Source organism: Saimiri boliviensis, chromosome 6, assembly GCF_048565385.1.
Source record: "Saimiri boliviensis isolate mSaiBol1 chromosome 6, mSaiBol1.pri, whole genome shotgun sequence".
Taxonomy (NCBI): domain Eukaryota; kingdom Metazoa; phylum Chordata; class Mammalia; order Primates; family Cebidae; genus Saimiri; species Saimiri boliviensis.
Window position 1 is genome coordinate 110,881,112 of NC_133454.1, and position 243,793 is coordinate 111,124,904.

Consider the following 243,793-nt stretch of genomic DNA (forward strand, 5'->3'; position numbering starts at 1 on the left):
TTCTATGTATATATTTTACATCAATTAAAAAAATATTTAAGATCAGTGGTTGCCTTGAGAACACGTGGACACAGAGAGGGGAACAACACACACCAGAGCCTGTTGAGGGGTTGGGGATGAGGGGACAGAACTTAGAGGACCGGTCAATAGATGCAGCAAATCACTATGGCACACACACATCTGTGTAGCAAACCTGCATTTTCTACATATGTATCCCATTTTTTTTTTAGAAGAAATAAAGTTTTAAAAAAAAAGAAAAAAATGATCAGGTTGCCCGGGTTTAGAGGAGAGATAGATGAGTAGTTGATGCACAAAGACATTTTAGGGTGGTAAAACTATTATGGTAAATATATGCATGTCTTCATAAACTTGCCCAATACCATAGAATGTACCAAGAGTGAACCATAGTGTAAACTGTGGACTTTGGGTGAATAAGATGTGTCCATGTAAGTCCATCAATTGGAACAAATGTACCATTCTAGTTGGAGATACTGATAAAGGCAGAGGCTATGCACGTTGGGGACAGGGAGCATATGAGAAATCTCTTTACCATCCTCTCAATTTTACTTTGTACCTAAAACTGCTCTTTTTAAAAGTCATTAAATATAAGAAATGGGAAGTCATTCAGAATGGTGTGCAAGTCAAAAAGTCCCATATAGTCTCTGATTAGAAACTATTGAGTCCAGACCGGGCATGGTGGCTCACACCTGTAATCCCAGCACTTTGGGAGGACAAGGAGAGTGGATCATGAGGTAAAGAGATTGAGACCATCCTGGTCAACATGGTGAAACCCCATCTCTACTAAAAATACAAAAATTAGCTGGGTGTGGTGGCGTGCGCCTGTAGTCCCAGCTACTCGGGAGGCTGAGGCAGGAGAATTGCTTGAACCCAGGAGGTAGAGGTTGCAATGAGCTGAGATCGCCCCACTGCACTCCAGCCTGACTCCTGGTGACAGAGGAAAACTCTGTCTCAAAAAAAAAAAAAAAAAAAAAAGGAATGCTGGGAAGATGGCCGCCTAGAACAGCTCAGGACTTCAGCTCCCAGTGAAAGTGCAGAGGGTGAGTGGACGCCGCATTTTCAGACGAATTTTTATTGCCCACAGACCAGGAGATACCCAGGCAGAGAGGTCACCAGCGCAGCTGTTCTGGCTGGTGCCACTGTTTTGGCCCCCGCGGGGCTGATTTGGCTGCGCGGCTGCTGTGACCACGCCCTGTCGCGGCAGTTCTCCGTACTAAAGCCACTGGTCTGGGAGCCCTCTTAGGTGGCAATCGGAGCCCTGAGATGGCACAGTTGCCCATTCATCTGAAATAGCGAGCCAGGCCAGGAGATTCCTAGGCAAAAAATCCGCCAGGAGCCGGCTCCGCGGTTTGAGCCGACTCAGTGAGTCACAGCACGGGAGATCCCAGCGCCTTTTCAACAAGCGACTGGAATGTGGGGTCCTTCAACTTAAAAGAAAAGACTCTGAGTCAGGGAGCCAGGTGATCAGGCTCGCTTGGTCCCACCCATCCACCCCCAACAACATCGAAAACAAAAACAGTAATTGGAAACCCTCTGGGTTGAGTGTTTCAAAGCAAGGACAGCTGAACCTGGGAAGGTCCGGCTTGGTGGAGGAGGGGCGTCTGCCATTACTGAGACTCTCCACCACTACAGAGGCAGGCCACCGTCGCCTAGGCAACCCGCCGTTGCCAAGGCAACCTGCCACAACAGAGAGAGTATGCCATAACAGAGGCGGGGCCACCATTGCATAGACAGTTCTAACTACGCCCATATAAACAGGACTGCAGGGAAGAGCACAGGGCAGCTGGGCGGAGCCCACAGCAGCTCAGCAAAGCCTCTGCGGGCAGGCAGTGGCTAGGCGTGCTGCTAGCTGGGAGGGTCAGACCTGAAAGAAAAATCAAAAAAGGCAGTAGTGCAACAGAAACTCATAAAGCCCCAACTCCCCGGGACAGAGCACCTGGGAACAAAAAGTGCTTTATGAGTTCAGCTGCAGCAGACCTAAACATACCTGCCCAGCAGCTCTAAATGAACAACGGCGCTCACAGCTCAGGACTTAAGCCCCAATAAAAGATAGACTGTCTCCTCGAGTAGCTCTCTGACCCCCATAGATCCAAAGAATCGCCTCATAAAGGAGAGAATGGACTGACAGTAGGCGAGCATCCTTCTGGGACAAAGATAGCAGAAGAGGAAACTGGTAGCAACCCTTACTGTTCTGCAGCTGCTGCAGGTGATCCCCAGGCAAGCAGGGCCTGGAGAGGACCTCAGCAGCCCTACAGCAGAGGGGCCAGACTGTTAGAAGGAAAGCTTAAAAAAAAAGAGAAGTAACTTCAGCATCCACGAACTAGAAGCTAACTCAGAGACTCAATCTGAAAGACAGTAACTACAAAGACAACAGGTGGATAAACCCACAAAAATGGGAAGAAACCAGCGCAAAAAGGATGAAAACTCCTGAAACCAGAACACCTCTCCTCCTAAAAGGCATCACAACTCCTCACCAGCAAGGGAACCAGACCGGATGGAGAAGGACGGTGAAGAAATGACAGAATCAGACTTCAGAAGGTGGGTAGTAAGAAACTACAGTGAGCTAAAAGAACATGTTCTAACCCAATGCAAAGAAACTAGGAACGTTGAAAAAAGATTGGATGAAATGCTAACGAGAATGGATAGCATAAAGGAATATAAGTGAATTGATGGAGCTGAAAAACACAACACGAGAACTTCGTGAAGCATGCACAAGCTTCAACAGCCGAATTGACCAAGCAGAAGAAAGGATATCAGAGGTCGAAGATCAACTCAATGAAATAAAAAGAGAAGGCAAGAACAGAGAAAAAAGCACAAAAAGGAATGAACAAAATCTTCAAGAAATGTGGGACTATGTGAAAAGACCTCATCTACGTTTGATAGATATACCTGAATGTGATGAAGAGAATGAATCCAAGCTGGAAAATACTCTTCAGGATATTATCCAGGAAAAATTCCCAAACCTAGCGAGGCAGACCAATATTCAAATACAGGAAATACAGAGAACACCACAAAGATATTCCTCAAGAAGAGCAACCCCAAGGCACATAATCGTCAGATTCACCAGGGTTGAAATGAAAGAGAAAATGCTAAGGGCAGCCAGAGAGAAAGGTCAGGTTACCCACAAAGGGAAGCCCATTAGACTCACAGCAGATCTCTCAGCAGAAACCCTACAAGCCAGAAGAGATTGGGGGCCAATATTCAACATCCTTAAAGAAAAGAACTTTCAACCCAGAATCTCCTATCCAGCCAAACTAAGCTTCATAAGTGAAGGAAAAATAAAATCCTTTGTGAACAAGCAAGCACTCAGAGATTTCATCACCACTAAACCTGCTCTACAAGAACTCCTGAAAGAGGCTCTACACATATAAAGGAACAACCAGTACCAGCCACTCCAAAAACAAACCAAATGGTAAAAGAGCATCAACACAATCAAGAATCTGCATCAACTAACCAACCAAACACCCAGGTAGCATCAAAATGACAATATCAAATTCACACATAACAATACTATCCCTAAATGTCAATGGACTAAATGCCCCAATCAAAAGACACAGACTGGCAAATTGGATAAAAAGCCAAAACCCATCAGTGTGCTGTATTCAGGAAACCCATCCTCCATGCAAGGATACATAAAATAAAGGGATGGAGGAAGATCTACCAAGCAAATGGAGAGCAAAAAAAAAGCAGGAGTTGCAATTCTCATCTCTGATAAAATAGACTTTAAAGCAACAAAGATCAAAAGAGACAAAGATGGACATCACATAATGGTAAAAGGATCACTGCAACAAGAAGAACTAACAATCCTAAATTTATATGCACCTAATACAGGAGCACTCAGATACATAAGGCAAGTTCTTAATGACTTACAAAGAGACTTAGACTCCCACACAATAATAGTGGGAGACTTTAACACTCCATTGTCAATATTAGACAGATCAACCAGACAGAAAATCAACAAGGATATCCAGGGCCTGAACGCGGACCTGGAACAAGCAAACCTAATAGACATTTACAGAACTCTCCACCCCAAATCCACAGAATATACATTCTTCTCAGCACCACATCACACCTACTCTAAAATTGACCACATAATTGGCAATAAATCACTCCTCAACAAATGCAAAAGAACGAAAATCATAACAAACAGTCTCTCAGACCACAGTGCAAAAGAGTTAGAACTCAGAATGCAGAAACTAACTCAGAACCGCACAGCTTCATGGAAACTGAACAACTTGCTCTTAAATGTTGACTGGATAAACAATGAAATGAAGGCAGAAATAAAGATGTTCTTTGAAATCAATGAGAATGAAAGCACAACATACCAGAATCTCTGGGACACATTTAAAGCAGTCTCTAGAGGAAAATATATAGCAATGAGTGCCCACATGAGAAGAAAGAAGAGATCTAAAATTGACACCCTATCATCAAAATTGAAAGAGCTAGAGGAGCAAGATCAAAAAAACTCAAAACCTCGCAGAAGACAGGAAATAACTAAGATCATAGCAGAACTGAAGGAAATAGAGACGCAAAAAACTCTTCAAAAAATCAATAAATCCAGGAGCTGGTTTTTCAAAAAGATCAACAAAATAGACAGACCACTAGCCAGATTAATTAAAAAGAAAAGAGAGAATAACCAAATTGATGCAATAAAAAATGATAAAGGGGATATCACCACAGATTCCACAGAAATCCAAACCATCATCAGAGATTATTACAAACAACTCTATGCACATAAACTAGTAAACCTGGAAGAAATGGATAAATTCCTGGACACCTGCATCCTCCCAAGCCTAAACCCGGAAGAAGCTGAAACCCTGAATAGACCAATAACAAGGTCTGAAGTCGAGGCAGCAATTAAGAGCCTACCACCCAAAAAAAGCCCAGGTCCAGATGGGTTCACAGCCAAATTCTATCAGACATACAAAGAGGAGCTAATAACATTCCTTCTGAAACTATTCCAGACAATCCAAAAAGAGGGAATCCTTCCCAAATCATTTTATGAGACAAACATCATCCTGATACCAAAACCCGGCAGAGACTCAACAAGAAAAGAAAATTTCAGGCCAATATCCATGATGAACATAGATGCAAAAATCTTCAATAAAATACTGGCAAACCGATTGCAGCAGCATACCAAAAGGTCATCCACCATGATCAAGTAGGATTCATCCCGGGGATGCAAGGCTGGTTCAACATACGCAAGTCCATAAACGTAATTCACCACATAAACAGAACCAAAGACAAAAACCACATGATTATCTCAATTGATGCAGAGAAGGCCTTTGACAAAATTCAACAGCGCTTTACGCTAAAAACCCTCAATAAACTAGGTATTGATGGAACGTATCTCAAAACAATAAAAGCTATTTACGACAAACCAACAGCCAATATCATACTGAATGGGCAAAAACTGGAAGCATTCCCTTTGAAATCTGGCACTAGACAAGGATGCCCTCTCTCACCACTCCTATTCAATATAGTACTGGAAGTTCTAGCCAGAGCAATCAGGCAAGAAAAAGAAATAAAGGGTATTCAAATTGGAAAGGAGGAAATCAAATTGTCTCTATTTGCAGATGACACGATTGTATATCTAGAAGACCCCATCATCTCAGCCCAAAATCTCCTGAAACTGATAAACAACTTTAGCAAAGTCTCAGGATACAAAATCAACGTGCAAAAATCACAAGCATTCCTATACACCAGTAACAGACTTAAAGAGAGCCAAATCAAGAACAAACTGCCATTCACAAACAGAATAAAATACATAGGAATACAACTAACAAGGAACATAAAGGACCTCTTCAAGGAGAACTACAAGCCATTGCTCAACGAAATAAGAGAGGACACAAACAGATGGAGAAACATTCCATGTTCATGGTTAGGAAGAATCAACATCGTGAAAATGGCCATTCTGCCCAAAGTAATTTACAGATTCAACGCTATTCCCATCAAACTACAAATGACCTTCTTCACAAAACTGGAAAAAAACACCTTAAACTTCATATGGACCAAAAGAGAGCTCGCATAGCCAAGTCAATTCTAAGCAAAAAGAACAAAGCAGGAGGCATCACACTACCAGACTTCAAACTATACTACAAGGCTACAGTAATCAAAACAGCATGGTACTGGTACCAAAACAGAGATATAGACCAATGGAACAGAACAGAGGCCTCAGGGGAAATACAACATACCCACAACCATTTGATCTTCGACAAACCTGATAAAAACAAGCAATGGGGAAAGGACTCCCTGTTTAATAAATGGTGTTGGGAAAACTGGCTAGCCATGTGCAGAAAGCAGAAACAGGACTCCTTCCTGACACCTTACACCAAAATTAACTCCAGATGGATTAAATACTTAAACATCAGACCTAACACCATAAAAACCCTAGAAGAAAATCTAGGCAAAACCATTGAGGACATAGGCGTAGGCAAGGACTTCATGACCAAAACGCCAAAAGCAATGGCAACAAAAGCCAAAATAGACAAATGGGACCTAATCAAACTCCACAGCTTCTGCACGGCAAAAGAAACAGTCAGTAGAGTGAATCGGCAACCAATGGGAAAAAATTTTTGCAGTCTACCCATCTGACAAGGGGCTGATATCCAGAATTTACAAAGAACTAAAACAGATCTACAAGAAAAAAACAAACAAGCCCATTCAATTTGGGCGAAGGATATGAACAGATACTTTACAAAAGAAGACATACAGGAGGCCAACAAACATATGAAAAAATGCTCATCATCACTGGTCATTAGAGAAATGCAAATCAAAACCACATTGAGATACCATCTCACACCAGTTAGAATGGCGATCATTAAAAAATCTGGAAACAACAGATGCTGGAGAGGATGTGGAGAAATAGGAACACTTTTACACTGTTGGTGGGAATGTAAATTAATTCAACCATTGTGGAAGACAGTGTGGCGATTCCTCAAGGACCTAAAAATAGAAATCCCATTTGACCCAGCAATCCCATTACTGGGTATATATCCAAAGGATTATAAACCATTCTACTATAAGGACATGTGCACACAAATGTTCGTTGCAGCACTGTTTTCAATAGCAAAGACCTGGAACCAACCCAAATGCCCAACGATGATAGACTGGATAGGGAAAATGTGGTACATATACACCCTGGAATATTACGCAGCCATCAAAAACGATGAGTTCACGTCCTTTGTAGGGACATGGATGAACCTGGAAACCATCATTCTCAGCAAACTGACACAAGAGCAGAAAATCAAACACCGCATATTCTCACTCATAGGCGGGTGTTGAACAATGAGAACACATGGATACAGGGAGGGGAGCACTACACACTGGGGTCCATTGGGGGGAAATGGGGGAGGGACGAGGGGGTGGGGGGGTGGGAAGAGATAGCATGGGGAGAAATGACAGATACAGGCGAGGGGACGGAAGGCAGAAAACCACACTGCCATGTGTGTACCTGTGCAACAATCTTGCATGTTCTTCACATGTACCCCAAAACCTAAAATGCAATAAAAATAAAATATATATATAAAAAAAACACTTAAAATTTTTAAGTCAACTAAAAAAAAAAAGAAAAGAAAAGAAAGGAAACTATTGAGTCCAGTAAATGCCCATAGATGGGATCCCAGACTATCACTCTTCTTTATAACATTTATATTTAGTGCGTTTTGAGTTCATTTTATTTTAGTGTTTTTTGTTTTAAAAAGTCATCATACCAGCCTCACAAAGTGGCTCACACCTGTAATCCCAGTACTTTGGGAACCCAAGGTAGGAGGATCACTGGAGTCCAGGAGTTTGAGACCAGCCTGGGCAGCACAGTGAGACCTCATCTCTACCAAACTAATAAATAAGCACACAAAAGTAGCCTGTCATGGTGCCATGCACCTGTAGTCCCAGGTACTCAGGAGGCTTAAGCCCGGGAGTTTCAGGCTGCAATAAGCCAAAATCATACCACTGCACTCTATCCTGAGTAACAGAGTGAGACCCTAACAACAACAACAACAAAAAAGTCGTTATAACAAAAACAGGAATCTGTTTAAAAAGTGAAATAACTTTTCTGGAGTGGTTGTGGCAAACTGTCTTTAACTGAACAGTTGTCATTCAAGATGAGTCTGTTGACCAGCAGCTGAAGAAGGAAGCTAGTCAGAGGCAGAGTGGGGAATACAAGGAAAAATAGGTAATGAGAAACGCACAGCTCCAAGCCTCCAATACCTGAAAAGGAGGCCCCTCCCAGCTAAAAACGTAGGGCCCCTTGTGTCCCTGCTTCACAAGACAGGGACAACATCATTGGCTCCAGAAAGCTGAGTATCAATCCACAAAAGAGTAAATAACATCTTCTGCCCAGGAGAGGCCTCTGTCAGCCACACGGGACTGTTAAATTTAACCCACCTGTACCCATATCCTATAGCCCTAATCCCACCTAGTTATCTATCAAATGCAAACTGTCAGTCATCAGGAAGACTAGATAGCAAAGTGTGAACAACAGTGGAATTCTGTTTCCACTGGAATTAATGGCACTGCATAAGACACCGCAAGCTGTATTACTGTTCTAAAGTCAAATATATTAATCTCGGAAATGAGGGCCTCTGCTAGCCTGCATGGCACCTTTCGGTAATTTTGAGAAAGGTGCCCAGTCTGGGAATACCCATTCAGATGTAGCACCAAGACCAGATTCAGAGCTTAACAAATGGAGTAAACCTTCCATTTCAGCCCTTGTTCACCTCGTATTAGTCTGAGTGTTTTTATGCAGAGCATAAAATACACATCTATACGCAGCAGACCCAACAGAGAACTATATAATGGAAGAATGGAAAACCAGCCTGCAGAGTACTTATCTCAAGGAATACTCAATAGTCAATTTATATTTAAATTCCAGGACACAGAGGATTCTAGAGTTAAGAGATCAGGATCATATACATGGTGAAACCATAACAGCACATATAATCTTGAGCAAATCACTTCTCTTCTTTGTCTGACCTCAATTTTCTCACCTGCAAATAAAGGAAACTGAACTTGCTGACCTCTGGAGATACTTCCAGCTCCGGTCGTTGGGTATCTAAGCTGAGTTGGCACAAAAAGTGTGGAGGATAGCATTGGTTGCAATGACAACAATTTTTTAAAAGGATAAAGAAAAATAATCTTTGCCACTACCCAGATGGTTATCAATAAGGGATGGTAGTAAACAATAGTACATGTATGCACTGTAATGATTTGTAATATTTTTAAATAAACCATTTACATCTATTAATGATATAGAGCAATGCCTGATATATAGTGCTAATTTTTTTAAACCAAGCTGTAGAAATATCTAAAGAATATTACTTAGACACACACGCATGTGCACACATGCTTATTTTTATTTAAAAATGATCTTACAGGGTTAACACAAGAAACAATTCACAGTTGTTAGTCTTAACGGGTGTGATGGAGGGGTGAGGGGTAAGAAGGGAGTCTTTCACTTCTATTTTACATCCTCTGTGACTCTTAATTTTAGGTTGACTAAATTTGTCTTAAAAATCATAAAACATTTCTTACAAAGGAGCCTTACAGTCTGCACACTGCTCTGAACAGATGCCAGGGACATGTGGTCTACTGTTACTTTTCCTCCCTGTCTCACCCCTCAAATGTTAACAGTGACCACAAAGTAAGGTGTTTACAAAAATGACATGGGGGAGCATTTTTTTTAAACCAGGGAACATTCTTTTTAAACCAGTAGCAAGGAACGGAAGATAAAATCCGCTCATTCTACGGCTGTTTCAAAATTTTGACATTAGTTTTTGCAAGGCCTTCCCTACAACCCCAACCCTGTCTGCAAGGAACGACATTACATCTGGTGAACAGCAAAGGTTTCACTACACCTCAAGTGCAAAACACCTGTGAAGCAGAGGAATGATGGGTTTTTAAATAGTAGCAGAAAAAAAAAAGATGCAGGACTCCTTCCGCTCCTCAGTAGTATTAGTAAAAACTTCCCAGAAAATTGCTTCATACTGTTCTGCAGCAAATACTGTGCATTCTATACCTGGTCCTATGTTTCTATAATGATAAAGATCTGATCTTCACCTCCTAAAGGCTCATCCATTTTAAGTGAAGCTCCAACTCGTGATGGATTCGTTTGATTCACTGACCACCTTTGCCAATAATAGATCCAACCACATCTTTGGGAATAGTTCTTTGCGTAGTAGTAATAGGCCCACCAAGATTACCATATGAGCCACAGTCCCCTGCATGGGAATAATTGTATCTGGAGACATTCCGTGGTTCATAAGCCATCTACCATTCTCATGGGCCCTACGTATCTATTGCAGAGTCCCAAGTTTCACCAGCACGGAAGCTAGCCATGCCATTGTAACCATCTCCAGGTCCTCCTCTTCTGTCATAGACCCTATGTCGCCTGCTCTTGGTGGTGATAGTGGAGGAAGAGGAAGATTCTGAGATCTGCTACCACCCCAGCCACCTTGTCTAAAAGAAAAAGGAAGCGGTCATGTCATCATAATCTCTTCTAGATGGCAGCATGTAAGGCTCACCCTGACTGGTAGACATTCTCTCCAAACCACCTCTTCCCTGCCTCGGAAACCCCACAGGCATTCACGGCCCAGTCATCAGACATCACTGTAAAACCACCACAATCATAGCTTACATCATGAAAATTGGGATTATAAAGCTGTGCATGTCCTCTGTAGGAGACTCAAATATAAAATCAAGGATGATTTGTATGCACTTTACAACCCCATGGTTTTTCTCCAATAAGAACAGCTCTGTCAGTGGAAGGAGAGCAGCATTCCTGGCAAAGCTCAATTGTTGTTCTCTTGAAACTCTTTGATTTTAGCATATTTGACCTCAATAATTCCTCCTGCTAGGCTCTGATGAGTCAACAGCCTCAACTCACAAAGTTGCTTCTTTTATAATGGTGGTACTCTTCCAAGGTAGGGATGATTTTCCTCAGAATTTCTCCAATTGTTTCAACATCAGCACTGATACTCAGCATGCACTTGGGACCACTGCCCTTTGGTGCTAGAACCCTGGCACTATAGTCTGTACAGAAAACCTTAATATTCTTACCTCCTTTTCCAATCACTGCCCAAGTATTCTTGCTCTGAAACACAATGCAAAATTCAACCATCAGTGTTTCCAGATCTTTTAAATGCTTGTTCCTCTTCCATATCTTCTGCAAGGCATTTACCAAATTCGCCATTAGTTTCAGTGTTAGGGAAAATTTTCTCTAGCCATTCAGTTTCCATTTCTTGAATTGGTATGAAATGAACACACCCATCTACAGGCATGTGGGACAAACAGAGGTCTCAGGCAAGACACTGAGGTCGGTGCAACAGAGAGGCAGGACAATGTCTCCTCTGTGACTTTTTGAATTGTATCATAACCACTAATCACATTGGGGTAAAAGTAGACAATAAAATGTTTTAAGTTAGGTAGTCAACAATTACGATCAAAATATAGAGGAGGGATAGCTAATTCTGAAAACTTCATGCCGTTATTTAGATATCTGCTTATTCCAGGGTCTGCAGCATTGCCAGAAGCACATCCACTGGGGTCCTTTTGATGATCCAGAGTTTCCTAAAATGCTCTCACCTTCAGGTTCCAGCTCAGTGCCATCCTCCTCAGATTCTCCCTGTGGAAGATGAGGCACCTCATAGTATCTTGATTTTTCTTCTCTTTGAAATAGCTTGAGGGTTTCTCCAAAGTAACAGCTCTTTCTTCTAGATATTCATTAAGAAGGCCAATTGCAGTTTCACTTACAATCATACGGTCCAAGCTGAAAAGCCTAACTTCTCTAACTTCACAGAGAGCAATAAAATCCTCTCTGTGGAGATTTAATATAAGCAAAGAAAATTCATCTGGAAAGGTGAGGCCCATCAGTCAGCAGGAACTTACAAATCCCGCAGCCGGTGCAAGTTGGTTATTGACCTCCACTGTAATCATACCTGTTTTCTGTTGAGAATGAACTAGATTCCATCAGGCTGGGCTCTCAGGGCCTCTGTTCACTCCCAGTTCATGATGCAGTGACCTGTGCTGCCGTCTCCCGGGGTAAATCTTATTTTTTAATCATCTCCTCCATCCTGTTTTCCCTATCTCTTAAATGAGGGGTGCCTATTCTTACTACTGCTGCTTTTAGAATTGAGAGGAAATCAATCAGGAATGACCAAAACACAATGTGTCTATAAAATACAACAAAATAATCACAGCTATTACAATGCTTAAAACCCACCAGGGCCTTTGAATCACTTGGGAAAGCATTTTATACGTGAATATAAATCACACCATCTGCTGCTTTCCCCTAATGCTTAAATCAGATCACTGCCAAATCCAAGCATCAAAGAAAGAAGAAAAATAAGATCATTTTTTGCTTTCTTATACCTTTGAGCCTCTTCACCTCATTGCAACTCCCTTTGTCCTTCTAAGAGGTAGATTTTCCCCAAGGATATTCATTGAGATCAACTTCACAAGTGATTGACTTTAAAAGAAGAAAATGTATAACCTCCAACATAGACACCCACACAAACTAATCCTTGAAGGCACCCTCCAAATGTTGAAAAGAATGAGATTTGGATTGAAAAGAGTGGGATTTGCAGGGAAGAAAAAAATTTTTTTGAAACATAACCAAACTAGGCCTGGTGCAGTGGCTCATGCCTATAATCCCAACACTTTGGGAGGACGAGGCGGATGGATCACTTGAGCACAGGAATTGAGACTAGCCTGGCCAACATGGCAAAACCCCGTGTCTACTAAAAAAGTTAGAAAATTAGCTGGGCATGGTGGTGCATGCCTGTAGTCCAAGCTACTCAGGAGGCTGAGGCTGGAGGATCGCTTGAACCTGGGAGGCATAGGTTGCAGTGAGCCAAGATCGTGCCACTGCACTCCAACCTGGGTGACAGAGCAAGACCTTGTCTCAAAATAAATAAATAAATAAATAAAGACCTTCCTGGTTCTCAGAGGGCTCACCATCTGTAAGAGATTCTTTCTTCTCAAATCCTTTCTTGCTCAGGGAAATACTAAGACACACCTAGACTGGGGATGCTAACATCTTATCAGCTTCTGGATCACAGACACAGCTGAATCATGCACACAAGGGAGGATCAGAAAGCAAGAAAAGATTTTCTGAGGAATACGGAAGCCAACTCTGAAATGCAAAGCCCATTACACCAATTATTCCTATCCAGGCTGAGGTGTCTGGGTACAGTGGATAATTAGAGGCTGCCCCAGTCTTTGCACCGACATGACTGGTGCTATTTAATGTAATTACATTACAGTAAAATGATGAGTTTTCCCATAATTGGTAGTTACAACATAATTGGGACTACACAGAATATTAACACCATAATTGCTGGAGCCTTCCATTCGTGTCAGTGAATATTTCCATTCTCTCTGGGCAGTAAAGTAAGAGAATTGGAATTTTCTGGTATAGCGCCTCACATTCATCCTCTTTTTCTCATGCATCGATCCCCTTAGCTCTTTCAAGAAATTCCACTTTTTATAGGCAGGTGTTGAACAATGAGAACACATGGACACGGAGAGGGGAGCACTACACACTGGGGTCCATTGGGGGGAAATGGGGGAGGGACAGAGGGGTGGGGAAGTGGGGAGAGATAGCATGGGGAGAAATGACAGATATAGCTGAGGGGAAGTAATGCAGTAAATCACACTGCCACGTGTGTACCTATGCAACAATCTTGCATGTTCTTCACATGTACCCCAAAACCTAAAATGCAATAAAAAAAAAGAAATTCCACTTTTACCCCTCGAGAACACAGTTTCTTTTCCTCCTCTCACTTCCCAGCTTTCTTCCCTAATACAACCAGCTCTGCAAATCAGAAAGCATGGGACAGATTCATTTCACTGACAAGTACAGTATTCCAGAGAATGCTAGGCTCAGAGAAAGGCAGGCCTGGTGCAAATCCTGGCTTGCCTGCTTTATTTCTGTGTGACCTTGGCAAGTCGCTCAACCTTGCAAAGTCTTAAGTTTCCTCATCTGTGAAGTGAAGATTATAACACCCACTTCATGGCACTAACGTAGCAAGTAAAATATATACTTAAGGCCAGATGCAGTGGCCCATGCCTGCAACCCCACCACTTAGGGAGGCCACAGTGGGAGGATCACTTGAGCCCAGGAGTTCAAGACCAACCTGGGCAACATGGTGAAACCCCATCTCTACAAAATATATACATTTTTAATTATCCAGACACACACCTGCAGTCTCAGCTACTCAAGAGGCTGAGGCAGAAAGAACTCTCAGGCCTGGGAATTTAGGATTATAATGAGCTACGATCGAGCCACTGTGCTCCAGCCTGAGTGACAGCAAGACCCTATCTCTATAAATAAATAAAATAGGGATTTAAGTAATGTTAATTGAATTTGAGGGTATCTCACTAATAAAAGTCAAAAAATATTGGGATATTATTCCCAGGGTTCTTTTTTCTTTTTTCGATGAAGTTTTGCTCTTGTTGCCCAAGCTGGAGTGCAATGGCATAACCTTGGCTTACAGCAACCTCCACCTCCTGGGTTCAAGTGATTCTCCTGCCCCAGCCTCCCAAGCTGGGATTATAGGCATACACCACCACACCTGGCTAATTTTGTATTTTTAGTAGAGACAGGGTTTCTCGATGTTAGCCAGACTGGTCTCGAACTCCCGACCTCTGGTGATCCACATGCCTCAGCCTCCCTAAGTGTTGGGATTACAGGCGTGAACCACCGTGCCCAGCTGGATTATTTCTATTTTTAAGGGGAATGTGGATACTTTGAATTAAATCAACCAACATCATTATTCAACTGGTAAAGTATTTAAGGAAGTAGAAGAGCTTCTTCCAAAACGCATTGTCACACATAATAATGTCTGGCCACTTAAGACACCGAATAGCATGATGACTTAATGCAATACCCAAAATCCAGATGGCCCAGGTCTAGAACCCAGTCTGCCACTTGCTATCTGTATCATACTTGGCAAGCAAATTTACCTATCTATGTCATTACCTTCATCTACAAAAGCAAAATATTATTAATTGTACTAAACTCCTAGGGTTGTTATAAGAATCAAGTAAATTAAAATATGTAAAGCCAGCTCCTCCTACTACCTCCAGCCAACCACTTTCTAACGATCGAGACTATAGATGTGTGATTAAGTCCTCTTCGGTGGTAGGAGCTGTGAGACGTAAAACTTAGCACTGTTGATAGCAATGATTCCCCCCATATGAGAAATAAAACAAAGTAAAGAGAAAAAACAGCAGTCTTCAGTGAGAAAGAATGCAGAGACACAGTGGAAAATAAAGAAAGAGCTGGTAACATTCCAGTGCTTGTTCTAGTTTGTCCGGCATCCCAGATTTCTATGATTTAGTTATCCAGTCTCCCTTAGAGTCTATGAGCTGATATATTCTCCTTTCTGACAAGTTGTATTTTCATCTCCTGCAACAAAAAGAGTTCTGATTGATATGCCCCTAAATTCTGGGGAGAAGCTGACATTCTTAACATTCTTGAAAATTGTAAATAGGTTGGCATACTTGAAAATCGCAAGTAGGCTGGGCACGGTGGCTCATCCCAGCACTTTGGGAGACCGAGGTGGGTGGATCACCTGAGGTCAGGAGTTTGAGACCAGCCCGGCCAACATGGTGAAACCCCATCTCTACTAAAAATACAAAAATTAGCTGGGTGTGGAGGCAGGCGCCTGTAATCCCAGCTACTCGGGAGGCTGAGGCGAAAGAATTGCTTGAACCTAGGAGCCAGAGATTGCAGTGAGCCAAGATCGAGCCATTGCACTCCAGCCTGGGCAACAACAGCAGAACTCTGAGGGAGGGGAGGGGAGGGAAGTGGTGGGGGGGGAGAGGAGAGGAGGGGAGAGGAGGGGAGGGGGGGGAGGGGAGGGAGAAGGAGGGGAGAGGAGGGGAGGGGAGGGGAGGGGAGAGGAAGAGAGGGGAGAGGAAGGGAGGGGAGGGGAGGGGAAGGGAGGGAAGGGAAAGAGAAGGGAAAGGAAGGAAAGGAAGGGAGAGGGGAAGATCAACATCCCTTCATGCTAAATACTCTCAATAAGCTAGGTGTTGATGGACTGTATCTCAAAATAATAAGAGCTATTTATGACAAACTCACAGCCAATATCACACTGAATGGGCAAAACCTGGAAGCATTCCCTTTGAAAACTGGCACAACACAAGAATGCCCTCTCTCACCACTCCTAGTCAACATTAACGAAAGAAGGAGGAAAGTAAGGAAAGGGAAAGGAAGGGAAGGGAAGGAAGGGAGAGCGGGAGGAAGGAAGGAAGGAAAGAAGGAAAAATTGTAAGTAGATGAACACGGACACCTTCACCAAAAGCCTTCCCACCTGCTTTTACAACAGGAAAAAAGAAAAGGGCTGTGTGTATACTGATTATCGCAAGGAACAGGAAGAGTCCCAGGCTCTGGGCTAGACGCCTTTCTCTACCATTCTTTTGTTAGACACTTGAGCAGGTCCTTTAGCTACTTCAAATCAGAATATCCCATTTTTTTAAATAAAAGGAATAGATTACAAGACTTCTATGACCTGTTCAAGCCTGAAAATCCTAGCTTTCAGTTTCATTTCTCAAAGTCAATTCATTGCATCTGAGCTGTCAAGATTCACTGGTATTTGTCTAGCAGGAGTTTGTTTTCAAAACTCCTTCCCGTTTTCCTTTCTTTTTCAGTCTGGAAGCTTGTGTTAGCATTTGAGCCAGTCTCATCATTTCTTCAATTAAATCCAACACTTCTTGGAAACTGGCTGGAAGGCTACCACCCGGATGGAAGAGAAGGGATTAACAAAAGTCGCTCATTAGCACGATAATGCTAATGAAGAAAACAGTGTGTGGTGATCGCTTCTCTAGAGAGGAGTTTAACCTTGGGAAGGATTTGGCAGCTAAGGACACTGATGCCTTTGAGAAGGGGTGGCAGAAATTAGCCTAGGGTTGCACTCACCGAGAGAGAGAGAGCCTTAAGTAAAGGCACTTGAAATTTGTTCAGGCCAATCTGTAGGGAGCAGATGTCGCCAGGAGCTTGGGGCTGGGATGTGAGCCAAGGTCGAAGAAGGAGTCAGGAAAACCCTAGTGACAGATCAGCGGAGCCAGCGGCCATGCCTGTTATGGAATGAAATGCTGCCTTCCAACATTTGCAGCCAGCTTTGCTGTATCTGCGAGGAGTTGGAAGGAAGATGAGAAGATGAAAAACGCCTGCCAAGCAGATAGCAGCCTTGCCTGCCACGTCGGAAATGGCATGTTTAATCACAGTGGCACACTTTCTCTTGCCTACTAATGACAGAAGGAAGTTCCTAATGAAGTTATTGCTCTGCTGACTGAATTAATGATTTCCCATTCCAGCGCTTGTAAACACACTGGTTAGGCATGCACGTGTGAACGGAGGCCGCACTTTAGAGACACTGACTCCACAGATAACTCATCAAGGGTAGCGAAGTACCAAGAGAAAGCAGGGATAACCAAGGGAAACGGACTGTGGTTGCTTGGAACATTCTGGGCCTGATAAGTATTTGTGAATTAGGGAAAGGGGAAACGGAGAGAATAGGATGACACCTTTCTAAAGATGAGAAAGAGGGCACCAGAGAACAGATAAAGCCATCCGAATCTCTGACCTGTGCCTCTGCCATCGCCCACACCCAACTTCATACCCCATTCCTACAGCATTCATTCTTCCCACCTTCAAATCCACTCATCGCAAATCCCAAATTTAGACGTTGTACTGAATATATTTGCCCAATGATGAGCCTCATGATATGGCCAAATACGTTGGAGAAAGAAAAAGATTTTTTTTTTTCCAAATGTGTTTTTTAAAGCCATCAGAAAGGCATGCGTCTTTTAAGGTGACAAGCTCACCTGTGGCCTCACGGGGTCCACAGCAAGGAGGACACACAGAAGCCAATCTCGGAGGCCACAGGCTGCGTCCCACTTCCTGTGGCTGCCGCTGCTGCCATCTGCATCTGAGTCAGCCGGGGACTGAGAGCACAGCAGGCCAGCGAGCGAGCGGCTGCCAAATTACAGAGCAAGGAGCACTTAGGGTGGTGGGAGGGAGAGGAAAGGAGGAAGCTAACTAATAGCTTGCAAGCGTGTCTTCTAAAAAGCGTGTTAACCAAACAAGCTGCCATCCCTTAATCCCTCCCACTCCTGCCTGAATGTACACTAATTGAAAATTAAGTTTTCAATTTGAAGCCATTTTCTAATTCTGTCTCATTCAGGAGCAGTTAGAGCCCCGGTGTTTTGCTGAATTCCCAACGTGCTGTTCATGAGCTCCCTCAGAAAGCCGACAAAAGAGTCTTGTCAACATGTTCCTGACAGCAGCAGGAAAAAACGTTTGTGTAGAAGGAGAGGGTCATCTTGGGAGCCAAAGAAAGCAAGGCCAGACCAGACTAAAGATCCTACAGACGTTGAATGGACGTAGAAGACATTTATTTCCTCCTTCCTTTTCCCATCTCCTCTTTCCCCAGTTAAGCCATAGTTGCAGCCTGGTCAAGGGAATCCTCTCCCTCGTCACTGCCCTGTGCCCAGTTCATTTGAAAAGCCTCGCCAATAACACCAGAATTTCCTTGCGGGCAGGCACTCTGTCATATACAGACAGGCTTTGATCACCAGGGGTAATTGACTACACTGGATGAACTGACTTAAACAGGGAGGAAAACGTCATAGAAAATAGAGAAAATTAGGCTTACTTGGGTTGTATTTCAAAACCTGAAGTGGGCTGGACATAGGGGCTTACACCTGTAATCCCAACACTGTGGAAGGTCAAGGTGGGCAGATTGCTTGAGGCCAGGAGTTCAAGACCAGCCTGGGCATCAAAGTGAGACCCCATCTTAAAAAAAGAAAGAAAAGAAAAAGAGAGAAAGAAAGAAGGAAAGAGAGGGAGGGAGGGAAAAGGGAAGAAAGAAAGAAAGAGGGAGGGAGAGAGAGAGAAAAAGAAAAGAAAGAGAAAAGAAAGGAAAAAAGAAGAGGTGAGGAGAGGAGAAGGAGAGAAGTTGGGGAGGGTAGGAGGGAGGGGAGGAGAGGGGAGGGGAGGGGAGGAGAGGGGAGGGGAGGGGAGGAGAGGGGAGGAGAGGGGAGGGAAGGGAAGGGGAGGGAAGGAGAGGGGAGGGGAGGGGAGGGGAGGGGAGGAGAGGGGAGGGGAGGGGAGGGGAGGGGAGAGGAGGGGAGGAGAGGGGAGGAGAGGGGAGGAGAGGGGAGGGAAGGGAAGGGGAGGGGAGGAGAGGGGAGGGGAGGGGAGGGGAGGGGAGGGGAGGGGAGGGGAGGGGAGGGGAGGGGAGGGAACTAGCCAAGCACGGTGCATGCCCCTGTGGTCCCAGCTACTCAGGAGGCCTGAACATGGGAGGTCAAGGCTGGAGTGAGCCATGATTATGCCACTGCACTCCAGCACAGGTGACAGCAAGACCCTGTCTCAAAAAATAATAATAAAATATAAAACAAAAATATAAAACCTGAGATGAAAAGTTATAAAAATTGATTTATTTTAAACTTATAAATAACAAAATGTAGGTTGTTACTATTCCAGAACGAAGAATAAGTCATGCATTGATTCCTTTGGCATAATTTTTTCACAAAATTATATGATTACATAATAGGGCATTCTTTATTTCATATTTAACATTCTCAGTGAGAGCAAATAAGAGAGTCATTTTTGAAAAATATTTAAAGGCTTCTTCATTTTCCCCAAGAGATTCTCTTAAGCATTTGATATTCTAATCATTTTCTCTCAAAGAAGTTCAGGCATCCTCATCCTTATCTACTTCAATTTATAAGGGTTCTTCTGATTCCTGTTTTGCCAATGGTTCAGACCATCCTCCAATATCAGTTCCCTTGACTTCATGAAACCCCACACTTTTTGCAATATTTTCAGTTACACTTTGCAATGGATTGCCATTTGAATTTGCATTGCATTTGTTAGACATTCGCCTTTCATCAATCATTGAGAGCCTGACACCCACTTACAAAGACCCTGGGTCACGGAAGGGGATAGAGGATAGGGCTGATCAAGGAAGGATGTGTGCCTGAGAACTGTTGGAAATGGTGAGTTCATTAGTGGGTATTTTTATTTGTGAAGCTTTTCTTAGGCAATTTCATAGAGCCCCTGTGATTTGCTGAGTAACTCAGATATCTGTCACAGGTTGCTACCAAGTAGTGATTTCAGAATAATCTAATTCTAATTAATGGGCTCCTGGGAAGGGAAAAGAAGGAGGCTTTGTTTGGGAACTTAATTAATGAAGTCTTTTCAAACATCATGATAAATTATGACAAATGATATGACCAACTACCCCCTTCTTAATATTTGTGATGAACAAGAACCTCATATGCTTTGATTTAAACGTAGGTCTGAAAATGCAAATCTTATGATGAATTGGAACTTGGGTGGCATAAACTTGAGTGAATATTAGAGAAACAAATCTCAGGAACAGAAAGAAATGGACAAATAATACGCATGAACTTGCCTGGGGCTTGGAGAACAGAGGAGAAGGAGTGCAGTAGCCTAAAGTAAGGAAGCTTCAGATGGCAAATAGAAGTAAAACAATTTGAGGAAACTTTAAGCCCAAGCTGGAGAAAAAAAGGAAAGCAAAGATTCAAGGAGTTAAAATATCAATTCTTATGTCTGGGAAGCGCCTAGAACACCAGCTATCAGAAGTGTTATTCACTAGACAAAATCAAGGGCTCATGTTTTGGGGGCTTATAGAGATGTAGTTTCAACAAAGAACTTGAGTAGTTACACTTGGTTCTCCCCCAGATGACCGTGATTCAAAGTCAGGCTCAACTGTGTGGCCACAGGAAGTGGCCTAACTTCTCTGACTTTCTGCTCCTCACTAATAAAACAAGGATGTCACTCTTTATTTCAAGGTATTTTGAAGGTCAAAACTAATGTCTATGTTATTATTACATATACTATAGACAATTTGGCACATACTAGTCATTTTCTAAGAGGTGGTTATGATGATGATGATTGATGATGACTGATGATGATGAGGACAGGGCTAAGGTGTGGCAAGCCAACCTGAGTTCAGATAGGGTGGAACTGTGTTAGTCTGAGCCAAAGACATTTACTAACCCCAGACACTGTCACAAAGCAGACATTGTCTTCCATAAAAATGACTGAGGAGCAAGCACTAAGAAGTGGGCTACCAAAGTGAAATGCAGAGGAACCTGTAGCAGTCTGAAGTTGAGGTAAAACAAAGAGAGATGCTCAGGCCTGCAAACGCTCTCAGGGGTGGCCAGTGGTGATGAAGGGACAGCTTCCCCTAGGTGTGCCTGGACAGTCTCAGCGCAGAAACCAGTCAATGTGTACAGGGAAAACTTTGTCATTCTTAGCATTGTAAGAGAAATGGCAGAAAAATACATATATAATTGCAGTACCAAATCATGGGGAAGGCAGGGAGATTGGGTGGTAAATTTCTGGCTCCCTGATATGGTTTGCCTGCATCCCCACTCAAATTTCATCTTGAATTGTAGTTCTCATAATCCCCATGTGTCATGAGAGAGATCCAGTGGAAGGTAATTTAATCATGGGGGGCAGTTACCTCCATGCTGTTCTCATGATAGTGAGTTCTCATGAGGTCTGATGGTTTTATAAGGGCTTTTCCCCCTTTTGCTCATGCTTCTTCTCCTTGCTGCCACCATGTGAAGAAGGACATGTTTGCTTCCCATTCTGCCATGACTGTAAGTTTCCCGAGACCTCCCCAGCCATGTTGAACTGTGAGTCAATTAAACCTCTTTCCTTTATAAATTACCCAGTCTGGGCGGGCGCGGTGGCTCACGAAGCACTTTGGGAGGTTGAGGCGGGTGGATCATGAGGTCAAGAGATGGAGACCATCCTGGTCAACATGGTGAAACTCCGTCTCTACTAAAAATACAAAAAACTAGCTGGGCATGGTGGCACATGCCTGTAATCCCAGCTACTCAGGAGGTTGAGGCAGGAGAATTGCCTGAACCCAGGAGGCGGAGGTTGCAGTGAGCCGAGATCGCGTCATTGCACTCCAGCCTGGGTAACAAGAGCAAAACTCCGTCTCAAAAAAATAAATAAATAAAAATAAAAAATAATAATAATAAATTACCCAGTCTCAGGTATGTCTTTATCAGTAGCATGAGTAGGGACTAATATACTCTCTGAAAATGGTAATGTTAACAGCAATCTAATACTTTCATCCAGGGCACTTGGCTCCGGTCGAGTGCCCTGAAAGCAGAGCCTCAGGCAGGAATTCAGATATCCTTGACTAACTGAGGCTGCGCTCCCAGGAGAGCTCATGCAAAGAGAAAGAGCTAACCAAGGATGTGGACCCAGATAAATTCTAGCCTTAGCCAGTACACCAGGGACAGGAAATCAGCCTCTCAGGCATCTCCAACAGGGTGGCTCCCATGGGCCACCTTTTCCATAGACGATCACTGGTGTCAGTTATCAGCCATGGCTACGAATGAGTGCACCAGCTGGTGAAGGGATCTGGAAGGGGCGTAAGCAGTGTCTACGCCAACACTGTTTTAGGTGCTTTATGTATGTTAATTCATGACGCTCCTCTGAGGTTCCCCTTTGATTTATAGAAGCAGCAGCTGAGGCCCAGATACTCCAAGTAACTTGCTCTTGGTCACTCAGTGACCGAGCCAGGATTTGTACCACAGCACTCGGGCTCTAGAACCCACACACCAGGCCGCTGCACTGCCTTTTGAGATATTGTTGTGGAGCAAAGCATGGTGCCTCATGCCTGCAATCCCAGCTCTGGGGGAGGCCAAAGCAGATGAATTGCTTAAGGCCAGGAGTTCAAGAGATATCGTTATGAGTCAAATGGTGTCTCCCACAAATAAATGCTGAAGTCATGATCTCCAATACCTCAGAATGTGACCAAGTGTATTTGGAAATACGTTGTAATAACCTAAGATGAGGTCACACTAGAATAAGGTGGGCCTTTATACCAACATGGCTGGCATCCTTCCTTAGAAGAAAAAACACCCCTAGGCCCTGCATCGGGAGGGTCCTGAGGCTGTTGTCACCAAAGGGCATGTGCTGGGTTTCAGTTGGGGTGGGGAAGAGGCTGCTCTTCTGGACAAATAAAGGAGCAGGAGGATTTTTACACACAGGGTCCGAGTGGTGAAGAAAGTGGTCTGTGCAGGATGGTGGCCTCCTGCAAGTCCATGTGGCACCCACCTGGGTGCAGGGTGGGGGCCACGGGAGGAGGGAGAGCAGAGCAGGAATGAGCCAGTAAGCAATGGCCTGGGAGTAGAAAGTTAAGAGAGGAGGAAAGAGGGTGAAAAGAAATGCAGTGACCAGGGAGAAGCCCAAAGGCAGGCTGGAGGAAAAGATCAAATATCGCTGGGGAGGTGGAGTCACAGCTGAGCAAGAAGGTGGCCTGGGGGAGGGAGAGAGGATAGTGTGAGGCCAGGAAGGGGCAGGTGGGTACGAGCAATGAGAACCATGAGGAAGCGTGGGGAGAAGACTAGAAGGTGAAGAAACCCTCAGGAGAGAAAGAGGCCGAGGAAAGGGGAGGGAGGTGAGTCCCTGGTGCTGCCATCTTCCGCCACAGGTACACAGGTGACTGCTTCCGTATAGAGGCCACATGTCACAAAGGGCACATGGAGACCATGGTGACCAAGGAGAAGGAAGTGGGGCTATCACAGGCTCCAGAACTCTCCTGTAACTATGACCCCGCTGTGTATTATAATGCACACATGGATTGTGTAACCTTTCCGTGTAAGTAAAATGCATACAGACAGTCCTTGACTTACGATGCTTCAACTTAAGATTTTTCAGCTTTGAGATGAGTCGTTTGGGAGGTAATCCCATTGTGGGTAGAGGAGCTCCTTATAAGTCATGAGAGCATTACAATTTCTACTGAAAGCACATCGCTCCAGCACCATGGTAACGCGGTAAAAGCATAAAAGGAACCATTGAAAGTGGGGGACCACCTGCTGTATTAGCAATATTAGGTACATTTTTGACTTATGATACTTTTGACTGATGATGGATTTATTAGGATATAAGTCCATTGTTAAGTTGACGAGCATATACATTAAGAAAAAAACAGAGAAGTCACAGCCATTTCCCTTGCCCGGGTGAGAGTGCCAGGCCTAGTGATGGGTCCCCATGTGGTGGGGGAGGGAGGCCTCTGTTGCACCATCAGAGTGACGAGCATGACCCACCTCTGGGCCTTGCGGGACATTCCCACGTCAGGACCACCTGCTCATCACAGCCTCCTCAGGACCTAACCTTCATCAGGTCTGCGTTACCGGAGGGCAGAGGCCGCCCCTATTTGTCCCACTGACTTGCCATATACCTAAGATGAACAACCACCAGAAGTGAGCATCGTGCTACTTAGGAAAATGAAGTTATAGCCAGAGAGCCGCAGACAGTGACAGCACAAAGTGGCCCCCAGAGCAGGCCCTGGGGAGAGCTGGACACACCGCGGTCTTAGTTCTCGGAGTGACGCTTGACTTTTGAAACTCGGTACCTCTTTTCATTTGTTTTCCATTTGATTTTATTTCAATAGGGAACGGGTGGTTTTTGGCTGCAGGGGTAAGTTCTTTAGTGGTGATTTCTGAAACTGTGGTGCACCCATCACTGGAGAGTGTACACTGCACTCACTGCACAATCAGTCTTTTATTCCTCACTCCTCTCCCTCCCTTCCGCCGAGTCCCCAAAGTCCATGATATCATCCTTAGACCTTTGTATGCTCACAGCTTAGCTCCCACTTACAAGTCAGAACATATGGCTGGGCACGGTAGGTCATGCCTGTAATCCCAGCACTTTGGAAGGCCGAGGCAGGAAGATCAGGAGGTCAGGAGTTTGAGACCAGCCTGGCCAATATGGTGAAACCGCATCTCTACTGAAAATACAAAAATTAGCCGGGCATGGTGGTGCGCATCTGTAGTTCCGGCTACTCGGAAGGCTGAGGCAGGATAATCACTTGAACCAGGAGGTGGATGTTGCAGTGAGCCAAGATCGCACCTCTGCACTCCAGCCTGGCAACAGAGCAAGACTCTATCTCAAAAAAAAAAAAAAAAAAAAGTGAGAACATATGATATTTGGTTTTCCTGGTTTTCCATTCCTGAGTTACTTCACTTAGAATAATGGTCTCCAGCTCCATCCAGGTTGCTATGAATGCCAATATTTCATTCCTTACGATGGCTCCAAACTCTGTACTTCTATTACATGGATAAAAATGAAAAGTATATTGAAAACAAGCACCACCCTATTCTAGTATGACCTCATCTTAACTTACCTAATTACAAACTATTTTTGTCCTTTTGGGTTAAGGAAGAAAAAAAAAAAAAGAAGAGAAAACATAGACACATAAGGGACACACACCTATGAAGATGGAAGCAAAGACAGCAGTGAACGCAGCCGCAAGCTAAGGAACGCTGAAAATACCACAAACCACAGGAAGCTAGGAAGAGACGAGGCAGGGTTTCTCCCCTACAGGTTTCACAGGAAGAATGGCCTGCTGAGGCCTTCATTCCAGACTTTGGGCCACCAGAACTGGAGAGAATACATTTCTACTGTTTTCAGCCACCCAGCTTGTGGCACTTGGTGACAGCTGCCCCTGAAAGCTAATATAGGTAGTAGGAGAAAGCAATAAACATTGGGAAGAACAAGCCTGCTACAACTGCTTAAGATCAAACTAAGGATGTACTCAAAACTACATTATAATCACGAGAGACATGCACATGAGGAATTCAGACAATCCTCAGGGAGACGTTAAGCCGCAGTGTTTAAGGGCTCAAGCTCAGGGTCATTCTGGCTCAGGGGATAATTCGAGGTCGGTCATGTTAGCAGCCCTGTGGCCACAGGCATGTGCGTTGCCTTCTCCAATCCTCAGAGTTCTCCTCTGTGAAGCAGGGACGATGGTATCCTCTCCTGAGAACCCTCAGGAAGATGATGTTAAATAATACATCTGACATTTAGTACAGCTTCTAGCACCCTGCAACGAGTGGGTAAGTGCTGGCTATTGTTTCTATTGCTACTTTCAAATCCCGTCACTGTGGATTCCAAAAACCTGTGCTCACATCTCAGCTCTCCTCTTGGATACTTGTGTACCTCCAAGTCTAGTTTTCTCAGCTGTAAATGGGATTGAGATAAGGGGATATTGGAAAGGTATACTATCAAAACTGTATGTGTAGGCCGGGCACAGTGGGTCACACTTGTAATCCCAGCACTTTGGGAGGTCAAGGTAGGTGGATCACATGAGGCCAGGTGTTCATGCCTGACCAACATGGTGAAACCCCATCTCTACTAAAAATACAGAAATTAGCCGGGCTTGGTGACATGTGTCTGGAGTCCCAGCTACTCAGGAGGCTGAGGCAGGAAGATTGCTTGAGCCCAAGAGGCAGACACTGCAATGAGCAGAGATTGCACCACTAAACTCTAGCCAGCATGACAGAACAAGACCCTGTCTCTCAAAAAAAAAAAAAAAAAAGACTCAGTGTATGTATAGATAGGTAGATAGATATTATTTATATGTATGTATATACATATATATGTATGTGTGTATATATATATGTCTCCTTTAGGTGTACAATAATAGTGTTCTTTGTAAATATAACACATGTTGACAATGTTAGCTTAGTATTTATTCTCCACTGGATTAAAGAGAACTAATTATAGGCTGGTGAGAAGAAATATTTCCCTCTGAGATCCTAGAGGCCGGGACTTCTCAAACTTTCTCGGCTGCACAATTCACCTGGGGAGATCCTTGAAAAGCACCATCTGATTTAACAGGTCTGGGGTGGGGCCTGACATTTCACATTTCTAAAAAGTACCAGATGATGTCCATTCTGTGGGCTCCAAGTTTACAAGGGCATGTAGCGGCCTCAGAAAACACCATGAGATTTACCACAGAGATGGGGTTCACCTCTTAGCCCGTAGAGCTGTGTTCCCTCTGGGATTTAGCAAGATGATGTATCCTTGTTCTGGGAACAAAATCGGAGACCTTTTATTATAAGTATAAATTTTGTGTCTGAGCTGGCTGCCCCGGGGGGATAAGCATCATCAGAAGAGCTCTTGGGAAGTCCCTCTGGGGTGAGGATGAATGCCCGTTTGTGCCCTGAGGGGTGCTTAAAGCTTCCCAAAAGAGTCCCCTCGGTCTGAATTGTTTCAATCACTCCCAGTGGCCTCATCCCACAACATAGCCAGTATCAGGCCTAAAGAGTAAAAGCTTCGTAAAGAAAAATGACGGAGGTTCATCGCCACCTACTGGATTAGGAAAGAAAAGGCTCTAAAAAAAAGATTTCATTGATTCCAGCTGTATGGGAAGCACCAAAAATGGTGGGAGATTACGGAACGGCGCAGGACCCTGGAGGTCATACATTCGACCTTCTGACTACACAGTTCCGCTCTGGAACGTGAACCATCCAGGCCTGAGGCCATTCCTTCCTTCAGTCGCTTTTCCAGTGCCCGGGAGAAGAATAACAGTTATAATTCGTTGAGGGCTTTGTGTCTGAAGCATTATTTGTATTGCCTCATTTAAACCTTGCAACCATCCTCAAATGAAAAACTATTATCATCACCACTTTTTCAGAGGAGGAAACAGAGGCTTAGAGAATGTAAGGAATTTGCTTAAGCTCACCCAGGTAGTAGGTGGGAGCCTGGATGTAAAACTTGGACTATTAGTATTTGCCTCCAAAACCTAAACTATAATCCTAAGGGGAGGCACAGACCCAATCAGCCTTCTGCCATCTGGTTGTGTGGGACTGGGTCAATCCCTCAAGTGGGGAGTCGAGCTCTCTTTTCTATTCTCTTGCCTATTCTCTCGTCATCCCTAAAACGTAGCCACAACCTGAGTTTTCAGACCAACTCCAAAGTTTATACTAATTTGTGCTGACCAGCAAGTTAAAGAGTTGTCCATTCCAGCTGGATGTGGTGGCTCACACCTGTAATCCTAGTACTTTGGGAGGCCAAGGTGGGCAGAACACCTGAGATCAGGAGTTCGAGACCAGCCTGGCCAACATGGTGAAACCCCATCTCTACTAAAAATACCAAAAAAAAAAAAAAAAAATTCTCCAGGTATGGTGGGGTGTGCCTGTAATTCCAGCTATCCAGGAGACTGAGGCAGGAGAATTGCTTGAACCCAGGAAGCAGAGGCTTCAGTGAGCTGAGACTGCACCACTGCACTTGAGACTGGGTGACAGGAGGAAAACGCCATCTCAAAAACAAAAGAAAAAAAAAAGAATTGCCGATTCCTTCTCCTTCTTAGAATGTATATCCCACTGTCTTAAGTTTTCTTGGGCTTCTACCACAAAGTACCACAAACTGGGTAGCATAAAACAACAAAGACTTATCATCTCCCAGTTCTGTGGGCTGGAAGTCTGAACGCAGATCGGTAGGGCCAGGCTCTCTGCAGGCTCTAGGAGGGACCCTTCTTCGTCTTTTCCTAACTCCTGGTGTTTGCAGCTAATATTTGGCATTCCTTGGCTCGTAGATACTTCCCTCTGACATCTGCCACGATCTCCACATGGACATGCTCCCCAGGTGTCTGGGTGTCTCTTCTCTTACCAGTCCTATTGGACTGAAGGCCCACCCTGCTCCGGTGTAATCCCAATTTAGCCAGTTGCATCTGCAATAACTCTAGTTCCAAAAACGTTCGTATTCTGATGTCCTAGGAAGGACATAAATTGGGAGAGGACATTATTCAAGCCGGACCATCCCTCCCAATGGTTTAAAAAGTAACCTCAGAAGTCCAACTGCCTGGGTTCAAATTTTGGCCCCAGATCTAATTAGCTGTATAATTTGGGACAAATTACCTAAACTTGTTTCACCTCAGCTTTGCCACCCATGAAACGGGTATGATAATAAGCACCTCCACTTTTTAGGATTATTATGACGATTAAAAGAGTTGACACTGATAAAGTAACTCCCAGACCTGGCAGTAGGGTTATTCTCCAGGGCCCAGTTGCCCAGGTTTCAAATCCTGGCTTTGCTGCTCACTGGCTGTGTAGTCTTGGGTAAGTTACTCAGCCCCTCTAGGTCGCAGGGTTCTCCTTTGTAAACTGAAGGATGCTGATGGTGATGATAATGGCACCTACCCATGGAAAGTGGGGTGGTTGTGAAAATTTAATAAAGAGCAGTGCTTGGTAATAATAAGTAATCGATAAATGTTGCCTAACATCACCTACCTCAGATCACCATAGAAGGATTAAATGATGTAGTCCAGGCTAGGCACAGTGGCTCATACCTACAATCCCAGCACTTTGGGAGGCTGAGGTGGCAAATCACTTGAGGTTAAGAGTTCAAGACCAGCTTAGCCAACGTGGTGAAACTCCATCTCTACTAAAAATACTAAAAAATAAAATAGCCAGGCATGGTGGTACATGCCTGTAATCCTAGCTCCTGAGGAGGCTGAGATGGGAGGATTGCTTGAACCCAGGAGATAGAGGTTGCAGTGAGTGGAGATCACATGGCTCCACTCCAGCCTGGGTGACAGAGTGAGACTCCATCTCAAGGAGGAAGAAAATAGATATAGTCCATTTAGACTCTTGAGTCTTTATATGTGCTTGAAAAGTGTTGATGATTATTATCTTTATATTAGGCTCATAGGAAAGAGAGAAGAGAGTGAGAGAGAGAGAGAGAAATTGCTTGAGGCTCAGGTCAGAGAGACTCCACGGGCAGGAAAATAGAAAGAGCTAGCATTCACAGTTCTCCAATTTTAACTTCAAAGTAGGAACTCTAAAGGTAACTGGGTTTACACCAGGTGACCTAACTGAGCCTCCAGACTGTTAAATCCCAGAGCAATATCTCTATTCCCTTCCCTCCTACATGAGCCCAAGATTCCTGCCATCTTCCTGCCTCCTGCGCTATCTCCTGGGTTCTCTCCCCGCCAGGATTCACCGTGCAGTGATACAGTCTCTCCAGCTCCTCCAGCTCCTACCCTTCTTAGGGACTTTGCCATTAAGCCCACAGTTTTCCCTTCTTGCTTTAAAGATCTGATTCCTAATCAATGAAGGGAAAATGAAATAACAAAACAGGAAGGTGGCATGTGATCCTTAACTTAGTACTTTATACCCAGCATAGTCTGTCGTCGGTTTCAGACTCCCCCTCTTAGGTGATACCTACACGTTTGACAGTTTCATCCTCTCTTTCTTTCCTGAAAATGGTGCTCAGTAAACCTCTGGCTATCTCGGACCCTAAGCCTTCCTACATACAAATGCCTACTTTTGTAGCACAGGGAAGACTCGTGTGGATAGTTTGCATTCATTCATTTAAAACATGTGTATCCAGCACTTACTAAGGGTAGACACTGTACCAGCTCTGGGCACTGGGCTCTCTAGAGCTTTGCTGTCCAATAAAGTAGCCACTGGTTACAAAAGTTTAATTTTAAATTTAAAAGATTTAAAAATTGAATAAAGGTTAAATTTAGTTCTTCAGTTTCACTAGCCGCATTTCAAGCGCTCAAACGTTACGTGTGACTTGACTACCATGTTGGACAATGCAGATATAAGACATTTCCATAAATGCAGAAAGTCCTAATGGAGGGCACCAGTTTAGAGAGGGAAAGAGACACTGGACAGATACACAAATAAAGTAACTGCTTCTTCAGCATCTCCAGAAAGGGGGTCATCAATCTTAAAGGACCTCTGACCCACTTTGGAAAAGCCATGCCCAGTGCCCCTCCTGGGCTGCCTTACACCATGGAACTAACTCAGAGAGGGAAGGGGACCCCCATTTCTCAAATGCCCCTTCCTAACCTGGACTGTGGACTCACAGCAACACTACAAGATTGGGGACTGTGACTGTGTTTCTAAGGCCAAGGGAGCAGAGCCGAAAGCAGTTATTTTGGAGAGAAGTTCAGCCAAAGTTACACTGAGCCAGTAAAGGATGGAACTGAGATTTGAATCTGAATTTGACTCAAAGCTCAAGGGGAGAATCTTAGGGTGGCTCCATAATCAGCCTAGGGCCCCAGTGAGTCTGAGTGGTTCGATATTTTCATTTTTGTCATCTTCAGAAGGTAACTCAGAGAGAGACAGAAAGAGAATGTAGTAAGGTTGAGATTCGCGGCCTGGGTCCTCTACCTGCAGCTGTCACGTGGCATCAGGCACAAAGCAAGCACTCACCGCCATCCATCACAGAAGGACCGGAGAGGCGATCGAACGTGCAGCTCAAAGCTCTAAGGTCAGACGACCAGGCTGAAACCAGGCTTGACTCGGAGACTATCAGCTTTGCTACCTCGGGCAAGTTACTTACCCTCATTTGCAAATGAAGGATAACTGCCCGCTTTCAAGGGTTATGGTAAGGATTAGATGAGATAATTCATGTAAAGCGCTTAGCGCAGTAATTCACTAGACGCATAGTAACTTCTTAATAACGATTCGCAATTAATACGGTTATTACAGCGCAGGCGGAAAGAACGAGGCGCCCGAGCTCCCCGCGGACGGGCTGGAGTTTCAGGAATAGGCGGTGAGCGCCATCTAGTGGCCCCCACGCGCAGCAACGAGCGCAGCCAAAGGAATCCCGACTTTAATTACTTAACTTTCTAGCCCCCAACTCAAAGTTGTGTCTAGTCTCTGGAGGCTGACACAGGAGTACAAGGGGCTGGGGGCGGTGCGGGGGGAGTGCGGTAGGCTAGAGAGGCAGATTTTGAAATCCTTCTCTCCCATCCCTAATGAAATGCACAAAGCTGATAAATTGCAGCTGTCAGGAAATGTCTTGATGCCTTGAAGTGTTAGGGACACTTAAAAGAGTTAAGAGAAGTTAAGCTTCATCTTAGCTGCCTTTTGTTTTCCGACCGTATCATGGTCTTTCTCATCTTTCCCGGGGCACAGCTTTCTCATTCCCGCAAAGCAGATGGTGCCTGGGAAACAGCAGACCTGAGTTCAAGCCCCAACGCTGCTCTCCGCCAGCTCTGATTTTCAGGAAAGTCACTTAACCTCCCTAAACCTCAAGTTCCTCATCTAGAACATGAATCTGTACTCCCCAGTGGGAACAGCACTACCTTTGATGTCGGACAGAGTCGGGTTCAGATCCTGAGTGATAGCTTGGCTTTTCTGAACTGCCAATTTCTCTTCTATCTGTTAAGATAATTAATGGGGAATCCATGACACCACGGCAGCTCTAACTCTCTGAATTTTTATGTAAGCAAACCAAAGCCCAACTCAACCTGAATGGGTCATATCCTAGAAAAACAAATCTTAAGCTTTACCGATCAGAAACTGACGATTAACTCCTAACTAGGGGGTTGCCAATCAGAAACCAACAACTGACCTCTCACTAGGGACTTTAAGACTACTGCTTCATTTTAACCCGGTATTTTCTTTGCCTTGCTTCTGCATATGCAGAATAAAAGTTTTCCCCTTGGGTCCCTTCAGTGGAATCCTGAGCCACTTGCAGTTTGGTGCTGCGTAATTCATGAATCGATGTTTGTTTAAATAAAGTTGTTAAAATTTTAATGTGCCTAAGTTTATCTTTACCATAGAAAAGGCAGCAAATAATTCCAACCTTGACAAGTTGTTAGGAAAATTATATGAACTAAGAGTTGTAAACCACCTGACATACAGAAGGCACTAAAAATATTATAGCTCTCTTCACTGGCTGTTTCACAATTTAGTTGTGAGATGTGAAGTGTGAATGAAATTATGTGTGTGGAAGTTCTAACCGCCATTCATGGCACTTAGTAGAAGCTGTATGCTGGGAATGCTGTGGGAGGTCACCCAGGCCCCTAAAACCTTCAGTAGAGTGTTGACAGCTGAGTCCTCCTCTGATCATTGTTCCCAACTGAAGACAGTGTCCCTGTCCTTACCAGAGATGGCCCACAACCAAAAATTCATCAACGGTGGGTATAAAAGCCCAATTGATTGCCTCATTTGGGTCAACACTACAGGGTCTTTCTAGCCTCAGGGCTACAAAGGGATGACTGAGGTCTTTGTTTCAATGAAATCATGGCCAACTTCTCCGCTTCCTTTACCTCCCAACAGATGGTCCAGAGAACACACTCCGATCAACTTCCTTCATTCAAATCTTCTCAAAGTTTGCCTCTTGAGGAACTACCCTGCAACAGTTCAATGTTAATTCTTCCTTGCACTCCCCTGAGTCCGATGATATGGAACAATAATACTCATCTCCTACCAGCTTCTCTGAGCAAGAACAAAGACAACTGGGGGAACAGAAGAATACCTAACACCCCAACTTCACTCTCCTCCTGCTTAAGTTGAGATTAATTACTACTGTGTGGCTGACTCCCAAAATTTTTCCAACAAATCAATGAGTTATAGAGGTGAGAACACTTCAGGAAATGACTGAAATAATAAAATCTAAGGAATTGGGAAACTTTATTGAGTTGATGGACAGCGAGTTAATAATTTTAATAGCCACGGGTATTTGAGTACTTAGTATGTGCCAGGCACGGTGATAAATACATGAGAATTATATCATTCCATTGTCACAAAAATCCTAAAAGATAAATACTACTACTATCATCACTTTATAAATGAAAAACTTGAACTTAGAGTATTATTTTCCCAAGCTCATGTGGTCACTAAATGGATGCGGGGAGCAGGAGGTGCTTCTAGGCATCTGGACTCAGGAATCAGCACTCTTATTATCCACCAGCTATGTGGCCAATTCGAAGTAACAAGGAGGTGGGACTCTATTTCCTTAATGATTAACCCTTCATTATACAATAATTCTGATTTTTAAAGACCATTACTGAGAGTTCTAGGAATTCTAGCAGAAATTCCAGGATATCTGAGACTTCTGGGCAACATGTGAATTGACAGGTCAGAAGCCATCATTTTGCTAGGACAACTGAATTTGTCTAATGATATAACAAGACCGTCTGGCTAAGAAGCTTCCCTTACACTGCCTCTTTTGCAGTCTTAAGTCACCCTGTTCAGACTTCATGGAGCCATGGGGTTCTGGGACAGGAGAAAGTCTCTACCACTCATTTGGAACTTACCAACTGGCACCTTCTCCACCTAGTGAAAGGAGCAGTGAAACAACCACTGCTTTTTGGCTCCCCTGTAATCTTTCAACGGGGAGGCTAAAAACACAAGCTGCTGACTTTCCAATTTTCCTAGGGCCAGGCCTAAGAAACGAGGGCATTTCACACCAGGGAGTCATCACGGGTGAAGTCATAGCTGTGGAATGTTCTCAGAAATGAGGATACCTTGAATAATGAGAAGAATATGGCAGGATACTTCCATTATCTCTTGTAGCAAAATAAACTTTCCCAAAACTTGGGGGCCTAAAACAGCGTCAATAACCCCAGCCTGTGAGCCAAGTTCGGCTCGCCACTGTTTCTGAAAACAAAGCAGCCATGCCCATTTGTTTACGTATCATCTATGGCTGCATTCATGCTGCAATGGCAAAATAATGGCATAGTTCAGTAGTTGCAATACAGGAGGGGGCAGGGAAGTGCTGGGTAGAGAAGGGCAGGGTCCCTGATGAGGGATCCACCCTTGGGCCTGTGCCAGTGGACCTAAGTGAGAACAGGCACTCCTGTTTTCTTGCCTGAATGTTGCATTTTCCAAGACCACTCTGGCCCACCACACCCAATACTATGCCCATATAAACCTAAGACCTTAGTGCGTACACACACAAGCAGCTGAATGTCGAGAGGAGCAGCAGAGACCAGCAGAGCAGCAACAGCAGAACCACATGGCAGAGGAACAGGTAAAAAGAAGGACGTGTGGACACTGAGGAGAGTTTGGCCCGGGCAGTCACTGGGTGACTGAACTCTGGGGGAAGATTATCCACCCCAACTCTTCATCTTCCGGCTCCCCAACGATCTCACTGAGAGCCACCTCTGCCACTCAATAAAACCTTGCACACATCCTTCAAGCCCGTATGTGATCCAATTCTCTCAGGACACTGGGCAAGAGCTCGGGATACAAAAGGCTGTCACACTGGCCCTCTGCCTCTGCGGTAAGGCAGAGAGGGTCCACTGAGCTGATTAACACTCAGCTGTTGGCAGATGGCAAAGCTAAAAGAGCTTTGTAACATGGGGTTGCAGGTACCCACCCCTAGACACCGCCAAGGACCAAAAGCCCAAAGCACTTGCCGCGTCCTCTGCACCTGCCCATCTGGATGCTTCCCTCAGGGCTTTGAGCTGGTGGGCGACCAAACAGACAAGCCACGCCTCTGTCAGAGGTCCTGCGAGGGGAATCAGGGAACTCTCCCATTTCAGTTGCAACAGAAACTGAAGCCCAAAATATTTACTGTCCAGCCCTTCATGGAAAAAGTTTGCTCACCTCCAGCCTACAATGATTTGTTGTATCTCACAGGTCTTTGGTTTGGCTGGGCTGTCCTGCTGCTGGTTTCTCCCGGGCTCTCAGGCAACTGAATTCAACTGTAGGGTCAGCCAGGGGGTGGGCTTTGCCAAGGAAGCTGGAGCAGCTGAGTCTCTCCCTCCCAGTCGTCTTTCATCTGGGTTTTCCCCCAGGCAGCTTTACAAGAAGACAAACCCCAGTACACAAAGGCCTATCAAGTTTCTAATTGCATCGTGCTTGTTGATGGTCCATCAACCAAAGCTAGTCACCTGAGCAAGCCCAGGATTAACGTGGAGGCTCATTACACAGGTGCAAAGACTGGGAGGTGTGATTCCTTGGAGCCATCAAGATAACCATAAACCATGTTGGCATTTAGTGTTTTTTGGTTGAATAACTACGTGTAATAAGCCTGGAAAATAGAGTTCATTCTTTCACTCATTCAGCAGATATTTACTGAACCCCTCCCACATGCCCAGCCCAATTAGATTGATTGCATTTACTCAACAATGTTTCTAAAAGTCCTTTGGTGACAATGGTTTTCACATGAGTTTACAATGTTGCGTTGATTCTTTCCCAGCGAAGACGGTAATGAGTTTTTGTGTTCTACATGGTACATTTGAATGCATTCTAAGACTATTCAATTCAAGGCAGATGAAATGCCCCCCCCAAAAAGAAGCCCAAAATAATTACACCCGGTTTTGAAATAAAATCACACTTGTGCAAATGAAGTGGAGGTTTCTGCACTTGCTAACTTGAGGTAGTATGGACAATGTTGACTTTAGTCTTGCTTCAGACCTCAAGCTCTTGAGAAGTATCTAAAACTTACAGTAACTGATCACCACCACCTCCAGTGGGAAGGCTTCCAGATAGCGAGCCAGAGTTCTAGATTCTTATCCTGGCTCTGTTAGCATCTCATTTTGTGTCAATGAAATGAAGTCAAGATCATTTATTCACCAGATGTTAACACTGCTTGCCAATACCTTGTTTCCCTCTCCTTTGAGGCATAAGGAAGGCATGTACTTTCCTGCCACTTGAAGTTAGAGGTAGCTGCATAACTTTCTCCGGCCAGTGCAATATGACAGGAAGGAACCTGTCACTTCCAAGTGGAAGTATTGAATGGCCAGTGCCCAACTATCCACCTCACTCTTACCCCACTGCAGTATTTTCACAGCACACATAGACAGAGTGCAACACTAAGCCATCACATGCCCTGAAACTCCATCCAACCCCATAGGAGACTTTGAATGGGCAAGAAATAAATCTCGTTTTAAGCGACCAAGATTTAGGAGATGTTTGTTACTGCAACAAAACGCAATCTAATATAACAAGACTTTATTTCTTAGTAACAGCACAGCATCACGGACAGGCTTTTGGTGCAAAGAGCAAGCTTTTATGACATGTTCAAGCAACAAAAAAGAAACTAAGCTTCTGGGCATTAGATGAGGAAAGAAACTATTCTGCTCCAGAGAAGGAGATAGAGGAAAGAAAGGGAAGGGGAAAAACAAGAAGATGATGGATGTCTGCATGCTAATATATTCCTTTCTTGTGATCTCTTCAAGTCTCCAATAGAGCTTCAAAATCTATGAATGTTTAGCAAGAATGGAATTGTTTTTATTATTTATTAACACACTTTTGTTTATTGTTCATTTGTTTGTTTGCTTGTGGTTTAAAGAAAAATTGTTTTGGTGGAAGCTAGAGGTGGAAGGGGCTGCATGTCGAGACACAGGTTAACACAGGGAGAACTAGAGACAGCTTGTGCCACCGCACACAGGAGCTGGAGGCAGAAGTGATCATAAAGTGAAAGTACAAGTCTTTGGGAATTCATGGAACCCTCTACCACCACAACTTATAGTGGGAGGAGGCAGACAAATGCCCAGGCAGATAGGAGTGGATCCCCAGTGAAACCCCCACCTTCAAGCCAAAAACAGCCTGAAGCCTGAAAGACTGGACTGCTGGTTCTGGGTGAAAAACGCGATCTGGAGTGAAAACTTCCATTCCCGTTTGCCCTCCCTTTCCCAGTTGGTTGTTTCCGAATAATGCTTTTTAGCCAATTGAATGTTGCCTTTTCCAACAACATCCTTCACCCATCTGTACTCATAAAAGCCCAGGACCCAGCCACACTGGGGGAAGAAACCACCAGACTTCAGATGGGTGACCATCCCCATGTCCCCTCTCTGCTGAGGGCTGTTCCATCGCTCAGTAAAATTATTCTCCGCCTTCCTCGGCTTTCCATTGTCAACATATCCTCATTTTTCTTGGATGAAAGACAGCTTGAGAATGGCCAAATATAGGTATGAGCTACAACACAGACAGGCTGGGGCTAAGCCAGTGCACAAGCCAGGTGCAGCCCAGGTGGGCCAAATGGTGAGGCCACTTCCTGTGGCAGGTGTGGCAGGTAGCATGCCTGAGTGAGGCCCAGGCACAGGTGTCGCCAGCCAGAACTCCCCAGCTGGCAAAGTGACCAGGAAAACTCCTGTGTCACTACCACCACAACAACAACAGCTGACATTTACAAAAGGTTTACCATGTTCCAGGCAATTATCCAAGCACTTTACATTATGAATTCATTCAATCTTCATAATACTACCTTTAACGTAAGTACCATTGTTATCCTGATTTTACAAATAAGGAGACTGAGGCATTAGGAAGTTAAATGACTTGGTCAAAAAAATAGCTCCTCCTTCTAAAACACTCTCCCAGTGACTGGTACTTTTTTGTTCTTTGGGTTTTAACACAAAAGTTTTGTTTTCAGAAACACCTTCCTAGACAGTGTATTCACCATTGTCATTCTCTATCATGACACCTATCGACATTTTCTTTATTTTTAAAATTTATGTACTGTTTCCCTTCCCTAAGCTCCATAACTACAGGAGTAATGCTTGCCTTGTTCATCATTTGATTCCTCTCCCCTCTCAGCGACTAGTGTAGCCATGAACTAGTGAGTATGATATGGAGAATGAACTAGAAGTAACAGTAGTTGGCTCACATAAGGAGAGAAATCAAAGTGCCTGCAACTACAAATAACAAATCAATTGATTAAAATTACATTTAAAAATAGGACAATCAGGCCGGGTGCAGTGGTTCATGCCTGTAATTCCAGCACTTTTGGAGGCCACAGCAGGTAGATCACCTGAGGTCGAGAGTTTGAGACCAGTCTGGCCAACATGGCAAAACCCTATCTCTATTAAAAATACAAAAATTAGGTGGATGTGATGGCATGCACCTGTAATCCCAGCCACTCGAGAGGCTGAGGCAGAAGAATCACTTGAACCCAGGAGGTAGAGGTTGCAGTGAGCCAAGATCCCACCATTGCACTCCAGCCTGGGCAACAAAAGAGAAACTCCATCTCAAAAAAAAAAAAAAAAAAGGCTGGACACGGTGGCTCATGCCTGTAATCCCAGCACTTTGGGAGGCCGAGATGGGTGGATCACGAGGTCAAGAGATCCAGACCATTCTGGTCAACATGGTGAAACCCCGTCTCTACTAAAAATACAAAAAATCAGCGGGGCATGGTGGCGCGTGCCTGTAATCCCAGCTATTCAGGAGGCTGAGGCAGGAGAATTGCCTGAACCCAGGAGGCAGAGGTTGCGGTGAGCCGAAATCGCGCCATTGCACTCCAGCCTGGGTAACAAGAGCGAAACTCCATCTCAAAAAAAAAGGAAAGAAAGAAAAAAAAAAAAGGACAATTCGTTTTTCTTTGCACATAACAAAAAATTCAAAGAACAAAGGATAGTTCCAGTACTTTGTAGGAAACAAGGGAAAACTTCCCTTTGCCTACTAAAGTTTCACTGAAAATGAACTGCCAAAAGGCAGATTAAGAGGAGAAAAAGGCATACAAAATTTATTTAACATGCATAAGCACAAAGCCGTACACAAAATAGGACACTCAAAGTGGGACCAGATGATCAAAGTTTAAATACTTCCTTCCTAGGAGAGAAGTGTATAGACCTGGGAGACAGACATTATCTTGTGATTCTCTTATGGAAGCTGAATGGGACAAGTTACAGGGAGGCGAGGGGCAGAACTGCCAGGAACAAAGGTTGCCTCATTATGCAGATAAAGTCCCCAGGTAGTCGCTCAGAGCTGCCCTCAGAACAGATGAGAAGTACCTCTGGATACAGTGACAACTCCTAATCTTCTCCCCTCCAGTGGTTGATCTTTCCTGGTTATTTGATGACATTCCTATGGAGGGACAATTGTGTTTCATTTGGAAAGAAGCTTTCTTAGATAAGAAAGTTCTACAAAGAGTCCCTCCGGGTGCTTTGGGAAAGAGAATCAGAGAGACAGGGAGGGAGTAGAAGATAAGAGAGGGAGACCTTGGTTCTGAGGCTTATTTCTGAGGCTTTTCGATTTTCAAAGCACTCAGCACCCCCTGAAGTGCCGTATTTGGGAGAATCATGTTCTGCGCCTCAACAATTTGTCTTCCAACCATTAGTCTTGACTCCTGGCCTTCCCTCTACAGTCACAATATGGCTTCCACAGGTCCTACAATTGTATTCCCATACGAAGACATTCAAAGGTTGAGAGAAAAGGAGGTTACCCTTTGATCAGGACTGAAAATCTTTCTCTTCATAGTCCTGAATTATCTTCTGGTTTCATTGGCCAGGGTAAATCATATGCCCAAGACTTGGCAAGAGAGGCTAGAAAAATGAAAAACTGGCATATGCAGTCAGAGGCAGGTTCTGTCACATAGAAAAGTGGCCATCACATGCAGCCAAAAGTGCTAGTCACAGGCGGATACTCAGAGAGAGATGGCAGCGTTTTGGCCGCCATGTTGGCATCTTCTCCAGAAACAGTAAATAGACATGCGTAGAGAAATTGCCCAGAAATATCAAGTCTGTAAATCAAAACTCAAGGAGAAAGAAAGCCTTTACTTCCTATATATATATTTTTTTTTAAAGAAAAAAAAAAAGGTCCTGGTATGGTGGCTCATGCCTGTAATCCCAGCACTTTGGGAAGCCAAGGCTAACAGATCACCTGAGGTCAGGAGTTCGAGACCAGCCTGACCAACATGGAGAAACCCTGTCTCTATTAAAAAATATATATATATACAAAATTAGCCGGGCATGGTGGCACATGCCTTTAATCCCTACTACTTGGGAAGCTGAGGCAGAAGAATCACTTGAACACAGGACGCAGAGATTACAGTGAGCCCAGATTGCGCCATTGCACTCCAGTCTGGGAGACAAGGCAAAACTTCTTCTCAAAAAACAAAAAGTCTTCTTAGAACAACGCTTTAACGGGACTGGAAAGTGGCAAATCTTTCTAAAGAGTGATTTGGCATCATGATCTAAACGACTTGAAAAATGAGCTTATCTTTTCTCTTAAGTAATTTCACTTATAGTAATCTATCACAAAGAAATAAACAGAGATGTAATCCAAGAAGTATGTAGAAAGATGTCCATCAAGCATTGTTGATAATAGTGAAATACAGAACAACCTAAAGTCTTCATAACAGTGGAATGATTAAATAAGTTATAACAAAATGGCATTTAATGTAGCTATGTAAAAACTATATTTAGAGGATCGTGGTTCAAGATGGCTGACTAGAGACATTGGACACTCACCCTTTCCAGAATGAGGAACCAAAATTATGAATAGATAATCATGCCTCTAATAGGACATCTAGGAGAGAACACCAGAGTCCAATAGAGAAGTTACAGGAAATACCTGAGGCACAGAAGGAGAAAAAAGTGAGCAACCAGCTCAGCTGAAATCAACATAGACTGGCTACATGGATAAAACATAATCCAGCCATATGCTGCCTGTAAGAAATACACATTACCTATAAAGACACATATAGACTGAAAGTAGAGGGATGAGAAAAGTTATTCCATGCAAATGGAAACCAAAAATGAGCAGTGGTAGCTATACTTATATCAGATAAAAAAGACTTTAGTCGGCCGGGCGCGGTGGCTCAAGCCTGTAATCCCAGCACTTTGGGAGGCCGAGGCGGGTGGATCACGAGGTCGAGAGATCGAGACCATCCTGGTCAACAAGGTGAAACCCCGTCTCTACTAAAAATACAAAAAGTTAGCTGGGCATGGTGGTGCGTGCCTGTAATCCCAGCTACTTAGGAGGCTGAGGCAGGAGAATTGCCTGAGCCCAGGAGGCGGAGGTTGCGGTGAGCCGAGATCGCGCCATTGCACTCCAGCCTGGGTAACAAGAGCGAAACTCCGTCTCAAAAAAAAAAAAAAAAAAAAAAAAAAAAAAAAAAAAAAGACTTTAGTCAAAAACAACATAAAAAGAGATAAAGAAGGTCATTATTTCATGATAAAGGGGTGAATCCAGCAAGAGGCTATAACAGTTCTAAATATATATGCACCCAACACTGAAGCACTCAAAGTCATAAAGAAAATATTAGTAGAGCTAAAGAAAGAGATAGCAATACAATAATAGTGAGGGACCTCAGCACCTCGTTCTCAGCATTACACAGATCATTTAGACAGGGATGAAGAACATTGGACTTAAACTGGGCTTTAGAGCAAATGGACCTAACAGGCAGACATGTACAGAACATTTTATCCAACAGCTGCAGAGTAGACACACTTCTCATGAACACATAGAACTTTCTCCAGGAGCAATTATATACTATGCCAAAGTCTCAATACATTTTTTAAAATCAAAATGATATCAAGTATATTCTCAGACTACAACTAGAAATTAATACCAAGGGGCACTTTGGAAACTATACAAATATATAGAAATTCAACAATATGCTCCTGAATGATCATTGGGTCAATTAAGAAATTAAGATGAAAATTCAAAAATTCATTGAAACAAATTAAAATGGGAATACAACATACCAAATCTGTGGACATAGCAAAAGCCATGCTAAGGAAGAAATTTATAGCAATAAACACTTACATCAAAGAAAAAAAACAGAAAGATTTTAAATAAACCATCAAATGATAATGCATCACAAGGAACTAGAAAAGCAAGAACAAACCAAACCCAAAATTAGTAGAAGGAAATAAATAACAAGGATCAGAGCAGAACTTAATAGAGACTAAAAAAAAACAGTGCAAAGGAAAAATAAAACTAAATTTTGTTCACTACAAGATCATAAAATTGATAAACCACCAACTAGACTAACCAAAAAATAAAATAAAATAAAACAAATAAGAAATGAAAAAGGAAACATCACAATTGATACCACAGAAGTAAAAATCAGAATATTATGAACAACTGTACACTAACAAAGTGGAAAGTCTAAGGGAAATGGATAAATTTCTAAAAAACATACAACCTACCAAGATTGAATCACTAATAAAGAGAAATCCTGAACAGACCAATAACAAACAGCAAGTCAGAATAAGTAATAAGAAGTCTCCCAACAAAGAAAATTTCAGGAGTGGATGGATTCACTGCATACTACTACTAAATGTACAAAAAAGAACTAATACCAATTCTTTTTAAACTGGCCCAAAAAAATTAAAGAGGGAATGCTCCCTAACGCATTCTATGAAGCCAGCATTAACCTGATATCAGAACCAGGCAAGAACACACACACACACACATACACAAAGAAAACTACCAGCCAGTATTCCTGATGAATATAAATACAAAAATCCTCAGCAAAATACTAGGAAACCAAATCCAACAACATGTTAAAAAAATCATATCCCATGATCAAATGGGATTTATATTATGGATGCAAGGATGGTCCAAAATACATAAATCAATAAACATAATACATCACATCAACAAAATAAAGGACAAAAACCACATGATTATCTCAATAAATGCAGAAAAGCATTTGACAAAATTCAACACCTCTTCATGATGAAAACTCTAAACAAACTAGGCATAGAAGGGTCGTAACTTAAAATAGCAAAGGTCACATAAGACAAACCCACAGCTAACATCATACTGAATGGGAAAAAGTAGAGCACCTTTTCCAAAAGAACTGGAACAAGACAAGGATGCCTACTTTGACCACTCATATTTCACATAGTACTGGAAATCCTAGCCAGAGCAATCTGGCAAGAAAAAGAAATAAAGGGCACCCAAATTAGAAAAGAGGGAGTCAAACTGTTCCTTTTTTCAAATTACATCATCTTCTATCCAGAAAAAAATAGAAGACTTTACCAGAAAACATTTAGAACTGATCAATGCAATAAATTTGCAGTATACAAAATGAACATACAAAAATCATAAGCATTTTATACACCAGTAATGAAAAGACAAAAAAATCAAGAAGGCAATCCTTTTTACAATGCTAACAAAAAGAAAACAAACAAACAACAACAACAACAAAAAACCTAGGAATACATTTAACCAAGGAGATGAAAGATCTCAACTAGAAAAACTACAAAACTCTAATGAAGGGAATTGAAAATAATACACACAAATGGAAAAGCATCCCATGTTCATGGAATGGGAGGATTAAGATTGTTAAAATGACCATATTGACCAAAGCAACCTACAGATTCAATGCAATCCTATCAAAACAGCAGCATCGTTTTTCACAGAAATATTTTTTTAAAATCCTAAAATTTGTATGGAACCAAAAAAGAGCCTGAACAAAAAGATTAAAGCTGGAGGCATCGCACTACCTGGCTTCAGAATGTATGACAATGCTCCAGTAACCAAAACAGCATGATATTGGTATAAAAATAGACACGTAGACAGACAGAACAGAATAGAGAAGCAGAAAATAAATCCATGTATTTACAGTGAACTGATCTTCAACAAAGCCACCAATAACATATCTTGGGAAAGGACACCCTTTTCAGTAAGTGGTGCTGGAAAAACTGGCTAACCATGTGCAGGAGAATGAAACTAAATTCCTATCTTTCACCATATGCAAAAGTCAACTCAAGATGGATTAAGGACTTAAACATAAGACCCAAACCTATAAAACTAATGGAAGAAAATATTTTTAAAATTCCTCAGGACATGGTCTAGGTAGAGATTTTTTTTACTAAAACCTTAAAAGGCAAACAAAAATAAACAAATTGGACTATACTAAACTAAAAAGTGTCTGCACAGCAAAATAAACAGTCATCAGAGTGAAGAAATTGGACTATACTAAACTAAAAAGTTTCTGCACAGAAAAATAAACAGTCATCAGAGTGAAGAGACAACCTTTTGAACGGGAGAAAGTATTTACAAAGTACTCATCCAACAGGGGACTAATATCCAGAATACACAAGGAATTCAACCATCTCAACAGTTAAAAAACATAATCCCATCAAGAAGTAGGCAAAAGGCAGGACTAGATATTTCTCAAAAGAGAACACACAAATGGACAACAGTTCTATGAAAAATGCTCAACATCATTTGAGAAATGAAAATCAAAACCACAATAAGCTATCATCTCACCTCAGTTATAATGCTACTATTAAAAAGACAAATACCAGATACTAACAAGGATGTGGAGCACTGTTGGTAGGAATGTATGGAAAACAGTATTATGAGTTCTCAAAAAACTAAAATTAGAACTACCATATGACCCAGCAATCTCATTACTGGGTATCTAACCAAAAGAAAAGATATCAGTATAGCAAAGAAATACCTGCACTTGCATATTTATTGCAGCACTGTTACAATGGCAAAGATATGGCATCAACCTGAGTGCCCATCAATGAATGGATAGATTTTTTTTTAATGTGGTACATAATAAAATGGAATATTATTCAAGCATGAAAAATAGAACGAAATCATATCATTTGCAGCAATATGGATGGAACTGGAGGTCATTATATTAAGTGAAATAAGGCAGGCACAGAAAGACAAATACCACAAGTTCTCATTCACGTGGGAGTTTTTTTTTTTTTTTTTTTTTTTGTTTTTTTTTTTTTGTAAACTTCCAATCAATTCTGCCAGCATGCAAGAAGCATTTCCCGCAAAATATTGTATGCAGTTCTGTGGCTTAGGAACATACTTTGGCAACATATTTAATATCACTGAGAGAAAAACAGTTTTCAGAGACAGATTGCCTGTGTTCAAACCCTACTTAATTTGAATATAACTATTCAAATTATTGAAGTTTCCTGTTCTTACATTTATTAATCTTTAAATGAGTATGAAATATTATTTATCTCATGGGGTTGCTGTAAGAATTAAGTAAGCTAGTACTTAGAACAGCTTGTAGCATATAATTTGTAATTAATAAATGTCTGATATTTTCATTTGAATGACAGTATATTTTAGTTAGGTAATGAAATACTGCTTTTTCTCTCTTACCTATTCTGCGTGATGACACAGTTGTAGTATAATAGATGGTAACTTTTTCAGCCTCTAGCACTAAAGTTTGCAATTATTGCTCATTCTTTTTTTTTTTTTTTTTTTGTAGATAGAGAGAGATTTGTTAAAGAATAGAAAACTGCAGCCAGATAGGAGGAATAAGTTCTAGTGTTCTATACTGTTGCAGGATTACTATAGTTAACATTAACATATATAGTTTTAAATAGCTAGAAGGAGGATATTGAAGGTACTCAACAAAAGAAATAACAAATGTTTGAGATGATGGATATGTTAATTACCCTGTTAGGTCACTCTATATATTATATGTACTAAAACATTGTTATGTACCTAGTGCATATGTAAAATTATCCTCAATTAAAATTATTAAATTATTAATTCTTTTTTTTTTTTTTAAAGAATAAAGAAGAGGAAGAAAGAGAAAGAGGAAGAAGGAGAGAGGATGGGGGTATTGCTTTATTGCCCGGGCTAGAATGCAGTCTAAATATGGGTATGCCTATAATTGTCCTTAATAATGGAGACATGAAAGAAAATGAGGGAAGAGAATAGCAAACAAGGAGCCAACCAAGATTTCTTTTAAACTTCTAAGTTGATATGATGTGGTACTGATAAGAGTGTATATTTTGTATATTTAAAGTGCAGAGTTCTATAAATGTTAATTACATTTACTTGTTCCAGATCTGAGTTCAAGTCCTGAATATCGTTGTTAATTTTCTGTCTCATTGATCTGTCTAATATTAATGTTGAAGTCTCCCACTATTATTATGTGGGAGTCTAAGTCTCTTTATAAGTCTTGTATGTCTGCGTATTCCTGTATTGGGTGCGTATATATTTAGGATCTTTAGCTCTTCTTGTTGTTGCATTGATCCTTTTATCATTATATAATGTCCTTCTTTGCTTCTTTTGGTCTTTGTTGCTTAATTGTAACTTCTGCTTTTTATTTATTTATTTTAGCTCTCTGTTTGGTTGGTAAATCTTTCTCCATCCCTTGTTTGGAGTCTTTGTGTATCCTCGAATGTGAGATGGATCTGGATGCAGCATACTGATGGGTTTTAGTTTTTTATTCAAATTGCCTGTCTTTGGATTGGGGGATTTAGTCAATTTAAATTTAGAATTAATAATAATATATGTGAGTTTAATACTGCCATTAGCTGACTATTTTGTCCATTAGTTGATGTAAATTCTTCATTATATTGATGCTTTTTTTGATAATTTTTTTAGAAAGGCTGATACTGTTTGTTCCTTTCATATGTGTAGTGGTTCTTTCAGAAGCTCTTGTAAAGCAGGCCTGGTGGTGATGAAATCTCTGAGTGCTTGCTTATTCACAAAAAACTTTATTTTTCCTTCACATGTGAAGCTTAGTTTGGCTGGATGTGAAATTCTGGGTTGAAAGTTCTTTTCTTTAAGGATGTTGAATATTGGCCCCCACTCTCTTCTGGCTTGTAGGGTTTCTGCTGAGAGATCTGCTGTAAGTCTGATAGGCTTCCCTTTATGGGTAACCTGACCTTTCTCTCTGACTGCCCTTAGTATTTTCTCCTTCATTTCAACCCTGGTGAATCTGACGATTATGTGCCTTGGAGTTGCTCTTCTTGAGGAATATCTCTGTGGTGTTCTCTGTATTACCTGGAGTTGAATATTATCCTGCCTTACTAGGCTGGGAAAATTTTCCTGAATAATGTCCTGAAGCATATTTTCCAGCTTGGATTCATTCTCTTCGTCACATTCAGGTACACCGATCAAGCGTAGATTAGGTCTTTTCACATAGTCCCATATTTCTTGGAGACTTTGCTCGTTCCTTTTTATCCTATTTTCTCTAATCTTGTCTTCTTGTTTTATTTCATTGAGTTGGTCTTCGACCTCTGATATCCTTTCTTCTGCTTGATCAATTCGGCTGTTAAAACTTGTGCATACTTCACGAAGTTCTCGTATTGTGTTTTTCAGCTCCATCAATTCACTTATATTCCTCTCTAAATTGTGTATTCTTGTTAACATTTCGTCAAATCTTTTTTCAAAGTTCTTAGTTGCTTTAGATTGAGTTAAAACAAGTTCTTTTAATTCACAGAAGTTTCTCATTATCCACATTTTGAAGCCTGCTTCTGTAATTGGAACACACTCGTTCTCCATCAAGCCTTGTTCCGTTGCTGATGAGGAACTGTGATCCCCCGCTGAGGGAGAGGCGTTCTGATCTTGGGCATTCTCAGCCTTTTTTGGCCGTTTTCCTCCCTTCGTTATAAATTTATCCATCTGTGGTCTTTGAATTCACCGTCTTTGTAATTAGGTTTCTGAGTGGACGTCCAACTTACTGATTCTCAGCGCCGAAATCTGAGCAACCCACTGCACCGACCAAATCAGCGGCGTTAAGATTAATGGTGCTTTTCCGACTCTGCACCAAGAACCGTCGCTCCAAGGCGCCGGCAAAACCGCCTCGCCGGTCACAAGAGTCGCGCTGGCGACCCGTGGGGCTCCTCCGCTGGGAATCTCCTGGTGCGTGAGCAACAAGAATTCATGTGAAGGTGTGGCGTCCTCTCATTCTTTGCGCTTTCAGTGGGAGCTACAATCCCGAGCTGTTAGTGATCAGCCATCTTGGATCTCTCTCCGGAGTTTAAAAATTTGATCTAGGGCCAGGCACGGTGGCTCACACCTGTAATCTCAGCACTTTGGGAGGCCAAGACAGGTGGACCACAAGGTCAGGAGTTTGAGACAAGCCTAGCCAAAATAGTGAAACCCCATCTCTACCAAAAATACAAAAAATTAGCCAGGCGTGGTGGTGGGGTCTTTAATCTCAGCTGCTTGGGAGGCTGAGGCAGGAGAATTGCTTGAACCAGGGAGGCGGAGGTTGTAGTGAGCCGAGATCACACCATTGCTCTCCAGTCCAGCAACAGTGTGAGATGCCATCTCAAAAAAAAAAAAAAAAAAAAAAGAGAGAATTGATCTAATAGATGTCTAATAGAGAAAAAGAATAGAACGAAAAATACCAGAGACTGGGAATGGTGGTGTGGAGGGGAGGGAAAGAAGAGTACTTCGTTATGGGAGCAAACATAGAGTTGGATAGAATAAATAAGTTCTAATGTTTAATAACAGACTAGAATGACTATACTTAACAACCGTATTATGTATATTTCAAAGTATCTAGAAGAGAGGTCTTGAAATGATACCACACATAAAAATGATAAACCCTCAAAGTGACGGACATCCCAATTACTCTGACTTCATTACACATTCTTTGCAGATAACAAACACTCACATGTACACCATCGATCTGTAAATTAACGTACACCATCAATATGTAAATTATGATACATCAATAAAAGGAAATGTTTTTAAAAATGTTTAGCAATATAGGAAAAGTTTTCTGATTTAAGTGAAAAACAAGTTACAACGTTATATATCCCTAATAAAAATTGAAAATAATGTTTTTTATGTTAGAATTTATATTTTAATGTATATATATCTATATATTTAATGTATATATATTTTTTAATTTATATTTAATGTAGGAAAAACCACTCCAGCCTGGGTAACAGAGTGAGAGCCTGTCTCAAAGGAAAAAAAGAAATAGGAAAGACATTTTCATTTTTTTCAGCAAACCTACTGGAGTGGTTAACTGAGGTGGTTACCTCTGAGAATAGGATAGTAGGAAATGTTTACTTCCTTCTTCGTACTTTTCTTTGTGGTTCAAATTTTCTTCAGTAAACAGGAACTACATTTTTAATTTTAAAATGTAAAAATTGTCCATACTTTTTAAATTTTTTTTTTTTTAGATGGAGTCTCATTCTATAGCCTAGGCTGGAGTGCAGTGGCCCAATCTTGGCTCACTGCAACCTCCGCCTCCTGCATTCAAGCAATTCTCCTGTCTCAGCCTCCCAAGTAGCTGGGGCTACAGATGTCCACCACCATGCCTAGCTAATTTTTGTATTATTAGTAGAGATGGGGTTTCGCCATGTTAGCCAGACTTGTCTTGAACTCCTGACCTCAGGTGATCCTCCCTCCTTGGCCTCCCCAAGTGCTGGGATTACAGGAGTGAGCCACTGCACACAGCCAAAATATGTTTTGCATTTCATATTTGGGAATTAATTCTGGGACCATTCTGCCTTGCTGGATAAAACTGATACCAACTCGTGTCCCTTTGCATGCAGTAGGTACTTGCTGTCTGTTTTGATTAATTAATGGGGAGCATGGAAGGAATAAAGATGCATAGAATCTCCTCATTCTCCAGGAAGGGAAAACTAAGAGAGGAAAGAATTTTATCCAGGTCCAGTTAGTTGCTACAATGCAGGATAATGGGAAAAGATGTAAGGCTATGCAATCCAAGAGCTAGGCTGGGCAAGGTGGCTCACACCTGTAATCCAAGCACTTTGAAAGGCCAAGGGAAGAAGATCTCGTAACCTCAAGAGTTTGAGACTAGGCTGGGCAACGAAGAAAAACCCTACCTCTAGAGAAAATTTTTTTTTAAAAATTAGCTGGGTGTGGTAGTGTGTGCCTGTGGTCCCAGCTACCTGAGAGGCTGAGGCAAGAGAATCGCTTGAACCCAGGAGGTCAAGGCTGCAGTGACCCAAGATCATGCCACTGCACTCCAGCCTGGGTGACAAAGTGAGACTCTGTCTCTAATAAAAATAAGAACAAAAAGACTGGGCACGGTAGCTTACAACTGCAATCCCAGCAATCTGGAAGACTGAGGAGGGCAGATCACCTGAGGTCAGGAGTTCAAGACCAGCCTGGCCAACATGGCAAAAGCCCATCTCTACTACAAATACAAAATTAGCCAGGAGTGGTGGTAGTCACCTGTAGTCCCAGCTACTTGGGAGGCTGAGGCTAGAGAATCGCTTGAACCCGAAAGGTGGAGGTTGCAGTGAGCTGAGATCAGGCCACTGCACTACAGCCTGAGCAATGAAGCAAGACTCCGTCTCAAAAAATAAAAAATAAATAAAACAAATAAATAAAAGACAGAAAAGAATCTGAAAGCTTAGTCTTTGGAGTCAGTCAAAAGGAGCTGAATTCAAATCTTGCCTCTATCACCAATTAATAAACCTGAATAAACTTGGACAACTTATGTAACCTCATGATCTCTCTGCTATAGCCCAGAATTAAATCTATACTTCCCAAACCTGGAGAGAGAGGCAGATCCCATGACGAAATCACTTAGCCTGGAGCTCCATGGCATACAGAAAGCACTCAATATACGTTGGCTGTCATTTTCGTTACTGTTACCAATGCATTGTTATCAGTAGCAGCTGCTGTGTCATCTCAGCTGCTCTCCCTTCCTGCTTCAGGTTCTCTCCACCCCTGAGACCCTAAAGGTTGGTAATTAATCCATGCTAGGAAGGTAAGACCAGCCCCAGCCTCCACTGCACTTTTTTTTTTTTTTTTTAAGACGGAGTCTAGCTCTGTTGCCCAGGCTGGAGTGCAGTGGTGTGATCTCAGCTCACTGCAACCTCCACCTCTCGGGTTCAAGCGATTCTCCTGCCTCAGCCTCCTGAGTAGCTGGGATTGCAGACACTAGCCACCGCACCTGGCTAATTTTTTTTTTTAATTATTTTTAGCAGAGACAGGGTTTCATTGTGTTGGCCAGGCTGGTCTCAAACTCCTGACCTTGTGATCCACCCACCTTGGCCTCCCAAAGGGCTGGGATTACAAGTGTGAGCCACCATACCTGGCCCACTGTACCTTTTTTACTGCTAATTCACAAACAGCTAAATGTCCCAATGATCAGTAGTGGACTATATGAAACATTTTGCACTATATAAAATGCCTTTTGAAGAAGGTGCCAAAACTCAGACGAAGTGGACTTTCTTTAGCTCAAGGAGAAATTCTCAATTATTTCCTTCCAGTCTTCCAGACTCCCTAGCTATTCAAGAAATCCGGAGCAAATTTCCTGAGCTTTAAGCACTGTGCAAAACAAAGTGACCCTACACATGTAAGGCTTTTTCAAAAGCATGAAATAAGTGATGCCAGCTGTTAATACGTTTAAGTAACTGTGAGCCAAAATTGTTCAAAATAAAACAAGCTGATCACCCTCAAAGTACTTTTGTCCTTTAAATCTTTACAGTATACTAATGTAGGAATTACTCTTATCTGCAGACAGAAAAAGGAGGCTGAAAGAGTAAAATTAACTGAGTAGACAAAAAAGCATTAATACTAATAATTTCTGCCTCTGTTCTCACTTATTTGTGGGATCTACAAATCAAAACAATTGAACTCACAGAGACAGAGATCAGAAGGAGGGCAGGCAGAGCACTTTGCACTTAGCACAAAGCCTGGCAGATAGCAGTTACTCCACAACTGTGGAAGGATAGTGGGGGGAGGGGGAGGGAAGATGGGGATGGTCAAAGCACATTAAAAAAAGTAGTAAGGAAGAATGAACAAGTCAGCCAAGTGCGGCAGCTCACACCTGTAATCTCAGCACTTTGGGAGGCTGAGGTGGGTGGATCACCTAAGGTCAAGTGTTTGAGACCAGCTTGGCCAACATGGTGAAACCCCATCTCTACCAAAACTACAAAAAATTAGCTGGGCATGGTGGTGGACGCCTGCAATCCCAGCTACTCAGGAGGCTGAGGCAAAAGAATCGCTTTAACCTGGGAGGTGGAGGTTGCAGTGAGCAGAGATTGAGTCACTGCACTTCAGCCTGAGCAACAGAAAAAAAAAAAAAAAATGAGTAAGTCCTACTATTTGATGGCACAACAGGGTGACTATAGTCAATAATAATTCAATTATACAGTATGAAATAACTAAGAGTATAATTGGGATTGTTTGTAACACAAATGACAAATGCTTGAGGGGACAGATAGACTCCATTCTTCCTAATATGACTATTATGCATCACATGCCTGGATCAGAACATCTCATGTACCCCATAAATATATACACCTACTACTATGTACCCACAAATTTATTTTAAATATATACACCTACTACTTTGTACCCACGATTTTATTATGGGTGTCTATATTTATGGTGTACATGACATGTTCTGATACAGGCATATGATGCATAATAGTTATAATCACAAAGAATGAAGTGGATCTATCCCCTCAAGATAGATACACTACATTCTGTACCTAATCCACAAAAATTAAAAATTTAAAATAGTGTAATTTGACAGGCCATAGCGGTTCACACCTGTAATCCCAGCACATTGAGAGGCCGAGGCAGGTGGATCACTTGAAGTCAAGGTTTGAGAGCAGGCTGGCCATCATAGTGAAACAGTGAAACCCCATCTCTACTGAAAATACAAAAATTAGCGGAGCATGGTGGCACGTGCCTGTAGTCCCAGCTACTTGGGAGGCTGAGGAGGGGAATCGCTTGAACCCAGGAGGTGGAGGTTGCAGCGAGCCAAAATCGAGCCACTGTACTCCAACCTGGGCAACAGAGCAAGACTCCATCTCAAATAATAATTATTATTTCTACCACTAATAATCTCTCTTCTCTTGATTTTTTTTTTCTTTTTTGAGGCAGGGGGCAGGGTCTTACTCCTGTCACCCAGGCTGGAGTGCAGTGGCGTGATCATGGCTCACTGCAGCCTCAACCTGCCCAGCTCAGGTGATTCTCTCACCTCAGTCTCCAGAGTAGCTGGGACTACAGGTGCATATTGGGGTTTCACCATGTTACTCAGGCTGGTCTTGGACTCCTGGGCTCAAGCAATCTGCCCGCCTTAGCCTTCCAATGTGTTGGGACTACAGGCATGAGCCACCACACCTGGCCATCTCTCTTGGTCTTAGTCTTACCTGTTTCATCTTGTAAAGTGGGGATACCCAGCAGGACGTCAGAGAAAACATTCAAAACATGATACTATCATTATTATTAGGCAGCCACTATGTGACAGGTTCTGCACAATGAGCTCTCATTTTAACCTCACAACAGCCCTATGACATAGCAATGTTATTACTCCCATTTTAAAATGGTAGCATTGAGGTTTGGAGTAGTTTATTAACTTGCTCAAAGTCCCAGGGATAATATTTCATTGATCTCCTCTGTCACCCTTCTTATCCAGTGCTCTTAACTGTTGGTGATCTCTCTCTCTCTCTCTCTCTCTCTCTCTCTCTCTCTCTCTCTCTCTGTCTCTCACCTCTGTTCTTCTGTAGCTAGGACAGTAATGGCAACATCTGGGGTTCCTGCATTGCCATGGGCAGCAGACCAGCAGTAGGCGAGCTGTTCTTCAGTAGGTGGTCCATCTGGAGCTTGTTTTCAGACAAACAATTCAACTTTTCCAGTGAGTTGCTTACCCCATTCTTAGTTAGTGCTTAGGAACCTAGGTCAATTCCCAGGTGTTGTGACAAAGGGGACCCTCAACTGGTAGACACAGGAAAAGTCTGTGTGAAGACAGAGGCAGAGATTGCAGTGATGCTACCACAAGCCCAGGAATGCTGACAGCCACCAGAAGCTGGAAGAGGCAAGAAACAGAATCTCCCCAACAGCCTCTGGAAGCAACGTGGTCTTGCCAGCAATACCTGGACTTCAGACTTCTGGCCCCCAGAACTGTGACGGCATTGTGAGAATGTCTGATAATTTGCTATGGCGGCCACTGAAAACGAATACACTCCAGTTTCCCATATGTGAGATGCAATCAGAGGGAACAAATTTATCTCCGAAGAGTAACTGACAGTGACCAAGATCATTCGTTCTTAAAATATAAATTAGTAAGATCTAAAATGGTACAAGGGAAGGGAGCGAACATTGACTGAGCACTTATCATGGGGCAGGAATTGTCCTAAGCACTAGCCTGTACTATTTCCTTTAATGCCCAGAACAACCCTAGAAGTAGATAGTATTAATAATTACGTGAAGCTCCCCTGGCCAGACCCAGATTGGATTAGAGGTTAGAAGTATCTTGATAAGGAACTGAGAGGCTCCACATCTGACTCAGAAATAAACATATTTAAATAAGAGGCAGTTTAGTACATGGAAGTGCAACCATCAGAGCCAGGCTACCTGTGTACGAACCCAAGAACTTCTACTCCCCAGCTGTGTGGCCCTGGTGACAGGGTCACATAAAGTTACGTAATCTTACATTAAGTTGTTATGAATATCATTCGAGCTGGAACACCAAAAGCACTTTAGCACAAAGCCTGGCGGACAGCAGTTACTGCACAAGGTTTAGCTCTTACTGTAACATACATGCTATTATGCACATAGTAGGCACTTAATGTATATCTGCTATGATGATCATCATTAGTTGAATTAAGAGCTAGCTAGACCTTAATTTGGAAATCTTTCTTCATTTCTTCCAGAGAGCCATGATCTCTTTTCTAACTGTTAGAACTAAAAAGACCTTCTTGGAAGATGGAAATTGGATTAAAACGAAAGCTCTCAGAATGTAGGCAAAGGACAGATCCAAACATAAGGCACAAAAAGTACTGGCAGAGGCCAGGCATGGTGCCTCACTCCTGTAATCCCAGAAATTTGGGAGGCCAAGGCGGGCATATCACCTGAGGTCAGGAGTTCGAGACCAGCATGGCCAACATGGAGAAACCCCGTCTCTACTAAAAATACAAAAATTAGCTGGGCATGGTGGTGTATGCCTGTAATTCCAGCTACTCAGGAGGCCGAGGCAGGAGAATCACTTGAACCCAGGAGGTGGAGGTTGCAGTGAGCCGAGATCACGCCACTCCACTCCAGCCTGGGGGACAGAGCGAGACTCATCTCAAAAAAAAAAAAGAATAAATACATCAGAAATGTCACACCTCTATATAGTGGCCGATGTTGTCCCAAATAAAAGGTCAAGAGTTCGAGACCAGCCTGAGCAATATGGCAAAACCCCGTCCCTACTAAAAATACAAAAATTAGCCAGGTGTGGTGGCACACACCTGTAATCCCAGCTATTTGGGAGGCTGAGGCACGAGAATGGACTGAACCTGGGAGACGGAGGTCGCAGTGAGCCGAGATAGCACCACTGCACTCCAGGCTGGGCGACAGAGTGAGATCTGTCTCAAAAAGAAAAAAAGGGTCTGGAATAACCGGCAAGAGAGGAGGTGGTCCTTTAAGCTTTTCAACTAATATTTAATAGACGAACCCAATTTTAAAGTTACAAGATAAACAAATGTAAAGATAGCCACAGCACTCCAGATGCCACAGTATGCTGAGGCAAAAGTCACTGATGTTAGGTAGGTGGGGTAAGGGGAGGTTAGGAAAAGCGGGGAATGGTTTTCCTAAAAATAAAATAATGAAGAGAAAACAAAGTTAAAAAAGAAATCTTATTGCCAAGAAATCAGTAGCTTTTGTCATACTATAATAAACAGTTGTTGGAAAAGTTCTAATTCTTTTTATTTTTATGTATTTATTTATTTCGAGATGAAGTCTCAGTCTGTCGCCAGGCCAGAGTGCCGTGGTGCGATCTCAGCCCACTGCAACCTCCGCCTCTAGGGTTCAAGAGATTCTCCTGCCTCAGCCTCCCGAGTAGCTGGGACTACAGGCATGCACTACCACACCCAGCTAATTTTTGTATTTTTAGTAGAGATGGGGTTTCACCATATTGGCCAGGTCGGTCTCAATCTCCTGACCTCATGATTCGGCCACCTGGGCCTCCCAAAGTGCTGGGATTACAGGTGTGAGCCACCGCACCCGGTCTATTTTTATTATCTTTTAGTTTATTATTTCATTTCCTTAACACTTATTAAACATCTAATAAGTAGTTCCTGATCAGGTTTTATTATCCAGTGGAGCTGTATACAAACAACTGCTCTACAAAATAGGAAGATTTGAGTGTCACAAGGAAGCAACAAAAAGGAAGAGATGGGCTGGGCACTGTCACCTGCAATCCCAGCACTTGGGCAGGCTAGGCGGGAGGAATGCTTGAAACCAGGAGCTCATGACCAGCCTAGGCAACATAGTGAGACCCTGTCTGTACAAAACATTTAAAAATTAGCTGGGCATGGTCACACACACCTATCATCCCAGCTACTTGGGAAGCCAAGGCAGACAGACCCTGTCTGTACAAAACATTTAAAAATTAGCTGGGCATGGTCACACACACCTATCATCCCAGCTACTTGGGAAGCCAAGGCAGACAGACCCTGTCTGTACAAAACATTTAAAAATTAGCTGGGCATGGTCACACACACCTATCATCCCAGCTACTTGGGAAGCCAAGGCAGACAGATCACTTGAGCCCAGGAGGTTAAGGCTGCAGAGTGCCGTGATCATGCCACTGTACTCCAGCCTGGGTGACAGAGCTAGAAAAAAAAGGAGAGGGAGAGATGCTCACTGTGGATTTCCAGGGCAAACACTGAACCAGATAACCACTCAGATCTCCTCTAGACAGTGTAAGGCTAATTCCAGACGGTCATCAGTCACATGCCACAGTTTCCATATATGAAGCTTTTCTATTGGCTGGTTTTACTCTATACTGATGTTATAGCTTTACTTTAGTAAACCAAATAGCTCTTACTCATGTATTTTGTTTATTGTTTTTCTGCCTCTGCCAGAATGTAAGCTTCCTGCCTGCTCAGCTTGGCCGCATTCTAAAACAGCTCCTGGCTCATCGGGGATGTTTGATACATACTTGAATGATGAACCAAAACACAGTCTACTCAGGCATTCAGCTTTACAGAACGAAATCCAGAGGGTCCTGCAACTGCTCCATCAACAGAGAATGCTATCTGTTTGTGCTGCTTTAACAACAAACCTCAGACTGGGTGATTTGTAAGTAATAGAATTTTATTTCTAACAGTTCTGGAGGCTGAGAACTCCAAGATGAAGGGCCAGCAGGTTTAATGCCTGGTCAGGGCTACTCTCTCTGCTTCAAGACAGCTCCTTTTTGTTGTGTCTTCATGTGGCAGAAGGACAGAAGGGCAACAAGGGCCAAATGTTGTGTGAAACCCCTTTCAAAAAGGCCTTAATCCCATTTAAGAGGGAAGAGTCTTCCTGACTGAGTCACTTCCTAAAAGATCCAGCTTTTAATACCATCATTTGGAGATTAAGTTCCAGCATGAATTTTAGAGGAGATGCAAACATTCAAACCATTCAAACCATAGCAGATGCTACAGAAATGCCCCCACAAGGGAATCAATGCCCTCCTCACGGCCTCATTTCCTGGGAACAGCCCCACACTCCTCCATCAGTAGCTGTGGGCCCCTGGCAGCAATGTTTGCTTTGAATGACTTTGCTTTCCTGCTCTAAACTGACTGGGCAGAACAGACATGTGACCTAAACTCAGCCAATCCAATTCTCTTTTCTTGGATTGAATTTTGCCTTTGTAAGAATAGAGGAAGTTTGACAACATGATCTCTAAACCCCTTCAGAGATCCAATGGAAAGGAAGGAGAATCTGTATAAAATTACAAAAGTTCTTGTAGAAAATCTGGACAATACAGCAAAGCACAAAGAAGAAAATAAAAATTACCTGTTTATCAGCATTTGTAATAATGAAAAATGAGAAACAACTGACATATCCTACAAGAAACTATTAATAAACTATGGGGCATCAAAAATAGACAGTGGCCAGGAGTGGGGGCTCATGCCTGTAATCCCAGCACTTTGGGAGGCCAAGGTGGGTGGGCCACCTGAGGTCAGGAGTTCAAGACCAGCCTGGCCAACATGATGAAGCCTCATCTCTACTAAACATACAAAAATTAGCTGGGTGTGGAGGCAGGCGCCTGTAATCCCAGCTACTCCGGGGGCTGAGGTAGGAGAATTGCTTGAACCCAGGAGGCGGAAGCTGCGGTGAGCCAGGATGACACCATTGCACTCCAGCCTGGGTGACAAGAGCGAAACTCCATCTAAAAAATAACAATATTAATAATAATAGGCAGTCGCCGGGCACAGTGTCTCACACCTGAAATCCCAGCACTTTGGGAAGCCGAGATGGGCAGATCATGAGGTCAGGAATTCGAGACCAGCCTGACCAATATGGTGAAACCATCTCTACTAAAAAATACAAAAATAGCCAGGCGTGGTGGCATCCGCCTGTAGTCCCAGCTACCCAGGAGGCTAAGGCAGGAGAATCACTGGAACCCAGAGGGAGAGGTTGCAGTGAGCCGAGATTGCACCACTGCACTTCAGCCTGGGCGACAGAGCAAGACACCGTCTAAAAAAAAAAAAAAATGGTATCACCTTGTAGGGTAGGTTTCAACATACAAATTTAAGGGGGCAATCATCCAGCCCATAGCAGGTAGGCTCATCTCATTGCAGCCCTAGAGAGAAATTCTGGCAGACCCAGGCGTTTTCTGCTTTAGAAATTAAAATTTCCATTCCAACACGTGAATCCAAACTTAATTTTCAATCAGACCTTCTTGTCTTCTCCAGCTGAGGCTGCGCCCCATTTTGCCTTTCTTCTCTGTATCCTCCGCTCAGTTTGGTGGGGAGCTTCTGACCCCTCCTTTGCAAATGCTTTGGGAGGGGAACATAAGAAAAAAGGAGAGAGTAGAACCTGGACAATACCTTGGGAAAGTTCTGGACAGAGCAGTGCCACAGGCTGTCTCCGGTCTGAAAGAGAGCAGGTCTGTCCTGTGGGCCATGCTAAGGGGCCTTTAGAGGCCACTCCCAACTGTGACTCCCGTGAGGTGTTGATGTGCTGCTCCCGTCACCCTCTTTCCGACGCCATTGACTCTTGCCATGTGGGCTTTCTCGCTCTCAGGCAGAAGGCCCCTGGAGCAGGACTCAAAATGAATCCAGAATCTCTTTCTCTTTTCTATGGCTTGTCTCTGCTATAAGGGAATCGCTCCCATCCCCTTGCTCCAGCACAATCTGGGAACACAGCAGACCCCTGAGGGACTATGTTAACTTCTCTTCGAGGTCCACAGGGGTGTGGTTTCAAAGACAAGAACTTCCCAGCGCCAGGCCTCCATCCACCTCCCCTTCCGGACACCTAGAGTTCTTTGTCTAATTTTACCTCCAGGGCTAGCTGGACAGCGCAGGTGAGTTCCTTCGTTGAGAAACCAAAATCTCGGAGGCAGGCAGCTTTGATTGTGGGCCAGGCAACCAATCCTGTATCAGAGTCAAAGATCAATCACTCCAGAGGCAGTTTGGAAAATCTCCTCTCACTGGACAAGGACTTGAATGGTGCGGGACTTACTCCATGGTTAAAACCCCCTCTACTCCCTTACCTGTATGGACTCCATCTCTGGATGCCCTCTCACAACAGCATGGGATATGTCTGTCTGTCTGTCTGTCTCTCTCTCTCTCTCTCTCTCTCTCGCTCTCGCTCTCTTTCCTCTCTCTGCCTAATAAATTGCTTTTCTGCAAAGCTCTTTGGGTCCAACAGTTACTTGAACAAGCTCACCAGGCCACCAGGGCCTCCTCCCCATTCTTGGGTGAGTGAAGCCCAAAGACGTGGGAAAACACATCTGATGGGGGAACAGTGAGAGACTTTGGGACACCCCCACAGCCCTGCTCCTGTCACCCGGTTACATCCCCACACGGTCACCTCCACGCTGCAGCCATGGGTAACTTGAGCTTATCAGGCATGTCCAGTCCCTTGTGTCGCTCAACCACCTGGATCCATATTTCAGGCTCCTCAAAATGGCCCCACACTTGAGGGAAGGGGGCAGCCATTGACCTCAAACTACTCACTCACAAGAGCACCTTTCTCCAAAATATAAAAATAAAAATCTTATCACCAATTCCTCTCATTTTATCCCCTAATTTTTTTTTCCTTTTCACTACAACAGTCCAAATTGCAAATTTTTTTAACATTGAATTTTACACTTGATTTCTTATTTTTAGACAGTGGTCTTGCTATGTTGCCCAGGATGGACTCGAACTCCTGGGCTCAAGTGATCCTCCTACCTTAGCCTCCCAAATCGCTGGGACTGTCGGCTACCATGCCCAGTCTAATCCTTTTTAGGATTTGAGATTTGTTCTCGACCTGGCTGAGAAGTACAAGAGCCAGGGAATTCCTTTGTAATCATTTCCTGTGTATATTTTTGGATCTGGCTTTGAAATTTACAGTCTATTATAATTCAATGTTTCAGTCTTAAAACTTTAACATCCTTTTACACATACACACAAAACTTTATTTTGTGTGCTTTGTCTGTTTTACATAAATGGGATCATCTTATACTTGCTTTACAACTTTTTGTTTTCTTTGTCATTTTTTGAGACGGACGGAGTTCAATCTGTGGCCCAGGCTGGAGTGCAGTGACATGATCTTGCCTTACTGCAGCCTCCACCTCCTAGATTCAAGTAATTCTCATGCCTCTCAGCCTCTCAAGTAGCTGGGACTTAAGCTGTGCACCACCACACTCAGCGAATTTTTGTATTTTTAGTAGAGATCAGGTTTCACCATATTGGCCATGCTGGTCACAAACTCCTGACCTCTAGTGATCTACTGGCTTTAGCCTCCCAAAGTACTGGGATTACAGGCGTGAGCCACCACGCCCGGCTAGATGTATACATAACATATAATAATTACCATATATATATGTATATGTATATATACATATATATGTATATATACATATATATGTATATAATTTCATCTAAACTTGTATCTTAGAAATTCTTATCAGTAACTGTATGTGATTTCATTTACTTATTACAGTCTTGGATATTGAACATAGTCAGGTGGCCCCAATCCTTTACACTGGCAGCAAGCAAAGATAAGCAAACCTTCCAGCAGGCCAAATTTGACCCCACACTTGATTAGCTTGGTGGACACAGAGGTTTTTTAAATGGCATTTGAATGTTTTTTGCTTCCCACCAGACCCACTACCCTGTATTGCCACCAATTAACATTACCTTTATTGAATCAGGAGGAAACCGTTTGTGACTTCTCATATGTAAGATCTTCTAAGGACAGAAACGCAGTTAGCTTTGTATTAACCTTCCTGCTCACCCCCAACCCTCCCATCAAGAACGTCCAGCCCTGCTCAAGCTTTCAAAAACGAATGAGCTGATTCAATCATCCTTGCCGCTCTTTGCTCCTCCAACCACTAGACGGCGAAACAACCCGTGGCGGCGCATTGGCGTCTACTGAAGGCCGCTCTCGACGTGCGCGTCTTTACGTAGACGTCTGGGGCGGAGCTGCGCTGTGCGCGGTGACTGGAGGCGGCACTGGCGGCAGCTGGAGGCGTAATCGTGCGGGTAGTGGGCTTGGAGAAGTTCCGAGGCGGCGGTGGCGCCGGCGAGGCGAAGGATAGCGGAAGCGTGCCCTGGGCTTGTCGCTCACCATGCCGACGGTAGAGGAGCTTTACCGCAACTATGGCATCCTGGCCGATGCCACGGAGCAAGTGGGTCAGGTGAGTGAGTCCCCGGGCGGCCTGCAGGGCCCGGCGCTCCGCGGCCTCTCGAAAGCGCTGCTCGCCGCGCTCCCCGGGCCGGGCGGGAGCTGCGGCTTCAACCTCCCGGGGGCTCCTCGCCTGCTGAGGCCGTCTCTTCGGGGTGGGCCTCTCTGGGAGTGCAGACTCCGGCTTCACCAGCGAGACCGCGGTCGCTGGAGTTCCGGGCTTCTCTGCCTCCCTCTCCCAGTGTTTTCCCACCTTGGCGTTCCCTAACTCAGCCGGCTCGTGCTCTCGTCAGTTCTCCTCCCGAGCTTTCCTGTACAGGATTCTCTTAAGCCTTTCTGCTTTTCGGTGAAGCTCAGTCCTTCCAAGATGAGATCGGGAGTCTTCTTCCAAGAGGTCAAGATGTGGTTTTTTTGGAGGCAAAGTTCTGCTACTAATTCAAGTGTATTTAGGAGACAGAAGTTTGTGAGAAACGGAGGAGGGACCCTCGTCCAGACTTCGATGAGGGCTCACGATTTCATGGGTTTAGTCCATGTTTTGAGCGCCGAGCGCTGGAGGTACAGATGGAAGCGCGCTCTCCCGGAATGTACAGTTAGGAGGGAGTGTAGTGATAAATAAGAACGATAGGCACTGTGAGACCGAGCGCGGTGGCTCACGCCTGTCATCCTAGCACTTTGGGAGGGTGAGGCGGGCGGATCACGAAGTGAGGAGTTCTAGACTAGCCTGACCCACATGGTGAAACCCCGTCTCTACTAAAAATGCAAAAATTAGTCGGCCGTCTTGGCACGCGCCCGTAATCCCAGCTACTTAAAAGAGGTTGAGGTGGAAGGATCGCTTGAACCCGGGAGGCGGAGGTTGCAGTGAGCGGAGATATTGCCACTGCACTCTAGCCTGGGCAACAGAGCAAGACTCCGTCTCAATAAAAGAAAAAAAAAAAAGGCATTGTGTTTCTTGTTTGTATTTCTTTTAATGAAACGTGTTTGAAGAAAATAAAACCGGGCTGGACGAAGGAGAGCGGGAGCGTGCATTTCTGAATGGAGTTGCTTGGAAGAGCTCTCTTGGGATGCTTGCCCCCGACACACAGTTTCTCAACAGTGTTGAATTATTCTTATAAGCCATTGGTTCTTTGTATGAGTTTTCAAATACTGAAGTACATTAAACTTGATAAGTGGTTGGGTATGTGTGTTCTTGGGAAAAGAAACAGGCTCTCCTGGAGGTAATCTTGATCATCGTTTCAGAAATCCCACGCCGTAGCTTTTCAGTGCTTAGAACTTTGTGATTTTTCTGCTTATGCATGCCGTCTTGGAGAAAGTGGAAGCTTCTAGTCTAAGTCGTGGCAGTACCTTTCCCGACCCCTTTTCTGAACGTAATTCAAATAGGACCTTTCTGAGCTGAACGGTAAAAAAAATTTTCATGTTGGAGCTTTATTGTGGCTTAATCTAGAATTGTGAATATACCAGCTTCAAATATCAAATGATTTTTTTCTTCCCTACTTCATTCCCTATCAGTAGGGAATTTCACTTTTATTAGTGGGAAATGTATACTGATGTTCTGTTGTAGATGTGGATAGTGTGTAGCTCGGTTGAGAAGGAGGAGTATTCTGCTCATTAAGAAAATAAAAACTGCGGGTTGTGGTGGCTCACGCCTGTAATCCCCTCTATTTAAGAGGCCTGGGTGGGCACATCACTTGAGGTCAGGAGTTTGAGACCAGCCTGGCCAACATGGTGAAACCCCACCTCTACTAAAAATACAAAAATTTGCCGGGCGGTGGCATGCGCGTGTAGTCCTGCTGTTTGGGAGGCTGAGGCAGGAGACTCGTTTGAACCCGAGGGCGGAGGTTGCAGTGAGCTGAGATCATGCCACTGCACTCCGACCTGGGTGACAAAGCGAGACTCCATCTCAAACAAAAAAATTTTAAAAATAAAAAGATAAAAACTATAGTCAATTATAGTTTGAATTTGTTGTTGTTCCTAAAAAGAACTCGTAGTGAAGTTACTCTCAATCGTATAATTTATCTTTGACTTAGTTGGGTAACACTGGCAAATTGTTCTGCAACGTTGGGGGATAGGGTGAAAGCTAGAATAGTGATTCTGTCAGGAATCCTCCTAAGAATCCTTTCAAACCGTATACATAATGTTGTCCCATCCCCCTACTTTAATTTTGAGAGTTGCTTGCATTTCCTTCTCATGTCATCTTTAATTATAAAAACCAGATTGAATTGAGAGTTCTCCCCAAGAGGTCAAAATTTCTTTCTCACAGCAAAAATCTACTCTTTATTTACTAAGGGTATTTAAGAGACAAGTTTGTGAAAAACAAAAAAGGATACTTTTGTCTAGACCTTAATGAGGACTCATGCTTTATTTAATACATTTCACCTACCATATGACACTGGAATTTTACACAATTCCCTGTAGGTTATGGGTGATCAATGGTTTCTGTATTAACAGCTGTCAAGCAACAATTTAAAACAATATCTCTGCATAATGAGATGTAGTAGTTAGCTCAGGCTGCTCAAATGTTGTAAATTTTAGGAGAACCGAAGATAATGCCTATTAATTCTGCTCTGTTGGGTTATACTTACTCCTTTTTAGAGAAAATGCCTAAAACAACGTACCACAAAAAAAAACAGTAGGTTTTAGGATATTGCCTGTAATTTTAACTAACAAAGGCAAAAACCAACTTAGTGGAGAGGACACCGTTTCACTTGTTTTTTTGTTTTTGTTTTTTTTTTTTTTTTTTTGAGACGGAGTTTCGCTCTTGTTACCCAGGCTGGAGTGCAATGGCGCGATCTCGGCTCACCGCAACCTCCGCCTCCTGAGTTCAGGCAATTCTCCTGCCTCAGCCTCCTGAGTAGCTGGGATTACAGGCACGAGCCACCATGCCCAGCTAATTTTTTGTATTTTTAGTAGAGACGGGGTTTCACCATGTTGACCAGGTTGGTCTCGATCTCTCGACCTTGTGATCCACCCGCCTCGGCCTCCCAAAGTGCTGGGATTACAGGCTTGAGCCACCGCGCCCGGCCCTCACTTGTTTTTAAGGAGAGAAAACAGTGTTCATGTTCTTGGTGTAGCAAAGCCTGATTTTCATGTCAATTTAGGAGATTTATGGTCAAGACTCAGTTTCCTGGCAGATACCTGTCTAGACACTTCTGAGACTGCATTATGCATTCGAGTTTGTCAGTCTTGACTTCCTTCTAACTTTTATTTTGATTATCAACCTTTACCAGAGAGGTGAGCACTATAGTTTTTCAGATTGCTGCCACTACAGGCTATTCCCTCCGCATTATTGTCAATACTCCTTTCAGAATAGTGCCCTCTAAGTATATAAGGGTAAACACAAGCCCTCTGAGGTTTTCTCAGCTAATTTCCACCAAGCGGATCAAATCTTTCTCTTTTTGAACCCTTTGGCATTCTGTATTTATTAATAATACCTCAGACTTGTATTTTATTATTTATTTCCATATTTAAATTATAAAGCCTCAAGGGTTAGTCCTCTTATTTTTTAATTTTTATTTATTTTTATTTTTTGCTTCTCTCCTTGCACTGTACCTTGCCTTTCAGTAGTCATTTCTTTTTCAAAGTTGAAGAAATGTATGCAAGGAAGGAACTGAGAAACCATTTACAAAAGAAAAGAAAAACCGTTTACACAGATTATCCCTAATGGGTGGTGGAGGGAACTTTTACTTTATCATACACACACACACATACATACATATATGAGCACGTATATTCTAATAAGCAAACTGCAGATGACAAATTTAAGTGCGGAATGATTTCATACCTCAAATCTTCCAGTCCTGTCATCTTCTCATGTAACTCCCATGTTCTGCCTGTGCGTTCATCCTGCCTTTCCCCAACTCTGCCTCTGCCACTCCTTCAGGTCTTGCTGCACTCTGCCCAGGGCTCCTGACTAGCCATAATAGAGCAAGCTGTGGCCCACCATTATTTAAAATTCTGTTTCAAATTATTATGAATATACTTACTTTAACATGTAGATGCTTAATTTTATGTTACGTTGTCAAAATCTTAAAAGTTAAAAAATGTATGAGATGCCTGTTAAAGGACCACGACAGTCAGGCTGATGAGATCTATATAACGCCGAAACCCTGATTCCTCCTCGTTTCAATCATTGAGTACACTAGCTTTGCAAGGTTGGAGTGTAGGCTTCTTGGACTTATATTTCATGAAATATCACTCTTGTAGTAGCGTTTCTTGTGTGATTAAGCTAAAACCACTGCCAGACCAAGTTTGTAATCCCTCGAACGTATGTGGAAGTATTTATTTTTCTCTGAGCCCTAGTTTCCTCATCTGAAAAATAGGAATAGTAGTAACACCTATTGTGATATAGACAAGGAATCACTCAGTCCCTGGTAGACTTTCAGTAAGTATTGCTAATGATTCCATTTTATTTGATTCCAGATTTAATATTTTTTTCTTGGCAGAAGGAAGGTTTGTTTTAGGCAGGGTTTTTTGTTTTGTTTTGTTTTTGTTTTTGTTTTTTTCATTTAATTTTGGACAGTGTAAGAAGTTTCTTCAAATGGCTTTGTAAGTAAAGCTTTAAGTTTGAGTTAAAGGAAATTAGATTTGTGATACCCTGCAAAAAGTAACGATGTCAGAACAAACTTTGATTTTATGAAGTCTGCCTAGAAGTCTGAGGCAAACCACAGGAATGTAAAGTGGTCAGCCATGATTTTTTTTGTTGTTGTTGTTTTAATGTTTGCAGTGAAAAGTATGTCATATATCTTTTTTTCTTTGAGACAGGGTCTTGCTCTGTCAGGTTGGAGAGCAGTGGCGTGACCACAGCTCACCACAGCCTTGATCTGCTGGGCTCAGTTGATCCTCTTGCCTCAGCCTCCGAAGTAGCTGGGACTGCAGGCACACACTGCCATGCCTGGCTAATTTTATATTTCTCAGAGAGATGGGGGTCTTGATGTGTTTATAATAATCACTTATCAGTGATAACTCCTGAAGACTGATATATCTGCATTTCATGAAGAAGCTAACCTTACTCACAGAAATTTCTGTTATTTGGGAGTTGTTTTGCTTCGTATAACAGTAACTTTGCATCCTGCTTTATTTTTTCACTTACCATAGCATTATCCACAAAAAGAATCACTATAAAATAAATTTGGTAGTTCCCTTGTTCATTGGATGTTTATTGGTCATTCCCCGCTCGATGGCATGAAGTAAGCTCGTGTCTAAAGCACTCAGAACATTCCTTATACATAGTAAACACTATACTGTGTATATATTTGGTCAAGATTATAATTTTTAAGGTTTTTTTTCCAGTTACTAAATTTTATTCATATGTCCAAACAGAAGATAGATGTGTAGTCTTTCTGTATTTGTTACTGTTATTTACCATCTTTATCAGTGTCATTTCATAAAAGGACTGGTTTGGAAGCAAGTACATAAGGAGGATTGGGAACTTACTGATTCCTCCCATTATGAGTATTTGAAGGACAGCACTTGTGATTTTTTTTTTTTTTCTAAGATGGGGTTTCACCATGATGGCCAGGCTGGTCTTGAACTTCTGACCTCAGGTGATCCACCCACCTCGGCCTCCCAAAGTGCTATTACAGGCATGAGCCACTGCGCCTGGCGATCTTTTTTTTTTTTTTTTTTTTTTTTTGAAACAAATGAACTTTGAGTATATTCTTCCAATAGAAAGTTTAAACATGTGACATTAGAATTTGTCTTAATCCCAAATCGGCTGGCTATATGGAGTGAATTGTCAAAGCTTTCATATATTGCAATGAGGCAAAATTAAGCTGCCCTTCCTAACATTGCTGGAATTGCTAAATTCAGTAATGTATTCCCTTCGCCTTCTTCAGAGTGCTAATTGGAAACAGGTAAATTTTTATGATTAAGTAAATATAGTGCAATTTTTTGTGATTTCTATAGTATTTATTACGATTTTTTTTTTAAGATGGAGTCTCGCTCTGTCACCCAAGCTGGAATGCAGTGGCACAGTTGCAGCTCACTGCAACTCTGCCTCCCAGATTCAAGTGATTCTTCTGCCTCAGCCTCCCAAGTAGCTGGGATTACGGCCGCCACCACGCCAAGCTAATTTTTTATTTTTAGTAGTGGGGGCTTCACCATGTTGAGCAGGCTGATCTGGAAGTTCTGACATCAGGTGATCAGCCACCTTGGCCTCCCAAAGTACTGAGATTACAGGCATGAACCACTGCCCCTGGCCATCATTACAGTTTTTTTTTGTTTTTTTTTTTTTTTGTTTTTCTGGAGACAGGGTCTCACTCTGTCATCCAGGCTGGAGTGCGGTGGTGTGATCTCAAGTCACTGCAACCTCCACCTCCCGAACTCAAGCAGTTCTCCTGCCTCACCCTCCCAAGTAGCTGGGATTACAGGCACATGCCATCACATCTGGCTAATTTTTGTATTTTGATAGAGACAGGGTTTCACCACGTTGGCCAGACTGTCTTGAACTCCTGACCTCAGGTGATCTGCCCACCTCAGCCTCCTGAGGTGCTGGGATAACAGATGTGAACCACTGCGCCTGGCCCATTACAAATTTTTGAAGCGTGATACGGTCACATGGCTAGAGTCAGTCAGTAATCACTAGAATGAAAAAGTATTGGTATATTAACAAACACATTTGCTTTTTTTCTTAAAATTAGAATCATCGGTCCCCCACAACTCAAAAATAAAGCAAAGATGGAGGGACAACAGAATTGGGAAGATAAGTGTCCAATTTAAGCAGTAAACCTCCAAAAATAAGCCTTATTTCTTAGCCTGTGTAAAAATGTAAAGCACACTCTAACATGTTTGTTATGGTCTTTTACTTAGCTTCCCATCCTTCAAAATCATGTGTCTTCCCTGCTTTCTTCATTTCAGCATAAAGATGCCTACCAAGTGATATTGGATGGTGTGAAAGGTGGTACTAAGGAGAAACGATTAGCAGCTCAGTTTATTCCAAAATTCTTTAAGCATTTTCCAGAATTGGCTGATTCTGCTATCAATGCACAGTTAGACCTCTGTGAAGATGAAGATGTATCTGTAAGTTTATGAATGACACTTGATAGCAATCTTTCAGATATATCTGTGTGTGACTAATATAATTTAAGTAGCAATCTGATATATCAGAGTGCACAATAAAATACTACAGTATGGTCTGGCATGGCATCATACCCAGGCTTATATTTTCATTTGAGAAAATGTATTAGCCTTTTCACCACCTTTAAGTTACAAAAAATGCATCGAATCTCAAAATACTTTGTTTTGCTTATCATTTATCTACTGTTAAAATTATGATTGTGGCTCATGTCTTGTTTCAGAGATTGTTATTCATTGTGTATATGAAATTAGACTGTTAGTTTTTAATCAATTTGTGCTCACTTTGATATTTAAATTAGTGTTACATAAAATGTAGTTTCACCACCTTTATATATTTTGCATGGCAGAAAAATAGTCTGTGTAATAAGTGAATAGGATTACTAGACTAAAAAGAAATAGGGTTTTTTGGGGGCAGGGGTAACAGAATTAACTGGAAGTATTTCTGGCTGCTGACACAAGTTCCTAAGAATATTCAGCTGTTAGCTCTTGTCTTTTTAGATGAAACCGTGAATTGCCAACATTTGATAACAGAATTCGCTGGATATAACCCCTGTATATATATATATATATATATATATATTTTTTTAATAGAGACAGGGTCTCACTGTTGCCTAGAGTGGAGTGCAGTTGCACATCCGTAGCTCACTGCAGCCTTGAAATCCTGGGTTCGTGCATTTCTTCTGCCTTAGCCTCCCAAGTAGCACAGGCACCATTCCCAGCTTATTTTTAGTTTTTTTGTAGGGTCTTGTTTTGTTGTCCAGGCTGATCTCAAACTCCTAGCCTCAAGCTGTCCTCCCGTCTTGGCCTTCTGAAGCATTGGGATTACAGGTGTGAGCCACCTCACCTGGCCCGCTATACATTTTGTATATAAAAATCAAATAAGCCTAGATCAGTATTTGGAATTAAACATACAGAATATAGCCACAAATGTTGTATTTAGTAGTCAGTACTAAAAATTCTAAAGTAAACAGTTACTAGGTACAACATTGCCACAGTAGCCATTTCTAAGGAATACAGTATTATAAGCTCAAAGGTAGTAAAAAACCTAACAGTTGCATATAATTACCATATAAACAGTTGTTTATAATCTCAAATGTCTCTTTCAGACATTGTTAACATCCCTTTTTACATTTTATTCTTTACACTTGAATATTAAATTGGAGCAAATTCTTTTTAAAACTTCTAGAAATCTACTGTTTTATATTTTTGTGTCTCATATGCCCCTAGTTATGGTTTCTCTGTGGTTTTAGCTTTCTTAAAAAGTGAAGCTTAGAGCTAGGCATGGTGGCTCACACCTATAATCCCAACACTTTAGGAGGCCGCAGTGGGAAGATCTCTTGAGCCCAGTAGTTCAAGAACTGCCTGGATAACGTAGGGAGGCCCGCCTCTAAAATTAGCCACGCATGGAAGCTTGTACCTATACTCCCAGCTACTAGGGAGGCTGAGGCAGGAGGATCTCTTGAGCCTGGAAAGGTCTAGGCTACAGTAAGCCATGATTGGACCACTGTACTCCAACCTGGGCAACAGAGCAAAACCTTATCTTAAAAAGAAAAAAAAAAAACTTTTTATTTTAAGGGTGATCGTTTTTGGTTAATTTTTGTTTGAAATTATGCCCAGATTCGACGTCAAGCAATTAAAGAACTGCCTCAATTTGCCACTGGAGAAAATCTTCCTCGAGTGGCAGATATACTAACACAACTCTTACAGACAGGTAAGGGATTTCATTATTACCTTTTTCTCTAAATATGTATCTTCTTTCTAAAATGTTGATTCTGTTTTTAGCTTTTGAATGGGGTGCAAGAGAGCTGGAGGTCCTACCTCTGATAGAGATTAAATTTCCTTCTTTCATTCAGTAGTTAAAGCTTAATGATTTCTGGTTATTTAATTCCTAGTATTGTTTTATTTTTAATTCTGCTATGAAGGTGTAATAACGAGATTCTTTTGGGCATTTTGATGTATCATAATTTTCCCCCCAATTTCCTGTAGTTTCATAATTGTACTGTCTTAACAAAAGTTTTGCAGGCATGCCAGATCGGGTTTTCTACCCTTAAAAGGAACATGTGTCTTTTTGGTACTTGAGTGAATGGCTTAAGTTGTAAGTTTCCTGTCGATGTAACCTTGAGAAACTGTTGATTCTTAAGTCTGAAACTGAAGCACATGATATTTTAAATTTGTTTTATATTCATTATCCCACTTTTTCTCCATCCAGATGACTCTGCAGAATTTAACCTAGTGAACAATGCCCTGTTAAGTATATTTAAAATGGATGCAAAAGGTAAGGCCAGTTCTTACTCTGAATTGTTTGATGTCTTACAAAACCACAGAGTTAGGTGTTACTCTTTTGTGAATAAAGTATAGGGTTTACCCAGAGTTCTATGGGAAAAAAGATGTTTATGACTAGAAAAACCAGCAGAAATAACTGCAAAAACAGATCGAATTTTTCCATAAGAAATCTGTTGGAAAAACTCCCTTTGACACTTTAAAAAAATTATTCCAAAATACCTGGGTTTTATTATTAGTAATGCTAAAAAAGGAAAGTCATGCTCAAGCTATGTCTTCATGAAGAAAGAATGTGATCACTCTTATGGTTCAGGCTGTAGAATTTCAGACTACTTTTAATTAGTAATGAGGATGATACTCGGGGAGTTTATTAACTTGTTTCAGAAGAAATAGTATAAATTGAGTTAAATGGAAAAACACCATTACACTATAGAATTGTCTTGCTACAGGCAACTATTTTGTTTTGCAGGGACTTTAGGTGGATTGTTCAGCCAAATACTTCAAGGAGAGGACATTGTTAGGGAACGAGCAATTAAATTTCTTTCTACAAAACTTAAGACTTTACCAGATGAAGTCTTAACAAAGGAAGTGGAAGAGCTTATACTAACTGAATCCAAAAAGGTGAGCTTTGGTCTTCATCTAGTGGAAATTCTCTAAAGCAAAAGAGCATACTTGACATTGGCAGTATTCATCATTGTTATGTGTGGCTTGTATAAAAATGATGTATCAGAACCACCATAGGACTTCTAAGTTTTTATCTTAGATTGTATTTAGTGGGTAACCCCCCTTCTTGGCACCAAGGAAGGAGAGCTAAACAGACCTCCAGCGCAAATAGTGCCTAAAAAATATCTTACTACTCATATAATTCCTTTCATATAATCCTTTTATATAATTATATCTTAGTTTGTAGTTTGAGGAGTGTCAAGAGCAGACACGGTGCAGAGCAGGAAATAGGGAAATATAGCCATACCAAGACAAGAATCTATGGCCCAGGCAGTAGTGCCCTTGCCTAAAAGGGCATGCGCTACATAGCAGGCCGGCCCAGGTGGCAGTGTTCGGTATCATAAAAATACCCGCTGTATGGCAAGCTTAAAGCACAAGTCACTTCTCCTGTAAAAGAGTTGTAGTATCTTGTGTCCAGTTATTGTGGAAAGCTGGCCTCAGGTCAGCAATCCCGTGAGCGTCAGAGGGCTTAAAATCCCTCCAGTATAGTTGTGCCTTGGTGACTATAAACCCTGTCAGCTCTCTTGCTACTGTGCTAACTCAAAACATCCTCCTATAAAAATCCTTAAAAGTAGCCTGCCCCTAAGTAAAAAATGTTGCACACTGCACCCTCCTTACTGCCCACTGTCCACCTCCTTGCCTCGGTGACCTAATAGAAGTAAACCCCTTGCTGCACACTGCCCACCTCCCGCCTTGGTGACCTAATGGGGATAGGCCTTTTGCTTATCACTCACATAAATGTCTTAACCCTGTCACTATCCTTAAAATCACCTCACTCACTACCCTCCCCTCCGTCCTGTACCTAGTAAGTACAGACGCACCTAAACACTCAAAGTCTCACCTGTCTCTGCTTAGAAGTGGTGTTGGCCCCCCAGCCCATCTGCTCTTTTTCAGTTCTTTGGTGTCCTGTCTATTTCTCAGATCCAGTGCTTCAGCACATCAATAAGAAACACCCCACAACCCTAGTAGGGCTAAACCTACATTCAGCACTTTTGTCTGTGGTAATGATGAATCAATTTGAAAATTTAAAGGAGTCTGATTACATTTAAACCTTTTGTGATAGTGTCCTTAAAATGTATGCAACCTTCAGTACTCTGCAAATCACCTCCTTCAGGAAACTCCTTAAGTCCTACCGCTCCCTTCCATTTTAGGATATTCTCTCAATACTCTAAACTATTTCAAAATGAAATATATTATCACATCAATATAAGATGTTTCCACCTTAGCCTCTGACACGATCCACTCTTCAAGGGTGAGACCATGCTTGTCCGTGCTCCCAGCATCTAGCATAGTTGTAGATGCTAAGATTGGCAAGGTGTGTCACAGTTAACTTTTTACTCATCTTAACGTGCCAAAGTTTGGGAATAGTTTATTTTTTTAATATGTTCAAGAAGATTCAGTGTTTTCTCTAAAGCATGTGACAAATCTTACGGTTCAGGCTGTAGAAATTTCAGACTACTACTGCCCGCTTCCTTATTGATAAAATTATTTTTCAGTTAGATAGAAATAGCTCTGTAGCTGGGAATATCAGTCTGTTTTACCTATGTCCCAGCTGGTAATCTGATAGAGTATGTCATCACCGTGAGCTCCTTTGGTCTATGAATACAAAGATTTAGACCCACTGATACAGAAGATTTGACATGAGACCTGCAAGGTGTCCTGTTTCGTGTACAACAATTACTATAATAAAGTGAATTAGACTGCTTTTAAATATGAGAAACAATCTGATTCAACAGTCTGCTACAGAATTTTTCAACCATTTTTTAAAATCACTCCCCTAAATAGCCTTTAAAAGTTTTTTTAAAGATATTGTTTTCTTAGCTGCTCTCCCGTGAACTTTTAATCCCAAATATATACTGTATATCTGTTTATGGTCCTGTATGTATATCTGTGCTTTTGTACATAAAAAAGTAACATTTTCTAAGAACCAATTTTTGCCCCCTTGGAGAATACCTGGTTTACTCTGAAGCTCAACTGACTGAGGCTAGAAGTTGCCTTTTCATCAGTATTTTGGAAGCATTAATGATCAAACTGACTTTAGTAACTGAAATAAATTAGCTATTCTCTTTCAGTGTTGATCTTTCACATTCAAATAATAAATATACTCTTATTTTGAATTGTCTCTTTTCCAGGTCCTAGAAGATGTGACTGGTGAAGAATTTGTTCTATTCATGAAGATACTGTCTGGGTTAAAAAGCTTACAGACAGTTAGTGGAAGACAGCAACTTGTAGAGTTGGTGGCTGAACAGGCTGACCTAGAACAAACCTTCAATCCCTCGGATCCTGACTGTGTGGACAGGCTCTTACAGTGCACTCGGCAGGCAGTACCCCTCTTCTCTGTGAGCTCTTTATTTTACATACCTGGTATTTTGATTACTGTATTAGCTGTGTATATTTCCATGAATACTCACTTTAATATTCCCCTTAAACCTTTCTAGTAGTGTCCCTTATCTGAAATGCTTGGAACCAGAAGTGTTTTTAGAATTTTTAAATACTTGCATTTTTTTGAGAGAAAGATTTTTTTTTTCCTTGAGGCAGGGTCTTGCCCTGTCACCCAGGCTGGAGTGCAGTGGCACAATCTTGGCTTACTACAGCCTTCACCTCATGGGCTCAAGCCATCCTCCCATCTCAGCCTCCCAGGTAGCTACTGCTATAGGCATGTACTACTATACCCAGCTAATTTTTATATCTTTTGTAGAGACAGGGGTTTCCCATGTTGCCCAAGCTGGTCTTGAACTCCTGAGCTCAAGCAGCCTGCCCTCTTTGGCCTCCCAAAGTGCTGGGATTACAGGTGTGAGCCACCACGACCGGCCAAGAAATTTTTTTAAAAGCCTTCTAGAGACTTTTTTAAAAAGTCATGAGGATTTTGCATTTTGTCTCAGGCTTTGTGTTTCCTCTAGCCATCCATCTTCTGGCATGTGCGTACATTAGTTTGAAAGACACAGCTTAAAGGGACTATCCTAGATCAGGCATGGTGGCTCATGCCGATAATCCCATTTTAGCACTTTGTGAGCCAAGGTGGGAGTATCTCTTGAGGCTGAGTTAAAGACCAGCCTGGGCAACATAGCAAGACCTTATCTTTACAAAGAAAATGAAATAAAAGAACTATCCCTTTTGAGAAAATACAGTCTGAAAATCCAACACTAAAATGTGTCCCCCAATTTTTTTTTTTTTTTCTCCCCCGAGACAGTCTTGCTCTGTCCCCTTGGCTGGAATGCAGTGGCATGATCTCCACTCACTGCAACCTCCACCTCCTGGGATCAAGTAATTCTTGTGCCTCAGCATCCCAAGTAGCTGGGATTACAGGCACGCATCACCATGCCCAGCTAATTTTTTATATTTTTAGTAGAGATGGGGTTTTGCCATGTTGCCCAGGCTGATCTCGAACTCCTGAGCTCAGGCAATCTGCCCGCCTTGGCCTCTCAAAGTGCTAGGATTACAGGCATTTGCCACCATGCCTGGCCATGCCCCAAATTTGACCTGAGAATCAAGGATGAGATTAAAATGTATAGATGTCCCAGTGCTCCAGACGACTTTGCAGCAAAGTATATAAGAGGTCTTCAAAAAGTTCCTGGAAAATGCATATTTTGAAAATTAAAAAAAAAAACTATGCATGTATTTCAAAACATTTTTCACCAAAATCAACTTGGAACATGTCTGAACAGGATATAGTTTGAGGAACTAAAAAGGGTAAGAGCTCCCAACAGAGCAACATGAATTCTGCTGAAGTTAAACTAAAAACAAACATCAAATCTATGGTGAAGCTTGGTAGAAGAATGGTGAAATCATTGATGCTTTATGAAAAGTTTATGGAGACGGTGTCCCCAAAGAAATCAGCAGTTTACAAATTGATCACTCATTTTAAGAAGGGACAAGACAATGTTGAAGCCCATTGCCACAGATCAATTTGCAAGGAAAAATTTAACCTCCTTTATGCCCTAAATGAAGAGGACCAACAATTTATAACAACAGCTAACATCATAGACATCTCAATTGGTTTAGCTTACTCAATTCTGACTGAAAAAAGTTCAACTTCCTACTCGATGAATGCCAAAACCATTGTGTCTAGATTAGCTGCAGACAAGAACAGAGCTTTCAATGGAAATCTTAAAACAAGTGGGATCAAAATCCTGAAGCATTTCTTTGAAGAATGGGAACAGAGGTGAAACATGGCTTTAGCAGTGCAATTCTGAAGACAAAGCACAGCCAAAGCAATGGGTACCAGGAGGTAGAAGTAGACCAGTCGAAGCAAAAGGAGACCAGTTAAGAGGAAGAGTTATGGCAACAGTTTTCTGGGATGCTCAAGACATTTTGCTAGTTGGCATTCTGGAGGGCTAAAGAATGACATCTGTGTATTAGGAACTTGTCTTGAGAAAGTTGGCCAAAGATTGAGTGGGAGAAGCCTTGGAAAGCTTCATCAGAGTCCTTCACCACTACAGTGCCCCTGCTCATTCCTCTCATCAAACAGGAACAGTTTTTAAGAGTTTTGATGAGGAATCATTAGGAATCCACCTTAAAGTCCTTATTTGGGCCCTTCTGATTTCTTTTTGTTGCCTAATCTTAAAAACCATCTTTAAAGGGCACCCACATTTCTTTGGTTAATAGTGTAAAAAAGACTACATTGACATGGTTAACTTCCCAGGACCCTCAGTTCTTTAGGGATGACTGGTATCATTGCCTGCAAAAGTGTCTTGACCTTGGTGGAGCTTATGTTGATAAATAAAGTTTATATCTTTTATTCTTTATCTTTTAATTCCCCATTTTTCCATGAACTTATTGAAGCCCCTTCATAGGTCATCTATTGAGGTTATATCTGGGGCATGCTGGGGTGTGCGCTATATTGTATTTGTAGTCAGAGAACTTGATGCTCTAGTGCTCAGCATTTATTGGATAAAATTCTGCTATAATATTTGAACGAATATTTGTTTTTTAACAGTGCATTTTCTTTGTATTTCTTACAGAAAAATGTCCATTCCACGAGGTTTGTGACGTATTTCTGTGAGCAGGTTCTTCCTAACCTCAGCACCTTGACTACCCCAGTTGAAGGTCTCGATATACAGTTGGAGGTAAGCAAAACTTTCAGCTTTAGCACTGATAAGGCATTCTTATATTTTAACAAAGATGTAAACCACTAACTTAGATCTGATATCTAAGGGAGCAGTTTAAATGTCTGGTAATGGCCAGCCAGTAATCTCCCTAGACCAGCATTAATTGCATTAAGACTGCTTCATGGATTCAATTAAAGTTTGCTGCAATGAGAAAGCACTGCCTGTAGTTTTTATTATAGTCAGTCTCTACCTTTGTAACCTAAATGTTTTTAAATAAGGTGTTTAATTCATCAATTTCTGTCTATAAATGATAGAGCCAACTTTAAACGTGATTAACACAATATCCTTTATTCCTTCTTCTCTAATAGAATTAACTACCCCCCTACTGTTGTATCTCAGCTGTAATGTATGTAAACATTTTTTTCACAGCATCTGTAATACTTTCCATTTGTTTATAATCTCTCCCTACACTTAACCTGATTCACCTCTGTATCCCCAGAATCTGGCAGAAAACTTGATTTTGAATCGTTTTTGATTGTTGAATTGGACTGAAATAAAGAAATGTGTGTGCCATTTCCCTCATAGGTCTTTGGGATAGAGAAGAATCTCACTGTGCACCGACAGGGTAGTTTGCTTCAAATGTCCTGGGCTAGGCTTATTAGACTGGGATTGGGTAATGCAGGAATGAACCACAACAATAGTGGTCATTAACAATATTTTGAGTAAGTATTCAGAGACTAAATCGGAAATGAGGCCTACCTTAAGCATGAGTAAGTTCATTGCGGTTGAAAGTTCTTTTTTTTTGGAGGTGGAGTCTTGCTCTGTCGCCCAGGCTCGAGTACACTGGTGTGATCTCAGCACACTATAGCCTCCACCTCCCGGGTTCAAGCGATTGTCCTGCCTCAGCCTCCTGAGTAGCTGGGACTACAGGCGCCCACTACCATGCCCAGCTAATTTTTGTATTTTTTAGTAGAGACGGGGCCTCACCATGTTGCCCAGGCTGGTCTCAAACTCCTGACCTTGTGATCTGCCCGCCTCAGCCTCCTAAAGTGCTAGGATTACAGGCGTGAGCCACCACACCCAGCCAAGAGTTCTTATTGTGTCTTTATCATTAATATATTTATCATTTTTGCCTTGTAATTAGCACTATCATTCACCTGTAGCAGAAAGTGTCATAGGTATTATTTTTCATACGTCTTGTTGCAGATATATGGGAAATCATGAGGTCTGGGTTTTAGAGTCTGCCCTGCCAGTTACACACTTATAACCTTGCCAAGTCACATAATCTCTTTTACTTCCTTCACAGTAAAATGTTGGGCTGCATCTCTAAGGTTTTCTTCCATTTCAAACTTTATGAATCTGTAAAAGCATAATTGAAAATAAATAAAATCTTAAATAGTTGTCTGGAATTACTCTCATTTTATAGCCCTTGGTTATTCAAAAATAATAATAGTGAATTGTGTGTTTTAGGTATTGAAATTGTTGGCAGAGATGAGTTCATTTTGTGGTGACATGGAAAAACTAGAAACAAATTTAAGGAAACTATTTGATAAGTTATTGGTAAGAACTTTTTCCTTTCCTTATGGGATAGTCAATATATAGGCCAAAGTCTAATTTAGTATTAATTTCTAGATTATAAGGACCAGTTTTTGAAATTTCAATTAAACAATAATCCTAACAAGTATTGTTAGCTTCTCGTGCTACATGTTGTCGACTTTTTAAAAAATCTGTGTCAATCTTGGCATTTCTTCATTTATGTCTGTAAAAGAAATTAACTCTTGACCCTTCTGATTGTACTAAATAGTCTCAGCCCTGAAGTTAGCATTACACAACGTTATTTTCTTCAGGCTGCTAACTAGGGAGCTGCCAAGTAGCTTTAGCAACCAGGAAGAAAACTTTGTCCTTTAGAAGTTATAATCAGGCAGAAAATAGGCTATCTGATAAAATCATTATCAGCATCACTGAGTGGTTTTCTTATTTGATGTATTTGTATAACTAACATAGTGATAAGCATTAGGCCCTTAGCATGAATTGAGTCATCAACATCAGTGCTTGTCCAGACCTATCATAACTTAACTGGGTTGTTACAGTACTGATACTGAATTCATTGGCAGCACTTTGCATGTCATGAGTCAATACTTAAACAATATGTACTAATGTTCAGAAAAGATTTTTATAGTAAGCATAGTATAGTCGTTAAGAGCATCAACATTGGATGTCAAACCTAGATTGAATTCCGACTCTTCAGTTTATTAACTTTGTTACCATGGGAAGGTTACTGTAAATCTTGGGGCATCAATGCCTTTATCTGTAAGTGCCTAATAAATGATAGCTACATTAATTTTCATTATTAATAGTAGCAGCTGTAACAGATTGACTATTTAGAGCAGATTGTAAACATCTGTATATTTTTCTGTCTTAGGAATACATGCCCCTCCCTCCAGAAGAAGCAGAAAATGGAGAGAATGCTGGTAATGAAGAACCCAAGCTACAGTTCAGTTATGTGGAATGTTTGTTGTACAGTTTTCACCAGTTGGGCCGAAAACTTCCAGATTTCTTAACAGCCAAACTGAATGCAGAAAAACTCAAAGATTTCAAAATCAGGTGATACATGATTGAGGTGGCTCAATCCTTGGCAAAGGTGGTAGCTGTCTTGAAGTTCCTTGGGTTTTGTTTTTGTTTTATGAGAGCTTTCTCCCTACCCTGCCTTACCCCAGTGGTAGAGAATGGAGGGTTCAAAAAACAGGCATGTTTGTAAACATGTGACAGAAATGAGCTGGCCACGGTGGCTCACACCTGTAATCGCAGCACTTTGGGAGGTCAAGGCAGGAGGACTGCTTGATGCCAGGAGTTTCAGACCAGCTGGGCAACATAGTGAGATCCTGTCTCGACAAAAAATAACTTCAAAAAAATCAGTAGGGCGTGGTGACACACCAGTAGTTGTAGCTATTTGCAGCAAACACAGAGATGGGAGGATTGCTTGAGCCCAGGAGTTCGAGGTATGGAGAACAGCAGTCATGCCTCTGCACTCCTGTCTGAGTGATGAGATTATGTCTCTTAAAAAATTAAAAGACAGAAGTGGCTTAACAAATCCATGATGGGGAAAAAGGACTCTGGCTCTTCGTACTTGTTTTATGATCTTGGGCAGGTACCCTAACCTCTCAGCCCCCTCAAATTTTTCTCAGTTGTTAAATGATAATAGTACCTACCTCATAAGAGTTGCGGGAATTTAATGAGACAATGAATGCACCATTTTTAGCACAGTGCCTAATAAATAGTAGGTATTAATAGACTGTTGCTGCTGTTATTAATAATATCTTATAGTGTTACTGGAGAAGCAGCACTAAAGAAATCAATATAGTTTTCACAAAGACACTGCTTATTGAATTGTTCCATTAACAAATTCACATCTTAAATTTTGAAATGCTTGAGCCATTCTGTTAGCTGTTACTGTCCTCTACGGTGTGGTAAGGCAGAAGTTTCATACTTGATAAAGCTCTTGATCAGAAAACAAGCAACTTAAAATTTTGCTCTTTAATTTATTGGTCATGTAGCCATTTCTGCACTTAGGATCATTTTGCTACAGTATAAGATTGAGTTTGAAAACAAAATTGAAGTGATGAATTGCTAATTAACACTTTATTCATTTAGGCTGCAGTACTTTGCACGGGGCCTGCAAGTTTATATCAGACAACTTCGTTTAGCTCTCCAGGGTAAAACCGGTGAGGCCTTAAAAACAGAAGAGGTAAGAGTACTGGCTCCCATTTCATAAACTGCTACTTCCATACCAAACTATATAGACTTTGAGTTTTTCATTTTCCCTTATCTCACCTAATTCAATAGTCTTCAGTCCTAATGAAGTATTTTAGACTTTCATTGTGTTCCTGTAACTTAAACTGATTTATTTTAAAACAACTCCTATATTCATGTGACCTATCCCTTATTCATTTCTTAGGTACATTCTAACCTGTCAAGGGAACATAATTATTTGCTTTCTTTGCCACATCTAGATTTGTTTAGAGTCAAGCAGTAGGAATAAGCATCATCTATAGAATTAAAACACGGAATTCTGTAAAGACTGCAGACGTGATTCTGCTAGAGAAGTATCATTACTCTAGTTCTATGTCAGAATGGATTATGCCTCATAGAAGTTATTGGCAATTTGTCTTAATTTTCCTTTCCCTTTGCAGAACAAGATTAAAGTTGTTGCATTGAAAATAACAAACAATATCAATGTTTTAATTAAGGTAAGTCTATAATACCAAGTGATATTTCTGCAGTTTCCATAAAATCATACATTTATTTATTTAAAAGTTTTACATAAGTTACTTCCAACAAAGGGAGGTATGCAAACTTGCTCTGGCTCAAAGCATTGAAATAGATAGATACAGTCTAAGAAATTTCATTGACTTAAGTTCTAGTGGTCTTCATGCTGTTGGGTTCTTCTGAATGGCCGGTAAATCCCTGTTTTGCTTACTCTTAAGAATGGACATGTGCTATATTTATATAGCACAATGAAATGTTTTCCTGTGTTTTCTTTTTATAAGCTTGTCTATGTAATAAATGGAAAGCTTTCTGTACTATAGGCTAGGGTATACCTTTCCATTAAGCTATAAATACCTTTCAATTCTGTTTACCCTTCCCAAGTATCTGCTAACCTAAACAAAATAATAACCTGAGAGAACAAAAAAAAAAAAAAAAAGAATCACAAAGTAGCCATCACTTGTATTGTATTATACTGTATTGTATTGTATTATACAATTATAGCTTAATTGTATTATGCCAGATGAGAAAAAGAAATGGTATTTGCAACACCTATAGCACATAGCCTGCCAGTAACAAAAACTGGGACTAGTATGCCTTAAAGCTAATGTAAAAATCATATGGAATAATTATAGTTGACCCTTGAACAATGAAGGGCTTAGGGATACTAGCACCATGTATACATTTTGACTCCTGCAAAAACTTTACCACTGGCTGGTACAATGGTAGTGGGTTATCAGAACTTATTAACATTAGTGTCACCAAAATTGTTATACAACCACCACCCCTAGTGCTACATTTGACTGACTTTATAAAATTAATTTTGAAAAACTACCTGCTGTGGACAAGAAGCCTTACTGATAAAATAAACAGTTAACTGACATATTTGATATATGTATTATATACTGTATTACAATCACGTAAGCTGCAGGAGAAAATGTTAAAATCATAAAGAGAGAATATATTTATTAAGTGGAAGTGGATTATCACAAAGGTCTTCATCCTTGTTATCTTCACATTTAGTAGGTGGAGAAAGAGGAGGGATTGGTCTTGTCTCAGGAAACATGATTAGCCAGAGCTTTAGTGTTTTGGTTTGTTTGTTTTTACTTTTCCTACAGTGCTGACAGAGCTTTAGATTTTTTTCTAATTAATTTGCAAAAGCACATGCACATTGCACCATTATATTTTCCTTAAAGCATCTGTGGTAACTGCATCTGTGCAGAAACAAAACAAAACCTATTTGGTGATTTTGTTTATTAAAATGGAAAAATATTGATATATTTTATCCTGAAATGTACAATGACATTTAGAAAAAATAGCTGCACTACCCTGTTATGTGTACAAAATTATGTTAATTAGGTAATAGATGTGATTTGTAAACAGAATTGTCCCTTTAATTTTCTGTTGCAGTAAGCTTGGTCTCCTAAATTTAATCTTTAAGATCTGTCTCCATTTCCTACCCTCACCACCACTCCCTGCCACCAACAAATACATTAGAATTCTTGTGTGGTTTTTGTCTCTCCAGGATCTCTTCCACATTCCTCCTTCTTATAAGAGCACAGTAACACTATCCTGGAAACCTGTACAAAAGGTTGAGATTGGGTAAGAAATACATTCAAAAGAGATTTGAGTGCTATCAAAACTTAATTCAGTTGTTACATTTACTGATCAAAAGGGTACATTGTTAAATGATTGATAATAGCATGTTTAAATATGACTATTAGAAATGTGACTTAAAATGTAAAATCTAATTTCAATATTTCTATAATAAACTGGTAGGATGTAACCCTGGAACTTTCACGCCTACTTGTATTCCCATTAACAAAACTAGATTTTTTTCTGACAGATTTTGTAAAGTGAGTCACTTGCATGTAAGCCTGTGAAGCTATATATTTCAGATTATTTTAAAGCCTTGTAAATGCCTTCTGACATTGTCTGCATAACCAAACTATGGGTTAATTTAATGACATCAAACAATTTTTTTCTGATGAGATTATCCTCTTTTAGGAAGTCTTTCATAACTGTTATGCTGAATTATAAATGTATTGATAGCTTTTGGCATAATGGAATGTTTTTAATTGCTGTTCTTCCTATTGTTACAGGCAGAAGAGAGCCAGTGAAGATACAACTTCAGGTTCACCACCCAAGAAGTCTTCAGCAGGACCAAAAAGAGATGCCAGGCAGATTTATAATCCTCCCAGTGGGAAATACAGCAGCAATCTGAGCAACTTTAATTATGGTGAGCGTTTCCGTTTGGGTACAAGCAGCATGAGAGATTAGGCGAAAATTGTGTTGTACTAATTATATACAGTGTCATGGTTCTATCCGATGACTTTTCTGAATTAGCTTGGGAAACTAGGGCTGTTGAGGAAACAATTTATCCCATTCCTCTCATTCACTCTTGTAGGCTCACTGTACTGAGCATGCAACATTAAACAGTGAGCACTTAAAGAAAAATATGCCTCTTGTATTCAGCAGAACCAGCAGAAACAAAAAGTTGACAGAACCGTTGTTTCCATGCTTTCCCTGTTGTAGCTTCAAGGCAAGGCATTCTGTGCATTCTCCCTCAGGGATGGGTATAGCTTCTGAGAGATACTAGTAATACTCTTTCTTGGACCTTGGACCTTGTCAGCCCGCTGCCTGTCCTTCCACCTTCTGTAGTTAGTTAAAAAGTAGTCACAGAAGTGAAGTCAGATGTTTGGACATCATCTAGCAAGGAAGATGTGTTCTATTGTAGTCCCTCCTTCTGCCCAGAGTCAGTCAGTGCTTCCTCTTCCCCTTTAGCCATTAGAACCAGGAGAGCTTCATACCAGTCTGTCCTTTCCGATGGCTGTTGAATCATAAGTAAAGTTTATCTTTCACTGGCTTAATTTCCTCATGGATTTTTTAAATAAAGAATGGAGAGAAATATCAGGTCAATTCCTTACATTGCTTAAGAGAGCAAGTTTAGGCAGGCATGGTAGCTCACACTGTAATCCCAACACTTTGAGAGGCCAAGGTGGGAGGATCACTTAAGCCCAGGAGTTCAAGGCCAGCCTGGGCAACAAAGCAAGACCCCATTTCTACAAAAAAATTTTAAAGATCAACTGGCTGTGGTGGCATGCACATATAGTCCCAGCTATTGAAGGAGCAAGAGGCAGGAGGATCAATGGAGCCCAGGAGACCAAAGCCTACAGTAAGCTAGATCCTGTCTCTTTTTAAAAAAAAAAAAAAAAAAAAAAAAGAGTAGGTTCTAAATCATATTATCTCTGTAATTTTGTTTCTAAGGTGAGATAACTGTAACATTAAATTTCTTCTCGAGCAGTTGAATTTCTCCAATGTCTGAGCAGATTATAGAAAGCCAATTTTAATTTTAGACTGAAATGAACCCTTCCCCTGCAGACTCTGATACAAATTTAAGGATGATCACTGAACTCTTTTACTTACATAACAGTATGTAAATGTGCATCTCCTTGCCTCTCATCCGAAAACTGAGGTAACACAGCTCTTACAGGCTTCAAATGAGAGTATTTATGAAAGTATTTTGTAAGGGGAAAGGATTCTCTTACTTGGTTGAATCACATGTTGTCCTCTATCAATCACTTGTATGATTTAATGTGTCTAACAGTACCATTCTTAAAGTCAACAATTATCTCAGATACTGGGAGAATGTGGCTTTAATCAAAGTAATCAAGAGCTATGGCAATACAAGAAATGTACTCCTTTTTATTGGGCAAGTTAGTTTGATTTTGCATGAGGATTCTATTGTGGGAAACTCATTGCCTGCTCAGTAGTGAGAATCAGGTGATATAATGCATGTGGAAAAAGAATGTGAAAAATGTAACACTTTAGATTGTATACAATATGTTTTTAAAAGAAAACAAAAAAACTGTCAATGTGAAAAATATAAGCAAAGTTTTACTCAAGACAGAAATCCAGGCGTCACAAACTTCGGATATTCCCAGTCTTCAAAATAACAGAAGGGCAAAACAAGTAAACATGCAAAGCAAACTAAAATCTGATTCTTCTTATTGGAAAGAAAAACGAATTTCTGCAAGTATTTTACATTTGGGAATTTAATGTGATCAGGTCATAGGTATTCTCACAACAAAATATGAAGCATTTGCTTGACTTTATTTCACCTATTAAAATGAAAGCAGTTCTCAGTTTTTGGCTTTACTAACCAGCGTCCCTGTTTTTTGCTTTACAAACATGGTATGTCACAAATTAGTTCAACTTCCGGGTACATTTCAATCAAATCATTCATAAACATATACCCATGTTTAGTTTTCCTTCCAGTGCACAAAGTTCCCCTGGTAACCATAGAGTACTAGATGTTCTACATTTTGTGACTTGTGTTCTTTACTTTTTGGAACATAAAAATAATTCTTAAAGTTTAATTTAAATGGGAGCAGTGATTCTTAAAAAAAAAAAAATGTAAGCTTTAAACCATTGAAAAGATCATGAAAATGTGGAATTTTTTTAGGATGAAGCTCTTCAAAAAGAAGAAAATTTGGTGAATCTCTGCACTATAGAAATGGCTGTATCAATTGGAGGTTAATAAAAGCATTAGCCGGTGTAGAAAAGATAACTACATCAAATAATACCTTCAAACAGTGAATTTAATTTCCTCATTAGGTACAGCTGAATAGAATGTAACCCGAATTCATATTGAAAGAGTGGATTTTTAGTAGTCTCTTAGCTTAAAGCTAATAATGGTATCTATGACAGTGTTAAGTGTGTTGATGTGAATATTGAGTATGGTAGGGTGAAATGTGCAGGCATCTGCGTAGATGGCTTCACGTCTGAACAGTCAAAAATGCAGAAGTCATGGCCCACGAAAGGCTACTACACTACCTTAATGCTCCCATAGTTACTGTGTCTGTCTCTGGGAGCATGCTGTCAGAGAAACCACCTCTGATTTTCTGAATGTGTTCATTAGGATAGTAAACATAATGATTTCATTTTCAGATGGTTTGCATACTAATCAACTTGTAAAAATGTGTCATGGCGTAAGAAGGTGACTTGGAATCAGACCCCATTCTATTATACAGATAAATATTAGCCAAATCAGGGAAAGGTCCAGTGAGTTTCCTGTCTCAGAATTGAATTACTTTTCTTTCTACAGAAAGGGGGGTCAAAAAAGACATCAAGACATCACCCTAATAAGACATAATGGCAAAAAAGTTGATTACAAAATTGACTGAAAAGGTATTTTTCAAGCCTCCAAGATTGTGGATCAAAAACAGCAAAACCAAGCTGTTTCTATTGCTGCTAAGAAGATTGCTATGATGAGAAAGTTTAGAAGTTAATGAAGAGATTTTATCTCATTTACATATGATTAGAAGTCCAGCTTTTCTGATAACTTCAATCAGTTTTCTTCATGGGGACGACACCTTTGAGGACCATTTCTCTGTGACTATAAAAGTGACTGACCAGTGGATTAAAGACTCTTGTTCTACTGCGTAACACAAGTGACTTGGTTTTTCAGCGAAAGATACGCTTAATTTATATCAATAGCTGAAACACAGATAACACGTGCGTGTGCATACACACATAGCATCTTTTTGGTGGTAGCCTGAGAGACTTATGTAGCTGATAAAGCAGTGAAAAAAAACTCAGTATTTAGGTCTACATTTGTGTGAGTCCAGTTGCTTGAAATACTGTGATTAAAACAAAAACTGCATATTTGTTGCATTCAAAGGGACATTTTTTAGCCTAACCTAATTTTCAAAATTGATTATTGATAATTTAAGGTGTTTGTTACAGTGTTGTTAGTTACCTTTAGTAATGATAGACACCAGAATAAAGAACTAAGTAGTAGTGACAGAAGTCCTAGCCAGAGTAGGTAGACAAGAGAAAGAAAGGGCATCCAAACTGGGAAGGAGAAGACAAGTTGTCCCTGTTTGCAGATGACATGGTGTTATATATAAAAAACCTAAAGACTCCACCAAAAAACTCATAGAACCAATAAATTTACAAAAGTTAGAAGATACAAAATTAATATACAAAAATCAATAGCATTTCTATGCATGAACCATGAGCTAGCTGAAAAATCAAAGCAATCCCATTTATTATAGCTATCAAGAAAAAAATCTAGGAATAAGTCAAGAAGGTGAAAGATTTCTATACAAGGAAAACTACGAAACCCTGATGAAAGAAATTGAAGGGGATACAAACAAATGGAAAGACACTCCATACTCATGTATTGGGTGAATTAATATATTTTAAATGACCATACTACCCAAAGTAATCTACAGATTCAGTACAAATCCTATCAAAATAACAATGACATTCTTCATAGAACTTCACTAAAAAAATCTTAAAATTTATATGGAACCACAAGACCCCAAATAGCCAAAACAATCCTGAGCAAAAAGAGCAAAGCTGGAGGTATCACACTACCAGATCCCAAAATATAAATTAAAGCTGTAGTAACCAAAATGGCATAATACTGGCATAAAAACAGATACAGACCGATGGAACATAATAGAACCAGAAGTTAATCCACATATCCACAGCCAGCTAATTTTTTACAAAGGTGGCAAGAACACTCACTGGAGAAAGGGACAGTCTCTTCAAGAAATGGTGCTGAGAAAACTGGGTATCCATATGCAGAAGAATGAAACTAGATCCCCACCTCCCATCCTGTACAAAAATCAGCTCAAAATGGATCAAAGATCTAAATGTTTAAGACCTAAAACAATAAAACTGCCATAAGAGAAAACAGGAGAACCACTTCAAGACATTGGTCTGGGAAAATATTTTATGAATAAGACCTAAAAGCACAGGCAACAATAGCATAAATAAACCAGTGGGATCATATCAAATTAAAAAGCTGCTGTGCAGCAAAACAAATCTAGATTAAAAATGGGCAAATGATCTGAATAAACATTTCTCAAAAGAAAACTTACAAATGGCCAATAAATATATTAAAAAATCTTAAACATTACTTATCAGGGAAATGCAAATCAAAACCACAGTGAGGAAGTTTGGAAGTTCGGTGAAGGGATTTTATCTCATTTACATATGATTAAAAGTCAGAGACATTTGCACCCCCATGTTTAGTGTAGCACTATTCATTAGTCAAGACATGGAATCAACCCAGAATCAACAGGTGCATCAACAGATGAATGGATAAACAAAATGTGATATTATACACAATGGGATACTATTCAGCCATAAAAAAAGAATGGACTTTATAGTAGGTGAAATAAGCCAGCAACAGAAAATTTAAACAGTACATGTTCTCACTGGTGGATGTTTTAAAATATTAACATAGAAGTAAAAAGAACTGGATACTAGAGGCTGAGAAGATAGGAAGGAAGGGATAGGGAGAGATTTGTGGGAGAATGCAAAGTAATACAGGACTAAGTCCTAGTGTTCTGTAACACTATAGGATGACTATAGTTAATAATACATACTTTCAAATAGGATATTGAATGTTCCTAACACAAATTATAGGTGTTGGAGACGAAGGATATGTTTGTTACCCGTAACTGTACATTCTTTGTATCAAAATTCCATCCTACCCCATGAATATGTAGAATTAGTATCTGAATTTAAGAGTTAAGTTTTTTAAGTGTCAGGGCTGGGCACAGTGGCTCACACCTGTAGTCCCAGCACTAAGGTAGAACAATCCTTGAGGCACACAGTTTGACACTAGCCTGGCACCCCAACATAATGACACCCCATCTCTATAAAAAAAAAAAATTAGCCATGGTGGTGTGCACCTATAGCCCTAGATACTGGGAAGTCTGGGGCAGAAAAATCACTCTAGGCCAAAAGGTCAGCATTAGGTGAACTGTGAATGCATCACTGCACTCTGGCCTAAGCAACACAGCAAGACACTCCTAAAAAAAAGTGTTATGACATCACCAACAACTTTGTTACTGGGATACATTTACTTACGCAACTAACATGAATGTATTTGGCACCTTGCCATACGTGCTTCAATACATATGTTGCTCTTGTTTTACATATAGAGTAAATTTGTAGATGGACTAGCAGAATATTAATTCTGTTCTTAAAGGGTCTACTGCTGTATTCAGAGTTATGAGCTACATTTCTTCTGCTTTTGCTGTACCATGAAATCCTAAGCAAGACCTAAACCCTTGTTCGCTTTTTCGTAGAGCAGAGAGGAGCCTTCAGGGGAAGTAGAGGTGGCCGAGGTTGGGGCACACGAGGAAATCGTAGTCGGGGAAGACTCTACTGAATAAGACGTCAGCATTCTTCAGCATTGTCATGAGCTTAATATACTTAAATTCTACTACTTACTGGATTGCCGGGGATGTCCCTTTAAACAGACTGCTGCCTTCAGCTAAAAACTTAATGTTCTTTATACCTTTGTATGTATGATCTACTTTTGTAACAGACCATGGTGGTGTCCAAGGTAAAACCACAGTGATATTTTTGGATGCTTTGTCTGCAATCTTGAGTTGTTTTTGCAGTATCATTATTCAGACTTCAAATTGTGAATCTTTTAAACATCTTGATAATTTGTTGAGAGCTGTTCATTCTAAAATGTAGTGAAATTCAGTCTAGTTCTGCTGATAAAGGTCATCAGTTTTGAAAGGTTACTGATTTTCCTCTTCCCTCTTAGTTTTTTGCCCAATATATGGAAAAAGAGTAGTGGTCAATCTTAACATTTTGTTTTCATTGTTTAATAAAGCTGCTAGGCAGTGGTGCAGCATTCCTACCTAGTGTCATAAAAGCAAAATACTTATATAGCTTTCTTAAAAAGTAGGAATGACATTACATTTTCAGAAGAAAGTAAGTTGCTTTGCACTGCTTACTTAACTCTTTTCCATATATTGTGATACAAACTTTTGAATATGGAATCTTACTATTTGAATAGAAATGTGTATGTATAATATACATACATGCATAAGCATATGTGTGTGTGTGTGTGTATATATATATATGCATGCTGTGAAACTTGACTACACAATATAAATCACTTTTTTAAATTCCAGGAATGGGTAGTCTGACACAGTGATTATCCTTTTGAGGCTGAATCCGTTATTAACTTGTTATTTAGGTTTTTACTCCCAGTAGCAAGGGATTCTAAGTCAGTTGCACTTACATGATTATTGTTATTTAAAACTAAAAAAAAGGCTGCATTTTCAAAGATAAATTGGAGATTGCTTTGGTGAAATACAGCCAAAATACTGAATCTGATGTACATATAGGTTTCTACAGGAAGAGATAGTTTAATTTAGAATTTGGAGATTTAATAACCAGGGCTACCCAGAAAAAGTGACTTGATAAAACATGGTACCAATAAGTAAGGGATGCTCTCTCGGTTTGCTTTTGCCACTTTCAACATTTTAACTTCTCAGGTTATTAATCAAAATTATTGTGTAAGTTAGCCAGTAGAATTTTTAGGTTAAAACAACAGATGGGGGGTTTGTGGAGTGTTAATGTCATAGGCATTTTTAGTAGCATAGACCTTTTGTTCTACATTTGAATGTTTCGTATATTTTTGTTTCACAGTTAATCTTTCCTTCCCAGGTTTGCTATTCAAATCAAATGCCTGAATGACATTTCTAGTAGTCTGATGTATTTTTTTGAGGAATAGTTTGTGATTGCAATGCAGGTGTCTTCATTACCATTACCTCTACACTGCAGAAGAAGCAAAACTCCTTTGTTAGAATTACTGCACATGTGTATGGGGAAAATATTTCTGAAAGGCTAGAATGATACAAGTGAGCAAAAGTTGGTCAGCTTGGCTATGGAGTGGTGGCAATAATCTCTAAACATTCCAAAAGACTATGAGCTGAACCTAAACTCCCTTGGAATCTGAACAGACAAAGGAATATAAAATTGCCATTTGAAAACTTGACCAGTTAATCTGGACCTCAGAGATAGATCACCCAGTGGCCCAAAGCCATTTCAAGTACAGAAATTGTATTGAGACTACAGCAAAATAAATTTGAACCTTACATATAATTTTACCACTTTTCTTCTTTATAAGCTTATTTGTAAACTCAAAGCTGAACAGAAGTGACTTTACTTTCTCAAGTTTGATACTGAGTTGACTATTCCCTTATCCCTCACTCTTCCCTTTCCCTTTCCTAAGGCAATAGTGCACAACTTAGGTTATTTTTGCTTCCAAATTTAAATGAAAAACTTAATGCCGTGGATTTTTTTTTTCTTTTGCAAGACACCTGTTTATCACCTTGTTTAAATGTAAATGTCCCCTTATGCTTTTGAAATAAATTTCTTTTTGTAATTTTGTTTTGTGTCTTGATGTGTTATGATTATGGTTACTTCAGATTCTTGGATATTTATGAACATTTATTGATCACTTCTATGCCAATAGACTGTAAAAATATAAAGATGGATAAGACACTGCTCTCAGCCTACAAGGAGTTCAGTCTTGATATAATTTTATTTTTTTATTTTTTGTCTATTTTGTCAATCTTTTCAAAAAGTATAATTTTATAAATTATCTCTAATTTTCATCCTTTAAAATTCTGATTTGAATTTATTTTTAGGAGCTCATCTGAAAAAAAATTTTTTAATCAAAGCAAAACATCAGGTACTTGCCAAATCATCAAAAAATCATTTCTATCTTCAGATAATGTGCAAAGCAAGTTGGAACTTATTAATATAACTGTCAGGCATTATCAATAAGTGTTCCTGAAGTAGTACCGAGGATGGTTGTGAGTGTTTGAAAGCCAGGGTTTAAGTGGGTCAGGAGAAGATAACTAAATTCCCTTGGTGATCACTTCCATGCCTAAAGCTTTAAATACCATCTACACGTTAAGGAATGCCAAATTTATATCCCCATTATTTCTTGCCTACAGTTTCATCATAACCTCCTAATTGATCTTCCTGCTATTAAACTTAGCTCTCTACAATCTGCTTGAAACACAGCAGCAAAGAGACACCTACTTTTCTACCAGAAACTGTTCATTCACTGACTCCCCATTTCAGAATAGAAATCAAAAACATTACCTGACTTTTAATACTGACCTCAGCTGCTATTCTTCCCCTTGATCACTCTGTCACAGCCAGTTAGCTTCATGCAGGCCAGAGACATCCTCCTCCCTTATAGCCCTTGCACTAACTGTCCCCTCTAGTCACACTATTCCTTATGTCATCTAACTCCTTTTTCAAATTCTCAAAGATAACCTCAATCCTATCTAATACTGCAGTATCCGTTTCCACCCCACCAAGACTCCAGATCCACTTACCCTACTATTTGTTCTCTAGTTTTACCAATTTCTATGTTTACTCTGTCCCCCACTGCTAGAATATATGGCTAAAATGCCACAAAAGTAAGGATTTTTGCATGTTGATCACTCATAATATGAAGCATCCAGAACAGTGTTTTGTACGTAGTTAAGCTTTCAATTCATAATCAGTTGAAGGTACCGTTTTAAGTCTAGGGGATATAGTGGTGAATAAAACAGGCAAGACCATGGAGTTTATATTCTCTTATGCAGATCCTGACAAACTTAAGCCTGTACCAGAGTAGTAAGTGCTATGAGGCTACTGAAGCATTCTCATGTGCTTCAGCTAGCATAAAAAGAATGGTGAGAAAAACAGTCTCTGAATGATTAATATGAGCTGAGACATAGACAATGATACCAAGCCAGCTTCATGACCTCAAGGAAAAGCATTTGAAATTGAGGCAACAAAATCTGCAGGACACTTTGCTTTTAACAATGTTCCAAGCTGTGCTAGAGATTGGTAAAGTTCTTAGATTCCTAATCTCAACCTCCGAAGTCCTAAATTCATCCTCTACTACAATAGTGAACTGCTTTCAGTAGCTGAAAACACCACGCTCTTTCTGACATTAGGGCATTTTTCCTCTGGAAAATCATGGTTCCTTGATTCTGCCCATTTATCTGGCTGATTCAGGTCTGAGTAAATTTGAGTCTCCTTGGGACGCTTACCAAGTTGGTTACAGAACCACCTGTCTATGTGCTTCCTCAGTAGGTGGGTAAAAAACACCAGGAGAGAGATCACTGTAGGATGATGGAAACTAAAGCTTAAACTAATAGGAAATACAATGTACCAATAAAAACCTAAGATGACTATCTTGCTGTCCTCAGAGCATCTCTAGTGTCGCCGTGAGTTCGAATCCTTGGTCTCATCCATGGTAGTTCCAATACTTAAGACTGCCTGATCGATTTGACAATTTCCAAATGAAACTACTATATTTAGGTATCCTCTGCCTGCCCTTTAAAAATCCTCTTCACTCACTGTGTATATTGATGTTAAGGAGATACACATGTAAAGCCCTTCTTGCTATAACCAGGCTCCTTTCCACCCTGTTCCCCTCCACCCTGCTTTCAACCAATTCAAAATTGCTCTTAAAGACTTAACTATATGTGGTAGGATAACTATATGTAGTAGGATGCCAATAATTCCCTCCATTCCTATTCAAACAGGTTGTTTCTCCTATCAAGATGAGTCTGTTGCCATCCACACTTGAATTTGGGCTTAGGCTTGTTATCTTCTCTAACCAGGAGAGTGCAGAAGTGATGATTTGCCACTTCTTGGGACATGACCCTCTGGAGGCTGGCAGCTTCCTTTTATTCTTTCAGCACCCTGAGCCACCCTGTAAGAAGCCTATGTAACTACCCTGTCTGAGAGAGAGGCCCAGCTACCCCCAGCCATTTCAACCACTCCAGGTAAAGCACCAGAGGAGTTGGAGCCAATCTGGAACATTTTCGCCTCAGCTGAGTTCCTAGCTGGATACAGCCTTAAGAGTTACCCAGCCAACACCAGGAGTAGCAGAACCACCACCCAGCTGAGTCCAACAAACTGAAAAATAATAAATCCGATTTTAAGGCTTAAAATTTAAACCTCTAAGACTTATGTTGGTTTAATTGCGAGGCAAAAAATAACAGAATGTAAACCAGAGTGTTACACTCCCTAGGGGATATTTAAAGCAAGTATTTTCTAAGTACTAGGCAGTATGTAAATCCTTTGCAATTTGCAGGTAAGGTGGCTCAAGGGAGGAAGTTAATCCAGAAAGATCATCCTATCAACAGAATGATTTCTATTCTAATTCATAACTTTTAAGAATTCTGGGGCCAGGCACGGTGGCTCAAGCCTGTAATCCCAGCACTTTGGGAGGCCAAGGCGGGTGGATCACGAGGTCAAGAGATCGAGACCATCCTGGTCAACATGGTGAAACCCCATCTCTACTAAAAATACAAAAAAAACTAGCTGGGCATGGTGGTGCGTGCCTGTAATCCCAGCTACTCAGGAGGCTGAGGCAGGAGAATTGCCTGAACCCAGGAGGCGGAGGTTGCGGTGAGCCGAGATCGCGCCATTTGTACTCCAGCCTGGGTAACAAGAGCGAAACTCCATCTCCCCCAAAAAAAAAAAAAAAAAAAGCTGTGATTTATAGTGATAGTAAATAAAAGACCTATTAGCTAAAATATGTTCAAAGACTACATTACATGCAGTTAGGGGCTTGCCTATCATTCATTCAACTAAGAATTTAATCACAATTTGAGATATCGGCAATTTTGTCAACTGCCATCCTGTAGTTCTGTAAGTTTCATCTGAGAGGAAAAGTATAATGAAAAAAGAAACATCAGATCTTAGAACAACAAAATAAAAGAAGCGTGACGAGTGATCTGGATATAGAAAATTAGTAGGAACAATTTTATTTAGGTTAAAATTTTTAATTGTTTTATTCACACAAAATGGGAATGCTACTTTGGGGAAGGTAAAAAACTGAGTCAAACTATTTTGTATGGAAGCTCCAAGGAAGACAAAAATGATAGCACAAGAAATGCTTCCTGCCCTCAGTTGCTAACAGTGTAATTAAACAAAGAATTTGCAAGATGACAGATCCCTGGATGGCCTTGGCCACACCAGCTCTTCTCCCTTGCTTGCAATTTTCAGGCATAATGTACCGAGAATGCAACAGCCTGAGATAAGGAGGAAGTTTCCAGAACAACCTGGGCTGTGTCCTCATTTTTCCTAAAACAGGATGTTCTGCAACACTTGTACTCAGCAATCTCTGTTATACACAGGGTATAAAACCCAAAGTGTTTTTGGAGTTCCTCATCTGTTTTGCAACATGGGTTATATACAGACAAGGCTCCATCTGCCCTGGGCAGCTTTCCTGAGCCATGGAGATCAGCTAACCATGGATCCTCCATTTCTGTTTAACTTTGCTGCCTATTCATAATAAATTTTGCCTGACTTACTGTTTGAGTGTTCTGTCTCACCAGATTAGAACTAAGAACTTTTGCAAGAATCACGCAAGAGTTTGGCTGTTCAAAGTTTATAAAGTAATATCACAACATAGCATAGTATCATCATATTACTGCTACAGAATTCAGAGGTGGCAAACAAGTCAACATTTTTGCAGGCTAGGATTTCAACTGTATCTTAAATAGATTTGAGAAAGCAGCATGAGGAATGGATTTTAGGCAGGGAACAGGATGAGCAAAAGTATGTCTAAATTAGTCTGTGACACTTAAAACAGTTCAGTAAAAGACTAGAAGAATGGTACTTGGCAGTCAGGATCTGTAGTAGGCAAAATTCTAAGATGACCCCTAATGGTCCTTGCCCTCATAAAATCTCCCTTAAATATATCAAAACATCATGTTGTACACTATATACAGTTTTTGTCCATTTCACCTTAATAAAGTAGGAAAGGGGGAAATTTCCTAACTTGACTGTGTAGGGAAAAACATGACTATGATATCGCTCCTGTGATTTTATGTTTGGATGTGGCTATAGCCTGCCAAAACTCATGTTGAAATCAGGTACCCAATGTGGCAGCATTGGGAGTTGGGGCCTAGTGGGAAGTTTCTGGGTCATGGGGGTAGATCTGTCATGAACAGATTAATGCCGTCACATGGGAGTGAGTTCTTGCTCTCTCAGGAATGAATTAGTTCTCATGAGAGTGGGTTGTTAAAGAGTCTGGCTTCCTTGATTTCTCTCTCTTGCTGCTTCTCTCAACATGTCATCTCTGTGGACACCCACTCCCCTTCTGCTTTCCTCCGTAAGTGGAAGCAGCGTGAGCCCCTTACCAGATGCAGCTGCCCAATCTTGGACTTTTCAGCCACCAGAATCATACACCAATTAAACCTCTCTTCTTTTTAAATTTCTCAGCTTTAGGTATTCTGTGACCAACACAAAATGGACTACGATAATGTTATATGGCAAACAAAATTTTTACAGATGTCATTAAAGTTACTATCAGTTGATTTGAAGTTAATAAAAAAGGGATATTATTCAAATGGATCTAATCAGCTCACATGAGCCCTCTAAATCTGGGCTTAGAGATAGAGGAATTCAAGAGATTTCAGCAGTAGAAATATTCTCCTGCTTGCTTTGAAGGAATAACTGCCATTGTGAGAGCCACATGACAGAAAATTGTGGGTAGCATCCGTGTTCATGGCCACAATCAGCAGCCAGTAAGAAAATGGAGCCCTCAGTCCTACAATGGCAGTAAACTGAATTCTGCCAAGGACATGAAGAATGAGCCTAGAAGAGGATGAGGACCCCCAAGCCTCAGATGAGATTGCAGCCTTGATATGAGCCTTGTGATACTGAGCAGAGAACTGTCACACTAAACCAGAAGACTCCTGCCCCAGGAAACTGTGAGATAATGTGTTAAGCTAAGTTGGTGGCAATTATTACACGGCATTAGAAAATTAATTCAGGATCCCAAAAGAGTTATCATCTACAAAAAATAAGTAGATGGTATAATAAAGCTATAGAAGCTATAATTCCACCCCTCTAGAGGTTAACTTGTGAAGGTCAAAGAAATTGCTGATAGCAAAATACGTGATGCTGGGGTTTTTCTCAAATTCCTCAGCATCCTTCATTCTCAAGTTCTCAGATGTAGAGTCAGGTGGATCTGGGTCCAAACCTGAACTCTACCACTTAGCAATATGATCTTGGCCAACTTACTTAATTAGCCAAAGCTTGTAAGTTGTGACGATTAATAGGAACTATGCACGTACAAGACCCAGAATGTATTAAACACTCAAGAAATGTTTGATGATGATGATGATGTCAGCATTATACACAAGAAATAGGGTTGACCTCTATGCCCCAAAATAAGATGCTGAGACCAAAGGGATTCCATCATTTGCCACTTCTCTATTTTAAAATTCTGAAACACTCCCTATTGCCTATGTCTGAACTCCAAGAAATCCTTACAACATGCCACTGACTTCACCTTTTCACACTTGTTGCTTATTCTGCCTGAACCAGCACCAGAGCTCCAAGCCTATTTTTCACCTGGTTGGTTGCCTTCTCCTGTACATATGCTTCATATACCCCCATTATCCTGTATTTTAATTGTTAACCTGCCAATAATATCCCACTATATTGCACACCGCTCAGTGGTTACATTTCCATACCCAGACAATATAAGCCTACTAGCACAAAGCAAATAAGCCACAGATTTTTAATGAAATGAATGTTCCGTCTTCAGACCTTTAAGAAAAGCTGTTCTTGGAATAATAATAATAATTTTTTTTAAAAAAAAACCACTAGTGTGGTTGTTTCTATAGCGTGAAGTGGTGTTTAAACAGTTAGCAATTGCTCTCCTGCACACTTGTGCAAGGACGTGGTTAAGCAATATCCTCATCCTTTTCCCAAGGAGAAAACCAAAAGCATACCAACCATAACACACAAAGTTAGAGGGCAATCCTGAAAGACCTAAAAATCACATACCTAGCAAGAAGCTAGCAGCCAAGCTAGTCGCTTGCCCGCCTGTTGGTTTATTTAGAGGGAAGTGGGTCTCAAACTTATATGCATACCAATCACCGGAGGCTGTTGTTAAAATGAAGTCTGATTAGGCAGGTTGCTTGCATGTCTAAAAAGCTCCCAGGTAATGCCAGTGCTTCTGATATCCAGACCTAGATAGACCTCTAGCCTCGACCTGTGCTGACCAGTACGGTGGCCACATGAGGCTATTAAGCCCCTAAAATTTGACTAGATAAGCTGTCAGTGTAGAATACCGATTTCCAAGACTTAGTTTAAAAAGTAAACTATCTCCATGATTTGTATAGATTACATTGAATTAATATTTTGTGTACTTTCAGTTAAATAAAATGTATTACTATGGTTACTTCCCTCTATATTTTACATTCCACACGTGGCTCCCATTATAGTGCTACTGGACAGCGGTGCCCTAGACTAACAACCGTCTCCATTCTGAAGATTACACTACTGTGATACTTTAAGAATAAAAGCAACACCTCTCTTCCTTTAGGTGGTTCGAAAGCACACCTTTTGTTCCCCAACTATTTACACTATCAGAAATGAAACGTTTTAAAAAGCAAACATTTTAAAAACCACAAAACTAGTTCTCTCACTTCTGCCTAAGCCCCATCTAAGCCACTGCTTTTCTCCCTCCGGTTCGCACGCTCCAAGATCGCATCGCCCACAGAAAAACAATAACCAAAATGCGGTCTCCATCCCTGAAGCCAAGATGGGAGAGCTGCCGAAGGTCCCGCTTCCCAGACGCCCAAACCCAGGAGGAGGAAACCTGGTAGTAGGCAAGTGACACCCTCTCGGCGGCTGCCCCTCCTCCTCCCCAAGCGCCGACCTCTCCAAGATGGCAGGAGCCGGAGACTCGCTTCCGCTTCCGGTGTGAGAGGCCCGGCCGGGGGAGGGGGGCGGGCAAGATGGCGGCGGCAATAGGGGTCCGTGGACGGTACGAGCTGCCGCCTTGCTCCGGCCCAGGCTGGCTCCTCAGCCTTTCCACCTTGCTGAGTGTGGCGGCACGAGGAGCCTTCGCCACCACGCACTGGGTCGTCACGGAGGATGGGAAGATCCAGCAGCAGGTAGCGGCCAGGACGTCCCTCTTCGCCCGTGCCCGCCCTCGCCCCGGGGGGATTCCCCTGCTTGGCCCCTGGCTGTTGGGCTCCGCGCGGCCCCTCCGGCAGCCTACCTTCACTCCGTGGTGGTGGAGGCACGGCGACCCCGGGCTCCCTGCACTCGGACCGGGCACTTCCCCCTCCCCACTTGTCTCTTGGTCCTCGTTTGGCCGCCTGGAAGTTCTCACCCTTCCACCTCGCGGGCCGCGGGCCGCGTGGGGAAGCGTCACCCAGCTGCGGGGAGACGGGCCCTAGGAACCTTTTCTTGCGCTCGGGGTTTAGAAATCACAGATTTCATTATTCCTGCCTGTGGTGTCTCTGGGGCTCACGCGTCACCGGCCCTCCCCGAGGAAATAGAAAGCAGGTGGCAGCGCCAGGGTGTGTGCGAGTCCCAGGGTGTGACAGCTTCTGCACCCCTAGCCTGTGGACTGTTTCATGCTGCTCCCCTAGTCTCGTCTACCACATGGTGGATTTCGTTTCTGGCTGTGTTGGGTTCAGTTTGTACGGTTACTCAGGTGAGCAGTGGCTCATTAGAAACAACATAGAAACACTCCCCTTCCGAAGGAATGCTTGAAGATGCCGCTGGTGGCGTTGCCTGCATCTTTTCAGCTGTTACTGCCCTCGTTTCCCAGTATACTTTGCTTTATTTCTTTACCTAGTTCCTCTGACCCAGCCTCGCATGGAGGATATGCGATTTCCTGGATTCTTGCATGCCTGAACTAATTTCCTCAGAGGCGAGACTGCTTTTCTTATATAACTTTGTGATTGCCTGCGTTTTGTAAATGCTGCTGATGCCTAAGGAGTGTGTATGGGTGTGTTCCGCTACAGAATCTTGGTAAACTTACTGACTAGGAACACTTAAGAACAATCTTGAAGTGTCTAACAAACATTTAGAAAGTGAAGTGTGTGCCCCATGCAGTTTAGCTTACTAATCTAAAACGTTTTAACTAGTGTGGTGGGAAATTACTGGTCCTTTGGGTTGTGTGTAATGAATCATGATAGGAACACATTGCAAGGTCTACTTTAAGGTGGGGTTTCGATTTAGATTTGCCAGTGATGGCAAACTGTATCTCAAATACAATAAGCAAGTTAAATATAATTTAAAATCCACTTAGGTATTCATGAGTGGTTTTCAGCATGTCTGAGAAAAGGCCATCTTCCTATTGGGTAACATTTTCTATATGACTTAAATAAGAAAAGTTTCCTTAAATATGTGTGTATGTGTTTCAGAAACCCAAGAAAACACTAAGTCCATATTGGAGTGCTGGTTGCTTCCACCCTTCTTTTGTTTCCTGATAGTGGTTTTCCCTGAGGTCTTTATGAAGGGAAATGTGGAATTAACTCCTGCTGCAATTTGGGGAGCTTTTCTCCTACTGGCTTTTCTGCAATATTGTTTTTGGCCACAGCTATTTATACTCTGACATTGACTTCTCCTTCCCATTTTGGTGTCCTATCACTCAGCTGAAAAAGTAGCCACCTAACAAGTGAAATCTGGTAAAAATGTTTTATTTATGCTTAACATTGTAATGGGAAAGTAGAGTCTGTTTTTTTGTTTTAATTTTTTTTTTTTAACAAATTCCTTCTTTATGCACTTTGGATGCATATGTATTAATGGGGGAAGACAGGGGTTCCTCGTAACTGCCTCAAAGAAACCGGGGAGATCTGAAGAATCTTTTGGATCTCAGCCAAGTCACTTCTGCACTAAGTAACTAGGCTTAAAGTTTAAAAAGCAAGCTTGCTTTATTACATGACTTTTTAAGTGATCCTTTTCATTGAATTTTCCAGTACTTTGCTATAGGTAACATTGATAGTGTTATGTTCAGGCAGCTACAATATTTTCTGCCAGAAGAAATAAAGTTGGTGTCTACAGTGCAACAATAAGAGGCCAGGGGAGGAAAGTTGGATTTAATCTGAAGAAAAGGCATCACATACAAATAAAGTAAAAGAGCTGGGTGCTGTGGTCAACTGCTGAGTTCCACTCTGATGGCTAATTGTGCATTACCCATGATTCCCTTCCTGGCAGTAATTTGTACGCAGGTAGAATCCAATCTCAATTTAGATCATGATTAATTGTCACATTTGGATATACTGTACTTAAGGACTTGAAAGATCCCATTAGTATATGAAATCCATATATGTTGCAGATCTATTGTACATTCAGAAACATAATTAATTAAAAGCTTAGTATATACAGATGCTCCTCAGCTTATGAAGGGGATATGTGCTGATAAACCGATTGTAGGTTGAAAATAGGGTAAGTAAAAAATGCATTTCATGCACTTACCAAACATTGTAGCTTAGCCTAACCCACCTTAAACGTGCTCACAACGCTTACATTAGCCAACATTTGGGCAAAATCATCTAACAGCCTCTTTTCCAATAAAGTGTCAAAATATCTCATGTAATTCATGAATACTTCACTGAAAGTGAAAAACGGAATGGTTGTATGAGCACTCATTACAGTTGCTACCAAATGCATATCACTTTTGCAGCATTGTAAAATCAAGAAATCATAAGGAAGTTGGGGACCATCGGTATACTTTGTCCTAACTGACATACTAAATTCTTGCTGCTTATTCTTTGTTACAATATTTGAGTGAGAACAAAAGTGTGATTTCAGTTGTTGTTTTGAGATGGAATCTTACTTTGTGGCCCAGGCTGGAGTGCAGTGGCGTGATCTCAGCTCACTGAAACCTCTGTCTTTTGCCTCCTAGGTTTAAGCGATTCTCCTGCCTCAGCCTCCTGAGTAGCTTGGATTATAGGCACCTGCCACCACACCTGGCTAATGGGGTTTCACCATGTTGGCCAGGCTGGTCTTGAACTCCTGACCTCAGGTGATCCACCAGCCTCTGCCTCCCAAAGTGCTGGGATTACAGGAGTGAGCCACTGTGGCTGGCCAATTTCAGTTTTAACATGACCTACTACCAGGGAAGGTGCTAAAGGCTAACTGGATTAACAGCTTTTAGGAAATTAGAGTGGTTACATACCTTTTGAGACCCTTTGATATTTAAACCTATCTAAATTAGATATATGGGTCATTGTTTTCCATAGTGATCATAAAGAAGTACTTATGACTTAAAAATCTGAATTGCCCAAAATACAGATTTAAACAAGGACATTTTCCACAATTGTAAATTTTTAAGTACAGCAAGGAGTCTCCCAAGAGAGATGAAAATTCATTTGATTTTTATATTTCAAGGTTTAGCAGATGATAAAGATAGGCACCCACCAGTTACATACCACAGACTTGTGAACATGCATATGTATTGGACATCGTAAATCATATATCCTTCAGTGGGTTGAAAGGGGGCTTGAGTAAGAGCAAGGAGCATACATTCCTGCAGGCAACCTCTTCACAGTCAGAATTGGGGCTGCTGCAGACAGCAGCTGGTATCCATTACTTGACATGGTGGTTAAAGAAATTTTTAGAGATAGGGGTCTTCCTTCATTGCCCAGGCTGAAGTGCATGGTTATTACCATGCACTGCAGCCTCAAGTGATCTTCCCACCTCAGCCTTCTGAATACCTGAGACTACAGGCTTGTGCCACCGTGCCCAGCAAGTTGTTGCTTTTCTCAATCCCTGCCTCAGCTAGGAAGCATAACTTCCCAGTTTTTAGGTTTTTTTGTTTACTGAGCTGCCACTGAATTCCCAAATATGGTCCAGGGAATCCTGGAGCTGAGATGTGAAGAGAACACTCTGTTCACTAAGTTCTTTTTCCACTGGTGTCGGGGGAAGGCTCAGAGAAAGCCCCTCTTCTTCTCTCTGGCTTTGTGCTGTTTACCTAGCTTTGGGCTTTGACATAACTCCGATACCCTAGTGTCTGTCGCTGGTACCTGGAACCTAGTAAGGCCAGCTCACTTTATTTAAGCAAGGGTCCTTAACTTGGGACCCATGGACTTAAGGAGTGAGCTATTATAATCTAGTTACTAAAAGGATCACTAGTGTAATCAGGCCAGTGGATCTTTTGGTTGACTTTGTGAAAAATAGATTTCAAGACAAATTTTGTGTTGTTTCATTTTGATGTTGTTTTTGCTGAATCACTAGTTTGACAATATCTGTTTTATATTTTTTATCAAGTGTCCAGCAATTTACCTGCACAAAGGTTAAACTTTTGTGAATTTGCCTAAGAGCCTAACCAGTCTATGTCACATCATTTCATTGAAAAAAAAAGTATGTTCCATGTTCTAAGTAGCATCTAACAGAGAAACCCTTGAAATGTTACCAGCTTGTCAGTTGTAGCCTTACCAAATCAAGAAGTTGTATTGCTAGCACTGAGTCCTCTGCCTCTAGATATTTTTCTTCGTAAATGGAGGGTTAAAAATTTAAGTAAATAAAGAGTATCATCTCTATCAGCTGTCTCATACATTTTAATATTTGTATTCTTTGTCACTGTTTCCCTCTTTTAAATCTTAGAACTGTAGACTTTTAGATTTGGAAAAAATTCTTAAAGATTATATAGTACAACTCCTATGACAGAAAGTCAACCAAAGTCACGTAACTAATACGTGGCATTTAGTGGCAATAGTAAATAAAAATGGATTAGTCATCAGGCACAGTGGCTTACACCTGTAATCTCAGCAGTTTGGGAGGCCAAGGCGGACAGATCACGAGGTCAAGAGATTGAGATCATACTGGCCAACATAGTGAAACCTCATCTCTACTACAAATACAAAAATTAGCCGGGTGTGGTGGCGTACGCCTGTAATCCTGACTACTGGGAGGCTGAGGAAGGAGAATCGCTTGAACCCGGGAAGTGGAGGTTGCAGCGAACTGAGATCGATTGTGTGCCACTGCACTCCAGCTCGGCAACATAGTAAGAGTCTATCTCAAAAAAAAAAAAAATGGATTAGCCTCTAGTAGCAAGCAGGTGAGGACTTTGTTCTCGTTGATTTTTCAGTACATTTTTCCCTCTCATAATACCTACAAAGGAAGGACTACCAAGAAGCATAAAAGCAAAAATGGAAATAATGAAGTAAAGGTATCTTCTTTTCCATTTTGCGCAGAATGTTTTGTGATAACTTAAAATTCAGGGTAAGTAGGAAGGGTCCTAAATAAATGTGAGTTCATTCACATTTACTTAATCATTTTGCCTCCAGTCAGACCAGTATCTTCAGACTTCAGATCCTTTTTTTTTTTTTTTTTTTAGACGGAGTCTCACTCTATCACCCAGGCTGGAGTGTAGTGGTGTGATCCTGGCTCACTGCAACCTCTGCCTCCTGGGTTTAAGCGATTCTCCCACCTCAGCCTTGCTAGTAGCTGGGACTACAGGTGGGCACCACCACACCCGGCTAATTTTTGTATTTTTAGTAGTGACAGGGTTTCTTCAAGTTGGCCAGCCTGGTCTCGAACTCCTGGCCTCAAGCAATCCTCCTGCCTTGGCCTCCCAAAGTTCTGGGATTACAGGTGTGAGCCATTGTGCCTGGCCTTTAATAGCTTATAAGTGAAGGCCTGGTTTAATTTTGGTCTGATGTTAAGTAATTTGGTTAATCTGGGAGAGAACATCCATATGGCACTGTGAAGCTGACAGCTTTATTTCTGCGCTTTTCAAAAGTAACCCATCTTTTTTTGTCATAGAGCACTGTTTCTATGTTTATACACTTCCGGATTTACTTACACCTGGAGAGGTCATAGTGGTTATTCAATAATTTGCTAGGCATTTGCTAAACCTTTACAGTTTGTCCAAGACTTTGGCTTCAAAGTGATTCTCATTCAGTCCATTTTTTTACATACTGTCCACTGTTATTTTACTTTTTATAAATTACCCAGATACTGACTTTGTTTATGCTGTAGGGCAGTGAGAGGAACTTGGAAATACACAAAGATAAATTAGAACTTTAAATTATTTTCCCAGTTACTTTTTAAATTTTTTTTTTAACTTTTTTAGAGACAGGTCACTGTCACCCAGTCTAGAGTGCAGTAGCACTGTCATAGCTCACCATGACCTTGAACTCCTGGGCTCAAGTGATCTTCCCACCACAACCTCCCTAGTAGCTGGAACTACAAGTGCATGCCACCACACCTGGCTAGTTATTTTTTTTATTTTTTGTAGAGATGGGGTTGTATTATCTTGCTCAGGCTGGAGTTCAGTGGCATCATTATGGCTCATTGTAACCTTGAACTCTTGGGCTCAAGCAATCCTCCAGCCTCAGCCTCCCATGTAGCTGAGACTACAGGCACCTGCCACCACAACCAGCTAATTGTTCATTTTTTGTACCAGATGGGATTTCGCCATTTCACCCAGGCTAGTCTTGATCTCCAGAGCTGAAGTGATCACCTGCCTTGGCCTCCCAAACTGCTGGGATTACAGGCATGAGCCATGGCACCTGACCAGCGAGCTCCTCTCCTTCTTAACTTTGTTTTTTGCTGTTTTGTTTTTGTTTGTTTGTTTTTTGCCCTTGCTCTCTTTCATACTCATCCTCTAGGTTGGTAGTTCTCAAATTTTACCTTGCACAAAAATAACTGGGGAGTTGGGAGTTGCTTGCCGAAAATGCAGATTTCCAGGCCACCCAGAGAATTTGATTCACTAGATTGGTGGTAAAGCCAAGGATTCTACGTTTTTATCAAACTCCTTAGGAGATTATAATGCAGATAGACCACACATGAGTCTAAGAAATTCAATTTTAGATATTGCTGTCCTTCCAGATTCTGTTCCAGCCTTTTTAAACTCTCTGCATACACCTAAGCACTCTCATCTTGTCTCAGGAGTTCAGTTACCATATGTATGCTGAGAGTATCTGCATTTCTTTTGTAACTTAGTTTTTTTTCTCCAGAGTTGTAGAGATTTAAGACTTTTTTGTTTGTTTGTTTTGTTTTGTTTTGTTTGAGACAGAGTCTCAAGCTGTTACCCAGGCTGGAGTGCAGTGGTGTGATCTCGGCACACTGCAACCTCTGCCTCCTGGGTTCAAGCGATTCTTCTGCCTCAGCCTCCCGAGTAGCTGGGACTACAGGCGTGCATCACCATGCCTGGCTGATTTTTGTATTTTTAGTAGAGACCAGGTTTTACTATATCGGCCAGTCTGGTCTCAAACTCCTGACCCTCTCAGTCCACCCACCTTGGCCTCCCTAAGTGCTAGGATTACAGGCATGAGCCGCCACCCGTGGTCAAGACCTTTATATTAAGTTTTTAAAATTTTTTTAAATTAAGATGAGGTCTCACTATGTTGCCCAGGATGATCTTGAACTCCTGGCCTCAAACAGTCTTCCCACCTCCACCTCCCAGAGTGCTAGGAATACAGGCATGAGCCACTGCACCCAGCCTGTATTAACTTTTAATTCCATGTGAATGTCTCGTAAGTACTTCAAGCTAAAATGACTAAATTGAAACTTGTTTTTACCCCTAAACTTGCAACAAGACTTATTATCTCTAATGTAATGAAAGATACAACCAACCACTGTTGATATGATTTGACTGTGTCCCCACTCAAATCTCATCCACCGTGATTGTGAGGCTTCCCCAGCCACGTGGAACTGTGAGTTCTCCATTAAACCTCTTCCCTTTGCAAATTGCCCAGGCTCAGGTATGTCTTTATCAGGAGTGTGAAAACGGATTAATACAACTATCTACATATTTGTTCATGTCAGAAATCTAGTTGTCCTTAATTCCTTTGTCTCCCTTAGCCCTTACCAAGATCTTTGTTTTACTAATCATATTTTACTTTTTCTCATAGCTACTATCATTACTTTGATTCACCTTATTATTGCCACAGCTTCCTGTTCTCCTCCTTTGTTTGATTTAATTAAAAATTTTGAAACCACCCTGGGCAACATGGTGGCACATCCCTGTAATCCCAGCTTCTCAGGAGACTGAGGCTGGAGGATCACTTGAGGCTGGGAGGCAAAAGTTGTAGTGAGCCAAGATCGTGCCACCGTACTCCAGCTTGGGCATCAGAGTCGGACTCTGTCTCAAAAAAAAAAAGAAAATTTGAATTTAGAAATAATGCATGGCATTGTAAAAGTAAACATCCAGCATGCCAGCATGAGAGTATTTAAAGTAATAAAGTAAAATCCTCCCACCTTTATGTACTCTCACTCTCCAGGGGAAGCTACTTTAATAGTTTGGTGCATATCCCAGGATATGGTCCAAATTCTTTATATTCACAAGGTTTTGGTAGGGGGAGGGACGCAGATTCTTCAGCATATCTTACATGACCTGGCTCTTCCTCTCTAGTCTTATCCCTGGTCATCCTTGAGTACCCCACCCTCACCCTAGAATATAACACACACACACACACACACACACACATACACAGAACCATACTGAGCTTTTGTGAGCATCCCCAAATATGCTGTGTTCTCACTTTTTCTGGGCCTTTGCACATGCTGTTCTTCCCCCCATCAGTCCAGTCTAGCTGACTCATACTCATCACAATATAAACATCACTTTCTCAGTGAAGCTTCTGTGATGCCCGAATTTGAATTAGCTGTTCTATGTGCTTCCATAGTATCCTGAATTCCGTTATGAAAGCATCTACCATACTATGTTGGGCCTATTTGCTTAGGTAAATACCACACTAGACTAGCAACATTTCTCAATGAATCCTTATAGTATTCAGTAATACAATAATCATCTGAGAACTAAGCCTAAAAGAAGCCTCAGACTTCCATGTCTTTAAAGCTTTGAGTAACGCATTAGTGAATTAGCCGTTAGACCCTCAGAAAGCATGCACAGTAGATGAGAAGAGCCATAATTTCAGAGATTCCTGCTTATCTACTGTAGTCATGCTATGTTATGCAAGGGAAGTCATCCTTGATGTCTTTGTGCCAGTTTAGATATAGCTGAAAGGTCAGCTTTATTGCCTAGGCATCAAAAAGCAAAAAGTATAGGGGCAACAAACGACAAGAAAAAAAGATAAACAAGCAGAAGAAAATAATCAGAAAAAACAGAGGCAAGGTAGATAAGAAATGGCAGCTGCACTGTTGAGGACGGATTAGAACCAGCTTTGGGGTTCAGCAGTTATTGCAGTTTGGAAGCCACACTGGTGACAGGAAACAGAAAGCGCTCTGATAGTGAAGAATAAATAAGAGGGCTTGCAAGCTGCTCAGGTCAAAAATTAGAACAGCTTTGCATTCCAAAATGTAAGGAGCAGGATGTAAGCTAAACTATAACCTGCATCTCAGCTGTACTCCTTGATAGCCGAAGTGAAAACAAGGGGAATTTTTCTGTGTTTGTGGTACTTTTACAGCCAGACACCCCCAAAGAGTTACTCGTGCTCATGGAGTCTCCTCTCTCCCTGTTCTTTTAAGCCCCCACTAATTCATCCTTCATCCCTACAGCTTTTGTCAAGATACTCAGAGCCTATGCTCAATTCTCACTAATCTTAAGTTCTTAGCAGCCCAGCATTTGTCTTCATTATCTTATTTAGCTCTTTTCTTACATGCTTACCTAAAACAGTGGCTGACACATGGTATACACCGAGGAAACACCGAATAAGGGAGAGAGTGTGTGCAAGCAAGCAACTTTACACCTGTAATAGCTCTTACATACATTCACATACGGAAGAGCCACCACATATTTCTGGTTTTTCTTCTCAATCCCTGGCCTTCACTTATTCTCTTCTGCGCAATTCATCTTTTCTTGATGCGTCTTAGATACTGGTGTGCCCCTTTTCTTCCCTCTGTACATATGTTCACCAGATGATCTTATGCAGTCTCAGGGCATAAAATACCAATCCATATTCTAAAGACTCCCAAATCCTATCTGCAGTTTCAACTTCTTCCTGAACTGGAGACTCATATATCCAACTGCCTCCTGAACATCACCATTTAGCTGTCTAATAGACATCACAGATATATCATGTCCTAAACTAAACTCTGAATTTTCTACCCCACCAAATCTGATCTTCCCGCATGGACAAAGTTGCTCAGGTCCAAAATTCTGGTATCTTCTTGACTCTTTCTCTCATATCTCATACCCATCCTAGCAATAGCCTGTCAGCTTTACTTCCAGAATGTTCCCTGAATCCAGCCATGTCTTTCCACCTCCGTTTCTGTAACTCCAGTCAATACTGTCTTCATCTCTTTACAGAACGTATGCAATGGGTTCCTACCTGGTCTCCTGGCTTCTGCTTTTGTCCTCTAGATCTGTTATCCCCAGAGCAGCCAAAGTAATCTCTTAAAAAGCACAACTGGTCATGGTACTCCTTTTGGGATAAGAGGGAAACAAAGAACATCAGAAAATCTTCCGTGGTTTCCTATCACACTTAAAGATTAAAATCTGGAGTTTCCCTTATGGCCTACAAGGTCCTGCAAGATCTAGAACCTGGCCCCTGTCTACTCCAGCCTCAGACACCACTTTCCTCCTTGTGTGGTGTGGTGTGGTGTGCTCTGCCTCAGCCATACCAGCCCTCAGGGTGCTTTTCAGACCACCAACTGTGATTCTGCCTTTGGACCTTTGTCCTTGCTTCTTCCTCTGCAGATGGCATCATGGCTCAGCCCCTCTTTCCTTTCAGGTCTCTTTCCACATGTCATCTCTTCGTCTCACTACTCTTACCTAAAACAGCATCTATTTCTACTATTCTGTATTCTTACTGTGCCTTATTTTTCTTTTTTCTTTTGAGACAGAGTTTTGTTCTGTTGCCCAGGCTGGAGTGCAGTGGCACAATCTCTGCTCACTGCAACCACTGCCTCCTGGGTTCAAGTGATTTCTCCTGTCTCAGCCTCCCAAGTAGCTGGGATTACAGGCACCTGCCACCACGCCTGGCTAAATTTTTTGTATTTTTAGTAAAGACGAAAATACTGTGTTCCCCCATCACTCCAGTCTAGCTGACTCATACTCATCATAATATAAACATCACTTTCTTAGTGAAGTTTCTGTGATGCCCAAATTTGAATTAGCTGTTCTGCGTGCTTCCATAGTATCCTGAATTCCGTTATGAAAGCATCTACCATAGTATGTTGGGCCTATTTGCTTAGGTAAATATCACCCTACACTCACATTTCTCAATGAATCCTTTTAGTATTCAGTAATATGATAGTCATTTGAGAACTAAGCCTATGTTTCACCGTGTTGGCCAGGCTGGTCTCGAAATCCTGACCTCAAGCAGTCCTTCCTCAGCCTCCCAAAGTGCTGGGATTATAGGCGTGAGCCACTGTGCCTCACCCATTATCTCATTTTATCTTCATACAGACCCAGTGAGTATTGATCTTCTTTCTATTGAATAAAGGTATTTATGCTGAATGTGATTAAACTCGTTAGCCAATGCCATGTAGCTAGGGAGTCTCAAAGTGTGAACTTAGGCTCAGATATTTTGATTCCACTCCCTGTTCTCTTTTCTGCAATTCTAAACATTGCTACCAACATAGGAAAAATTTCTGGTAGTTTTATTTGTGAAACATCACATTAAAAAAAAATTTAATCTGTTTTCAATTTTAGATTGAATTAAAAACCATAAGATAGATAATTGTTATTGAAAAGTATTTTTCCCCAAATTACTCAGCATGTTATAAAATGAAAGTTCTGTAACTACCACAGTCCTTTTTCCTGGATGCAGTCATAATGAACTTTTTCTTGTATATTCTTATTTTATTTTATTTTTGAGGTAGAGTCTCACTCTGTCACTCAGGCTGGAGTGCAGGGGCACAATCTTGGATTACTGCAACCTTCGCCTCCCTGGTCCAAGAGATTCTTTTCACATCAGCCTCCAAGTAGCTGGGATTGCAGTCACCCACCATCATGCCCAGCTAATTTTTGTATTTTTTGTAGAGACAGGGTTTTACCATGTTGGCCAGGCTGGTCTTGAACTCCTGCCCTCAGGTGATCCCCCTGCCTCAGCTTCCCAAAGCACTAGGATTCACCACACCCAGCCTTTCTTGTACATTCTTGAAATTTTCTATGTATTTACAAACACATAGTTTTTTTTTTTGTTTTTGTCTCATGACTTTTTTTTTTTAAACTGAGTCTCACTCTGTTGCCCAGGCTGGAGTGCAGTGATGTGATCTCAGCTTACTGCAACCCTTGCCCCACCAGGTTCAAGCCATTCTCCCACCTCAGCCTCCCGAGTAGCTGGGATTACAGGCACATGCCACCATGCCCAGCTAATTTTTGTATTTTTGTAGAGACAGGGGGTTTCACCATGTTGGCCAAGCTGGTCTTGAACTCCTGACCTCAAGTGATCCACCTGCCTCACTCTCCCAAAGTGCTGAGATTACAGGTGTGGGCCACTGTGCCCAGCCCTCATGACTTTTAGTTACTTAATAATGAGACTTAGACATCTATCGATGTCAGAAACCAAAAGCTACCTCCTCCTTCTTTAAGGCTGCATAGTGTTGTGTTATATGGATATTCTATAATTTATTTAATTAGTCCTCTAGTGACAGACATTTAGATTGTTTCTAGGTTTTTTCTATCATATACAATATGGTAGTAGGTGAACATGCTCATGTGTATATCTTTCCATGTTTCTATGCATGTATCTGTAAGCTGAATTCTTAGAGGTGGAATTACCTCATTCAAATAATGCATTATATTTTATTTTCTTAGATATTGCCAAAGTTGTCCTCAAGGCCTGCATCAGGAGTGTTTGAAAATGCCCAACAGTGTTCGGGATACATAAAACCTTTTTTATAATCTGATTCTAATGAAAGACCACTTATTCCTTCCCTTGCCTATAACTGAGCAGTGTTGTGGCTATCAGTAGACATATGAATAAAAAGGAACCTTCGGTTTGGTTTTGTTACCTTCAAAGAAAAATTAAACCTTTGTCATTAATGCATGTTTCATACTTGTTGGGATTGCATTAAAATGAATTAGTTATGCTGATATCTTTTCCCCAACATTTGATACTACTGTTTTGATTAGTAATCAAGTTTGGCTATATTCAGTTGTCTCTTTTTCAGAGCAGTGGTTTCCAGCATGAAATAGCAAAGTAATTCCCTGGCCATTGAGTTTACCATCACCTGAGTAATGATCAAGCTAATAAGATTCAATTTCTGGCACTGGTTTTAGTGTCCCATTTCAAATGTTTGACCAACCTATCTGACTAATAACTTTTAGGCCCACACTTGCTTTCTTCGTGTCTAGCATTACGTCTCATACTTAGTGGGTGCATATATTGGTGGGTGCATCCTATTTCTGCTCTGAAAAATGACCACAAACTTACTGGTTTAAAGCAACACTAATTTATAATCTTATCCCACATTCGCAGGGCTAAAATCAAGGGGCAGCAGTGCCACATACATTTCTGGAGGCTGCAGGGAGACTCCATTGCCTTGCTTTTTCTAGCTGCCAGTGGTGGCTCACATTTTTGGCTCTTGTCCCTCTTTGGTGCATCTTCAGAGACAGCTGTGTTGCACTCCTCTGACCATTCCTCCTTAGTCACATCCCTCTCTTTGACTGCCCTATTCCACTTTTAGGGATCCTTGGGATTATATTGGATCCTCCTTGTAATCCAGCTTATGCTATTTTAATTAATGTAGTCTGATTAAGAACCTTAGTCCTAATTCCTTAATTCCCTTTTGCCACATAATATATTCACAGGTTGTAGGGATTAAGACATGGACATCTTTCGTCCTTTGGGCCATCATTCTGCCTACCACTATGCTCAACACATACTTGCTGCTGGAATTTGAGTCACTTCTGAGTTGCGTATAAAGCAGCTCTAACAACAAACAACATCGTTTCTGTGTTTACAAGAATATAATCAAGTATACAAAGGAGAAAGAACCCATGACTGTTGTGCCGTGATCCAGATTTTCACTTACCTTCCTTCTGGAGTTGCAAATTTTCTACTTTATTAATTTTATTATTTGTGTATGTCCTCCCCGGTGACATAATTTAGAAAATGTGGACTGGTAGCACTATTGTAAGAAGTTATTCATTTGTGGTTTCATGTTGAAAATGATTACTAACTTGCTTATCAATTAGGAGAATGGAGATTGTTTACAGACATGAATATTTTAATAAAATCGGCAGCAAAACTATAAATGTTCAAATCTAGCTAACAACTGTGTAGTGTAAATCCAGTTGAGGGTAAAACTTTAGAAAACAGAGATATAAGGCCATAGAAATTCAGATGATAGTCAAGATTTAGCATATTCATTTATTTAAAGTTTGTTTTTTACTTTGATGACTTGATATCCTATAAAATTGAGATTGGTGATTGGTTTCTTTTTTTTTTTTTGAGATGGAGTCTTGCTCTGTCACCCAGGCTGTAAAACAGTGGTGCAGTCTTGGTTCACTGCAACCTCTACCTCCCAGGTTCAAGCAATTCTCCTGCCTCAGCCTCCTGAATAGCTGGGACTACAGGTGTGCGCAAACACGCCCGGCTGATTTTTGTATTTTTAGTAGAGACAGGGTTTCACCATGTTGGCCAGGCTGGTCTCGAACTCCTGACCTCAGGAGTTCTTCCACCTTGGCCTCCCAGAGTGCTGGGATTATAGGCGTGAGCCACCACACCTGGCCTCTGGTTTCCTAAAAATACTGTACAAGTACTCCGGCTTCAGAAAGTCATAATTAAATATATTTCCAAATCTTGGCCGTTCATTATAATAGTTGTATTGACCTCATACAGTGAAATGTTTCTAGTAAAAGATCTGTTTATATTACACGTTCCTTTTGACAGTTATAGCCAGAACCACATGTGCGTCCCTCTCAAGAGTGGAATGTAAATGTGAATGTGTACTATTTTGTGAATGTGTACTTCTCTAAACCTCAAAGAAGATGCAAGCCCATCATAGTTAGACTTGAATCCTGAAGAGAGAATTCCATGAGAAGTGGAGCAGCCAACTTTCTGCCTGCCTCATTCTGTCCCTATGAAATCCACCTTGCTTGCCTGGTAGGGATCATAAACAGAAGGGTCCCTTGGGCAATCATTTGAAAATAGCTGTGAATTAGATTTGTGATAAGGGTAAAAATCTGAGGGAAGAAAGGTAAGGAGCAAGAAAATACAAAAGATGTTGAATTTTTGAGGTGTTCTACCTGGCTCCTTATCTGTGAGAGGAATTTTTTTTTTCTCTATAACTGAATACATGAGGGAAAAATACAAGATTCTTCCTCAGACTTGAGCTTATACTTGTCATTACAGTTTGTTTAAGGAAAAAAAATGATATGATAAAACATGTTACATAGTATTCTAAAGTTTCAGTATTAACAAGATGACCTGTGGATAGCACCTTAAAAGAAAAAGAAGCCCTTTATAAATTTACATAATACATATTCACTGTAGAAGAAGTCAGAAAAGAGGCACAAGAAGAGAATAATCACCTGGAGTCATATAAATTGGAAACTACATTCTTTGTTTTTTTCTTTTTTTTTTAATTGCATTTTAGGTTTGGGGGTACATTTGAAGAACATGCAAGATAGTTGCATAGGTACACACATGGCAGTGTGATTTGCTACCTTCCTCCCCTTCACCTATATCTGGCATTTCTCCCCATGCTATCTCTCCCCAACTCCCCACCCCGCACTGTCCCTCCCCTATTTCCCCCCAACAGACCCCAATGTGTAGTGCTCCCCTCCCTGTGTCCATGTGTTCTCATTGTTCAACACCCGCCTATGAGTGAGAACATGCGGTGTTTGATTTTCTGCTCTTGTGTCAGTTTGCTGAGAATGATGGTTTCCAGGTTCATCCATGTCCCTACAAAGGACACGAACTCATCGTTTTTGATGGCTGCATAATATTCCATGGTGTATATGTGTCCCATTTTTCCTGTCCAGTCTATCATTGATGGGCATTTGGGTTGGTTCCATGTCTTTGCTATTGTAAACAGTGCTGCAATGAACATTCGTGTGCATGTGTCCTTATAGTAGAACAATTTATAATCCTTTGGATATATACCCAGTAATGGGATTGCTGGGTCAAATGGAATTTCTATTTCTAGGTCCTTAAGGAATCGCCACACTGTCTTCCACAATGGTTGAACTAATTTACACTCCCACCAACAGTGTAAAAGTGTTCCTATTTCTCCACATCCTCTCCAGCATCTGTTGTCTCTAGATTTTTTAATGATCGCCATTCGAACTGGCATGACATGGTATCTCAGTGTAGTTTTGACTTGCATTTCTCTAAGGACCAGTGATGATGAGCATTTTTTCATATGTTTGTTGGCCTCCTGTATGTCTTCTTTTGTAAAGTGTCTGTTCATATCCTTCGCTCACTTTTGAATGGGCTTGTTTGTTTTTTTCTTGTAAATCTGTTTTAGTTCTTTGTAATTTCTGGATATCAGCCCGTTGTCAGATGGGTAGACTGCAAAAATTTTTTTCCCATTCTGTTGGTTGTTGATTCACTCTAAGGACTGTTTCTTTTGCTGTACAGAAGCTATTTTGGCTTTTGTTGCCAATGCTTTTGGTGTTTTGGTCATGAAGTCCTTGCCTATGCCTATGTCCTGGATGGTTTTGCCTAGATGGAAACTACATTCTTAAAATGTGATACATAAACTGTCAGTTAAAGAGAGGCAGCAAGTTTTGTTTTGTTTTGTTTTGTTTTGAGATGGGGTCTGTGTTGTCCAGGCTGGAGTGCAGTGGCCTGATCATGACTCACTGCAGCCTCAAACTCCTCAAGTGATTCTCCCATCTCAGTCTCTCAAGTAGCTAGGACAGGCACGTGCCACCACACACCCAGCTACTTTTTAAGATTGTTTTGTAGAGATGGGTTTCTGCTATGTTGTCTGAGATGGGAGGGCAGTCGTGAACTCCTGAGATCAGATGATCTTCCCTCTCTGGCCTCCCAAAGTGCTAAGATTACAGGTGTGAACTATCACACCCAGGTGAGATTTTTTATACATATACTGTGAATGGAAAAACATCTCAGTTTCTCCCACTGTTCTTTTACAATATGTTTCTGACATCACCAACAAGCAATCAATCAGTTCTGCAGCTGACACTGGCTAGGTGGATTCCAATTCAGTTCAGACACTGTCTACCTGGCAATGACATCAGATCCTACAGGTCAAGAGCTCAGACAAGACTCCTCCCACCCAATTCAGTGCCAGCCTCTTTGACCAACTGGCTTCCAGTTGGGGCTCCCACAGCTGCCTCTTTGGGTTCAATTAATTTGCCAGAGCAACTCACAGAACTCAAGGAAAGTTACTTATGTTTACTGGTTTATTACATTACAAAAGACACAGATGAAGAGATGCATAGGGCGACATATGGGGCAAAGGGTGTAGAACTCCCATGCCCTCTCCGGGAACTTCCACGTGTTCAGCTATCTGGAATCTCGTGAACCCAGTCCTTTTGCGGTTTTATGGAGGCTTTATTACATGGATATGATTGAGTAAACCGTTGGCTGTTGGTGATCAACTTAACCTTCAGCCCCTCTTTCCTCACCAGAGATTCAGGGGTGGGGCTGATAGTCCTAATCATGCCTTAGTCTTTACAGGGACCTGCCCTCATCCTGAAACTGCCCAGGGTCTGCCAGCCATCAGTCAACTCACTACTGTACAAAAAGACAGCACTTTGGAGAGTCTAAGGATTTTAGAAGTTGTATGCCAGGAAAAGATTGATGGGGTGGAAGACCAAATATGTATTTTACAATATCACATACACAAAATAAATGCATGTGATCAAGGAAGAGACTAAAATGTATTCATGACTCGGCACAGCAGCTCACCTGTAGTCCCAGCTGCTCCAGGGGAGAGGTGGGAAGATTGCTTGAGCACAGGCCTTCAAAGTTACAGAAAGCTATGATCACACCACTGCACTCTAGCCTGGGTGGCAGAGCAAGACCCTATCCTAAACAAGAAAGAAAGAAAGAGAAAAACGAAAGAATGAAAGAAAGACACCCTTATTTCTGCATTCCTAAGGATGTGTAGGAACTGAGTCACTGTTGATAGGAATTTAAGTTGATTCAACTATTCTGGTAAAAAACTAGCAAAAACTGCAAATTTTAAAATGCCAAAAAAAGTACATTTCCTTTAGCCTAGCAGTTTTGTTTTTCTTCCTATTACAGGAAAGAAATAATCAGACAGCTGTCTAAAAAGTTTTTTGGTTTTTGTTTGTTTGTTTGTTTGTTTGTTTGTTTGTTTTTGAGACGGAGTTTCGCTCTTGTTACCCAGGCTGGAGTGCAATGGCGCGATCTCGGCTCACCGCAACCTCCGCCTCCTGGGCTCAGGCAATTCTCCTGTCTCGGCCTCCTGAGTAGCTGGGATTACAGGCACGCGCCACCATGCCCAGCTAATTTTTTGTATTTTTAGTAGAGACGGGGTTTCACTATGTTGACCAGGATGGTCTCGATCTCTTGGCCTCGTGATCCACCCGCCTCGGCCTCCCAAAGTGCTGGGATTACAGGCTTGAGCCACCGCGCCCGGCCTGTTTGTTTGTTTTGAGACAGAGTCTCACTCTGTTGCCCAGGCTGGAGTGCAGTGGCACAATCTTGGCTCACTACAACTTCCACCTCCCGGGTTCAAGCGATTCTCCTGCCTCAGCCTCTTAAGTGGCTAGGATTACAGGCAGGCACCACCATACCCAGATAATTTTTGTATTTTCAGTAGAAACAGGGTTTTACCATGTTGGTGCCCGCCTCAGCCTCTCAAAGTGCTGGGATTACAGGTGTGAGTCACCACACCTAGCCAAAAGTGAGTATCAGATGTTCGTTGTAATATTGTTAAAAAGAGAGAATAACTAAAAACCTGAATTTTAGTTAGGAACCTGGGTAAATAATATTAATCACTAAAAATATTGACGTAGATCTATATTTACTGGAAAGTCTGACAAAGTGTAGAGAGGAATAGAGAGAAGAAGGAAATAATGTAGTAGATATGTTATCATATTTTTCTGAAAATATTTATCTAGAAAGCTGTATGTGTATGTAGAAGTTATCCTGACATGATAGATATCTAACAACAGATATCTCTGAAAGTGAAATTTCAAGTAATTTTTATTTTTTCCTTGATATTGTCTATATGGTACTGTGTTTGTTTTTACAGTAAAATATATTTAGTTTATAATTTAAAGAAGATTTTGTTAGTATTAAGTGGCTTAAGAATAAAGATGGCTGATTTTGCCTGTGATAAAATGAACAACTTAACAGCTTAGGAATAGTGACTGCTAATTGGATCGTTGGTTTAATGTGACAAATTAGCAGTTTGAAAGAAGCTTTTAGCTACAGCTTTGGAAAATATCCCTACCCAGAGAGAGTATGAATTTATATGGGTAAATGAAAGAATGATAATTTCATTCATTTGAATATCAGATTATTTTGGGGGTATAGGTCTGGCTTGTAAAAATGTGATACTTTTATGGTAATGTTAAATATTTTATAAAGGTAGGATTTGAAAATTAAAATGAACTTTAGAAATCATTTGCTTATGTCCTCTCAGTTTATAGATGAAGAAACAGAAACCCAGGCAGGGAAGATAATCTGTTTAGAGCCACACAGCTAGTCATAGACTGGTCAGATTCCTATTTTGTTTCTGATCTCGGGTAGCTTAGTCACTTTACCTTTTTTTCCAAATAGTCATCAGCAAATGATAATGCTTTAGCAGATGGAGTTGGAGTATCTAATAAATGTGGCAGAGTATCAGACACTGTTCTCAAACAATCAACAGGATATTAAATGCATAGCATGTACCTGAAAGCATGTTATATACTGAGGGTAGAAAAAGAAATACATAAAAAAAATTTTGTGGGGAAGGACTCCCATTCAGTAAATGGTGCTGGGACAACTGGCTAGTCATACGCAGAAGTATGAAACTATATTCCTACCTTTCACATATACAGAAATTAACTCAAGATGGATTAAAGACTTAAATGTAAAAAATAAAACTACAAAAATCCTAGCAGAAAACCCAGGAAATATTCTGTACACAGGCCTGTACTGTATTATGAATAAGATCCTAAAAGCAATTGCAACAAACCAGAAATTGACAAGTGGAACCTAATTTAAAAGCTTTTGCACAAAGAAGCTATCAACACAGTAACCTGCAGAATGAGAGAAAATATTTTCTAAACTATGCATCCAACAAAGATCTAATATCCATAATCTGTAAGAAACTTAAGCAATTTAATAAGCAAAAAACAACTCCATTAGAAAATGGGCAGATGACATGAACAGGCACTTCTCAAAAGAAGGCACACATGCAGCAAACAAATATGTGAAAAAATGCTCAACATCACCAATTATTAAAGAAGTGCAAATGAAAACCGCAATAAGATACTATCTTACACCACTCAGAATGACTATTATTAAAAAGACAGGGAAAAAAAAAAGATGTTGGCAAGGCTATAGAGAAAACGGAAGGCTTATACACAGTTGATGGGAATGTAAATTAGTTCAGCCCCCGTGAAGATTTCGCAAAGAACTTAAAATAGAACGTTTTACGTTCTGTTCTACGTCAGAACTACCATTTGACCCAGCAGTTCCTGTACTGATTATATACCCAAAGGAAAATAAGTCTTTCTACCATAAAGACATTTGTACTCCTATGTTCATTACAGTGCTATTCCCAATAACAAAGACATGAAATCAACCTAGATGCCCATTAACCATGGACTAAATGAAGAAAATGTAGTATATATACATTGTGGAATGCTATGCAGCCACAGAAAATGAAATGATGTCCTTTGCAATAACATGGATGTAGCTAGAGGCTATTATCCTAAGCAAATTAATGCATGAACAGAAAACCAAATATTGCATGTTCTTATAAGTGGGAGCTAAACATTGAGTACTCATGGTCATAAAGATGGGAACAGAGACGCTGAGGATTATTAGAGGGTGAAGGGTGGGAGTAGGGTAAGAGTTGAAAACTATGAGGTACTGTGCTCACTACCTGGGTAATGAGATTATTTATACACCAAACGTCAGTGGCACACAATTTACCCATTTAACATACATGCACATGTACCTCCCAAGCCTAAAATAAAAATTGAAAAAAATAGATACCACTATGTAGCAAAAATTGGTACCTGGATTTTGAATGATTTATATGTATTTAAATAAATCAGCTGTGATTATATTAAAAAATGTTTTGGAGAGACAGACATATAGTAATTAAATACCATAATAAATGCTATTACAGAAGTGTGTATAAAGTGCTATGGGAGCTCAAGAGAAGGATGTCTTCACAAAAGAAATGTCACTTGGCCTTCATGCACAGCACATGGATAGAAGTGCATTCCAGGTAGAGGAAGTAGCATGTGCAAAGGCACAGAGGCTCTTAAAAGAGCCGCAATAGTAGTAATAAGATGCCCTAGGCAGAGGGACTTAGATGGAGGTATAAATAACACATTAATACTTTCTGTATTGTAAAGTTTTCATTGGAATGTTTGGGCAGATTCTAAGGGCTGCAGGTACAGTATGATTCAGGACTCAAATATTATAACAAGGATTGATTTTTCTGTTTCTGTTGCTTTGCTTTTTCATCCTCGTTCTCAGGCTCCACGTAGATACAAGATGGCTAGTTACCAGTAGCTAAAAGTTCTGGATTAGAGTCTCTTTAGTACTATCTGATCTTACTGGAGTAATATCTCAGAAATAATCACCATGGCCAAGGGAAAGGAATTCTCTGACAAGGGCTTCCCATGTGGGGAAGGAAGCAAGTGAGGTACTTTTGCCCCAAGGAGGGACTTAGGATATTAGATAGCAAAAGCTACAAATACTCGCTAAGCAGAACTATTTCAGATTTTACACAGAGGTAAAATCTTGGCAGCTTTGAAGGTTTTGATTTATGGTTTTTCTTCATACTGTCTTAATATTTAAATAACTATAATTCTAAATTAAAATATTAAAATTATTTTGCCCCTAGTTTCTGACTTAAGGGGAAAAATTTTAAATGAGGATGGCATAATGTAAGATTATATTCACCAGTTTCCAACTGCTATTTGGAGAAGAGTGAGTTTCCCATGTTGCTTTCATGTACTCAGATGAATATCATTTAAAACACGGTTAAAGTGTTCAGTATATATGAAGAGTAAGTAGCACATGAGAGTTTGAATGAATGGTACAATAGAAAAGTTTTATTTTCTGGCATAAAGGATAAGTGAAAAGTGATTGACTCAAACTTGTTTTTGTAGAAAATCAAAAATGTTTATACTCTTAGATTGGTTAAGTTTAAAATGTTCACCCTTAATCTGATTTGGCAGTGAAGTAATTACCCTCATATAGTGAGTGATGTTTCCATGTTACCATGTAAATTTACTGAATTTGTTGAGATAGGGCTCCAGATTGGAGGTATAGATATTAATATCTTGGTTAAATAAAGCAACAAATAACATACCAAAATAATTTGATAGGAGTAAAATATTTACTGCTGTTATATATTTTTGGATACATGTACAGGTTGAATATCCCTAATCTGAAAATGCAAATTCCGAAGTGCTCCAATGAACTCAAAAAGTTTCGGATTTTGGAGAATTTCAGAATTCCGATTTTCAGATTAGCAATATTCGACCTGTACTTATATAATGTATTCAAAGGAAAATAAAATCAAATTGCCTTATATGGCTTGTCATTTTCTTTATTATAATAAATTGCTACAGTAACAGTGAAACTTTGTTTACTTGGAACTCTTAGTGAATGAGTTATTCTGGATAATAGAATTCCATGTAGCCTGATTTCCAAATACTTGATCGACTTTGCCCTGCAGTATAAATTTTTCTCTAAAATACTGTTCATAATTTCTTCACCTTCTTAAATAAAGTAAGTGAAAATGATTCTAATTTTTCTTTACAATTCAGGTCATTATTTGCATCATTTATTGTGCTGTGCAGCAGTGGAAGTTTGTAGGGTTTTTTATCCTTTGTGAAAAAGCCATAAAGTCTTTGAGATCTCATGTGTTCATTATGTCCTTTTTAACCTACTTCTCTCTAATTCCTGTCACCTATTTGCTTCTAAGCTTGTAACAGCCTCTTTTTAATGATAAAGACTTTGAACGCATATTACCATTGTTTTACATGCTGTATATGACACAGGAGTACATAAGACTCTAAATATTGACTCATAGTGGGCCTGCCTTATAGAAGCTTAATGAACGTTTATTGGTTGAATGGATTTTGCAATTTGGTCATGCATTGCTTAGCAGTGGGGCTGTGTTCTGAGAAATGTATCAGGTGATTCCAACCTTGTGCAAACATTACAGCATTTACTTACACATACCTAGATGGTACAGCCTACTTACTACACACCTAGGCTATAAACTTGTACAATGTAGAAGCTTAATAAACATTTATTGATTGAATGGATTTTGTCATATGGTCATGCATTGCTTAACAATGGGACTGTTTTCTGAGAAATGAATCAGGTAATTTCAGCCTTGTGCAAACATCGTAGAGTATACTTACACACACCTAGATGGTACAGCCTGCTACACACCTGTGCTACAAACTTGTACAGCATGTTGTGTTACTATAAGCAGTTGTAACACAATAGTAAGTATTTGTGTATCTAAACATAGAAAAGGCACAGTAAAAATACAGTATTAGGCCAAGCACAGTGGCTCACACCTGTAATCCCAGCATTTTGGGAGGCCAAGGCAGGCAAATCACAAGATCAGGAGTTCAAGACCAGCCTGGCTAACATGGTGAAACCCCATCTCTACTAAAGGTACAAAAAATTAGCTGGGCATAGTGGCGGGTGCCTGTAACCCCACCTACTTGGGAGACCGAGGCAGTAGAGTCACTTGAACCCGGAAGGCAGAGGTTGCAATGAGTCATGATCACACCACTGCACTCCAGCCCTGGCAACCAGAGTGAGAGTCCGTCTCAAAAAAAAAGAAGAAAATACAGTATTATGATCTCATGAGACCACCATCATATATGCAGTCTGCCATTGACTGAAATCTTATTTGGCATATATCTGTATTCACAAAGTTGTCAAACATATTCTGATAATCTTGTAAGGAGGAGAAGTATTTGAGAAGAGAGAAATTCACATTGGCACTTCCCAAAGACAGTTATCATCTTAAAATTTAAGAACTCTAAGGTACTTCAGAAAACATATATGTCAGGCTGTAAGTCTTCTGCAATCAACCTTTATCTGGCAAAGATCTTTGCCATTTGCTGTCACCTCCAAAAGAGAAACACAGCTCTCAGTGAACTCCCTTCCTTCTGCTAATAATGTTATCTTTACACGTCCTCTGGCTATTATATCTTTGCTGAACTAAAAGCTTCAAGGAAATGAAAAGTACTTCCTCACAATTGAATGTTGACCAGACCCATGCTACAAAAATATTATAAAACTTTGTTATCGCCGGGCGCGGTGGCTCAAGCCTGTAATCCCAGCACTTTGGGAGGCCGAGGCGGGTGGAACACGAGGTCAAGAGATCGAGACCATCCTGGTCAACATGGTGAAACCCCGTCTCTACTAAAAACACAAAAAAGTAGCTGGGCATGGTGGCGGGTGCCTGTAATCCCAGCTACTCAGGAGGCTGAGGCAGGAGAATTGCCTGAACCCAGGAGGCGGAGGTTGCGGTGAGCCGAGATCGCGCCATTGCACTCCAGCCTGGGCAACAAGAGCGAAACTCTGTCTCAAAAAAAAAAAAAAAAAAAAAAAAAAACTTTGTTATCTAGTAACTTTTTAATCTAAAGCTAAGAATATGCTTTAAATATTTTTTTTAATGTAAATCTTCATTTATCTCGTTCTTTCTTGGAATTCTTCAAATATCAGGTAAACAGACTGGTTAGGCATTTTGCTTTTTGTTTTCTTTTTTTGAAACGATGTCTTGCTCTGTTGCCCAGGCTGGAGTGCAATGGCACAGTCTCGGCTCACTGCAGACTCTGCCTCCCCGGTTCAAGCAATTCCCCTGTCTTAGCCCCCCAAGTAGCTGGGACTACAGTCTTGTACCGCCACGCCTGGCTAAATTTTATATTTTTAATAGAGATGAGGTTTCACCACATTGTCTAAGGTGGTCTCAAACTTCTGACCTCAGGTGATCCACCTGCTTTGGCCTCCCAAAGTGCTGGGATTACAGTTGTGAGCCACTGTGCCCAGCTTTATTAGGCATTTTGGAATGGGACTGTCATAGTTCCACAGTTCCTTCCCTCCCCTCATTTTTTTTTTTTCTCTAAACATCTCATTTAAAAATACCTATAGAGTCATGTACTAAATAGCTATCTCTTGAGGTCTGGGCAAAGTTGTAAATTAAGCAGACTTTTCTCCTGCTTCCTTATGTAAAGCTCTTAAACTCTGGTCACTGGCAGTCGCTTTAACAATTTTTCCTGTATCCCATTCCATTGGACAATGAATGGATCTATCACTTTCTTGATTGTCTTAGGTTGTTTATAATTTTCCTTTTACAGCTACAGATGTTACCATGAGCATCCTTATGTGTATCTTTGCCTGCTTATTGAACAGTTTCTGTGGGGTAGTTTCCTAGAGTTTGTTTTGCTAAGTCAAAGGTTATGCACTTGTAGCATTTTGATATATGTTGTCAAATAACACTCCAAACAATGAGAACACATTTATAAGCCAGCTACTAGTATATGAGTGTTCATTTTTTTCTACGTCTTCCACATAATTGTTTGTTGATCCAGAGAACATGAGCTATAAGTAATAAATCTCAATGTAATTTTATATTATCTTTGATTTATGACTTTTACAAATAGCTTTCAAAAAGAGTTACGTTTAATATTTTCCTTTTATCACTTCCAAGCCTATTCAGATATAAAAAGTGCTATCAAAACAAGACAATTCATTTTTTATTATTACAGGCATGAAACATTATTTAAGAAGTTACTTTATCAGTCATTGCCAGATACTTCTCTTCTTTACTATTATATCACCTGTCAAGTCAGCATACGTGCTGAATGCTTGTTCTTCCAAGTTGGAGTTCACAGGACAACTGTTGAACTTATCATTGCCTTTGCTAACATTTACATGTGATCACTTTGAAATACTCCTTGAGTTTTTCTGAGCAGTAACACTGATTACAATGGTGACTGAACAATAATGCATATTAAAGGAGATGTTATCAATCCAAACAAGCGTTAAAGAAATCTGAGCTTTATTTATTTCTTGCTTTCTTGATTGCAGGTGGATTCACCAATGAACTTGAAGCATCCTCATGACCTAGTCATATTAATGAGACAAGAAACAACAGTTAACTACCTCAAAGAATTAGAGGTGAGGCAGCTGGGCACATGAGATGCAGCCGAGGCTTGTTACATTTCACAAAAGTCATTGTGTTCAAAGTAAAGCTAAAACATTATTTTTTTAAGTCTGATCTTCTGACTTGTGCAGGAATATACTTACCGGCAGTGTTTTTTTTAAAAGTCATTTTACCAAAGTGATATTTGAATAGTAGTAAGAAAAACAGACTACTCTACCCTGAATATGCCTGATTCATAACTCATTTATCCTTGAATAGAGTTTCTAAGTTTAAGTTTTTTCATCAAATATGAAAATGATATAATCTCTCTGAAGATATTCCTAGAATAATTTGGGTAAAATATGAAAAGAAAGAAAAATTTTAATAGCCTAAATATATAATCAGTATTTATTCCCAGGTAATAAAAACTAAGGTCTTCCTATTGTGTCTTCTTATGTTTGAAGTGAAAAACATTAATCACCTCGTACCTTGAAGTTCGAACCTTATTAGTACTAAGAAAACTTGATGTCTTTTTTCAATAAATAAACATCAGTTTTCCTTTGCTCTAACATAGTTCCATAAATTGATTTTGCTTTATAGCAAACAGTATTTGTTATTTGAAAAACTAGGGTTTTTTTTTCCTCATGAAATCTCTGCTTAATGCTTACATTGCTTACAATGTATGCATATTCTGACTCATAAGTGGGTGTTGAACAATGAGAACACATGGACACAGGGAGGAGAACATCACATACCAGGACCTTTTGGGGGTTGGGGGTTAGGGGAGGGATAGCAGGGGTGGGGGACAAGGGAGAGATAGCATTAAGAGAAATACCTAATGTAGATGATGGGGTGATGGATACAGCAAACCACCAGGGCACGTGTATAACCTGTGTAACAAACCTGCATGTTCTGCACATGTACCCCGAACTTAAAGTATAAATTTTACAAAAAGTTGCAGTGTAAATTGAATCTAAGTTTTAAAGAAACTCTGAGTTGTAGAAACATTAAATTGCAAAATGAGAGAAAACTGTTGGGAATAATAAAGTAATAACAGTAGAATTACAGTGTTTGAGAACTAAAGGAATCATAAGATCATCCTCATTTTAGAGGCAAGGAGACAGTTAGACCTAAAGACAGTGAATTGCCCGAGTTCACAAAGCAAGATATGGCAGAACCAGAAACAAAAGCTGTACCTCTTGACTTAAAATCTGGCATGCCTGGTAAACCAAGTTGGCATATATTTTCTTGTTATGTAAAAGTTCCGAATTTCATTTTCATAAATTTAGACTAGTATGTTTATCAACATACATATGTCCACAAATAGTTATAAATATGTACTTTTAAAAAAATCTGTGAATTAAGAGAGAGAAACCTTTAGCATGTTAACCAGCTTTGCATAGGTAGTAGTATATTTAGAATATTTCTAGAACTTGAATAGCTCAACATTATCAAAATAGTTTCTCACCTTGTTCCTACTGATGTTATCACTTATAAATTTGGAAATGTTGATTTTCATCAATACTGGGAATTAGACAGTAGGTGTTCTTATAGTGCTTCATGCTTGAAAGCATGATCTATTTTTATTTAAACCCACTGTTCAGAAAGATGCAGTGGTGCAGAAAACGGTTTTTGTTTTCAGGTGTATAGAAACATTATATATGTTTATTGCTTTCTTTTTTAGGAGGCAGTATTATATAAAGAGAAAGATATTTGAATTAGAGGATATATGGGAAGAAAGTGCCATTTTTTAAGTCAGTGAAAATGAAATGAAAAATACTGACTCCACCAATTTTTGGTTAAGGTAGTATAGGAATTTATACTTAGACTTAGTGTAAACTTCTATTTTTGTTTGTACTTATACTATGAAGCTCCTGCTTCATATGCATAGCAATGACAGGTAAGATATAAAAATAGAAACCAAAATAAAATGAAGGCAGGTTTGAAAGTAATATAAGCATCTCCATAAACCAGAAATGAGGAGAAGCACTAAACTGGGAATGTAGCCAGTGCTACCAACCCCTATTGGGCTCCAAGACCAGGAGCAGGCTATGGTGTCTGATATTCAGTACTGTGGCATTAAGGGAGCTGACAGTATTCCATGCAGGATGTAGAAACAGAACAAGGCTTACTGCTTAAAGACTGGGGTGGAGACATTCTGCTTATAGAAATAGTCTGGCAAACAAAACAAAACAAAACAAAACAAAAAAACATCAAAGACAGACTAATCCCGATGACCAAAAAAGGTGAATCATCCAATAGTTCAAAAATTGCATCTTCTCTTTTCTGAATATCATTTTAGGGTAGAATACTTGGGATAGGAACTCGAAACCAAAATTGTAAGGTCTGATTCTGAACTTGGTAACTGGATAGAACCTGGGAACAATCACAAAATTAGGAGACCTAGATGATGGTCATGAAATGACCGGAAAGAAAGAGACAAGACAGGGGGCATAAAGAAATACTCGAGAGGGTTTCTCACCTGAGTGCAAGGATGAAGTTGATATTAGCTAAGATAAAGAAGACTGAAGGAGGTACAGGATTAGGGAGGAGTTTGGCTTTGAAATGTTACATCTGAGATGCCTATCAGGCATTCAAGAATGGACATCACCTGGGCAGTTGGTTCTTCCCAGTGCAAACTCAAGGGGAAAGATTCAGGCTGAAGATAGAAATTGACATGTCAGTCATTGACAGATAGACTTAAAGCCATGAGTCTGCATAAAACAGTTTATCTACCAAGTAGTGGCAACTAGATGAACTTCTTAGATAACAAGACACTGAAGGATAAGGGAACATCAATTAAACTGAAATTTTATATTCTTTTAAACTATCATTTAAGAATGAGAACAAAGTAAAGGTATTTTCTGACATACAGACCCTCCCTTCAGTTGAAAAAAAATATTAAGCATGTATTTCTGCCAGAAGAAAAGTAAACCTAGTGGAAGTACATAGGATGTATAATGGCAAGTTAGAAACATGGATGAAAAAGTTGCTAAATTTATTTAATTATTTATTGTGCTCTCGAAGGTCAAACTAGATAAAATTAATAGGTAGTTGGGCTGGAGCATGTTTAGTGATTAAAGCATGTTAGACTCTTGTAATGTTCAGAAATAAAAATAACTGAATAAATTAAAATCCTATGGGAAAATGTATCAGCAAGTATTAAAAACTTGAAAATGTAGCTTGCTACCTTTTAAGTAGTCTTGCCAAAAAAATCAAAGCACGATATAATTTGTTATTCAGTGTAATTGATTTCCTTTGTCATTCTGTCTCTTACATTTTGTATATTTAAAAGATTATTCTGAGAAGAGATTTATAGGCTTCATCAGACTGCCAAAGAAGTCCATGACACAAAACAATTATTACCCTAGATCCCACTGTCAGTATTCAGGAAATAGAGAAAATAGAGGAACACTTTCAGTGAGCCTTGAGGAGCTAGTCAGCAAATTCCCCTAAAGTGGCAAACTCTACAGAACAAAAGCCAATTCCCTTTTTTTTTTTTTTCCTTTTTTGAGACAGCGTCTGCTCTGTCACCCAGGCTGGAGTGTGGTGGCGTGAACACAGCTCACTGCAGCTTCAACTTCCTGGGCTCAAATGATCTTCCTGCCTCGGCCTCCTGTGTAGCACTACAGACGTGTGCAGTGCCTAGCTAGTTTTATTTTTGGAGAGACAGGGGTCTCACTTTGTTGCCTAGGCTGGTTTCAAACTCCTGGGCTCAAGCAGTCCTCCCACCTTGGGTTCCCAAAGTCCTGGGATGATAGGTGTAAGCAACCATGTCTGGCCCCAATTTCTTTCTTTCTTTTTTTTTTTTTCTTGAGATGGAGTTTCGCTCTTGTTACCCAGGCTGGAGTGCAATGGCGCGATCTCGGCTCACCGCAACCTCCGCCTCCTGGTTCAGGCAATTCTCCTGCCTCAGCCTCCTGAGTAGCTGGGATTACAGGCACACACCTCTATGCCCAGCTGATTTTTTTGTACTTTTAGTAGAGATGGGGTTTCACCATGTTGACCAGGATGGTCTCGATCTCTTGACCTCATGATCCACCCGCCTCGGCCTCCCAAAGTGCTGGGATTACAGGCTTGAGCCACTGTGCCTGGCCGGATTCAAACTATTTTTAAAAGAGAAGAAACAATTGGGAATTTGAATATAGACTGGATATTTGATATTAAGGAATTACTGTTTTTTACATATGATAATGATGCAGTGGTTTTATTTTTTACAAAAGAGGCTTTTCCTTCCAAAACATACCGAAATGTTTACTGATGAAAACAAAAAAAGGCAAGTACTAAAATAATAGACATACAAGCTGGGTGTGGTGGCTCACACCTGTAATCCTAGTACTTTGGAAGGCTGAGGCAAGAGGATGAGACCAGGAGTTTAAGACCCAGTCTCTACAAAATCATTTTGAAACTAGCTGAGCATGGTGGCAAGCACCTGTAGTGCTAACTGCTGGCGAGGCTGAGGCAGGAGAATTGCATGAGCCCAGGAGTTTGAGGTTACAGTGAACTGTGATGGCACTACCACACTTCAGCATGGGTGACAGAGTGAGAGCCTGTCTGAAAAAAAAAAAAGAAAAACGTAATCTATGGTTATCAAACTTACAAATAAAGAGAAGATACAAGAGGAGAGGAGAGAACGTAGAAAAAGTATTTACTATGCAATGCCAAGGTGGGCAAATTACAAGGTCAGGAGTTTGAGACCAGCCTGGCCAACATAGTGAAACACCTGTCTCTACTAAAAATACAAAAATTAGTCGGACATGGTGGTGTGTGCCTGTGGTCCCAGCTACTTGAGAGGCTGAGGCTGAGGCTGGGAGAATCACTTGAACCCAAGAGATGGAGGTTGCAGTGAACCAAGATCACACCACTGCACTCCAGCTTGGACGACAGAGTGAGATTTCATCTCAAAAAAATAAAAAGTCATAATTATTAATACTACAAAAACTTTAGACCAATAAATTTGAAACCTTAGGTATAATATAAGGTTTTAGAAAATCATGAAATATAAAATATAAAAGTTGATTGAATAAATAGGCAAAGGATAGACTCTATAAATGATATTAGGAAATTGATTGTCCATGTAGGAAAAAAATTATTACCTTTCAATATAAAAAAAAAATTCCCATACAGTTTAAAAATTATCTAAATATGAAAAGTGAAACTTTTTACTAAAAAAATAGAGTAGATTGATAGACAGTCATGCATTGCTTAATGACAGGGATATGCTCTCATGCATTGCTTAATGACAGGGATATGCTCTGAGAAGTATGTTGTTAAGTGATTTCACCATTGTGGGAACATCACAGAATGTACCTACACAAACCTAAGTGATATAGCCTACTATACAGTCACCTATGCTATATTGTATAGCCTATTACTTCTGGGCTACAGACCTATGTAACATGTTACTGTACTGAATACTGTAGGCAGTTGTAACATAATGGTATTTGTATATCTAAGCATAGAAAAGGTACAGTAAAAATATGATGTTATAATCTTATGAAACCACCGCTAAGGTCCATTGTTAACCAAAACATCTTTATGCCATGCTTCACTGTAGTTGATTGATATAATTATGCTCTCAGGGTTGGGAAGGATATCTTAAATAAAACAAAGTGCAAACAAGAAAACAGTTGATAAAGTTGCCCACCTTAAAAGTTTTTCTTCAAATGACAAAATTAAAAGATAAGCTACAAACTAAAAGCCGATATTTGCCATGCATATAACTCATAGAGGATGAGTTTACAGAATTACTTTTTCCATGATAAATTTCTACAGATTAATTTCTTTTCTTTTCTTTTTTTTTTTTTTTTTTTTTTTTTTGAGACGGAGTTTTGCTCTTCTTACCCATGCTGGAGTGCAATGGCACGATCTCGGCTCACTGCAACCTCCGCCTCCTGGGTTCAGGCAATTCTCCTGCCTCAGCCTCCTGAGTAGCTGGGATTACAGGCACGCGCCACCACGCCCAGCTAGTCTTTTGTATTTTTAGTAGAGATGGGGTTTCACCATGTTGACCAGGATGGTCTCGATCTCTTGACCTCATGATCCACCCGCCTCAGCCTCCCAAAGTGCTGGGATTACAGGCTTGAGCCACCGCACCCGGCTAATTTCTTTTCTTTTCTCTCTCTTTTTTTTTTTTTTTTTTTGAGACAGGGTCTCACTCCTGTCCCAGCTGGAAGGCAGACAATATGATCATTGCTCACTGTATCACTCACTATAACCTCTTTGCCTGGGCTCAAGCAGTGCTCCTGCCTCAGCTCCTCCAGTAGCTAGGACTGCAGGTGAGCACCACCACCACTCTTGGCTTTTTTTGTTTCGTAGAGATGGGGGTCTCTCAGTATTGCCACGCTGGTCTCAAACTCCTGAACTCAAGTGACCCTCTAGCCTTGGCCACCCAAAATGCTAAGATTATAGGCACAAGCCACTATGCCAGTCCTACAAATCAATTCTTTAAAAAAGAAAACCTGTGGCCGGGCACAGTGGCTCAAACCTGTAATCCCAGCACTTTAGGAGGCCGAGGCGGGTGGATCACGAGATCAAGAGATTGAGACCATCCTGGCCAACATGATGAAACCCCGTCTCTACTAAAAATACAAAAAAATTAGCTGGGCATGGTGGCGCGTGCCTGTAATCCCAGCTACTCAGGAGGCTGAGGCAGTAGAATTGCCTGAACGCAGGAGGCGGAGGTTGCGGTGAGCCGAGATCGCGCCATTGCACTCCAGCCTGTGTAACAAGAGCAAAACTCCGCCTCAAAAAAAAAAGAAAAAGAAAAAAAGAAAACCTGCTAGGGAAAAAATGAGCCAACTTGACAGTCAATTCACAAACTATCTCATAAACATATGAAAATATGTTCAGTCTTATTAAATATAATTCTATTAGCTGATATAGTCCATATTTCATAGTGTATTAGTCAACTTTTGCATTGGCAACAAATAGTCCCAGAACCTCAGTGCTGTTCTCATGAAGGAAAGTGAAGGCTCAAGGAAGAGTAAGCCTGGTTGAAGGTTCTACTGAGAAGTGACGTATACCGTCTCTACTTACATTCCATGTGTCCATGCCTTGAAGTCAGTAGGGTGGGATAACCTACCTCCATGAATAGTATGGAGGGAGTAATTGGAAACAGATCATAGGCTATGTCCACATTGATAATAACCCCAAAATCTTGATGTCATGAAACAGTAAGGCCAGGCTAAATGATCATTTGGGGCTCTGCTGGGTATCTGTACCATGTCACTGTGATCCATAAGCCAGGACCCAGGCCGACAGAGCAGCCGCTATCTGTAGTGTTGGCATTCTCAGTAGCTGAGGGAAAAAGAAAGAACATGGTGAAGCATACACTATATAAAAGCTTTCCTATAAAAGGGTCACATGGGACTTATGTTATGTTGGCCAAAGCAAGTCATATTGCCCAAGCCTGAGTCCAGCAGAACAGTGATGTATCTTCTTGTAAGGAGGGGCAGATATTAGTGAATAGCAATACAGCCTATCACAATAACATAGTCTACTACTGCAATAAATATAACAAAATAATGTTTCATACCTATTAGATTGGCGTAAGGTAAAAAGTATGACAAAACCACACATTGGTCAGATTCTGGAGATACAGATGTTATGATCTACTCATTGAATTCTAATTGTTATAACCACTGTGAAAAGCAGATTGACATGTCTATATAGAACTGAAAATGTGCATCTCATATGACCCCATGCTTCTGCCCTTGCTAGAATTTTTCACATCTACAGGGAGACATTTATGAGAATATTGTAGCATTTTTAATAGCAAAAAAGTTTTTTTTTTAAAGAAGCAACATAAATGTTTACAGGAAAATGGATAAATACATATTTATACTTCTATTTAAATGAAAAACTTAAGAGCTATACTGACTAATGTAGATAAATCTCAAAAACATACATACTTTTTTTAAAAGTTGTAGACAAATTAAGTATGATACCATTTATATAAAATTTTAAAACTTGCAGAGCAATGCTATATGTTGCCTTTGGATACATATATAATGAAAGTAAATTTTTAAGAGAGTAAGGGTAATGTAGTATTTTATTAAAATATACATGGAAATGACGCATAAATTCAGATTAATAGCAAAAAGAGATTTAGAAGACAGTAAAGAAGACCTTGAACTCCTTTTTTTTCCTTAAAAAAAAAAAAATCTAGGCCGGGCGTAGTGGCTCAAGCCTGTAATCCCAGCACTTTGGGAGGCCGAGGCAGGTGGATCATGAGGTCAAGAGATTGAGACCATCCTGGTCAAAAACCCCGTCTCTACTAAAAATACAAAAATTAGCTGGGCATGGTGGCATGTGCTTGTAATCCCAGCTACTCAGGAGGCTGAGGCAGGAGAATTGCCTGAACCCAGGAGGCAGAGGTTGCAGTGAGCCGAGATCGCGCCATTGCACTCCAGCCTGGGTAACAAGAGCGAAACTCCTCCTCAAAAAAAAAAAAAAAAAAAAAAAAAAAAAAAATTCTGAGCTGAGCACTGTGTCTCATGCCTGTAGTCCCAACACTTTGGGAGGTCAGGGTGGGAAGATTGCTTGAGCCCAGGAGTCTGAGACCAGCCTGGGCAACATAGTGAGACCCCATCCCTATAAAAAGTAGAAAAATTGGCCAGGCGTGGTGGCTCACGCCTGTAATCCCAATACTTTGGGAGGCCAAGGCAGGTGAATTGCTTGCACTCAGGAGTTCAAGACCAGACTGGACAACATGGCAAAACACAATCTGTAAGAAAAATACAAAAAGTTAACCAGGCATGGTAGTCTGCACCTGTAGTCCTAGCTACTTGTGGGACTGAGGCAGGAGGATCACCTGAGCCCTGGAGTTTGTGGTTGCAATGAGCTATAATCGCACTACTCCACTCAGCGTGGGTGACAAAGTGAGACCCTGTCTCAAAAAAAAAAAAATTACCCGGGCATGGTAGCACATGCCTATAGTCTCAGCTACTTGGGAGGCTAAGGTGAGAGGATCACTTGCTCCCAGGAGGTTGAGGCTGCAGTAAGCTGTGATCATACAACTACACCACTCCAGCCTGGGTGACAGGAAGACACTGTCTCAAAAAAAAACAAAAAGTAAAAAAGTAAAGAGAAAATATTGGCATATGGTACATATGAGGGGTAAAAATATGGATATTTGTGTTATTTGTATATTTGAAAAAATAGGTATTTTATGAGTGTCAGGAATTAACTGGATTACTCAGGTAGCAATAGCAGCATGCCCTATGTCTTGAAGGACTGAAATAACCTAACAGGTTTGTTTTCATTGCAGAGCGATTCTGTTCCAGGAGAGTTAAGTTATAGATGTGCTTCATGGGTAGTCAGAAATCATATTATGAAGGCACACGTGTGCCAGTATGGTAAATGTCATGTTCTGTTACTTTCTGTATATGGACATCTTTTTTGAGAAGCTCGTATATGTTGACTACGTTAACGAAGGGCATCTTCAGAATCCTTGTCGTCTTATATAGAGGATTCTGACTTCTTCAGCTCAAATTTCCCTTTCTCTTTAGTGATAGCTAGACTAAAATATTAGAAGAATCCATTCTGTTCTTACTTTCTTCTCAACAGAAACAATTAGTTGCTCAAAAAATTCACATAGAAGAGAATGAGGACAGAGACACAGGACTGGAACAGAGACATAATAAAGAAGACCCAGACTGCATCAAAGCCAAGGTGCCCTTAGGGGACCTGGATCTGTATGATGGCACATACATAACTTTGGAGAGCAAAGACATCAGGTAAAGAAGTTCTCTTTCCAAAAATAAAATTGCTTTTTCAAACATTCCATTCTCAAATCAGTAAGAAATTATTTCTGTAATAAGAGTAAGCTTCAATCACAGACAAGTTTTAGAATTTCAGAGTTCAAAATACATACTTGCAGAATTCTTATAAATTAATTTAAAATATTTAACATTACAGTAGAAAATGGAAGAATTTGGCTGGGCATGGTGCCTCACAGCTGTAATCCCAGTACTTTGCGAAGCCAAGGTGGGAGGATTGCCCACAGCCAGGAGTTTCAGACAGACTAGGCAATATAGTGAGACCCCATCTCTAAAAAAAAAAAAATTTTTTTTTAATTAGCCGGCATGGTAGTGTGCACTTGTAGTTCTAGTTACTCAGGAGGCTAAAGTGAGAGGATCACTTGAGCCCAAGAATTCAAGGTTACAGTGAGCCTTGATGGTGCCACTCTACTCTAGCCCAGTCTTCAGGCTGGGTGACACAGTGAGACCCTGTCTCTTAAAAGAGAGAGAGAGAGGGAGAGAATTGAACAATTTGTAGTTAAAAAAAAAAGATTAACAAAACTACCTGTGGTCAATAAACGTGGAAAACATACTTCTTAGAATTGATCAAATAAATACAAATTAAAACATTTAGATAATTTTCATGTACCAAAATGGAAAGCATATAAAAAAAATAGTAACTGGTAAAAATGTAGAGACTGTCAATGGAAGTGTAAATTGGTTTAACATTTCTAGAAACAATTGAGCAGTTATATTAGTTATTTAAAAGTTCATGATCTTAACATTATGTGACCTATCTACTATTTTCTCTGTAATTCTTGACTTTAATTTGAACTCCCATAATGTTTGGCTCTTTACAGCAGCTATATGAAAAGGTATGAATATTGACTAATAATTAATTGTAAAGTTAAGATGCTATGAGAATATGGGGAAAATTAGACATTTCTTAAAGTATTATTGACTGAGCACAGTGACTTATGCCTGTAATCTGAACACTTTGGGAGGCCAAGATGGGAGGATCACTTGAGGCCAGGAGTTCAGGGCAGCCTGGGCAATATAGTGAGACCTGTCTCTACAAAAAATAATTTAAAAATTAGCTGGGTACAGTGGTGCATGCGTGTTGCCCCAGCTACTTGGAAAGCTGAGGTGAGAGGGTCGCTTGAGACTAGGAGGTCAAGTCTACAGTGAGCTGTGATCATGCCACTGCACAACAGCCTGGGCAACAGAATGAGACTCTTTAAATAAATAAATATTGTTTGTCTCACCTTTTATTCATTCATTGCTTCTTGCTTCTTGATTTTTTTAGTCCTGAAGATTATATAGACACAGAATCTCCTGTCCCTCCAGACCCTGAGCAACCTGATTGTACTAAAATTCTAGAACTTCCATATAGTATACATGCTTTTCAGCACTTGAGAGTAAGTAGAACTTTAGGGTTTTTTGTTTTTGTTTTTGTTTTTGTTTTTGTTTTGCATATTCTTCTTTCAGTTGGTCTCTCACTTATGAAGACGATTTCTATTTCTTCTCTTCTTCCAAACGGCTTTATAATTTTACAGACAGCTCCTATTTCTTGAAATTCCAAAGTATTAGTATTGCAAAATAAATACTACAAGATACTGAATTATTTGTCATCTTTTATATCTTTTGATTATGTCTCTTGAATCTTTTTCTTCTCTTCAGGGTGTACAAGAGAGAGTTAACCTTTCCGCACCTCTGTTACCTAAAGAAGACCCAATCTTCACATATTTATCTAAACGGTTAGGAAGGAGTATAGATGACATAGGTCACCTCATTCATGAAGGCCTACAGAAGGTAAGTCATCAGTCACTTAAAGAGCCAGCAGGCTCTGTGTAAACAGAAGATATTTTTCTCTTGGAAAATACCTACGTAACTTGTTTTTGTCTAGCAGATGATTTAAAATGACACTTACATTGATACAAATTGCATAGTTCCAGTGCTGGGGAGAAATATGGATAGACTAGTCTCCTTTACCAGGAAGAGATGCTGAAAAGTTTTATCTAAACTAATTCATGAAAAATGAAATATAAACTGATAGAAGCAACAGGGTCTATACGCTAGATTATATACATTGTGTATGTACGAAAGTTAATGTTTTAGTGTCTTTAATATATCTATACACAATACATATATTATTACTGTTTTCTGAAACAGAAAAAGAATCACCACCAGCAACAAAATCTTCTGTAACTTTCTTTTAAGGGAACATCTACTTTAAAAAAATGAAGTAGGGAATTATGTAACAGGACCCAAGAATTTAAATGTGTCATTCAGGATTAACGTGGGCATTTAGAAAATGTTTTTGCTCTTCTTTGCACCTAAGGAGTATCATAAAATACAGGTTAGTTTCTAAGCAGTATTAATTATAGTTGTATAAAATGAGATATGTAATTGCCCCCTTTGTATACAGTTTATTCAAATACATTGCTCTGTACATTGAGGAATTTAAAAGTAAGAAACTTGACTTTCAAATGCTTTATATGATTATTGTTGTAGCTGTGTTACCATCTTCATCTTATTTTTCTGAAGGTAATGTAAAACTTTTGCATTCCCAGAACTTGATGAGTAATAAGAGAAAACTGGCCAAGGATTTTACAGTATTCTTCAGAGAATGGTTAGTTGAGAGTAGACCATAGTGGTAAGTGTTCTATAGAAAGTTAAAATAGAAAGTAATTGGGTGGCTACTTTAGATCTGGCAGTTGGTGTTATTCTCTCTGGAAAGGTGAAATTTAAGCTGACACCTGAATGATAAGAAGAAACCAGAATTCAAAGGTCATGGAAGAACATTCTAGGCCACGGCAAAGGCTCTGAATCCTGAATGAGGTTAGGTGATTTTATTCATCTGCTCGGGTTTCCATAACAAAGTACTAATTTGGACAGTTTCTGCTCAAAACACTCCTGACACTAAATGTATGGAGTTTTTTCTCACGCTACTAATTCTCCAGTTCTCCCGACACCAACTAAATGTCCTGCAACTCAATACAATCTTACACTAACTAACTAGAGTTAGCACAGAACCCACAGGTCAAGGACTCAGTCCCACAAGGCTACCTGCACTTTAGATGCCAGTCGGACATCAAGGCCACCCAGCAGATCAGCTATAAAGTCAGAGTATTCCCACAGTTGCCTCCTCAAGTTAGAACAGCTCACAGAAGTCAGGACAGCACTTTAGTTACTATTACTGGTTTACTATAAAAAATGCAACTCAGGAACAGCCCAAGGCATAAGCCAGGGAGTAGCGAGGAGGGGTGCTCAGAGCTTCCACGTCCTCTTCGGAACACCACCCTACTGGAATCTCAATGTGTTCACCAGCCCAGAAGCTCTCAAAACTCTGTTGTTTAAGGGTTTCAATGAAGGTTTCACTACGTAAACATGATTGGCTAAAGTACTGGCCGTGAGTGATTAACTCAGTCTCTATCCTCTCTCCCCTCCCTGAAGGACGTGGAGAGGATGGGATTCTGAACGATCTAACCCTCTAATCATGCCTTGGTTTTTCTGGGACCAGCATCTGTCCTGAAGCTATCTGGGGGCCACCTGCCTCCAGTCATCCCATTGGCATATGAAAACCACCCATCACTTGTGTGGTTCTTCACATTTTAGATTTGTATGTCAGGAACTGGGGACCAAGAGCAAATATGTTTGTTCATACCACATACTGGTTAGCTTAATAGAAATGTATCTCTCATAGCCTGGAGACTGGGAAGTCTAAGATCAAGATGCCAGTGATTTGGTTCCTGGTGAGAGCTCTCTTCCTGCCTTGCATATGGCTGCCTTCTCTGTATCCTCACATGGCCTCCTCTGTGTGCATGCTTGAAGACAGAGAGAGAAATCTGTCTCTTCTGCTGCTTATAAGGACACTAGCCCTATCAAATTTGAGCCCCAATCCTTATGACCTCATTTAGCCTTTATCCATTCCTCACAGGCTTGATAACACTTGAACATATGAACTTCGAGGAGGCATAGATAGACATTCAGTCCATAACAGATGGCATGCAGCCAAATTCAGGCCATTATTGCTGGAGCCTGGTCAGCAAGAGGAAGGATGATAGGGAGTGAAGCCAGATAAGTAGGCCAGTGCCAGATTATGTAGGAGTCTGAAAGCCAAGGTAAAGACTTCGGATTTTATTACAGGTGTGCTAAGAAGTTGGAGCAGAGGAGCAATGTATTGCAAGTAATACTTTAAAAGATCACTCCGACTACTATATGAAGAAGTTAATTGAAGGGGCCACAACTGGAAATAGCCCTGTTAGAAGGCTGTTGCAGTAGTTCAAGAGAGATGAAAGTGGTTTGGACTAGCAGTTGTTAGTGGTGGAAATGAGAGGACTTGAACTATTGAGGAGATATTTAGGAGTTTAGAAGCTGATGAGTTAGATGTGGGGATTGTAGGCAAAATAGGAATCAAGGAAAACTCTTAAATTTTTTATTTGAACTTTAAGGAGGGGAGGGTTGGGGTTGGAGAAGAGAAAATAAGAGTTCTTTTGGGGTCATGTTAAATTTGAAATAGCTATATGAGTTTGGAATTTCAGTGAAAGTTGGAGTTGGGCACATAGAAAATAATTATTGCATTATGAGTATCTGAAGCCATGGAACTGGAAAGTCATCTGAGGAAGAGTGAAGTTTGAGAAGAAGCCAGTCCCAAGTCCTGGCGGCCTCCCACATGTAGTTATCAAGCAGAGGGGGAAAGCCAGCAAAAAAAGACCAGAAAGGGTATCCTACAGAATGTGGTGTCCTAAAGCCAATGGAAGAAAGTGTTCGAAGGAAAGAGGGAGTAATTCACAGTAACATTAGAACATTTATAGATCTGGGGGAGATTTTATGAGAACTACAGAAGGGTATTTCTTTAAATATATATTTTTATCTCACCTCTAGTATGCTGTGATATATATTTAATGTATCATGATCTTTTCAGTAGTTCATGTAAAACTTTTAATTGAACTTTCTGTCCCAGTTTACACTATAACATGAAAATAAAAGACGCAAATCAAAATCAAAGCATTTGTTGATTTGAGAAATAATTTTCTCAAAAGGCTATCAAAAAGAAAACTGAAACCTTCGTCACAAGTCAGTTGTGAAGTATGTCCTTTAACCCATTTCAAATCGCAGAAGTTCATAGTTGATCTGCTCATAGTGTTAAAACCTTTAATTGCATCACTCAAAAATCACGTACTTTTCTTGAATATAGAATACTTATGGATTAATAATTCAGATTGTACTTACTGTAATCTTAAAAACTACATTTTACTAAATTTAAGCTATTTTTAACTACATTAAAATAACTATTTTAAAAGTAATTGGTCCTTGTAAAAGATTCAGACTATAAAAATCTATTAAAGAAAGTGAAAATAATAATTTCAAAACTGGTTTGTAATATATTCTTTGGGAGTTTTATTTTTATATATGTTTATAGTTAAAACTTAATTATTCCCCATAGTATACATTTTTAATAGTAGAATTGTGGGAGTCAAAGGGTAAATGTAAAATACATTAATATGTATGTTAATATGCATTACATTTTTAAAGCTTTTTACATACATGTCAAATTGTCCCCCTGAACTGCTGTAGTAGCTTAACATTATCTATAGTTTAAAATCTAAAGTTAATATTCAGTAAGTATTGGCATTCTTTTAGTCTTTGCCACTTTGTAAAACGAAAACTTTTATCTTTTAAATTTCTATTTCTTTGTGAAGTTATACATTTTACATACTTCTTAGCTGTTTCATTATTTGAATTGTCTGTTCATGTTTTTTGCCCTTTTTCCTCTTTTTCCGTCTTTATATTAGAGCAAGTCTGTTTAAGTTTGTGGCTTCACTCAGATATTACATAAATAGAAAAATATTTTAAATGTTAATTTCAGAAATTTCATATTAAAGCTATTTCTAAGTAGATTATGTCTTCTGACTTAACTTCTGAATAGAACCCACCCAACAAGTTGTGGTCAGTTGGTGGGATTTTCAGTTTTATTTCCCTCTTGGAGTAAGCTGGAGTTGGATGGTCTTTATATGAAGATCACACCCTAATATGCATTCTCAGCTGATGATTAGAATGCTCTTAGTTTCTTTGCACTGTGTCCTCTTCCTTATCATTGCTATCATTAGTCTTGCTCTTCTTCATCTTGAATTTTGGAAGAGCCAGAATATTAAAGGTGCTCTTTTTGAGCATTCTAAATTGAATTGTCTTGAGTCGTGTTTGTAATTTTACTTTTTTAATATCTAGAACTCTTCCTCATGGGTACTGTACAACATGGCGTCATTTTACTGGAGAATTAAGAATGAGCCGTATCAGGTAGTGGAGTGTGCCATGCGAGCACTTCACTTCTCTTCCAGGTAAGATTCCTCCTCTTCTGGACCTGATTTTCCTGGTTTTCCACATTCCTCAGGACTGTTAAAGGAACAATACATAAGAAAACAATTAGAAGCAGCATTGCATTTTATACTTTTCTCCATCCCTATTCAAAGAAATTGGTCCCATCACCAAAAAAAAAAGAAAAATCACAGATGTCAAAACGTTCAAAGTGATAATTGTGTAATATACTTTCCATTTCCATTAAGGAAAAAAATGTGTTATGTGGATGCCCTGTGATTCACGTGAGACTTGAATGGAATTATCATAAACTAAATTTAACTTTTCTTAAAGCAAATATAAGCCCTAAATTATAAATCATATAGTATCTGCCCGACCTTTTTTGTGTGACAAAATTTGTAGCTATTAGGTTAAAAACCATCGATAATGTAAAAACGAAACACTTTGATTATCTGTTTTTGCCACCAATATGTTATTTTCCTAAGCACAAGTAACTTTGAATGTCATATTTCCTTGTCAAGTAGTTCTTCATAATCATGGAATATGTGCTGCTTTCCTTAGGCACAATAAAGACATTGCCCTGGTCAATCTGGCAAATGTTCTGCACAGAGCACACTTCTCTGCAGATGCTGCTGTTGTGGTCCATGCAGCTCTGGATGACAGTGACTTCTTCACCAGCTATTATACTTTGGGGAATATATATGCAGTAAGTACTACTTTTTGTTTCATGAGTCACACTAGTTACCACTTTCTTTTTTTTTCTCTCCCCCCTCAATAGAATGTTACTTTTTTTCGTTCCTCTTTTGGTGTGAACAACAGAAATGAAAGTAGGAGGAAGAAAAATTCTCAGCACAGTAATGTAATTGTTCTAGCCTCTTGCCCAAAAAAAAAGAATAATTAAATTGGAATTTTGAACTTTTACAGAATATACCTTTTAAGGTTAGCAATATCTTCCAGTGAAACCATCCTATAGTTTATCTTAATATTTTAGAGATGTGGTCACTCATCAAAATAATGGTCATTGTAGAGTAAGATACAGGTGTGATCTCATAAATCATTAGAGATTTGGACAGATGCAACCAGGCCATGGCTAACATTTCTTCCCCTTGGGAATATGTGTATATATGTGTTCTTGTTTTTGTCTCTTCAGATGCTTGGGGAATATAACCACTCAGTGCTGTGTTATGACCACGCTTTGCAGGCCAAACCTGGGTTTGAGCAAGCTATAAAGAGGAAGCATGCTGTTCTATGTCAGCAAAAGCTGGAGCAGAAATTGGAGGCTCAACATAGGTAATTAAGAGGAAAAATTTCACTCAGGCACTAGCACTATAGAATCTTAGGTTAAATCTGTATAGGGGATATCAATGTTCATTTGGTAATTGGAATTAAGAAAGAAACCTTCACTACTGCAAGTCCTATCCATTTCCTCCAAGTCCTGGTGGTTGTGTAGAGGAATATCATTTTTGGTCTGTTTAGGTTTGTTTGTTTGAGACAGTCTCACTCTTGTTGCCCAGGCTGGAGTGCAATGGCACGATCTCAGCTCACATAACCTCTGCCTCCCAGGTTCAAGCCAATTCTCCTGCCTCAGCCTCCTGAGTAGCTTGGATTACAGGCAAGCACTACCACGCCCGGCTAATTTTGTATTTTTAGTAGAGACGGGGTTTCTCCATGTTGATCAGGCTGGTCTCGAACTCCTGAACTCAGGCGATCTGCCCACCTCAGCCTCCCAAAGTGCTGGGATTACAGGCATGAGCCACCACGCCCGGCCTGAGGAATATCTTTAATTGTATGGATTCCTGCAACTAGAGAATATTTGTAGTAAAAGCTGTCATTTAAATCTTTACAGTTTTGATCATTGATTACTTTTATGAAGTCAGATGGGGATAGGGAGACTGGAATACTTGCAACTTTGTTGACTACATTTTTATTTCCATGGAATATACTAAGTTTCAATAAAATCACTTAAAATAGTTGATCTTTCTCTTCTTGGAGAGGTGGTGACTCCTAGGGTTGGCCTAGTGTTAAGGTAGTTAAATGACATTGATAGACATTATTTGACCCAAATTTTAATCATAATTATGTGTTAGGTTTTACAGTAATGGAATTCTATTGTATTTGATCCTTGAGGTATAATAAATTAAAAATCATTTCCTTTCATCAATAGGGCTAGTTAAGAAACTTCATGTTAACTCAGAAGTGAATTCTTTATATGTCAGAATTAGCTGTAATATTTGAGTTTACTTTGGTTATTAAGGAATTAAACAGAGATTTAGACCTCATTAGATTTTGTATTTGCTTATTTTCCAATCTGTTTAAAGCATCCTGTGGCAGGAAGTAAAAAGGGTGACAGCTTGCTTATTTATAACTGGTTTCTGTTATACCTGGCTGAGCTTTTTCCAGTATCTCTTACACCATCTGTATAGCTCCTAAAATCTCTATGTGTTACAGTGTGTCATAGGCAGTAAGGGTTTTGTGATTAAATATAATCAGGCAGCTGATTTACTGAAATCAGGTGGTGAACCATATTCCTTTCTAAGCATAATTTCTGTGGTCTTCCTGGCCCGTAACCAGTAAGCTGAAGTATGAAAGCAAAGTACCTTGGCCCCTAACTCTTAACTTTGTTTTTAAGCAGATTCAAGGGAAAAACTGACAAGGAAGAAAGGATTCTAGAAAGACTTTGAATGTTGGTGGTACTAATGCAGATTTTGTAGAGAGAAACAGAGTTGTTAAATATGTAAACTTGTATATTGTCATGTATTTTTTATGACACCTGAAAAATGCAACATACCATTTGATGTCAGGATAGTGATATTCCTAGGTGTCATGGTTGATGCCTGTAATCCCAGTTATTCTGGAGACTGAGGCAGGAATCCTCTGGTGGAGAGGAGGAATCACTTGAGGCCAGGAGTTCAAATCTAGCCTGAGTAACATAGCAAGACCTAGTTTCTAAAAATAAATTAGCCAGGCATGGTGGTATGTGCCTGTAGTTCCAGCTACTATTCAGGAGGCTGAGGCAAGAGAACTCTTTGTGCCCAGGAGTTGTGCCCCAGAGTTGAGCCCAGGAGTACAAGGCTGCAGTGAGCTACAATCAGGCCTCTGGATCCAGCCCTGACAGTAGAGTGAGACCCCATTTCTTTAAAAAAAAAGAAAAAAAAAAGTTTGGGAAGAACTTCACATTTATCTTTTTACCCTGTTATTCTTGAACTGGTGGTACAGGGTTGTACTGTATGTTAAATAAAAGGAAAAACACAGTAATTGTTGCTGAGAACCAGAAAAAAAGGTATGTGTTTAAGTGGGTTTAAAATTTTATAACTTTATAGCTCTAACTTTTTCCTGGTATTAAAACATGTTAAGATCTCTCCAGCGAACACTGAATGAGTTAAAGGAATATCAAAAGCAGCATGACCACTACCTGAGACAGCAGGAAATCCTAGAAAAACATAAATTGATTCAGGAGGAGCAAATCTTAAGAAATATCATTCATGAGACTCAGATGGCAAAAGAGGCACAATTAGGTAAGTAGTGACTCCAGGTAATTGAAGACAAGTTAGGAAATTCACTTCTAGCATGCTTTACTATCATAACTTTCTTATAGCCTTAAAGAAGTATGAAGTAGTGTTTATAACTTCCCTACATCTTGAAATCATGATTCATCACTGTTGGTATACCAAGAGGCCTGGGGAGCTGGTTTGGTCACCCTTGCATTTTTCAGATTTACATTTTGAAATAAAAAATAAGTCTAGTCAATTCTAGAAGTCTTAACAGTTAGTTGCCTTTTGTGTTCAACATCAGTTTGGTTTTTTTTCCCAACCTTAATATGCATATCAGTCTCCTGGAGATATTGTTAAAATGCAGATTATGATTCAGTAGGTCTGAAGTGAGGCCTGAGAGTCTGCCTTCCTAATAAGCTCCCAGGTGATGCCTGTTACCACAGTTCTAAAAGCGGTACCATGGGTAACAAGGCCTTACACTAAGTGAATACAAGCCAGACCCACCCTAGAACAACCTACCTGTACTCCTTTTTTTCTTGCTGTCTTAAAAACAGTATTTTAGGAGTAAAATTTTAGACTGGAATTCTTTTTCTTTTTCTTTTCTTTTTTTTTTTTTTTTTTTTTTTTTTTTTTTTTTTTTTTTTTTTTTTTTGAGACAGAGTCTTGCTCTGTCGCCAGGTACCAGGCTGGAGTGCAGTGGCGCGATCTCGGCTCACTGCAGCCTCCGCCTCCCGAGTTCAAGCAATTCTCCTGCCTCAGCCTCCCAAGTAGCTGGGACTACAGGCGCACATAACCACACCCAGCTAATTTTTTTGTATTTTTAGTAGAGACGGGGTTTCACCATGTTAGCCAGGATGGTCTCAATCTCTTGACCTTGTGATCTGCCTGCCTTGGCCTCCCAAAGTGCTGGGATTACAGGCATGAGCCACTGCACCCGGTAAACTGGAATTCTTGACCTGTGTCCAATGGATTAGTTTCAGAGGGTTATAAAATCCTCTCCAAAATTATATGTAGAATTGTGTATGTGTCCAATTTTATTTTTCTGGGAAGAGGGTATATAGCTTTTATTAAAATCTCTTAAGCATCTGTGATCCAAAAAATAGAACCACTGGTTTATAGGAACTTGGGTTGGCATGAGAGTAATGCTTTGGTTATATCTAGAATGTTTTGTTTCTGATTGCAAGGGAGCAGATCTGACAACTCAACAGCAGAGAAAATAGAATCTCTTAATTTTATCCTTCTCCCTTAAGAAATAAGTTGGTCAAGAAAGCCTTTAAACCATTGACCCTTAGCTGTGACCATTTATAGTTCATTTTGCAATTCCCTTAAGAAGTTTTCTTTGCTAATTTGAGTGTAAAGAGTATGCTCAATCCTCAGGATTATGTACTGCCCATTCTGCTGAAATGCAACCAGAGAAACAAAGTTATGAAGTATATAAAGCAAATTCTGTCCAGAAAGATGGCCAGAGTCTCTTAAAACTATATAATCAATGGATTTTATAATCATAGAGCATAATTGCTGAAAGATATCTCAGTAATCATCTAGTGTAATTCCTTTTTTTAATAGTCAGAAAACCCGGGACTTCTTAGAATGATTTAATTCGATTAACCATTAACGAGTATTTCTCTGTATAAGTACATCCTATATAAGTGGTCTGCTAGTCTCTGAGGGATACAGAGTTGATACTAAATGACTTAGTCTAAGAAAATCACATTTATTGTTGACCTTGCTCATCATTTGTATAATTTCCTTTCTTATTTTCCAGGAAATCATCAGATATGCCGACTGGTCAACCAGCAGCATAGTTTACATTGCCAGTGGGACCAGCCTGTACGCTATCATCGTGGAGATATCTTTGAAAATGTGGACTATGTTCAGGTCATTTTCTTGGTCCAATCTAGTTCTTACAAACTTTTGCTTTATAAAATTTTTTTAAAACTTTGTGTTTCCCCTTAATTTTTTTATATTTGACCACTAAAATTTGTGATTGTCATTTAGAGCTTTAAGATTTTGAGGTTGGGCACAGTGGCTCACGCCTGTATTCCCAGCACTTAGGGCGGTGAGCCAGAAGGATTGCTTGAGCCCAGGATTTCAAGACCAACCTGAATAACTTGGTGAAACCCCATTCTACAAAAACATACGTAAATTGGCAGGCATGGTGGCATGCACCTGTAGTCCCAGCTGCTCAGGAGGCTGAGGTGGGAGAATCACCTGAGCTCTGAAGGTCAAGGCTGCAGTGAGCCCAGATCATGCCATTTGCACTTCAGTCTGGGCAACAGAGCAAGACTGTGTCTCCAAAAAAATAGAGATTTTGAGTATCTGTTATGTTTATGAATTCAGATTTTATAGGGAGTACTCAGTAACTCCATGAATGCTTTCTGTTTCTCAAAGTACCATCTACATATTTATATGCATATGCATTTGATTCTTTTCTCCTTTACCTTGAGAGCTAGAATTGTTATTGTTGAACTCAAACTTTCATCTCCCCACTTTACCTATTAGAGTAAGACGTATTTAAAATTTGAGGGTGACCATGCTATTTGTTTCCTGAAGTAATCAGTCCAATTATCTTGCCTCAACCAATAACAAAATACTCATTATCAACAGAAAATCTTTATTAAGCACACTGCTAGATGTGTGCTTTCTCTCACTTTCTATCTCTATATACATATATGTACACACACATATACATATATACAATCCTAATCTATATAGTTGGGAAGAAATAACAAATATGATACCAAATAGTATATAATTATTATTGAATAAGTGGTACAGACAGCAAGTACAACCAGAATTCTGAGTATCAAAAAAAAAAAAAAAAAAAAAAATACAAAGACTGAAACTTTTTGAGCACTGACATGGTGCTCAAAAGAAATTGGATTTCACATTTTTTTATTGGGATGCTCATCAGGTAAGTGTAATAAAATATACCAAAATCCAAAAAAATCTCAAATCTGAAACACTCTTGGTCAAGCATTTCAGATAACTGATACTAAACCTGTGTTAGAAATAAAACAACATTTATCCTATCTTAAAGAAAACTCATCATGTCCCTAATTGTAGATGTAGAAATTTCCAGCAGTAACTAATTAACATAACTAAGGAGAGCAGCCACAGGAGGACAAACCACAAAAAAACCTAGAACTCTTTTATCTGGAAAAAATCTAGACTGCATTGGAAAAATAAGAGACAAAAATTAAGAAGCCATTTAAAAGGGGAAATAGTGATAGGGACCAGAAGTTTCCTATGAGTATTGTAAACCAGCTCCCAGCAATATCTCATGTTTGTTTTTCAAGGGAAAGAATAAAGGAAAACCAGATTCACACCCTCTGGGATTATAGCTCCCTGTCTTAAAACCAAGCATTTTAAAGGGAAAAATAGGGATGTTTAGAAATGAAATAGATTGAAACCCAGTGTACCTTTTGGACTTTTTGTTGGTTTCAGGATAGACCATTTCAAAGAGTGTAGCTTCCAATAGTCTATATTCATAAAATTGTATCACCACTATATAGTGAAAGACTCCATTCCTAGTCATAAAGACCTAGAGCTACAAATTCATCATATTCATTCCTTTTACTTATGTCTTTCCTACCCCATCCCATCCCCAGTCCCATTCTCATTATCTGGCAAGGTTTCAGAAACACACAAGCACCTTGTAAGTATATCCAACATTGTTCCACCTTGCTTTGAAGAAAGGCTGTATATGTTTGTGTTCTCTCATCTTCTAGGTTACCCTTTCACCCCTATAACTTTTCTTTGTAATTGATTGCAGAATAGTCTATAATCCTTAAGTGATAGTTATAGCACCCTTAAGAACACTTTATTAAGTTCCCTCGCATCTACCCACACACAGCACGCTAATTTTAGTGTGGTGAGCATTTTAGTGTAGGAAGAAAAGGGGAATAATGAACGAAATTTCCAAATTAGCTAATTATTAACCTAAAGAGACTAAATCATAAAAATGAAGCTAAGGAACAGGAAAACGACCTATGCCATTTTTCTCAAACTCCAGTGGCAAAGTTATTGAAAGTTACTAACTGTGCATTATCCATGAAAAAATATAGTTGGGGCATAGCTCTTAAAATTAAAAGATCCAGTTGCTTTATTACTGAGCTACTTTCTGATTTTCTACTAATTTTGAGTATTTACTTGCTTTTTTTGGTGTGAGTTAAATTATAGTCACAACTCCTTTTCCACTTTCAATTTGATTGAACTTTTTGTTTCGTTTTCTAGTTTGGTGAGGATTCATCAACCTCCAGTATGATGTCTGTGAACTTTGATGTTCAATCAAATCAGAGTGATATCAATGATTCTGTCAAGTCTTCTCCCGTAGCCCATTCTATTCTCTGGATTTGGGGCAGGGACTCTGATGCATATAGGGTAAGTTAATAGACGATGATGAAGGAGTTTTCTCAAACTGGCAAGATCCATTAAAGCAGTGGCCCTCAACCTCACTGATTAATGCGACCTCAATGACTGTTGAGATTAGTTCAGCAAATGTTTATTGCATTTCTATTAGATGGAAGCCATTCTGCTAGGTAGTGAATGAGTAAGACGCAGTCTCTGCTTGAGTTTTTCCCAATCAAATAGAGTAGATAGACACACTGACTTCAGTTCAAAGCTTTATGCTGGGTATTATTACCAACCTTAACAAGTTTTTAAACTTTACCCAAGTATATGTTTTTTATACTTCACTTACTTAATCGGCGTTCTTTTATTGAGCTCCCACCTGTGTGCCAGACTAATACTAGCAGTATAATAGATAAGTCCCTTGCTCTTCTGGAGCCTACATTCTAGTAGGAGATACAGACAATAAAGAAGTTAGTACATGTGCATTTCTAGACTAGCTAAGAAAGAATGGTAGGTTTGCTGAGGCAAATACCAAGGTAGGGGGAAAGAGGCTATGTATTTTTTATTCACCCTTAAATTTTCAGAATTTAATCAAGGGTATAACAGAATTAAATGGCCATTTGGATTTAATTATATGTAATATAAATCCCCTAAAGTTTGATAGCTTCAAGATTCAAGTTTAATAAACCTCTGGTACATCTTATTTATATTTAGAGAAAATGAACATTTTATAAATCATAAACCAATTGTTAAACTTTGGCATTGACAGAGACCTTAGTTCAGGGGAAAATAGTGTTCAATGCCAGTTTTTTAAGCTATGTATGCTTTCAGATGCAAGTCAAATAAGCTCCACCTCAAATTAACTTAAACACCAAGAAAATGTGCCTATTATTACAGGAAGTCCAGAGATAGGATAAACTTCAGGTTTGGTTGATTCAGTGGCCCCGTGATGTCATCAGTGACCCATTTCTTCTTTTTCTTTCTTTCTTTTTTTTTCTTCACTCTGCCATCCACAATATTGGTTTCATCCAAAAGCTTGGTTTTTTCCATGGTCATAAGATGACAGCCAGCAGCAACTGGAGCAACATTTTTTTTTGTTCATAAGTAGCATAAGAGCCTAAGACTTGCTGCTCTTTCCCAGAAACCCCAAGCAAGCCTCTTCTTGTGTCTCACTGGGCTTATACCCCACCCAACCCTGAACGAGTCTGTGGTTAAAGCAGGAAGAATTACTGACTTAGGTTAATAATCTGCAGTAGCAGGAGTATTATGGAGTCTACCATAGTCTTAAGATATTATAGTTTTGTTTAATTGTTGTATATTTATATGTTGTATATTTATATGTTGTAAAGGTTTATTTAGCATATTGAGATACTGGATCCAAAGAAATTGATGAGAAATTTTGTTTCTTTATCAGGACAAACAGCATATTCTGTGGCCTAAAAGAGCAGATTGTACAGAAAGCTACCCTAGAGTCCCTGTTGGTGGAGAATTACCAACGTATTTTCTGCCTCCGGAAAACAAAGGACTCAGGCAAGTGCTGATGGATTTGGCAAAGCACCTGATTCTGCATGATTGTCACCTGGCAGTTCTTTGAGATCACCAGCCTTGGACTTGAAAGGTTAAGTCTTTATCTTGAAGTCACCCAAACTTTGAAAATATGAATCTTGTTCCTTTTTCTTGTGCCAGGATCCACGAACTCAGCAGTGATGATTATTCTACAGAAGAAGAGGCCCAAACCCCTGACTGTTCCATAACTGACTTCAGAAAAAGCCACACTCTGTCCTACTTAGTCAAAGAATTAGAGGTTCGCATGGATCTGAAAGCCAAAATGCCAGATGACCATGCACGAAAAGTAAGGCTCACTTAGGCTGGTATTTATTGCCGTCCATTCTGGGTGACTTCAGAAGCCTCTTAAATGGAACAAAAAAATGATAGAAGGTAGTTGTTGAGCTTATATAAAATGGAAGGATAGAGTTAAAGAACTGGTGAAATGATGGCGAAGTCAGTCGTGCTATTAAAGGAGTGCTAGAGAGAGCTCCTCAGGGCTGCTGTACGTAGATCACCTAAGCACTATTCCACTAACTCAGAGCACTTCGAAGATGAGTAGCACAGAACTGTTTTCTAATGGAGTCGGTGTAATGCAGGCCATTGCGACCACTAAAAGTTAGCTTTGCATCCTCCAGGCCTCCAGAAGTTTATATAAATGGAAAGCTTGAAGAATCTTTTTTTCTGGCCTTATCAACCCTACTGTGGCCTTATATGAGGTTACTTAGAATTTGTATTAATTTGATAACCACTTGGAAATATTAGAAGTTCAGTTATGCTCTTTTCCAAAATTCCTTTTAGTTATATATAACTACAAATGTTTTATTGCTATAGATTACCGTATTAGTACCATTTTCCATAGAGGGAAGTGAAAAAAAGTTAACCTTTTTAGCGATCACAGACCATCATAATCACCTTTTTTTTTTTTAAAGTTAATTTCAAAATTAAAAGCAGTTATTACTACTTATATTCAACAGACATTTCCTTAGGCCAAAAACATTATGTGCCAGACATTGTTTTGGGTGCTAGGAATACAAAGATAAACAGACCATGATCTATGCCTTAGAGTTGCCCACAGTTATATAAATGCTACAGTAACATGAAGTAGAATAATTGAAGATCTGGTATTTTCCAAGAAGGAAAGATGGTAGATTTTTATTACATCAGATATTACATATTACATGCTGTTGTCTTCTGAATAATCTCTTTTTGGATTCTAAACACTTAGGCTGACTTTAATGGGATATGGTGGTTACTTTACTGTGTCTGGGTATATATGTCATAACTTTTTAGTTAAACAAACTAGTACATACATGTGAGCAGGTCAACACCTGTTGGTATGTCAATGAATTTATGATATTTATATGATTATAATTTGCTCAAATTAGGTGTTCCTGAGGAGCTCAAGAAAAGACTGCCATCTATAGAAATTCTTTTCAAATGTCTACCCTTTTATTTTCAATTGAGTTAGTCTTCCTTTTGATGTTTCAGATTTTGCTTTCCCGTATTAATAACTATACTGTCCCAGAAGAAGAAATTGGGTCTTTCTTATTTCATGCTATTAATAAGGTGAGTTATTTACTTTGGACATCTGAAACTTAAATGTTTCTTAAGTATAATTAAAAGTTAAAATGCACTTATTAAAAATCTTATTTAGAGCAAGTACTGTACCATTGCACGAACTGAAGTATTTTTGTATTTTTCAGCCGAATGCTCCTGTCTGGCTCATACTCAATGAAGCTGGACTATACTGGAGAGCAGTAGGAAATAGCACTTTTGCTATTGCCTGTCTTCAGAGGGCTTTGAATCTAGCTCCACTTCAGTACCAAGACGTTCCTCTTGTCAACTTGGCCAACCTTTTGATTCACTACGGCCTTCATCTTGATGCCACTAAGCTACTACTTCAAGCTTTGGCCATCAATAGCTCTGAGGTGAGGTTTTATGGGTTTTCATGGCTCTGTATACTATGTAGGGTAACTCAAATTTAGATCACAATTTATATATTTCTGAGGAAAGCATAAAAAATGTCATGTTTTGTTTTTCAGAGTAGAATTTGCATTATTTCAAGAGAGTATCAAAAGCTTTTGTTTTATTTTTATGTACTCTTTAAATTTTAAATGAGTGAAATTTATAATTACACAGTTAAGTTTTTGTTGAAACTTAATTTAAATAAGAATAACATAGCTGTAAAAATATACTTGCACTTTTTTATGTCAGTCTGAAACATCTGGTTTGTATTTTATCCTACTCATCACAGCATGCAAACTGCTTAATATTACACTGTTTTACAACTTTAATTTATAGAACTATTTATACCATTCAACCAGAGGACAGTTCCACGTTGGTTTTGATAACAGTAGGTAGGTACATTGATTTTCATGCCCCGAACCTCCCACATGCAGCTTATGGAGTTACATCACTGCCTTGCAGTTCATGGTTTTGAAGATACAACTTTTGTTTTCATATTTTAACATCTCTGAAATCAGAATGGATGTTATAATTGTTGTCATTTTAGCTTTCATGAAATTCAGTTATAATAAACATACAATTAAATTGATTTTATACCTAATGTCTAAATATTTATAGGTTTCCATTGTTAGATTTAAAGTGTTCTCACAAAACTGTTTTGTTTTCTATGGCTTAATCTTTAACGTTGATTCTCAGACATACAAAGATCTTTTCCTTTGTTGTCTCCTGGATATTTTATAGTTTTGGGTTTGCAGTTAGGTCTATGATTCATTTCAAGTTAAATTTTCTTTGTAGTGTGAGATACGGATCAAAGTTCATATTTACATGGATATCCGGTTATTCAGCTTCGTATCTTGAGAAGACTGTTCTTTTCCTGTTGAATTAGCTGTCACCTTTGCCCTGAACTCCAGACTTACTTATTCAGCAGCTTACTTGACATTTCCAGTTAGATGTCTAAAGGGAACTCGAGAACTAAGGCCAAAACCAAGCTCCTTAACACCTTTCCAAATTTATTCTTTCTAGTCTTCCTCGTTTCAGGAAATAATTAAGCTACCAGTAGCTCAGACCAAAAACTTAGGGGCTTCCGTCATGTGTTTCTCCTATTCTCAGAGAAAATTCAATCCACTAGATAATCTAGTTGATTCTATTTTCAAGATATGCCTCATATTTTCCTACTTATCATTGTCTCCACTGCTGTCCCATCCAAACCACCATTATTTTTGTCTGGATTGTTTTAGAAGCCTCTAAACTGGTTTCTCTGCCATTGTCCCCCATTCTATTCTCATACAGCAAGCAGTGAAATGCTTATAAAAAGTCAAATGTTATTTGTTGGCTCATATCCCTGCAGTGGCTCTCCGTAGAACTCACGGGAAAATACAAGAGTTTGTAATGGAAGGTCCCACATGACCTTGTTACTTTTCTGACCTTATCTCTGTCAAGTCATTCTTCAGCACATTCTATTCTAGCGTCGCTTGCCTCCTTGTAGTTCCTTGAACATAGTAAGCATGCTCCTACCTCAGGGCTTTTGCATTTTCTGTCGTCTCTGCTTGGAGTACTTCATCCCACCAAGATTCTTCATTGCTTCTCCACCTCCTTAAAGTCTTACAAATACTAACTTCTCAGTAAGTCCCTCTCATACAACTCTATTTAAAATGGTGCACCCCCACCCACAGCTAGTACAACCTCTATTTCTTCCCTCTGTATTTTTCTCCATCCCATTTTACTCTGACACCCTCACACTAGACTGTAAGATCTATGAAGGCAGTAGTTATCTTTCTTATTTTCTGCTCTATCCTCCGTGTTCAAAACTATACCTGCAACATAGTTAAACACTCAGTACTTATTTTTCAGATGAAGAAATGAAAAGTTCAGCTTTTTTTCCGAAATGCTAACCAGTTTATCTCAGTGCAAGATATTTTTTTACAGCCATCATTTTGTTAATAGGGGTAATTATAACCATTTGTTTCCTTATGCAAAATACAAAGATGCATTTGAAATCTAAGTATACGATTTAATTTTGTATCTGGGTGTGAACTACTAAGTAATAGTTTGAATGTAATCTGAGCTGCTTAGGGTTAGATCTCCTTAATCTAGAATACTTTTTATCCCTGGTTTGGTTACAGTGAGGCATTTCTGATCATCTAACAGCCTGAATCAAAAGCAGGTAATTGGATAAATCATAAGCATTGTGTTTCATAGGGATTTATTGTACAGTTTGAAAATAAAGCATTCTCAGATCTTTTTAACTATTTTTAATGATAAATTTAAACATATGGTTTGCACTCAAGCAAATATAAAAACACTAAAAATAGGTGTATTTCAGTTAAAATGGCCTAAACTGAATACTTTGGGCTGCTTATAAAAGCAAAGTCTCAGCAAACAATTGGAAAATTGCACACAACATACACTATTTACAGGTGCATCAAGAAAACATCAGATTTGGTGTCATAGCTCACACCTGTCATCTCAGCACTTTAGGAGGCCAGGGTGGAAGGATTGCTTGAGCCTAGGAGCTCAGTACAAGCCTGGTCAACACAGGGATATCCCATGTCTACAAAAAAGTAAAAAAAAAAGTTAGTGGTAGTGTGCATCTGTAGTCCTAGCTACTCGGTAGGCTGAGGTGGGAGGATCTCTTGAGCCCAGGAGTTCCAGACGAGCCTGGGCAACAGAACAAGACCTTGTCTCAAAAATAAAAAAAGGAAAGAAAGAAAACATCATATATCTAAGAATAAACCTAAAAAATGATGTGTAAGATTTATATATGATTATAAGATATCACTAAGAGAAGACGTATATCAGGTTGAGCATCCTAAATTCAAAAATCTAAAATTCCAGATGTTCCAAAATCCAAAACTTTTTGGTCACCAACCTGATACTCAAAGGAAATGCTCATTGGAGCATTTTGAATTTTGAATTTTCAGATTTGGGATGCACAGCCAGTAAATATAGTAATATATACTAAGATCTTAAAAAATCTGAAATCCAAAACATTTCTGGTTCCAGGTATTTTGGTTAAGGGATACTCAACCTGTAAATGGAGATATACATTGTGTTCACATTAAGAGAGTCAGTGTTGTTCAGATGTAAGATCTCTGCAAATCGATTTATAGATTCAATTCAATCTCAAACACCTAGTAATTGCATGTATGTGTTTGTGTATTGATAAGTTGATTCTAAAATCTACATAGAACTGTACCTAAAATAGCCCCTCTCCCCACCACACACACAAATGGGGAAAAGGGATGGAGAGGAACAGGATTGGAAGGTTTATATTACTAGATTTCAAGATTTACTATAATTAAATGAGTGTGGTATTGGTACAGAGATACTCAAACATATCAATGGAACATAATGGGGAATTTAGAAGTAGACCACCATGTATATAGCCATTGATTTATACAAAGGCATACCTGTAGTTCAACAAGGGAAAAACATTTTGGTTTTTCAGTAAGTTAGTTCTAGAGTAATTGGATGGTATCCCTATGAAGAAAAATAAGAACTTTGACTTCTACCTCACACCATACACAGAATTAATTTGAAGTGGATCATGTACCAAAATATGAATGATAAAACAGTAAAGCTTCTTTGTGAAGACATAGGAGAAAATCTTTATGACCTTGCAGTAGGCAAAGATGCCAAAAAGTACTAACTATAAAAGAAAAAAATGAAAAGCTGAACTTCACTGAAATTAAGAAATTCTGTTTATCAAAAGGTACCTTTCAGAGAGTAAAAAAGCAAACCATAGAGAAGACTTTTGCAATACTTATTTTCAACAAAGGACTAATATATAATATACACAAAGAGCTCCTTCAAGGCATTAAGGGCAATCTAATTCTTTGAGACAGAGAAAAGAGCGGGCACTTCAGAAATGAGGATATCCAAATGGCCAATAGGCACCTGAAAAACAAAACCCTCAACATTATTATTCATGAGGGAAATTCAAATTAAAACTATAGTTAGACACCACTGCAGCTCACTAAAAAAGCTAAAATTAAAAAGACAATACAAAGACTGAATTTTCACACTTGCTGGTAGGAGTGTATATTTGTGCATCCATTTTGGAATACTGTTTGGTTATATCTACTAAAACTAAATATACATCTACCTTACAACCCATACTAAGTATATACTCAAAGAAAATGAGAACAGTATGCCTATCAAAAGACTTTTACAAGAATATTCATAGTAACTTTATTCATAATAGACAGAAAGTGTAAATAGCCCAACTGCTAATCAGTAGAAGAATGAATGAACAAGCTGTGGTATATTCTTATGTTGGAACATTACACATCATGTTAAAAAAGAATGAGCTATTGATGTACACAGCAGCATGAGTGAATTTTAGATTGAGTGAAAGAAGCTACAAAAGGATACATGTTTCATGTACTCATAGGAGAATATGCAGTTTGATTTCATTTACCTGATGTTCAAGAACTGTGATGACAGAAGTCACAACATCACAACAATGATTACTTCTGTGGTTGGATTGCCCAAGGGAACCTGCTGGAGTACTGAAAACATTTTTCTATCTTGAGCAGTGTAGTGGTTACAGGGATATATACATATGTAGTTTATGTTACATCCTTTATGTATTTTTTAGCTTAACAAAAAAGTAAACAATAAATTTACATGTATAACACAGTTTAGAATTAGCTGGTATGAATAAAATGGACAGTTAGCAGTAACGTTTATGGCGTAACCTAAAAAGAGTCAAAAGCCATATACTGTAAACATTTTGTAACTCCCAGAAAATATTAGTTCATTAAGATTTTGCTGATTTTTTTTTTTTTTCTTTTCAGCCTCTGACCTATTTGAGCCTGGGAAATGCTTACCTTGCTCTGAACAATATCAGTGGGGCACTTGAGGCCTTTAGACAGGCCTTGAAATTAACCACCAAATGCCCAGAGTGTGAAAACAGCCTGAAGTTGATCCGCTGTATGCAGTTTTATCCTTTTCTGTACAACATCACTTCTTCTGTCTGCAGTGGTAAGCAGCTGTTAAATGGTGACAAAATAATGAGCCCAGCCAGAGTTATTATTCTGATCCAAAGAACACAGAAAATGATTTTCTCTATTTAGACCAAGGATTTTAGGTAACTAGCCTAATTCCAGATGCATAGGGATACATGTTAATTCCTCACTTACTATAGATGCTTAGGGTGTTAAGGCTTAATTCTCTCACAGAACTCTGGTTAAGAAAGGCTGACTAAAATATGTGGTCTATTCAACTGGGATGAATAGGCTTTGCAATTTTTTTCTTCCTTCCAAAATTTCTGGTGTTTTATAATGACTGATATTCTCAGTAAAGTATATTTTTCCTGTCCATGAAGTCATAGTATACAGTTTGAATTGAAGCAGTTCTGTATACTCAGTCACTGAAATACAGCTCCTTGTCTTTCATTGAAGGTGATTCAGACCTTTACTATACCTTTAATATATTGACCCGACATTAAGTGGCATCTTTCTCCTTTCTTCACTCTCTCCCGTAGCATATACATGGGCATATATGCATGTGTATAAGTGTATCCATCTGGGTAAAGCTAATGTCTAAAGCTATTGCACATTCATTATTAGAACCTTCTGAGAATCTCATGATATTTGGTTCTCTATTTGTTTAACCTTCACTATAAGAAAAAAATAAAACCATGAGTTTTAACTCTATGCCTTGAATTGGGATGGGTACAGTTTACATATTTGTGGATCCTCAGTATCTAGACGTTAGAGTGCACAGTGTGTGTTTTGTTAATATTCAAGTTAGATTATAATATTTAATCAGATGGATATTAGTTCAACTCCTTCACTTTTGATATTTAAAAACAAAGAAAAACCTGACATCCACTTATTTACATGACTTGTCTAAAAGACATTGATAATTATTAGTAGATTTGGGACCAGAAAGTGGTTTGCTTCAATCACTATACCAGAATGCCTTACAATTTTAATAGAATGAGAGACTGTAAGTCGTGTTTTTCTTTAAATGTCAAGCCCAGTTATTTACTGAAGAAACCAAGAATCTCCCAGCAGTATAACTGTAACTGTGTTGTGGATCAGTATGGAGCACAATCTGAATTAAAGTTCTTTTATGAATACCAAAACCCTAAAACAGTATAGCAAGGCAATAGAGTGGAGTAGCCAGCACTAGAATCTTACATGAGTTTAAACTGCAGCTCTCCCATTAGTTTTTTTAATTTTAAAATTTTTTTATATTTATGGATACATAATAGTTGCATTGCTCTTACCATATAGTAGATACTAGGTAAAAAGTAAGCCCTTAGACATTCATAGTGAATACAAGGTGCTCAGACTTTTAAAGGTGCAAATTGTGAATTTTATCTTCTTAATCCCGGAAGATATATTATGGTCTTCTTTTTTAGTTCTTCTACATCATCTCACAACACTGTAGTCTTTTAAAGGTTGTGGGCTACTTAAGAACAGCCTTATAAACAGGATTTTACTTTTTCAGTGAGCTTTTTCTATTAATAGAATATCTTATTTTCTTTACTATCATCTCCGTCACCTTTCTTGGATTTTATTTCTATTTTTGAGAAGAAGAGTTTTGTCACTATATATGTATAGTGACCCTTTTCTAAAAGATCTTTTCCTTAGCATTAGTTTCACATGTTTTTATTTAGTATTTCAGTTTCTTGTAATGTATTCGTAGTTCACATCACTTATGTCAAGAGAGGGAATACAGTTGTCTTGGACTTTTTCCCCAGAGCGTAACTTCAACTAGTCCAGAAAACCAGTAACTTGGAACAGATCTTTCTCAGAGTTGTGGTATTTAATAGTCCAGAGTATTCAAAGAATAGTATTAGGTACAATATGATAACAATAAAATAAAATAATTTGACATGGAAAGACGGAATACTTTTTTTAAATAATAGTTCTTTCAGAGGGAGCTCATCAATAAAAAAAAAATATTTAGTGCCTTTTACATTGTAATTAATGAGTTTACCACATTTAGTTTAAAAAGTCTGCTCAAACTTGCTAAGGACACTGGAAGAAGTTACTTAATCCTAGAAAACATGCAGCAGTGTTTGTTTGTTTTAAATTCTACTGCATCTTCTCAGAGTGCTGTGAACTTTCAAATGTCATAAGTTACCTAAGAACAGCTAATAGTCTGTTACTGCTGGTAGACTTAACATCATTCTGACATGAATTAGAAAAGAATCCCAACATTTACTAACACCTAAATAAATACTGTTACCTCTTAATGAATTTGAATGCTATAGTATTTTCTAGGTTTAAAAATGCATTAGTAGTAGTGAAACAATTTCAATATTGTGTTTTTCTTTGGCAATGATTTTGAGTTACTTGTTTCCAGAGTAATGTAGCCCATTCATAGTTACTTTTCTGAGTTGTAATTTTGAAAAGCTAAAACTTGAAAGAAGCCAAACACCTTTACAGAAACCAGGAACTTCTTATGTTTGAAATCTAGACAGTTGCTTCTATTCCAGTTATCTCTGAGCTTTGCTAAATAATTGATGAAAAAAAGAAAAAAACCTCTGAATGATAATTAGCATTTCTATACCTTTTCTAAAATCAGATGATTTGTTTGCCTTTACATTTTTTGTTTTTGTAATACTGAAGTAGGTTTTATAAGTTACCTTGTCTGACATTTTCTAAGTTTTTATTATGGCAGTAAAAAGGGTTCAAGAAAGTGACAAGGCTAGTGATTCTTTTTCCATGTAATAGTCATGGAATTCCTGATAATTTTTGACTGAGCACAGTGGCTCACGCCTGTAATCTCAGCACTTTGGGAGGCCAAGGCAGGTGGATCACCTGACGTCAGGAGTTCAAGACCAGCTAGCCAACATGGCAAAACCCCGTCTCTACTAAAAATACAGAAATTACCTGGGTGGTGGCACACACCTGTAGTCCCAGCTATTCAGGAGGCTGAGGCAGGAGAATCACTAAAACCCAGGAGGCAGAGGTTGCAGTGAGCCAAGATCACACCACTGTACTCCAGCCTGGGTGACAGAGCAAGACTCTGTCTCAAAAATAAATACATAATCATTTTTACAGCAACCGTAAAATATAATGTCTTAAATAGTATGAACTCCTGGTAAAAGGATGGGCAGTTTACCAAGTATTTTGTTATTTTTCATGTATAATCATGGAATTTTTCATGCAGATTTACAGTTTCTGTTTCTTGGAATACCTATGCAAGTAATGTATTCTATTATTTTTAAATACTGTTTTGTTCAACTTAAACATACACAATCACTATACTAAAATTTTTTTTGTACTTACAAAGACTTTATAGCTAAAATTGTATTGATTACTGAAAATTATTTATCCGACAATGTTTTCAAACTTTTATTAACCTAGAAATCAATGTATTGGCTGCCATTTGTTAGATGCATGTGTTCTTATAGCAACTGTTTATTATCATCATCTCTCCCTTTTTTGAATAAAATTTTATAAATCCTGGTCTTTTATAGGTAGTTTTATATCACTACCATTTCAAGGATGCTGTGAAGGAGAACTTAATACATTGATTTTTCACTTGTCCACTCTTGAATTGACTGTAAAAGTTAGTGTTTTCGGTTTGGATTAAACATCTTGTTTGGGCAGTTTTAAAATACCTACAATTTTCCACATTTATAGGCTTGTTATTTTACAATTTTATTTAACTTAAGCAGAACTGAATTGCTTACAGTAGCAAACTCATTCTTCACTAACAAGGTTGTCCTTTTAAAAGTAAAATAGAATCTGTTAAACTTAGAATGCTTTTGAATATAAGCAAAGTCTATGAAGTGCTCAATACTAAAAAAACAGCCTTTTTTTTTTTTTTTTTTTTTCTTGTTACCCAGGCTGGAGTGCAATGGCGCGATCTCGGCTCACCGCAACCTCCGCCTCCTGGGTTCAGGCAATTCTCCTGCCTCAGCCTCCTGAGTAGCTGGGACTACAGGCACGTGCCACCATGCCCAGCTAATTTTTTGTATTTTTAGTAGAGACGGGGTTTCACCACGTTGACCAGGATGGTCTCGATCTCTCGACCTCGTGATCCACCCGCCTCGGCCTCCCAAAGTGCTGGGATTACAGGCTTGAGCCACCGCGCCCGGCAAAAACAGCCTTTTTTAATTGGAAAAAATAAAAGTGTCACAGAGAATGAAACTTCATGAAACAATAAAGGTTATCTTTTCTATAAAATGGAAAATAGCTTTTAATAACACTGTGAGCAAAATGGTTAAATATTGAATCTGTAGAAGAGTCCAGAAATATGTTGATTTGGCACTACAATACGATAGTACATTTTCCAAGCATTTATTACTGTAAAATATTTTTGAAATACTAATCTTCAACTAAGTTACATCTAGCAAAGATATTTTTCTACTACTAATCTAGACTGTCTTATTATATCTTTTATATATATGCTTTTACTTTATTTTTAATAGTTTATTTTTCTAATATTAGCATAAAACCAGTGGTTTTATTAGACTTTTATGCCACAAACAGCAAGATTGATGTTTACCGAATATAATTAAATACTGACCCCAAGATTTCTGACCTCTGATCTCTTCTTAATTAATTGAGGCACATGCCTACTTAAAAAATTGGCCCAGATCCTTAGAAAGTATGAATAAATGTTAGGCAGAAGAACTCAGACTTTAATGTTTAGGTGTTCCTATAATTGAATGCAAGTTTCTCTCTCTAATGTGTATTTGATAGCTTTTGTCTCTGGAGAAAAAAGTAGAATTTTCAAATCATGTACATAAGATTTAATATCTATTCCGGTGTGCAGATGGATTATCTTGTCTTCTCTTCACAGTATTTCTGTATTTATAGCATCTATTTATGTAAATCATATCTCCTTTTATAACTTGTTTCATTGCCTGTAGTTTTAGTCTGTGTTCTTCAACCTAAATTTCTGTAGATTTATAACTTGCAGCTTAAAGCAATTTTACAGAGTTCAGATGTTGAAGAAAAAGAAATCCTGCATTTTGCTGCCCTCCAGTGGATATTCCAGCATGTCCTGCAATTAAGGATCTTTGATTTATCACATTCTTTCACATTTTTTAATAAAAATTGGTAAAGGTATCTGCTTTTTTAAAAGATATTCTCATAGACCCAGTTTTAATAGCACTTTTTTTAGAGGCAGGGACTCACTGTGTTGCCCAGGCTGGAGTGCAGTGGCTATTCACAGGCTCTATCATAACACACCATAGCTTCTAACTCCTGGATCAGGCAATCCTCCCATCTCAGCCTCCGAAACAGTTGGGACTACAGGTGTGTACCACTGCACCTGACTCTTACAGTGTTTTAAATATGCTACTAGTTAGGTCACCTCTATTTATTTCTGTAAAAAGAATTAAAATTTTGGTTAATGTATTGCATATTTTAAAATCCTGAGATGCAGGTATATCCTGAAACAAAACCAAATGTATTTCTGTGTAAGTAATGCATTTAAATCTGTATATTTCTTTACTTAAAAGGACTATAATTATTTGGTTAATAGGTTTTTAACATGTATCTTTAACATGTATTTAACATGTGATAGAGGAGAGAATAGGAAAAACAATTATGCATTTATGAACCTATAAGCAAAGGTTGTGATTTACTCAAATTACAGTCAGTCATTGGTGGAGCTGAAATTAAAATGTGAGTCCCTGTCTTCCAGGGCCAGTGTGGTTCCTGTGCGTAATTCTTCAACTAGTCATAAACTGTTCCACTGCCATGATTGAAAGATTGAATATTTGTAGATTCTTGGGACATTTTATGAAAGTGATATAATCACTACACTTTTTATGTCATCACTCAAAAGAGATACATTTCTATATAAAACATGGATCTAAATATGGGGGGCAGTCATAATGAACCCCAAGAGCCCACCTAAAATCATCTCTCTCAGTTTAACATGTCATTCTGATCTTTTCTGAATCTTGCATCATTAGATTGCCGCATAGCCTTCTATTTTATGTGCAAGAGCTTATGGCTGTACTTTTGTAGTATTAGCTTAGTAGCCAGTATTTTTCTTTTGGGATTTCCAACATTTAGTTTTTATGAACAAAAGGGATGCTTTTGGTTTTTATAAGAACTTAGAGACAGTATGTATGAGATTCTGATGACCATTGGTTTTATACTTCAGTCTAGAAAGACATTATATATAAATATTTGTTGGTTTTAATGTGAATTTTTTTTGTCCTGCATGCCCCCAAAAAATGTGTATTCTTTTAAAGAATGAGCCTACTGGCCCTTGCCTAAGATGTTTTCACAACTATTCATCCAGTCCTTGTAGGTTAGTCTGGCCAAATTATACTTAAAAAGTATGAAATTTGACAGAGGATATAATCTTCTAAAGCAACAATTTGTTTTCTTTCACCCAAAGGAAACTGGGTGTGGTTTATTCATTCATTCATTCATTCATTCAATGAATATTTACCTACTATATTCCAGTCACTGTTCTAGGAATTGAAAACCAAACAGAAAATACCTTCAGCTCTTACAGAGCTACATTTTAGTAGAGGGAAGCAGAGAGTAGATAATAAGCATAATAAATCATTTAATTAGAAAGTGGGTACGCCGGGGAAAATAGCAGGAGGGGTTGGGGTCAGTAAAGGGGGCCCCACTGAGAAAGTGACATTTGAACATAGATTTGAGGGAGGATAGAGGTTCTAAGCCGTGTGGACATATAGCTTAAAGGCATTTCAGGCAGAGAGAATAGCATTGCAAAGGTTCATGCAAGGAATAGCGAGGAGGGGTCTCCATCTGCCGTGGGGATGTAGGAGATGAAAGCAGAGACAAAAGTGGTGGAGGATAGAGCCACTTTTTTACTGCCTTGTAGACCATTCTAACAATTTGGGCTTTTATTCTAAGAGAAAGATGTATGACAAGGAACTGGGTGGCACAGCAGGAGGTGAGTGGTAGGCCAGCAAGCAAAGCTTCACCTGCATTTTATAGCCAGTCTCCATCACTCGCATTACTGCCTGAACTCCACCTTCTGTCAGGTCAGTGGTGGCATTAGATTCTCATAGAAGCATGAACCTGTTGTAAATTGTGCATCCGAGGGATCAAATATAGTGCAGAAAACATGTAATACACTTGAATTATCCCCAAACCATCCCTCCCACACCCCAGTCTGTGGAAAAATTGTCTTCCACAAAAACAGCCCCTGGTGCCAAAAAGGTTGGGGACTGCTGACTTAGAAGATTTTGAACACAAGAGTAAAGTGAACTGATTTTCATCTTAACGTAATTCCTCTGGTTGCTCTGTTGAGAATAGAATAGTGGGTTAAGAGCAGAAGCATGAAGGCCTGTTAGGATGCTGCTGTAAAAATATCAGTGAGAGATTATATTGGCCTGTACTACTGGGGTGGACAGGGAGAAAGTGAGAAATGATCTTATTTGGGATATATTTTGAAGGTAGAACCAATAAGACACTACTAGAAAGGGATGTGGGAAATGAAAGAGAGGCTAAGGGTGACTCTTAAATCTGAAACCTGAGCAATCAGGTAAATAGTGGTGCTATTTAATGAGATAATCAAATCTGTGAAAAAAGATTTGGGAAGAAAAACAAGTTTGGTTTTGGACGTGTTAAATTTGAGTTGCCTATTAAGTGTTTAAGTAGAGATGTTGAATATGTAGTTGGATACATGAGTGTTATAATGGTGGGGAAGAGACCAGACTAGAGATAATAATTTTTGGATCATGGACATATGAATGTTTTTTTAAGTCATGAGCTTGGATGAAATTACCTCAGTAATTACTATAAAAAGGAAAGTGGGTCAAAAATTAATTACTAGGGTATTCTAGCCAACATTCAGAGGTCAGGAAGAAAAAGCATGAAAGCAGTACCCAGTAAGCTAGTAGAAAAACCATTCAAGTGTTTTATCCCACAAGCCAAGCAAAGAAAATGTTTTTTTGTTTTGTTTGTTTGTTTGTTTGTTTTTGAGATGGAGTTTCCCTCTTGTTACCCAGGCTGGAGAGTGCAATGGTGCGACCTCGCCTCACCGCAACCTCCGCCTCCTGGGTTCAGGCAATTCTCCTGCCTCAGCCTCCTGAGTAGCTGGGACTACAGGCACACGCCACCATGCCCAGCTAATGTTTTGTATTTTTAGTAGAGATGGGGTTTCACCATGTTGACCAGGATGGTCTCGATCTCTTGACCTCGTGATCCACCCGCCTCGGCCTCCCAAAGTGTTGGGATTACAGGCTTGAGCCACGGCGCCCAGCTGAGAAAATGTTTTAAGGAGTTGTCAAGCATATCATTATTATTATCCCAGCATGCTATATCTTGAGAGATTGAGCTGGAAGTGGGCAGAGAATGAACTACTGCATTTAGTAACATGGAGATTGGTAATCTTGTAAAAGCTTGTGTGAAATAGGTTTTGAAGGAAGGGAGGATGACAAGCAACTCTTTAAGTTTTGCTATAGTGAAGAGCAGGAAAATGGGATATAGCTGGAGGAGGCTGTGGGGTTGAAGGTATTTGTTGTTCTAAGAAAGCACTGTAGCATGTTTCAATAGGAATGATCAAACAAAGTGGGAAAACTTGAAGATGCAGCAAAGGGCTAATTGTAGAAGCAGAATTCTTGAGTGGACAAGAGGGGAAGAGATCCAAGCCACAAATGTTAGCATCATTCCTAGGAACAAGGATGATACATAGGTAAAGTTGTAGGTATGTTGAAAGAGTTGATGGTGAGACTTCTGATTGCTTCTCAGCAAAATATGAGGTGACTTGTCAGATGAGAATGAAGAGGAACAGAGAAAGTTGGAGATTTGATGAGAGAGGAAAGGCTGAAAACAGTTATTTCAGAATGCAAAATTAACTAGAGAGGTTTCTAACTTCGGAAACTGGACAGATTTCAATGTTGTTAAGAATGGGACCACAGAGGAGAAATCATCTATGCATTGATGTTGTGCTGGGAATAACAAGTTCAGTGAAAGACATGTTCATTCAGAGATGCCTCTGATTCCCTCAGAAAGAATGTGCAGGATGTGAAGAAAATGCCAAGAACGGAATCTTAGAAAATACTAACATTTAAGGAATAGAGTCAGTGAAAGTGAATAAATAGAGGCCCTGGGAGACCAGGGTCATGAAGTTTAGAACAGAGGGTTTGAGAAGGACAAAGAAGACAATAGTAGTGTGTCCTGTATCGATTCATTTGCAAGCTTTTAGTTGGTATTTTAATTTTAGAATTTATGGTTTATTTTGATGGGCATTAGATAAAATATATAACTGGTACATAAAACCTGTTATTTATGAAAAATGGTAATGATTTTCCCTTTTAACCTAAATTAGTGTAATATTAAACTCTAGATTCATTAAAGAAAAACATGTAAGTAATGGTACTGGTAGCTATGGAAAAATCATTATAGTAATTGGTAAATGAATAAAGTGTGCGAAGCTCTGGGTTTAACAGTTTAGAAATCATTGGTGACTTCATTTATCAAAAGCATTTTCTATAAAATGGGGAGATACCTACACTGAAATAACATGAATAAATTTGAGAATAATGGAAGTATTAAAGTGAGCTCTCTGTATATAATTGAATTACTTTTGGAGCTATTAGCATAGTTTCTAAAATATAGCTCATATTTTATCCTGCCACTTAGTGACTAAAATAACTTTAAAGCAAATAGGAGATGATACCAAGAATCTTTTTTTTTTTCTTCCTGAGATGGAGTCTCACTCTGTCACCCAGGCTGGAGTACAGTGGCTCAATCTCAGCTCACTGCAACTTCCACCTCCTGGGTTCGTGATTCTCTTGCCTCAGCCTCCACAGTAGCTGGGATTACAGGCACCCGCCACCACGTCTGGCTAATTTTTTTTTTAATTTCTTTTTTTACTAGAGATGGGGTTTCGCCATGTTGGCCAGGCTGGTCTTGAACTCCTGACCTCAGGTGATCCATTCACCTCGGCTTCCCAAAGTGCTGGGATTACAAGTGTTAGCCACCTCGCCCAGCCAGGAATCATTCTTTAGAAAACGTGTAATGATAATAGAACACAAATCAGAAAAGCTTTCTTTTAAAAATTCATTTGCTAGAAACATGAAAAGGTGGCTGGGCATGGTGGTTCACGCTTGTAACCCCCACACTTTGGAAGGCTGCGGCAGGCAGATCACCTGAGGTCAGGAGTTCAAGACTACGCTGGCCAACATGGAAAAACCCGGCCTCTACTAAAAATGCAAAAACTAGCCAGGTGTTGTAGTGTGTGCCTGTAATCCTAGCTACTGGGGAGGCTGAGGCAGGAGAGTCACTTGAACCGAGGAGGTGGAGCTTGCAGTGAGCTGACATTGCATCACTGTATTCTAGCCTGGGCAACAGAGTTAGACTCCACTGGGGAAAAAAAAAAAAAAGGAAACTTGAAATGGTAATTGTGTATTTTTAATAAAATAGCAGAAAACCTTGATGGGTGATTGAAGAAATAGGGCATTTCTCAGGATAGTCTGAGCCAAATCATATAGTATACACAAAGGAAGTAGTCTGATTCTGTTTCACCAGGACTGTTGGAGTTGAACCCCTGTAGACTTGGCTCTGATGCCCAAGAGGACTGAGACCAAGGGCAGCAAATAAACTATCACTTTAGACATTCTGCTAGCACTTCCTGGAGGCACCCAGCATTGGGTAGCATTGCAGCATGTCACTCAGTTATGGAATACTTAATGTCGATTAATTTAAAAATAAGTTACAGGCTAGGTGCAGTAGTTCATGCCTGTAATCCCAGCACTTTGGGAGGCTGAGGCAGTCGGATCACTTGAGGTCTGGAGTTCGAGACCAGCCAGGCCAAAATGGTGAAACCCCATCTCTACTAAAAACACAAAAATTAACTGGGCATGATGGTAGACACCTGTTATCCCAGCTTCTTGGGGGGCTGAGGCAGAAGAATCACTTGAACTCAGGAGGTGGAGGTTTCAGTGAGCTGAGACCATACACTGCACTCCAGCCTCGGTGACTAGAGTGAGACTGTATCTTAATCAGTCAGTCAGTCAATAGAAATAAGTGACAAATTTATAAGCAGCGTGAATTACAGAGTTTAACACTTTAGGTGTGCAAATGGTCTGTGCCAGTGTTGGGAGTTACTATCTTAAGTCTCCAAACTATAACTATCTTAAGTTAGTTATATTTTTGAAATAATAAGTTTAGATCACAGAAAAAAAGCTGTTTCTTTCTGTTCTGTGTTTAGTGTGGGCACACCCACTGGAAAGCATTGTTAATCATATTTTATGTTCACTTATCTGCTGATAGGGTTGAAAGGTTATATATAGACATCATCTTTCTTTGCATAGGCTCCATTCTGCAGCAGGAGCTTGTTGTGATTTCCTGAACTCACATCACAAAGGACAAAGGGATTGTACACACCACCAAAAAAAATGTGGAAGATAAGCAAGATGGGGTCTGTTTTATATAGTTCCCACTAGTCACTGAACAAGGTATTTTTGATAGGGTTTGCTGCTGCAATTGTGTTTCAGCCTCCTGATAGGAACTGAAGGGGACTGGCTTGTTATATACACTTGTGTGTAGTGAGTTAAGCAAGTTCATTGGATGTTGTCTAAATCTTTACTTTTCATTCATCATTCTAGGTTTTGAAGACAGTTTATATCATGTTAAGTTTTGCCATCTCAAATAGCAAGCATTTAAACAACTCTTCTCCATTCACAAAGATTATTCTAGCTGGGCTTGGTGGTGTGCATGGTAGTCCCAACTACTTAGAAAGCTGAGGCGGGAGGATCACCAGAGACCAGGACTATGAAGCTGTAGTGCACACTGATCATACCCCTGCTCTCCAACCTGGGAAACATAATGGAACATCTGTCTCTTGAAAAGATAATGAAAAAATTATTCTAATTGGCAAAATACACATCCTATTCTACGTTAGTAGAGTGGGCTCTTTTTAAAATTTCTAAGTGGTTTGTGCCTCAGAAAGTTATTTATGTTTGCTTTGAGACAATTGAAATGAATTCCTAGTTTTAGACTATTTTTTAAAAACAGCACAAACTATGTAAACCCCTTTACAAATATAATCATTGGATTGTCTCTACTCAGTTCCATGGTTGATGGATATAAAACAGCGAGTCTGATAATCATTAGAAAAGAGTATTAGTGAGATTTTAAAACACTTAAGACTGAGGATGCCTGCCATATATATGTGTACATGTGTTGCTGTTTGGGGTTTTCTCCCTCTTTTTTCTTGAATTGTTAGTATTTATTGCTAGTGGTTGAATTTATTTCATACTGAGCTACTTTTTGTTCAAGAAAATCTCAGTAATCTGTCACTTTTTCCTAACCAGGAAAGTTTATTAAGATCTCAAAGATGCAGGAGAAATTTAAATCACATTTCACACCTATTAAAAAGACCACCGCTTTGGATTTGTCTTCCCATTTAGTTGTCTTTTATAGAAACAAACCTAAATTTGTCATTCAAATTGTGCCATCCTTTAAACCTCTTTAGTTATCAGGCTTCAATAACCTAGTCAGGTCCCAAATATACAGTGAGATGATTACAGAAAATAATAAGCACAATTTGCCTAAGTACATTTCAGGAAAAAGAGCTAGAGGTCCGTGGCAGCTGAGGGGTTACTGCTGTCAAGCAAGTTTTCTGATTCCTGCTGCACCTCTGTAATAATAAAGCCGTGTCCCTTGATGATGAGAAATACAGCTAGAGAAAAACCTAATATGAACAAATTAGTAATCAATTCACCATCCCTCTCACAGTACACTGGCTAAAAACCGTAAATGTTAAAAGTTGAGAGAGACTTGAGTAAGATCCTGGAACTGTGTTGTTATGTGCAAAGTGGCCACTGAGGTGAGTGTCCCCAGGTGACTGATTTGGTGACATAAAGCAAGAGGAAAAAATACATAACAAAAATACATGATATTATCATGTATTTTTCACTTTCCTCCTGATCATGCATCGGCCATAGGTACTTAGGTGTAAGTAGTTACCTTCAAATCAAATTGCGTATCTTAATTCCATACCCCTGAGGCAGGATATGCAATCAGGGAATTGGGAAACTTTATTACTGAGATCCATCCACAAGGCTCTGCTCAAAACGTTGTTTGGTAGAGGGACTTCAGTGTGTGTGTGTGTGTGTGTGTGTGTGTGTGTGTGTGTGTGTGTGTGTGTGTTTGAGGCGGAGTCTTGCTCTGTCACCCAGGCTGGAGTGCAGTGGCGCGATCTCGGCTCACTGCAATCACCGGGTTCAAGCGACTCTCCTGCCTCAGCCTCTTAAGTAGCTGAGATTACAGGCACACACTACCACATCCAGATAATTTTTGTATTTTTGGTAGAGACAGGGTTTTGCCATGTTGGTCAGGCTGGTCTCGAACTCCTGACCTCGTGATCTGCCCACCGCCCAGCAGTGGGTTTTTTTTTAAACTAGTTTGGCTGGGCATGGTGGCTCACACCTGTAATCCCAGCACTTTGGGAGGCCAAGGTGGGCGGATCATGGGGTCAGAAGTTTGAGACCAGCCTGGCCAACATGGTGAAACCCCATCTCTCCTAAAAATACAAAAAAATTAGCTGCGTGTGGTGGTATGTGCCTGTAGTCCCAGCTACCCGGGAGGCTGAGGCAGGAGAATCGCTTGAATCCAGGAGGCAGAGGTTGCAGTGAGCTGAGATCGCCCCACTGCACTCCAACCTGGCAACAGAGCAAGACTTAGCTCAAAAACAAAACAAAACAAAAAAAAACTAGTTTGAATATTATGCTTACTACCTCTACCAGTGCAAAGGACATTTCCTAGTGCTTGATCTTTTTCCTTCTATCTAGGACCTATGAGGTATTGCTAGACTCAAATTCCTGATCAATTATGGAATAACCAGGATCTTGGGTTCTCAAAGATACTGTCTTTGTAGTTCACTTAATTTGAGGAGTAAAAAAGATGAAATAACCTTTGTGACTTCATTAGCCTCAGCCTTGCTGTGTATCCTTGCTGTAGGGAAAAAAGACAAGCCTTAAAAGCCCAAAAAGTGCTGGGCATAATTAACGGTTGGTTTCTGCTCTCAAACAGCTATGAGAGTCTTGTTAGAGAGCTGTGTGATGTACAAGCTCTGTTGGTTTAAATACTTACTACCTATACCAATGGTAAGTTTAAATATCACACTACCTAAACCAAGTCTAGTTTGGTAGTAAGCTTTAAATACCAATACCGTATTTAAAACTTTGGTTTAAATATCATACTTACGACCTATACTAATGCAAAGGACATTTGATGGGCCTAAATATCATACTTACTACGTAAACCAAGTCTGTTGGTTTTCCTACTAGATCACGTTCCTCTGCATCAGCAGGTGACCACTCACAGCAGGAAAAAAGCGAGGCAAATGATAAACACTTAAAGTTGTGAGTAATTAGGAAATCTAAGCCGCCTCTGACCTTGTAGGCTTGTTCTAAGTTTAAGAAGTGAGTGAAGCAGACTTACTGCAAGAGTGTGTGATTGAATCAGAAAGATATGTTGCATTTTAAGGTCACTGATTATAAGAACTTTAATAACATTTGCCTTTTGCAGAATCTATGGGAATTGTACCAAATCTTGGTCCAAATGATGCTGCCATTGCGGATAGTTAATTTTCTTTTCTTTTTTTTTTTTTTTGAGACGAAGTTTCGCTCTTGTTACCCAGGCTGGAGTGCAATGGCATGATCTTGGCTCACCACAACCTCCACCTCCTGGGTTCAAGCAGTTCTCCTGCCTCAGCCTCCGGAGTAGCTGGGATTACAGGCACGTGCCACCATGCCCAGCTAATTTTTTGTATTTTTAGTAGAGATGGGGTTTCACCATGTTGACCAGGATGGTCTCGATTTCTCAACCTCGTGATCCACCCGCCTCGGCCTCCCAAAGTGCTGGGATTACAGGCGTGAGCCACCATGCCCGGCCGCGGGTAGTTAATTTTCTTTGCTGCATACTTCCTGCTTTGCTAGTTTGATGAGTTAGCGTGCGTTGTTTTCTGCAGCTGTATCCTATAACTCTGCAGCTCTTTCCTGCAGCACATAACACACAAAAGTACCAGTTTTACCCATCTTTCAAGAGCCACTTACACCATATGCCTTTTGACCCCTTAATTATAAGTAATGTGTAATCAGACATTTTATCTGTGTACATCACACAGCTCTCTAACAAGACTCTCCTAGCTCCTTGAGTGCAGAAACCAATCCTTTTTTCATCTGCATACCCCAGCTCACCAAGCATTCCATACCTTCCCCCGAACGTTTTGCACATAGAATATTCTTCAATGGCAAACTGGCTGATGATATTTCAAGTCTGAACTATTCAGATCCCTAAGTATTAAAAGTAATAAAGAGTAATTAACTTGTATCCACCCAAAGTTTGCCCAGAGTACTTCCTCGGAAACCCCCGCTCAATATACATAAGTAGATACAAATCTCCTTTTAAGTTATGCAGCTCCCACTGTTGGAGAGAGAAGAAAAATGGAATCTTACTGTCTTACTGGTCTACTAGGAGCAGACACATCTAACAGGTAGCCTGTATTGTCCCACCTTCAGTCCTTACTGTTTTTAACGAAAGTTATAAACTAATGTCCCTCTTGACCCTCATTGAAAACTTTAACACCTATGGATCAGTCTCAGGAAGTCTGTTGAATTTGTTTCCCCAGTATTCTTGCTTAAAGAAAAGTTCCCTAGGCTGAAGTAAGCCAGAGATTTAATTAAAAAAAAAAAAAAAAAAAAAGCTATGTCAGTTGATTTTCTTTTTCAATAGAATTTCTGCATGGAAAAGTCTCATAGTAAACTTATAATGAATTTTAAACTTGCTTTAGAGATGTAATCTGATCTTTTACCATTCTAGAAGTACTTATAACTGCTGAAAGCCTGGATTCATCATTAAAATAGTTTCTAACACAGACTACGTGTCATGGAATCTGTGTCTCAACTCGTGCTGACTTGGCTTCTTATGCGTTCGTCATTTAAGAGAAGGCCATATGGCAAGACCAAAGGCCAGATTTATAGCCAGTTCTCCTTTTACTGCTCTAAAAGGAGGCAGGGCATATGGAATACAAGTCATATAGGTCTGCAGAAGCCAATTCAGGTCTAAATTCTTGAGCAGAGCAAATTCCATACGTGACCATTTGTGAACAAAGTATTTCCCAGAACAGAATTCAACTCCAGAATATGTAGTAAAAGGGAAACATACACACACACACACACACACACACACACACACACACGCACACACATGTACATACATTCATATTTGGAAGTCACATACTGTTTTTGTTTTTTTTCTGTAAACTCTCTTCTGGCTTAATCACCTCACCAGGAGAGATTGCTGATTTCAGGTCTTTAATATGGTCTCTTTTCTCTTTGCCATTGTACTTTTGAGGTTACTCAGTACAAAACCATTATTTTAAAACCTTCTGCAAAGAATTTCATTCAGTAGGAATTACTGAATGAGAACAGGTCTAAGGAGCCATTATTTTTGTTCAAATAATTTTTTTTCTTTCCCAAGTAGAGAATAGAACAGGGCAGAGGAGGTGAGGCAGCTTCATTTGTCTCTCAGGCGCAGTCATCAGCAGCTTAGGTTTCATCCAGATTCAGCTTGTGTGTGCTTATGTTAGCAGTGGTTTCATTAGTGGTGTTTCCCAAGAATTCCCTGACAGTAGGAGAGTAGCTTGTCTCTCCATTTCAGAGTAAAAAGTCCTGGACACAGAGACAAATTGAGTTGCCCAAGTTTATATGGTAAGGCTGTAGCTGAGGCAGGCTTTGAATTTATACCGTGGAAGTGTTCCTCTTGGCTAAAGGTCTGTTGGACTCTGCTACAACCTCTGGAGGTGAAAATACAAAGATATCAATTCTCAGTAAGGCATCCTTCCTCAGCTGTACCTATTACTCTGTGTGGTGTCAAAGTCCACTTATAATAAAAGCGTCCTGGTAGTTTTATATAACAATGGTGAGCAACTGAAAGATATATTTTTGTTCACTTCATGGTATTTTGCTACCTTTTCTAAGAAACAGATTGTATTTTACTAGAGATAAATATGAAATAGTGCTGTGAAGTAGCTTAAATTATAATAAAAGGAAAAAGTCACCATGTGTCTAAGCTACTTATTTCCAAAAGAAATTATTTTTATAACTGCATAATTTTGAGTGCAGTTAGGTAGAAAGGTAAGGAGAAAAGCACTAGATAAAAAGTTACTCATATCTGTTAAAAGGATGATGTTGTCTGTATTTTCCACCTAAGTACTTTAATTGAATACATCAGAATGTTTCCTGTAAGGTGACTTTGCTGAAAGGCAGAAGAAAGGAGACTATAGAATATAATGTAAGCCTATTGGAGCAGGGATAGTAGGAAAACCTTTAAAATATTCCACTGTTTCACAAAGACCACTTTTCTAACATCTTTGCCTTAAATTTTGAACTATAGCTTGTATTACAAATCAGCTTATTATTTATGTCTTAGAAATTACTTATAAATTGCATAGGAATATGACTTACATTTACTGCATGAAAACAAAAAGTATGTTGTGGGGAAGGACTGAAACAAGGTTAACAAACTAGAGGGGGCTGGGCACAGTGGCTCATGCCTATAATCCTAGCACTTTGGGAGGCCACGGTAGACAGATTGCTTGAGCTCAGCAGTTTGAGAGCAGCCTGGGCAACACACTGAAAGCGTGTCTCTACAAAAAATGCAAAAATCAGCCAGGTGTGGTGGCACGCATCTGTAGCCCCAGCTACTCAAGAAGCTGATGTGGGAGGATGGTTTGAGCCTGGAAGGTGGAGGTTAAAGTGAGCCCAGTTCATGCCACTGCACTCCAGGCCAGGTGATAGAGCAATGCCGTCTCAAAACAAACAAACAAAAAAAAACAAAAAAAAACCTAGAGGGAGGGAGTTGTTAAGAGCAAAGAGGTAAGCCACTGTAGGTAACATGGTACCTGTAGTCTATTTTCATATTTTAAGGCAGTGAATTCACTCTGTCTACTAAAATGTCCTCAAGAGAACACAAAGCAGACTGTGAAACTTAATTTCTAAGTATACTAAACATTTTGGGGCTTAGATATGCTAAGGATTTTAATCTGATTTAATTGCTGCTTTCTTCTAACAGATTGGTAGAAATGGACTCTATACTGCCTCTAGCATCCCCTGCATACACACACACACACAAACACACACGCACATGCACACGCACACACAGAGAGAGAGACAGTTGAAATTAGGCAGATACTCTGATAACTTCTTTTTCTTTTTTTTCTTTTTTTTTTTTTAAGTTCTAAGATACATGTGCAGAACTTAAAGTATCATAAAGCAGTTCACTGGAGCTCAGCAGTTTGAGCTCTGAGATACTATGTGTAGGTTTGTTACATAGGTATACGCATGCCATGGTGGTTTGCTGCACCCATCAGTCTGTCATCTACATTAGGTATTTCTCCTAATGCTATCCCATCCCTGCCTCCCTTCCCCTGACAGGCCCCAGTGTGTGATGTTTCCCCTCTCCCTGTGTCCATGTGTTCTCATTGTTAAATTCCCACTTACAAGTGAGAACATGTGGTGTTTGGTTTTCTGTTCCTGTGTTAGTTTGCTAAGAATGATGGTTTCCAGCTTCATCCATGTTCCTGCAAAGGACATGAACTCATTTTTTTTATGGCTACTTATTATTCCATGGTGTATATGCGCCACATTTTCTTTATCCATAGTCTATCACTGATGGGCATTTGCGTTGGTTCCAAGTCTTTGCCATTGTAAATAGTGTCGCAATAAACATATGTGCACATGTGTCTTTATAGTAGAATGATTTATAATCCTTTGGGTATATACTCAGTAATGGGATTGCCGGGTTAAATGGTATTTCTGGTTCTAGATCCTTGAGGAATTGCCACACTGCCTTCCAACGTGGTTGAACTAATTTACGCTCCCATCAACAATGTAAAAGCATTCCCATTTCTCCATATTCTCTCCAGCATCTGTTGTTTCCTGACTTTTTAATCATCATTCTAACTGGCGTAAGATGTATACCCTGATAACTTCTAATAGCCAGTTAATTGATCATACCAGAGATTCTGAGTTGGCTATACCTAAAAGGCCTTATTTTAAAAAGATTACATTGGGATAACTTATTATTCCAGTGCAGCTTTTCAAGGAGCCACTGCTAATAATAATAGCATCTTACCATGTGCTAGGCAATGGTGTAGCTCTTTGCATGTAATTCGCAACAACCTAATGAACCGGATGTTATTCAGCTCAATTTGCAGCCTGGTGCAGTGGCACATGCCTGTAGTCCTAGCTACAAGGGAGGCTGAAGTAAGATCACTTGAGCCCAGGAGTTCAAGTCCAGCCTGGGCAACATAGTGAGACCCCCATCTCTTAAAAAACAAAAACAAGTCGGGCACATTGGCTCGTGCTTGTAATCCCAGCACTTTGGGAGGCTGAGATATGTTGATCACCTGAGGCCGGGAGTTCGAGACCAGGCTGACCAACATGGAGAAACTCCGTTTCTACTAAAAATACAAAAATAGCTCGGCATGGTAGTACATGCCTGTAATTCCAGCAACTCAGGAGGCTGAGGCAGGAGAATTGCTTGAACCTGGGAGGCAGAGGTTACAGTGAGCCAAGATTGTGCCATCATGCTCCAGCCTGGGCAAAAAGAGCGAAAACTCCTCTCAAAAACAAAACAAAACAAAACAAAACAAAAACCCTCAGTTTGTAGATGAGGAAACTGATTCACAAAATGGTAAAAGTAACTTGTCTTGCCCCAGTCTGTACCCACAACCACTTCTCTAATGCTAAAAGAACCACATGATCTTATTATTGGTGCAAGCTTTAGTTACTTGGCTCTTACAAAGTTTTGGTGCCTCTCAATTCATCTGTGGCATTTCTTTATTAATAAACTAACCAAAAAGCATCCTAAGTTACCCATCCAGTAGTGTCTACCAATAAATGAGATTTAGAAGGTAAGAATTCTTTTTAACAAGTAAGCGGTTACCCAAGTCTGGGTAGAAAATGGAAAATACTCTCTAGCAATTTGTAAAGAATTAAGATGAGAAGACAGGAGATCTTGAGAACTTAGTACTCTTTGACAAACTGTTTCACCACATGATAAATTGTGACTTTACCCCTAAGGATACTTTACTTTGACAAGGTATGTTAAATATGTAGTTGTTTTTCTAGACACCCTTGTATGATAGGTTAGTATTAATTACCCTATTTATGCAGGATTTCCTCCAAGCATGAAAAAGAATGTTAATGTACTAGGATCTCATAGTAGTTTCAGAATCAAAAATACCCTTTTTGGAGTTTTATACTTAGTTGATAGTCTTGTAGTCTTTTACGTCTAAGAAAAACCTAACTGCCAGGGTTTGAATTAGATGCTAAATGCTTTGCAAGCAAGTAACAGCATTAAACACAAAAAAGTGTTTTCCATTTTCACCAGGGACCTTGTTACCTAAAGCATTTTATTTAAATCATGTTGTTCCTTTAAAGAAAAATCATACCTCTCAAGGTTAGTGTAAGTCATAGCATCTCCCCATTTTTGCGTCAGCAAAAAATAATAGTTTTACGCATAGAAGATGACTTGCTACTTTCCAGGTATCTTTCCATTTTTTCTTCTCCGATATTTTCCTGTGTTTCTTTAATGAGAGCATCATTCCTACCTCTGGCAGGAAAACAGGAAATATTTTTCCACAAAGGCAACTTTTTTTAGTTCCACTTTGAGCTGGAGCAGACCTATACTATAGTCTAAATAATAGAAGTTTTACGTTTTTCTGAAGTACTTCACTTACCCTTAGAAACTGGAAGGAGTGATTTTTAAAATTAGGCAATTAAACTATCACCAAGCTACGAATGCAGATCACATTAGAACCCTAAACTGGTCTGTTTTTAACAGTTAATGAAAGTTGGTATTAACAATTCTAACCTTAAAGCATGTAGCTTTTATGTGATCATTTTGATGCCTATTTCCAAGAAATAACCTAACATAAACCTCTTACTCTTTTTTTTTAATTCATGTTCTCCTCCCTGATTATTCTTCTCCTCTCCCTCTGAGAGATGTTGGCCCCAATTTCCTGAATTTGAGGGCAACACATTCTTAGAATGCACACGGCTTGCGCAAGATGTCTGAGTTTGAGGTCATGCAGAAGGAATAATTTTAGCTTCAGGGTCCCTTGTGCACGTAACATTTCATAAATTACCTACAAGGTATTTTTTTGTATTGCAGAAATTTAAAAAGATGAGACCAATTAAATTTTTACTGTAGGCAGAGGGTAGGAGAGAAACAGAAGAGAATCAAATGTTGAGGGAGGAAATCAACTTCAGAAAACAGAATTTCACTGGGTTCCAGTGTTAAAGGCCTGTCCTTTGCTTTTACAATGCTGTTTTACACAATCTGTGTCAACGTGAAGAATGCTTTAATCAGCATCATCGTCATCATTATTTCCTCTCTGCTTTTAATAGTCATGCGTATTTATATCCCAATTAAGAATTGTCTCTGAGAAATGTGATGTTCTTCATAATACATTATAGTCAATTGTGTGTGCAGAGATGGTCGATGTCATTATTCTGTTTTATTTTAATGCTCTTATGTTTAGCTCCCCTGACTTAACTACACATACCAGATGGTGAAAACAGAAGTGGAAGCAAACTAACAACCTCTGTCCTGTCGTAGGAGAATCTGGAGAAACAAAGCAACTACCATTACTCATGGCTTCTTTCCTGTTAGCCCTCCATGGGCACACACGTGCACGCACATACACACACACACACACACACACACACACACACCACTCAGTCTTTATCAAGTTGTACTTCTCACTGCTCCCAACATAAGTGAGAATTCCCATGCCTGTTGCTTTGCCCAACACGTTATTCTTCCTTGCCTAGAATACTGCCTTCCCTACTGACCAGAAGGAAGCCCAGAAGCCTTGTAAATAAGGCCAATCTAATCCAGATCTCAGATCTACCACTTACTTTTGACTTTAGGCAAGTTACTTTATTTTACCAAGAATGAGTTTCCTCATTTGTAAAATGAAGACACATGGATTTTATGAGGATAAAGTGGAGGAAAAAATATCAAGCACTCAAAAAATACTTCTTCCATTTCCTGTAGTTCCCCTTTTATAAGTCCTACCTATTCTTCAAAATTTGACTTCTAACTACTCAAAGCTTATTCTCTGAAGCACTTATTTGGCACAAGTGTTGTGTGTTGTCTTGTATTTACTGTTTCCCAAGTTGTTTGTCAGTTTCTTGAAAGCTAAAACTCTTAAAACAAAGAATCCTCAATTTCTGACATAGTCTTGTTAAATACAATGGATTCCAATGTATAAGAGTGTAAATGTGGAAAATGGAAAGTGACTCTCTAAGCATATGGTCCCCTTACTCCAAAGTCATGAAGTTGGAAAAGGTTTTGAGTCCATTACATTTTCTTGGCACAGTAAGGGAAATGGCATTAGAAGTACTTTCTTTTTTTTTTTTTTTTTTTGAGACGGAGTTTCGCTCTTGTTACCCAGGCTGGAGTGCAATGGCGCGATCTCGGCTCACCGCAACCTCCGCCTTCTGGGTTCAGGCAATTCTCCTGCCTCAGCCTCCTGAGTAGCTGGGATTACAGGCACGCACCACCATGCCCAGCTATTTTTTTTGTATTTTTAGTAGAGACGAGGTTTCACCATGTTGACCAAGATGGTCTCGATCTCTTGACCTTGTGATCCACCCGCCTCGGCCTCCCAAAGTGCTGGGATTACAGGCTTGAGCCACCGCGCCCGGCCTAGAAGTACTTTCTTAAATTATGAAATCTAAAAGAGAGCCATGAGTCAAGAAAGAGAGCTTGGTTAGTTGGTTGTATACAGACAGACAGACAGACAGATAGATAGATAGATAGATAGATAGATAGATAGATAGATAGATAGATAGACAAATCAGTCTATCTTTGAGACAACATTCTCTAAAATATAAACTTTTAGAGTGTGTTTGAATGTTCTGGTTAAGGTAAGCAGCTATTTATACACTCTTAACCAAAGAATTGTCCTCTAACAGGAAAGTTATGCTCCTCCACTGAAAATGCATTTTCATTGACAATGCCCATGGAACACAGAGGCGAAAGAGGGCACCCATTCAGCTGGCCAGATCAGTTAGAACTAACCATGGGTAGTCAAAGTGGGGACAGATGTCAGCGAGATTGCTGCCATATTAGATACAACTATCTGGTAATATACTTCCCTACCCAGAGAATGACCATCAGGTAGAGCTGAATAGTGGGGGTTTGGTTCATATTAACACACAACTCCTAATAGTATCAAAACCCTTTGACTCATTACCACTGTATGTGCCAAGTTATTTTTATTGACATGCGTGGGACTTGTTTTCCAAAAGAAACATTGCAAAACATTTCCAGAAGTTATATTGCAGTCTTAAGTGTTGATTTTCTGCATTTTCTCCGTTTAATTCTTTGGCTTTTAATTTTTAATAATTCATCATCTTTTAGTATATCTTATTTTAGGCCATGATGCAAAAATAGTGTTTTTCTCTGCTATAATGTATCTATCTCAGACTTGCTCAGGTATTAACCTGTCATTTCTCACTTTCGAAAGGCAAATAGAAGGAAAACTTTTTGATGATATTTCTATCCTCAAGAAAATATTTCATGACCATTATGAATGCAACAAGGTCTTGGGACTTTATCTTTGTTGTTACAGTTTTTTTTTCCTCCTCCCAAATATTTAACAATAGCTTACAGCTGAAACTTGAACTTCAGTGCAAAATCTTGAATCACAGTAATGATCTGGCTTTGGGTGCAACTCACTGATTTTTGTGTGTTCTGCTGAAGAAAAACTAGCATTGTCACATTTTTGCTCTTGATATTTTAGGACCTTGTACTGTAGTACAACACGAGAGATGTTTCTAATGTGCTATATCTGTGTCTCTTGTCATTGAGGTAATTGTCATGAGAAAACCCTGGACAACAGCCATGACAAACAGAAATATTTTGACAACTCACAGTCACTGGATGCTGCTGAAGAAGAGCCCTCTGAGAGAGGAACAGAGGAGGACCCTGTATTCTCTGTTGCGAATTCAGGGAGGGACTCAGATGCCCTTAGACTTGAAAGTAAGTTTATTTGACCTGAGCTGTGGTTCTGGGGAAAAATCAACTCTCACGCTTTAAGCTTAGGCTTTTCTCTACTTTTAAGAATTTGTTTTCTTCTTTTAGCAGTCATCATATTGTAGCATCATGAGGGTGACCCCTAGGTGGTGAGGCAGATGACGTGCTATAGTGTGAAAGCGTTCTTCACACTTTCTTTGTTCTCCACCTCAGTGTCTTCTTTTGCCAGAACAAATATGATTTGTTTATGTATCAGTCTTCTTAACGTTACTAGTTTATTGAGTAAATCATTGAAAAAGGAAGATAAGTTGCTTTTACACTAACCCAGCAAAATCAGATATGGAATAATGGGCATACTTATTAAGCCCTCTCCTATGATTCCATTTGGTGACCACATTTTGAGCTATGTTGTACTAAATGGTTCTTGCTGAGGTTATCAGAATTGTCAAAATGCATGACTTCTTTTTAGTTTTCATCCACTTGACCACTTTACTGTGTCTGGAACTATGTATAACTCCTCACTTCTTGAAACTCTCCTTTCCTCTTGGCTTCTGGAATGTCACTTGCTTTGGCTTTCTTCTATCGACACACCTTCTATCCACACCTTTTTATATTTCTTTAACGTACTCTTTATTCTGTCCTTTATTTGTTGAATTATCCAGAATCCTAAATTTGACCTTCCATTCTCATCCTTCTATGTATTATCTCTTAGTGATTCAAATACCATTGACTCCAAATCTGTATTTCAACTAAGACATTCTCTGCAACTCCAGATCTTATTTCTACTTTTTTTTTAAGGGTACTCTTTATCTGGATGTGCCACAGGCACTTCAGTGTAACATATCCAGAATTGAACTTCTTTTCATATTGGCCCTATTTTCTGAAGTGCTTCTAATGTCTATATTCCTGATCTCTGTTAACAGCATCACAACTCACCCAGGCACCACTGTATCCAGTCAGTCTCTCAGACCTGTTGCATCTATCATCTCTTCATGTATTCCCTCTGTCTCTGCTTGAATTCAGACTTTCTTCATTTCTGCCTGCACTGTTGCAGTAACCTCTTAATTTGGCTCTCTAAATCTAGTCTTTTATTTTAGTCTGTATGTGAAGTAAGAGATTACGTGTAATCAATACAGAATTTTTAAAAACAACCGTTACCAATTTTTTGTGCATCCAAAGAGTTGTTTCTAAAATTCAAATCTAATCAGATTTGCAAGTCACTTAATCTTCCTGAGCCTTTCTTACCTCCTATATTCAAAAATACACCAACAAAAATGCCTTATAGAGTAGTTTTGACTAAATGAAATAACTTGAGAAGTGTTTATTTTAGTGCCTGGTACTCAGAACCGAGTAAATGTTCTACAAACATAAGTATAACTGCATCTTCAGGAGTCAAGTCTTCACAAGCACATATACATAGTACATGGTCAGTAAGCATTTGTTCAATTCAAGGGAGCTGTAACTTATTTGCACAAGAATTTTTACAGGAAAGATTCCCTGTTTGCTTTTCTAGGTTTTCTTCTCAGATCCTTGTTTTCTCTTGCTATACTGACCCACCTAAAAAAAGAAAGAACACCTCTGGTACAAACAAATACTCATGATTATTATTTGCTGCTCCAAAGAGAATCATTTCCTTACTTACCTTAATTCGATTGATTCAATCTAAGCCTTTTGTGCTTTCTGATTACTGGCTTGAAATTTTATGTCATTGCGTTAAATCTTAAGCAAATCTGCAGCTTTCCAGTCTGATTTCAAATCAGACCACTGCCTTTAAAAGAAAACCCTAGAACTCAAAACAGAATTGCCTAAGGCCCTATGGTGGTAATCTTAATTTGGAACCAAGTTTGTCTAATTCCTTAGAATACTCTTTCTGTTTTGTAAGACAAAGGGACATGTTCCCTCTACCGTATTGTTATTAGAGGTAGTATGCATTTTACTTGCCTTCAGAAGCCACAGTCTTAAGTACTGTAGTACCCATTGATACTACTCTTGCAAGACTTTCTGGAGGAAGAAGTTTTCAGTCAGATTTTGCAGTCCATCTCTTTGAATTTGTGTTCTTTTATCTCTTTTTATGGCTATGTTTACTTCTATCTTGTTTTGAATCTAGCACTCATCTTTCCATCCTCTGCTCTCTAAAACTCCTTGAAACTTCTCTTCTAAGATTGTTAATGTTGTTTCTTATCAAATATAGTCACTTTCTGTTAGTCAGCTGCTGATATTCCGCTCTCTCTCAGTAGTGTCCTCTGTAGCCATTAACTAACTGGCTTGTTTCTACTCTAGGTATGGTGATCCCAGTTTCTTTCTGGATAACCCATTCCATGGTTATCTGATCCAAAAGTCTTTCCTAATACTGAGCTAAAACATGACCTCTCATTTCTAGTTTTGTCTTATGAGGCTAACAGCGTCAGTCTTGTCTCTCATTAATAGCACATTCCGTTATGTTTTAAAGATGGTTATTGTTCCTGCTTACCCTCCTTTTCCATGTCTTTGCTTCTCTTCAGTTAAATGTGTTCACTTCCTTGAATAACTTATGTCACATAATCTAGTCTCTTCACTGTCTTTGAAGTAATCTCCCTGGAATTTGTCTAAATCTTTAAAACAAAATATTTTTCAAGCACAAATTTTTGGTGTAATAGATCAGCTGGATATATCACTGGATCCCCCTAGGTTTCTTCAGTTCCTCTTCATTTAACATGGTTTTAAGTACTTTTGCCAAGTATATTTTGTATAAATGTTCTCTGCTTTGGACATCTCTTAAAGTGAGGTACCCAAACTTAAACATGAATCTCCAGGTGTGTTTGGAAAATTACAAGCTTCTTTTTATTTACAACAGTACTACATATGCATAGCTTCATGCTTTTTTTTTTTTTCTTTCCTTTTTTTTTTTTTAATTTGGGGGTAAAAGCATATGAATGGATATAAGGGAGTTGGCACATAGAGTAAAGGTGTGTGTGTGTGTGTTTTTTTTTGTTTTGTTTTGTTTTTTTTTTTTTGAAAGAAAGAGAAAGGGGGAGAGAGAACAGGAATCTTGCTCTATTGCCCAGGCTGGAATGCAATCTAAAAATAGGTATTAAAAACCTCTTTTATGCCAATAGTTGTGCTTAACAGCGGAGACAGGAAGGAATAAGGGAAGAAAATAACAAACAGCCAACCAATATTTCATTTAAGTCTGTGAAATGCTATGCAAATGCTGAAGAGTTATTTACTTCCAATTATGTGGTCACTTTCAAAATAGGTATAATATGATACTGAGAAAAATGTATGTTCTGTGGACCTGAGGTGAAGAATTCTATAAATATTCACTGAGTTTACTTGTTCCAGGTCTGAGTTCAAATCATAGATGTCCCTGTTAATTTTCTATCTGGTTGATCTGTCAAATATTAACAATGTGGTGTCAAAGTCTCCCGCTATTATTGTGCGGGAGTCCAAGTCTCTTTATAAGTCATTAAGAACTTGTATCTGGGTGTTCCTATATTGGGTGCATATATATTTATGATCATTAACTCCTGTTGTTGTTTATGTAATGTCCTTTTACCATTATGTAATGTCCTTCTTTGTTTCTTTTAGTCTTTGTTACTATTAAAGTCCATTTTGTCAGAGGCGAAAGTAGCAATTCCTGTTTTCTTTTTTTTTTTTTTTCTCCATTTAATTGGTAAGTCTTCCACCAACCCTTTGTTTTGAGTCTTTGCGAGTCCTTGCTTATGAGATGGATCTGGATACAGCGAAACGATGGGTTTTGACTTTTTATTCAATTAGCCTGTCTGTGTCTTTGATTGGGGCATTTAATCCTTTTAAATTTAGGATTAATATTGATATTTGTGAGTTTAATATTGTCGTTTAATGCTAGCTGGCTATTTTGCCCATTAGTTTCTATAGATTCTTCATTATGGAGATACTCTTTTACCTTTTGGTAAGTTTTTGGGATGATTGATATTGGTTGTTCCTTTCTGTGTATAGTGCTTCTTTCAGAAGCTCTTATAAAGCAGGCCTGGTGGTGATGAAATCTCTGAGTGCTTGCTTGTTCACAAAAAAACTTTATTTTTCCTTCACTTATGAAGCTTAGTTTGGCTGAATATGAGATTCTCGGTTGAAAATTCTTTTCTCTGAGGATATTGAATATTGACCCCCACTCTCTTCTAGTTTGTAGGGTTTCAGCTGAGAGATCTGCTGTGAGTCTAATAGGCTTCCCTTTTTGGGTAACCTGACCTTTCTGTCTAGCTGCCCTTAGCATTTTCTCCTTCATTTCAACCCTGGTGAATCTAACAATTATGTGTCTTGGGGTTGCTCTACTTGAGGAATATCTTTGTGGTGTTCTCTGTATTACCTGAAGTTGAGTATTTTCCTGCCTTACTAGGTTAGGAAAGTTTTCCTGAAGAATATCCTGAAGAATATTTTCCAGCTTGGATTCATTCTCTTCATGACATTCAGGTACATCTATCAAACGTAAATTAAGTCTTTTCACATAGTCCCATATTTCTTGGAGACTTTGCTCATTCCTTTTTACTCTTTCTTCTCTAATCTTGTCTTCTCCTTTCATTTCATTAAGTTGGTCTTCGACCTCTGATATCCTTTCTTCTGCTTGATCAATTCGACTGTTAAAACCTGTGCATACTTCGCGGAGTTCTCATATTGTATTCTTCATTTCCATTAATTCACGTATGTGCCTCTCTGCATTGTCTATTCTTGTTAGGATTTCGTCAAACCTTTTTTCAAGGTTCTTAGTTTCTTTACATTAGGCTAGAACATGTTTTTGTTTGTTTGTTTGTTTGTTTGTTTGTTTGAGACGGAGTTTCGCTCTTGTTACAGGCTGGAGTGCAATGGCACGATCTTGGCTCACCGCAACCTCTGCCTCCTGGGTTCAGGCAATTCTACTGCCTCAGCCTCCTGAGTAGCTGGATTACAGGCACGCGCCACCATGCCCAGCTAATTTTTTGTAGAACATGTTCTTTTAACTCACAAAGTTTCTTGTTACCCACCTTCTGAAGCCCAAATCTGTTAATGGAACGCACTCGTTCTCCATCAGGACTTGTTCCCTTGTTGATGAGGAACTGTGATCCCCTGTAGAGGGAGAGGCATTCTGATTTTGGGTATTCTCAGCCATTTTACACTGGTTTCTTCCCATCATTGTAAATTTATCCACCTGTCGTCTTTGTAATTATCGACTTTCAAATTAGGTCTCTGAGTGGACATCCAACTTGTTGATTCCCAGCGCCGGAATCTGAGCAACCCACTGCGCCGAGCGGCATTAAAATTCATGGTGCTTTTCTGCCCGGGAATCTCCGGTCTGGCTTCCTTCTTGAGTCCCTTTTTCAATCAGCTGAATAGGCGACTCTGCCTTCCCGGAGCTTCAACCATCAACCAAAAGGGGACCCGGTCCCGTTTACTCTACACCAAGAACCGCCGCACCGGGACACCAGCAAAACCGCCGCGCCGGCCACAAGAGTCGCACTGGTGACCCGTGGGGCTCCTCTGTTGGGAATCTCCTGGTCCATGAGCAACAAAAATTTGTCTGAAAGTGTGGCATCCTCTCATTCTCTGTGCTTTCACTGGGAGCTACAATCCTGAGCTGCTAGTAATCAGCCATCTTGGATCTTTTTTTCTTTTTTGATATGGATTCTCCCTCTGTTTCCCAGACTGGAGTGCAATGGTATGATCTTGACTCACTGCAGCCTCTGTCTCCCAGGTTCAAGCAATTCTCCTGCCTCAGCCTCCCAAATAGCCGGGATTACAGGCATCCACCACACCATCCAGCTAATTTTTGTATTTTTAGTAGAGATGGGGTGTCACCATGTTGGCCAGGCTGGTCTCAAACTCCTGACCTCAGGTGATCTGCCCACCCACCTCAGTCTCCCAGAGTGCTGGTAGTACAGGCGTGAGCCACCATTCCCAGCCCATAGCTTCATCTCTTACCACTTCTAGTCCCTGTGATTCTATAGTACCTAACATGGCTCAGATGCAACTGTAAACCTTCGCACTACCCTGGGATAGGCTTCATCTCAGTGAAGGATGTGAACTCACATAAACCGCACTGTGGATGCTCACATTCTCTCCAATTTCACAATATTTATTCTTCTTTTTCCCAGTGTGAAAATGGTGCATGGTAATGAAAATCAAGAAAAAATAGGCTCTGTTTTCAGTTTATATCATACCATCTGTCCTGCAAGCAGGAAGCCCAAGATTTACTTATTCCTCTCACTTCAAGCATAATTTGAAACCTTCGGAGATCTCTCTACAATCCAGACCTTTCACCAAACCAGAATTCTATATTTTCAGCTGTATAGGACAGTTGTGTAGGACAATGTCCTATCTAGGACGATGTCTGAAGATACAGTCCTCCATTTATTCTTGTCTAGGCTATAGGTTCTATGGGTTGTTACAACCCAGCTCTTAGCACATTGTTAGATACGCAACAAACATTTTCATGAATTAATGACAAATGTCTACAATTCCATTTATCCTGTTTCCCTTTCCTAACTCCATTGTCTTTATAAATATTCTGTTTACATATTCACAGATTCTAAACCTATGGTCATATAATAAAAATCCTAGTTTTTTACATTAGACTTAAAAATCTTGAAACCATCTTTGGGCCTGTCCTATTACTAGTTTTTCTCTATTAACATTTCTTTGTATACCTCTTTACCCTCCCTTTTTTGAAAATTCCTTTTGCCTTTACCCTAAGACAACCTACTTTCTATAACTCTTAAAAGGATTCTTAAATACCTTTCTAATTGGTCTCTTTGTCTTCTGTCTTCTGTTTCCTTGTCCAACACCCCTATCCCAATACCCCAACTCATTTACTACTCTAAGACTTTAACCTCTGTAATTATTATGGTCCTCATCCTGTTACTCTGCTTAAGAAACAAGAGGCTGCTTTTACAGTGAATCCTCTTCATGACTTTCCCACACATTTGTAATATCACCCACCTTTCTTAGGTATCTTATTTGTTACTATCCCCTGTATACATTCTTTGTTCTAATTAGTTTGAAATTGGTGATGCCTTCACATGTGCCTTTACTATCCCTGTATGTATGTGTGTGGACAAAAGAGTCTATGCGTACATAATTTTTTAAAAATTTGTCACTCTGGAAGGCCAGGCACAGTGGCTTACAACTGAATCCCAGCACTTTCGGAGACTGAGGCAGGCAGATCACCTGAGGTCAGGAGTTCAAGATCAGCCTAGCCAACATGGCAAAACCCCATCTCGACAAAAATACAAAAAAAATTAGCTGGGTGTGGTGGCCCGTGCCTATAATCACAGCTACTTGGGATGCTGAGACAGGAGAATCACTTGAACCTGGGAGGCAGAGGTTTTAATGAGCTGAGATTGTGCAACTGCACTACACCACTCCAGCCTGAGCAAAAGAACAAGACTGTCTCAAAAAAGAAAAAAATTCACTCTAGGGAGTGTCGTCCCTGGCCCTCTACTCTGTCTAAATCCTGCCTCAGGTAGTCTGCCTTTCTCTAAGAAGCATTTGGTTATTAAATGCAAATTTTTTTTTCCTCTAAAAAATATTGTTTTCTTATTATTTCATGTGTGTAGTTTTCTGTCTCCAACTTGATTATATTTAATTAAGATTAGAAACTCTTGGGGCCAGGCGCGGTGGCTCAAGCCTGTAATCCCAGCACTTTGGGAGGCCGAGGTGGGTGGATCATGAGGTCAAGAGATCAAGACCATCCTGGTCAACAAGGTGAAACCCCGTCTCTACTAAAAATACAAAAAATTAGCTGGGCATGGTGGCACGTGCCTGTGATCCCAGCTATTCAGGAGGCTGAGGCAGGAGAATTGCCTGAACCCAGGAGGCGGAGGTTGCGGTGAGCCGAGATCGCGCCATTGCACTCCAGCCTGGGTAACAAGAGCGAAACTCTAACTCAAAAAAAAAAAAAAAGAAAAAGAAACTCTCTTTTTTTTTTTTTTGTTCCCAACTGCAGCTTTCAGCACAGAGATAGACACGTAGTAGGCTGTCAATAAAGTTTAGTTTATTTTTTGCTAACTCAGAGCATACTTACGATCTACTTATTCCTCACCTGTGAGGAGAAAATATAAAAATATGTATGTATTTAGTGTTGTTTTTTAGGAATTGCTTTCGCCTCAACCCCAGCAGCCTTTAGAAAAGCCAACAGTAGAGCAAGCTCCACATTCTCTCTTTATTTGAATATCAGTTTCCATTAATGAAAACCCCTCTCTCTCAGAATTTTTAAATAATGATGTATATTACCATATGGCAGGAGCACAGGGAAGCAATAACCTTGGGTTACTGGGTTTGCAGAACTCTTTGTAGCTAAACAGCATGAATTTTTCCAATGTGTTGCTTAACGACAGGGTTGTGTTCTGAGAAAGGCATCCTTGGGTGATTTTTGCCATTGTGGGAACATCATACAGTGTACTGTACTTACTTACGCAAAGCTAGGTGGTATAGCCTACTGCACTCCCATGTTATGTTACATAGCCTCTAGACTACTTGTTTATGTACTGAAATACTGTAAGCAAGCGTAACACAATGGTAAATATTTTTGTCTTTAAACATATCTAAACACAGAGAAGGTACAGAAAAAACACAGTATTACACTTTTATGGCACCACTGTGGTATATGCAGTTCATCATTGACCAGAACTTCATTATGCGGTGCATGGCTATAATACCATGTTCTGAATCCCTGAACAAGCCAGAATTACCAACTGAAGATTATTGTACTAGAATAACGAAACTGGCATTTTGTGCAGTATCAACCCAGAGCCCTTAAGTTTTCCTCTGGGTACGTGTTACAGAAGGAGGCATTTTATTATTTGTTCTTGTAACCTATCTACTTCCTAAAGGGATTAGAGATGACTTTCATGGAATGTGCAATATAACATGCAGCCATTAATTCAGAATAAGCAGGAAAAGTTAAGTAGTGAAGAATTTTTTAAAAGAAAGCATTGTATTAAGACACTCAGGCTAATTTTGCCCGAACTTCCTTGTTATTCAAACATAGAGGTGAACTCAGAGGATTATGTAGCCTTCATTGAATAATAAAGGAAACACACCGATTTCTCAGGAGAGAGAATTTTTGCTAGGCCACTGCACTGAGAGTCTTCCGTAAGAGTCTTTATATAAGAGACTTGAGCCACCGAAATAATATCTTGGTGATCATTTTAGAAAGAAATTATTGTAGTATATTGCTATTTTTTGTATCAGCCATTAGTGAAAATGGGAGACTCCATGTAGAAATTGGATAGTTTTCCTTAAATCATTTTTCAGTTAAGGCAGTTAAGCCAGCTATATGGTCTGGACACACAGCTATGTGTACATATTTGAATAAACCTTGACGAATCCTACATATTAAATAACATAAGCTTCATCCTCACCATCTATGTGTTGTATGTAGACAAGTGGATCTTTTTCAAAAAATAGTGTATCACATACCTCTCCTCATGCTCACTAATAACAGAATCTCTGCCTGCCTGCCATCTAGCTGCCACCGTTCACAGCCAGGCTTTTGGCAAAAGCTAGATGACAAAGTTGGTATTTTATTATGAATGTTGAAGATGTTGAATGGTATTTTTATTACATTGGGCTATAGAAGTGCCTCTTAGCAGACCTAAAACGTTTCTCCAAAAGCACGGTTGGAGTCACCCAAAGATTTGAATGAGTACTATGTACCTTTTAATAACGTGCTGGCCCTTGAATTTCAGGTACGGTGGTTGAGGAGAGCAATGGTTCTGATGAGATGGAGAATTCAGATGAAACAAAAATGTCAGAAGAAATACTAGCTTTGGTGGATGAATTTCAACAGGCATGGCCTTTGGAAGGCTTTGGGGGTGCACTGGAGATGAAAGGGCGGCGTCTAGATTTACAAGGAATACGGGTGCTGAAGAAAGGTCCCCAGGATGGAGTGGCCAAAAGCTCTTGCTACGGAGACTGCAGAAGTGAAGATGATGAAGCAACAGAATGGGTAAGTTTGCCAACTTAATTCTCATAAAATTGTAGCCCATGTCTTTCAGTATGCAAAGTGGGGAGTTTCTGTTGGACATGTGGTACTACTTTACTGCACACTCCAGGACAGCCTTCACATGGGAATTTTACTGGAAAGAAGCATTGCATGTTACTTATGTATTGCTAGCTCTTCTGGAAAGCAGAAGGAAATGGGGTGGGTGTGAAGCCACAGTCAAAACTGCAGACTTGGAGCTGCCCAGTTCAGACATCTTTCTTTCAGTTTCTTCTATACATTCTTGAAGACTAGGTTATTTTGTTCATTTCACTAACCATTTTCTATTTAGGTCTTGAAGAATTAAACTCAAGAAGATAACTTAACCTGAGCACAGAACTGGGTTATTCTTAAAGTAGTATTCACAACATCAACAGATTTGATAACTCGTCTCATTTGTCCCTAACATGTTCCTGTTTCCCAGATTACATTCCAGGTCAAACGTGTAAAGAAACCCAAAGGCGATCATAAGAAAACTCCTGGGAAAAAAGTAGAATCAAGTCAGATAGAAAATGGGCATCGTTACCAAGCAAACCTGGAGATCACTGGGCCCAAGGTGGCATCTCCTGGGCCACAAGGTAAATTGAATGTTTAATATGCCAATTGATTCTTTTAGATGTCACTGTCTCATCTCACAAAGGTTGTATTTGTAACTTGAAATAGTTCAGAGGAGATGATAAAGGGGCAAAATGAACAAGAACCAGTCTGTCTTTTGTATCAATGAAAAAAAGTTCAAACTCTAAAGCATTATGGAAATGAAAATTCCAGTAGATTTAACATGGAAAAACTAGGTGAATATTTACATGCTCTTTCCATGTGGAAAGAACTTTCTAAGGCAGAGAGAGGAAAAGAAAATAATAATTCTGACATTGGAAAGCACCACAAAATGAGACAAAGAACTGAAGCAAAGTATTTTTTGTAGATTATTTGTATATATTTACAAAATATATGATAAGCAGAGGGTATCAATATCATTTAAAGAGCACCTACAAATCAATATGAAACAAGGTATTTCAATAAAATAGGTGCAGAGTACATAGGCAGTTCACCAAATATAAATACACACACAAACACACACACACACACACACACACACACACACACACACACGGCCACTAGAGAAGATGTTCAACCTCATCAGCAATCAAAAGAATGCAGGCATAAACAGTAAGATACCAGTTTTGATTATCAAATTGTTTTTAAACATGTAATACATACTTTATTTAAATGAAGTGAATTTTGGAGTAGTTTGACTAGATGCATTAGGGAATTTAAAAATATACCAGTTATTCTACTTCTAGTAATTTACCCTAAGTAAATCATCTTACAAGTGCCATAGATATACATAGAAAGATATTGATCATGGGATTACTTATTATAAAAAAAATTGTAAACAACCTAAATGTTGTAATTGCCTAAATAAATCATAACATGCCTATGCTGCAGAATATGCAGACAAGATATTGGTAATATAGTAAGTAAAGCAATTTATCAAGTAGTAAATGTAGAGAATACTTTAATCTTTGTAAAGTAGTAAATATGCTACATTTTTTTCACATTTCAATATCTCTGAAACTGGAATACATCTTACAGTTGATAGTATCTTATATAATAATTGGCACTGTTTTTTTTTTCTTAAATCCTGTAAAACAATATATACTTACAGTTGATAGCATCTTAGATTTGATGAAATACGGTGTAATAAATAACCACATAGAAACAAAAGTAGGAGGAAATACATCAAAATGTTATAAATGGTCATCTCTGGGTGCTAACAGAGCTATAGGTGATTTTTATTTTATTCGGTATGAACTTTCCATTTTCTAAATATTTTATAACAAGCCTTTATTACTTTTATAAACAAAAAACTAAAAATGTCTTATAAATGTGAAAATTAAAGCCAAATATGGCTGAGATGGTATGAGAGCACTTAAGCAGTTTTAAATGTATTCAAGTTGGTGGGCCCAAGTAGGGCGTTGGATGTACTCTTAAATGAGATAGTGGAACCACTTACTGGCATTAAAGTGAAAAGCTCTAAAACACAGAGGACAGAAATACTAGAGAGATTCAAAATCCCAATTTTCAAATAAGTATGGATTCTATTCACTGCCAACTAATCATCTTCATGATAAATCCTGACAGAGTTATAAAGCAAAATATTAAATAGTTGGTGAGCCCATGGGGGAAAAATGGAGATCATTAAGAGCCATTGTAGATTTTCTAAGACTAATAATAATGCTTAACTAATTTCATTTCCTTTTTTGGTTAGGGCTACTAGACTGGAAGACCAGGAAAGTGCCATAGACATAATGTAACTGGATTTCAGCAAGGCATTTAACAGAGCCTCTTATGATATCCTTGTGAACCAGATGGAGAGATGTGGGCTTGAAGCCTTCCCATTGCCTACAGGATAAAATTCAAACTTCCTAGTGTGGTGTACAAGACCCTTTACAACCCGCCTCTGTGTACCCTTCAACACCATTTTCTGAACCAGCCATGCTCATGTTTTTTTTACCTCAGTGCCTTTGCACATGCTGTTCCCTCTGCCTGGAATGCCCTATGCCCGCTCTGCTGTGCTAAAATATCACTCATCCTTAAACCTCAAAATCAAGTGCCATCTCTCCCTTGTTACCTTCAGGCAGAATTAGTTACTCTTTCCTCTGTGCGATTGTTCTCCACCTTCGCTCTAGCTCTTTTTCTATTGTGTTGTAATGATCTGTTTATGTTTACCTTCCTTACTAGACTGTGAGCTCAAGAGCAGGCCATCTTATTATTCCTGTCTGTACCCCTTAGTGTCTTTTATGGTTCCCAGCCCCTTATAACAAGTGCTCAATAAATATTTTTCAAATGAAATTATTAAATGTAAAAGAAAAATAAGATTTTTTGTGAAAATTATGGCTTATTTAAGTTACTAATTTAAACAGAATCAATTTGAAACTCTCAAACTTTTCCTTTCTGTTTTGTTAAAATCTCAATCTAAACCCCTGCCTGTACCTCAAACAGTTTTCTACTGTTGGTAAATTCCTATAATATGAAAAGTGCTATACAGAACTAAAGTTCTCCTTCCTGCCTATTCCATTATAACTCCTTCGGAAAACCCTTCCCAGACAAGACAGTTCTGCTCTTTTCTTGGGGATTTGGTGTAAGTAAAGGGCCCAGACCCAAAAAGTAGTACCTACAAAGGATATTAATAAACAGAGCTTTAAAATTTTTTGTAGCCTTAAATAGCTTGTTGATTGGGAACATACACATTAGAGTCAAACAGACTTGGATCTGGATCCCATCTCCGCCACCTGCTAGACAGGTGACCCTGGACAAGTCACCCAGTCTCTCTGAGTCTCTGTGTTCTCATCTGAGAAGTGAGGGTTAAAACCTACTTCAGGCCGGATGCAGTGGCTCACGTCTATAATCCCAGTACTTTGGGAGGCCAACCTGGGAATATCACTTGAGCCCAGGAGGTTAAGGCTGCAGAAAGCTAGTATCATGCCACTGCACTCTGGGCAAGAAAGCAAAGTGCGGTCTCTAACTAAAAAAAAGAAAAATGGGAAAAAAAATCTACCTTATAAGGTTAAGGATGTAAAGCACTTAGCATGGGATCTGAACACACAGGAAGTTCTCTTCAAATAGGTGATAACCAGTCTGGTTCTTGGACTGTGGTGGTGTGGCGGGGGCAGGGGGGAAGATGATAATCTTTGATTAGCATCATTATTCCCGGCTGCTCTTTAAAGCAGTGGTTCTCTCTATTGGGGGTGATTTTGCCCCCCAGGGGACATTTGGCAATATCTAGAGTCATTTTTGGTTGTTGGGGAATGGTGCTACCAACATCCAGTTGGTGGAGGCCAAAGATGGTGCTAAACACCCTCCATTGCACAGGACAGGTCCCTCAAAAAATTTTCCAGCCCCAAATGTCACTAATACCAGGTTGAGAAACCCTGCTTTAGAGATACATGTTTCTACTAAGTTGGAGTTGTCTTTATAAAATCAGAATGTAGAAGGGTAAAAATTAAGTTTGATAAGAATGTTGGCATTGAAAAATACCTTAACCCTTATTTCATGTTGCTCAGACTTAAATCCAACAAAGGACTCATATATTCTTACTTCTCCATCTATCTTTGAGAATAAGGCTTTACTCAGAGATGATCTTAATTCCTATGGATGAAGTAACAAGATTTTAATTAGATCATAGATGGGGGAAAGTATAAAGACTAGAAGAATGACTAGCACCTTCAAATACACCAATCTGGGTGAAGTAATCATGGCATAAGGGACTTTGGGTTCTGTTCCTTTGCACTTGCGTGGATTCATGGTGTGCTTTTCTTTTAGGAAAAAAACGTGATTACCAGAGTCTGGGATGGCCCAGCCCGGACGAATGCCTCAAACTCCGCTGGGTAGAGCTGACTGCCATCGTGAGTACCTGGCTTGCAGTTTCTTCAAAAAACATTGAGTAAGTATGTTAAGCCTCTCGTTTCTTTATGGCATTTGAGAACCCAGCTGACTTTAGGGATGCCCTCTTAGTCAGCAGCTAGTAGAAGAGTCACCCTTTCTAGAACTGATCATTCAAAGGATGACCATGCTGACCATGGCCCCCAGGTGGGCCCAACCCACTGTAGCAAAGCTCTGAGTGTGCCCCCCTTCTTGGTGCCTTCACCTGCCCTTTGTACGCTATCTAGCAGCCATGTATAACTTGTTTAGTTTGAGTTGAAGACTGGATCCCTCTTTATAGAAGCACAAAACCCATGGTTTCTCATGAATACCATGCAGTTGTAAGGGAGCCAGAGCAAATTCAGATTTGCAAACACCTACTGAGACATGGTAGGTGCCTCTGATAACTGCTTTTTCCTCACTGGACACTCACTCTCTTGCTGACCCCTTTTCTACCCTTTAAGCATTAGAATTCTCCAGGATTTAGCACTAAGCCTTCTTATTTTGTAATCTCTTCTAGTCAGATTGATCTACTCCCAAAATCCCAATCAACACAGATGTACTAACGGCTCCCAAACTTGAATCTCTAGACCAGACCTTTCGACGATGCTTTCACCTCATTTGCCTATGTCCCTGACCTGTCTGTCTAGATAGCTCTCAGTCACCCCATGCTCAGGAAAACTAAAATTTTAATTTTCTTGCCCACTCTCCATATTAAAAAATTATTGCTTTGTTTGTTTTTTCTTTTCCTATTTGTGGTAAATAGGTCCAGCAGTGCTTAAGCCAAAAACCTGGGCGTTATCGTAACTTAACAATTTTCCTTCCTTGCTCTTCAAATTCAGCCTGTTACCAATTCATGTCACTTTTACTCCTGGAGTATTTTTCAAAACCATCTACTTTTCTCCATCTCCGTTGCTGCCTCCTCAAACCAGAACACCACTATCCCTACATAGGTTTATCCAGTACCTCCTAGCTGGTCTTCCTCTGTGCAATCCATTCTCTCCACGGTCCTCAGAATTCTTCAAATGTAAGTCAAATCAGTCTTAAAGCACTCCAGGAACTTTTTACGGCTATTTAACATGGACCATAAGGCCTTTCTTGATCTGCTCCCTGCCATCTTTTCATCCTCTCTCTTGCCCTCTCTCCTGCCAGGGCTGTCACACGTGGTGTCTCCTTTGCCTGTGGCATTCTTCTTGCTGCAGGTTCTCAGCTGGTTAATTCATACTAATCCTTCTGGACTCAACTTCAATCTTACCACCTCACTCCTTCACTAGTTACCTCCCTCCTCCACCAGTGCAGAGGCAACATGTACCCTCCTGAAGTATACTGTCATTGCACCATGTTTTACCTTTTGTAACTTACCATGTGTAATAAATGAATCACAAGAGAATGAACATGATAACCGCAGGAACTATGTTTCACTCATTATTATAGTCCTTGTATCTGACATGTAATGGGCTCTAAATAAATAATGAGTGAATGTTTGTCTAATAATGCTTAGATTTTTAAATAGCTGGAAGTAAAGCATGGCAGTGCCAATTTGTCATATTGGTGCCTATGATAGTTTGTAGTATTTATCTTGTATATGGTGGGCAAATGAAAGGAAGTACTTAGTCTTATAGCTAAATACAATGTATGGGTGTATATGTATAAAATTTGCTGTCGGAGCTTTAGGTAACTCTGTGGGGAGAAGTGTGCTGCTGTGCATAAAATAAAAGATAATAACCAGTTGTGGGTATTTATCACCACTTATATCTTAGAAGAAGAAATCCTAGAAGAAAACTTACCTTGTTTAAAACCAGGGGATAGCATGTTGAAGCTATGATGAGCTGATTGTTAATGCTGTGTCTCTTTCCTTCCCACCATTCAGAAATTTCCCATAGCTAATGTAATCTCCATTTTTCAGCATCACAGAACACATAGACTTTGCCACCCCTATACAGCAGCCTGCAATGGAGCCTCTTTGCAATGGCAATCTCCCTACCAGTATGCATACCCTGGACCACTTGCATGGGGTTTCCAACCGAGCCAGCCTGCACTACACGGGGGAGAGTCAGTTAACAGAGGTGAGTGCTTGGCTTTGTTCAGGCTGTTTTTTAGCCTCACAGTTAGGATGCACATTAATAGTGGAAAGCACAGGTGACCAGGCTTTTTGAAAAAAAAAAAAAACAAAAACAGGGCCTTTTTTCAGTTAGGCATCATCTAGGTGGATTTGGGCCAAGTCTGATTTTCAGCCTGGGACTGAGCTTATTACTCTTTTATTTCTTTATGACTATGAAATTTTAATTCTGATTTACCCCTCAAGGGGATTAATGCTGCCTTGCCATCAGATACAGACTCTTGAGAAAAATATTTAGGGCAGGTAATTCTCCTGTTGACATTTTTAAGAAAGAAGGAAAGGAAGGCAGACCCAATATATACCTCAGCAAAGCGTATACCTAGAAGAATTGGGAAAACCTGTCATAAGTATCCAACAGTAGAGGAATGGTTAAATAAATTTTGGTATAGATGTAAGATAGTGTACAGTGGAACCATTAGAAAATACACAGTAGAAATACTCTTTTTGACATGAATAAATTTTCACAATATATAATGTGAAAACATAGGTAACAGTATACAGTGTAATTCGATATTTTGTGAGAAAAAATGTGTATAGAAAGCTATCTATACATAAAGATATTAAAAGTGGTTGTTAATACCTCTCTATATACATCTTTACATGTCTGGGTGACAAAATTACACATAGTTTATTTCATTTACTCTTTGTTCTAATGTTGCTATAATGAATGTGTTTTACATTCTGTAATTTTTGTTAAATGTAGGAGGGCTGAAGGGATGCTAAAACAGCCTTAAATGTGTCTTCCATAGATTACCTTACTAATAGGACCACAGCATGTAGCCCAGAAAAACAGTTTGCCTCTGTGGTACAGTGCCCAACTCAGCATTAGCAGTATCATCTAGATCCTGCCTCGCTTTCATTCTTCTCATCTACCGTCTTCCTCCCTTCCAGGTGTTGCAAAATCTCGGCAAAGACCAATATCCACAACAGTCACTTGAACAAATTGGCACCCGAATTGCCAAAGTTTTGGAAAAGGTTAGTCACCCCACAGAAAAGATGGAAACAATGCCCTCCTTCTAACCTCTTTTCTGGCTTATTTGCTCTTAAGTAGCTCTAATGTCTTCTGTTAGTTACTTATTAGCACTTGGTAGCTAAAAGGATAATGTGAAATAATTCCCCTCAGAACGTTTCACTCACTTTCCCATCACTTGGGTAGTATTCTTTTCTGTCTCTTTACCTGCCTTCTGTGCTGAAACTTAGTCAGATTTCTCTTCTTTACCCCAGTATGTGTGTATAGAGGTGGTAGTATTGGAATCTAGGTATATGAAATAAGTAAGATATTCTGATGGTGAAGAATATTTGGTATTTTGAATGATGCATGGGAAACATACTTTGAAATATCTTTTCTCTTGAAATCATGAAACAAAATATTTACCAAATTGCATTTTCATAGAGCCTACAGAAAATATCATTGAGAGGTTCTAAGACGCCTACCTCTGTGTGATATTTGTGTAAAAGAGGAGGGGTTTTTTAATTTAATTTTATTACTTTATGGCTAAGAATCTCTCTATTACTGTGGAATATTAAGATAGTTATTTAAAGAATCAACCCAACTTCAGGTACGAATGTGACATTGTGAGATTTCAACTTCTGGATATCACACGTGGAAAAATCATCAGCAGACTCCAGTTGTAATGAAACTAGAGCAAACACATGATTGCCAGACTCCAAAAAAAGTAAGAATTGCCAAAAGTGATTGTAATGCACACAAAAACCATACAAGATGAATTGTAGCAGAAGTGAGGCAGGGTTAGCAATTTCAGAAAACATCAGCAAAATTCTCCTACCTGAAGGAACTTTCTACAAGTAGCCCAACCAGGAAAATCCTGAGTAATAAAAACAGAGCAGACACAGCACTGATACAAAAATAAAAGAAAACTGGCCGGACACGGTGGCTCACACCTGTAATCCCAGCACTTTGGAAGGCTGAGGCAGGAGAATCGGCTTGAACCCGGGAGGTGGAGGTTGCAGTGAGCCAAAGTCTTGCCACTGCACTGCATGTTGGGTGACAGAGCGAGACTGTCTCAGTCAATCAGTCAAAGAAAACCATAGGAAAAAGCAGCAAAACTTACCAAAGACTACACAGCAGGAAAAATATTGTCATGGAACACATTATAATTCAGACTGAACTTTTCTCCTTGAATTAAAATATTAGGCCAGGCACCATAGCTCATGTCTGTCATCTCAGCACTTTGGTGGACAAGGCAGGAGGATTATTTGAGCCCAGGAGTTTGAGCCAGCATGGGCAATATGTTGACACACTGTAGCTACAAAGAAATAAAAAATTAGCCAGGCATGCTCACGCACACCTGTAGGCTCAGCTACTTGGGAGGTTGAAGCAGGAAGATTGCTTAAGCCCAGGAAATTGAGGCTACAGTGAGCCATGATCATGCCACTGCACTCCAACCTGGGCAACAGAGTGAGACCCTCTCTGGTGACAAAATTGGAAGGAGCAGCAAGAGGAACGTAGCACCAACACAGAAAGGGACATAAGGACAGAAGTGATGAGTGACCAAAATAAAATAGAGAGTTAAAGAAAAATTGAAGATAATATGTTAGAGAGGAACAAATTTTAAGCTCTAGATTCAAATAAATAAGATTTGAGTCTTATTCTATTTCTTTAAAATATGTTTTGTTAAAAGGATGCACTGTGTGCCATAGAAAACTGATCCAGAACAGCCAATAGCAATGATTATTCAAGCGAAATTACTCAGTTTTTAAAAGAAAGTCTCACAGAGTGAGACTTCGTCTTGGGAAATATATATATTATGTATAATATATATAATACATATATTATATAGATTATGTATTATATATAATATATGATATGTATATGTGTATATAATATATATTATATATAATATATATTTTATATAATACATTATGTATTATATATAATATATATTATATATAATATATATAATATGTATTATACATAATATATAATACGTATATGTTTTATATATACATATAATATGTTATATATATGTAATATATATAATCAGATTTTTTTTTTTTTTGAGGCGGAGTTTCGCTCTTGTTACCCAGGCTGGAGTGCAATGGCGCGATCTCGGCTCACCGCAACCTCCGCCTCCTGGGTTCAGGCAATTCTCCTGCCTCAGCCTCCTGAGTAGCTGGGATTACAGGCACATGCCACCATGCCCAACTAATTTTTTGTATTTTTAGTAGAGACGGGGTTTCACCATGTTGACCAGGATGGTCTCGATCTCTTGACCTTGTGATCCACCCACCTCGGCCTCCCAAAGTGCTGGGATTACAGGCTTGAGCCACCGCGCCCGGCCTATAATCAGATTTTTCAACAGCAACTCTTGATTCCAGAAGACAATGGAGTAACATATTTAGGTTACTTAAAGAAAAAAAGAATATGAGCCAAGGATTTTATGTGCTACCAAACTGACCATCAATATAGAGTCCACAGAAAAATTGTGATTAACATGCAACATGTGATTAACATCCATGAGCTCCTTCTTGAGAAGACTGTCTAGAGATGAGCTTCAGACAGCCAAAATGACCAGAGCAGCATTGGTATAAGGGACTAGTATTAAGCATTATATATTTGTCTATAGAACCAAGACTGAATAATGGCTCTTAGAGACGCAAGACAGTATCGTATGTAGTGGTATATATGGAAGCTCCCCAGCTTACGATGGTGTTACATCCTGGTAAACCCATTGTTAAGTCGAAAATACCATCGGTCAAAATGCATTTAATGAACCTAACCTACCAAATATCACAGCTTAGCCTAGCCTTTCTTAAACATGCTCAGAGCACTTACATTAGCCTACAGTTGGGTAACATCATCTGGCAGCATAGTATATTATAGAGTATCAGCCGTTTACCCTTGTGATCATGTAGCTGACAGGCAGCTGCAGCTCAAGAGAGCGTTGTACTGCCTTTTACTGTATGCCTGTTGCTTTCACACCGTCATAAAGTTGAAAAATCCTAAGTTGGGGAGATTGTTTGGGCTCTGAAAATGTATGTATAGTACAATTATTAAAAAATGGTGAGAGAATGGGAGAATATGTGAAAGGTAAAATAAGCTCACTGATTACTTAATATGTACCGGTTGGGAACTAAAGAATGATACTTCAAGTGCTGGTGGGGAGGAAAGGTAGAAATGTAAGAAAAGGTTATCAGATAATTTCCATATTGTTGGGAACCAATAGAATACAGCCCCAAAAAAGGGTGGAGGAAGCAAGAATAATGGTATTATATAAAGGCCTGACTATATAGATACAGTACAGGCCTTCCTAAATACCAAAAGATAACCTGAAAACAGACAGTATGCAAATAAGATAGACAATATAGTAAAAGAATACACATGTACACACATTAACCAGATGTATTTGAAGGACCAAGGACAGACATATTAATTATATCCATAATTGCAAATGTGCTTACCTTAACTATTAAAAGAACAGGATTTTCAGATTGGTTAACAAAGCATAACCAAACATTATGCTATATTCAAGAAACATCCAAATAAAATTTAATAAGATTTAAAGTAAAAATAAAAGAATGGATAAGGCTTACAAGGCAAATACAAATAAGAGAACCAAGTTTATGATCTCCATACCTAACAAGGAAAAACTTAGATCAAAAAGCTCGACGTGACAAAGAAATATACTTTATAATGTTAAAGACTACACTTTGCAATAAACTTACAATAATTATCAATATTTATGTACCTACTAACTCAAACAAAGGTCATAAAACAGAAACTAAGTAAGGGAGATTCAGAGAAACAGATTAAAATATGCCCCATAATACCAGACCAAAAAAATAATAAGAATATAAAAGACTTAAACAGCATAATCAGTAAGGTGGATCTAATTAGATATATCAAACTCTGAACTTTGATAATAGAAAATACATCTTTTTGTCATTTGAACATAGAATATTCATTCGTGAAAATTAGAGCAATGAACAAATTCCAAGGAAGAAAATAAAAGTAGCAGTTTCTGACCAGAATGCAAAAAATAAAAAAATGATAACAATATAAAATCCCACCTATCTGGAAATTCTAAAACATCATTTAAACAGCTACTGAGTCAAAGGGAAAATATAAAATAAAACTTAGAATTTCTTAAAGATAAATGAAAACAAAATAAGTCTGTAGAACCGATTTAAAACAGTTTTCAGACAAATTTTCATAGCATTTAGTACCTGAATCGGTAAAAGTGAAAAATGAGAAGAAAAGATATGAATTAGACACCCAAAACTAGGATGAAAAATAAACCAAACTAAGACAAAGCAAAGAATTAACAAAGAAAAAAGATACATTAATTATACAGAAAAGCAGTAGAAATAATGATTCCAAAAGTTGAGTTTGAGGCATATATCAATGAAATAGATACATCATTAACTAACCTAATAAAGGAAAAGGAGATCGCCAAAATAAAATGCAAAAGGCAGGGGGACTTAAGAACTGATAGTTTTCTTAACACAATAACCCACACCCATCACTTAGCAGAACAGCCAGGACCTTACCAGGTGCCTTCTAGATGCTTTTCCACTCAAGTTGAGAAGCAGCCAAGTATGTCCACCGTGTCTCCTGCTACTCAACACGAGTTTGAATGTATGAATATAGACAAAGAAAACAAAGGCATTCGGACTGCCTACTGTATCTAATAAAATCATATGTCTGGAAAACCCAAAAGAATCTGTGGAAAAGAAGCTACAAAGAATAAGAGAATGTAGTCACGTAACACGAAACATTAACACACATGTAAAAGGAATATTCCAGTTAGGATGTAGTAGGTCAAGGCAGGTCAGTGCATTACAATAACTTGAATGAACCAGATAAACTTCTAAAGTCATGTTTTTAAAGCTATTACAGAACTAGGCAAGCAACAAAATGTGAAAGAACTAAATTGCTAGTGACAGAAGAACCTTTCCAAAGTGAGCTGATGATTGCCAGCTGTGACTTCCCGCCTACTTTATGCCCCAGCATTTGTTGATTCCAGCTATGAGCTAAGAACTGTCCTTAACCTAGGGAGAAAGCCATTACTGAGGAAAAAGTGAAAGTAGTAAAGCTTTTAGCAGTTGTTCAAGGTGGAATTCACAGATTAGAGATCAAACACATGACAGTTGTTTTTTAGAGCTAAGGCCACACAGGAGTCTGGGAGATCAGGCTCAAAACTTGGGAAAGTTAAAGTGAAGTCTCTCCATCTCACACTGTTTAGGAAATAAGGAGATGCTGGGTGGCAGAGCCAGGCAGAAGCATTCGGCTGACTTTTCCCCTCAGGACTTTTATCTTGATGCTATCTGGATGGGAGACTGAAGTAAGCTGGAGACCTCTAACAGGAAAAAGTCTTTAGGGCTGAGGAGACAGACACCTGAGGTCATTCCTGTTCCTTCAGACTGCACTGAGTCAGATTCAATTGAGTCTTGAGTCTTGCTAAACTGCATGCCTCAACCCAACTCATTATCGGGCAGGAATGAGTTGATCAGTCCTACAACTTCTTTGCTTAATAGAATGAAGGGAAAAACTGCCCTGATGAAGTATAATATCTGGAGCCTCTGTGGTTCTTTTATACACAAAGACCAGAATACAGTTTTTAGAAAAAATACTAGATATGCAAAGAAGCAAGAATGTATGGTTGACAACAAAGCATAATGCAGACAATCGGAGCAGATTTACAGATAATAGATATTACAGTTAGTAGACAAGGACTTTAAGATAATTACAGTTAATATGTTCACAAAAATAAAGGAAAAGATGAATAGATGAAAAGAAATACCCTTTCACCAGAGAACTACAAACAATTTTAAAAATCAGATCAGCATTCTAGAACTTAAAAATACAGTAATGAAAACTCTTTGAATCAGGGTTTAATATCAGATTGAACAGAGCACAGTCCAGAATTGGTGAACTAGAAAAATAGGCAGACAGGACCACAGAGAAAATAAGTGAGTGTGGGGATTGATAAGAACATAAAAAACAGGATGGAAAAACTCCAAAGAGCTAACATACCTATCATTAGGATCTCGGAGATATAGAAGTAAGAGAATCGGGCAGAAGTGATATTTGAAGAAATAGGCTAGAATTTTCCAAAATGGATGAAAGGTAGCCTACAGATTCTAGAAGCTCAGCAGATCCCCAAGCAGAATAGATGCAGTGAAAAGCACACCTAGGAACGTTAAAAGCTTAAGAGTAGCCCAGAGGAAAAATATCATTTCTGTATCAGTTACCTATTGTTAAAAACAGATGGCTGTTTAGCAGCCATTTATTTATTTGCAGTTCTACCAGGCACTTCTGCTGGGCTCACGTGAAGTCACTTATGGTGCTCGGGTTACAAGATCTCTTCGCTCTCATGTTTGGTGCCTCTGGGGAAGCCTGGAAGAGTGGGAGCTGTCCAGGCTCCATCTCTAGGTGGTCTCTTAAGCACCATGGGATCCTTCCAAGTCCATCTGGTCTGTCCAGCTTCATGTGGTCCCTCTGGCACAGTAATAAGCACATGATGGGTCAGGGCTTCAAAAGGGTAAAAAAACAGAATCTGCCCAGCCTCTCAAAGCCTGGAAACTGATAAGCATCATTTCAACTGCGTTCTTGTGGTCAAAACCAGTCGTCACAAAGCCAGCTGAGATTCAAGGAAACGGATAGGACTTCACTTCTTGGTAGGACATGGGTGAGGAGGAGGGCAGCATAGAATTTTAGGGCATCTCTGATTTACCTGAGCCTTCTTACGGTCTCAGATTGTTTAAATTCCTCCCACATGCAAAATAACACCCGCCTCAAGAACCCCACAGTCCCATCCAATTATGGCATCAGGCTCAGAGCTACCCATACACAGTAGTTCCCCATCAACTGTGGTTTCCCTTCCGTGGTTTTCAGTTACCCACAGTCAGCTGAGGTTCAAAAATAGATGAGTATGGTATAAGAAGACATTTTGAAGTAGAGAAAGATACAGACCACATCCGCATAATTTCTATTACAGTATATTTTATCATTGTTCTGTTTTTTTATTGTTGTTAATCTCTTACCATGTGTAATTTGTAAATTAAACTTTATCATAGGAAAAAATAATAGTGTTTGTTTATAAAGTTCAGTACTATCTACAGTTTCAAGCATCTGCTGACGGTCTTGGAACATATTCCCCTCAGATCAGAAAGGATTCCTGTGTATGGAAGAGGCTCCTCAGATAACAGCTTCTCTTTACCTGTAAACCCATGAATTTAAAAAAAAAAAAAGAAGAAGAAGTTATTAGTCCCACCCACCCCCACATGTACAACCTACGTTGTTATGGCAAGGATATGATGTCACATCAGTTGACTAAATTTACAAGAGAGGAAATTGAAGGCATGTAGCTATCCCCTGGCAGTTGTGAAATCCATCTGGCTATATGTCACCAATTTCCCCAATTCCAGGGGTAGGGAACATTTGATTAGTCTATTTTGGTTCTCTGAAGTTGGCTCCCTTTTTTGTTTCTCAGTCCTCCACTTTTTTCTCAGAGCCGAGAAATGTCCTGTTTTTGTAGCTGAATAGCTTTCTCAGCCTGCTTCTAGACTCTGTCCCAGCTGGCACAGTTATCCACTCTGGCACAACTTCTTTAAAAAGCTTTGTGGACTTTTAAATTATAAACCACTCACTCCACCAGAGAGAAGCCACATCCACAGATTTCTTCAAGACGTCCCCTGTGTACTTTGAATGTGAGTCAGGGATGATACCTTTAAGAGTCTTTTATGCCTTTTATCTAACTGAGAGCATCTGCTAGGCAGTGGCTTAAATCTTTCTGAAGTACAGGTGGTCCTCAGCTTAGGATTTTTCAATTTAGAATTCTTTTACTTTAGGATAGTCTGAAAGCGATATGTGTTCAGTAGCAGCCATACTTCAAGTAGTCATACAGCCATTCTGTTTTTACATTCAGTACAGTATCCAGTAAATCATGAGCTATTCAGCACTTCATTATAAAGTAGGCTTTGTGTGAGATGATTTTATTTAACTATGGCACAATGTAAGTGTTCTGAGCACATTTAAGCAATGATAGACCAAGCTATGATGAGGTTAGGTATACTGAATGCATTTCAACTTAATATTTTAAGCTTACAATGGGTTTATCAAGACATAACCCCATTGTAAGTCGGGGAGCATCTGTAGTAGTAACAAGGTCATACTGCCATGCCCTTTATTTTATCTTGACCCTGAGACCATAGTCTTACTGATAACACCCTGATTTTTTTTTTTTTTAACTTCAGAACCTTTTGCCGGAGAAGCTGGTACTGAGAAAGTTTTATTTTGTAACCCTGCATGTCCCAGGTTGAAAGTATTTTCCCCTAAATTCTGGCTGAAAACGGTACAGTTCCTTGTTTAGTTCTTCTCTCTCTTTTAATACCTTATTGCAGGTGTTTTTGAAAAATTGCTTATCACTTTCAGCATTCTTCCTGGAAACCTTAGCCAGATCTGTAATTTCATTAGGTCCTTTTTCTGTCTTCCAGGATACAGTCGCACTTGTTTTGTCAGTAGATTACATGGCTTCTGTCCAGCCTGAAATAGCAATTTCCTTGGTGGCTTTCTAGCCTCCATTAGTAGTTTCATTGCTGCCCTTCCACCAAATTGTCTATAACCCAGTCCCAAAACTAGTGCTACTTGTTTTAAGTTTCTATCATGACAATGCTCTATTTTAATACCAAACACTGTTTCAGTTATCTTTTTCTCCCTAACACACCACCCCAAAATTTACTACCTTAATGAAACAAAACTATCCTTCACTTAAGAGGCTACAGGCTGAACTGGACTCAGCTGGGCATCTCTTCTGGTCTCACCTGGAGTCATTTATGCAACTACAGACATGTGGGGACATCATTGGGGCTTGCCACCAAAGGTGGCTTTACTCAAATGTCTGGTGCCTCAACTAGGGTGGCTGCATTAGCTGGGGCACAGCTGACGATTCCCTCTCCAGCAGGGTGCTGAGCCTTTTCATGTGATGACTGAGGGCTCCATGAGGGCGAAAGCAGAAGGATCCCAGCCAGGTCTCTTAGAGCCTGTGCATAAAACCGAAGCAGCACTACTTCATTCGTGCTACCTTTCAAAGCAAGTCCTGGGGCCTGCTCAAAATTACAGGCAGGGGAAATACCCTCTAGCTGATGGTAGTGACAAAGAGTATGTGGCCCATCTTAAATTCACCAGTTGCCTTCACAGTTGCAACAGTGAGACTCTTAGCTTCTGAAGAGAAATGATAGAAACTAGAAGCCATTATAACAACATGTTTCAAGGGCTGGAATAAGAAAACTGCAAGCTTAGAATTCTAAACCAACAAAAATATTCTTAAAACAGAGAATTGGGCACCAGTAGGCCTGCACTGAAAAATTAAAGGAAGTTCATCAGGAAAATCATCCCAGATAGAAATGTGGACTTGGAAGAAAGAATGAAGAACACTGGGAAGCATATGTAAATGAATAGTAACTATACAAAATAATAATTGTACACCCTGAGGAGTTTCAATTTTATGTACCACGTATCTAAAATTCACAGTAACTATACCGTAAATGATGAGAAGGAAGCAAATGGAGTTTAAAAGTCCTAAGGCTTAATTGGTATCAGCCAAGTAGTAAAAGTAATAATTTACATTGGCTTTAATAAGTAAAAAAGCATGTTTTAAGCTTTAGGCTAACAACTAAAAATTATTTTAAAATGTCACTTAATAGAAGGAAAATGGAATCATGTAGAACATTTGATTAATCCAGAGGAAGTCAAAGAATGTAAAGGCACATAAAAGTAGAACACAAATAGTCAAATGGCAGATATAGACCCAAGCACATCAGTAGTTAAATGGAGAAGGACTGTGTAATTTAAGAATTAAACATGGGCTAGATTTTTAGCTACACTCTTGTCAGAGAAAGTAAACTTTAAAATAAGAAGCATTACTAGAGTTAAAGTGGAATATTTTATAATGATAAAAGGATCCATGGCAGGCTGAATAGCACCCCCCGCAAAGATACCCATGTTCTAATCCCTGGAACCTGTGAAAATTATATACATACACAATATGGAAAGAAGAGGACTTTGCAGATAAAATTGAGGATCTAGAGAGGGAGCAATTATCCTGGATTATCCAGGTGGATCCTAAAACCAATCACTTGTATTTTTATAAAGAAGGAGACAGTACTGTATTCAGTAAAGCATGAGATATTCAGCACTTCATTATAAAACAGGCTTTCTGCAAGATTTAATCCAGAAGAGGAGAAGGCCATGTGACACTAAAGACAGAGGTTGAGCTATGCAGCCACAAGCCAGGGAATGCCAGCAGCCACAAGAAACCAGAAGAGGGAAGTAGCAGATTCTCTAGATCCTCTGAAGGGAGCACAGCCCTACTGACATATTGACTTTGACTCAGTGATATTGATTTTGGACCTCTTGTTTTCAGAGCTAGGAAAGAATACATTTTTATTGTTTTAAACCACCAAGTATGTGTTAATTCATCACAGTAGCTATAGGAAAGTAATATAGATTTAATTCACAAGGTAGGTATGTTCCATAAACTGTATGTACTCAGTAACATAGTCTAAAATATATAAGGTAAACATTGACATACCTGGCAAAGAAAAAGACATATTGCCAATTGAAGTAAATTTGAATAAAATTATAATAGCTGAGAGCAGTTATTATTATAGCAGATCAAAAAATCACAATTACAAACCTGACCTAGTCGACATATAAGCACTGCATCCAACAGTGACAAAATTCATTCTTTTACATGCACAAGGAAGGAACATTTATCATTTGTAAACACTTAACATATGACTGAGCCATAAAAAGGGCCTCAACAAATTTCCAAAGATTGAAATTACTTAGCATGGATATTGACCAAAACAGATTAAGCCAGAAATCAGTACAATTATCATAGAAAAATAAATAGCTTTCATATATACAACAAAAAAAGAGAAGTTGTAAGAGAATATCAAAAGAAAATACCTTCGGCAAATTTTTTCATGTCTCCAAAATTTAAAACTCTTCTGAAGAATGCAAAACTAGGCTTGAACAAATGGAAGACTTAACCATGTTAAGTCTCAGCATCATATGTCAGTTCTTCTAAGTTAGTTTGTCATTTTAATGCAGTAACAATAAAAATGCTATGGTTTTCTGGTGTCAGGCAAGCTATTAATAATTGTAAGTTGCCAGGCGTGGTGGCTCAAGCTTGTAATCCCAGCACTTTGGGAGGCCAAGGCAGGTGGATCACGAGGTCAAGAGATCGAGACCATCCTGGTCAACATGGTGAAACCCTGTCTCTACTAAAAATATAAAAAATTAGCTGGGCATGGTGGCATGTGCCTGTAGTCCCAGCTACTCAGGAGGCTGAGGCAGGACAATTGCCTGAACCCAGGAGGCGGAGGTTGCGGTGAGCCAAGATCACGCCATGCACTCCAGCCTGGGTAACAAGAGTGAAACTCCATCTCAAAAAAAAAAAAAATAATAATAATAATAATAATAATAATAATTGTAAGTTTATCTCAAAGAACAAACAAGAATAATTAGAGAAACTGTCAACAAAAGCAGTAGGAGAAGAGGAAGATTTAACCTAGAAAACATTAAACGCTTATGGAGTCTTTAATTAATGTAGTTTGATATTGCTGCACGGATGCACAAACCAATGGGAAAGACTAGAAAACTAATTGCATATGGTAATTTTGAATACTATAAAGACAGTATCTCATCAGTGAAAGGAAATGCATGTTTTAATGCTAAATACAGAAAAAGATAAAATTATATCCATTTCGCTGGGCATGGTGGCTCACACCTGTAATCCCAGCACGTTGGAAGGCCAAAGTGGGTGGATCATCTGAGGTCAGGACTTTGAGACCAGCCTGGCCAACATGGTGAAACCCTATCTCTACTAAAATTACAAAAAATTTAGCCGGGTATGGTGCTACTCGGGAGGCTGGCGCAGGAGAATCACTTGAACCTGGGAGGCGTACGTTGAAGTGAGCTGAGATCGCGCCACTGCACTCCAGCCTGGGCAAAAGAGTGAGACTCTGTCTCAAAAAAAAAAAAAAATTATATTCATTCCTTCCGCACACCAAGATAAATTTTAAATGGTTCAGAGATTTAAAATAATGTTAAAAAATGACTTCATACAAGTACAAATAGAATGCATGGGAATTTCTCTGTAACTTGGATGTAGGGAAGATTTCCTAATTGACTCAAAATTCATACACACCAAGGAAAAAGATGAATAACTTATTTTTTTTTAAACTGGCCTTTCATACAAACACTATGAGCAAAATGAAAAGCTGTGAGCAGCATTTTCAAATTATATTACAGATAAAGGGATTTTAAACCTAATTTCTAAGGAGCTTTTAAAAAGAAGGAAGAAGGTTGGCAATCTTAGAAAAATGGACTAGATGCAGCAGAAAAGAAAATGAAAGCAGAAAATTATGGAAAATAGTCAAACGGAATTATAAAGAGGAAAAAATGGAAATACAAGCTTTTTTTTTTTTTTTTTTTTTTTTTTTAAAAGAGAGAATGATCTGCTACAATACAGGAGGCTGGTGATCTAGGCAGAGAAACCATAGACTTTAGAAGTCTTGCACAGCTAGAGAAATAAGACTGGATAATAGAAAGGCCAAGATCCTGCTGCGAAGGGAAAGACAGAAATGTGAGCCTAGTACTCGTCACAGTACATTGGCAAATTCTGAAGCTACAAAACACAGGAGACCAGAAAGCCAAGTAGAAAGCTGCAAAAAAACACTTGTAGGAGGCAAGTATTAGAGTTCAAGACACAGTATTGAGGAAAAGAGGCTTTTGATGACTATCCAGTGATTTCATTTGGAAAGTCTGGAGACTTGTGCCTTTTAAGAAGGGACAAAACTGAGGGTAAGTGAACTTTGTATCTAGGAATGGCAAGACCAGCAGGAAGATTACCATTGCCAACTATAGCCTTTACACAATGGCATAGCAGCCCAAATTCAGTCAGTTATGGAATTAAGTTTATTGTCTACTTGCCAATCTAAAGAAAGTGTGAGTGCTCTCTTTAGAAGATAACATCATATGGAGCCTCTACAATTTTTTAGACACAATGTCAAGCCTTTAGTAAAATTATACTAGACATTCAAGAGATGGGACTGAAAACCAAGAGACAGTGCAGACAATAGAAATATGCCCACAGATGATCCAGGAAGTGGAGTTAAGACCAGGACTTGAAATAACAATGATAATGTGTTCAAGAAAATAGAAGACAAGGAGAAAATAAATAAAAGGGAAATTTTCCCCCAGAGAATTGAAACTTGTGGGGAATAAAAATAATCAAATGGATATTCTAGAACTGAGAATTGCAATAACTGAAATTAAGAACTCAATTAAGGGGTATAAAATTAAATTAGACAATGGAGAGCCCAGACATAAACCCTCATATATGTAGTCAAATGGTTTTCCACAAGGGTGCCAAGTGGTGTTAGGAAAACGGTACATTCAAATGCAAAAGAATGAAGTTGGACCCTTACATTATACCGTATGCAAAAGTAAATTCAAAATTATCCAACAACCTAAATATATAAGACCTAAAACTATACAACTCTTGGAAGAAAGCATAGGAAAAAAGCATTAGACATCATTTGTTTTTATTGGCTATGACACCAAAACATAAGCAACAAATATAAAAATAGACCAATTGAACTACATTAAAATTTTAAAACTTCTGGGCATCAGAGGACACAATTAACAGAGTAAAAAGACAGCCTGCAGACTGGGAGAAAATATTTGCAAGTCATGCATCTAATAAGGGGTTAATATCCAAATTATATAAACAACTTGTACAACTTAAAAACAAAATAACCCAATTAAAAAATATGCAAAGGACATGAATAGTCATTTCTCCAAAGATTGTATGCAAACAGCCAACAGACATATGCAAATATGCTCAGTACCACAAATCATCAGGAAAATGCAAATTAAACCACAATGAAGTCTCACATCACACCAATCAGGATGGCCACTATTTAAAAAATTAACAAGCATTGGCAAGGATGTAGAAATTGAAACACCTGTGCACTGTTGGTGGGAATATAAAATGATGCAGCTGGCTTTGCAAACACTGCTGCCCCCAAGACCCCCTTCTACTACCCCCTGCCATGGTCATCCCCAGTGTGTCCTTCAATATCACCATCAACAGCAAGCCCTTGGGACACATCTCCTTTCAGCTATTTGCAGATAAAGTTCCAAAGACAGAAGACAACTTTCACTCTGAATAATAAAGACAAAGGATTTGGTTATAAAGATTCTTGCTTTCACAGAATTATTCCAGGGTTTATATGCCAGGGTGATGACTTCACACACCATAATGGCATTGGTGGCAAGTCCATCTACGGGGATAAATTTGATGATACGAACTTTATCATGAAGCACACAGGTCTTGGCATCTTGTCCATGGCAAATGCTGGACCCAAAACAAATGGTTCTCAGTTTTTCATCTGCGCTGCCATGGCCGTGTGGTTGGATGGCAAGCATGTGATCTTTGGCAAGGTGAAAGAAGGCATGAATATTGTGGAAGCCATGGAATGCTTTGGGTCCAGGAATGGCAAGACAAGCAAGATAGTCATTGCCAACTGCAGACAACTGTAATAAATTTGACTTGTGTTTTGTCTTAACCACCAGACCTTTCCTTTCGTAGCTCAGGCAAGCACCATTCCACCCCATTTGCTCACAGTGTCATATAATCTTCATGGTCTCACTGCAGTTCTTTGAGTTCTGTATTTTCATTATCTCCCTCCACATATAGCTGGATTGCAGAGTTTAAGTTTATGATTGTGAAGTAAAAACTAAATAACAACAACCAAAAAAAAGATGCAGCTACTATGGAAAACAGTATCACAGTTTCTCAAATAATTAAACATTGAATTACCATATAATTCAGCAATTCCACTACTGGATAGATATCCAAAAGAATCGAAGGCAGGGTTCCAAAGAAATATTTGCACATTCGTGTTCATAGCCATGCTATTTACAGTCACCAAGAGGTGGAAGCCATCTGTGTGCCCATCCAAAGATGAGTGGATAAACAAAATGTGGGATATACATACTCTGACTACAGGCTTAAAAAGGAAGGAAATTCCAACACATTCTGCAACATGGATGAATCTTAAGGAATTATAGTAAATGAAATAAGCCAGGCACAAAAAGGCAAATACTGAATGATTCCACTTATATGAGGTATCTAGAGTAGTCATATTCATAGAGACAGAAATTAGAATAATTGTTGCCACCAACTGGGGGGATTTGGGGTGTGAAAAGTTGTTTAATGGGTGTTGAGTTCCTGTTCTGCAGATAAAAAAGTTCTGAAGGTTGGTTGCATGATGTGAATATAGTAAACACTACCGAACTATTACTTACAATGGTTAAGATGATAAATTTTATGAGTTTTCACTACAATAAAAAGTAGAACAGTAGAACAGATGATTAGTCACAGCAGAAAAGAAGAAAAATAAGTCAAACAGATGATTAGAAAATATCCAAACTGAAGCATGAAGAAAAATATTTTTAGTAGAAAATATCCAAACTGATATATAAAGACATAAAGGAATTTGTGGAGACAGAGGAGAGATAAGGGAATAAAAGACATGTGGGACACATTAAGAAAAAAAAAAAATCTGCCAGGTGTGCTGGCTCAAGCCTGTAATCCCAGCACTTTGGGAGGCCAAGGCGAGTGGATCACAAGGTCAAGAGATTGAGACCATCCTGGTCAACATGGTGAAACCCCGTCTCTACTAAAAATACAAAACATTAGCTGGGCATGGTGGCGCATGCCTGTAATCCCAGCTACTCAGGAGGCTGAGGCAGGAGAATTGCCTGAACCCAGGAAACGGAGGTTGCAGTGAGCCGAGATCGCGCCATTGCACTCCAGCCTGGGTAACAAGAGTGAAACTCCGTCTCAAAAAAAAAAAAAAAAAAAAAATCCAACCTACAGAATCCCAGAAGAGGAGAGACAACAGGGCAGGAGCAATGTTTGAAGAGATAATGGGCTCAGAATTTCCTAAAAATTACAAAAGACATTATTCCACAGAATCAAGAAAGTGTGTGATCCACAGATATAAATACAAAGAAGCCTTACTAGAACATCGTAGCAAATTGCTGAAAACAAAACACAGAGAATACAATCTTAAAAGATAGAAGGAAAAAAGTCACTTTTAAATGTACAAGACCGACAGCTGACTTCTCAGCAGGAGCAATGGAACCAGAAGACAACACACTGATGTTTCAATTGCTGGAAGAAACAGCACCAACCTATGCCTTTGTACCCTGCAAATATCCTTTAAAAATGAAGCAAACGAAGTAATCATTGTGTGTGTTATGGGCAAAATGTTAGACCAATAGAACAGTGGAACAGAAGAGAGAGACCAAGAATAAACACTTCAATGTATGGTTAGATGATTTTCTCAAAAGGCTCAACAGCATTTGAATGAAGAAAGTAAAATCTCTGTAATAAATATGGCTGGAAAACATGGATATGCATATAGAAGAAGAAACATAACCCATACTTCACATCATTCACAAAAATCAAATTAAGATAAATTATAGACATAAAAGTAAAGCTAAAGCAGTAAAGCTACCAGAGCAAAACATAAGATATTCTTTTCAAGTTCTTGGTGTAGGCAAAGACTTCTTAGAAAGCATGAACTATACAAGAAAAAAAAATTGATAAATTGGACTTCATTAAAATTTCTCAGCTAGGTATGGTTGCTCAGTCTAATCCCAGCACTTTGGGAGGCTGAGACAGAAGGATTATTTGAAGGCAGGCGTTCAAGACCAACCAGGGCAACATAGCAAGACTCCATCTTTATAAAAAAAATTTAAAAATTGGCCAGCAACTCCTGTAGTCCTAGCTATTCAGGAGGCTGAGGTTGGAGGATTGCTTGATCTCAGGACTTTGAGAGTGTAATGAGCTATGATTGGGCATTGCACTCCAGCTTAAAAAAAAAGTTTCTCTTCAATAGACCCTTAAGAAAATAGACATAGACTTAGAGAAAATATTCACAATACATATAGCTGACATAGAACTTGGATTCAAAATATATAAAGAAGTCATACAATTTAGTAATTTTTAAAAAGACAATGCAGTTTTTTAAAGGAGAGTTTTGTGAATAGACATTTCACAAAACATGGTATATACTATGTCTAGTAATTACATTTTTAAAGTGCCCAATATATTAGTCATCTAGAAATGAAAAAATCCCAATGAAATACCACTTCCATACCCTCTAGAAGGGCTACAGTGAAAAGGACTGATAATGACAAATGTTGGAGAGGATGTGGAGCAACTGGAACCCTCATATGTTGCTAGTGGGAGTAGAAAATATGATTATTTTGGAAAACAGTTTGTCAGATTATTAAAGAATTATACACACATGGCCCAGTAATTTTACAGCTAGATATTTATCAAAGCGACATGAAAACATATGTCCACAAAAGACCTGGAAAAAAATATTTACAGCAGGTTTATTCATAATAGCCAATAAAACTGATAACAGTGAGGTACCGATCAAAAGAAGAATAGGTTAACAGTTATCTATTGAGACAGTGGATACTGTTCAGCAAAACCCAACATCCACAATATTGATGAATCCCAATATTATTCTCACAAAAGAAGTTGGTCACAAAAAAAAATGCATAGTTAATGATTCTAACTATTTGAAATTCTAGAATAGGGAAAACTGACATAGGAATAGAAATCAGATCAGTGATTACTTCGTGGGGGAAGGTGTTGACTGGGATACAGCATGAAAGAACTTTCTGGAGTGTTGGATATTTCTATGGCTTTGTTACTTAATTGTCAAAAGTGAATGTTACACTTAGGATCTGAGCATTTGTTAATGTAAGTTATACCTCACTTTTTAAAAATGAAAGTTAAAGATTTTAGATCACTAAAAGCTGAAAGATGTGTGTTACCAACAGATTGTACTAAAAAATCACTGAAGGGTTTTTTCAGACAGAAGGAAAATTATCCCACATGGAGGCTCAGAAATATAAGAAAGAGCAAAAAAACACAGAAAGGGTAAATATTGGAGGAGACAGAGAAATGAGGATGGCTGTACAACCTAAGGACAGTAACATCTTCTGAAGTAAAAATGTATTATAACAATAATAAAACAATAAAAGGCAGAAGGGAACTGAAATAAAAATGAAATAACAACAATAATAAAACAGTAAAAGGCAGAAGGGAACGGCACTGACCACGTTCGATAGTCCTAGAGCCAGCTGGACATTTTATGTTCATGCCGCTGCAGCAGAGTCAGGGGTATACCTCCAGAGTGAGCCCTCACATAGCTCGCACCATAGGCCGGGGGCCCTTCTCTGCCTACCCACCTTCTCTGCCAAGTGTCAGTTCAGGTAGAAGGGAACAAATCAAATTATTAATTGTGGCAACTACCCTAACTTAGATACCCTAGGTTCCAAAGCAGAATCAATATCTTTTGTAATAGCCCCAGGGGCATAGAGTCCTGGAGAGGGACTGGCTGGCTACAAGAACCCTGACACTTGGAAACTCAAAGCTGTAGCTTTTTATCAGGTATTTGTAGTTTATTTACAGTCGTCCCAGTCCAGATAGGTTTACCAACTAGTGTTTTTTGTGTGTTTTTGTTTTGTTTTGTTTTTTGTTTTTTTACCATATGTTATCTGTGACAGATATTAGATATTTAGGGAAATAAAGCTACAAGTTTAATCCAACATGGTTTTCCATTTTAGGTTCACAGACTGACTTCCACAACCTTGAGTTAGTAACTTTAGTCTGACTTTAGGGTAGATAAGAATTACCTGGAGGCCTTGTTAAAACACAGATTGTTGGTCCCCTGTGACTTACTTCCTAACTCAGTAGCTCTAGGGTGAGGCTTGAGAATTTACATATCCAGTAAGTTCCCAGGTGATACTGGGTGATACGGCTGACCCGAGGACCGCACATTGAAACCAATGCCTTATTCAGTAACAGTGGTAACAAAGTAAAAGTACCCCTTTCCTGTTTACTGTTCACAAAAGGATCCTCATATTCTCTTAGCTTCAACTTTTAAAATACTAGTCATTATTTATTATTTCTTCAAAAACCCATCTCTAATTGTCTCCTTAGGGAGTTTTTGAGTTTGTGTTGACATTGTCACTGTCAGCAGATGGCTTTGACCAGATTCCATTTTAGGGTTAAGTCCGTCTGCGTTATCAGAATCCTCAGGGTGCAGCTTCGAGGGCTCCCTCAGTGGCCGTAGACTTGCACCAAGCTGCTGCCATGGCCACTGCGCCAGTTTGTATGCCAGATTACCACATAGTCTATGTAACCGTGTGGGCTGCTGCAGAGTAGTTCTGTCCTCCACCTCCTCAGGTAGCGGCTCATGGACATTACCCCATGCTGATTGGATGAGCAGGCAACTCAGCGTGGTCAGAGCTAGCCGGCTGCTCCACCCACTTTGTCCTATCATAGACCCAGTCACAGACATAAACTCTCAAGCCCACGTGCTTGTCTCCTTCCCACCGCCCCACCAGGAAACAATGCCTAGTTTGGCCTAAATGCATCAGCTGCACCAAGGCAAAATCATTTTTGCCAACCAGCCCAGGGGCAGCTGGGTTTCTGGTCAAGTCCATTTTATGGACAGTGGAGAGGAGTAGACAGTGTCTCTCAGCATAAGTTTGTCTCCAGCTTTCATCCCTTCCCACAAGGTGAAGATTTCCAAGGAAACATAACCAAAAGATTAACATGAGATCAACTTCCCATGAGTATTCATTGATAAAGTGCCTGGTTTTAGCATTATCAAGAAAGTAATGAAATTAAGGTAATAATATGAATCTTCAGTGTGTAATAGGTTGAAGATGCATGTTGCAGTTTCTAGGCTAGCCACTTAAAGAATAGCAAAACGTGTGCAATTAAAGGAAAAGAAAAATAAACATTTGATAAATTTTTTAAAAGCAACAAAGGAGGACAAAAGGAATGGGTGAAATAGAAGGCAAATCATTAAATGACAGATAAACCCAATACATCAGTAATCAGAATAAATATAAAAGGAGTGAGTACTCCAGTTCTCCAGACAGACATTATCAACTGGGTTTAAAAATATTAACCAAATTATGTGCTTTTTAAAAGTAACACTTCTTAAATACACAACAGTTGAAATTATACAGATTTTTTAAAGCTATATCAGCTAGGCACAGTGGCTCATGCCTATAATCCCAGCATTTTGGGAAGCCGAGACAGGAGGATTGCTTGAGACCAGCTTGGACAACATAATGAGACCGTCTCTACCAAAGAAAGCAAATAAACCAACCTACCCAAGCATGGTAGCATGCCCTACCTAATCTGGAGGCTGAGGCAGGAGAATCCTGAACCCAGGGGTTTGAGGCTTCAGTGAGCTATGCTTGTACCAGTTCCCTCCAGCCTGGGTGACAAAGTGAGACCCTGTTTCAGAAAAGAAAAAAGATATATCATGCAAATACTAGTAAAAAGTAAGTCGGTGTAGCTATGCTAATATCAGACTAATATGTAATTTAAGGCAAGAAGCATTACTACAGTTAAAGACAGACATTTCATATAATGATAAAATGATCCGTCTACCAGGGATATAGAAAATTATAAGTTTATATGTAACTAGTAGCATAGTTTTAAGTTATATAACAAATATTAAACACGACTCTGCCGTCATAGCGGAATTTAACATACCCCTCACTAGGTGATAGAATTAAGCAGACAAAAAAATTTGCTAAAAATATAAATCATCTTACTAAAAAACAAACTTGACCTAACTGATAATTTATATAATATTGATTTCAACTGTGACAAACTACTCATTTTTAAAAAGCTATATGGAACATTTACCATCTTGATCATAACCTGAGTCATAAATTAAGCCTAAGTTAAATTTTAATACATTTAAATCATTTACATTATGTTTTCTGACCATAGTGGAATTAAGCTAAAAAAAAGATCAGAAACAAAAGAATAGATAGAAAATCTCCAGGCCAGGTGCAGTGGCTCACGCCTGTAACCCCAGCACTTTGGGAGGCCAAGGCCTTCGGATCACCTGCGGTCAGGAGCTCGAGACCAGCCTGGCCAACATGGTGAAACCCCATTTCTACTAAAAATACAAAAATTAGCCGGGTGTGGTGGTGCATGCCTGTAACCCCAGCTACTCGGAAGGCTGACGCAGGAGAATCGCTTGAACTCAGGAAGTGAACGTTGCAGTGAGGTGTGATCGCTCCACTGCACTCCAGCCTGGGCAACAAGGCGTGACTCATCAAAAAAAAAAAAAAAGAAAGAAAAGAAAAATAATTATCCAGCTAATTTGGTAACATTAAGCAGTACACCTCTAAATACTCCATGGGTCAATGAAAAAGGCACAAAGAAAATTAGAAAATATTTTGAAATATCTGATACAGTATAAAAGATATGGCGTATCAGAACATGTGGGATGCAATTAAAGCAATACTTGAGGGGAAGTTTATAACCTAAATGGATATATTAGTTTAAAACAGAAAGGGAATACGAGATGAAAGTAATTGATATATGCTTCTATCTCAAAAAGCTAGAAAAAGAACAAATCAAAACCACACTATATTGAGAGATTTTTCACCCATCACATTGGCAAAAAGTCAGAAGATTGATAAGACAAAACCTCTTAGACTGTGGGGAAATACACGGCGGTACGTTGCTAATAAAAATGTGAAATGGGCTGGGTGCGGTGGCTCATGCCTATAATCCTAGCACTTTGGGAGGCCGAGGCAGGTGGATCACTTGAGGTCAGAAGTTCAAAATCAGCCTGTCTAACATGGTGAAGCCCTGTCCCTACAAAAATTTTTTTTTAAATTAGCTGAGTGTAGTGACAGGCATCTGTAATCCCAGCTCCTCGGGAGGCTGAGGCAGGAGAATCGCGTGAACCAGGGAGGCGTAGGTTTTAGTGAGCCAAGATGTACTGCTGCACTTCAGCCTGGGCAACTGTCTCAAAAAAAAAAAAAAGTGAAGTGGATGACCTTTACAGGGAAGAAATTGACTGTATCTAGCAAAATTATGCATTTGTTTACCCTTTTAGCCAGCAATTCTACTTTTAGTAATTATTCCCAAAAATGCATTGGCAAAAGCATTAAAACAAAAATACTTATGAATGAGGCTGTTTATTTTAATCTGATTTGTAGCAAATTGGAAATAACCCAAATGCCCAGCAGTAGTGGAGTGATTAAATGAGAAGTTCCCCGTGGATGTACATTATGTGTGAACATCCACACAGTGGAGACTCCCACAGCTGTCAAAGAGAACAAGGACCATCTCTATGAAATAAAATCTCCAGGCTATCAAATGAGGGGGGAAAAGTGGAAAAAATATAATATCTTAGGTTACTATTTATCTTTTTTTAAAAAATGGCAGGGGAAGAGTGGATAAATGTAGAGAAAAAGATATTTTTAAATGGAAGACTAAATCTTAAAAATATTTTTAAATGATTTTCCATAGAGGAAAGAAAATCGGGAGGAGAGGACAAGGAATGAGCTGGGATCCTTGAATCTACATTATTTTTTCAGTTTGACTTTGAAGCCAAGTAAATATTTGGCACAAATACACAAAATTTTTAATAAAGCAGTTTCTACTTAAAAGTAAAATTAAATGAGCCTAACTGTGTTTTCAGTTGGTATTATAACTATATCAAGGGGAATTATCAAGAGGAGTCATTCCAAGTAACTTTAAAACAATTACAGTTGACCCTTGAACAACATGGAAGTTAGGGGTGCCAACTCCCTACACAGTTTAAAATCCATGTGTAACTTTCAACTCCTCAAAAATTTAACTACTGTTAGCCCACTATTGGCTTACCAAGTCTGGGAAAGCAAGGAAGCTCCCAATAACAACAAAGTTTGTAACAAAAGAATTTGGAATGAACTTGAATAAGCTCCCATTGGCCAAACATAGGACAGTTTGAGCAACAGGAAGATAATAACTGCAGTGAATGAAATGCATCACATACAGTTAAACTACCGAATTTGCTGTGATAATTGTGCCTTGGAGAATGCATGGTATACTAGTTTGTTTTCACCCTGCTGATGATGGGAACTGGTCTTTCCCATGCTATTCTTGAGATAGTGAATAAGTCTCTGGTTTTCAGACATACCTGAAACCAGGACCAAAAAGAGGTTTAATTGGTCTTACAGTTCCACATGGCTGAGGAGGCCTCAGAATCATGGCAGGAGGCAAAAGATACTTTTTATATGGCAGCAGCAAGAGAAAAATGAGGAAGAAGCAAAAGTGGAAACCCCTGATAAACCCATCAGATGTCATGAGACTTATTCACTATCATGAGAATAGCATGGGAACGACCAGCCTCCATCATTCAATTACCTCCCCCTGGATCTCTTCTACAACACATGAGAATTCTGGGAAATATAATTCAAGTTGAGATTTGGGTGGGGACACAAACCATATCACATGGAAATAGATTTTTTTCAGTGTAGATATAAGTAAAAGTAAAAAGCATGTATCTTTCCTTTTCTAAATTAATATTTGGGGGGGTGAGCAGTTGATGAGGGAAAGTCTCTCTAGGAATATTCCAATTAATAAATTGGAAGTGATAACCTTAGAATATTACAGTTTTGTAACTTAGTGAATTTATGGCAATGATTATTACTGGCTACTAATATCTCAAATAGAGACACCCAGACAGTATGTGTGTTCATTAGAAGCACACATCACTACCTATAAAATAGTTTTATCCCTACTCTTTCCCCAAAAGTTAAATCTAAACCAGTCACTTCTCTAATTACAATTTATGAGAAATAAGGGAACAAAGGAGCATGTTAAATGGTACCATGAGGATGCAATAGCAGAGTCTAATGCAGAAAACCTACAGGACGAATAACCTTATTTCTTCTACAAAAATAAATTTGGAAACACAAAGTCTGATGAAGATGGATGGACTCTAGAGATCACAACAGACTTAAGGAGAAAGCAGCCAATTACAATGTATGGAGCTCATTTAGATTGTGATTCAAACTGTAAAAGCAAAACAAAACTTCTGTAAGACACTTGGGGAACTTAGGAACACCAGCTGAGTACTTGATGATATTAAATAATCATGTTCATTTCTTTTTTTTTTTTTTTTTTTTTTTTTGAGACGGAGTTTCGCTCTTGTTACCCAGGCTGGAGTGCAATGGCACGATCTCGGCTCACCGCAACCTCCGCCTCCTGGGTTCAGGCAATTCTCCTGCCTCAGCCTCCTGAGTAGCTGGGATTACAGGCACGCGCCGCCATGCCCAGCTAATTTTTTTGTATTTTTAGTAGAGGCGGGGTTTCACCTTGTTGACCAAGATGGTCTCGATCTCTTGACATTGTGATCCACCCGCCTCGGCCTCCCAAAGTGCTGGGATTACAGGCTTGAGCCACCACGCCCGGCCAATCATTTTCATTTCTTTAGGCATAATGTACATAAGCTTATGTTCTAAACATTGAGATTTTATCTTTTACAGGCATAAGCTAAAGAATTTACTGGTAAAATTATATGAAATCTGGAATTTGCTTCACGTTAACATGAATGAGGGTATAGATGAAACAACATTGGCCATGAGTTGATAAGTGTTGAAGCTGAATGATGAGCACCTGAGGGTTCATTATGTTTTATTTATTTAATTTAAAGAGGGTCTCCATCTGTCACCCAGGCTGGAGTGCAGTGACACAGTCATAGCTCACTGCAACCTCAAACTCATGGGCTCAAGTGATTCCCCTGCCTGATCCTCCCTGCCCCACCTCCCAACCCCCCCAAATAGTTAGGACAACAGGCATGGACCATGCCAAGCTAATTTTTAATTTTTTTTTTTTTTTTGTAAAGGTGCAGTTTCACTATGTTGCCCAGACTGGTCTCAAACTCCTGGCCTCAAGCAATTCTCCCACCTTGGCTTCCCAAATTACTAAGATTACAGGTGTGAGCCACCACACCCAGCCAGGAGTGCAACTTTAAAAAGAGTAGTTCCTTTATTCTTATATACACTTGAAATTTTTCATTATAAAAACATTTAAGTGATGTGATTACGAAGATGAAAAAACAAATAGCCTCAGAAATGAGTAGGTAAATTTAAAAAGCAAATTAACACATCTTAAAAATAAATCGTGTAAGTCAGATATTCAGTTGATGGGTTACATGAATTAGACATAATTAAATAGTGAATTGCAAGCTTTGTAAAAAAATTTACCTGGAATATAATAGAGATAAGGAGACAAATGCATCAACACACTTAGGAAGTATCATGTATTCCAACCTGGAAAAATAAAAAATCCATACCTACATACATTATAGAGAACTACAAAACAGCTAAGGTAAAGGTATCTTAAAGCATCTGTTTCTGTCAGGGTACTGTCAGGAAAACAGAAATAACACTAGATATTTCAGAAAAGCAAATTTAATTTAGAGAATTGATTACATTGTTGTAGAGGGCTGAAAGAGAAAAAGGAAGCAAGGAAGTAAACTAGAGATAACTGTAGGGAACAGCTCCACCTCAACGTGTGGCAGCAAGTGATTAGGGTTTTCAGAATTTGGAAGGTCACAGAAGAAATCCTGAGGAGCTGGAGCTCCTGCTTATGCAGAGGACAGCCCTGCAGCAGAAGGGTGCAATGAGGCTGGGTCTGGGAGTGCTGAAAGAACCAGGAGACTGGAGTGTCGTTGCTGGAATAACACTGACAGGAGCAGCATGCAAACAGAAAGGAAGTCCCTTCTCCCTCTTGCCTTCCCATCTCCTAGTGCATGTGTTTGCTGAACCTAACAAGAAGCCTGTTAACAAACAAGAAATGTGGTTTGCAGAGTTGCAGCAGACTTATGACAAAGCAGATTTGAACCTGAAAGATACAAACCCAAACATTGTGGAAAATAATAATTTGTGGGATTTTAAAAGAAATGACTGAAAGACTGTACAAAGTAGAATGTATATTTAAGAATGGGATGATCAGCGTTTAGGTTTTCCAAAGTTCTTTTATTGTTCAGGAGAAGAGACTTAATACATTGTTTAGACTTCGTTAAAAGAATGCACAAATCTAAAACCTGTGAGAATAAAATAATGATGTAAGAAGAGGATGACCCAAAAAAATCAATACAAGAAAATGAAAAAAAAAAAAAAAAAAGACGTTCAACAATCTGGACAAATAAAAAATAATCTATAATATAGCAGTGACAATAATGTCAAATTGTAAAATTTTTAAAGGAACTGCATATTTTTATGACTCAGACCTAAAACATAACAGAAATGTTTAAAAAGTTGGAAAATAAGTACCAGATACAAACTAATCAAAAGGAGGTAGGCATAGTTATATTAATTACCTGAAATGTATTTCAAAATAAAAATTATTAAGAGTAGAGAGAATGACTGCATAATGATAAAATGTTTAAATCACCAGAAAGACATACCAGTTCTAAATTTAAACATATTCAGTAAAATAACCTCAAAAGAGGTAAAGCAAGAAAAAAAAAAGATCTACAGTTAGAAATTGCAAATGTGTTGACATAAACACCCTTCTCCATTATGACTAAGCCAGTCAGTTTGTACCTATGTTTATGCTCATGAGGGATATTGGTCTGTGTTTTTTTTTTTTTATTATGATGTTTTTGTGAAGTTTTGTTATCAGGATAATAATGACCTTGTTTAATGAGTTAGAAGTGTTTCCTTCACTTTAGTTTTCCGAAAGAGTCTGTAGAGAATTGGTGTTCTTCTTTAAATATCTGGCACAATTTGCTAGTGAAGCCATCTGGTACTAGAGTTCTCTTTGTGGGAGGTTTTTAATTACAGTTCTAGTATCTTTAATAGATATAGAGCTATTCAAATTATCTCTTCTTTGGTGATCTTTGGTAGTTGTGTCTTTCAAGGGATTTCTTCATTTCATCTTAGTTGTTTAATTTATTGGCATAAAGTTCTTCGTATTATTTTCTTATCCTTTTACTATCTATAGGATCTGTAGTAATGGACCCTCTCTTAATCCTGATATTGGTATTTTGTATCTTCTCTCCTTTTTTTCTGATCAGACTCACTAGAAGTTTATGAATTTTATTTATTTATTTACTTTTGGATGGGGACAGAGTCTTACTGTCTCCCAGGCTGGAGTCCAGTGCTATGTACTCTCAGCTCACTGCAACCTCTGCCTCCTGGGTTCAAGTGGTTCTCGTACCTCAGCCTTCTGAGTAGTTGGGATTACAGGCAGGTACCACCACACCTGGCTAATTTTGTGTACATTTAGTAGAGGTGAGGTTTCATGATGTTGCCCAGGCCAGTCTCAAACTCCTGAGCTCCAGCGATACACCCACCTCAGCCACCATGCCTGGCCAATTTTATTGATCATAAATAATCAGTTTGGGGATCCACTGACTTTTCAACATCTTTTTGTTTTCTCTTTCATTTATGTCTGCTTTTATCTTTATAATTTGTCTTCTGCTTGCTTAGGATTTAATTTTGTTTTTTTAGGTTTTTAATAGTTTTTTTCTTAAGTTTTTAATATAAGCTTGTATCATTGACTTGATCCCTCTCTTCTTTTCTAATGTAGATGTTTAGTGCTAAAAGTTTCCTGTAAATTTATGACAAATTTGATCTGTCATATTTTCATTTTCATTCCACGTAAAGTACTTTTTAATTTTCCTTCTGACTTTTTTGACCCATGAGTTATTTAGGAGTATGATATTTGGTTTCCAACTATTTGGGTGTTTTCTAGATATCTTTCTTTAGTTGGTAGCTAGTTTAATTCCATTGTAGTAAATGAACATACTTTGTATGATTTGAATTCTTTCCCGCTTACTCAAGCTTGTTTAAGGGCCAGAATATGGTCTACCTTGGTAAATGTTTCATGTGCACTAGAAAGGAATATTGTCTTCTACTGTAGGTAGAGCATTTTAGAAATATCAGCTAGGTTAAGATCATGATAGTATTGTTCATGTTTTCTTTGTCTTTACTGATTTTCTTGGTCTTCTATAAATTGTTGAGAGGCTAAAATATTCAACTATATTAATAATTATGAATTTGTTTATACCATATTTTAGTCCTGTAAGTTTTTGATTTGTGTATTTCTAAGTTCTGTTACTAGGTATAGAAATCAGTAAAATAGAAGACAAAGATACAATAGAGAAAGTGAATAATCTAAAAGTTATTTCTTTGAAACAAATAGTAAAATAAACTGGCAAAATTAGATAAAAAGAAAGTACAAATACTCAATGTAAGGGAAAAGGGTGAAGCAAAACTATGATTATATCAAATTAAGAGATAAGAAAAGGGTATAATTACAACTTTATGCCAATAAATTGGAAAACAATTAGAATTCTTCGAAAAATGTAATGTAGCCGGGCGCAGTGGCTCAAGCCTGTAATCCCAGCACTTTGGGAGGCCGAGGCAAGTGGATCACGAGCTCAAGAGATCGAGACCATCCTGGTCGACATGGTGAAACCTCCGTCTCTACTAAAAATACAAAAAATTAGCTGGGCATGGTGGCGCATGCCTGTAATCTGAGCTACTCAGGAGGCTGAGGCAGGAGAATTGCCTGAACCCAGGAGGTGGAGGTTGCGGTGAGCCGAGATCGTGCCGTTGCACTCCAGCCCGGGTAACAAGAGTGAAACTCTGTCCCAAAAAAAAAGGTAGTTAAACTGATTCAAGAACAAAAAGAAAACCTGAAGGGTCTTATAATTCTCAAATAAATTGAAGTAATACATTTTTTAAAAATCTTCTCACAAAGAATACAACAAGGTCTATTGATTTTGCAAGTGTGAATTGAGAAATATCTCATCCTAATATAAACAGACTTCCAGACATTAGAAAAGGGTATGGCATACCAGTTAATTCCTTATCCTTTAATACAAAAACCAGACATTGTGAGAAAGAAAAATTATACAGTTATATATGTTGTCATATGTAATTTTTAAGTTAGCACTAATCTCACTCATGAACTTAGATATCAAAACCATAAGTAAAATATTAACAGCTTGAATCCAGCAGCACATTTCTTTAAAAAAAAGATATACCTTGACCAAGTTGGGTTTATCCCAGAAATACTGAAAATGGTCTAACTCTAGGAAAGTGTAAAATTTTCATCACCAAATTAAAGGAGAAAAACTATGCAATCATTTTAGATTGCATTTGACATAATCCATACCCATTTATGATGTATAACTAATGTAAATTAATAATAGTAACTTCTTTAATGTGGTGAAAAGAATCAGCAGAACATCTACTTCAAAGATGATTCTTAATGAGAAAATAAGAAAAAAGTTTTTTGAAATCAGGAAAAAGAATGCAGACCATCACCACTTCTTTTCAGTCTTGTACTGAAACCCCTAGCACGTATAGGAAATCAATACAAAGAAATTAGGCCGTGCGCAGCGGCTCACACATGTAATCCCAGCACTTTGGGAGGCCAAAGTGGGCAGATCACTTGAGGTCAGGAGTTCGAGACCAGCCTGATCAACATGGTGAAATCCCGTCCCTACTGAAAATATATAAATTAGCCAGGCTTGGTGGCACAGCCTGTAATCCCAGCCATTCAGGAGGCTGAGGCAGAAAAATCGCTTGAACCCAGGAGGCAGAGGTTGCAGTGAGCCAAGATTGTGTCACTGTACTCTAGCCTGGGCGACAGAGTGAGACTCTGTCTCAAAAAAAGAAAGAAAGAAACTAATGGCATAAATATAAAGAAGAAAAAGCAAAATATTATTCAGAGATGATATGATTGGCTGTATGGTAAACCCCAAAGAATCTACAGACAGTTTTTTGGAAATACTATTTTTCTCAAAGTAGCTTCCTATAAACTTAATAAATAAAATTACATTTCTGTACAATAGCACAAAATTTGAAAGTGTAATTTTTTAAAATATACATTGTTTCAAAAATATAAAGTTCTCAGTAAATCTTATAAAAATTATCAAGACCTGTATGTGCAAGAGATAAAACTTTATCAAAAAGCATTTTAAACAACCTAAATAAACAGAAGGATAAGCAGACACATGTTATAAACATGTCAGTTTTCCCCAGTTTGATTCTTATAGAGTCAATGCTATTATAATCAAAGCACCAGCAGGGTTTCTTATGGCACTTGAAATGCAGGTCTTTACATAGAAAGGTAAAGCTTGAAGAATAGACTTGACACTCTTGAAAATAAAGTCAGAATTGCCTTACTTTTATAATAAAACAAGACATTATGCTTTTTGCTCAAGCATAAACAAAAATGGCTAGGAAGACTAAACAGCCCAGAAACAGACTCTAACACAGGGGTCCTAATTCCCAGAGCACGGACAGTCTGTGGCCTGTTAGAAGCTGGGTTACACTGCAGGAAGTGAGTGGCAGGTGAGCTTCATCTGTATTTACAGCAACTCCCCATCGCTTGCATTACTGCCTGAGCTCCTCCTCCTCTGCCTTAGATTCTCATAGGAGCGCAAACCCTATTGTGATCTGCACATGCAAGGGATCTAGGTTACACAATCCTTATGAGAATCTAATGCCTTATGATCTGTCACTGTCTCCCATCACCTCCAGATGGGACCATCTAGTTGCAGGACGCAAGCTCAGGGCTCCCACTGATTCTGTATTATGGTGAGTTGTATAATTATTTCACAATGTAATAATAGTAGAAATAAAGTGCACGATAAATGTAATGCACTTTAAGTGCATTATGTAATGTAATGCACTTTGCATTGTAAAGTGCACAATGGAATAATAGTAGAAATAAAGTGCACCATAAATGTAATCCCAAAACCACCCCCTACGTGGTCCATGGAAAATCTGTCTTCCATGAAACCAGTCCCTGGTGCCAAAAACAGTTGGGGACCTCTGCTCTAACATATAGAACTGTGATATGTTAAAAAGGTGATATTGAAAATTGGTGTGAAGAGAAGGGACTATTCAGGAAATGTACTGGAGCAATTGCTTAGTTAATTTCAATCTTCGTATCTTACACAAAAATTCAATTCCACGTGAATTAAGGGCTCAGGTATCAAAAACAAAATGTTAAAAATTAGAGTAAAATATAGGAGATGATCTTTCTGGCTGTGGAGTAAGGAAAGTTTTCTTCTTAAGGAAGACACAAAAGAACTAACTATAAAAGAAAATGTTAAATGAATTCAAGTATATTAAAGTTTAGTTTTTTTAATTTAAGAGAGGCAAGCCAGAGGGAAAACAGGTGTAACACATTTAATCCACAAAAGATTAATATACAAAACATATAAATTGAAAAGTAATGAAATAGAAAAATGCATAAAAGACATTAACAGACATTTCACAAAAAGAAATGATATATGTGATGAATAAATGTAAGAAACAATTCTCAATCTCACTAGTAATCAGGAAATGCTAAGTACTACCACAGGAAGATGCCATTTTCTCCTCAGCAACAATGCTTGGGGTTAGGAAGGATATGGATCAAGAGGTCCTTTTAAACAATGTTAATGGGGTTATAAGTTGGCATAGCACCTTTGAGAAAAAATGTGGCTATCTACTGTAGACTATAGCAGGAGACAGTCAAACAGGAAGCAATCTAAATGCCCATCTACAGAAAATGGATAAATACCATGTAGTATATTCAACATAATGAGCATTTAATTGTGCAGCAAGGAAACTGAATAAACACAGCATGAATGCATTTTAGAAATACAATGTTGAATAAAAAACCCCAAGTTCGACAAATCTGCATACAGTACACCATAATCCCCCCTTATCTGCAGCTTTCTTTTCCGTGATTTCAGTTACCTGCAGTTGATCTTGGTCCAAAACTATTAAATAGAAAAATTCCAAAAATAAGTAAGTTTTTACATTGTCCACCATTCTGAGTAGCATGAGGAAATCACCTGCTGTTGGGCTCAGTCCACACGGGATGCGAATCACCTCTTTACCCAGTGTATCCACACTGTAGATGCTCCCTGCCTCTCAGTTATCATATTGAAAAAACATAGTAAATATATAAAACTGAATCCTGTCCACAGTTCCAGGCCTCCACTGGGAGTCTTGGAATGTATCCCCCTCCAGTAGGAGGGACTACTGTACGATTTTCATGAAGTGTGGGAAGAAGTAAACTAATATATATTGTTGAATCAAGTATACATGTATGCCAGTGATAGAACTCTGTTTAAAAGGAGAAATGGAATAATAAAGTTAACATTTAGAAGAGTGTGTGAGGATGGAATGATGTAAGAACACATAGTTAAATACAAGTTCATTTTTCAGTAAGGTGGTCATTTCTGGAATATTCATTATTGTATGTTTTACAGCATGAATATGTTTTATATAGTTCTATATTTACTATTTATGTTATATAATTATATATTTACTTGGCATGGTGGCTCATGCCAGTAATCCTAACACTTGGGGAGAATGAGGCGGGAGGATCAGTGAGCCCAGGACTTCAAGAACAGCCTGGACATGGCAAGATCCCATCTCTACAAAAAAGTCTAAAAATTAACCAAGCATGGTGGTGCACACCTGTAGTCCCAGCTACTCAGGAAGCCAAGGTGGGAGGCTGAGACAGAAGTACCACTTGAACCCAGGAGTTCAAGGCTGCAGTGAGCTGTGATAGCACCACTGCACTCCAGCCAGGGGGACAGAACAAGAGCTACCTCAGAAAAAAGAAGAAATTATATATTATATGTGTATTTAATTATTTATGTTCTTTTGTGTGTCAAATATTAGCATTAAAGAAAGATCTTTTTTTTTTTTTTTTCCGAGATGGAGTCTCGCTCTGTCACCCAGGCTGGAGTACAGTGGCACAATCTTGGCCTACTACAACCTCCGCCTCCCAAGTTCAAGTGATTCTCCTGCCTCAGCTTCCTGAGTAGCTGGGATTACAGGTGCCTGCCACCATGCCTGGCTAATTTTTTTGTATTTTTAGTAGAGATGGGGTTTCACCATATTGGCCAGGCTTGTTTCGAACTCCTGACCTCAAGTGATCCACCCACCTCAGCCTCCTAAAGTGCTGAGATTACAGGCATGAGCCACTGCACCCGCCCTAAGATCATTTTATTTAAAATCATTTTGAAATGCCAGTCAAAAAGAACAAGTCACTTAACAAGAAGGAACAAGTCGGGCTAGCTTCAGATTTCTCTGCAGCAGCATTCCACACCAAGAGGCAATGGAGAAATGCTGACACATTATTTGAGGAAAGAATCAGCTGTGGTTTTAAATTCAACCAAGCTGTCTTTTATCTCTGAAAGCAGCATACAGGAAGTTTTCAACATATATGAGTGTATTCATTTGCTTGGGCCGCTAGAACAAAATACCACAGGCAGGGTGGCTTAAACAGTGGAAATTTATTAGATCACAGGTCTGGAGGCTGGAAGTCAAAGATCAAAGTTCTGGCAGGGTTGCCTTCCTCTGAGACCTTGGCCACCCTCCTGCTGCCTCTTCACATGGTTGTTTCTCTGCGCACATGGGACCCTGGTTTGTCTCTCCTTCTTCTAGGTCCTTCCTATAAATCCAGTCATTTAGAGTTAGGATCCCACTCTCATAGACTTATTTTAACTTAATCACTGCTTTAAAGACTTCCAAATACAGTTATATTCTGAGGTAAAGGGGATTGGGACTTGAAAATACGAATTTTGGCTGGGCATGATGGCTTATGCCTATAATGCCAGCACTTTGGGAGGCCGAAGCGGGCAGATCACAAGGTCAGGAGTTCAAGACCAGCCTGGCCAGCATGGTGAAACCCTATCTCTACTAAAAATAGAAATTTAGCTGGGCGCGGTGGTACACGCCTGTAGTCCCGGCTACTTGGGAGGCCGAGGCAGGAGAATCACTTGAACCCGGCAGGCGAAGGGCAGTGAGCTGAGCTCGCACTCCAGCCTGGCCGACAGAGCAAGACTCCATCTCAAAAAAAAAAAAAGAATTTTGGGGGAACACAGTTCAACCCATAGCAGTGATCTCAGAGAATATTGTTCCCATGAGCTCTTCTCGAGGAAACTATTAGAAGATGAGCTTTAGCCAACCAGGAGATGATTGGGAAAATCACACAAAAGTAATGTCAGTGATCACTGATTCCATTCAGCTGTAAAACCAATACTAGAACAAAGGTGAGGCATAGAGTGTTCGGCCGGAATGTAAATACACTATGCCCTGACAATGTGGAAATATAAAATTGACAAAGGTTATATTGAAAAAAGAAATCAGACAAGCAGTTAAGTTTTCTGAGTGCCTCTTCTGTAACAGCTGGGAGTCAGAGATCATCAACCAAAAGTGGCAAATGACACAGATTTTAAAAATCTAAAATTAGACACCTAAGTTCAAAATTCAGCCTAAATTAAATACTGTAGTTTTATATATAGTAAAGGTAGTATCTCACTGGGGAAACAGGTGAATTATTAATTAAATTTTGAGACGAATTAGTAGCTAGCTGGAGAAAAATTAAGTTGGAGCCATATCTTTTACTTTACAGCAGGTTAAATTTCAAATGGATTAAATATTTAAACATGAAGAAATGAAATTCTAAAAATTCTGTAGGGGAAATGGTAAGATATTTATTTCTTTTTCTTTTTGAGAGACAAGGTCTCACTCTGTCTCCCCCAGGCTAAAGTGCACTGAGCGGGATGATCATAGCACACTGCAACCTCAAACTCCTAGGCTCAAGTGATCCACCTGCCTTAGCTTCCTAAGTAGCGGAGACTGCAGGTATACAACATCCTACCCAGCTAAATGTTTTATTTTTTGTAGAGACAGTATCTTGCTGTATTGCCCAGGCTGATTTCCTCCTGCCTTGGCCTCCCAATGCACTGAGTTTACAGGCATGAGCCACCATGCCTGGCCCAATTAAATTTCTTAATAACCTTGGAATGAGATAGGGCTTTCTAACTACAACTGAAAATCCAGAAGTCACTGAAGATCATTAAAAAGCCAAACTCGCCGGGCGCGGTGGCTCACGCCTGTAATCCCAGCACTTTGGGAGGCTGAGGCGGGTGGATCACGAGGTCAAGAGATCGAGACCATCTTGGTCAACATGGTGAAACCCTGTCTCTACTAAAAATACAAAAAATCAGCTGGGCATGGTGGCGCGTGCCTGTAATCCCAGCTACTCAGGAGGCTGAGGCAGGAGAATTGCCTGAACCCAGGATGCGGAGGTTGCAGTGAGCCAAGATCGTGCCATTGCACTCCAGCCTGAAGAGCGAAACTCCGTCTCAAAAAAAAAAAAAAAAAAAAGCCAAACTCTGTAGCAATCAAAATCTGCATCACACAAAGTGTACCACAAGTCCAAAAGCAGGTTTTAAACTCGGGAAATGTATCTGTAATTCATATCATAGGCAAAGATGATCTCCCTAAAATATAAAGAGCTGTTTAGCAACAGACAAGATAAAAACCTCTTAGGACAATTAACAAAATATAAAAGCAGATAGTTTACAGAATAGACATACAAAAGGCTAACAAATATAAAAGGATGGGCAGCTCCACTCCTAAGAAGGTAAATTCAGATTAAAACCATGTTTCTCACCCGTCAGATTGGCAGAGGCCTAAGATTTTAGTGACAGACTCTGGGATGGGGCTATAAAGAAATGGTGATACTCATATATTTCTGGCAGGAGATTAAATTGTTATAATCCACCAGGGCATGATGGCTCATACCTATAATTTCGGCACTTTGGGAGGCCGAAGCAGGTGGATCACCTGAGGTCATGAGTTCAAAACCAGCCTGGCCAACATGGTGAAACTCTGTCTCTACTAAAAATACAAAAATTAGACAAGTACAGTGGCTCACGCCTATAATCCCAGCTACTGGGGAGGCTGAGGCAGGAGAATCGCTTGAACCCAAGAGGTGGAGGTTGTAGTGAGCTGAGATTGTGCCACTGCACATCAGCCTGGGTGACAGAGTGAGACTCCATCTCAAAAAAAAAAAAAAGAAATTCTAGAAGGAAACCTAAGAAACAAAATAGTGTTTACTTATCTACAGTGGAGACAAGGATGGGAGGGACATTTCCCTGTATAACTTTGTATATTTCGTGGTTTTTCAAACGTTAATGTGTTACCTATTCAAAAAGTTTTTAAAAAAATGGAACATAGACATGAAATACAGTTCAGCTATTCAGTAGTTGAATGAACTTGGGCAAGACTCTTAACCTCTCTGAAATCTATAAATAGTTTTCTCATTTATAGAAGGGCTGTCATAGTAGTATCCAGCTCATAGGATTGTTCTGAGGATTAATGAATGACAGGAGGAAGAGAAAGTGCTGAGGAAAGTGCCAGCACTTTGTTAATACTCAGGTGAACGGCCATGACTCGTGTTACTGAACTTAATCTTGGTAATAAGTGAGAATGTTCTTGAGAAGACACCAGCCTTAGCTAACATTCCTTTGCAGAACCAGACGTCCTGGGTCCTCTCCAGCATGGCAGCCCTCTACTGGAGGGTGAGAGGCCAGGGAAAGAAGGCCATCGACTGCCTCCGCCAGGCCCTGCACTATGCACCACACCAGATGAAGGTGAGTGGGACTCAGAAGGTGGGAACTTCTGTCCCTTGGTTCTTTCCATTCCCCGTGGTTTATTCTGCCCTTTCCACTAGCCTTCCTCATGCTCAGCCAGTGAGGACGTGGTGCAAGGAGGGGATGGGGCCGGAGGCTCTGACCGGGCTTGCGCCCCAGCAAGCCTGTGAACTGTCCCTACTGCGTGCCTCCCCAGCCTCAGCAGGTTGGAACATTGGGGAAGGCCCTCTAGGTCACTGTAAAACGTAACTGCATTTAGTCCCCTTTCCGCTGTGTTCAGAGCCACCCAACATACAGCAAATGCACTGGCCTAAGTGGGCTAAGACCTAGAAGTCAGTCTGGGTTGAGCTTGTCCTTAGGGGCCTGGAGACCTCTTAGGCTTGTTTTGCTTATCCTCTTGGCTTGAGCTTGCTTCCAGGCACAGAGAAAGAAGCAAATGTCCATTTTTTTTCTTATACATCGGCCAGTTCCTGGTCCTTGTCTGACTTCCACTTTTTACGCAAAAAACAAAACAAAACCGATTAACCCTGTGTAACATCAAACTTTTTCAGAAGACCAGTTATCATTATGATGGCTGAGAAAGTACAGTGTTTTATTGGCACATTTGTATTGATGTGTTCTGAGTTCTACATTAATCCAGATCTTGTACTTTTTTTTTTTTTTTTTTTTTTTTTGAGACAGCGCCTCACTCTGTTGCCAGACTGGAGTGCAGTGGCGCAATCTCGGCTCACTGCAACTCCACCTCCAGGTTCAAGCAGTTCTTCTGCCTCAGCCTCCCGAGTAGCTTGGACTGCAGGCACGTGCCAACACACTTAGCTAATTTTTGTATTTTTAGTAGAGACGGGGTTTCACCATGTTGGCGAGGATGGTCTCGCTCTCTTGACCTCGTGATCTGCCTGCCTCGGCCTCCCAAAGTGCTGGGATTACATGTGTGAACCACCGCGCCTGGCCTAGATCCTCTACTTTTTAAAGACATAGCTGGTGTCGTCTTTGTTCATCAAGGCGACATATGGAATGATGGAAGGAACACAGGATTTACTGTCCGGCATTGCTGAGTTTTAAACACAGCTCTGTCTCTTACTAGCTTTGTGCATTTGGGCACCTTATTGCACTTCAGTGAACTCATCCAGGGTCATGCATTCCATGGCTGTCCCATAAGGACCAAGATAGATCCTTTTTTTTTCTGTTTCTTCTGTGTCTGCTATAGAACCCAGTATGGTGTGATACAGGTAGCAGTTGCTCAGGTAAGACATTTAAAGGGAATATTTGTGATAATAGCAGTATTGCTACTTGTTGCATCCATCATTTGGTACTCTATACTGACAGGCAATAGGGAAGGGCTGAGGGTCTACCTCTAGAGTCAGCAAACATCCTGAACACTTAGGCCCTGGAGGCCAGACAGCCTCTGGTGCAACTGCTGAATTCTAGCATTGTAGTATGAAAACAGAAATACGTAGAGGACTGGGAATGATTTGTCCTAATAAACTTTTTTGAAAATAGGCAGCAGACTAGCTTTGCCAACCCCTACTCCACATAATATGATGGAAATTATTACAGACATTATTTTGGCTTTCTGACAGCGTGACTCCCAAGTGTGGTCTGTGGACAGTACACAGACCTTTTCTTAGCTGTCTGCAGTGAGACAAGGAGCTTCACCAGAAGAAGCCAACTGTATTACTCAGCAGATTGTTTGCTTCAGCTGGCATTTTGTTGTGTTTGTTTTTCAAAGCAAGACTTTGCCAATGAAAGAAGTAATTGATTTATATTCTGGTACAAGCACCTTATCTATCACAGACCAGTAGCACACAGCAGAAAAGCACTTTGAGTTGCACCGTGCTAATCATTCACCAGGAAACACCAACTGTATTCTTTATGATCACCAGAAACAAGAATGAAAGCTCAAAACCCAATTTTCCCTTCTCACCATTCTCCTCCTCCTCCCAGGATGTGCCCCTGATTAGCCTGGCCAACATCTTGCACAATGCCAAGCTCTGGAACGACGCCGTCATAGTGGCCACCATGGCAGTGGAGATCGCACCGCACTTTGCTGTGAACCACTTTACTCTGGGCAATGTCTACGTGGCAATGGTGAGAGATGGGTGTGAGCAGAATGCACCCGCTCTGCCAAACACTCGCGCATCTTTGATTTCAAAACCTCTTTGAATATGTCATCACCTGCCAGTTTCCTATAAGCTTTCTGTCTGAAATCGCTAGTTCCACCAATGTTATATTTTATGGACAAGGGTTTGAGAGGTTTTTTTGAAAATGATACATGAAATTCTTCTAAGTATTTGCAACTACATAGTTCCTCAACATGAGTTTAACACTAACAGTAGAGTCAGATTTACCTACAATTTCCTAGAGACACCTCCTGCTCCAGGAAACCTCTCCTCACACTCCACATAGACACACACATGCTCTCTGGATTCCAGGTTTGACCAGGTACCTGTCGTCACACTCATGACACCCTGTGCATATTTTTCTTGTGGGATTTTCATCTTGTTTTCTAATTTTTTGTTTAAATGTTTGTCTTTCCCTCTAGCCCACGGGCCCATTGGGGACAAGACTCCTCTTCACCTCCCTGTTCCCAGTGCCTCACAGTGTTTTTGGCCCCTGCTGGGTGCTCACCAAGTAGTTAGCGAATGATGAAATTCCATTGGTTTCATGGAATACCATGGACAGAGAAAATGGCAAAGACATCGTCCAGATCCCTCATTCTGATCAGAAACAGGAACTGATTTCAGAACTGAAAATCCCAGGGAGACCCCCTTAAAGCTGTCATAACCCAATTTAGCGGGCAAATCATACCATTCATTTTCTTCTAAAATGTGGCTTCACACATAGGGCTGCTATTCCCAAGATGCTCTCAGTAATTGGCTGATCGAGTGAGCAGTCCTGGGCTACCAGCTGCATATATCATCCTTGACTTCAGAGGTGAGAAGTGTTTTGCCAGGGAGGTATTGCTGAATACGCAGATTTCCCTCTCTGCTTCTTAAGTTGAAGAATCTGTCATTGCCCCCAGTAAATGTGAAATTTGCTGCTATGAACAAGGAATTAAGTCTCTCATTTGGCTAGAAGAAATCATTAAACCAGTTGATTTGGGCTTTTCTTTGAGAGTATAACTCTAAAAGATTAGCACCTTCAATATGGCAGGCATCATTTCCCAATCTTTGTTAACATTTTTAATGTTAAAGAAAATTTTAAAACTCTTCAAAATGTACAAGTCAAATTGAGATACCTGACTTAGTTTCCGTCTTTCCAGCTACATTAGAAATTTTAGGCAGATGTTTAATGGGCATTTGTCCAGCATGGTTCCAGAGGTTTCTGTGAGGATGAAAGGGAAGGATTTCATAAAGCACCCAGCACAGTGCCTGGCACATTTCCGGCCCTCAGTAATGTTAGCTCTTATTAGTACCACAATTATCACTGTTGTGGGGTTTGTAAAGCTGCTCTACCCCTTTTCCTTTTCTTCTTGCACTCTGCCATAGTTGTCTTTGTGATGTTACGTTACCCCTTGGGGCTGAAGGCGGCTGTTTTCTCCCAGAAGAACCTCAGAGTTTTCCAGAGACTTAGATCCATTGAGCCAATGCTGCAGGCTTGTCGGTAGCACAGAGGTGCTCCTTGAGAAAAAAGAGGTCACGGTGTATATTTAGTCTGGCGGCGCCATCCCCTCACATTTGTCTCCTTGTCCCTCACAGGAAGAATTTGAGAAAGCGCTGGTGTGGTATGAATCCACCCTGAAGCTTCAGCCCGAGTTTGTCCCGGCCAAGAACCGAATCCAGACCATCCAGTGTCACTTAATGCTGAAGAAGGGACGGCGCTCGCCTTAGCGGACTCCTCCTGTCTCTCTTTCTCTTCACTCACGCTCTCAAAAAACAAAAAAGAATAAGAAACCAATCATTGTCAGTATCTACTCTTAATGATGTGTGTGAAAATAACTAAGACTTATAACAGGACTTTTACATATGTGGGAATTGGTTTGTTTTTGTTTTTAAGTTTCTTCTTTCCCCCAGCCCTCCTCAAAAGAGGCACCTCCAGAAACACACATTTCTTAAAAAGAAAGTGCAGCTTCAAGATACTGTGTAAATACTGAGCCAAGACATTTCTGGAGCTGCGCTTTGTCTCCAAAACCTCAAATGCCTTTAGGGCTCTTCTCAGTGGTCCAGCTAACCTCCTCCTTGGAGGAGGAGGAAGCCGCATTGCGCATTCTCTGCTTCCTGTCGTAGCCTCTGTTGTTGATGGAAATGCAAAAGCCCGAGAAGCAACGTTCTGCGCTCTCGCCGTTAGATCTCCATGCTGTCCCAGTCTTGTCTGTTCCATGCTGCTATGTTACAAACTCTCAGAGGTAGTTTGCAGGGGAGGAAGGGGAATATGATTTTTAAAAACAAAACATTTACAACAACAGAAATTCTTAGGATCACCTGACCTTTGTAATGTTATTTATGTTGGGGAGGGAGGGGGGCTGAGAAGGGGCAACCAGCAGTGTGCAACATCTTTATCATTTGTACTTTCATTACAAATCACAAGGAAATCAGTAAGTTGCAATCCTATAGAACAGGTTTATATATATAGAATATGTATATTTGAAGCCCTCTACAGACTGAGTCTATGTTTTACTAATTCTTTGTTCACTGTGTTACCCATCTTGGAATAAGGTGTGAGTGTCAACTCCCTCTCTCTGAGGCTTCCAGACTTAGCTCCTCAGGAGAGTAATGAGCCGAGGTTGAGCATTTCCATACAGTGCTTTTACCTTTGGTCCCAGGAGAATCAGAAACTCCAACATTTTGGAATCTTCAAGGGCACATACTGAGAAGAAAATAAAAGTTGTTTATGAGCAAAATAGGTCTGTCGTGTGATTTTTCTTTAGAACCTGGTGAATTTGGGCAGCTGTGAAGCCCAACTTTAATTCTGGATCGAATCTTCCCAAGTCCTACATCGGCTATCTTTCTTTCAGCAGCAAGGTGAGGGGACAAAAAAAAATCCATCACTAAGTTTTACAGTTGATGAACTTACTAGAACGATGCATTTAAGCAGGAAAGACAAGTTGTCAGCACATGTTCAGAGTTTGGTGTATAATTGACCTTCCCGGCAAAGGAATAATCATCTAAACCACAGAGTCATGCGCCCTCAGGTAAGCACTGATCTTAAAGTTCACCCAAGTTAAGTTTCACAGACAGCCTTAGGGTGCACTGTATAAGTCGGGCATTCACCTTGGGACAGGAGTCCACTGAAAACGGCATTTCTATGGGCTTCACTAGGATGTTCAAGACACCGATCATCTCAGATATTGGCTCATTGAACTTGAAGGGTTTGTTTCTAGCACAGACTAATTTCTTAGAAGCAGGTCTGTAATTTCTTACATCAGACATACCTGTGACCTCTCTGTTTTTTGTGCAGCTAAAGTCCAACACACTCCAGTTTTATCAGCTGTATTTTGAGAACAGCAAGCTCGTTTGTTACTGAATATAGTGAGACTTTATTCATTAGGTGGGTGGGAGGCTGGGAGGGGGCATAGAAATTAACTCTTATCTAGATGTGGTTCCCTGCTTCCTCACCTCACCACAATTGTTTCCTGAAACCTTCAACAGTGGCTTGACTTTAACATACAATGAAATTCACTCTGGTATACAGTTCTAGCACCACCACAACCATCAAGATACAAAACTTTCGTCACCCCAAAAAGACGCCCTTGTGCTGTCCCTTTGTAGTCAAAACTCCCCAACCCTTAACCCTGGGCGCCACGTATCTGCTCTCCCTCCCTATCGCTATTCCTTTTCTATAATGTCATATCAATGGAATTACTGTATGGCCTTTTGAATCCAGCTTCTTTCCCTCAACATAGTGAATGCAGTTGAGGTGTGCCCACGTTGTGTGGATCAGTGATTGATACTTTTTGTTGCTGAGTAGTGTTCCATTGTTTGTCGGCCTGTTGGAGGACATTGGGATGCTTCCAGCTTCTGGAGATCGTGTATAAACCTGCCCTAAATACTTGCATATAGGTTTGGCTGGGCATGGTGGCTCACACCTGTAATCCCAGCACTTTGGGAGGCTGAGGTGGGCGGATCACTTGAGGGCAGGAATTTGAAACCAGCCTGACCAACATGGTGAAACCCTATCTCTACTAAAAAAAAAAAAAAAAAAAAAAAAAAAAAAAAAAAAAAAAATTAGCCGGGCCTCGTGGTGGGCACCTGTAATCCCAGGTACTCGGGAGTCTGAGGCATGAGAATCGCTTGAGCCCGAATGGCAGAGGCTGCAGTAAGCTGAGATTGCACTACTGCACTCCAGCCTGAGCAACAGAGCAAGACTCTCAAAAAAACCAAAACAAAACAAAAGTTGCATATAGGTTTTTGTGTGCACATAGGTTTTCATTTCTTTTGTGTTGATAATTCAGCAAGTATTTTTCTACTGTGGACTTTTTTTTTTTTTTTTTTTTTTGAGACGGAGTTTCGCTCTTGTTACCCAGGCTGGAGTGCAATGGCACGATCTCGGCTCACCGCAACCTCCGCCTCCTAGGTTCAGGCAATTCTCCTGCCTCAGCCTCCTGAGTAGCTGGGATTACAGGTAGGCGCCACCATGCCCAGCTAATTTTTTTGTATTTTTAGTAGAGACGGGGTTTCACCAGGTTGACCAGAATGGTCTCGATCTCTTGTCCTCGTGATCCACCAGCGTGGGCCTCCCAAAGTGCTGGGATTACAGGTGTGAGCCACCACGCCCGGCCTACTGGGGACCTTTTAAGAGCTGAGACGGTCAGCCAACACTGAATGGAGGCAACTTCAAGTCGGTTTTATACAGAAGGAGTACGGGGTAGGGACAGCTACAAATCTTATCTGAAAGGAAGAGGAAAGAACGTGACCTTTCTTTGAAATGACTTGGAAGGACCTCCAGAGCATTGTTCCCAGCCTCATTTCAGATGCTGCTTCAAATCAGGTGTGGCGGCAAGCTGCACTGCATGGCGGCTGACAGATCATGAATGCGTACCTCCCGCAGGGCTGGTGACGTGAAGGCCCCGTGATGATGCCAAGGCAGGCAGCAGCCCTGCCCTGTGGCTGCCATCCTGGAACTCTATGGGGCTTATTCACTAGATACGTCAAAGCTCTAACTCGCACTAATCTTTGACACTGGCTTCAGCTCACTGGGAATGAAACTTGGAGCCCAACTCACCAGTGTAAGGGGCGGCTGTTAGCGGCCTTTCTGTTCCACATACAGGAACCTGAGAGTTTCCAAGGCAGATTCCCCCAGAACATTGACCTCATGAGAACTTTGGCCCTAAAGCAACTCCTTTGTGGGAGGGCTGTTCCTGCCTCCGAGAGCCCCAGAATGGGTTCCACAAATCTGCGTTCCAACCTTAGTCCCGCCTCTCGCTACCAAGGAGATCTTGAACAAGTATTTAGCTCTGAACGGAATTTCTCACTGAAAGAAAATAATCTGAGAATGATAAGACTACTACTCTTCACAGGGATAGCTGTGAGAAGGAGATTTTTTAAATATGAAGCATTTAGCACGATGTAAACACCCAGGAAGGAATAGCTATTGTTATCTGCACCATGTTGTAGACTGCATTTTTTTTCTTTTCCCAAGACAGTCTTGCTCTGTTGCCCAGGCTGGAGTGCAGTGGCACGATCTCGGCTCACTGCAACCTCCACCTCCCAGGTTCAAGCAATTCTCCTGTCTCAGCCTCCTGAGTAGCTGGGACTACAGGCGTGTGCCACCACACCCGGCTAATTTTTGTATTTTTAGTAGAGATGGGGGTGTCACCACGTTGGCCAGGTTGCTCTTGAACTCCTGACCTCGTGATTGCCTGCCTTGGCCTCCCAAAGTGCTGGGATTACAGGCATGAGCCACCACGCCCAGCCGAAACTAGATATTTTAAAGAAATTTGCTTAAGTTAATTTTAAACAAGACCCAGCCATTGAACTCCTCCCTGGCACATCTGGTCAGGCCAGCCTTGCTGTTCTGATTTCCAAACCTTTTGCTTAATCCATTCCCCATCAGATGTGCCCTCTTCTCTCTGGTTTCTGCCCCACTTCTAGGCCTCTTTTACCCAAGCTTTTCCTAATGACACTGATTGATCTGCACCTTCTCTGATCATTATAACAGCTTCAATTCACTGAGCCAGACAGGAGGCTGTATGCAGTCAGAAACATCAAAGATTTATCGAACTCTTAGTATGTTCCAAAATTATTCTAAGAGCTTTACAGGAAATACAATTCATTTCAGCCTCTTATCAAACCAACAGTGTATGTACTGTTGGTATCCTGATTTTAAGAATGGGAAACTGGAGCCCGACATTTAAGTAACTTTCCCGAGACCACAGCTAGGAAGTGATGGAGTCAAGGTCTGGGCCCAGGAAGTCTAATTCTAGAGGCTGCACTCCCAACCACCATGCTATACACCCAGTATCTCGTTGAGTCTTCACGAGTGAATTCTCCGATGAATTCACTGGGTCTTTTGAGACAGTGCAGCCTTTTCTAGGTGCATAAACCTCCTCCATTTGGACACTCCAAACAGAGTCCTCCATGGCTCAGCACTGCCTGCCTTTCCATGATTGTCTTCTGCCACTCATTTATTCATTCAGCAAACATATATTGAAGAACTACTATGGAGCCAGGCACTGTGTTAGTCATTGCAGGTAATTCAGTATGGTGCAAGAATAGAGGGTGGGTGGGAGAGGTGGTAAGAAATGAGACTGGGGCCACATCATGAAAGAGATCATACACACAGCTAGGGGGTTTGGATTTTGTCCTGAGTGAAACGGAAAGCCATTCCCCAGATTGCACTTCAGGCTACAATTTAGGATTTCCCACATGCATCAAAATTCTACATTCCCATGCCTGTGATCATGCT

General features: G+C 39.7%; 3 protein-coding genes across 5 annotated transcripts; all 3 read left to right on the forward strand.

The window, feature by feature from the left end:
• Nucleotides 1-61,338: 61,338 nt before the first annotated feature.
• On the forward strand, nt 61,339-91,147 carry API5 (apoptosis inhibitor 5). Of its 2 annotated transcripts, none has more exons than XM_003920007.3 (14): nt 61,339-61,558; nt 68,398-68,559; nt 70,234-70,327; nt 70,826-70,891; nt 71,366-71,517; nt 73,752-73,958; nt 76,581-76,685; nt 78,138-78,227; nt 79,090-79,271; nt 80,319-80,412; nt 80,858-80,914; nt 82,456-82,532; nt 83,033-83,169; nt 89,042-91,147. In XM_003920007.3, exons 1-14 carry the CDS (start codon nt 61,490-61,492, stop codon nt 89,122-89,124), a joined length of 1,575 nt encoding a protein of 524 aa, XP_003920056.1. In that variant the 5' UTR covers nt 61,339-61,489; the 3' UTR covers nt 89,125-91,147. The 2 variants fall into 2 exon arrangements, with proteins under 2 accessions (XP_003920056.1, XP_010331866.1); XM_010333564.3 differs by having other exon boundaries at nt 89,047-91,147.
• Nucleotides 91,148-98,491: 7,344 nt separating this feature from the next.
• Nucleotides 98,492-239,789, forward strand: TTC17 (tetratricopeptide repeat domain 17). Of its 2 annotated transcripts, XM_003920009.4 has the most exons (25): nt 98,492-98,695; nt 124,634-124,723; nt 134,259-134,428; nt 135,738-135,849; nt 136,112-136,243; nt 140,663-140,772; nt 141,311-141,455; nt 141,900-142,039; nt 144,104-144,264; nt 146,006-146,118; nt 148,477-148,623; nt 150,008-150,123; nt 150,280-150,445; nt 151,630-151,707; nt 151,845-152,069; nt 156,906-157,092; nt 180,915-181,085; nt 190,757-191,016; nt 191,474-191,627; nt 195,373-195,493; nt 197,378-197,537; nt 198,482-198,565; nt 234,830-234,949; nt 236,894-237,037; nt 238,648-239,789. In XM_003920009.4, the coding sequence occupies exons 1-25, from the start codon at nt 98,537-98,539 to the stop codon at nt 238,777-238,779; spliced, it is 3,597 nt and encodes a 1,198-aa protein (XP_003920058.1). In that variant the 5' UTR covers nt 98,492-98,536; the 3' UTR covers nt 238,780-239,789. The 2 variants fall into 2 exon arrangements, with proteins under 2 accessions (XP_003920058.1, XP_039326733.1); XM_039470799.2 differs by lacking the exons at nt 197,378-197,537; nt 198,482-198,565; nt 234,830-234,949; nt 236,894-237,037; nt 238,648-239,789 and having other exon boundaries at nt 193,319-195,466.
• LOC101036988 (peptidyl-prolyl cis-trans isomerase A) lies at nt 200,584-232,374 on the forward strand. Its single transcript, XM_074401337.1, is given in 2 exon segments — nt 200,584-212,784; nt 212,786-232,374. Coding segments are annotated over 2 exon segments (489 nt in total). The 5' UTR covers nt 200,584-212,677; the 3' UTR covers nt 213,168-232,374.
• Nucleotides 239,790-243,793: the final 4,004 nt, after the last annotated feature.

What these genes read in the sequence shown, in the direction of transcription:
- API5 (XM_003920007.3), top strand. Translation starts at nt 61,490, where the DNA reads ATGCCGACGGTAGAGGAGCTTTACCGCAACTATGGCATCCTGGCCGAT. An exon ending in TACTAACTGAATCCAAAAAG is followed by an intron (nt 71,518 to 73,751) that starts GTGAGCTTTGGT and finishes TCTCTTTTCCAG; the next exon opens with GTCCTAGAAGATGTGACTGG. An exon ending in ATATCAATGTTTTAATTAAG is followed by an intron (nt 80,915 to 82,455) that starts GTAAGTCTATAA and finishes TTGTCTCTCCAG; the next exon opens with GATCTCTTCCACATTCCTCC.
- TTC17 (XM_003920009.4), top strand. Translation starts at nt 98,537, where the DNA reads ATGGCGGCGGCAATAGGGGTCCGTGGACGGTACGAGCTGCCGCCTTGC. An exon ending in GCACTTCACTTCTCTTCCAG is followed by an intron (nt 140,773 to 141,310) that starts GTAAGATTCCTC and finishes TGCTTTCCTTAG; the next exon opens with GCACAATAAAGACATTGCCC. An exon ending in GGCAAAAGAGGCACAATTAG is followed by an intron (nt 144,265 to 146,005) that starts GTAAGTAGTGAC and finishes CTTATTTTCCAG; the next exon opens with GAAATCATCAGATATGCCGA.